Source organism: Streptopelia decaocto (genome assembly GCF_964273445.1).
Source record: "Streptopelia decaocto genome assembly, chromosome: 3".
Lineage (NCBI taxonomy): Eukaryota > Metazoa > Chordata > Aves > Columbiformes > Columbidae > Streptopelia > Streptopelia decaocto.
Genome location: NC_138656.1, coordinates 12,984,210 through 13,270,966, shown reverse-complemented (window position 1 = coordinate 13,270,966; position 286,757 = coordinate 12,984,210). Strand labels below are relative to the sequence as shown.

Genomic DNA, 286,757 nt, shown 5'->3' with positions numbered 1-286,757 from the left:
CAGCTGTAACAAGTGGGGAACACCCTGACATTTGTCCTGCTGGCCTGGGTGAGACACAGGGTCTGGGGTCTCGATCTTTTCTGTGTCAGGACTCCTCCAATACTTGTGACCCTCGGAACACCCCCTGCCATGCAGTATGGCAGGTTGTCCTTAAGGGCCGAAGCATTGCTGGATCAGCATGATGAGATGGCAAAAGCAACTGTGAGCTTCTGCCCTTTGAACAGGGTAGAAATGCCAGCTCACAGAAAGCCTGAGAAGCAGCCTGATAAACACAACCATGTGAATATATGCTAAGGCAGCACTCACACCAGACATGCCTCTTGGGAAAACCCTTTGCCCAAAGCTGTTAAATATCCTGCCATATGGTGAGCGTGCTGCCACCCCAAACCCCCAGCCTCCTGTGCTTGCCATGTGACCCCAAGCTGCCTTCCTTAGGGGTTTGCTGCCAGCTCTGGTTTGCTATGGAGGCAAAGTGCAAACGCATTTCTTACATCATATTGGAGGGGGTGACAGGGTGACAGCAAGGCAGGGGCTGTCCCTGACAGTAGGAGCACTGCCAGCCCCAGGAGCATAGAATCATAGAATAGTTTGGGTTGGAAGGGATCTTTGAAGCTCATTTAGTCCAATCCCCCTGCAATGAGCAGACACATCTTCACCTAGATCACGTTGCTCAGAGCCCCATCCAGCCTGGCCTTGAATGTCTCCAGCGATGGGGCATCTACCACCTCTCTGGAAAACCTGTGCCTGTGTTTCATCACCCTAATTGTAAAAAATTTCTTCCTCATGTCTAGCCTGGATTTCACCTCCTTTAATTTAAAACCATCACCTCTTGTCCTATCGGAACAGGCCCTGCTAAAAAGCCTGTCCCCATCTTTCATATAGGCTCATTTTAAGTATTGAAAGGCTGCAATAAGGTCTCCCTGGAGCCTTCTCCAGGCTGAACAACCCTAACTCTCAGCATGAGCAGGTGCTGCAGCACTACTTCACTTGCTTGCAGCAAAACCAGGCATAGCCATGGCAGCTTCAGCCACAGTGAGTGTGTTCCTGTAGCATTACTGTATTCAAACCGTGTCCTTGCTTGGTCTGGCTCTTTTGGAAGCTGATCTGAGCCAGAGACCTTGCCTCCCAGCTGGAGCAGAGCTCTTGCACCCCAGGGAGGCTGTGCAGCCCCCAGGTCCACAACACGATACAGCCCAAACCCGCTTTGATCTGTAAAGCACCAGGCATGCACGCAAGATGTATAAGATTCAAGGACCAGCTCCAAAGAAATTCTCCGTTGTCTGTAAATTAAGCAGACTAGCTTTGCAAAATCAAAATATTCCTAACAAGTCAAAGCTGCTTTCTCCAGATGAGATTTGACTCACTCAAGGGGAGGGCAGTTTGCCTTTGAAACAGCCAAAATGTTTTCTGCACTAAAGGCCCAGCTTATCCCTCAGTGAAAGCACTGACAGCTTGTGCCACGTATTTATAAGGCAGCTTTGGAGTTCATTGTTTATGTAACCTATTAAAAAGACATCCATTTATCGTTGTATTCTTTTATGCAAAAAAAATTGGTAAGATGTGGTTTCAGGTGAGCTCTGACAGCCAGTTGCTGCTGCAGGGTGCAGAGGAGTCAGGCATGGTAGCAGCTCACAGAGTGAGCATCCCTCTGTGCTGCTCTCTGGGCATTGCAGGAGCATCCCTGTGCCTTGCTGCATGTCACCTTCCAGCTCTGCTACACACAAACCTCAGGCTCAGTAAAGTGGCACCCTGCTGCTCAGAGAGCATCACACCTCTGTAGCTCCCTGGTTAATGGTTAGATTTAATTACATTGCAGCAGCTGGCTTTCTGACCCAGCTGTGGAAAGAGTCGCGGATTTATACGTTATATTTTCTGATCTTGACCTTTGAACTTGTTTTTGCTGAGGCTGTTGATAAACTGTGCATTCCTGAGCTCAGGATGCTGCAAAATCCTCTATGGGCTGCTGTATCCCTAAGCAGGTACCTCTTTGTAAATTGCACAGCGCGGTGTTTGATCTAAGTCAGCATGTATGGCTGAAGGCAGGAGGCTGATTTCAGCTCAGTTTGGTGTAGAATTGCCACCCAAGTTATCATGGACTGGTGGGAAGTGGCCTCTGGAGGTCTGAACAGGACTGTTGCCAATGCTGGGTCAGAGCAGTTGAGGCTCCACAGAGCTAAGGCTGAAAAACTTCCATGGATGGAGACCCCTCTTGTCTGGGTACCTGTCACATGGCTGCACCACTCTTCTGGGGAAGGAGTTTTTCCCAACACCCTACCCGAACCAGCCAGGCTGCAATCTCTGCCTCTTGCTTCATGTTAAATTGTCTTGACCTACTGGATGGACTTTGGCTGCATCCTCCCTGTATCTGCCTTCTGAGTCACTGTAGGCTGCTGCTAAATCACCCCAATCTCCTCTCCTTCCCATCTAACCCAGGCAGCTATCTCCACCTCTCCCTGTAGGCAGCGACTCCTGACTTCAACCAGTGAGGTGGCCCTGCTGGGTCCTTTCCAGCTTCCCAGCAGATCCATGCTCATCCTGGAGGGGTTGTTCATAGCCACTGAGACTGGCTGAAAGGGGATCCTTAGAGCCAGGGCAGGAAGAAGTCAAGCTCAGAAACAAGCTCCTTGTTGCATCTGCTCAATCAATGCTTCAGGAAAACTTGGTTTTGATTGATTTCTGAATGAGATGGATCTGAACAAGGTGGCAATTGCCCAGTGGTGTTAAGCAAGGCCTGCCCATGCCTGTCTCCTTGCAACATTGCAGCATCCTTCTGAAGGCCATAGGGCACTGCCCTGAGCCATCTCCTCTGCTCAACCACGTGAAAGAGCATCTTCCTGGGAGAAACACAGTTTGGGGACAATACCATCACAAGGCTGACATACCCTGAGCCTCAGACTATGTGGGGCTTTGCAGAGCAGTGGGCACTTCTCCACTGTCACCTGGACACTGCCCACCTCTGCTGGGGCAGGCCCAGGGGGCTCAGATGCTCCCAGACCCCAGAGACAGTGTGGCTGGACCCAGAGGAGCTGTTGGAGCTGGCTCGCCCTGCCCAAGGCCATCTCATCCATCTCCACCTTACCAGCACAGCTCATCCTGAGAGGGAGAGGTGAGTGTGGTGCTTTATTTAGATGGATACCAGGGAGCGGAGGGGCTTTGCAGGGTCAACCTGGGCATTTCAGCAAGGTCTGGGCTCCAGACCTGATCCCTTGGTGGGGCATTAGGGTCTCTCCCCTTTTTGCCTCTGCAGGACTGGAATGTGTTGGGCAGCACATTCCTGCCCAGAGCTACCTAGTCTCCGCTGATCACTCCTCTCTGAAGGATAGTGTCAGATGCCCAAGGCGGCTCCCTCAAGGTCTGAAAGATTAGACTGGAAGTTTTCTGGGTGGGAGATGTCCCAGGGCTGAGGTCAGGGACAGAAATGTAACAGCTGCCCTGTTCTGTTATATAATCCGCTGTTAAATGATCACTTGGGGTCACTGCATCTGCCAGGTGGCTGCGGCTGGTGGTGGGGCTGTCTGGAAAACAGGTTGTAGTTTGCAAGACCACTGTCCCCTGGACAAGAAGAACAACAAAGAAAAGCACTTACGTGCTTTTGGGCAGATGGACCCTTCACAGCAGCTGCTTTGGGGTTCCTTGTTGCAAGATGCTTTTTGGTGACAGAAACACCAGCCTTGCAAGGGCACAACTTATTTGTAAAGCTGGTGGCCTGATGTTCGCAGTGGGGAGGTGGCTTTGGCCACTGTGAGAAAAAGAAGAATGCTGTGGCTTGATGGGAACAAGCCTGTCACTGGGGTGTTGAGTCTCCACTGGGTCTGGGCAAGGTGCAGCAGGAGCTGATGGCTGCCAGTTCCTGAGGTACCTTGCCCAGACCTGGTGGAGACCTGGTGTCCAACCAGCACAGTTCTGTGTCCTTCAGCCTCACAGCTGTTCTCTGCATTCCATAAAGCCACAGTGGAGCAAAAGGTGGAGCTGAGATCCCATGCAGCATCTACCAGCACATAGGGGTCGGGTTAGTGCCACAGTAACCAGGCAATAATTTTGGGTGGTTCTGCCTATCTGGGACTGACACCCATTTAACAGGTGCTGCAGAACCAAGTAGCCAAAATAGGCATGTGGAGGATATTGGGAGACCTTTGGTAAGGGCTAGTGATGACCAGTGCTGGCTGCAAACGAGCAGTTGCTGGCGGGAGCTGGGTGATTTGTCCTAGGAAATACAGGCTGAGTCCAGGAAAAGAAACCATGAGGGTAAGGAAAGCTCCCAAAATCTCCCAAAGCAAGGCTAGGAAGTAGCCACACTGCGCTCAGAGCCCATGCCTTGCTGCCCTGGGGTTGGCATCCTCAAGTATGCATTTACAGCTAGCTCACATATTTATACTGGGTAAGTTCTTCCTAAAAAGGATTTTTGACAGGTGGCCGTGTTCCCCTTAATGTAAGGGAGAGCTACAAACTGATGTGGGGCAGGGCAAGTTCCTGTTGTTTTCTACTCAGAGGGTGAGTGGGAAATAGAAAGGCTGGGGAATGGCTGACAGCACTGAAGAAGCTCAAGTTATCCCTCCCTGAATGCTGTGCTGGCAGAGCAGGCAGGGCGTCAGCATGGCCCTGTGGTGGTGGAGGAAATATGTTCCGGGCTTCTGGGGTTTGCTCTGCATCTCCTGCACACAGGTCAAGGTACTGCAAAGAGTGAGGCTGTGGCAAGAACTTGCAGTCAGAGGCCAGTGCTGGTGTGGGAGTACTGGGGGCCTGGGATGATGTGAAATGCTTCATGCACCTGCCACATGTCCCTCATCTGGAGTGACAGCCACATGGCAGCCCTGGTGCTTCTCTCCTCACAAAATGCTGTTTGTAAAGCCAGCAGGAGTCATGAGACAGGTCCCCTGTGGTCTCTTCTGCTCCATCCCTGAGGCTGCTCAAGGACAGTGGGGACTCCAAGCTGTCCTTGTGTCATCCTGAGAGAGCCCTGAATGGGACTGGTGAGGCTGGGGTGGGATGCCAGCTCTGCCAGTTCACACACACAGCTCACCTGCCCCAGATGGGACCCTGCCCTGCTCTTCCCATACTCAGTCGCTCAATCCCCAGGTGCTGCAGAGCCCTGGCACTGAGTGTGCTTGCCTGTCCGGCAGGCTCGTCAGTGCCTGGCTTCCTGGGATCTGGGGAAGCATTCTAGTTTAATGCAGCTATTTTGTGATTTAATCCTGCTTGATTTTCCTTAACACCTTTCCAAATGTTTTAATCTATCCTTTGTGGTGCTCATCCACTGTTTAATCTGAGATCAAATGATGCTATGATGATGATCCCTGGATGTCAAATGAATTTGCCTTTGGTTTGGGCAGCTAACCCTCCAGCCCTCTGCTACAGCCAGGCTGTGTTTATCCAGGGCAGGAAAAATCAGGAAAGGAATAAAATGCCTTCTCCCTCTCCTTCTCTTGCTATTTCTTTCTTTCTTTCTTGCAAGTTAATGTTACTTGAACTGCACAAAATAGGTGATATCCTCCTGATAAATATTTCCAAATCATTTTATGTTTTGCTTTGTGATGAGCCACTTGAGCCTTCTTTTGTCAAACTATCTAGATGTAGTCAAAGCTAGTGCAACACTGTGCTTTTCCTGTCTGTACATTCTTCCTGGAGGACCTAGCCATGCTCACGATGAGCAGTCCCCAGCAGCAACCTGTCACCATGCTTTTCCCAAAGGATACATGCGCTTCACTTTGGTGGCATCAGAGTGGCTGCCTTTATTTTGATGCACTTGCCTGGCCCATAGGGGAGACCTGCAGTTGCTGGAACTGCCCTGGAGCCTGCAGAGCAGCATAGACCTCTATATTCCCTGAGGACACTGAGATGAACATGAGGACATCATCAACATCAGCCCTGCTGCCTCTCGAGCAAGGCCAGAAGCAGGGCTGCGGCTGGCAGGTACCAGCCCCCGTGACCATTCCTTCCTCACTTTCTTCTGCCTTTGCCATGCTCATCTCTGTCACACAGAGAGGTTTTGTGGCAGAAGAATCTCTGAATCAGACTGGTGCAAATCTGAAGAGGACAGAACACTGATCTTAGCCCCATCCTATGGGTGCTGCTAAAAGGTGGCTTCTCATTTTGTTGCAATTGCCCATGGCTAAGCTGCAGGACCCCTGCTCGGATGAATAGGTAGAGGCTTGGAGAAAGATTAAACATGATTTTTCTAAAGTGTGTTTTACATTTTATTAGGAGTAGATTAAATCTAATTAAATTCACATGTTAATCCAGCCAGATTAAATAGTACATTCTTCTTTGTGTCCTTAGCTTGGCCCAGGGGCCTGACTGAACCTGAAAATGCAGGTAGTGGAGCTGGTCCAGTCCTTCATGCCCAGACTCAGTCCCAGGCTTCAATTTGATGCCAGAGATTGGATCCAGACAGTTTCATCAGGGTGTTAAGGATCATGCCCCAGACCTGGTTCACAGCAGAGTGTAGCAGTCATCCTGGCCCTGCAGGGTGCTGCTGGCCCTATTGCCCTCTTGTAAACCCACAGAACTGGTGGGAGAAGCTCAGGTCCACATCTGACCTGGGGCTTCCTGCAAGTGCTGCTATTAGTGGGTCTCACACCAGCTCCTGCTGACAGCTGTCATGTCTTTGAGGTACTGACTCCTTGGCAAGGTAGCCTGCGATAGTCCAAAACTTTGTCTGAGCTAGGCAGAGTGGGCTGTGACTGTGTGGCTAAATTGCATCCAAAACCATCCTGATGGAGATATGCACTGATGCAGCCTCATCCAAGGGTGTGTGTGGGATGCTGTGTTAAAGGGGGTTTGCCTTCCAGGAAAGGACAATGAGAGCTGCAACTCATCTTCTCTGATGCTGTGGGAATTCACAGCAGAATCCCTCTTTTAAGCACAACTCATGCCTCAGCAGCTAGTCTGGACTTGAATGGGAAGAAGTCATGTGAAACCATGGTCATAAACCACCTGCCTCCTTGTGAAGGCCTGTAAATCCCAGAAGACCCAGAGTCATGTAGGATGTAAATGAACTCCACTGTGTAATTAGCACCCTTGGTATGCCAGGGCAATCATACTTAATTCCCATGCTGCCAGGAGTCAGGTCTGCCCGCACAGGGCTCAATGCAAAATATCCTCCCCAGGTGTAAAGCTGCACAGCTTCACTCAAATCAGTATCACACAGCGATGCTTTGCCCTGTAGAGGAGGAGTTAGCTTGCAATATGAAAGATCAGTTAAGCTGCAAGGACAAATGTCCTCTTCTGAAAGCTGCAGCCACTGCTGATAGGAGTGTTTCCTGGTAGATACCCACAGCACACTAAGCAATGTTTTGTTTTGTTACATTAAAGAGTAAAATGTTTACACAGCATTTTTCCAAGTGAGACTCTGAATTGACGCTGATGCCTCTGTGATGGTGGAGTATTTTCTTTCATCCCAAATTGTCTCTGGTAACCTGATGGTTGCATACCACACCATCCAGAAGAAGCACTAGTAGTGTAGACTGAAGCCTGGTATCACTGTCAGCAATGCTGGGGACTGCTTCTTCCTTGAGCCAAGTACCTTGCTGTTTGTACCAGCAAGGCAGACACAGCTCTGTGTCTTGCAGAGAGGCTGTGCAGGTTCAGTGGCTGGTGTGATTATCTCTGAAAGACATTTGATAGGCATCACTGTGACAACTGGAACAATTCCTCTTTTCTAGGACAAGATCTTTGGGTGCTAGAGCTTGGGCGTGTGGAAAAGTTCTTCCTCTGTGGTGGCCTTAACAGCCTAAGGAGCCATTGGGAAATACCACCAAGGGGACACAGTTCAGGTAAGAAAAAGCAGTTTAAAGCCTGCATGGAAACTCATTTCACCATACTGGCATTTAAAATGTGCATGCGTACTCCCCACTAGCAAAGCTGGTCTCATTTTTAGAGAGGCAGGTCAAAAATGACTGCAGAACAGGCAGCGGGTAGGCAGACATCCTCTGGGTGAGGCTGGAGGCAGCATGCTGGCTGTAGGCAGAGTCACCTCTGCAGTAGGGCAGCCCTAGGCTCTGCAGGTGTTTTAGCACCCTAAGCAGCACAGCAGCCTCCACGGTAGTCAGTATCTAGCCCAGGCTTTAAAAGCAGCCTCATCTTGTTGTGCTCTTGCATAGGAGTGAGATGGAAATCACACTGTGTTTATACAGGCTTAAGTGACAGGAGCTTGCTTGAGAGAACACTTGCACATGAAATCTTCAGCTGGCTACAGAGCTTCATTTACAGGAGCCAAAGAAAACCATGTAGCCATCTGATCCTTTGAAGACTTCAATCACCCTGATAAGGGAAGACAGGGCAGAATGGGGTAGAATGCTCCCATTCACACCTGCAAGACTGCAACTTCCACAAGCAGGCTGCGTACCCCAGAGAGCCCCACTCAGACATACAGCACAGGCAAGCATGCCTCCAGAATCTGCCCACTGCCACCCAATTTAAATCCTGGGGAGATTGTGCAATAGCTCCTTCAGGCTGAGAATAGATTATGCTGGTTTCAAAGGTATTTGGCACTGGGGCTGCACTGGGAGAGCCTAGTAAACTGGCCCAACCCCTCCTGTGAAAGCACCTGCAGGCAATTCCTGCAGCTGGTGCCTAGCAACATGCTTTGAGCTGCTCTGACAACAGCTAAAACTCAACGTTATTTCATCCTTCCTCCCCAGAGGAGCAGCTCTTGAGTCATCACGAGGGGAGAATAGAACATGTCTCCCACTGAGCTTGCTCTAAATGAGTGGTATGCAAGGGGACGCTCTCTTGAGCATGCATGCTGCCAGCTGAAAAGACATCTCCCCTCAGCATGTGGGACAGCTGCAAGTTCAGGAGATTGGTAAATTGTTTTTTCTCTTCATTTACAACTTGCTTTCTGCTCCCAACAGCTTCTCTGCTTCCAACTCTCTGCAGGAAAGCCTGCAGGAGAAGCAGGTTTGGATCCATGCTGAGTCCCACATTGGATTTGTTTGAGTGAGCCCCAGGTCGTGGAAACACACACAGGTGGCTAGAAACTCAGGGCGGTGCTGGGCACTCTCTAGTGACACATGGTAACTTTTAGATCACCTATGCGACAAGAAGACACCCCTGAATCTGAGGGAGATGCTCTTGGGGAATGGCAAACATCAGAAAATATGCCTAAGAAAGCAAGTTTGCCTGCTTATGGGGCTGAGATCCTCACAGAGGTGGTGAAGCAACACCAGCCAGCCCAGGCAGGACCAAGCAGCATGTTTCTGCATGTGGGCAGTGTGTGGGGATTAGTGGTGAGAAGGTGGAATAAAGGGGAGGATCCAGCTGCAGAGAATGCAGGGGCTGGGTGGGAAGCACAGCCTCCAACACCTACTGGTACTGTGCAGGGGGAGAAGGGCTCCAGCTGGCAGAGGTGGGAAGCTGTGAATAGATGAAGACCATGGAGCTTGGGTGCTTCTCAGAGAAAAACAAAATGAGGTGCCTCTGGGAGGGCGTAAGTTTGCCTCTGGGAGCAAGCCTGAGATCCAGGCAGATTTCCCCATGAGAGGCTGTTAGGAAATCTCAGGCTTGTTTGAGTGATGGAGTTCCCATGGTGATGTGTGGTGGGAGGGCAGCTGACAGCCCTCTGCCCTGGCTGGTCCCAGTGCTCATGCTGGTTCACCACTGCAGGGCTGATCACTTGGGAAGCAGGGGGCCCTGAGGACTGCATCCAGGAGTCAGAGGCACCTCAGTGCTGTGGACAGTGGGGGCTGCCAGAACTGCCTTTATCTCATGGCTGTCTGTCCTCGTCTCTCAGCTACCTGCAATGCTGCATAGCCTGAAGGGAAGACTTGAGAATCGCTGTCACTAGTTTGAACTCTTCAGCCTGAAGCAGATGAGAAAAGACATTGGTAAGTGTGGTACCACCAAGAGACACCTCTCCAGCTCACCCAGCACCCTCAGCCCTTCAGGATGGGAGACTGCTCTGTTCCCCAGGCCAGGAGTGGTATTCAGCTTGCATTCATATTCAGTGGAGGGTGTTTGGCTCATGGATTTCGCTCATGAAGGTCACCTTAAATAAACACAGCAGCACCACACAGGTTAGATGACAGGGAAGCATTTTACACAGGAAGGCACAAAGAGTCTGTGCCTGATCTGGCCTAGTGTCTAGTGGGAGCCTCTGCCTGCATGGATCAGAAGCTGTCCTGTCCCCTGCTGTGCCATGCTGCCTGAAAGCCAAGGAACATTGTGGTGGATCTGACTCCCAGCTGCAGGAGGGGACAGCTCTCCCAGCAGAGTGGCTGGGCCGCCCCTGCCGTGGGCAGAGCTGGCTCAGTGCAATGATGATACTGGTTGTGTTGCCTGGCCCAAAGTGGGTTTGAGATAAGCTTGGGAGAGCAGACTTTTTTAAACCAGCATGGCCAAATGCAGAAGATGCTGTCTGTAACACAAAACTGTGCCTTTGCTGGATGAGGGGACTACTGACCCAACATGCACTTGCGAGTAAGCCATTTCCTCCTGCTCCAGTGGTTTCTTCCCAGCACAGCCTGTCAGTGGTTTGTGCAGCTGCTCCCAAGCTCCTTTCAGAGCCACAGCTGGCTTAAGCAGTCTCAGTGCTAACTCCTTCCTTAGCCTGTCTCAGAGGAAAGTGTGGTGGAGATGGGGGACCTTTGCAGCCAGGACACAACATGTTGATAGCAAAATCCTCAGCTCAGAAAACATCTCCTTCCTGCCTGCAAACATACGAAAGACAGAATTAAGGTTGAGCAGCTCTCTGACCTCTAAGTACTCAACTTCTGTTGTCACATTACAGCAGCAGCAAATCCCTTTGCATGGAGCACAAATCTGTCTGTTTGTATATGCACTATTTTAAATGCTTTTCCTTGTAAACTGTTCCAGACTTGGTCAGAAATAAGGCTGGTTACTAACAACAGAACTAGGAAACTTCTTTAGAACTTTTTTCCCCCAGTTTTTTAGTTTTCATATTGAGCTGCTAAAGCTTCAGTCTGTCAGTTAACAGTGTTTCAATTAATTTTACTTCAAGGTATTTTCCTTTGCCTCATTTTCTGTGTATCTCTGAAATACCTCCACACGTAGAGTGTGGTCTGGCTTCTTTCTGATGGCAGGAAAGGTTTTCCTCTTGAGTTGGGCTGAGGTTAGAAGGAAAGGCAATGACATGCTCATTTTCCCCAAATAAGTAGAGGGTATTACATTGCAAAAAGTCAATGGCAGTGTTTTTCCTAGCATTCATACCAACACTTCTGTACAAAGGGGTTGAATCCTGCTTCCATTTATGCTGATGTAAATCAAGAATAATAAAGTTCTTGATAGTTTTACAGCTTTGCATATTTCACTATGACAAGTGGCATAACTAGAATTGAATATATAATATTAGTTTTATCATTGTATCTTTGTGCAGTTCTCACTTGCTGTGATTATGGCATTTTTTAGACATTTAAATGTATTTTTAATGTGTTTTTAACATTGCACTCTCTGTGGCAAGGACTGCCACTGTAAGCATAGTACCAATGTTAGGAAGACTTTTATGTGCCACCTCAGTACTAAAGGACAGGAAGTGGGGTTTGGAGAAGGTTTGGAAACCATTTCCAGGTGCCAAGACAGCCCAATGGTTTTTGCTTTCAAGATCTCTTCTGACCTTTTCCTCCACCTCTGTTTAGGCAGAACCAAACTCTGCTTGTTTTTAAGATTGTTGTCACTCAAAAGTTGCACCTCCAGAACCATGTTAGTTAGCATAGCTCAAGACTTTGAGAAAAATGGTTTCTAAAGAGAGCATTACCATGCTGAGGTAGGTTTTTGCAAAGGTGTTGCCCACATTACATGCTGATTTATCGGACAGATGTGTTGTTATAACAAGCTGACACCAAACAATTTAATTGTGAAGGCTTACATGATCTTTAGCAATAGGAAACCTCAGAGACCTAAACCCCTTGTGCAGCAGAGAGCTTTAACAGTTGGCCTTTAAAAAGGACGCAGTAAGGTCTGTTTGGGTTTAGAGAAAAAAGACTTACAAAACCCAGAAACAGCAGGAATGTTTGGTCCCTTGGGAACTTGTGTGGCTTGTTCTGATTCAGAACTGTCCTTTTGTGTGTTTCCAGCCCAAATGCAGCACCAGTGGCATATCGAGTGAGAATTTGAGAGTGAGGAGCTGGTGTTACTCCCAGAAATGCAGAGTGCTTGGGTTGCTTTCCTGGCTGTCCCTGTGGCAAAGGGAAGCAAGGCTCCAGCGGGGTGACAGTGCAGTGCAGGTATATCTGGACGCCATCAGGTGGCCTTAAGGGCTGGGTCGGGTGGCACTGGTGCGGGGCCGGCTGCCGTGGCGGGACGGGTGAGCTGAGGGCGTGCAGGCTCCCGAAGGACGCCCACCCTGAGGTATTTCGTGCCACTGGCCTCACCTGCCGCGCCACCTTCATCCCCTCGCCCCAAACACGCTGCTGCCCTCCCAGCCCCCGAGGCCGCCCTCGCCCAGCGCGCCGAAGCGCCGCGCGCTCCGTGTCACTTCGACAGCGGCGTGCGGAGCCTTGAGACACTTGCCCCCTGGTCAGCCGGGGGACGGGTGGGGGATACGTCTGTCTCCCGCAGCAGCGACACCCCTCAGGCGCAGGGGCGGCTCTTCCCGCTGTCGCAGGAACTGTGTTTCCCCCCGCCGTGGGGGGGGGCGGTGAAGCGGCCGTTGAGTCTCGCGCCGCGGGTGGCGAGTGGCCGCGCATGCGCCGCCCCGACGGGCAGCGGGGCGCGGACTGCGCCTGCGCAGCCCCACCCCTCTCCGGGCGGGCAGCCGGGGGCGCTAGGACCCGCCCCTGCCCGCGCGCCGCCGCCGCCGGCGGGCGATAAAGGTCTCGCGGCGGAGCTCTGACGTCACAGCGAGTTAATTTTAAACCCGGACAAGATGGCGGAAAGGGACGCGGCGCGGCGCGCGGGTCCGGCCCGCCAACGGCCCGACCCGGCAGGTAACGCGCCCCCCGGGGCGGGCGGCGGCGCTGCCCGCGGGAGGCGCGGGGCTGTGCGGTGGGACCTGGCGACGGGCGGCGTGGGGGGAGGTCCCGGTGTCTCCCCCCTCGTCAAAATGGCGGGGGCGGCCGCCAGCCCCGACGCCTGCCCTCGAGGGGCGGCGGGGGAACCAGCGCGGCGGCCCTTCCGCTCGGGCCGCTCCTCGCTCCCGAGCGGGGTCACCCCGATCTCCCTGCACGGCCAGGGCATCTCGCCGTGCGGACGGCGGCCCATACGGGAGCGGGGGGCGCCGTGAGTGCGGCTCTGGAGCCGGCGGTCGGTGACCTTATTCCCCGCTGCGGCGTGCCCGGGCCGCCCGCCCCTGTGTACATCACGTGAGGAGCGGGGGCTGCAGCCCCGGAATGCGGCTGGTGCCGCCCGGCGGGCTGCCGGGCCGCGGGGCGCTGGCCTGGCCCGGCCCGCTCCCGAGGCCGGAGCGAGGCGGCCCGAAGGGCTTCTGCGTCCTCGGAGCCACGTCTGGCTGCGGAGGGAGCAGCCGCGGGCGGCGCGGGAAGGAGGTGGCTGGTCCACGTTGGCCCGTCCTCCATATGGACCCCAGCGCACTCCACTGTCAGCTCTGGTCTTGGTTGTGATAGATCCTCTGGTGGTGACGGGACATGTCTCTGGCTTGATGTTTAGCCTCCTATGTGCTGGAGTCTGCGCACTATGTGTGGGGGTTTTTTTTATTTTTTCATTTTTTTAAATACGGTTGTTTCTCAATAATAGTTTAAAAGCTGAGAACTTGTAACCCTCTCTCTGCTGTATTCTGTGAGGGGGGAACCTGAGACTTGTGAGTACTGTACTGACTTGAACACTCAGTTGAATCCTCTGAGGTTTTTAGTGTTGCGCTAGAATACTGAACTATTTTAACATCTTTGTTGTATAACTCTTGCTTGATTTGGAAGCAGAATGATTGGACTGGGCACGATTAAACAAAATCTAGCAGGTGTCATGTGCCACTATTGATTTCATTGCTTCATTTGCAAGCTAACTAAAGACTGGGAAATCTAACCACTATAAACTGGTAGGTGCGGAGTGGCTACTCTGCTCATTTTTTTTTTTTATACAGCAGGAAAGGCAAGCTTCTGAGCATGTGGAAATGTTTAATTGTGTTTGGCAGCATTATGATCTTAATAACTTAAGAGTCCAGAGATTGAAATTGAGGAAATGATACTGTTTTACTGTTTGGGTGCTGGTTTCCCCCTCCCCTCCAGTACTGCCAAATTTTCTTTGATGGTTCTTTGTGTTTTCAGCACTATGTAGCTGAATAATCTCAAAGCATTAGGCTATTGCGTAACTTTCTCAGGGTCATAAAAGTGCCAGCACTCTTCTTATAAACGGCCTTTAAGGTAGCTGTGTCATCATTAGTAGTGGAAACATGCCCATGTCGCTGTTAAGTTGCTTGCGTGCTTTAGGATGGAACAACTTAATTGATAGGGCCTGCATGTGCAGCCATGGATGGTCTGTGCCTGCCTGCAGATGAGCTTTCTGTACAATGAAATACAAAAGAGTCATACATTAGAATAATTACAAGAAAAGAGATGTAACGGGACAGTCTGATAACTCCTTCTGTACCATTACTAAGTGTTCCTTAACAGCTGTTATGTTCTAGCTTACCCTACAGTCACTAATGATGTTCCTCCTCAAATAATAGCAATAGCTCTGCAGTGTTTCAACTAGTAATCCTTGAAAGTATGGAGGGGGTTGAGTAAGGCTGTGTTCTTTCCTTTCCATGTTCACCTGCCTGCAACTTAAAGACATTGCTGAAATACTTGTAGCACAGAACCATTTTGTTTAAACTATCGTAAAAACATTTATTTAAATATGGTAGTCTCTCCTCATTTAGGAGGCCAAGCTGCTGTAGTTCATATTGGATGGACAGGCGTGCTTGAACCAGGTCTTGCAGGAGTGCTGATACTTCTCAAGTACCTTTTGCCAACTACAGTCCCTGTGTTTTGGTTATGTATCGGTGATTGTTGTTTGCTTGCTGACTAGACTAATAAAAGTACCACTGACCGGAGCAAGATACTGTGATGGATGAGTGATTGGTTTTCCTTCTTGTCCTAATAAGAATAAGGATGCTGCCTCAAGCTGGCTAGACTGGATAAGAGTGGGTCTGTTGGGAGGAGGTCTGGGGATTTTCCTCCAATGCGATAGAGGAGCACTTATCTCCTTGTGGTGGTATCACATCCTTTGCAACTTTGAGTTTTGCTCAGCTGCAAAAACAGATGTAATAAGCAGATAGGAATGCAGGTAAGTTAAATTCTGTGTTCTTCTTGCTGTGGTAGTGAACTGCAGCATTGTGAGTCTCCAGTGCAAGCTGGATTGCAGGTTTCACTTCAGCGCTATGATAAAACTAGTTTTAACTTTGTGCCTGTTGTTAGTAGACTGTTGTACGTCTTGGCACAGTCTGTGAAAGTCTCTAACTATTCCAAGGACGTTCATAAGGAAAACTGCCAACTCTCACTTAAATCTGACTTTTCTATGTAAGGCAAAGTTTGAAGTTGCTTTTGTTACTGCACTGCAGTCATGAACAGGCCCTTTCCTGGGGATGATTTTTGATATCCTGGCGTGGCAGTCTTCAAATGGGAGGTTTTAAACTTTAAAACCAGACTGCATTGTATTCTTGTTTTTACTGTTGCTGCATACTTTGCCTACAATGTGATCTGCAGGCTGCCAGTTTGAGTGCAGTTTTCTAACTTTTTTCCTAAGTCCTGCATTCACTTCTCAAGCTTACTATACTAATAATTAGTATTTTCAAGTTTTGTCTTTAATCTCAACTATCTAAGGTGAACAAGGCACAAAAATATTTTCTAAGCTTCTGTGTAGGCAGGCCGGCTGCATTTGTCATTTGTGAACAACTGGAAGTTTTCAGAAGTACTTATATATGTATAAGTACTCTTACTGTAGTATGACTGGGTCTCTTTATCGAAACATACTCAGCAACTTGAACTTCTTGAGATGTCCATGAGGAAAGATGAAAGTAGCTTTCTTTGTTTTTGGAAGGTCGTTCTTGACATGAAAGTTATCTCATCCTATATCTCATTTTGAGGCAATAGTGCTGTGTAGGGACTGGATTTACATGAATACATTTGTGGGGCTGGGATTTGTATCTGAAACAAGGGAACAAACAGATAAACAAGTTTGAAATTTATGTGAAAACTTTGTTCAGATTGCAGTTAACTGAAATTGCAGACTTAATCATTCATTTCATATCAGTCATTTTTTTTTTCTATTAGGTTAAGGGTCATAATAAAGTCATTTCTAGCAGCGAATTAATACATAATAGGGACCAATGTTCTGAGAGCATTGGTAGCTAACTTGTCTGATCTTTTAACTTCTGTTCATTTCTGAAATAAATTAATATATTTTGTGTAGCGCTTATTTCCAGGAAAGCAAGATTTTGTGCTTGCTAAGCATACTTTTTGAAACAAAAGCAATGTAAAAATCAGAGGAAGTAAGAAGGCATTTAAATTAGGAAGTTGATCCTCTGCTCTTTTAAGAAACCTGGAATGAAATCTGAGGCATTTGAAGACACATCTTTCCTCCCCCACTGTTAATTCTTATTTGACTGAATTTATCTCCTAAGACTTGAAGGTAGCACTGATTGTATTCTCTAGCTGTACAAATGAGTTACTTGGAGAAAATCTAGGCTATAAATTAGTGCTAGGCAAGTAACTACCTGTTGGTGTTTAACTGGAGTTCTTATTCTGCAACAAAGCAAGTAGCTTACCCTCCCTCTTTGTGTTTGTGAGGGAGTGAACATATGTTATTATAGTGCCATAGCTGGTAAATTCACTTAATGAAATACTTCTGTAGAAGGTTGTTTGTGCACTTAGATATCCTAAAGCTATCTAGTTAGTGTGCCTGGAGTCTGTCACTGACACTTCCAGCTCTTCCATGGGGACGTTATTCCTTGAGGAGTGTGAGAGTAGTAGATCTTTGTGCTCAGTGTGATTTGTGAAGCTAAATAAATATATTCTGCCTTTTCCATTAATTAAATAGAAAAAAATACCTGTAGTAATTTTATGCTGCTTAGTATTTAGCTTCTCTTTAAGACTGGAAAAATGTAAAGCAGGATGTTTGCCATCAAACATGGCATTACTGAGCCATATATCATCCAAGGCAGTCTTACAAAAGTTAACTGAGTTGATGCAGGTAAACTAGGCATTGGAAGTGCCGTTTGATGCCAGCTTGATGAACTCACGAGCAAGACTAATAGGAAATCAAATGTAATGTGAAATAGAAGTCCATTTGGGCCTCTGCAGAAATGATTTATAAAGACCAGCCTCTTTTAATGCTCTTCTGTATCCTGGAGGAATAGATAAGAGAGCTGTCAAAGCTATAAGACTGCACAAAGTGCGTTTTGGGAAAGTACTTGGCTTACAGCTCGATCACTCGACCTCTATTTACGGTTTGTATACGGTATGAGGAATATTTTGAGAGGAGAGAACATGTCTCATCTATTTTATTTTCTTGTTCTAGATGTATTTCCAGCTTTATTTTCAGTGCAGACAATAAGCAAATGACTGATTGCATTTTCAGCACTACATACCAGTGATTTCTGTGTGGCAAGGTGGGGTTTGTGTGCTACTGCAAGTCTTGGCAGGTTTCTCTTAAGAAACTGCAATAGAAGCCAAAACCTGGAAGGCAGAGGAGTTGAAGACTTGAACTAATGAAATGTTGTACATATTACAAACATGGATTGTAGAATGTAATTTCCAGTAAATTGATATTTGAGAGTAGAACTTAATTTGTTCTTATGCAGTTGTTGTTTAAGTGAGATCAGAATCAGACTGCAGTCTGTAGTTAGTGTCAAAGTATGGCATTTTTTCACCATTGTCTCAGAGATAGTCATATTGAATTTCAAGTTCTTATTGGTCTCGGTAAAGTATTTGAAGTGTCTTTTGCGCAACATGTTGTATGATGATGCCAGGACATCAAGACTTTTTTTTGCTTGGATTGAAAATTACAGAAACCTGTTGGAGAATGTGTCAACTGCTTGTACTGACAAGTTAGGACTAATTCTTGTATGTTGTGCGTACTTGGAAAAGTTGTTCTCACCTCTTATCTTCTCAAACAGGGTGGTACTGCTGAGTGGAAGAATAAGCGCAGTTATTTTAACTGACTCTGTAAGCCAAATCCTATGATACTACTGCCTGCAAGCATGCATGGTATGTCTTATTCCTCTCCCCTCCTCAACCCCTTCTGTATTTTCAGCTTCTTAGGTGAATGTAAGAAAGGGTCTTCTGACTTTTGCTTGTGGTTGTTCATTTATCTTGGTCTGTGTGGTATGATCTACTTGGGAAACCTTAAAAAACTGGGAAAAGAAAGGGGCCCTCTGTTAATCCTCTGCCTAATACAGAAATCACCACAGTACTAATTTCAGGGGAGGAACAGTCACTTGAAGCACATGAACTGCTAGGTGTGCAGGCAGAAGCTTGGCTTCCTTTATGTATTGCTTAGACATAAAATAGTGAAAATGACTGCTGTAGAAAATTAGAGTTCTTGATATAATCAAATTACTTTCTTAAGAAGTCATCTTACTTTTAAGAGAAATAATTTCTTAAATACTTCGTAATTCTGAACTAAGGAATATCAAACTGAGCTGTTCTGTAGTCTAAAGTGCTGTTGACTTCTTATATCTGTAGTGCATTAGAACTAAGATTAAGCTGTTGTGAGCTTTAAAGAGCAGCACACTGCTATCTCTGGGTTCCTGGACTTCTCAGTGTTTGTCCTCTGTATGCTCTAAGGAAAGATCTCATGGACCCACAAAATGAAGCAAAAAATATGAGCTACGAAGACTAAACTGTTGTTTGGAGGTGTTAAACATACGGTCTTCGAACAGTTATATTTCCCTCTTCCTTCTCCACTGAAGTGAAAGATGGACATTAAACCATTTGTAGTCTCAACATGTGGTATGGTATAATGTCTTATAGAAAAGCAGTTAGATTGTCTAGATGTATTCAGACCAGTCCAAGAACTTGATGTAAAGAGATGTAGTAACCAACTCCCCTTCTGTGTTTATTCATTTCAGGAGGATGGTGTGGCTTGCTTTACCTCTGGGATTACTCTCTTCTTTTACCCCTCAATGCTGTATACTCACCACTAGGCTTGACTGGCCAGCAGCCCTTAGCATACACATAACAATGCCATTTGCCATTCCAGGAAAATGCTCTTTACAAATGAAAAATGTTCCTGTTGTTAAGGCCATTGTTTTGCTAGTGGTGGCTGAGGTTTCTGTGGTAGCAAGTATCGTGAATGACATTAAAGAAGCTTAGGTAAGTAGGTAAGTCTTGAGCCCTTTGAACTGATACCAAGGTGATTGTTACGTGGAACTTCGCTATTAAACTGTAAGCGTTTTACTGCATCCTTGTGACAACTGTGGTGATTTTGAAATAGAAATTCTTCTAATCTACTGTTTAGTAGAGAGAGTTCTTAGCAGTACAGTATATTCAGTAGTGAATGTTCAAGGGAATGCACCTCTAGCGCAGGAAGGCTTATGCCAAACTCAAGGTCTTCTCATCAGTTACACATCCTAGCCTGTGGTGTTGACAAAACTGAAACTAGTGTTAACCTCCATTTGCAAAGGAAGGAAACCTTGTTGTTAAGTGAAGGTTAACAAATGTGTTTGCTAGCCCAGCCTAAATCTGAACTCTTTTAGAGCTGGACACATCCTTGGCAACACGCAGTCCGATCCAGTTACAGCCCAGTTGTCTACCCATCTTTGCAGTATTATCACATATCACTAAGTCAGTCTCCACATGAACATGCTTCTTAACTGTACTTGAGTCTGGAGAAGTTTGAGCTTCACTAGCTTGTAGTCACAAAGCTGAACTTTTATTTTGGCACCAGGGCCTGGTCAAGCAGCTTGCACCTCCTCCTCAATTGTGCTGGTGCAGCTGTTTTGGAGGCTGTAGAGTGCACAGCACAGCACCTTGTTTGTTCAAGATAAGTTTGTGCTTGGACCTGGGACAGTGGTGCCAACACAGAGGGCAGAAGTCCTGTACTGTTCACCAGTGCAGCTGGACTGACCCTGTGCCCTGCAGATGAAGCTACATGACTGTGCTTTTTGTCTGTCTTGAGTTCTAGTGCTCATTGGGCTCTTACTGAGGTGATGCAGTTCGCAGAAAACTATTTGTATTGGTTTGCTTTTTCTGCTGGTTTTGTTTGTTTAGCTGACTTGACTCTCAGCAGCGTTGGATATGTGGCAAAATGAGCAGGAAAGGCAGTTTGTACTGCATGGTGCTGGAAATGGGAAAGGGTGGGAGAGCCATTGTGCAAGTGGGTGGTTAAGACTCAGCTGTGCTGCTGCAACAGGCTTGAAGAGGCAACAGAGGATGGAGGAGGAAGAAGAGGAAGCAGTTACTGGCACTGTCCTGTTGGCAGAATAAATGTACTTTGAGCTGTTGCCTTAGCAAGGGACTTTCGTGCAGCAGTAGCAGTGATGCCTGGCAGAGACTCAGGAGTTGTGTAAGGTAGGTGTGGGGCTCTGAAGTACATGGACATAGATAGGTGCTGTATCAGTTATTATGGGTTCATTATAGGAAGGTGATATGGTAGCCCAGGTATCTTTATCCATGTACTCAGCAGCAGGGACTATGATGAAAACTACTTTTATTGTAGTTGTGTGAGAAAAAAGTCTTCTCCCAGTGCAGGTAAAGTGACCACATGCAAAATGGGGGTGTGTGGTGTGTGTTTGTTTTGCTTGCATTGTTTTTTGTTTGGTTGGTTTTGTTTGTGTGGTGGGTTTTTTTGTTGTTGTTTTTTGTTTGTTTGGCATTTTTTCCATTCTCCCTAAATGTGACTTGTGTGGGGCTTGTCACTTGTATCAGTTTTGCTAGCTACCTGATACAGAGAAGGCAGTTTCTTAAGGTAAACCCAGTCTCCCCCTGTACTGCTGTTTGTTTTTTTGAAATGAAAGGTAGAACTTCTTGTGAAAACAGAATTATGGAGTTCAATGCTGGACAAGCTGGATGGGAGGCTTTCTTAGCAGTAGGAACATAAAGGGAGGTGGAAAGCAGAGTGTAAACTGGAGGTTGTGCTAAAAGATGGCTATTGCTTAGACACTTGAGATTGTAAGAAGCATGGTGTGATCAAAAAGAAAAGAATTAAAGCTTCTTTGGTTTGCTCTGTTTCCTTAAACTTCTTGCTGTACTGACTGACAGGTTGCATATCCTGGAAATGAGCATGAAAATGGGCCCTTTAACATACCTCCCTGTACAGCAAAAGTGAGTGCTTGCTTTGCTGAGCTCCTCTGTGGCCATGGTACAGATGCAGCTGAGTGACTAAACCTGTTCTGGCTGCTAATCTAAAGATCAAACGTGGGGTAATTGCAGTTGGCATCTCTCACTTATTCTTTCCTCCCTGTCCTTGTCACTCAAAATCTTGGTTTGGGTTACCTGATTGTTTAAATTTATCAGCTGCTGACACGAGGCATACATACAAGGTACATAAAATGTAGTTATGGTCTAAACCAATTACAAAATACTGACTGAATCTTCTTCAGTGAGCAACAACCTTAAATAAAATCACCCTGAAATACAAGCAGAAGTCTGCCAAATTTCAATCTGTGTGGCCTGCAAGGATCTGGTTAGACTGCAGTGTTCACAATGAGATTTCACTTGCCATTTCGAGAGCCCATGGTGAACTAGGGCACTGTCAGATCCTGTGTGTTCTCATTCCTGTTCTCAAGAACCTGGGGGATGGGTAGGAAAAGGCGAGGAAGAGGCATTTTAATGCTTTCATCTGCTTTAGTCTTAGTATTCTAAAGCAGTATTCTTTGAGGGGGCTGGAAAAATACTGGTAAACCTTACTGTGGGTAGAGATCCTGTTAGGTCCTTCAGTGAGTGTGCTAATAATAGCTCTGGGTTTTAGGCAGAGTGAAAGAAGGATGAGAAGCATACTTTGTCACTATCCCTACCCTCCAAGTTTTTCCTTGTAGTTATAGAGAAACATCTTTCTTAAGTTCATGCTGTATTTTCAGAAAATAAATCCTTTTTAATATACGAGTTTTGTTGTTGTGTGGGTTTTTTTTGTTTGTTTGGGTGTTTTTGTTTTTTTTTTTTTTTGCTACTTACTAGCTTGTGTCAGGGTTTGTGCTGCTTCTTAGTCTCTTCTTACTGGTATTCTCTTACTTGTATGCATTTGAAAATAGCTGAATTTGAGAGTTGACTCTTTTTGCTGCAGCTCTTCATTATAATGAAGTCTCCTCCTAGCTTTTCTGTCCCCTTAAATGAAGCATGCAAAATACCAGCTTATCAGTACTCGGCATAGCTATGGAAGAGCTGTCTGTTCCTGCATGCGTCCAGACCATTCAACAGAAAAGCTATATATATATATATATATATATAAAAATTTTTTTTTTTAAGCATTTAGGAGTAAGCAGGCCTATTGTTTGATTAATTGGGATTATAGGATTCATAGGTATCTAGGTCATCAGAATATCTTTTTTCCCCTTCTCTGACAGAATTGTAGCTTTAGGTACTTGTCACTTTTGCTCACAATTTATGTGACAGTTCCAGATCTGTCCCTTAACATCCCATTTTCCTGAAGGAACAGAGAGAGTTAAATGCATCTTTCCCCCCTTCCCTACTCCTGTGTCAGTCTTATTGGATATCCAAACAAGTCTTTGGAACTTAGCTCATCAGTCCTATTTATAGCTGAAATATTGAAAACATTTAATTATTTCTGGCCTTAAAATGAGCTACTTGGCAGTATTTGCTAGTCAGCAATAGGAAAGCAGTGATGCATTAAGGTCTGTGGCAGCCTCATAGCTTTCATGTGGGCCTTGCTGTGAGTTTATTGCATCGGGTAGGACTGCTGTATGAAGAGGAGGACAATTTTGTGACTTAAATCTAATGATTTTTTTTTTTTTTTAGTAGATCTGCCACAATGTTTTACCTTGTCCAAATAAGGTTTGAAGGTTAACCTATTTTTCTGTGCTCTGGAACTCAGTTCACACATGCCCTCAGTTCACTACACCAAAACAAGAAATGTTTAAACAGTTTGTCTGCTTTCTCTCTAATGAAAAGTTCCTAGGTGAAGCTCTGAGAGAATGCCTTACATTTAAATGGAGTACAGCAGTTTCCTTATGGTAACTTATTTTAAGCTTTTGATTCAAGCTGTGAACTCCCTCAGGCTGTGGAGGTAGAACAGAATTTCGAGGCAGATGGTTTGAGGTTAGTGTAGCCCACTTCAGCTTACTTTACTGTTCAGGTGTGTGAGGGAATGTTTCATGCATCTGTATTGAACTGTGAAGGGGAGATTTAAACCACTTTTGTATGGACACAAACTTGTGGTGTCTGTAGAGCACCAGGAAAAATTGTTCAGGGATGCTCAGAGCTGAAGTGGCTTAGGGGTACTAGAAATTTTGATTTAAAGTGGGACTTCTAGCAAAGTGCAGGTTTCTGTACAAACAAGATATTAAGACCACCCACCTGAAGGTGTACAGACTTAGAAGTCTTTGTCACTCCTTGTGAGCAAGTGGTAGGAGCACTCATGAGAGCCAGCAACACTAGTAAAAGTAACTTCTTTAGATTTTGTTCTTCATTGAAATCTTAAGCCACTAAAAAGCAAATTAGATTTAAATTTACTTTAATGTTGTGCTGCATCTATGTGCAGTTGTCTGTGTCCAACCCACTGTCCAGAGAAGCAATTACTAGTTTTCATTTAGTGCTTGTTGATCAGAAATCTAATTGGGTTTAGAGGCAGTATGAGTTTAGCAATTAGTGTGTGCTTTTTTTTTTTGTCGTGAAAGAATGTGAATGATGTGTTTAATGAGCTCAAGGTGTACTTGGGTTGAAACTTAAAGGCAACCTTATTGGTACTTTATTTCGATTAATGTGCTTCAAAGGAGGAACCTGCATTTAAAGCAGGCTGTCTCTTTTTGTTTTCATAGTATGCAAATTGAGCTGACTGTTCTCACTCCCATGCTCTTATGCTGCAGGGCAAATAGGTCATCAGCTGCTAGCTCTGTACTTAAGGGAATTAGCTTTTGTTCATTTTAACTCATACTTTAAGAAACGGGTTAATTAGTTGAGTTTGTTCAGTTGAAATATTGTCTGTACATACACAAGAAGCTACTGTTCTCAAAATCTGGCTTAGCATTTCAACAAGTGGTGCTTGTTCTGGATACTTAGCTGATGAGTGTTAGTAGCAGTCCTGCTGTAGCTGGGTGAAGAGCTTATATGAAACTGGGTGGTTGTATCTTCTCTTGGCTGTATTTGCTTCCATTCAAGTCTGTCTGCTTCTGTGTCTTGTTGTACAGTATTGTTCTTGTATCTCCTAGACTGTTTGACATGGGTTAGGAAGTGGTTCTGCACAGTTGAAACTGTGCATTAGCTGATGTGCTCTCACTGAATGATTCAGGTTGGAAGAAGCCAAAATAGAGTAGGGACTGACTAGTGAACAGACACAATAATGGCCTGAATGGATGGCAGACTTCAGAGGCTCCAGCCAGAGTGGTAGATATGACTGTAGTCTGGAGCGTGTTAGTTCAGTAGTGCAGAAGCTTGAAAGGTCAGATGAACATCCTGACAAAAGAAAAAGATAGCTATGGCTTTCTGGGCCTGCAACACTGCGCTACAAGCTATAGCACCGTGTACTTTGAAGAGAGCTTTTCCCTATGTACTAAAAGCCTGAGGTCTAGTCTTCTGTGCATGTGGGGTTTGCCAACTGTATTGAGACCAGCCCTGTGAGTTGGATGAATCTACCAGCCTGTCTTGAGTACTCTGGCAGGAGGCAGCGTTGCCTGGCTGTTCTGCATGCTGTGCAAGGAACCATCATCCGTGCCTCTGAAACAACCACTCTCGGAGCGTGAATGTATGGGCTGGATGTGCTGGGTCTGTAACCCCATTACTGGGATGGAACTAGACTTCTCAGAGTGTTAAAAGACATGCTATAAAAACAGAACAAGAAAATTAACACATCAAAAAACCTCCAATACAACTAAAATCTGTTGCTTTGATTGCCTTTGTAGAGTACTGAATGTGTTGTCATGGGAGGCTGCCACGAGCTCTGCAAGTCCAGATTACTGTCTGGTTGGCTAGAAACACCTCAGTGTAGGCATGGTCATACTGTGAACACCACCTCTTCCAAAGTTAGTCCTCATCCATTCCTACACTTAATTTGCTGGGACTGGACTATTGCAAGAACCTAGAGCAGTTTGTGGTCCTTTTGAGTGGGCTTTAGGACAAATCCACTTAAATTGTGAGTTTCAAGTAGTACAGTATGACCATGCCAGTGCAGGTGGGGGAAGTAAGAAGTAGGGCTTCATGTTCTGAATTTTGTTAACTTTTGGCCTGACTTGACTTGACAGTGCTATCAGCATGCTTATTTTATGAACTACTTGCAGAACTTACCACAAGGCTTTTGCAGAAAACTGGACTGTGAAGTGGATCTTCTTGTTTTGAGAGACTGCTCTGAAAGTAGTTCTTGGAAGTGTAATGTTATCCTTCTAACCAGGGTGCTGAAGCCTTCCAGAAAGGCTTCCAAAGTGCTCCAGTGCTGCCTGAGACACTAATTAGCTGAAATAACAGGTTAAGCAACCAGAAGGTGGTATAAAGGACCAAAAAGGTTGTGGCATCTGCCCAGGAGCACATGACAGATTAGCATATGCTGATTATGCTGCTGGGATGAGCAGTAGCTCTTGTTCTAAAGTTGACATGCTTAATTTGTGCAATGTCTGCCCTGGTAATTGCTAAGTAGTACAAAATCTCTTGAAGACAAGGGCGTTCTCTGCAACTTGAGCATGAGGTTATCAAACCAGCTCTTCTGGATGGATCAGGTTTCCTTCACAGCTGTCAACACTGAAGTTCTCCACCCTCTAATATGCTTGATTTATGGCAATAGTGGTCTTTTCTGAAGGTCGGTTGGAAGTGTTCGGAAATGTTAGGCTGGCTAGTTCAAAAAAACCCCCAAAACTCCAACAAACCAACCCAAACCAAACAAAAAGCCCAACTTGATGCTTTGGAATTGACTTTCCAATTTCTGCTGCTTAGAATTTAAGCATTCAAGATTACTTCCTGTTCAAACCAAGTCCTACACTAGCTTGATACATTCAAACCTGTTGGGTGGTTTTTTTTAAGATTTAGTGTCACTGGCCTTTGAGGGCAGCACAGATTTGATGCCTGGAAATTGAAGTGTCCTCTCTGATTTGCAATGAAGTGAAATGTCAGAACCAGCTAAAGAGACAGTTACTGGAAAAACTCCAGGGTCACCATGTTACCAGTTTTTCAGGTTTGTGGTAATAACTCAAATGTCTCATTATATCCACAATGTGTTGTGTTGGAGCACTGTTCATAAATCTTTTGCTGAGGATGGTATCTAGGATGCAAAATCTGGCAGGAATGACTTGGCAGGTCCTGTGGGTATTGGCAGGGTCTCTGCCATGGATGAATTAAATTGTGGTGCATTCCAGGATGCCTCATCACACATCCTGCAAGAGAATGCTGCTTCTGAGCTCCTCCTGCAAGAAGCATGGGGGCTGTGTAACATCCTGCGTGCAGTGCATCAAGTAACTGGAGATGGCTGCTGCTTTGTTAAAGTGATGTTTGGAAATGCAAGCATGACTAACAGTCCAGTGTAGTGAAATTCATACAGTGATGTTCAGAGATAAGTGACTGCTAGGAAGGAGCCTCATTCAGGTTTGTGCACATGGGATTCTGATAGAATATGGCAAATGTAAATCTGGAGTTAGAGGCAATTCTGGAAGCACAAAACCACTTCCAGATGCTCGATAGGAAAAGTGAAATCAGGCCAGTGGTAGAGTTAATTTCTGCTATGGGGCGAACTTGAGTGTTGTGGTACTTGAACAAGAGACTTGCATCATGTTCAGCCAGTTTGTTGGGTTTTCTTTTAGGCCTCTAACCCAGTAACTGCTGAATTCTGGAAGTCAGGAAGATAGGGTATTGGTACTATTGTGCTATATGTCTGAAGGGCCCTTTTACCTCAATTTTTCATTAATTAGTAACTTAAATCTTATCTGAGTTATAGTTCTTCCAGCTACTGATTGATCATGAAAGGGTATGGATTCTTAAATTCTGTATAAAATATTTCCTTAATTCTTTTTGAAAGAGTTAAGGAAATCATTAAACCTTGCTTAATAATGTGTCATAGGAAGAGTATGAAGCCAGAAAGTACTTCAATGTTTTTTGTTTTTCTTATCTCAAAACATGCACATACATGCTCGGGATTTTATTATCTTGCAAGCAGTGAAGAGGCACTCTGAAGTCTGTGCTGTATTGAGAATTGAAACAGGTGTAATGAGTTGGAATTAGAGAGGAACTTAGCCATTTACAGATGTATGTATTCTTGGGGTTACATACTAGATCAGTGGTCTTGCTTGTATGTGTTGGTAAACAATACTGTCAGAAAACACTGTGGGGTTTTGTTTTGTGTTTTGGTTTTTTTTTTCTTACAATAGTATAAGAAAGTGGTGATCTAAAAATGGTTTTGGCCTTCTTTGGAGCTTATTTTGTACTAATTTTTGGCAGACAAGAGAGAAAAGAACCGTGATTTTTGATGGAAGTTATACTTAAGAAGCCCCTAAAAGGGGTTTTGGTGCCGAAAACCAGTTTTGTTTTGTGGTTTATTGAAACAGAGAATGCTGAAGATGTGAAATATAGACCATATTCAAAGCTGATTAAAACATGGAACTGCTGTTGATGTCATAGTCTGCACATGTGCATTCCCAAGAACATCACTCTTACTGCTGGGAATGAATGCACAGCTCAAGGCTTCACTTCAAAGAAATGTCTGGTGCCCTAAGCTCTGACTTACTAATGTATTGTAACCTGTCAATTTGCAGGTAAGCATTATGAGGAAGAAGAAGAGGAGGATGCCTTACCTGACTCAGATGCCCTGCTGGACTCAGATGACGAGGTGGATTTGGATAAGCCACGCCCCATACAGATTGTTCTTGCTCATGAAGATGACCATAACTTTGAATTAGATGAAGATGCATTGGAAAAAATCTTGCTTCAGGAACACATCAAAGATCTTAACATAGTAGTTGTGTCTGTAGCAGGAGCTTTCCGCAAAGGAAAATCTTTTCTTCTGGACTTCATGCTTAGATATATGTATAACAGGGTGAGTAATTTGTTTTTTTCCTGCAGGAAAAAAGTACCTTTGTATTTGTTGACTTGAGCACAAATATTGCAGATCAGTTTTTGCTTACTTGTTTTGGGGTGGGGAAGCCAGCTACTGGTTCTACTCTGTGAAGAAGTAGGCTTAAGTGACACTTTTTCAATATAAATTTTTCTGTGGTTACCAAGGGAAGTTGCTTGTTTCCCAGTGTAAGTGGGCATAAGAAGAATTTGAATGAGGGAGCATGGTGGCCTTCTAGTTGAGCTTTGAGAAGGGCTTGTCCATGTGGTGGTTTGGATGAATCTTGCTTTGACTTGATTGCCTGAAATCATATTGTAGCACTAGCTTACCCTTTGTTGCAAAAACAAGAGCCTTGTAGCTGTTAGAGGACTAAATCTGCTTAAATCTGAGGTGTGTGGCAAAAGGGAGAAAGTCTCCTGTTTGCTGCTTGGAGTATGTCTCTGAACATAACACAGGAACTTTTAAAATCCTTTAAAGACGTTGGTTAATGAATGCCTCATCCAAAATTTACTTTATTTTCTTAGTTTGTAGCTATTCACTGGTGTTGTCTTGTGTCTACTGTAGTTTGAACTCTTGGCTGATACGGTGAAGGTGCAATAGGGTCTCCTGTGAATATACACATCTGCCTGTCACAGGTTGTGTTTCTTTGAATCTGCATAGTGAATATTGATAATTCACTGTTTTGTTGCTTTTTGAAGCTCTTAAAAAACAGAATGGATTCTTTTTTCAGTCACTGTTCTTCAGAGCTGGAATTCACAGTAGCAGAAACTAACCACAACTGCCATCTATTTTCTCTCTGTGCTAGCTGGCTTGAGGAATAAAAGTGAAGCCTGCAATTACAGGAAATAGGGAATATTGCAAAGAGGCTGCTGGTAGTTGGCAGGTGAAGGGAGCCTTTCTTTCACTTCCAGTAGTGCCTGCTGTTGAATTCCTCTTGCTGATTTGCTGAGAGCTCTGTAAGAAAGACACTGAGGATGTGGTAGGAGGAATACAGAGTAGCAAGCTGGTGCTCCCAGCTTCTTAAGACTCTAACCTAGGAAGGAATAAATGTTTAATTGACATAACTGTTCCATGGGTGGCCTTTTGTGTGTGTGTATAAACCTTCTGTAGTGTCCTGTTTATATTAAACAAACAAGCCAAAACTAAAAAAATGCAGACAAAAAAACCTGAACTCCCAAGAAGTGTAGCCATCTGAGCTAGATGGCAGCTGGTAGTTCCTTCCAGAAATGGAAAGGGTGGGCTATAAACAAATACTCTTTAACTTTCAGAATGTGAAATAAAACAAAAGTTCATAAAGTAAAATGGATTTAAATGCTGCTTCAGCCTTGTTTATTATCATGCCTTTCTGTTCCCTTTATTGTGCAATCACTACTTTCAGTTTTCTGTAGGTGTCCTTCAAAATACTATTTAAGTTAAACTGAAGATGAAGGCAAACTTGACCAGCTATTGTAACCAACTATCTCTTACAAAAAGTGGAGAGGTCTTGTTCTCCATGTACTGCTGCATGCCTGACATTTGCCTTCTGAAGCTGTAATGATCTGAGCTGATCAAACTCAACGATGCATCAGAAGACACTACACTGTGCGCAGTTGCTTTCCTGCCAGCTCAGTGACATAAACTGGCTTAGGGAAAGAGTTTGGCAAGCATCAAGAGCTGCTGCAAACTGATTGATGGGAGTTGGGGATGAGAGAAGAAAAGTGCACCACCACCCCTTTTGAGCACTTCTGGATTGTATCAAGTCAAGTGGTATCCTCTGTGCTTATGCAAATTTCAGTACAGGAGGGGAGGCCTTGGTGTAGTTTCATAGTACTGTGTAGTCTGATCACTCCATCTTCAGTCAGGCTTAATTACGAGTCTGTATTTTCTGTGAAATAATTATTGGATCCTGCACAAAATACTAAAGTGTCTGCATTCAGTTTGTACACTAATCAAGCAATTTTTGGATATCCTCCCCTGTGGATATTGACACATGATGAAAAACTTGCCAAGATACTTTGGAATCACATTTTCTTAAACCAAGAGCTGGAGGTCGTGTAAAGTTGCTGTTCTAAAAATCTCACTGTGCCAGTTAGGTCACAGGTAGGATTTTGGCGTGGCTGAGACTGGTCACTAACTTCAGGGAGGGGCCATCTCATTTCATGCACTGATACTTAGTATTACAGTGTCTCATTTGAAAAGGAACAGAGTAATCTGCTGCAAAACAGCACTGGTTGTGTACTCAGCAAGCTGCAAGCTGCTGGAGGGATCCTGTGACCTTTGTTGCAGTTTAAGCCTTATTAGTAGTTGGGTGCAATACTACCAGTAAACTTAGATTTTTATTTTTTTTATTTTTTTTATTTTTTACAGGGGAGTGACCTTCTTAGCCTGTATTAATCTGTGGGGTGCGCGGTGTACTAATGGCACTATGCAAATAAAGCTGCATTGGTCCTTTCCTTAGTATGGAATGTATTTAGAGAGGTTATCTTTTAGGTGACTGATACAAAATTGTTCTTACATTAAATCAAGCTAGAAGTTGGACTACAAAGTCTTTTTTTCCCTCCTCCCATCTCTTAAGTATCTTTCAAGCCAACTTGATGGGTGAGAAGTGTTAAAGTACTGAGTTTTTACTATGGAAAGATGGAGGTAACAAACTAGGAGCGCTTCAGACCAATGCAAAGGTCAGTCAGAGACAGGCTTAAGTGCATTATCTACTTGTACCTGTTAAGTCACCACGGTTTCCTGTGACATGAATCACATATAAAATCAAATGTGGTCCTGTCTAGTGTTCATTGAGGGATTTGTCAAAACATTTGTATGCTTTTAGTCTGAATTCCTACAAACAAGGATAATTGCTGAACCAAACTGAGGAAAAGGATTCTTGTATGAATGAAACATTGTTGAATAGGGTAACAGATTATTTTGAAAAAAATGAAAAGCTACAGTGCATTGACATACACCTGTGAAATTTGGTTCAGCATTTCAAAACTGTATCCTGGAGTGTACTAAAGCCCAAAGCAGGCCTGGAGCTTTGGTTTTTAGAGTGGTCAGTGGATGTATAGCATCTTCTAGGATAAAACACTCCAGGGTAAAGCTGTTCAGGTTTTGCCTAATCTCTCTGATAGGGGTGTATGTGCATGCAAAACAAACAAACAAACCTAAAACAACCAAAAAAACCTCACCCCCAAACAAAAAAAACCCTACCAACCTACCTGTAAAGAGCTGTGGTTCTCTTCATCTGGATACCCGAGTTTACTTTCTGAATTTTTATCTGCTCATCTCATGTACTTTTGCCAGGTCTGATCCAAATAGCAGAGCTGAATGGCATGCACTTATCATTCGGGAGAACGCTTGTGCAGAGCTGCTTGTTTTATCTTTCTCTCTTAGTATGGTTTTCTCTGCATGCTGCTAGGCATGAGGAATGTGTGCAGGTTTTGTAGGTTTTTTTTTTTTGTTGTTGTTGTTTGTTGTGTTTTTTTTTTTTTCCCCTATTCACCTTTAGAAATAAACAGTTCTACTTATTTGCAGTAAGTATTTCTATTCTGTACAGCCCCTGGGTGCTCTTGCTGTTTTTTGAGATGTGAAGAGATGTGTCTTGAGCTCTTTTCTGAAAACAGCTAGTGCTGAGTCTGCAAGGTAGAGACCATAGTCTAGTGAATTGAGAAGTCTCCCCTTTGACCTTCTCAAAGAGCACTTTCCTGGCTGCTGATCTTCTCTGGGCAGTAAGAGGCAAATTCATTAAATATCTCTTTCTGTTCTGCCAGCATGGTGTGTTCTAATCTGTGAAAGATTTTTCTTGAAGCCCCATCATCAGTTAAACTATTGTCTATCACTTCTCTTATAGGATTTCAGTGTACATAAACCTATGACAGTGAAACTTCTTCAGGGCACCTGTTCATGCACATTACTTGCCCAGTATATAAAGTACATTTCCAGGTCAAATGTGCTCATATTATGGCTGGATTCTTCTTCATGAGCTCCTGCTCTGTGTGTTGGCTGTCACTGAGGACCGAAGACCTCGTTACAGTACTGTCATCCAGAAATGTTAGCTGCAAACTGTCCTTGACTCTCTGATAACCTTTTCTGAAGTGGGTGATCTGCCAATGAAATTTTAATATGAATGGGTTGATTGACATGTATAATTAAGTCAAGATCAGTTTTTTGTTCCTTGTAGAGGTTTAGCTGTTCCCATAGTTAAAATACATGCTACTTACAACTTTGCTTGAGTTGTATTTCTCAGCTGTGAGAGAAGAGCATGAGTGTGAAGGGGAATTGATGGACAAAACTCATTAGCTCTGAGTGGGTGCAACTGTACACATATATTCTTCAGGGGCTGAGGAGTTGTGCAAATGCTGAAATACAGTAGACTTCCACAACACTTTGTGGATGATCCTTGAAACACAGCAGAGCAGTGTTGTGTTTTAATATTTTGTGTAGTGTTATCAATTGGTTCTGAGGAAAAGGAGAAAATAATGTGGAAGTCTGCTAAAACATAGTATGTTAAAAATATAAAAGTCTCTAGCTTATTTTTAAATAAGCTTCTCTTCTTGTTTTTTAGACTTCTCCTTGCTGGATAGGTGGAAACACTGAGCCACTGACTGGGTTTACATGGAGAGGTGGATGTGAGCGGGAAACCACTGGCATTCAGATTTGGAGTGAAGTGTTTGTAATTGATAAACCGAATGGGACAAAGGTAAGTGCTTGACTTAAATAGGTACCTGTAAGGATTTTTGCCTCTGTTCTAATACCATGGGTTTCATGGAGGCAGTTCAAACATCAATAGCTTTCCTTTGCATTCAGTATCCACGTAATATTTTTTGAAACCTTTTAGCAGTGGAAGTACGAGTTCTCCTGCTTGGCTGTAAGATTCAGTCTCTGGCAATAGTCCCATTTTGAGAGTACTTTGTTTTGGCAAAGTCTAATCTGTCCAGGCTGATGGTTGGGTTATACTGTGGATGCTGTAAAATTGTAATGTCTATAAGTAACATATATAGATAACAAACTGTAACAAACTGTTTTTTGAGAGGTAAGAATGTGTTCTAGGTTGTAGCTGTGTTCTAGTGAAATGTAACACACAGCTGTAAGTACCGGGAACAACTTCAGTGTCTAAAAGCTGGTCTTTCCATATGGTTAACTGCTAGTCCATAAAAAAAAGGACTAACAGTCCTAACAGTGGGATAAAAGGCACTAACTAATCAAAACTGGTGCACTTTTTTCAGCTGTAAGTCAGTTCACCTGCAACCAAACTTTAGAGTTATATCTTCATGCTGAAAAGTGTTGATGTTGTTAATAAGTGTTTATTCCGTAGTACTAGTGGTGTATCTTGAACTATTAATGTTCTCCTGAACCATGACTTAAATAATTAACTTTCATACCCTTTGTATTTGCAAAGGAAACATCTGATGGCCAATTAATATGGGACACTTATCTTAAACAGATAGTGGCTTAGGAGTGTGCAGGAAGTTTTATCAAATTTCATAGCTAACATTTCATATTTCTCTGGCTGAAAAACAGTTGAATTGCAAGGATCTGTTGGTGCTCTGGGGAAAAAAAATCACTCACTTTTTCTTGCTTATCAGTCATCTCTAACTGAAAGAGAAGGGAATTGTAGTTGATACCAAAGACAGGAATTGGACAGATGAACTTCTGTCATTAAGATGAGTTCATTCCTTATTATTCTAGCAGACAGTCAGGATCAGTTATCTTGCTTTATTCTGAAAATGATCAATTTAAGATAGATTTTTTTTTAATTATTATTTATTTATTTATTTATTTTTAGTAACCATCTTACTCTTAGTTCTAATGAACAATGCTGGATTATCAGCTGAGATCAAAGTTCTTCAAGGAGTGAAAATTGTCTGTTACTCTGCACTGTACCTGCTTTGGTCTGGGGAGGCTATTTCTGTGGGAGAAAGTAACTAGTGTAGCAAGTACAAGGTTTTAAGCCTCATGATGTGGCTCTGTAGTTGTTGCTTACTAAGCTGTAGGTGTGTATAGGCATGTGCACAGGGAGCTGGTTGAGGTTTAAGTAGGTACAGGGACAGAGACTTCCTCAGCTTGAAACAATTTATCCCAATGGCCTGGACTTTGAAAGTGTAACAATTTGGTTAACTATTGCTACTCTATAAAACTCTCCAGGTTGCTGTACTACTCATGGATACCCAAGGTGCCTTTGATAGCCAATCCACTATCAAAGACTGTGCGACGGTTTTTGCTCTGAGCACCATGACGAGTTCTGTCCAGGTGAGAATACCTGTGTTGACAAATAATGGCAGCTATAGGAATACTCTAGCCTGAACATGCAAAGAATCTTTCTCTAGCCATGCTTTGAAAGTTGACCTGCGTATCTTCCTCCAACTATGATGCAATCTTTTGTACTTAAGGCCTTATTTTCAGTATAGTATACTACATAAGTTTCTCTGTGGAATCAAGATTATCAAAGACCAAGCTGAGTTAAATTGCTGACTAAACTGGGAAATCTAAAAAAAAAAAAGAGTCAAAGTAGCAACCTCTTCTATACAGATGTGTTACACAATCTTTAAGACTTTAGATGCAGCTTGGGGTGAAATTACACTGATCAGCTAAACTTACAGTTGCTGATACTGTTGAAATTCTGACAATTCTCTTGCACTATACTCAAAACTACTTTTAAGCTTGTGCCTTAAATGTGCCAAAAGTGAGCAGGTTTTTGAGGGATGACAAATTACCTTCTTCAGACATGCTGCAACATGAAAGTAACAGGAGTATGTAGAACACTACTTTTGCCTTGTGGGCTTGTTTTTGGTGTGTATGGTGGGTTTTTTGTTGCTGTTTTTTCGGGGTTTTTTTCCCCTGTCGTTAGGATGAGGTGTGCCTTATTGATGTATCTTTTGAGTATACTGCTGTCCAGTATTTGTGCTATTGAAACAGTCACAAGCTCCCTGGATAAAAACAGATTTCTCTGAGAAGAGTTTTAAAGGCAAAAAAATCTGGCAAACTAACTACCCAGTCATTTATGTTGGAGAAATATAAAATATAAAAATACTCAAGTTATCTAAGAGATTACATGGAGATAATGGTTTCACGTTACACTGTAATTCTTTTACTGTACCTTGCAGGTATACAACTTGTCCCAGAATATTCAGGAAGATGACCTTCAACATTTGCAGGTAGGAATATGCTGAATTTATATTAAGCTGCTTCTGAACTGATAGTCTTGATATTGTTCTTGAGAGCAGTATTAATGTAACTGTGATTCGGGAGCTGCCTGCTACTTCATATGAAACACTGAAGCTGACCTGATGCTAAAACTAGTACTACCTGTAATGACAACATTATTTGCATCAACTTTGTGATGCTTCTGCTGTGCCAACGGAGGGGTAAAGCAATACAGGCTTCTAATCTGGCTAAATCTTATCTTTCTAAAGTCTATTCTCTATATGGTAAGTTCTGAAATTCAAAAAAGGATGAGGCAGGAAAATGGTTTATGGAAGTACTTTCTGAGAGTATTCCAGTGTTTCTCCTTTTTCCCTAAAATAGGAAAATGGCTGATCTTTTGTAACCAGCTTCTAAGGAAATGTGGGAGCTTGAGTTAGAGCAGAAAAAGTATCTTCCACATAGAAGCCTTTTCCAGTTTTTCAACTGAGAAACTTCTGCAGAGTTTTATTTCTTAGAAACAAAAGCAGGAAAGGGTTGTCCTCTCTTTTCATCCTCTAATGGAGCATTGTGGTCAAAAGCCAGTGGGTTCTGGCTTCATGTGAACGGTGCAAGAACCTTAGCTCCTTAACTTAAAACCTATAGCTTGGAAGGCTAGCTTGTGTATTAACAAATGCTTGCCTGTGCTCAGGCCGTGACCTTGTCACAGCTTAAAACTGTTTTACATGTCTTCTGATTGAAAGGCCTTCTGTCTTGGTGAGTGCTGCAAAAGACTGGCTGCCAATACTGGAAGTAGAAGAGCACTAACTAAACATAGTCTTGTGATGCTGTTCTCAGTTAACAGCGTTGTATCACTGGGCCAACAGCAGCTCCACCCCCCAAAATCCAATTAAGCACCACAAACAGAAAAAACCTGGGCTCATTTTTGAAAGCCAGAGTTCCTTCATGACTTCAGTCCTTTGACAGCCTCAGTGCAGTCTGAATAGAGCAATCCCTTTCTGTTACGCTGGAAGGTGAGATTTAAGGGAAGAGAAAGGTGATAAGTATAAGCATTGGGAGGGGCCACCCATGCATTTAAAGTTGGGGCAAGGAAGGGAAGGGCTGAGGGAAAAGGAAATTCTGAATTTGTGTTATAACAGGGATATCTGTTATTCTGGATACTAGTAGCCTCTCTGGCTGCCTTTTCTGTGTAGGAGGCAAGTGAATGGGATAGGGAGTTAGGATCAAAGGTTGCATGGCCACTTGTGCTTGCATGGCCACTTCAGAGCTTCTTTTGCTTAGGGTGACAAGGGCGTGGAAGTTCATTTGTGTTACATTAGTCTTGTAAGTTCTCAGATGCTCTTGTGATCAACATAGAGGGAGCTGTCCTTTTAGCCATAAAATTTAGCTGAGATGTTCCAAGAGTTAATTTTGATGCAAAAGAACAGTTGCCTGGTATTAGAGGATACTGATGTGCTTCCTCCTTGACCTCCAAGATCTGTAAGGGGGCTAGCATGGGTCAACACCTGACAGCACTGATTTCTGCAGCCAGCACAGTCCATAATTCATGTTCTTGTGGGCTGTCTGGTGCACTCAGTCCAGTGAAGAATGCTTCTGCTGGTATTAAAGGTAGTGAAAGCAACGAGAAGACAGCTGACACTTGCCTTTATACAGGATGGAAAGAACAATTATCAGTTAAGGTCAGGGGCTGAAGTAGGAAGCTGCTGAAGTTGGCTTGTATTTAAATGCCTGATACATTTGCTCTAACCAACTTCCTTGAGATTTCCAGGAATAATTCTTTTGTTGGAAGTAAGGGACAAATGTTAAAAAGGCTTACCTCCTTAGCCTAGGAAACAAGTGTTAGAAACTGGTTTGCTGAGAGACACAGCCATCTTTCCTCTGAGAAGACCCCACAGGCCACCCACTTGGAGCTGTTACATGTGAACAGTTATGGCACTGTGAAACCAGTGGAAATCGTGTCTCCTTCCTGAATTTTACTGAGGATCGGTGTACTCGTTCTTGAGGTGTATTGGTCATTCTCATACCATAATAGGATTTAAGAACAAATGCTTTATTTTCTACAGTAGAAAACCATGTTTTATGTGTGACACCCTTAATCTTCTTTCTATCAGTTGTTTACAGAATATGGAAGACTAGCTATGGAAGAAATCTACCAAAAGCCCTTTCAGGTAACTGTTTGTGTTAAATGGATCTTAAACAATTGAATGTGTAGAAAATGAGCTCAAGATAATCTATCAAGAGAAATTAGTTGGGCTGAAGCTAGCCTGTTCTTTACAAGACTGATTTTCCTTTCCTGTCACCACATTTCTTGACAAAAACACAATGGAAAAATGCTGAAGAGGATTGCATTTTGGGCAAGTGCAACTTTTTGCCTGAGTGACAAGGTATAAAATGAATGGAAGTGTCAAGTGATGTGCAGACATTAAGGGGAAGTTTTGCACTGCCTTCTTATGCATTACTCTTTGAGATATGGCTGGTCTTTGGTGATTCATGGTTCTGAGTAAAGGTCATGTGGCCTCTAAGAAATAGCACTGAGGAGGGGGATGTTGTGTTTCATTTACTTGAAGCATGACTGGCTTTATCATTAAGTCTCAAAATTACCAGCTTTTCCTGACTGTTTGCTGGGCCAGAGAAGGGTTTGAAGCTTCTTCCGTGTAGTGGAGACAAAGAATGAGATCTTTTCAATCTTGAAGGATCCTCCTTAACCTATAGAGTACTAGTTGACTGCTGTTAGTGGTGAGTTTTAAGACTCCTGTGTGTCTAGAATATTCAACCTGTGTGAGTCCCTGATGTTCTTGCAATTGGTGCAGGCATGATGCATTCTTTGTAAAGCACCTCGTCTGATATAAGAGTAATGTCAAGGTTTGTTTTCTGTCTTCAGCTGATGGGAGAAAGGACAGTGTAATCCCTGTGGGATAGCAAAAGGCAAACCCATGGAACAGGGAAGCTATCTTTTTGAGACTCTTGGGTACTTCCTTTCAGATAAGGAGTGAGTTGTATTTGTGTTGTTTGTGTGGGTTTGGTTGTTTGGGTTTTTTTGTCGGTTTTTTGCCTTTTTTTTCTTTAACAAGCAAACACTTGCACCACAAAACTACAAGGCTACTTCATTTAGAGCAGCCAAGCTTAGACATTTCTTTTACTTAAAATAATCATGTGTGATAGTGTTTTTTGACCTTGTAATGATGCAAACCATTCACTTCTGTTCTTCCTGTTACAGACACTAATGTTCTTAATTAGAGATTGGAGTTATCCTTACGAACATGCTTATGGCTTGGAAGGAGGAAAAAAGTTCCTAGAGAAAAGATTGCAGGTAAGTTATCTCCAATAGTCCTAGTGTGGTCTTTTAGCTCAATTGACAACTTGCCATTAATATAAAGATGCAAAATAAGCAGGCTCTTTGTGCTAATAAGATACGTTAGTGATGTTCCCAGTCGTGTGGAGTTCTGGGGTTTAGAACTTGATATTTTTAGGTTCAGGATGAAAGCTTAAATGCATTTTTGTGCTCTTACTACTTTTAAGCTGATATTTAATCTTGATTGCAGTAGTGCAAGACTAATAGCAGTTCTTACTGCCCTTATTTTTTCTTCAGGTAAAGCAAAATCAACATGAAGAGCTACAGAATGTACGGAAGCATATTCACTCCTGTTTCAGTAATCTTGGCTGTTTCCTGTTGCCCCACCCTGGTCTTAAAGTTGCAACAAATCCAAATTTTGATGGGAGGTTAAATGGTAGGAAGCTTTCCATTGTGTGTTTCTTGATTCAAATCACTGAGTTAGTTTTCTTTCGTAACGGAAGTTAAACACTGAAATGGTTGGCTATTAAAATCCTTGATTGGAAGAATGTAGGGCTAAAAGGTAAAACTGTGGAATCCGTGGAACTGTGCATTGTGTATTCTTTTCAGTAGTTTAAAGGTAGAAGAGTTAAGCAGGCAGACAGAATGCATATATAGTTATGTGTCTAGCTTTTGATTGTAATCTGATAACTTGAGACATACCTGAAAGGTCTTTAATTAATTATTCTGAAGATAAATAAGGATTCCAGAAGGAAGAATTCACAAAACTCTGAAGACTTTCCTTTCTTAAAATTGAAAGGCTTTTCTCTAAGAATTGCTAAACAAAGATCAGAACTGGAATGACTTTAAAATAGAAGCTGCAGACTTCTGCTACTGCAGAATGAGAGGCAGTCAGGATTCCTCCAGTTGCTGCTTGTCATGCATCAGAGGGAGTGATCAGAATGGCAAAGGCTAAAAAAGTGGGTTTGTGATAGTGCGATGCCAACCGAATCTGTGCCTAGAACACAGACCTGTGGGATTGCTGGTATGATTGGGTAAATGTACCTTAAATATTACAAGGACTATGGAACCCTGTTCTCTCAGTCTGAATTTAAGACTAAGGAGTGGGTAGAATTTACTACATCTATACTATGTATTTAAGTCTTCAAGTATCTTAGAAATGTAGTCAAGAATTTTGATGCTATGGATTTTGAAGGGTCACAGGTTACCCCCCAAAAAAAACAAAACAAAAACCAACCAAGCAAACAAACAAACAAAAACAAACAAAAAAGAGCTAACCACTTTTTTTTTTTAATTGGTTGATTTTTATTAGATATAGATGAGGATTTTAAAAAAGAACTGCGGAATTTGGTACCATTACTGCTTGCCCCTGAAAACTTGGTAGAAAAAGAGATTAGTGGATCCAAGGTGACTTGTAGAGATCTTGTAGAATACTTCAAGGTAAGCAAACTCATACTAATTATTTCTGTTAATGGCTTAAAAGAGTATTCTAATTTTAGGGCATGTTGTTCCCAGAGAAGATATCTAGGTTGACACTCACTGATCAACTGACTTTTATTTTCATTTCATTACACTGACTTTCCAGAACTGGCTCAAAACTTCCTAACAGTGTAGCTCTTAGCAAGTTACTATTGACAAAGTTGTGTTGGTATTTTTTTCTTTGTAAATAGGCTGAAATACTGTATTAGAGATTTTTTTTTCCTACTTTTAAGTCCTAGTTTGTCTGGATATGTGGCCTTTTTTTAAAAAAAAAAAAGTTGCATGTAGATTGTACAGATAGAAAACCAGCTCTTAAACTTGCGGGTAAGCAGTGAAAATTTCAGATATCCCCCTCTGGATTTTTATCATGCAAGGAAGATGCTTTTGAAACACTTGAATGTGCAGTGCCACTGTATGCTCTGAAATATTTGTGTATGATACTTGCAGCTGTTAGACTCTTGAGCTGTTTTGGTATCATGGTGACACCAGCAGAAATGTGATAACATAATCCCTACATCACCAGGAATTGGTCTGGTGTGTAACCTTTTTTTGTATTGGAATGACTTAGACAGTTGGCTTGGTAGGAGAAAGCGGCAGACATTCCAGAAGCGATCAATTTTGCACTACTAGTTTTGAGTATGCATGTTAAAGATAGAACAGAGTTGGACTGATGTTAAGAAAGAAGCTATGTGAGGGAGGAATCAGAGACCAGAACTCTTAACACTTGTGAAATGAAGAAATTTTTTATAAAGGAAAGACGTGATATGGGATACAGAAGTCATGGCTGCTCTGACGAGCGTAAAATGAACACTTTGGAGCTCGTATGTTTAGTCTCTGTATTACATAGTTGCATGTTGCTTTTTATTCCAATTTCTCCTCTAGTAACGCCTGACCCTATAGAGTGTAGGGAGTGTGCGTTCAAGAGCAGTTCAGAAAGGACTGCACCCTGAAAACTGAGTGTAAAACCTCCTCTGTTGGCAAGCTGTGTTACTGACTCCTTGTACCTAGCCTGGGAGCAGTAGCACAGGGTGCTGCAGGAGCACAGTGCTTATGTAACTAAAGAGGACTGCTCTCTGGGGATGGTGCATCTAATGCTGAGATCGTGAAGCCTGAGTTGGAAACTGGAGGGCTTTTGCTTGGAGGAAATAGCTACAGAAGCAAGGAGGGTGTCGAGGGAACAGAGTCCTGTATAACTCTATACATTTTTGTAGGTTGTCCTACAACCTAGAGCAGTGGGTGTATAAGGACCTGGATAACCTTGTTCTCTCATCCTTTAGAGAGAAAAATCCTCAGGGCAGAGGCTTGTAGACAAGCTGGGTGGGGAGAGCAGTAGTAGCGTGAAGAGGAATAGCTTTCTGGCCTGGAAAGGGCTGAGAGTGGCCTTGTTGGTCTAACTTGTACAGCTTGTCTGAAGTGCTGAAGTGGCTACTAGTGCCCACTGCACCCCTCCACTAATCCGTCCCAAAGAGCTGTGCCATGGGCCCTCTTGTGGGCTGGAGAAGAAGATGTGAAGGACGTGTTCTCTTCCAGCCTTCTGAACCCCTAGTGAAAGAAAAGACACTTGAGGATTGGTGGGGTGGGGACCAGAGGGGTAGGCTGCCTGTTTGACTTTCAGAAGTATTTTGTCAGCTCAGCTCTGTCTGCATTAGTGCTCTGATCTGTTATTTTTCTTTTCCTCCCACACTTTGAGGGAGCAAGGGGGAATGTAAGTACTGATTCTCCCAGCACTGGAGTGTGTTTCAACAGACCTCTTGCCAGAAAGGCTGTGTGAGATGGCTGTCCTCACTCATTTGTTTTGGGTGGAAATTCTCTGCCTAGCAAAGACTTTCTTAAGTATTTGAGGGAGCAGAAGCTTGCTGTCAAGCCTATCACTTCTTGAGATAGTGACCATGTCTCCTCAGTGTGCTCTGCTACCCTGGGAAAGTAAAGGGATTAAAGCACTAGAGATAACAGTGAGAATGTGAGACTTGTATGAAGAAATTTGTTTGATTAAATATTTAGTGTTATTACAAAGAAATAGAAATATTCTGTGAGCTCTGTATATCATCCCTGTTCTCTCCTTCTCCTCAATCATAAATGTTTAGTAAAAACTCTTTTTTTCTTTTTTTTCTTCTGTTTAGGCTTATATTAAAATCTATCAAGGAGAGGAGCTACCTCATCCAAAATCTATGCTGCAGGTATTTTAGTTTTCTTTCAAATAATCTGATAGATGATGTGTATTTCATAAGTTCTTTGCAGTTGAAGGTCATGAATGCTGTGGGTCTGAAGCTCCCATGCACAGAGCTGTAGTTGTTGAGGGAGCTCTGTACTCTGAAAGCTGCCTGAACTGTGTAGCCTTGGTACACGTTTGTGTTTTCCCTCAGTTCCATCTACCAAATGAAGCAGGGGTATATCTGGTTGGTTGGGCTTTTTTTTTTTTTTTTTTTTTTGGCTGCTTCAATTTCTAAGCATGTGTTTTCTGTAACCTGCTATTTTGTCAGTATCTTTCAGACTGTATTCAGAGGGTTTTTAGTGTCAGATGTAGCAGATAAAATGGAGAAGGCTGATAGTAATATCACCACTACCTAGCACTGTTGTGCTGCTCTATGTGGGCTTGTTAGAATGGATAACTGCATTGAGCTTTCTTTTCTGGGTTGATCCAAAGAGGATGTAATCAGCTTTAAAGCAATCTGAACACAAACCAATTGTGTAAAGCTGTGTGGTGAACCCTTGAATTGTTTGAGATGAAGAGCTTTCACCAAACTGTGAGCTCTAGGGTCAGTTTTAAATGCTTTTTTTAAGCTTCCTGTGTTACTTCATGAAGGCATGGGTGTTTTTCTTGTCTTTCAAGGAACCAAATCTTTAGACCTTTAGGGGAGTTCAGAAAACTCTTCACAATGAAACAAAGGTGGATGTCATTTCCTCTACTTAGCATGCCGTAAATTTGTCTGGGAGATACAGAAGATGTCATCTTGCAGCAGTAACTAACATAACTATCCCTGACATGACACAGGTCGAAAATAGTCCTTATTACAAATTCTGACACTAAAAATGCACATATATAATGCAGAATACCAGCTTGATTTCATTTTTTTTTTAAATCTATCACAGGTATAGTGATGTTTCAGGTTCAACATTTAATAGTTTAGTGATCCTTATTTGCTTATTAACTACAGAGCATTTGTAAGAGATTGCTCATGATGAAAAACCTGTACAAGCATATGGGAGTTTGTCTGCAGCTGTACTAGAGAGCTCAAGAAAACATTCTCCTAGTCAGTAGTCTGTTTTAATGTATGTTGTTAACCTTTACTTGTTTTGTGGGGCATTTTCCTGGCAATCGGAAGCTTTGGAGGCTGTGGGGACATGTTGGGCAGTGTAACTACATGTACGTAACTAGCTGGCAATGCTGTGATGACACATGGTGCTCAATGTTTTCTAGGCAACAGCCGAGGCAAACAATCTTGCTGCTGTGGCAGGAGCAAAAGACTTGTACAGTAAAGGCATGGAGCAGGTATGATGACACAGCTTTTTCTAACTGTCTATGTGCAATTCCAGACAGTTTTCTTGTTGTACTCTGTGTTGGTTGTGAGCATGTTAATGGGGAACAGCAGCTTAGGGACAGTATTTGTGTGTTTTCTGCACTGTGCCTAGAATTTAGATGTCTGATGCAGCAAAACTAGGATTCTTTGAGACAGAATTTGCTGGGGAGGTATGGGAAATACCAGCTGTTAGTTCCCCCTGCTGCTCTCAACTGGCATCTTAAAATATTGTGACATGAAGTGAGCAAACAGGTGAGGAGACATTTGGTGGGCCAGTGTCATGCAAGGGTAAAATTCTAGTATTATAGTCTCATGTTTCTGAATTGTGGTCATTAGTTAGCTGTAAAATACAAAGATTAAAATTGTTCTAAAGTTCTTAAAAACCCATTGAAATACAAGAATTATCCTGTCTGAAAAAGCTATATATGTAATTTCATACTTGCTGCTTCTCTTGAAGATAGTGACTTATGCCACTTCAAGATGAATGGCTGGATGGACTTCATATTCAATGTAGTGTTATGCAGGTTTTATCATAGGAAATTCTGACAACAGTTATGTATCTCATAAAGCTTAACAGGACTATGCTTATTGTGAAAGAATACAACAGGAAAAGACCAGTAGGTGTGATAATGTGCTACATAGCTTCTCATTAACTAGGCTAATTCTGGTCTTAATTGCTGAAGTAGCTTTCCATTCTGAAATTAGAGCAAGACCTATGCTAGCGGCAGACCAGGCAGTTCCAGTTTTTAGCAGGCTGTTTTGAGAATGCTCTGCTGGTGTAGAGGAACTCCTTTGTTTGTTTCCATTTTGGAAAATCTCTTCAAATAGTAAATGGGTTGTTTATAATAAATGCCAAGTCTGCCTTCCTACCTTGAATCTATAATGGCTGTTGAGATACTGCAATTGTAAGGTTTATTACTTGGAGCAAGGAATAAACAGGAACAGATGTTCTCTTAAACAGACTTTGTTTCCATAGTAATGTTCCCCAGTACTGTATATTTTTATATCACTGTAGAAAGACACACAAATACACACAGAAAACATTTTTTTTCCAGATGTCTCAGACGATGTTCTTAATGTGACACAGCTCTGAAATATCTATTTTTAGGAACAGAAGTGGGAGCTCTTTGGGTTTAAGACTGGATTATGTAAAGATCTTACTGTAGCTTCTGAGTTCTCATGAACAAAGGCCCTCCTTCGCTGAGTGTGCCTAACCAAAATGCTGTCCCCCAATAACCATGAGTGTAAGGACCAACAGGTGCAGGCACACAGTATAAGGAAACAGTGGCAGTTATTTGTGTGGTCATCTCAATGCATCAGCATCTCCTAGTGTTTAATGCTGTCAGGGCAATGTGAAAGACCATTTTGGAGGATGAGACTAGTAGCCATTTTCCAGGGAGTTGTGCCAGATGTGGAAGACTTCAGTAAGGAATAAGCAGGTGCTTGTTAAACTTGAGCAACAGGTAGAGTGGGGATGTCAGCATCTCAACAGTGAGGTTTGCCTTGAAGAAGCTAGCCAGTGAAGCTGTACATTGTGTGAGGCAGAAAGGGGATGCTGTACTCTGATAAAGTGGCCTTCAATGTGTCCTGCTGAAGGTATAACAGCAAGAGACAGTTAAAGTTGTTGCTGCATTTAAGACATGAGATGACAAGCACTGCAATAAGGATACCTTCGGGTAGCAGAGGGAAGGCTATTGTTTGACATCATATGGAAAGAATCTTCAATTTTTAGAGTCTAATCATGAGGATCTGGAGGACTTGGAGCTGATTTACCATATATATGTCTCTAATGGTATAGGTAATCCCTAATCCTAGTCCTCAAGAGGTCAGAAGTCAGTCTTAGAGTAGAAGTTCTCGGAGTCTAACCATTTTCATACCCGTGCTGATTCAAGGAGAGGAAGATGTTGCGTGTCCACATCACAGGTGTCCATCTGAGTCCATGGTCTCATCCCTTCATCAGAAACATGCCCTCACAATTTGATCAGAATGAAGCCTGGAGGACAATCTAGGGAAGAACAGGCTAAAGATGTCGGCAGCTAGTTCTTGTTAATTCATATCACCTGGTAAGTTCTGTGGTGCCTGCTAGTGGCAGCCATGAACAGGAACACACTTACTGAGTGTGCAAAATCTACTCTGTCCAAGTTCTGTACTGACCCTCTTGCTGAGATGGTGACCAGGAGTAAAAAGCTGAGGAGGAGGGCTTGTGGAGTTCTCCTTAACCTTCCTCAAACCAAGCTTTCTCTGCCTCTTGGTGTTCATTTTCATAACAGGAATGTATGTGTGGTGGATGTCCTGTCCTTCTGGGCTTGCCCAAAGGGAATGGTTAAATGTATGACTTCAGTCATATGCTGTAGCTCTGTGTGTGATCAGACAGATAAGATGCTTGCTGTGTCATGATGCAAAGTACTTCTAGACAGGACTCTAGAGCTTACAGAGCTGAGAAAGCTGCAGGAGGTAGTCTGCTGGCTTAAGAGGGGGCCAGCAAGGAGCAGGTTTGCTTTCTGTACAGCAGAAATACTCAGGGTGTGCTGACCTCATCTCTGCTTGCTCTAACAGGTTTGTGGGGGAGATAAGCCTTACATTGCCCCATCGGACCTTGAGCGGAAGCATCAGGATTTCAGAGAGTCAGCTGTCAGGCAATTCCGCTCAGTGAAGAAGATGGGAGGGGAGGAGTTCTGTCGGCGCTACCAGGAACAGCTTGAAGTGGAAATCGATGAGATCTATGCAAACTTTGTGAAGCACAACGATGGCAAAAACATCTTTTATGCTGCTCGTACCCCTGCCACTCTATTTGCAGTCATGTTTGCCATGTATATAACCTCAGGACTGACTGGGTTCCTTGGTATGAACTCCATAGCTACCCTGTGTAATCTTGTGCTGGGGATGGCTCTTATATCGTTTTGTACTTGGGCATATGTTAAGTACTCTGGGGAATTCAGAGAAGTTGGAACAGCCATTGATCAGATCGCTGAAGCTATATGGGAACAGGTGGGTATCCGTTTTTAATGCAAAATCTTTTAAGCAGACATATCAAACAGTTTCTGTTCGGTGCTGTTAGTGAAAAGCTGGTCTAGACCTAATGGAGAATGCTAGTGCTGCCAAAGGGAAAATCAGCTCAGAAGTGTGACTGTTCTCTCCAGTAAGAGATGCCATGCACAAAGAATGTTAAACAAACTTAAGATATTATCAAAAAAGTGTTACTTAAAGGCCTTAATAGGTGCTTGGACAGTAAAGAGTGAAGGGACTATTTAAAAATCTTATGTTTTCAGAGTGAGGAAGTCTGCTTTTAAAGCTACATATGAAGTGATAAACTTGCACTGTGGATGTGGTGCATAAAATATCTCATGTGGTACAAGAAATGGGAAAGGTGAAAAACATTGTTGCCCTCTCTCACCTCACCTGATGGTGTGACACTGGAGGGCTACTTAGACTTCAGAAAGAACTGCCTGGTGACTTCTATCAGCTGCTGCAAGAGCAGATTTCTTCCTTTGGGAAGGCTTGTGTTGTCTGTGACAACTTCAGTTGGTACAACTGTTGTGAGAAATACCACAGACAGACTTAATTCCTGAAAGAAAAGACAACGTGAGTGTAAGAGTATGAAAGATGGAGGAGAAAGCTTTCTGTACAGAGATTTTGTTGCCTGAATCCAGTTGATACAGTTGTGCCAGTAAAGCCGATGTGAAGAATTCCTGACCAGCTCTTACAAGTATGATTTGGAGCAGTCAGAGTAGCTGTGTCCAGTACCAGCAGAAAGGAAACACTCTGGTGCTCTTGTTACTTGAAACAAAGGGCTCACTGAACTTACCCGAGATGACATTAAAATGTCATCTACAAGGCATGAGCGCATACCTAACTGGAGCCTTCTGTACAGAGGCTGTAAAAGAACAAGAGCTGAAAAATTACTTGGTTTGAGGCTTGTCATAGCTGGTGGTATGCTAGACCTATCTGAGCAACCAGGTAAGGTTATGAGTTACACTGGAGTTGAAAAAGTGGATTTCTAGTAACAAGAGGAAAATGAGCATCAGGGTACTAAATTTTGAGTTACGACCCTAACTAGCAATTAAAACTGAGGCTCTCTTGTACCACCATAGCTTATTGTTTTGGAACATGGATCTAAAGAGCACTGTGAGAAAAGCAGATGCCAGTTCTATGTGTAGAACTGAGTGCAGCTGCTGCTGTAGGATACCTGGAACACATGAGGCTTGATTTGACTCCTGACCTTGACTGGAAGGAGGACAATTTGGCTTATGCTAGCAGAAGATTGCCTGCTGGGGGCTAGAGGAAAGTGGTCTCCAGAAGAGCTTTCTGGTGGTGTTGCTACAGTTGCACATCACCAACAATATGCAAAGCACCTGCAGGTCCTGTCCGAATCACTCTCACGATAAACCATGTTCTTGTTATTGTTCTTTTCTGAATCTTTGCCTTTTTTTTTTCCCCTCCTTGCTTCAGAGGAGTCCCAGGAAGGTGAGAAGTTACTGGCAATCAGTTTCTTTTTCTGAACTTGATTGACTTTTTCTGCTGCCTTCTAAGAGCTACTTTTCCTAACAGCTGAATTCATGTTTTAGGTGTTTTCCAAACTCTTTGAAGTCCTTAGACGCCGAACGATTCGCCATGCTCTTACATCAGTGCCGCGACAGCGACTCTCATCCAACAATAACAAGAAGAAAAACTAGCCAGTATTTTTAACTTACTGTCTGTATCTGAAGTGTTCACACTTACACATGTAGGACAATAAGCTGGACTGTCTGGGCCGGTCTGCATATAATGCTGTAACCATACCAGACTGATGCTGCATATAGGGTATGGAATTGCACATCCATCTTCTAGGAACTGTAAAATGGTTTGAATTCAGTGAAGTACTGCTGTATAGGAGGGATATCACTTGTGTTCATAGCATGTGACTGATTTAACCTCATTACTGTAGCAGCAAAACTCATTTCTCTTTCAGTTCATTCCAGTTCGTGTCAGACTTCAGCATTCTAAGTTTTTTTTTTTTTCATTATTTCAAGTCTCATCTTTTTGTATGTTTTTATATTTTATTTTCCTTGGTTACCTCATTTTTTTGTTTCTTTTGCACGTTTCTCATTCCACAGGTGTTGAAGCCCATGAGTGATAATTTGATGGAGGATCATATGAGGCAGTCTGTAAAAAACTCTATCAAAGCAGGCCTGACCGAGCAGGTGTCTCACCATGCCAGACTAAAGACAGACTGACAGTTCATCTCCTCTTCAATTCTGCCCTCTCATCCTAGACATGCTTGCTGTACCATGAGAACTCAGTAATAATGAAAAATAAATAAAAATAAACCAAAGTTTACAATCAGCTGTAGAAGTAGTTTAGTGTGACTGGCTTCACAGATTGCTGCCATCACTTGGGAAGAGTAAGTTTGTCAGTGCTCTGCTTCTAAGACAAAGTGGTGCCATGGAGACTGCTGGGGGTGGGAGGGAGGGAGTCTGTGTTACCTGTAGTCCCGGTGAATCCTGCATGTGTGTGGGATCTTCCCCCGGTGTTTGAGTTGATGCAGTCTCTGGCTTACAGTGGGAATCTGTCCCCTGCAGGGGGTTATTTCAGGGAAGTACAGTGATCAGCCCCATGTAAGGTGTACCCTCACCAAACGTACCAAGCTCTGCACCATGCCCTCGCCACCTCTAATGAGTGTTTCTGTCTATTGAGCTGGCGAAGCTGTTAAAGCCACTACATTACAATGTGTATCTTGCTTTATTGCCTTTTATACCAGTGTTAAACAAATGCACGTTTGGTTCCTCACGCCGCTGATGCAGAACTGACTTGTCGGGGGGCAGTGGGTCAGAGCATGTGGTATCTTGCCTTGAACTCGCAGACCTGGTCCCAAGGGAGGTGCATATCAGAACTGAGCTGTCTTTTTCTGCAGTTTAGCCTTCATGTATGTAATATTGCCATTAATTCTACTGGGGGAGAAATTCCATCCAAAAATGTTGCCTACAGCTACCAAGCAATGAGTTAGGATTGTCTGTACAGTGTGTTTAGTTTTTATTTTTTAAAAAAAATCACAGATAGGGCATGTATATGAAATATAAATATATAAATACGATTTTGTATCAAAGTTTTGTAGTTTATGGCAAAACCTGGTTCTGTGGTAGCTAAGTGCAGTCCCTGTAAAGGAATGTTTGTGGCTCATGTAAATGTGTGAATGCATCAACAATTTGAAGTTTTTTGATATATTTGTGATATTTACCTGCCTTGAGCACTGCAATCTCTCACCCCTTTGGGAAAATCAGTGGGAATGTTTGTTGTGAAACTCTTGTCTTCTGTTGCATTTTAAAGTTATTTCCTGTAATTTATTTTCAGTACATGATTAAAATCAGTTGTGTACATATGAAACGAAATTAGTGCTTATTTTTAAAAAATGTTCAAATATGTATTCTACTACATAAACTATGTCAAATACTTATCCTGACAATTATATGAACAAATTGTCTATTGTACTTCATAGCTTTCTGTTGAAGCTGATGTTCCTCTCATGCCTGTCTCTGAAAGATGACATCTGTCTAGCTCCTGTCCGCTCCCTGTGTAGGAGAACTTTCTGGTATTCTAAAGCATGCTGCTTGACTTGTGGAGTTGCTTGTCAGCTTCTGCCCTCCAACAACTGTATCATTCTGAAATCTTGTTACAGGTTCTATTTTCACTCTTGACTGAATCAGTATCAATTAAGGCATTTTCAGACGTGGGGAGTGTAAAGGCAGCTAAATAATTAACTGCTGTAGTTTCTGCTGGAAATGACTGTGTGCAATAGCTGAGGTTTTGGGTTGTTTTTTTTCATTCCTAAATGGTAACAATTTCCATCAACATTTGAGCTTTATCAGTCTCCCCTCTCATGAGCGAGGGAAATCATCTGTCCAGGACTACAGCAATTACACTGTGACTTTTGTACCATAAAGAACTGCAGGGGAGTGGTAGTTACCTGCCCTCTGGAGATGACGGCTCAGCTCCAGGGGAACGATGCTGAAGATGAGGAAGGAATGTTGCATTTTATTGATATCTTCTCTCAAACTGTACAGATTAAATACAGTTATTTAAACAATCTAATGCTTTGGTGATCAATCTCTTTTATTAGTCAAATGATAGGGGTCTATGTCACATAGCGGGCTGGAGGGCTGTGCTTGCCTTTGCTTCTTGTGCTCCCCAAGAATCTATGAGTCAGATTGGAGGCTGGGCCGTGCCCTGCTTGCCCAACAGGGATGAGGACAGGAAAACTCTGTCCCCATTCTGGACAGTGAAGCTGGAAGGTTTTATCCACACTCTACCCTTCTAGTAGAGGACTGAAGCAGGAGGTGTGTGGGGGAGGAGGGTTCCTGAATGCTGCCAAGAAGTTGCAGAATTAATGTGAATAAAACACCCCAACTTTGTGGGTGCGATCAAAGGTGGGGCCAGGGTGATTTTTGGGAGGAGCATGTGTGGGGAAACAGAATTAATAGGACAAAAGGGGCTGGTCATGTGGCAACAGGTTGCTGGTGTGTGTTCTTGCCTGATGTTGTCTGTCCTGTTTTCTCCATTAACTCCACTTCTCATCCTCCTCCATGTGCATGGAGGTCTAAGCACCAGCAACTGGTGTGAGACCTGGGGTCACAGGGGCTCCATGTTTGCACTGGCAGCAGGCTGGAGGAGTGGAAAGCAAGTGCCAGCAACTGCAGAGTGAGGTGGTGTGTCAGCGTGTGAGCATTATGGCCAGCTGTAGCCAGCAAGTAAGATAACAGGCCTGGGAGCCAGCTATCAAAGCAGTCCTAAGTCTGGGTGGGATGTGCAGCAATTAGTGCACGAGACAACTGGAGGAGCCAGGAGGTGCAGGCTGGTGTGTTTGGGGTTGAACTGAGCCCTGTTTGTACGTGTGTGCCTCCCTCTAAGGGAGCAAGTAAAAACACAGGAGACTCCAAAGGCCAGCTACAGGATAGACTTGGGTCTGAGGGCATCTGCAGCAGTGTGTGCAAGGGTAGGCTGAACTGGCTACTGAGGTAGAGTGGATCCAGCACTACTGGGTAAACAGAGCCTCCCTGCTCAGCTGCAGGAGGGATCAACAGCTTGTGTGTGTGTACTTCTCACTAAGAGACCATCCTGATCAGCCAGAGAAGAATAGGACAGAAGTGGTGCCATTTGTGCAAGCACTGACCGCTGCCTTGTATGGGTGGTGCAAGCACACACTGTATGTATTGCTTGTAAGATAAGGTTAGTATTTCTCAGCATTTGCCTATGCACTGAGGAACTTCACTAGTGGAACAGACAAGGGGCATAAAGGAGATGACAGACACTTTGACACTTTCTCTACCTAGGGCTACTCTGCTACTGACTCAGGAAAGGGGCTCTGAGAGCTGCTCCAGTTCTGAGAAAGCTGGTGGGTATACTGGGGCCTTGCTTCCCCTGTCTTCCCCAAGCAAGCAAAAAGCAGAAAAAGCATAAAGTAAACCATGATAACACACCAGCACTATAGCTCTGGCCAACTCTTGCCTCAAAAAGGACATAGCAGAGCTAGGCAGGAAAGCTACACGCAAGATCCTTTGGCTGGCAAAGTATAGCATACTGCTGCAGGGAGACAAATTAGGAGAGATGACTTGGAAGATGTAACAAGCTACAGCATCACAAAGGGGTGAAGATGACAAAAGATACTTGCTCTTTCTGTTACTTCAGGAAATGCTGATTAGAATGTATTTCTCCAGCTGGCATCAAGTTAAAGAGACGCTCACCCTCACAAACACCTTGCTCAAGTCCCTGGGTTCCTTGGGAGGGGAAATACTCATGCAGGGCAACGAGTGATGTGACTTGTGGTCCAGAAAAGCACAAACAATAGGAAACTTCTGGCTATCTTGTAACTCAGTTTTCTTAGGGCAGGCTAGGGACAGGCCACAGATTTTTCCTGTAGATGGCTGATCTTTAAAGTCAAGTTAATGAAACTAAAAACATACAGCAGGTAGCACAGCAACAATTAAAGGGTGGAGAACAGGAAGCCCTGTATTTTATGACCCTAGGTATACTTAAGTGTCCAATATTTTTTTAATTGTGCTAGCCAAGTATGGCAGTACCTCAGAACTCCCTGCCTGTTGCTATTTTGGGTTGAAGTAATTAAGCACAGGTTATGGTAAAACTTACTTTTTTAATTGAAAAACATGGGCAGGAATAAAGACATTATTTACACAAGTTCCCAAGTGCAGCTCAACTCAAGAACATACAACCAGCAATATGGTAAAAATATGTGGGTCCAAAACAGAATTATGGAGGCTACCAAATAGTACAACTCCCAACAGTACAAACACGGATCTTCAGATAAGATCAGCAACTGCAATGAGAGAAAATGAGAGAACGTAAATAAGCACCATGTGTGCAGAGAGCCACGGCCCAGCAGTACAGCGCACCTACTGCTGTTCCAAGGTTCTTCCCCAGGGGAAACAAGGATGGGTCAGGCTTGGCAATGAGGCATGGGGCAAAACAAAGCATCTGGCATTTCTCTTCCAATGCAGCACAAGGAGGAGGGCAGCAGCCTCATCGGGCCTGGCCCGCACTCACCATTCATGGGCATCTCGTCTATCTGGGTGGAGTAGTACTGCTCGATGTCTCGCAGGATGCGGATGTCATCATTCTTCACAAAGTTGATTGCTACACCTTTTCGGCCATATCTGCCTGACCGGCCAATTCTGTGGAGGCAGAAAGGAAGAGAGAATGGAGCCACCTTGGGACTGGGTAACCCAGCCACACTGCCACATGTGAAGGCCAAGCTTACCTGTGTATGTAGAGTTCTCTGTTGTTGGGTAAGTCATAGTTGATGATCAAGGACACCTGAGGCACATCCAGGCCTCTAGCCCAAACATCTGTTGAAATAAGGACTCGGCTGCAAAGAGAAGAGGACAGTTACGGCTGTTCCACCCTGCTGAGGTGGGTGTGAGAGCTGAGAAGTTGTGGTGACCAGCACAGGGCATGCCCTGCTGTTCTGCACTTCTCCCTGTCCACAGCACACTGGCATCATTCACACTTTTGCTGCAAGAAAAGTTGTCCCAAGCAGAATGACTAAACTTCAGTGAACACAGATTGTACCAAGACAGTGTTGATCTTTCAGAAAGAATATGATGCTCTTAAGTTTAAAATACAGAGGACAGAGCCCAAATATTTTTTCCCTTATTTCAAATGCAGCAATTCCCAACCTCTTCAGCAACATAAACCTGAGTAATTCTGTGCCTTGAAGTATAAGCATCCCTCCTTGGAAAGTGGCAACCTCCCAACCCTGCAACACCAGAAGGGGATAGAGGGGATTCAGACTTCTTCCTAATTTGACCTGAACAAGGCCTTCAGAAGAGAGAGAGGTGTTATGGGTTTCTGAGGCCTGTTCCCTTCAGACACTAGAAGAAATCCTGCCCTGAGGTAGCAATGCTGTAAGCAACACTGTTGAAGGCATTTACCTTGCGCCAGATCTGAACTCTTTCATGATGGACTCTCTCTCCTTTTGTGGCATGTCCCCATGCATGGATGAAACTGTGAAGTTGGCTTCTCTCATCTTCTCTGTGAGCCAGTCTACCTGTGCACACAACCAAGCAGCCTGGGTTAGCACTTTGCTCAGGACAGCCAAATGCGTGACTTGGGCTTCGAGAATGTTTGCAGAAACTGGAGAATGTTTGCTGTTAAGGACTGAAAGACACTTTAACAAGCATTCTGGAGCCAGATGAAGTAAATAATCCTCACAAAGTATCAACTACATGATACAGGGCTACACAAGCCCTGAAAGGAAAGGACTGAAGAGCATTTATTCAGAAAGTCTTTCTTTGAGGGGTTACAAGCAATTAGAAGAATAAGAAGTTCTACTTCTCTAAAAAGGCAACCCCTGCCAACTATATCATGTCTGCCTATGTCCAGTTGTTTAAGCTAGGCACATCCCAAAGACAGATGTTTAACTTCTCTTCTTACTAAACTATTCCCAAAAGGGAAAGCAACCCAACCCTCTTAAGTGGATTTATCTTAGCATTCTCCCAAGTCACTCTCTGAAAGTAAATGCCCATCTGATGGCTGCTGCTGTACCTTTCTTTTGGTGTTACAGAAGATGACAGCCTGGGTGATTGTGAGCGTGTCGTAGAGATCGCACAAGGTGTCAAACTTCCATTCTTCTCTCTCCACAGCCACAAAAAACTGCTTGATTCCTTCAAGGGTCAACTCATCACTGTAGGAAGAAAAACAGCTGTACCATACCACAAGTAGGTGCACACACAACACAGTTAGAAGGGCTGGGTGTGCTTCAGCAGAGATCACACCTCCACCCCACATGCTGGGGGTTGCTGGGTCTATTTGTCCTGACTTCTGCTGAGTTCCAGTGCATGAGGATCTGTGACACCACCAGACATAAGCTATACCTCCGAGAGTTTTCAGGATCAGTCAGCTAAAGGCTTTTTTGGTTTGCAATATGATAGGAAATTAATGGACGAGGCCTAGAAAAATCCTCTGGAGGAGCATGGGAATTAGGTAGGTGTGAAAAGTAAATTTCCAGAAGAGACCGCATAGGGAGGATGAGAGGGCAGAAGGGCAGTCAGGCTGAGCAGCAGCAAACAGAACTAGACAAGGATAAAGATGAATTGGCCTCTGCTGGAAAACAGGACATGAGGATGTCTGCAAACACCTAGGCAAACTGCAACAGTGAGAAGGAACAAGAGAGAGACTCTGCACATTTAAATCAGTTAATACTGTGAAACACCCAGGGCTAGACCAACTTTAGAGCTTCTGTTCTTCCCAAGGAAACTCACCGTTTCACTAAGATGCGAATGGGGTCTGTCATGAATTTGTTGGTCATCTCCAGAATTTCATGAGGTAACGTGGCACTGATCAGAACCACCTGTGTAGCTGGAGGCAAGTACCTGTACACATCATAAATCTGCTCCTTAAAACCTGAAAAGCAAATCAAGTAGCACAGAACAATTAGCACATCTCCCAAATATGCTGCTCTTTCACAATTTGATCTGGAATTCAGTATTAGGCCTACACTACAAGATGAGCATTAATGAGTGAATCAGTAACTCAAAGCCAGTGTCACATATTGCTCACACCTTCCTAATTTTCCCAAACATCCACACTAAAGTATGCAGCAGGTCCTCCCGCAGCCCCTCTAAAATTTGTAACTATTGAAAAGTACACTACAACTAAATCAGAGAAGACATATTATTTTAACCTATTACAGCCTACAATGAATACAATGGTCTAACTTTGGCAAAAACAATTATTTCTAGAAGTGGGACTGCCAGCTGGGACACCACAGAATCACAAAGAGGTGCAGAGAATGGAAGTAAAATGGAGACAAATATTTTACCTTTATTGAGCATTTCATCTGCTTCATCCAAAACCAGCATTTTGATGGCACGAGTCCTTAAACTTCGTCGCCGAATCATATCTGTAAGATTTGACATTGTAAGATGAAAAGGCTCTGAAAGCAAGCAAGCCTACACTGCTCCTGGCCACTGCCAGAGCATTTTGGTGGAGGAGAGGCAGGCACTTCCCCTGTTGCCAACAGAGACTGGTGACAGAAGGCACACCCAAGGGCCACAGCATGCCCACTGCACCCTGCAACCTAGGGGGATGTCTCTGTGGCCTGGCTAAGGCAGCACTGACTGCAGGGAAGCTCTACAAGTCCAAGCTGTGGGATACTATTTGCTACTTGCACGGGACAGATGACCCAGTCTTCCACAGCAACTGTAGCTGGATGTGAGAAATGCCAAATGCTATATGAACTTTTTGTCAACAGATTGGTCAAATCTACATCCTGTTTGAAAGAGCACATGGCTTTGTGGAATCCCTTAACACCATGATAGGAAAGTATTTGCTATTAGTGTGCTGTTCCAAGCCAGCCCAGTTCGGCAGCTGCCTTTTTTTTCCTTCTTCTTTCTCTCGCTTGTGAAGACTAGCTCTATGTTCTTCCAGTGATGGGTGCTTGTGTAAGAAACTACTGCCTGTTTCTCAGAGATCCAGAAGATGTGTGCTTGAGGGATGACACTAGCACTGTGTTCACTGCCATGAACAATAAATATAGAAATTTTCATGTAATGTAACCAGAAAGTACCAGCTGCAGGTGAACCTGATTTAATAAAGAGAGAGTGATGGCCAGTGAACAGAAAATGTGGACTGAACTTTGACATTCAAATAGATCCAACTCTTGTCTCTTTCAGGATTCTGAAGTATTTCCTGGGATTGTAATATTTCTCCTTAAAAAAATACTCTTTGTTCGCACACCAACATATAAAGAAACACTTCAACAATGAAAAGCAAAATTTAAACAGAGAAAATACAAATACTATCCCCATTGACATCCCTCTAACCTCTGCCAGCTATTACCACAGTGAGTTGTTACCTTGTTACACTTCACGTTGAGGTTACATTAATGCTGTCTATTTCAAATTTAAGTGCACAGAAGTTGCAGGAGGTTCCCATGGCCCAACTCAGGTCTGAACCTGGAGGTGACATAGCCTCCCACATCTTACCGAACACACGGCCTGGAGTGCCAGCAACAACATGCTGCCCATAATCCAGTTTTCGGATATCTTCACCCACGTTGGTCCCTCCAATGCAGGCATGACACTGGACATTCATGTAGTCTCCCAGAGCAAGAAGACCCTGTGTTAATACAAAGGAATGGCTTAATTAACTGAGGTCTCATGAAGCTTGTATTTGTAAAGAGATGCATGTCTGCAAAGCCATACAGTGTTTTTTAAAAGAAATGTAAGCACAAGCAGTTAGAGGAATATTTTTATGTCCGTTGCCCAAACCCCCTCAACAGCAGGCTTTCAAACACTGGGAACTCAATTCCACAGGGATCACAACTGCTTTAAAAGTGCTGTCCTTAAAAATTCAGTTAGGAATGTGTAAAACATGACTACATTGGTTAGCAGTCAAAGGTAAACAAGAACAGATATAAAGCAGCGGAGAAAAACAGCCCTTTATCAAAATTCTTTACTCCTTTCAGGAACAGAATGAAAAAGCGGAAGCTGTGCCTTCAGCCATGCCAGAGAACACCTGAGAACCAGTCCCAGGCCTTGCAACTGCTTTACAGATAGCGATTTAAATGCTCCTACCTTTTGAATCTGCACAGCCAGCTCCCGAGTTGGTGCCAAGATCAATGCCTGGGTCTCACGAACCTGATTACGACAGGAGATCACATGGCAGTTAATCACAGGGCAGCTACCATTCAAGCATAACAGAGATTACAGATCCTCCAGTTCTCTGAAATGTCACATCTGAAGGATTAATTATAGAATTTTGTGCTAAAACCTAGTGTTTGCAAGGGTGAGTACACCTAGAAAGCTCTTCTGACACAGAGCATTTACACATTAACAGCCTCTTAATGAAGTTACTTTTGACAAAACAGCACTTAAGCAGTTGAAAGCTCATTTTTTATTCCAACCTAATTTCTGAAAACAATTCTAAAAGTGTGTAATTTTCGTGCAAAATATTAGAAACAAATTTAAATCACTTCAAGTTGGTATGTTCAGTTCAGATGAAAACCTGGCATTGCACAAGAATTCCAAGATGACATTTTAAAGTGTCACATTTGAAAGATGTTATGAGCACTTTACAGAAATGAGGGTGACTTTTTATTTAGAACATGGAACATTTATTTCTATGTCCCCAGGCAGTTACAGGTGAACAATCTAAGCTTTATTTAAGAGGATACTGGCCCACAGAAAATCATCATTTTACACAACAGCATCTACACATTCAAGTTATACTTAAAAAAAAAAATGAATGGACACAATGCACCTATCACAAACATCTGTCAGTCAAAAATCTAGGTTTGATTCTGTGCAATGTGCGCCAACTCTTCAGACATATTGCTGATGCTATTAAGACTGAGGACAATTCTGTCTGCTGAGAGATTAATTTAGCCCTCTAATAAGTGAAGTCAGCTGTTTAAGCCAACTTTATGATTACAAGACTTTATCTGAAGGTGGGTTTAACAGACAAATTACTACAGAGTAGAATCAGGTGAATTTTTTTATCAGAAATTTGTATGAAGTTCACTGCTCATGTTTAAAAAGATCTCAATGTAAAGCTTCATTTACTCACTCTAAAAACAAAGGCTTTTAAGATGAACACTCCATCAATTTAGATAAAAAATATTTTTAGTATGTGCTATGACATTACCTGTATATCCAGGCACTGCAGTACAGAGATGGAGAACGTTGCTGTCTTCCCTGTTCCTGACTGTGACCTGAGAAACAGATGTTTGGTGAATACTATGGATGTCTGGACAAACAACAAAAGCAATTTCAGTATATTCCACCCTCTGTTCTTTGCCACTCTTTCATTGCAAGAAAGTCAGTATTACCAACAGGGTATCTGACACAGTGTGATCTGCAGACAGGCAGCTTTGAGAACTGCCATATCAGGGATAGAGCACTCTGTTGCAGGGTCCCCAGCTCTGGCATATTTACTCCTTATCCAACAAGCATTTTCACTTCCTGCAGTTTGCTGTACATGTATTTTTTCTTTTAAAGTAAATGATAGACAGGCAAATACAATTTGGAAAGCTAGTAATTTCCACTAGTGACCTAGAAAAGATTTTTTTTCAGTGGAATGCATATCCTTTGTTTCTAGAGACTATTATACAGTTGATTTTCTTCTGCTTACTCTTCCTCTTGATTGAGACTAAAGTTATCCCAATACTTCTCTGTTTTCACTGGAAAACATTCCCAAGAGTCTTAGAGCTGTATTCACTGAGAACACACAATATCTCAGCAGAACTTTCATTACAGTGACATGCCTAAACCTAATAAATCTGACATTAACAACTCTTAGCATCACAGTCTATGTGCAAGTTAACCCATTTCACCCCGTATCGCTCGTGATGTGATTTCCCTGGTCCTGACAAGCAGCAGCCGAGGACCTTGGGTGACAGATCTCGCTTGAGGCAGCGAGTGTGACCAGCCCGCCCGCCCCCCTCTCCCGGGCCCGCAGCCCCCTCAGGGCACGGCCCCACTTACTGTGCGATCACGTCTCTCCCCTTGATGATCTGCTTGATGGCTCGCTGCTGGATGGCCGACGGCTTCTCAAAACCTGCGGAGGCGGTCGTTACCCTCAGCGCGCCGGGGCGGCCCCGCCACCGAGCAGGCGGCGGCAGCACCGCGCAGGCGCACGGCCCCGCATCCGGCCGCCGCCACCGACCACGAACCCCCCCACTCCCTCTCCCCCCCGCCGCCGCTCCACCGCGCACCGTAAGCGTAGATGCCGCGCAGCAGGTCCTCCCGCAGCCCCATGGTGTCGAAGGTGGGCGTCACGTCCACCTCCTCGCTCGTCTCGAACTCCACTTTCGTCATGTCCTCCTCCTTCATCAGCCGCTTCCGCGCCGAGCTGCCCGTCCCGCCAGATCCCGACGACCCCGACATGGTTGACTCCTTTCCCTTCTCCCACCGCCCACCCCCTCACGCACCGTTCAATGGCGCCGCCGCCGCGCACCGAGACACCGCCGGATTGCGCATGCGCGGGGTTGCGTGTGGGGCGGGGGGGCGCGGCGTGCGCATGCGCCGGGGCTGTGGGAAGGACGGCAGTTGCGGCGTGCGCATGCGCAGGGGGCGTGGGCGGGAAGGTTGGCGCGGCATGCGCATGCGCGGCGGCGCGGTGAGTGCGGGCCGGGGGCAGCGGGGCTGGTGCGCCCCAAGCTTTGGTCATCGTGGGCCCTTGGGCGCCGGGGAGGAGGCCGCGTCGTGCCGATACCGGCACGACGCGGCCTCCTCCCCGGCGCCCAAGGGCCTGCGCAAGGTGAGGGGCAGCACCTGTACCATCCCTCCTGGCGAGGTGCGGCGTGCGGCCTGCAAAGTGTCTGCAGAGTGCGCTGGGCCGCCGGCCCTTGTTCGCCTCCCGTGAGGATGTAGATCCTTCTTGAAACGCCGCGGAGAGGGAGATGGAGGTTACGCCTGGGGAATGCGAGTTCACTTCCCTGCTTACGATGAGGGGAATGGGCCCTGGTCTCTGGTTGTGTGGTCATGTGGCCCCCTTTGGAAAGCCATAAGTGCTGATGTCTGTAGGTACAGCCTGTCTCCCCGTGTAAAAGCCCAGTGTCCAGACCCAGGAACACCCCAGGCACTTTTGGGCTGGCTGTTGGACTATATCACCTTTTCTGCAAGCCTGGGGGTATCAAGGATTCATTTATAAAACCTTAGATCAGACCAGGCAGTTTAACAAAATTTAGAGGTTCTCAACAGAGAACAAAGGAATAGGACCCATGTTTTGCTCTACTTTTCATCACCTTTTCCATTTCTCTGTCAATGTCATGGAAGCACTGAGATCCAGTTTTCGCGGAGCTGGATCTCTGGATTTGCTTTTGGGGCAGAGGGTTTCACTGAGGGCGTGCTGCACCCCCTTATCCTCCATTCCCATCCGGGATTTCAGCAGGATTTGTTTCTTCCATCTTTTCCCCTTTTTCTTCTCTTCCTACATTTTTTTTTTAATCCTTGAAGAGAGGGCAGATTTAATCATCCTCCCAGGGCAGGTATCCTGAATACTTAACTGATCTCTGAACAAACCCTTACACTTCTGTTGGGGAAGGCTCTCTCCTGCCTGGTAGGCACTCTTCTGAGCTAAAATATTTGATATGGTAAAATGAAGTTGTTACAAAACCCACAAATATTTCCAGTCCCAGTGTGCCTGAGGGTGCCTGAATGGGTCAGGCTGAGTGCTTCACATCGGTTGTTCCCATTCTGGTTGTGAGCAAGTATGTCAAGAGCTGCAATTCTGAGTGGAGCCAGCAGGTTTGGGGTGTGTGACCCCTGCCCTGAGGCAGGCTGTGACTGGTCCTCTTTCCTCATTTTTCTTGTTATAGTACCTGAAGGCAAACAAGCTTTCGTGAATGCGACGCTGGAGGCACAAGGTATGATGCCTTCCTTCTCCCTGTGTGTAATGTATTAGGAAGCCAAAAGAAGAGGACACGGTGCGGATCCTCTGGGATTTGTGGGGGAGTGTAGGAGTGTGGCGTGGTGCTAGCAGGCCTGCTTTGAGTTTATGACAGGGCAGCCATGCTGCTTGGTTCCCAGGCATCCTTGTTGTGTCGGTGAAATTTGCTGCACTCTTTGTCCTTACAGGGGGCTTGGTCCTCACAGTTCTTTTTACACAAATAGCTGTGAGGAGGCTGTTTTAGGATGGCTGATGTGTGCTGTGTTTTCATGCGGAAGCCTGACCTAGCCTGCAGCTCCTGGCAGGTGCCCAGCCCTTCCTTGGATGTGGCTGAGGCTCATGCCCAGGCCCACCCAGAGGAGGCAGGTGCAGGAGGGGAAGGCTTTCCTCAGCCAGCATTTGGCTGAAGGAGGTGAGCAGGGAAACGCTGGGGGCTGGCTTATTGAGAGAGGCGTGAGCAGTGAGTTCTGGGCAGTGAATCTGTAGAGTCAAAGGACATGACTATCAAAAGTAAGCTTGGCCTTTCCTTGACCGCAGGCTCTGGTCCTGAGCTGGAATACTGCAGCATGGCTGCATTTCCTTGGAGACACAGATGACTTCTAATGGAGAGAACCTGGTCTGTAGTGACTGACTGAGTTAGGGTTAGGTAGGAAGGGAACTCTGGAGGCATCTGGGCTAGTAACTGTATCTCTTCAGGGTCCCAGATTAGGCATGGGATCTCTCCTTCTCTCCCAAACCTGAAGCAGGATTCAAGTGGCTTTTATACCTGTCTGCATCCACTACTCGAACTCACATTTCAGACTTTGTCGAGAGGAGTTTGTTTCTTTGTGTGTGCCTGGAAATAGAGCAACATTTTAGTTTTCAAGAAAAGGTTTTTTTTAATTGTGTTCTATTTGCACTGTAAAAAAGGTGGATTTATTTTAAGAAGCTGTTTGGATGCTTTGAGCTGTGCTCCTGCAGCTGGTGAGTTTCCCTGTACTCATTTTTTAGGAGCTCAAAGATTTATTCACTAAACTGGAGAAGGATGGAGATGGAAGAGTGAGCTTTGAGGTTGCAGTTTGGCTTGTTCAGCCACATGACCACCTTTTTCCAGGGTACGTCAATGTCTCTCAAGCAGCCAAGACTGTCATAACTTCATGGGCTGAGCTGAAAGGCAGAAAGATTTCTTTGTAAAAAGGATCCTGGCTTTCTACTTGTCAGTCAGTGTTTGGTTGTGATCTTGACTTCACCCACTGCTTGGTGACCAAAAGGCTCCCTTGGGAGCTGCCTGAGTAGGAGCAAACCCTGAGCAGGTAGAGTAGGATGGTAATACAGAAAAAGAGAGGGCTGCCGGGCCTCATCTTTTTACAGGAGAGAGAGGGATGCATATCCTAGCAGAAGAAAAAGAGCACCCCAGTTCATTGGCTTCAGAACCACTGACATGTCTGCACCTCTTGTGACTCAGGATGTCCCCTTTTTAGTGCTGCTGTGGTTTAACAACAAGTGCATGAAGCAAGCTTCATGCACATTTTTTTTTTGTTTGATGTGAAATACTCCTTTTTCCTTAGTGCTTTTAATTCCAAGGAATGACAAGGCATTTGCAAATGTTTTTGAAGTAACTGTGCTTTAATGCATTAAGGTAGAAGTGAATAGCTGATTACTCTGACAGCCAGGACAGCTCCATCCAGGATCCTGAGTAAAGAAACTCAAAAAAAGAAAAATAAGAAAAAAGTAATTGTTTCAAGTTCTTTTTGCTTAAGAGTTTGAGGTAACAGTTCTCTGAGGATAGGCTCCCTCCAAACCTGGTGTGAAATTGGTACTCTTGGAGACATTACCAGTTCTGTATCAGCTTTCTGGCTTCTGCTTTTTGGTTCAGCTTGGCTGAATCTCATTTACCTTTGAAGCTGACCTCAGCCCAATTTTAACTTCTAGATCAAACAAAATGTGGGATGACAGTCCCCATATGACAGTTTTCACTAGACCCTCTGATGCTATATAACTTTCCACATTGTTCTTTCTGTGAATACTGAATTTTCATGGGTTTGTAGGGAGACCGAAGTGCATGGTCTGTGCCTGTCGTCCTGCTCCTTAGAGGCAGCTCAGAACATCATCTTCCTGGCAGCTTGGTGTTGTTTTTAGAATGTTCTCCAACATTGAAGGGATCCCTGGAGTTTCCTTTCAATATGGAAAGCTGTCAGTTTTTCTCTGCCAGTTTTAACCCACTGACTCACCTCCACTGCTTTTTTCCACAGTGTCAGAGGAGAGTACACAGGGAAGCAGTTGATCCTTCTGGCTGAGCTGTGTGGGCCCACTTCTCTTCTCCAGCATTGAATGGCACTAGATTTGCCAAACTTGTCATTGCCGTATGAGTCCTGGGAGAACTTGGAGGAGATCCTCAAGGGCTCTGGTACTGCCTTGTGTAGTGGTGAGTGAAGTGAGCAGCAAGGCCTTTCAGCAAGCAGCTGTCTGGAGTGGAAGAAGCGCTTGTGGTCAGGTTCATGATGAGGTGGCAGAGTTTGGCCACCCCAGGGCTGGGGCAAATCTGGGGTGGCTGTGACCTAAGCCTGTCTATGAGATGGGGGTGGATCTCTGAAAGACTGGTGGGGGATCAGATGATATAGCAACAGTAGTGCTCTTGGCACTGTTAGAAGAGGGAGAAAGTGATTTCAGTCTGCACTGTGCTTGCAGAGGCTGAGTGGCAGCACAGAGGAGCAGGTGAACCTGGCAGAGCTGCCTGCAGCTTTGGACAACACATTCATGGTTCCCAGGAGTGGGCTTCAGCATGCAGCCGTCACCTCCTACAGTCACAAACTGCAGTGCCTCAGGTAAGGGTACTGCTCCCTGTGCGGTGGGCCCTTCTGTGGGATGTGCGAGATGTCTCTTAATGTGCTGCTTGCTGTGCCTGCAGGATCCAGGTCAGGCAGATTGCCAGGGAGAGGGACAAGGCAAGGCTGGACTTGGAGAAAGTGGAGAGACACTGTCTAGAGCTTGACAGGGAGTTGGAAGAGCTGTACATCGCTCTCGAGCACACCCAGAGCAAGCTCAAGTAGGAGAGGTCCTTTTGGTGGGGCAGGGAAAGTGGTTTTCCTGTGGGTGCCCACGGTATCTTTCTCCTGTCCCAGTCTCCCTTTAAGAATCTCCCATGTGTTTTGCCCTTGTGTCAGTGTCAGAGAAGTCCCTGAAGATCCCACCTGCCCCTCTTCCCAGCCTCTTCCCACAGTCCCAGCATCCCTCCAACTAAGCTTTCATCTCCTGCTTTGTGCATGGTGAGAGGGGGTGTCTGGAACACATGGCCATCTGAGAACACGAGCTGGGTGCCCCAGCCATGTTGCTTTTCTTCCACAGGGATGCTCAGGCAGAAACAGAGGCAAAAGACCTGCTTTTGCAGCAAGCAGTCAAACACCAAGCAACACTGGAGGCCAGTACTCAGTTTCTTCAGGGCAAGGAGGACATCCTGCAAGGGAGACTGAACCACATGGTGAAGGTAAGTAAAACTGCCCTGGATGAGAGATTTTCACTTCAGAGGAGGCAAAGCAGAGGTGGTAGCAAAGATGGATGGTTTGTGTCACTCTTGCTGGGAAGGACAGGAGTTCTATGCAGAAAAATCATTAGCCACATCCATACTATTAAATTAAATAAAGAGCTTGTTCCCTTGCCTTGACATTATTAAACCCCCATGTTGTCTGTTGTGAACAGTTTGGCCCTTGGTTACACCTGAACACTTGGTGGCTGCAGGTAAAATTGTGCCGGGGACCATTCCAACAACAGAGATGGTGGTGTCCGCGTGCCTGGAATTTTCCCAGTGCTGTTCAGTGTAGAAGTACAGACAGAGATAGCTCAGGCCTTGCTGCCTTTGTTGGCTGTGAGGGAAACCATAGTTTTGTGAAGCTGAGGTAGAGATGAGCCTGTGGGGCTGCCTAGCTCTGATTCTGCAAAACCCACTCCTACATCTGTCCTTTGGAGACATGAGTCAAACCCCAGCCCCTGTGGTGTCTATTAGCAGCATGGTTGTCCAAAGCAGGGTCTCCTGCGAGCTGTGCTGCATTTGGCATGCTGATGAGCCAGTTGTTTTACAGCTTCCTGATAAAGGCCCATGGCTGATGAACTCATGCTGTCATGCGAGGACCCACAACATCAAGAGAATCTTCTCCCTTTTGTCTGCAGGAGAACACAGAGCTGAAAAACAAGGTTGCGGACATGGCTGAGAAACTGGCGGCCTCTGAGAAGCTGGTTTTGCAGCTGCAGAAGGATCTCAACTGCATTGTGAAGGACAAGGTAGCCTTTCTTTCTCTGTTATGGTTAAACATGAACTTCTCAGGAGCTCATAAAAAAAAAAATAGAACCTTTTCTGTGATTTTTTTTTTATTTTGGCTCAGTTGGTCTGGTTCCACCCCCTTTGAACTCTCCTGCACATTAATAACAACCTGGAAAGGAAAAGTACTGGCTTTTAATTTAGGCCTTTCAAAGTTTGAAAAAAAAGGATGAGAAAAGTTTCCAATTATAGAAAATTCTGTGAATCTACAGTCTGCAAGTGAGAACTTTAGAATCTGGTTTCCAGAAAAGTAAAGCTTTCTTTTTCACAAGTATTGAAGTAAAAGGTTAGTTTTAGTGTCTTCCACTCCACTTAGGCACCTGGTAAAATGGATCTGGGGAAAGACATGAGCCTGTGATCTGGTTAGCTAGTTTGGGAAAGCTAGCACGCCTGTAGTTTGGTGTCTCTCACACATGAAGAAAGATGTTTTTCCTCCTCTTTCTGCATCTGACCCATCCTGCAGGTGTCAATAGGAACCCTTCCATTGAATCTATGGGTGTAGCACCATGACTCCGGTGATTTAGTAGAGCTTTTGCCTCTCCGTTTGGAGAGGTGATGATTTCCTTGCTGAGAAGTGTTTCCCTCTGCTTGTGCAGCTGCGTCAGGTGGAGCCCCACAGCCCAGAGCTCCCGAACCAGAGTGAGCTCTTTGCTGAGATTGTCCTGGAGTACGAGCGGCAGTGCCAGGTACGGGTGGGCAGCTCTCCAGCGATGCTGTTGTGGAAGTACAGCTCTCACTGGCACATCTCTTGGGCACTTTGTCCTGGCGGAGAGGAAGGAGGCAGTCCTGATCAGAGTGCAGAGGGGTGATCCCTCTTGCCTTGCTCAGTGTCCTTTGGCAGGACACAGTTGTGCCCCCAGTAAAGCAACCCGTCTCCTTGCTTCTGCAGTTGGTTCCCTTGCTGGGATACTGGCAGGGAGGAGTAGGGGTGGGTTATAAATTCTTCCCTTCCTGGCACCCTGTAGCCACAGGCTATTTTGTTTGGGAACCATGTAGCTCTGTGTATAAGGACAGGCCACTCTGGGCTCTGTTGCATTTCTTCTCAAACACGAGTAGAAAGCTGTTCTTCTTTGGAAAGCATGTTACCAGCTGAATTCTTTTTGCTTTTCCCTTCCTCCTTCTTGCCCCCACTTTAACAACCTCTACAAAACTTGTTGCTGCTGGACTCTGCTAGAGAGTCAAGGTGAGCATGTCCAGGTACCTAGTGTGTGTGTGGTCCAGGCATTGGTGTTGTGTGTGTTGTACATCTTGCAGGGTGCTGTGCTCCTTTGGGCTTTGGGCCTTTGGGCTCTCCGGGACGTGAGCACAGCCTGTTTCCCTTCTCTCATTTTTAAGTGACTTGTGTGTCTTGCTAGTTGTGAGTTGCTGGGTGCTCTGTGCCTTGGCTCCTGAATTCTGTGCTCATCGCATTGCCTGTTTGTTTCCATGTGCCGTGTGTGGCTGGTGAACACCGCTGAGTAGAGACAATGACTTATCAAATCCCCTCAGCAGGGGCTGAAACATGCATTTTAAGCAACACTGTTTCATGGATGCAGCAAATAGCCCTTCTTGTACTTGGAGGCAAACATGCCGGAGCATTCTCTGGCGCAGCATTGCTGCAGGTGGCACCAGAGGGTTGAAGATGCTTGCTGCTGCGATATAAACTGATGTCTTCTCGAAGTGGACAGTCCAGAGGGAGGCGGGATGCCTTGTATGCCGTTGCTTCTGGTGTGGGCTGAAGGGTGTGAAGTGAAACACGCAGTTGCCCAGCTCATGACACCTGCATGGAAGTGGCTCATTGCACTGATGTGGTGGCTCACAGCAAGTCAGCAACACCAGCCGTAGAACTCCCTGCTCCAGGCTGATGTTGGCACTGAGATGGGATAAACTCCTGTGCTTGCCTCTGAGGCAGGACGTGCCTCATGCTGTACTTCCCATGGGATCAGTACCTCCTCACCTCGCTTTATTCCTCTGCAACCTGGAGATGTTCCTTTCCAGAGCCCTGTGGAGCTTGCTTCACCATAAATCCTGCTGTTGCTTTATCTGCATACAGCAGTGCTTGTTGGCTAGCCCAGAGATCCGCAGGAGCGTCCTCAAAATGTAAATGCAAACCTCTGGGCTGTGTGAGGGATTGTACAGAGATAATAGTGTTTCTTGTGTGTTGGTCCCTAGCAATAGTTGTACTTAGGTCAGGAGGCGTCTCAGGAGGTTCAAACCTCCGAGGTGTCTGCAAAAACTCCTGGTATTGTGTGCTTTTGCATGCAGGGGCAGTTGCTTGTGGCTTTTTGTGCTTTATGGTGTCTAGTGGTGGTGGTCATGGTATTCTGGGCTTGTATTTCTTCTTTGGCTCTTCCAAAATCTCTCATCTCTGCCTGTGTGGAAAGAAAATCCCTTTGCCTTATTCTCTGACTGTGCTGGAGAGCAGGCTCTGCTCTTCATGCTGCAAGAGATCCTGAGTACACACGGCTGCTGGGAGCTGTGGACGCTCAGCCCCCTGCAGCCCTGGTGAGCTTTGTAGCTGCATCATGACCAGTCTCTGCTTCAGGTGCTGTGGAACCAGAACAGAGTGCTGCAAAGGGAGCTGGAAGGGCTGCGTCTCCAGCTACAGGAGAGCAGGGCTGTGCGAGGGCTGCCAGCAGGAGGTAAAATGCAGGAGGGTTCAGTGTCTGTCTGTCTTCTCAGCAACAACAGGGTTCCCTCCAGATCGGAGTTCTCATGGGAATATGGGTCAGCTTGTTGTGCCTGAGCTCTTGCTGCCAGTTCTGGTACTGTGCAGCCATGGAAGGGAAGGAAGGGCATGTTGGGTGGCGAGAAGGAGGGACATGGAGGAAAGGAGGCTCTTCCAACTTGAAAGCAAGTGATGGTGACCTGTAGACTAGGCAGCTGGGAATGAACAGGAAGATTTTCACTTTTGAGGTTGTTAAGGAAACAGAGAGGAAGTAGCTCCAAGTGGTGGGTTGGGAGATTAATTTTGAGCATTAGGAAAAAACTCCTGGCCCAGAGGGGTGATGCAGCACTGGGGTAGTTGCCAAATAGGTGTGGGATCTCCATCTTTTGGGGTTATATGGACTTGACTGGATGAAGCTGCAGCCATCCTGTTGTGTCTTGTAGGCCTGTCCTCAGAGGGCTCCTCTCTGCCAGTGTGCCGCTCTCCCTGCCCTCTGGTTCCCACTTCTGTGTGCACAGAGATGTCACTCCCAATGGAGCAGCTCCAAGAGCAGCTCTGTGACCTGAAGGTACAGCTGGAAACCAAGGTGAGGGGGGGGGGGGGGAAGATGTCCTGCCTTCGTGGTACAAGTGTTTGGTAAGCACCCTGCTACAGCATGGCTGATGGGGCACCTGCTCTGGGAGGGTTTCTGGAGAGTTCAAGCTGGGGAGCAGGGTGGTACCTTCTTTCTGTGCTGGGGTTATTGCATGTCCTTCCCCAGCCCATCTTAGCTGGTATGAGGGTTTGGAGCTCTCGCTGGCTGGCAAAGGCTTCGTGAAAATCTCTGTCAGCTTGTAAAATGTTCGTATGGGTCTTGCTCCTTATGGGGAACCAGAGATTAATTCTGATCAATGTTGCTATTGTAGTAAAACCAGCAACAGGACCAAGAGGAGAAGCAGCCAGGTGTCTCCTGGAGGCATAGGGAGGTATCGGAGCCCTGTCTCCCTGGGCTTGCAGCACACTTTAAATCTACTTGGCCTAAGGGGACAGTGTGAGCCCAGCCCTCCTTTTAGACAGCAGTGAGTGAGTGCTCATGCGAGAGGCTTCAGTTTTCACCTTCACTCTCCCTTTTGCTGCTGAACTGAGAGGTCAGGAATGCTGGTTTGGTTTCCACTGCACTGCAAGAGTAAATCCTAAACTGTCACACAGGCGAGGAATAGTTCAAGGAGCACAAAGCTGCTTGCAGATCTTCTGCCTGCTTCACAATCTTGCCTTTGTGCTCATCAAATCTTGGAGCTCTTCGCATAATTTACAGGGGAGTTGTGGGGGGCAGCAGCTACTCATCACCCCATCTAGGACAAGGGAACACTCTGTGGAGTGGAGGAAGGATATGAGGAACAGCGGTGGATGATGCCCTGGCCTCTCCCATCTCTCTGGGGTCCCTTGCAAACAAGGAGGAAGGGGAGAGCTGCACTGCTTGCTGTGAAGAGCTGCGACCCACTGATATCTGCTTATTAGAGACTGCTGTGTGAGACTGATTATTGCTTTAAGTTTAGTAGGGACCAGAACTGCCTGTTGAGAGTGACCAATAGGTTGATCTGAGTCAGAGTTATCGGAGAAGAGGGGAGCTCTCAGGAGCATGGTGCTAATATCCAAATCCTGTCTCATCCCAACAGATAAACTATTATGAGGAAGAAATCGAGTTAATGAGGAAAAACTTTGAGAGAGAGAGTAAGGACAGCGAGGAAAGCTTCAAGGCTGAGATGCACAAGATGGAAGACCAGAAGAGAGACCTGGAAGAAACAGTTGCCAAGTACTGGGTTTTAATTGATAGCCTGAAGGAGCAAAAATGTGTATGGAGCCTGGAGCTGGGGGGGAGGTTTGGGATGGAGCAGGCTGGGGTGGGACAACAGCACATTGAAGACTTCTGCCATCCAGGGCAGCAGCTGGACCAGCAGAGATAAGAGCAGAGGATGCAGCCCAGGAACAGAGACAACCTGAGGTCTGGCACCAGTCTCTCTCTGGGGCTAAGCAGGAAACTTATCGTGCATCCCCTGCTCATACCAGAGTAGGTTGGGCTGATTTCTCATAGGGCTGGAGAGCTGCTTTAGTTTGGAAGAAAATCTGGGCAGTACTGCAGGGCTACAGATGTTTGAAGTAAGATGTATAAACTCCCCTTATTTGAGTGGTTTTATATGAAGACTTTAAGTTTCCCTGCATGTTCCACAAGCTTGTGTCAGAGGCAGTGCTCAGCAAAGATTGTATCTCAAAACAGTGGGAGAAATGAGAGCTTTCTTCAGTGTTTTCTTATTGTCTCTCTCATGGTCCTTCAGCAAACCTGGCTCCACTTGCTAGATCATCACAACCTTCTGTTGTAAAAGCAGCAAAAAATGGCTTAAATTTCTCTGTATAGCCAAAAAAGACTGGCTTATGGGAGAGTAAGGTCGTTGCTAAATGGCTGTTTATCATCTCTTCCTGTGCTCGTGGAGCCAGTTGCGCACTCTCCCCAGAGACCAGAATGGCCTTGCAGAGGAGACTGGAGAGGAATTGGACAGGAAACTGTTGCCTGTCCATGCTTTCCCCCTCCTGCTTCCCAGCACACTCGACCGCTGCCCTCAGGCTTTCCTCCTGCCTCTTCCCTGCTGTGACTCCCTTCAGGAGTAGAGTCTCTTATGGCTGTATGCAAACAGAGGATTTTGCTGGGTCATTATCTCAGTTTTAGGGCTGAGAAGCTGAGATATGTGGTAGGTGTGGGAGGAAGGATGTGACTTGGCTGAAGTCTGTGGCAGACCAGGGGAATAAACTCAAATAACAGGAATACAAGGCATTTGAGATATATTACCCCCATCTCTGGTGAATGGTAGAGGGACTGGCTGTAGTGGGGAGCTTTCAGAGTTGTTGGAAAACATCTGATGGATGAGTCTTTGAGATGTGTGAAATGGTGTGGGAACTTTCTGTAATACTTAAGTGATTGCCCTGACTTTGTAACCTAAAGAAAACTTTGCATTACCTCTCCAGCAAAAGTGTGTTCTGAGGCTGGCTGAGGTTTGCAAGCTGTGTTATCAAATCCAGGTCACCAAAATGGTTTTTATTTTTAGGAAAGTTTCAGGGACTGAGCGGAATCAAGAGTTGTTATGCAGTGAATGCCAGCGTGAGGACAGCTGTAAGGCTTTGTTGCAGCAGCACTGATGTGGGAGGAGGTGATTTCCCAATGATAAAGGCTCCAAGCGGAGACTTTCAAGAGCAGCGTGCCCGGGAGAGGAAGCAGTGGAAGTAAAAGGACACGGTCCCTCTGTGGGAAAAGAGGCAGATAAAGTTGGAAGAGAAGGTTAACAAGGAACAAGTCATGATGTGTGAGATGCTGGCTGTTTAGAAGAAAAAGAGAAAAAAGCCCACCAGGATGAAATGGGAATAATGCAGAGATTGTGGGGCCAAGGGCTCTGGTGTTGGAAGTGACAAGGTGTCTGGAGAACTGCCATCTCAAGGGAAGGGAGCAGGTTGCCAAGACTCAGATGAGCAGGTAGACCAAGATCTGCTGCAACCTCAGCACCGAAGGAACAGAGAATAAATGAAAAATTGTGTAATTGATGAACCTGTGCAGACATCTGTTGCAGTGAATGGTCTGCTCTGCTGGAGCCAAAGCTGAAAGCATTGGTCAGTGAAAAATGAAATCTTGATAGACAAGGGGATGTGCTTGGGAAGGATGCAGAGAGAGTAAAGTTAAATGGTTTGCCTGCAGACAGCAGACACAGCATCATGTCAGGACAGAGACAGACTTGATCTGGAGGACAAGAAGAAGGGAAAAAAAGCCCTGGGAGACAGAGTGGCACAGCAGCGTAGGAAGAAACATGACATTCAGGCTGTCAAAATGGAGCTGGATATGGAAAGGGACAGGGTAAAACTGGAACTGATGCAGCTCAAATATGTCATGTACTGGCTGAAAAATGAACCCAGAGCTCAAGAGATTTGCAGGTTTGAGCACAAAGGCAGTTTGTAGAACTAACAACACAGTGCTGCTGCTGCAAGAAAAGCAGATGCCTTGTGAAACACAAGGCTGCTTAACAACATGATGGTCCAAGACACTCTAGCAGCAGCTGTGTTTTCTCTTGACACTCTAACAGCAGCTACGTTCTGTCGTGCTGTCCCCTGCTTGTCTTTTACTAACTGTGGGAGTGTGGTCAGAGAATTGGGATGTGCTCACATGGCTGAAGCTGACTACGCATTGGTCTCCTCTGCCTTGTACAGCTGCACGTGGGCGTCAGAGATGCCACGGGAAGCTCAGCATGTGAATCCTGATGTAAAACTGACTCTGAAAGCAGCTGCTGTGAGTGTTCTGCCAAGCAGGGGGAGCAAACACCATACAGCCCAGGCACTAGTCCTCTCGCTTGTTTGGAAAGGAGGAACTTCCCCATTCAGGTCCCCTGCCTTGCCCATGCAGTGCCACAAATTGCAATACTGTCCTCCCTGCCCGGATGGACAGTCTGTTCCTTTGTGCTCTCCCCTGAGGCAGTTGAGTCCTGTGAGGACCTAGGATTTAGCAGTAGCTATTGGATAGGTCTGTCTGTTCAACACAAAACTGAGCTTCCTTCCCACAAGTGCCAGTATTCGTTGACTCATGGGAGACTCGGAGTACCAGTGGGAGTGGAAGGATAATGAGGCAGAGAGGCTGCCTTGGATTTGGGGTTGTAGCTGTTGTAGCCAGCACAGTAAAATCACAGAGGCCTCAAGCAAGCTGACTTCTCCAGATGTGGCTCTATTGCAGTTGATGGGTTGGGCTCACCACCTGGTTATCCTGTAATGAAGTACTGGTGTGTCTTGATGAGCCAAATCACTTTGTTTCCACTTCTTTGCAGGCTTGCAAAATAATTTCAGCCAGCTGAAAGCCACAGAAATTCAGGGTCTGATGCTGTTTGCCCTTGTTCCCCTTTACTTCCCTTCCCTTGAAGACCTGATTCTTCTCTACCAGGGACTGTTGATTGTCCCCACATGTTTTGTGTGAGTTGTTGGATGGTTGTTTCTCAGATTTCTTTAGTTCTTGCTGTCCTTGCAAACCAAGCAGGAATGGAACAGGGAGCCAGTGTGGAATGCCAAGAGCAAACTGGGCTTTTGCATGTATTAGAGAAGTTCCTTTTCCCTAGGTTTCCCATAGCAGAGACTCAAGCATGGATTCCATAAATTCTTCTAAAATAAGTAATTTATTCACAAGATACTGCATAGAGCAGCTTGAGCTGTGTCCCTCCTGAAGAGGGACCCTCAGCAGGAAAAAACTTGGATGATTATACTCCCACAATTCAAGCCCCCACCCCCATGCATCACTCTGGGCCACTTGTAAAATTAGAGTCTGGGGTCTCCGCATTCCTCATTGTATCTCTTCATTTTTGTCAGGTGGGCTGTCAATTAAAGTTCTGACCTTCAGTTGCTATTTTGCACCTGCAGCTGGAGAAAATAAGTTCTTGGTAACAGCCAAAACATTATTCTGCTAGTCGTAGTTCTGTTCCTTTACTTATCTCAAAGGACACAACTCCCCTTATCTTCTAGCTTGAAGACTCTGTGGTATTTTTTACTTAACAAAGCAGAAAGTTCAAAGGTTCACAGCTTGCAGAAGTTATGCTAAGCAAACTTACTTATGCTAAGTGAATTCTGTATAAGCAGTATACCCAATAATTCAATAAGCTAAGGCAGTCCATTCCTTACCACTTGGTTTTCTCACTGTGCTGTCTCTCCCTGCAGGGGAGAGCTGTGCCAGCTGCTGGAGGAGAACAGCTTGCTGAAAAGTCAACTTGGGAGACTCCAGCAAGAGCTAAGGCAGGCAAAGGAGAAGGGCAGCAAACACAATGAGTAAGAGAGGAGCCAGCTGTGGGAGGCTGGCAAATGGTGGATAGCTAGTGCGAGTAAAAGGAACAGCCACTCAGGTGCATTTACCAAAATCTAGCTGGCTCACCCACCTTTTATTTTCTTGTTTCTGAGCAAACCAGAACTCTCACACCCTTCACTCCATGCAAAGACAGCCAATGCTGGGGCAGGCTTGGCCAGACAAAGGCTTGGGCAGGCCAGAGCACAGGGTCTAGAGCTGGGTTTGGGGAAGACTGTGGGGATGGGCATGCTGAGGGAGGAAAGGATGGGCTTCTTTGCTCCACAGACCTTTTGGCCAGTAGCCTGCTGCTGCTTTGGGAAGCTTGAGATAGGTATTGGGGTCACCCACTGAACTATAAATCCAAAGAGAGCTAGGTTTCTGGTGCAGATGGTCACAAACAGTCTGCTAAGCTGGTTCTCCCACTGTTCTTCATCCCCTGCTTTTTAGGCCTCTGACAATATTGGAGGACTTTGGATGTCCCCAGCTGTCTGCCCTGGGCTGGGCTGAGTCACCTGTTGGGGCAGAGACGCCTGACCTGCTCCTGAATCAATTCAGGACTCTATCTGTTTTGGCGTGTTGCAGGCCAAAACCAGCTGTATGGCTCCCCAAAATGGGGCCCTTCTCTAGGGGGCTGTGGTTTGCTGCTCTCTGGCCTGAAGCTGATCGTACCCTTCTCCCTGACAGGAAACACGTGAGCGAGTTCAGCGGAGAGAAGGTGGGGGAGCTGGCTGAAATAGGAGAATTAACAGCATTGGTAAGAAGCCGTTAACACAAACAGGCTCTTGATTAAGGGATTTAGGAGGACAGAAACTGCACGTGCTTATAGAGAGGAACAGGAATGTTTGTTTCAAACATTCAAACCCAGCCTTGCTTTGAAGAACCAGCTTCATTTTATACCTTGTCAAGTAGGGAAAATTTGTGTGACAAAAGCTAGTTGAGGTCTTACAGAAGGGAAGATGGACGTTACTGCAAAATCTCTAATGTGGTTGACTTTGTGTACTTGCAGTCTTTCTCCCAGACACTTTGCTCACTCCTAGTCTCAAAACCACATGCTCACAAGCTCTTGGACATGTGTGGACGCAAGGCCTGGCCAGGATTGCTTGTGTGCAACATGGACGAGGGTTGCAGGCTGTTAATTCTTCACCTTGTCCCTGGGATTCCTCATAACTGGGAACCACCGTCTGGTTTTTGGACGTGTCTTTTGTACTCTTTGGAGCCACTGGCTGCAGCAGGGTGGCCTTTGCTGGCCCTTACTGGCTTCAGCTTCTTTCAGCCACAAACCTGCTGCCCATTGTCTGCTTTTCTTCCTCTGGAGGAAAGCTGTGTTGGTTGCCCATTTCCTGGGAGGCTAGCAGGGGAATTGGATTTGGGGTGTGTTGCCACCCTGCTGTTAGATGCAGGTTTTCTGCTGACCTGTGCTGTGGTCTGGTCAGAGCATGGACCAGAAACTGCACCTTGCTCAGCATTGCTGCTGGGGATGGTGTCCTAGGAGCAATGTCTGGGGCATGGTACCATTTAGGGGTGATGTAGGCCGTTCTTTCAGCCCTTATCTGCTCCTACATCTGGTGTTTTCACATGTGCACAGAGACATATTTCCATTCATACTCTGTTCTTACCAATCTTAATATTTGTTACACATCTGCACAGTTGCCCCGCTGCCCCATCCCTCTCTCCCCTGCATTCCCTGGTGACCTCCTATCTGTGTGGGTTTTCCTACCCAATAAAACAGTGCCTGAACCCAGACACTGGGATTTGGTCAGGCTGGGAAACAAGGGCACTTGTCCTGAGTGCCCGCAAGGCCCTGCAGTGACAGCGGTGTTCGAGTGGGAACCCAGCAGGGATACTGTGGAACAGGTTATGTTTCTGTTGTCTCTCTTCCCATCCCAAACCTCTGTGCATTAAATGTTTTGTTGTTTCGTTTTGGCTTTTTTTTTTTTTTTCAACCTTTTCCAGAGTGAGAAGAGCAAGGGCGAGATCTCCCACCTGGATGTCAAGCTGAGCCGTGAACTGGCTGAACACAAGGCTGGCCACTGCGCTGGCCCTGGCACTGTCTGGCTGCGGAGCCAAAGGCTTGCAGAGGCTGAGCAGCTACAAGGAACAGAGATTGCCGCAAGGCTGGAGCACCACCAGCAGCATGCAGCATGTTGGATGGAGATGGAGATGCTCCAACAGCAGCTCAAGGCCTCGCAGAAGAAGGTGGGTATCATTAAGTTAGTGGCAAGGTGGCAGGCTGCTGAGTGGTCCCTGTGATGTTGGTATTGCCCTGATTGGGGCTGTATTGGAACCTTCCCCAGCCAGAAAAGACTGTCCTTTTCCTCTTTGTGGAGGACAACTGATTTGCTCTCCTGCTCAAATATGTCTGAAGACAGTTCAGGAGGAGTTTGGGATAGGTCCTTGCTTGCAGCTGCCCCTGTGGTGTCTCCTTTGTCCTTGTCTTGTGCAGGCTGGCTGGGCAGAGGAGATGGAGGCTGAGTGGAGGTGGCTCATGCAGGAGTGCCAGGCGCTGTGTCTGGTTCCCCATAGCTCAGCTGGCAGAGGAGCAGCAGAGTGGCAGGGTCGAGTAGGGGCTGAGCAGGAATGACAGGGGCCAAGCAGGCCGTGTCTGAGGGGAGGGAAATGAAGTGATAGGAGCAGGAGAACAAGGATCAAAAAGAGAGAGAAAAGCCAATATGAGGAACATCCAAATGTGTTATTATCCCTCTCCTGCCTTTTACCCTGGGGACAGACTCAGGGACTGGCTCTAGGTACAGCTCTAGGTAGCCCTAGGGCAAAGCTGGACAGACCAGCTTCCCAGTACCAGGTTTGCCCTTTGCTGGTGGCAGGAGGCAGAGGACATGTAGTAGAGGCAGGGATTGAAGCCCAGCTTGCTTGGGATGTATCTAAGACCAAATCCAGGTGAGCAGCCACCTCTGATTTCTGCCATTGTGGCCATTGGTGCTAGAACTCCCTCATGGAGGATCCCTGCAGCAGCTCCTGCTGTAGCTGTGCTGGTGTGAGAGCCAAGGTGGGGGCTGAGGGTGCTTCCTAATCTCTCCCATCATCCGCTGCACACCCTGGGCCTGTCCCATTGCTGGCACAAAGCTGTAACCAGCTGTCAGTCTTTGTGTTACAGCTCTTAGAAGCCAAAGCAAGCCTGAGCAGGACCCAGGCTCTGCATGCTCTGCAGTTGCAGCAGGCCAAGGACCAGATGAACAACATGGTGCCAAAGAAACAGTTTGAGCAGCTGCAGATAAGCTTGAGAGAGGAACAGTGCAAGGCCCAGAAGCTCCAGGAAAACCTCCACCAGCAGGCTGAGCAGACGTGCAGGCAGCTGGCAAGGACCCAGGTAAGCAGGGAACTGCAGGAACTCAGTCAGCAGTGCCAGGGAGGGAGCACTTCCAGCCTGGAAGGTAGCTGTGGTCAAAGCCACCAGAGGTTTTGGATAGAAGATGTTATATATCAAGCACCCCTGTGGCAAATGCACTTGATCTTCTTCAGGTGAAATTTTCATTCCTCATGAACCCAGTCACTGTCCTGCTCTCCCCGCTTTAATCCACCTACCCCAGACCTTGTGCCTAGAGGAACAGGAGTTATCCAGGGAGACAGCGTTGACTCAGGCTGGGGAAAGAAAGTTTGAGCCCTTTCTGCGGAGATGGAGCCTGCACATAGTGGGCTGGTTTTATCTCTAGGGGACTGGGCAACAAGGTGTTGGGCTTTTGCGAGTATGTCCTTTGTTTCAGGATACTGTGATTCAATTGAACTAACGTGGATGAAGATGGAGCAAATTATAACCTAAGGAATTAAAATGAGCTGACACAAAAACTGCAGCCAAGGAAACTATGTCTCTCCCTGGGTTTTTATGGACATGGCTGAGAGAGGGGAGGCCATTGGCTAGTTTTTATAGAAGACATTGCTGGGAATTATGTGCCTTGTCTTAATGGTTGGTGCTGACGTAGTCAAGGTTGTACTGCTCTAGACACTTGTCTCACTGCTCTTTGCATCCTGCATCACCTCCGCTGATTCCCCCTGCTCTCGTTCAGGGAATGTAAGCAGAGCCCTGGAGAAATGCATGGTCCAGGATTGCCAGGGGCCATCTGAGTGCTGGGACAACCCAACGTTAGGTTTTGTTGCCTGCTGCAGGAGGAACACGAGCATCTGCTGCAGGCGGCTGTGGAGCAGGCAGAGGGGCTGGAGCAGAATCTGAGTAGTGCTGAAGCTGCACTGGTAGAGAAAGCGGCTCAGCTCAAAGATGCCCAGGTGAGTGCAAGAAGGGTTAGTGGTGTGTGTCCCTGCCTGGCTGGGGCCCCTGTGTGGGAATGCTATACCTTACACCTCCTGTCCCTGCTGTAGGCCCAACTCTCCAGGAATAAACTGCTCATCAAAGACCTCTGTGAGGAGAAGAGGGGGTTTGCAATGGCCCTGCAGGAAGCTGAGCTGAAGCAGAAGAGCACTGAGGAGAAGAACCAGGTGTTAGAGGAGCAAGCTGCAGCTCTGAAGCAGCTCATCAGAAAAATCACACCAGCATCCCTGAGTGGGTGATGGGGCACCCACTGTGGCCACCCTGTCCTTTTCTGGGGTTTGTCAGGTGCGGAAGGGAAGGTATGGCTGGGTTGGGAAATCAGCCTCATCCTCCTTGGGTTTGCCAGGATTTTCCTGGGTAGAAAGTAGAAAAGAGAGAAACCAGAGTCCTTTAAGGAAATTAGTTCTGTGGACAGCTGAATTGTCCTACGGAAAGCACCAGCTTTGGTGCCTTTCTCAGTGGCAGTGTGCTGTTGTAACTCAGGTGTGTCTCAGGGCAGCCATCCCACAGGAACTTTCCGTGCTCTGGCAGCATGGTTGTTGGTGGTGTGGATGTTCCCTCCCTGTGAGGGTTGCTGATGGGGCCACACTTATGGCTAGAATGCCAGGGCAGGAGGACTTGCTGCATCAAGCAGGAAAGCTGCATTGTGGCATTAAAATGTTTGCGATACTACAGCACTTCCTGCCATCTCCTGTCTGCTCTGTATTTCAGTAGCCTACCCCAGCTGTTGCTGAATTTTTATTCCCTACAGTTCCTTCTGGGCTCTAGGAGACTTTGGCTCTCCTAAAGCCTGAGCCTAGGATCCAAACCAACCTGTTGCCAGATTGTTGCACCTGCGATGAGCAGGATGTGCTGAGGGAAGAGCCTCCAAGGCCTTGGGGCAGCACTGGTGACCCCTATTCAGCACTGCACTTCTTCAGAGGAGAATCAGGAGGCATGGTAAGTGAACTGTGTCATCTTGCCTTCCTTGTTGGCCTTCACACACTGGCAGTGAGTACTGCTCTTGCCAAAATAAGTTATCTAAAAGGCCACAAAGCCAAGCATTCACACCAGCAAATACTCAATTTATCTATTTACCCAGGGTGTTACCCTCTGCATGGAGGATGCATCATTGTCACAGTGCCCCTGCCTTGCTCTGTGCAGAGCAGAGGGTGTTTACATGGGGGCTATGGTTGCCATCAGCTGTGAAAGGACTCCTAGGATTTTGGGGGCCCTGGAGACTACTGCACAAGAGACACTAGATAAGCCTGACAGGATCAGGGTAGCAAAGCAGAAGCTGGACAAAGTCACCGCTAAAAAGAGGGCTTAAAGATAACGCAAGCTGTCATTGGTTCAAGAATAAAAGGAGATAAATTGGCTATGAGCTAAAACTTAGCCACTGCCTTTTAAATCCCAGCCTGCCAGGGCAGAGGGGTTCCCTGCTCTGGGACTGTGACAGGAGATGGCTCCTTGTTCTAAACATGCTTTTTCTGTCCTGCTGGAAGGCAGCTGAGGCTCCTGTTTCTTTGCCTTGGGGTCCCTTGACAAGGGCCATGAGGGAAGCCCCTCAGAGGGTGTGGGCTAAGGCAGGGAGTTTCCTTGGCTGGGAGAGCAATGTAGTAGCACCTCAGGCATTTATCCTGTTCTTCTATTCTTCCGTAAGTATTTGCTGTTTGGCTCCTGTCAGAGAGAGGGGCTAGACAAACCTCTAGTCTTACCTAGAGCTTATATTTTTGGATATGTTATCTCTCAGCCACTACTCAAAGAGTGAACAGCTCTATTAGAAAAAGCAAACAAGGAAAGCAGCTCTTCAGCTTTGCTCTAGTTTTGTGCTAACTGGAATCCTTAAAACCCTTTCCTCCCTTTCCCACCCCTACTCCAAATGATCCCCACGCCCTGCCAGACCTGTGCTGGGAAGGAGACTCTTCATACAGGGACAGAGGCACAGCCTAAACATGCTGGGAGCAACCCTGGCCAGGCTCATGATTGAGATTGCAGTGCTCATTCACTCAGCACCTTGAGAAACAACATTTACAGGCCTCTGGTAGGAGACAAGGCGTCATGTCTAATCCTAGAAAGAAGCTCACGCACCCTTGTCTGACACTTGGAAGAGCAGCTCCACTGAGACACCTAAATAACCAGTTGATTATTACCCTGCAGGGTCAAGATGGGTTGGACCAGAGAGCCAGGTCAGCGTGTTTAATGGACACAACATTAACTCCTGAAAAACATTAAATTGAAGGCTGAAGCAGTTCTTTATTTTGGAACCATAGAGCTCTCCTGCCTTCCAGACCCCAGCCTGTTGGTCTTTTAGTCGCGCATGCACAGTGTGAAAAAACTTCTCTAAACAAAAAGGAATTCACAAAACCTACTTGTAGCTGTGGGGCTTGAATAATGCCCCTTCCCCACCCCTCGCCTCCCACTGTGCTGTGTTCCCAGGATCACTACATTACCAGTATGCATCCTTTGGTCATGAAGAGCTGGCCAGTGTGGTTTGCATACTTTATAAACTGAGGGCTGATCTTCATGTCAGGTATCAAAGGCCGTTAAGAGTGGGCAGGGTGTCCACTGCAGAAAAGCTGAGGAGTTCAGTCCCTGTTGTGGGCAGGCCACCAAGCAAGGGTTGTCCATCCTGCACACTTAGGACAGGATGTGCTCAAGGACTCCTTGTCGGATTAGCTGCTCACATTTCCAGCGGGGTAAAAAGTGCTGCACAGAAACAAAAATCTTCCTTGAAACCCAGGCAGACTAGATTTGTTGCTGCACACAACTAGCTCTGTTTGTCTGCTGCATCCTGGTATGAGATCAGGCAGAGCTGAACTGCAGTCCTGAGCCATGCAGACAGTTTGCAATGTGTGCAAGGAGCTTTACAGGCAGGACCTGTGATGTGCTGCAAAACTGGGATAAGCAGGGAGAGAAAGGGAAGAAAAAGAACAGACCACACTCTTGACACAAGTACCTGGCTATTCTTCTTCAACAGGACAGTGGTACCATCATCGATCTCAAATTCTCCATAGTCTCTTAAACACCGCACCTACAACGATAAAATGCAGCTTTCAGATCATCAGATCTCCCATAGAAAACTAGATATCACTGCTGACTTACAATATGTGCCCTACAACTCTAAGTATGGACACATTCCTACCCGCCTGCAGGAGCCTCAATATAGAGCAGACCTGGAAATGCAGAACTGCACTGATCCCACAGTCTGTGGACTCTCCCTGATGTTCTCTTCCTGCCTCTGTCTGGAGCAAGAAGCACCAGTGAGCAGATCAGCCCAGTCCTCCACAGAGACTAGAGGAAGAGCAGCACGAGAGACAGGGTCTGGGGAACAGCAGCAGCACTTCCAGGAGAACCTCCACCCCCACATACCAGAAAATGACAATCTGTTAACACTGAAACTGTGTTAACGAGCAGGCTGATTGCCATTATGTGTTCTTTTGAAGAGAACATCAGAACAGAGCACTTCAGCTACAGGCTCTGATTTCTCTTATTTTGTTGTATCAATTGCATAAAATGATTTATAGTCTCAACTATCAGAATCCATTTGAAATAACAACAAAGAAAACTAGTTAACAATCCTTAACGTGAGGAACAAGGTTTCTAGTTGATCTGAGGGTTTGTTAAGTTTCTGCAAAATGCTGCAAAAACTTCTCTCTGGGATTCATATCATTCACCCCACCACACCAGTTCCCTGTGTACTAGAAATGCCATCTTTCAACCTTCTTGGAGCCCTCAGTAGAAGAGGAAGTAAAACAGTGGCAGGCAGAGTATAAGGAATAAAATGCAGGAGCTTGTAGAAGGTTTGGTGCTCTTGAAGGCTTTGCTCAATGACCTTCTATCTTGGGATTGGGGTGAAATTCTCTAAAGAAAGATGGTTGGGCAAAATGTTTGTTCACAGACAGAAACAGCCGATTTGTACTTACTTCGATGTACAGGCTTTTAGGAGGTTTTATGTCCTGTGTAAGGTCCAACCCCTCCTCTCCTCCTACTGACCTCATGTAGGTAGCCAGAGACTTTTTGTAGCGACTGAACCACTCCACCTGCAGACATTAACAGTGATCGCTCAGGCAAAGCTGAACAGCCAGTGCTGAAAGACAGGACCCCAGTGAGTGAGATCTTGTTTATTTGTGCTGTCAGACCACTGTTCCCAAGCAGGGTCATGCCAGCCAAAGGTGAATGCAAGCTGTTCTAAAGGGAAAAACTGTCCCAGAGGCGGAGCAATCTGGATTCAGGGTAGGACACATGTTGCTAATGTTAGCAGCTCTGTACATTGGTCTTGAGGTGGCATTTGAAAGCAGTGTGTGAAGACCTAGGTCTGCTGGCTACAAGGCTGATCTAGTGAAGACCACCTGATCCTTAAAAGCACCAAGTGTCAGTTTCACCTTTTAGGATTCTACCCATAGACAATGAATGAACGAATCAGTATTTACAGGAAGTCACTCATGTTTGTAGTCAGGGGACACTAGTCTACCCTATTTTGACTACTAAATAGATAATCCATCAGGAGGAGTACGCTGAAAGAGGGCAAGAGTTTAAGGCAAGGCTGACTCACTTCCTCAGCTGACATGTGGAACTGGATGGTGTTTGGCAGGACACTGCCATACTCCCACCTTAGTGCTCGGATCCGCAGCAACCGGTCATACCTGGGGAAAGAAAAAAGAAAAAGGGGCAAACTCAGCATGTTTGCTGATGTGAGCACTGGCAATATCCCTGGGCAACACTGATGCCCCAGCCTGCTCTCAGAGAGGATAAACTTGGGTCATTCCACCCTCCTTCCTTTAAAATATGAGATTTTTGGCCTGGCCAGTGACTGAAACTTTTAAAGACATGGAGGAAACAGGCCCTTGTCTTTGTGGTGGCGTTCAGTGGTACCAGCAATGAACGCCAAGGGAGCCAGCCCCGCTGCTGCCCTGCTAAATGCACCTCACTGGGGAACCACTCTCCTGGGCCTAGAGTCCCACCGACCAGTGTTTGGGGACCCTCCCTGTGCCGGCGGGGATGAGCCTGCGCTCCGGGGCCCCGGCAGCCCCCGCGGCACTCACAGGTAGGCCAGGATGCAGCGCTGGTTTCGGAGCAGGCAGCAGTGCCGAAACCGGATGAGGAAAATCAAGTCCGTCCGTCCCGCCTTCGCTTCGGACCTGGCAGAGGAAGAGCCGCGTTACAGGGATGCGGGGCGGCTGGTGGGCACTGCCAGGGCTCTGCGGGACGCGCCGTCCCGGGACTGGCCGCGACACTCACACGTCCGCCTGGTTCTGCTCGTACAGCGCCCGCATCTCTTCCAGCGCCTGCCGCAGCTCCTCCACCTGCAATACCGGGCACGGTCAGCGAGAGCAGGCCGCCCCTGGGGCCCGTCCCGCCGCCCCGGCCCCGGCAGCCCCGCTCACCCGGAAGGGCGGCAGGTGCCCGCCGGCAGCGCGGTGCAGCTCCCGCACCAGCCCCGCCGCCCGCTCCCCCGCCATGCCGCCGCGCGCGCGGGAAACGCGGCCGCTCCGCAGCCAATAGAGAACGGCGGCGGGGCCTCGCGACGCGAGGGGGCGGGGCTGTGCCTCCCACGGGCCCGACCCGCCGGGTTACGTGCAGCGGGTTGTGCGCGGCCTCAGCCGGAGCGGGGAGTCGGGTCTGCGAACACGGGGGCACAGGCGGGGCAGGCTCCTACCCCTGGCCTAGGAAGACCGCGGCGGGGCGTAACTGGCCCGACCCGGTGCTTTACAGCAGTGAGCCCCACGGTACTGAGCCCGCCCTCAGCACCCCTGTCCCAGGCAGGGCCGGCAGCGCCCCCGCCCTTCCCGCACCCGGCCGAGCACCGGCGGCCGCGCCCCGGCCTGGAGGCCCCCACGGGCAGCGGGAAGAGCCGGCTCTGCACCGGGGCAGGACAAGCCCAACTCATCCACCCCAATCTTGAGGCTTATTTTGAATTTTCACTTTTCCTGTTTTTTTGGTTGGCCTCCCAACCCCCAAGGTAGCCCCTCCAGGCCAAGAGTGACAGGAGCAGCAAGGGAGGGGCCCAGCCCAGCCTTGGCTTGGAGCACGGCCAGACCCGGGCTAGGTCAGGGCAGCTGCAGAGAAACCGCGTCCCTCGGGATGTCCCCTGACACGCCCGGGGATGATGTCCCTTTGCACACCTGGGGATGTCCCCGTGCACACGCGGGGCCGCACACCACCCTGCAGGGGCAGCTCGTGCAGTGCGAGCTGTGCCAGCAGACCCAAGGGCGAGGCAGGTTAAGATGAGGAGAACGGGGGTGAGGGAGCGTCGGGGTGCTGCGAGGACCGTACCCAAAGCCGTGGGGTCTTTTCCTCTCCTGCTGCTGGGACTGAGCCTGTGACTTGCAGGTGGTGCCTTCCAGCAGCAGCAATGAGAGCAAGGAATGGGAGACGTTACCACAACACTTGAGGGGTCACGCTGAGAGCCCGTGAGTGGATAAGGTAAAAATTAGCATTTTTACCCTCTTTAAAAAATAAAAAGAGGTGCCTGTAGCAAAACTGATTTCACCATTCCTCTTTTTTTTGGTCTTCTCTGAGGTGCTGCACAGAGCTGTCTCTCTGCACTACCCTAGTCCTTCCCAGTCCATCTCCCTTTTGCCAGCAGCATCCTTCAAACCTGAAGCTTGCCAAAGCTAAAGAGGGGAAAATAAAATAAGTGAGGTGCTTTCTGGATGGGATAGGAAATTTTTAGCCCTCAAAGTCCTAGGAAGGGAATCAATAACCCTGGACCATGGCTCGTCCTGCTCCAGGCATTTACTTCCCTGACCATGTGTTTCTATGGTTACTAGAGATAAAAAATATCTCGTTTCATACATCACAGTTATGCAGCCATAGTCAAATACTGGAGGAGTGGGCAGAGCACAGTGGGGCTTTTACCCACGAGTGAGACACCTCAGTGTGGTTTCATATGCCTGAAACATTTATGCTGCTCGTGTTTAGGATGATGTGGAACCTGTACAACTGAGCAGGGACTGTGGCTAGCTTTGGCAAGAGTGTTTTAATGCTCACAACAACTGTTTTAATTTACATTTTATGCATCAAGGGAAAATGCCCAGAAATACCCCTGTCAGCTGAGAGCTGGAGAAGGACTTCTGGGGGTCGGTCCCGCAAACAGATCTGCTTATTGGCTGCATGGTGCTGCAGCCAGAAGACATAGTTGTGTCTGAGGGGAAAAAGTGGGGTGACACAGCAGAGCTAGTGAACCCCACTGCAGGGGGTTATTGGGTCACCTCTTGTGCCACCACTGAAACAGATTTGTGCCTACTTTGTACTGCTTCTTTCAACAGTGCTTTCCAAAGTATCCGACTGGTATGTGGTATACTGGTGTCTAGATGGGGAGCACATTGCTATTAGCCAGCTGTGGAATAACGCGATCCCATGGCTGGAAACCAAAGCTGGAAAAAACCCCACACACTGCTTCAGCAGACACTGTGGGAGCTGCCATCGTAGGGGATTTTGCACAACACAGTGTCAGGACGGGATGTTGATCTTCAGAGATGTGCTGCAGCTGTGGGGTTAATGAATGGACAAGACGCAGTTTTATGGCCGGGAGGCAGATGGCACTGTTTTGGGGTCCCTTGTGTAAGGATAAAAAGCACCTTGGAGCCAGGGTTAGTAAGCAGGATCTCTCTCTCGGCTGTCTGGCTGTGGTGGAGATATCTGCCCTCTCCCTTCCCGCTTGACTCACAGTGTGGTGGAGGTGTGGGGCCTGAAGAAGCTGCTGTAAAACGCCTGGTCCCCGGGGGGCTGTCACTACAGAAGCATCACATGTGGCTTGTGATTAATCATTGTATTCTGCAATGATAATGGCCCATCTGAGCCAGAAAAGATAATAGCAATAAACATACATCCCTAATTCCAATTGTAGCTGCTGAAAATTGGTTGTTGCATTGCGCTGAGGGATAGAAATGTAACTGAGCCTTGATTGAAAAATTCAGGGGAAGCTGCCTTATCTTAATTCTTTGCCAGATTAAAAAAGCCTCATACATAAAAACAGACAAAATGAATGAAGAATTTACAAACATCTATATTTTGTGTTGGGAAATGTGATAAAATCAGGAAAACAGCTGAAGACACTGATTTATACAAGTCTGACTATTTCAGGCAATGAGAAGTTTACATATCACGGCTTAACAAGATAAAAGGTCTCCCACAGAATACATAGATGACAGACAACTCATCTGAATTTGACATAACACAGCATCAAGTACACATGTAATGCGATGAACAGTGCCAGGTCATTCCCCAGTTAGGTAACATACAACCTCTTGAATAAGGCAATTCAAATATAACTCTTAATTCAAATCACAACATACCCAGGCAGCATGCAGGGAAAAGTAATTTATTTTGTACATTGGAATGACAGAACTTGCAACATGTTTCCATTTTATGTAGTTAGAGCAAAAGGATATAAACCATTCAAATAATATATATATGTACATCAAGTCAACAGTTGTCTTTACTGGAATAAAGATTATCTGGTTTTGGTAAAAATAAAACTATTTTAATTCACTAATTAACAAAATGCACAGTGATCAGAAACAAAATTCTTCTCACAATTGTCTTCCCTGGCTCACTCGTGTTTCCCTGTGATGCAGCAGCTGTGTAACCCTGGGTTCAGAGAGCTCCTTGCACAGAGGAACACAAATTCCCCAGCACAGGGTTCCCGTGGCTGCAGCCTGTGCCACCTGCTTCGTCGTGACACCAGTACCTGATGGATGGCAGTGCTCCCCTCACACCCGTATGCTCCCCATGGTGTGTAAGCTGCATTTCACGTCCCCATTTCTGTCCAATAAAGCACTTACACACATGCCTGACCTTTGGGGAGTCAAAAGTTGAACTGCACATGGAAACCTGTTCACTGTAACAGGGCCCTCATTTCTTTATTAGCAATTAATTCTTCTGGATATTTATGACCAATAAATTTAAGAAAGGGTGAACCTGCGCAGAAAGAAAAAAAAAAAAAACCAAAAACCAAACCTGAGCCAAATATCTCTCTGATACGATAGAGCCTAACAGACATGCCTGAGGATGTATTTCCACTGCAACAGACTTGGGAATCACAGAAGACAATGAAGGCTTTTCCTATAATTGAAGAGTTCTTTCAAGAGGAAAAAATAAAAAGAAGGGAAATAAGATTTTTTCCCTATTAAAAATGAAGATTTGCAATTTCTGAACGGACTAATCTGGGCAGCCTCTCCCTGGTAAGGGGCTGTACGTCCCCCTGTTTAACCGTGTACCTGCAGAAACTGATCCTCTTGCTGAGGTATCACGTCCCGCGGTGCCTGGGTCTGTCCTGCTCCTGTCCCTGTGCAGGGAAGGGAACAGATCCAGGTGTCAGCAGGATCTGTTTTGCTGCCAGGTCAGGGCTGCTGGGGTACTGGGAATGGCTTTGGATGGGGCCAGACTTCATCAGGCTGGAGCCCGCAAAGCCCTGAGTGAGGGTGACCCACACGCCACAGGGCCTATTAAGGACTCATAAAGGTATCATGCTTATCAATAACGAAGAGGCAGAAGTTACGTGTGAGGAGGTTCGAATGCCCGAGCCTGCAAATGGGTGGCTGAGAGATTTCTCTCCTGCAGGTGAGCCACACAGCAGCAACCACAGCCGCAGCTGAGACCTTACTGCTTAGAGAACTGTCCTGGGCTTCAAAACCCACCTGTCTGCAGGACACACCACAGGAGAAACCAGATTTTCAGAGTGGTTTTTACTGGATCCTGTTCATCACCATTATAAAGTTGTCTCATGCCCCTCTACTACTCTATGTACTACTCCAGTTGAAAAAAATAATTGGCATATTTCTTTGCCCTTAAAGATACAAAAAAGCAAATCTTCAAAAGATAGTGGGGAGAAAGGTGCTTTCACAATGACATTCAGAGCAAAAATAGAGAAACGACATTTTACAGATCATTAGAGAGCTATCTTTGGCAGAATATTTCAAATAAATTATTTTTACAAATATTTTCTGCAGTTGTATATTTATTTTGAATAGTTCACTTTCAGCTATAGGGTTACTGGTTCACCACTCTCTATTAATAGGAAAACACCACAAATATAAAAATATATGAGCTCAGCACAACTTTTAGGCTACCACAACTGTTTCCAACGGTTTCAAAAGTTGTAGATTGATACCACAGAAAATATGAAACAGGTATTTCTAACAGCATGTGTCAGGTTAGAAGATCACAGCTCTTCACTGTTGTAAAACCCGCCAGGGAGGGCGGCTGGTGCTGTTGCACAGGATTAGTGTGGAAACAAGTCGGAGGAGCTGGATGCTCAGAGCTGGTCTCTGCCGCCGTCGGACATCACTCCACGGGGAATTGTCTCTCTCTGACCATAAGGCTTAGAGATGTCGTGCTGGGTGGCAGCTGGAGGGTTTCCACCCTGGGCAGGAGAGGAGGGCAGTGGGTGGGCAACACTGGGCTCGCCGTGCTGAGAGATTCTGACAAACAAAGCTGAACCTGGTCCTGGGCTTTGCCCCCGGGAAGAACAAGTGTGTCCACTTTTGCCCACAAAGTTGCCTACCTTCACCTTCGTGAGGGGAAAAGCACCCAGGGAGTCACCGGCTCTGCCCTTGCACCATAGCCAGGTCCTGCCCCGAGCCTTGGCCAGGACCCCAGCAGGGTGGTGACTCTGCTGGGCACCCTGAGCCTGAGCCGTGGCGGGCCAAGGTGGGGGCTCGCCTGTTCCCAACCTCCTCTCTCAGCATGTGCCACCGAGTCCACTGAACATATAGATTTAAATATTTCACCTTTTTTATACAGCATGTACAGAATATACAGCATCGGATACTTATTTCCCAGTAGACTACAAGTGTCTCCCAAGATGACCTCATTTATCAACAAATATATATAAATTGACGGTAATAAAAGAGTCGTACCAACAAATATTATGGCTTTTCAAATAGTGTAGCTGCATTGTGCCACTGAACTTAGAAGGAACCACGAGAGAGACAGGGAGATTGGGAGGCTTCAGCTGCAGAGCCCAGGGGGACCCTCAGCTTTGCCCCACCAGTGCGGGGGCTTCACACAGGCAGCAGAGGGAAGGTGGATTTGAATTTATGACCCATACTCTGGTTTATGTCTCCAGGCAAGCCAGTTCTTCTGCAAACTCTCCTTTTCAGCCCCGCTTTGGAAAAATTTGGCTCTGCCCAGCTGGGGTCTGCCTGACCCATCCCTGGCAAGGGCACCAGGTGGTACACTGGACTGTCAGAGCCCCGCTCCATCTCCCTCTCTCTCTCTCTTTCTCGGGGTTTGCACAAGATGTCTGTCTGCCTTGCCCTAGAGTGCCCTGCGTCTGTGAAGGGGAGGACACACAGGATGGAGGGTGACACAGCATGTGGGGGGTGACCATGGTGAGTGGCTGGGCTGACCGGTGCTTTGGGTGCATCAGGAAGGGTGGTCACAGCCTCCTCCCTGCCTGTTCCTCCTGTGCAGCTCCTGGGGCCATGGGGATCCCCCTCAGACTGCTGAGCAGGGGAACAGTGGCTGCTGTCAGATGAAAGCAGGAAAGTGGGAGCCATCATTTTTGGAGCACATCAGCACATCAAAAACACCAGAGGACAACCTTGCCTCAGCAGTGCCATCCCCAGCTACTACCCAGGCACGGCGTTCCCTGTGTCCCAGCACCACATTAGTAATGGTTCTAAATTTACTGCTACTGTCATTTTTTTTTTTGCTAATTCCCATCACATTTCTCTCTTCTTCAGAATATTTTGGCCACTCCCTGCAGGCCTCTCTGGCTGAAGTCAAGCCCGATGCTCACGTGCACAAGCATGGGCAGCCCAGGCCTCCCTTTGTCTCTGCCTGCAGGATGCTGAGCGATGAGTGGCTCTGCCCCCTGTGGCAGCAATGCAGGGAGCAGCACGGAGAGTGTCCTACAGCAAACCTGCTGCCTTTAAGACATGTGAGCTTTCCCAACAACAGCTTTGCTTCCTGGCAGTGTGACCACTGGGAATATCCTGTGGGCTTCTTTGTTGGGGCTGGGGAAGGTAGTACATGGTGTCCTCTGTGTCCTTCTTGCTTAACTAACAGTGATGTTCACACCTCATAAATGCCATATCCTAGGGACAGTGGTAGGTGTGAAGTTGCCTATCGCTGCCGAGTGGTCTTCAAGAAGTCATGGTTTTGCTTTTACAACCTCATGCCATGTCTCTTTGGCACAGAGACCCAAGGTACAGAAGGTTGTGTTGTACCAAACTCAGCATTTTGTGGCTTTTACCAGCATGTATGTGTTTCTTCCAGCAAGTTGTTCCCTCTATCCACAAATAAAACCATTTTTCTGGATTGCAAATGTCCTCAATGGGTAGTCTTGAAATCTGAGTTATTTGCAGAGCTATGCCTCCTAATGCTTAATGCATTATGGAAAAAAGAAGCTGGACAAGTGTTGTCAGAAGCTAAGTTGTCATCAGGGGAAAAAATAAGGAACATTTTATTTCTTGCTAACATAGTGACTATAATGTAAAAGGTATTATTGCAATCTTTTGCACTCCAGAGCTACTAGAAGTGGTGCATGTTTCCTGATTAAGAGCCAGACAAGCAGGTCTCCTGCATGGCTCACTGTGTGAGCACATTTTCTCAAGAGCTTGGAAGATGAAGGAAGCAACATGGGGCAAACAAATGAAGACACAACAGGCATCGGTTTATTTTCATCTGTACAGGGGGAGCTCAACCAAGGGACAGCTAATCACAGCTCTTATTGCAAGAGCAGGGCAATGCACAGGGCTATGGCTGAAAGCGAGGGGTACGGGAGCCATCTCAGGTTTACACCAAACAAGGAGGAATCTCGTTGTGCACCTTCCTGCATTCCCAGGAGTCACAAAGCCACTAGTTTGTAAAAGCTTTCATTATAGCTCCCAAATAAGCCCAACAGCAAGCTGGGACACATTTATACCAGCAGGATCAAATCTATCCTGTGGTAGTATAGCAGTTTTACAGTCACTCAGCAACCCTCTGTGTTTCTAAGCATCTCTGCAAAGAAGCTCATCTGCCAGAAACTCACATTTCTGTAAGCAAGGAGCCTGCCAGGAGCTGTGGACTGGGGCGGAGGGACACACGCTTCTGGTGATGACAGTGCCATGGACTGCCATGGCCATTTTCCTCAAGAAAACAGAGCAAGGCTGTCCTCCATGCAGATCTCACCCTGCCATCATCTGTCTGGGACTACTCTGAGTTAGAAATAAAGGAGAAGAAATAAATCCAGCCTCAACAGAGATGTCAAGAGGTGCAGGGACAGAGCCTGGTAGCAGTCCTCCATGTCCTGCAAGGGTTTTAGGAGCTTGAGGATAAGCATCCCAAGCCATCGCAACTTGCTTGACTTAAACTCTCCACATCTTAAGCATGGGCAGGAAAGTTTTGTAGGCAAGTAGATAAGTTTTAGAATGTTTAGAGCACCAGGAACAGGCTCCATTTTGAAATAAAGGAGCTGAGGTGAACCTTGAACCCCCACTTAAAACATTTAGTATGCTCTGGAACCGTAGAGACAGGGTTGGGGTGGAGGGGTGGTAGAGTTGTAGCATCTGTTGGACCTGATAATGGTGGAAATTCAGCAGAAATGTTTAATCTTCAAAAACCTCATGAGTGAAGGGCATCAGTACAATGGAACGTGGCTGCAATGGTGCCTGGTGATGAGCAGGAAGGGTTCAGCATACTGACTTTTGCTGCATCGAAACTTGTGTGGTCCTTTGCTTGCAGGGGTTTAAGTCCAGGACATCTTTTGGAGTGGTAAGTCTTCGCCCTGAGATATAGACAGCAAGCCTGAGCTAACAAGCTGTTAGTCCAGTGAGAGAGGAGACTTGTCCCACATAGCAAGCCCCCAGTTGTGGGGCAAGAGAGACAGAGAAGGCTCCTCTGCAGGGATGCTGAAGGACAAGGGCATGCGAAGAGGCTCCACAGAGGGGACAAGCACAGATCAGGCCCCAAGCTGGGTAATCACTGAGTGCAGATGAACGTTCCAAGGCCTGGAGGTGGCTCAAGGTGGATGCTGGAGGACTCCACCATCAGGTAGCACACACTCCTGATGCATTGCTTCCCATCACTACCTAGACCTGCACACTGTTGGGGGTGGAGCTGTGCTGGGAGGGATGGAGAGCTGTCATAGTGCACTACAACAGAGGAAGGGCTATTTTGAATTAAATAGATAAAAATAGTGCCTGGGGCTGCTGCCCACAGCCAAAAAAGCTGGAGGCTCTGCAAAAATCAAGATGCATGTCCGCAGTCATGACAACTGGGTCAGGGGGACATGCTGTGCCTAAAAGAGGGTTTACAGGCCTAGGTGGGACTTGACAGCACTTCTCTCTTCTCTTGTGATGCTGGACATCCCATCAGCAGCACCCAGCTCTGCCTCCCAGCAGTGGTCCACAGCACCCACTCTGGGAAGGACGTGCATCCCAGTGCCCTCTTTCACACTTCTGGGGTGGGCAGCCCCAAGCTGGTGTTCACCTTGGGAGGGTGGGAAGGAGCCAAGGGAGGCTACAGGGCCTGAAGGAGAGAGTGATGAACCACCCTGGGGCACTGAGTGCTCAGGTTCAGGGCTGGCCATTCTTGGGATGCTCCAGAGAGAGCAAGACTCTGCGGAGACCCCTTGGATGCTCTCAGGGACATACTGTAGACAGCAAATCCTGCTGCTAACAGCAATCTTCTGGCTGTCTTTGCTGTCAACAGCTCCTGCTTGACCTGATAGGCCCCTTTCCTTCACAGCGTCCCTTCCCTATGTGTGAAGGGTGTTGCTGGCTGGCAAAAGGCTCTCAGCACCTCCAGTTCCAAAAGGAGGAAAGCTTAAGACCTTAAAAGGCGAGGAATCTCATTGTATTTATTGTCCCTTGGTGCTTTTTGCAAGAATACAGATGCCTCTGGATACTTTCCTGCACAAGTCAGGGGTTTTTTTTACAAGATAAACAGGCTTTTCTGCAGCTGTGCGCGTGTATGCGTGTGTATGGTCGGTCATCACATGCTCAGAGAGGCCAGAGAGGTTCCTGGTGCACTGCAAACACGCTTCCCCAGATTGTTCTGGGGAACAATTGAAAAACAATGCAGGGGTTCCTCCCAGAATAACACCCTGTGGCATTAAGTTTTCCCTTTTTTCTTTTTCTCTGTCACTTTCTGGCTATGCCCAGCTTTGCCCCGCCAGGAATGCAGCTGAACCTCCTCCTTAGGTATGTATATGGCCCCCAGTACCGTTGCACTTGATTCTTACCCAAGCATTTAAAAATAGCTGTAACAATAACACACAGGCTCTGGTTCTCCCCTCGTTGCCCATAGCAGAAATGACATGGTGAGTTTATAAACTACATTCAGACTCGTGACCAGAACGGGCTCAAAGCCTCCCTTTTCCCTTTTGTCCTTTAACCAAGAGATGAAAGTGGGGAAGAAGATGTAGAAATTACTCTTGCAGTCTCCCTTCAACCCAGAGCCACCACAGGCTGCCTGGGAACGGGTGACACGAGAGTGGGCGTGTTGTTTGGAGACAACCGGTTTGCATCTCTGGAGCGAGTTCAGGCAGGCTCAGCCATGAGATGCTGCAGGTTTGTGGCTCCCGCTGGCACCAGGGAGCTGCAGAGTCCTTGGCTCCTTTGCACCTTTTCCACATGTTCAGGTTGTGGCTGGCATTTTCTTCCATTCCCATTGGCCCCTGAAGAGCTGGAGACAGGGTTTTGCTAAGATGCTCAGGCCTGTCCCTGCTCCATGCACTCCTTCATTTGTCCCCAAGTGCCTTGCAGTGGCCTTTTGAGTTGGCCTATTTGGATGTCCTTCTCTGAACATCCTTTGCACCGTGCTTCATTCTTTTCTATGGAAAGATTTGCCTTTGGCTAGTGGGGTGATGACAGGAGGTGAGAGTAGCCAGGGCAGGTAGATAGATGGAGGCCAAGGCTTTGAAGTGGTGTTTCTGGAAACTTCCTTAAGTCCAGGGCTTTATCAGAGATGCTTGATGCCCTTCCCTTGTGAGTGAGGCTGGGGAGGAAGAGAAGATAGGACAGCACTGGCACCAGACGGGGGAATCCATGGGTGCAAGATGTGCCCACACTGGGGCCGGTCCTCCCTCCTGGCAGCACACAATTTGCTTTTGCCTTTGAAGGTTTGGTTTAAAGATGTTGTTGCAGAAGAGCAGGCACGACACCCTTGGGAACACAGACAGGTGGCTGGGGCTTAGTAGAGCGGTCCTTCCCCTCCTTGGCATAACCAGGCAGCAACCAGGTAAAAGGCTTGCTGCTCATCCATGGCTCCTCCATAAGCAGCTGGGCAAATACAATGTCATGCTTTGCATAAGCTCATTAAAGATGCCAAAAAGCAGGCAGCTAGCCGAGAATAATTGCATAAACAAGGCTGGTGTTTACTGTGTGGTTTAGGCCTTGTCCTCCACAAACAATGCTCCATCATTCCCTTTGGAAATTTCTGTGAGCAGAACCGTTATTTATTGCCTGTTAAACTGAGCTGCTACACACATCTTGTCCAGCTTGTTAATGACTTTAGTGACTGCAATTCATTCTGAAGAAGCAAATTATGAGAGTGAAATACCAACATCACCTTTCAGTAGATGTAATTACTGGGTCAGGAGAGCTGTTTCACTTTCGTAATTCACTGCGTGGGAAAAGCACACAGGCATGACCAGCTGCCATTGCCTGGAGCATGATGGATGTTGAAGCTTGACCCACACCCATCCTGGAGGGTGCTGAGCACCCGCAGGGAGAGTGAGACCAGCGGCACAGATAGCAAAAAGCAGCGTAGGGTGTGGGGAAGGACCAGTTTGTATGAGAGCAGCCCAGAGATCATGTTAAATCCTCTGGCTGCTGGGATGTGTGAGTTACCTGCTCTGCCACACATCCCTTACCTCAGCAGACAGGAATTCCGCTGCCTCTGGGGCTCTACAGACACAATCATGCTGCAAAATCAATGACCTCCTATGCTCTCTCTCTTTGCTTGGTGGCATGTTTCTAGCCTGGAGTTCAAAGGCCAGACGCTACTGCTGCTGCCAGCCTGATGGGCTGTGACCCTGCATATCAGACAGGCAGGAGCACCAGCAGGACCCTGGCAGTGCCTCACCGCGAGTAGCAGGCAGACCCGGCCAGACAAAGGCAGTGTTTGCCTGGGACTCATCTCTGGATCTGGTGTTTGAGTTCAGCTGTCAGAGCAGGACCTTGGAAGCACAGTGGGGAGGGTTTATTTGGGGACAGCTCAACAGATGCTGGATGAAACACAAGGAGGAGCAACATCCCTGGGTGTGTAGAGACTCTTCTCCTCCTCAATGCTGTCTGAGCCACATGGGTCAGAAATGCACCATGGCACCTAGACTGGGGCACGGGCAGGCAGCTGCCCAGAGCAGCCCGAGCTCCGAGTTTGCTCAGCAAACTTGTGAGGTGTCTCAGATCTGCTTTGGCACTCATGGACTCTGCCCCAGTAATGCATCTCTTGCATTCCCACTTATCGTTAGCTAGTGGCTTAACCTAGCAAAAGTCACCTTTCCATACTCAAAAGGGTCCTGTAAGAAAGATGGAGACAAACTTATTAGCAGGGCCTGTTGAGATAGGACAAGGGCTAATGGTTTTAAACTAAAGGAGGGGAGATTCAGGCCAGACATGATGAAGAAACTGTTTACAATGAGAGTGGTGAAACACTGGAACAGGTTACCCAGAGATGTGGTAGATGCCCCATTCCTGGAGACATTCAAAGCCAGGCTGGACATGGTTCTGAGCAACCTGATCTGGTTAGAGATGTCCCTGCTCATTGCAGGGGGGTTGGACTAGATGACCTTTGAAGGTCCCTTCCAACCCAAACTATTCTGATTCGGTGAGGCTGGAACAAGAGCAGGAACAGTTCTATATAACTAGAGGACATAAGCGCAAAGAGTTCTAAGTACCTTGGGGGCATATGCACAGCTGTCCCCGAGCCTAGGGCAAGCTAGAACTGATGGTGGGCCCAGTACAGGAGCGTATCCTGGCCCCAGAAGGGTTGCACTGCAGCTTTGTCCCTGCATCCCCGTGAGAGCTGGGTAGGCTGCCAGCCCCAGCTGTACTGCAGCACACTGAGCCCACACATGATGGAGATGGAGCAGGAGGAAAGCCGTGAGATGGGGCAAAGCGGGCATGTGGAGACACCATTGCCCCCCATCAGTGGCAGAAACACAGCGAAGGCAAACCAATGAGTAAAGGACAGATGGATACAACATAAAGACAGACAACAGGAGGGTAGGGAAGGGTTTTCCATAGAGAATATGCAGGAGCACTACTGGATCCATCAGGAATCATTACAAACTTTATTTGTCTGTGCATTGTGTACCATTGATAAGGATCATCACAATTAGTGGACTCACTGACTATAGTGGTGGGCAATACACACAAAGAAAAATCAATTAAGCCAAACAGATGAAAATGAAATAATTGTACATAAAGATAATCATAAACCTGAACAACCTGCACCTGTGTTTGATTCTTTCCCCAAAACAAGGAGACCCCAAAACACATCCAAAATTAAAAAAATGCTTGAGAAGGAAAAAAAAAATGCCACAACTTCATACTCTGAGAGAAAATCTTAAAACAGATTAATTAAAAATTCCACAGATTGTTCAAATGAGTACAAATACCCCCAACCAATTGGATATGGTACAAGCATCAGATGTGGTTTTCAGCTGAGTTGGAAGAGCTCGTCAGTGGATGTGCAGGCTGGGCATGCGGCTGGCTGGGACAAAGGGCATAAGGACATCTCTCAACTTCAAGTGCACGATGTCACCCCTGTGCTGCACCCAGGGGAGCTCTACATCCACACTCAGTGGGTGTTGGGAGGTGATGCTGAGTTACACCTCACTGTCTCACTCATCCTTTCCCTCAATTTCAGATTTGGACAGGGCAAAATGTGGCCTTTTTCCTTGGGGGATGTTTCCCAGTTATGCTCAGCAATGTGGGAGATCTCCTTATGGCCCTTCAGCCCTTATGCTGAATTATTCTACCTCCAAATGGCTGTGGGAAAGGACCAGCTTTGTGGACTGATCCTGATGGCTTAGCGCTCAGAAGCAGAAGCTGTCACTAGACCTTGGGGACACAGGGAACAGCAGGGAGCCAAGGGGGTTTTGAGGCAGCCACAGGCTACAGAGGCAGAGGCAGGCGAGGTGCTGTGCTCATCCACCTTGGGCTCCCTGAGACCTTGTGTGAAACCTGCGGATGCTGGAGGCTTCACACCAACTTCAGCATGTCATGGACTGGCCACTGTGGGGGGACTCCGTCCACATGGGAGGATAAGCCTGCAGTTTCTGGGATGTGGGTTTTCCTCCCCTGAAAATCTTCATCTATGTGGCTGTTATTGCTTCTCGTGGACCCACGTGCAGAGCAATAAACAGGGACATCTTTTCCTCCTTTTACCCCCACTAAGAGGAAACAAGCAAACTTACAAAAACCCTATGGCAAAACTAAACTAACCGAAATAAATAAAATTGCAGTGAAAAGAAAACACTTGTATCTGCAATGATCAACCCACACGGCTGGAAGGACTATCGCTATAGAATGCTATATACAGGTAGGGTTCATTTCATTCATGCAAATGTTACAAGTACCACGACAGCATGCCCGAGGAGGCGGCTGAGGCGGGAGGAAAGCCCTCGCCACTCTGCACAGCCTTAGCTTAGGACACTGGACACGAGGTTGCAGCTGCGCATCCCCGAAGTGTGGAAGAGGAAAGGGAGAGGCATGTGGGGGGAGGAAAATGCTAGTTGTACACACGCCAAAACAAAACAAAACAAAAACCAACCCCAAATCAATGACGAAAACGGTTTGTGTTCTATCCTTTAGAAAGCTCCCAATTTCCCCTTGTTTTCAGTCCGGTCTCTCGCTTCTCTCCAACAGGGCCAGAGGGAACGGTCCCAAGTGGCGAAGGCAGGCGGACGGTGGTCGGAGACGAGGACCCTCGCTTTCCTCTCCTTCCCTTGCCCACTGCTCTGCTTCTCACCAGCTACTCTGGCCCTTCCCTGTATGGATGCTCCCTGGTCGCCTCTGCATCCATCCTCCTGGGGGGGCCGGTGGGCGGGAAGGAGCGATGGGGAAGGGCTTGATGGCTATCAATCAGCCACTCTTGTCAGTAGAGTTGCAGAAAGGGCCCTGCTGCGGAGCTCCTGCCAGGGCTGTCACCTGGGGAGGGGTCCTGCTGGCTTTGGGGTCCTGCCTCCTAGTTCAAAGGATGCTCCAAAGCCGCTTTCCGTCAGCAGGTGTGTGAACATGGCAAATCTCTTTTATTCTTTTTTCTGTTCATTATACACAGCGTTATATCTATATCTATACCTATATATCACTCTATATAGATACATATAGATATATATATATTTACTATCTCTGATTGTCCCTTTAGAAGCCCTTTATGTGGCAGTAGGCTTCCAGAGATGAGAAGAATATGTACAAGAGCCAGAGGAGAATAAAGAGTGAGGATGTGAGCAGCTTGGAAGTCCGCGGCCCGCCCAGCTCACCTCCAATCTCCGGTCTCCGCCGGTAGAGCAGCACACCCACACTGATAAAAGCAAAAATGGTGAAGAGGGTGACGGAGAAGGCCAGGGTGCCAGGTGAGACTTGGAAGGCTTGTCCGTGCGCCGCGTGGTAGATGGCTGCGATGGACCAGGCTACCCCAATGCCCAGGAAAACGTTCACAGCATTGCTCCCGGTGACGTTCCCAATGGAGGCATCTGCGTACTGGTCCTGTGTCGCTGCTACTTTGCTGGCAAATGTGTCTGCAAAGGGAAGGTGGAGAAAAACCCTCAGGAAACAGGCTGATAAGGAGGGACAGCACGAGGCAAGGCTTGTGGACAAATGTCAATGGCACCACTTGGGGAATGAAGATAGAGTGTAAGGGGACAGGGTACAGTACTCTTTGTGGGCACTGCCAAGGAAGGGCACATCTGGCTGGAGTCAGAGTGACAATTGAGGTTCAAAAATGCCCAGGAGGGAAATCTCAACATCCAGAAATATGGGACATCGCCCATTATGGACCCAGATGCCCCACGGTGCTTCAGGCAAGAGACAACACTTGCCAGTACTGCACTGTGTTGGCCCCTTCTCCACATCCACTAATTTGTTGACTTGCAAAAGTGCTGAAAAGGTTGGAAAAGTTTTGTGGGAGCCACAATAGTTTGTATCTGTCCTTCAGGTTCCCTGAAGTTTTGTATTTGTGTTTCTATGTTTGCTTTAATGATGTCTCTCCAAAACCTTTTGTCTCACTAATGTCCAGTGTCTTGTGCAGACCCTGACACTTTGGTAAACAAGTGATCGTCTTTCACCCCTTATGGGGAAAAACCATGCAGGTGGGTGTACGCTTGCCCAGGTGCTTCACCAGTTTTAATACTTGTAGCAAAAGAGAAAAAGAAAATTATGAGGTCAGATTTTATGTTTTTTTAGTTCTACAGAGTTTCCTTTACACTCCTTCCCAGCAAGGCTTCAAGGTGAGCCAGTGAACCTGGCATGAAGACCCAGTTTCATGTAACAGGAGGGGCTGGGCACCTATAAGCAGTGAGAGGGGCCATTTGCAGCAAAGAAATAAAAACAGCTTTATTTAAAAAAAAAAAAAAAGCTCCCATCGAAATGAGTCTGACTGTTGAGGGAAGGAAGCCTTGGTACAGTAACAGGGCTGTGGGACAGTGCTGATGTCTCTGTGGCGCTGCCGCTCCCACTGGGAGAGGAGGGATGGGGAATGTCTGGTGAAGATCTGGGGCACATCTGGGGCACCCTGCCAGCACCTGCCAGGGTATGGAAACAACCACATGCACTTCTGCATGTGGTTGCTTTTAATGCAGGAAAGGTTTCTGGCAATCTTGATTTCACTGCACATCTATCTGATGCTGGTCTGCCTCCCGCAAAGCACCCTGCACCTCCCTGGTGCGGGGGAGCCTGACGAGCACCCAGCTAACATGACACGATCTGGCAGCATCTGCTAGTTCAAACAAGAGTAGCCAAATGTATAAAAAAAAGACCTTCTTAAATGCCACTTTTTGTCGACAAAAGCAGGAAGGAAGATTTTTCACTGTCAAGGGTGTGAGACAGCCCTACAAACCTCATGCCTACAAATGCCAGAGGTCTAAAAATGCTACTTCTTCTGTTCCTTGCCCAAATCTGTTCTTTCTTTTGGTTCTGCTGCTTCTTTTTTGAGCTCTGATGGCATTAAGACAATTTCAAGATCTTCGAGCACCCAAGTGCTGATTACTGGAAGTCTGGGGATGGTGAGGGTAAGTGTGACTGACAGGGGGAGTAGCTGGGTTGCATTAGAGCTCCTTGTCTGGGAACCAGGCCCTGCCTGGCCAGCACAGCCCATGGAAGAATTTGTGTAAAAGGCACAGGCCCTCTCACACAAGATGACATGGGACTTCCCAGAGCAACCCTGTCACTGGGATCATCCTCTCCAGTGCATGGGTTCACCCCTAAGAGAGACCCTTTGCTGTGCTATCAGAAAAGGAAGCTGGGTTGCAGCAAGGCAATGTGGATTGGCAGGGCAAAGTGGCATGTAGGTATGGAAACTCCTGTTTTATTTCTCTCCCTGGTCAGTCCTCAGTCTCTGCTCTCTTCTGAGGCTGGGTGACTGATCAGAAATACGTCTCCAACTATTTGTGGGGCTGGGGCCTTCCTGGAGCTTCACAAGTCACATTTCAAGCAGGTCCCCCAGATCAGCAACCTCACCTCAATCCATATGAACCAGAGCTGAATGTGGTCTTACACAAAGGTGTCCATGCTGGGCAGAGCACTTTGATTATGGACTTGCACCTAACTCACCTGGGAGGCAAGGTTAAAGGAGCAGATGCTCAGAAAGAAAACACAGGACTGCCAACACAGGTGGCATTTTAATCAAAGACAAATTTCCAACTCTGAGAGTGGATGCTATGGAGGCAGTCCACAGTAATAGTTACTTCACGGTCTTTGCAAGGGGAAGATCCTTGAAATAATTTCCAGGGGACTGAATCCACATCCTGGTTCAGTCCTCCTGGCCCATCTGAGACTGAAAAACAACTTCCACATACACGTCAAATCTGTCCTCAGGCGTCCTGCAGAGCACAGCTGAGGACCTTACTGTGCCCACCTTTCCCAGCCCAAACCTAAACCCAGACTGGGCAGAGATGGACTTCTAGAACAAAACCTGCTGTTGTCCTTACCTGGCACTGATGTCCCCAGTGCGACAAACACGACTGCAGTGACTGAGTCCTTCAAGCCAATGGTGCAGCCAAAATGGGAAGCCAGGTCACCAATGAAAGCTGTCAGGAGGCCGATCATGAGGATGGAGACAACAAAGCAAGCCCAGCCATTCCAGTAGTCTGTTGGGGGCACGAAGGCAAAGAGGACCTTCCAGAAGACAGTCAGAAAGTGCATCACATAGTCGAAGCAGGAGGGCAGCTTCTCCTCCCCACATTCATCGTCATCGTCATCTTCCCCTGGAGAAAACCACCAGTGCCTGATTAGACTCACCCATCCTAGGGGAGGTTAGGCAAAGCTCCCATGCATACTGCAGCCCACTAAATGCCATCTCTCACGATTTGGGCCCTAGAAGGCCTTGACTTCCAAATATCTTATTTTCTGGGCAATCACCAGAGGGTCTCAATGACCTTTCCTGGCCCCTTCCCATGGCACAGAGAGACCCTTGAAAGGTATTGATCTCAAAAACCAACCTGCACTTCAGAAAATGCAGAGCCTCACACCAGCACCTCTACCTGGGTTTAACTACCAGGTGCTTCCTGTGACTCAGCCCCTGCTCAGGAACAATTTCCCTGGGAGATGTGGAAAATGACCAGCCTCATGCTGGCTGGAGCTGATCAGGGTGGATAAACCCACCAAGAGCAACATGTGCTTCATGGAGACTCCTCTAAGGAAGCCCCTTTTGAGCTGCTTTTCACAAGTGCCAGTGATTGCTTTCAGGTCTCGGGAAAGACAACTGGTTTTGGTGGCTGCTGAGCTGTTACCTCTGGCACTTTACCTTTTCTGCCATGAAGAATATTTACCCTAAAACCTCCCTGGTCCATCACTGCTGATTATCCTCCACTGTTCAATTTATCTGCCCCTTCATGTGCCTCCCTATGATCTCTGACTGCCCGTTGCTTTTGGTCTGGTCTGACCCAGGTCACTGGGCACCCCCTGCACATGAAAACGCTTTTCCATTTGCACTCTTTCCAGGTAGCTGTCAAGCACCCCAGGCCGTAAGCCAGCCATGGGGCATCATTTGTCACAACAAAAATACACTTTCCTCCTTCTCTTTATTTTCTGTCCCTGATCCAGGTCAGTGCTTCACTTCTCACCAATTTGTTGTTAATGCCTTGCAGGGGTCGTTTTCCCAGCATGAGCCTGCCAGCAGTCCTGGCCCCATCCTTGCTCACCAGGCACATTGTGTGGGTCAGAGCCTGGCTTTCCTCGTGCTGTGCTGAGCACTCAGCCCTGCACAGTGCACTGCTGCTCATGGCTGTGGTCCCCGCAGCACTTGCAAGACCTGGGTCTCCAGCACAAACAGGGAGTTGGGGATGTGAGTCCTTGTGCCCATCCTGCCTGATGTCCTGGGGGCTCTCAGACCCTGAGTGCCAGATGCTGCGTGTTCCCAAAGGCTCTCAGGGAGTTGTGCATCCACAGTCATGTCCCCTGAACATGCAGGCTGGCTTGTGCCCAGAAGCTGCCTTGTGGGTGACAGGGAAAGAGCTCAGCAGATGTTGGTTTGTCCTGACCCCCTCCCCTGCTTCCTTGACCCTTTCCCCTGGCACTGCCCCAACACATCTTAGAATCATAGAATAGTCTGGGTTGGAAGGGACCTTTAAAGGTCCAATCACTCTGCAATGAACAGGGAAACAGAATCATGGAATCATTTTGGTTGGAAAAGACCTTTAAGATCATTGAGTCCGTCCATTAACCCAACGCTGGCACTAAACCACGTCCCTAAGAGCCTCATCTATGTGTCTTTTAAACACCTCCAGGGATGGTGACTCCACCACTTCCTTGGGCAGCCTGTTCCAATGCCTGACAACCCTTTCCAGGAAGAAGTTTTTCCTAATATCCGATCTAAACCTCCCTTCATGCAGCTTGAGGCCATTTGCTCTTGTCTTATCACTTGCTACTTGGGAGAAGAGACCAACACCCTCCATGCTACAACCTCCTTTCAGGTAGTTGTAGACAGTGATAAGGTCTCCCCTCAGCCTCCTTTTCTCCAGGCTGAACAGCCCCAGTTCCCTCAGCTGCTCCTCATCAGACTTTATCTTCAATATTAGATGGAACCTCCTATGTTTCAGTCTGTGCCTGTTGCCCCTAATCCTGTCTTTGAGCACCACTGAAAAGTCAGCCTGCTCTTGATTTGGCTCAGCTCCAGTACATGTAAACCTTGCACTCTGCTGGCATCCTTGGGGCTCTCAGCAGAGATGCAGCTGCAAGGGAGAGGGTAGTAATGGAGGTAGTGAAAGCATGGCAAGAGGGAGCCTCTAATACAGTTATTTCTCTGTACATAAGGGATGTGGCATTCCACATGAGGGCTGGGGTGAACCTGGAGGGGATTCAGTGGGGCCACCAAGGTGATTGGAGCCTGGAGGATGTTTTGTATGGGGAGAGGTGGAAGGAGCTCTGGTATACATACCCTGGCTGATGGACATAGTCTTTGGAGGTTTTCAATATTCAGCTAAATAAAACCATGACTAACCAGGCAAAAGTAAAACTCAGCACCCTGTTGGGGTACAACTTCGCACTCATTGTTAGTCTTCAAATCACCTTTGCAGATCAAGACCAACACATAAGATAAAGGCAGTGGGAAACTTGATGTCTCTACAATAACTTGATGGAAAAGCATGTGTTGCTTGGCTTTAAAGCTTCAAACTCACTCTGGCAGAAACAGCATGGTGTTGTTATTTTGGCAGATATAAATACCCTATTTCTGTTCGTTGTCATGGAGATAAGGAACAGTTTTTCAGACTGGGAACTCTATGCTGGCCTGTCTTTTTTTGCTTTTTGAACAAAGGCTGATACTGGCAGGATACACTGTGCTGTGCTCACACTGTAATCCTCTCCCTAGCTGTATGGTGGCAGCAGGACTGTCATGGTTCTCTTCATTGAGATGATAAAACAGACTGAAAAATGAATGAGTGCCACTGTCATAACACTCATCCAGATCTGTCTGTCATTTTGTTAAGCAGCAGTAATGTCGCTCTTTTGAAAAGCCGTCCAGATCCTGTGAAGGTGAGTTGAAGTGCAGAGTGAGGTTGGATCACAGAATCATAGAATCATTGTGGTTGGAAAAGACCTTTAAGATCAAGTCCAACCATTAACCCAACACTGCCAAGTCCACCACTAAACCATGTCCATAAGAACCTCATCTACACATCTTTTAAACACTCCAGGGGTGGTGACTCCACCACTTTCCTGGGCAGCCTGTTCCGATGCCTGACAACCCTTTCCAGGAAGAAACTTTTCCTAATATCCAATCTAAACCTCCCTTTGTGCAACTTGAGGCCACTTCCTCCTGTGCTGTCACTTGCTGTTATACTTGGGAGAAGAGACCAACACCCTCCATGCTGCAACCTCCTTTCAGGTCTCCCCTCAGCCTCCTTTTCTCCCAGTTCCCTCTGCTACTCCTCATAAGGCTTGTGCTCCAGACCCCTCACCATCTTTGTTGCGCTTCTCTGCACTCTCTCCAGCATCTCAATGTCTTTCTTGTAGTGAGGGGCCCAAAACTGAACACGGGATTTGAGGTTTGGCCTCACCAGTGCCAAGTACAGGAGGACAATCACTTCCCTGGTCCTGCTGGCAATACTATTCTTGATACAAGCCAGGATGCTGGTGGCCTTCTTGGTCATGGTGATCAAGTGTTGCATTCAGGTACAGGCTCACAAGGTTCAGGATGTTTTTGCTGTGAAAGGAACTTTCTGGGCTGTTGGTCAAACACTGAAGACAGCTGTGGGTGAGAGGCTTCAGCTCAGCCCCACAGATAGCATGGGGTGCCCAGCGTGGTGTGGCACGGTCTTGCCTTCACCCGCACTACCCTTCTGCAGCCCTGTCCTCCTCCTGCTCTGTAGCTCAGCCTCCCTGCCAACATTGCTGTCAGTTGCTCATTGGGTGGGAAACCGCACTTTAATGTTTCTTTTCTTAGCGGGTATGTTACATTTTGAAGTGGGAATGTGTGACTTTCACCTGCTTTCTGTGGTGGGCTGCAGGGAAAAAGTCAAACCCAAATTCCAGTGTTTAAGGCATTTTAACTTGCTCAGCACAAAGCTTGAGCAGCTAAATCCTGCCAAAAAAGTAGGTTGAGAACTCAAAGACAAACTACTATTCCCCAGCTGCAAGGAACAGCTCATGTTCACCAAAATATGCCACATGTATTGAATAGTTTTTAATCATCCTGTTGGCACTGGTGGTGGCCGTACATTCAAGACACAGTCGCAACAGGGCTTTCAGATAACTGCAGTCTTTACGTGTGTCACAGAGATGGGATCCAAGTACCAGAGATTATCTTTGCTTTAATATGAGATGCAATTAAATAATTGATTCTGGCATAGATTAATTTAGTGGTATTAGCTATAAAACCTGCAGCAAGGATTGTCTTGCATGGTATGTTCATGCTGTATCCAAAATAATGGGAAGCTTTTGGCTGGAGGCTCTAAGAGTAACTATGCTACAAGAGGAAGAATCACAATTTGAGGAGATAGCTGCTGCACAATGTCCTGTCCTCATTTTCAGAGGTGAAGAGTGAATGGTATGGCCATCACTCTTAATTACTTTGTGCTGGGCAGAGTTTACTCTGTACAGCAGAGCTCCAAGTAGGAAGTGTGAGTGTTCCTCCATGCATTTCAATGCACAGTTGGCCAGATGAACTCAAATTGCCTTCCTCAGTAATTTAATCTAAAAGCTCGTTGATTTTGCCCTAATGTGTGCACACAGGCAGCCTGGGCTGGACTGTGAGGTTGTAACATCCAGCCAGTGAATTACAGTGTCTTCAGCTGTTAAAACCACATCTAAAGAAGCCTTTCTTTCATCTCCTACAGATGTCAGAATGCTAATATATTCTATACTGGGCATACTGGTAAACATGGCACTGGCGCCTGTGAGAATGGTACAACAGGGCATTTCTGAGGGAAATGCAGTTTTCCAGGAGGGGGAAGACATGATCAAATATGATCTGATATGACCACAGATTTCATGTGCTGCTGTAGCTACTGGGCTGCTGAGCCAAAATCTCCAGCCACAGCTGGCTGGAGCAGCAGGAATTCCTGAAGGAAGGGGGTCGGTCAGGGTGTTTCTCTGCCAGGTGCTAAAGGCACACTTAATGCAGGAGGTTTCCTACACATCAGACAATTTGATCTCACAAAAAGGTTTAATCAGCTGTCTTATTTATGCAGTAGCTGTAAATAACTCTGCCACCTGTTTTGCCTCATGCTGCTCCACTACATTCTGTATTATTGATACAGCCAAGCTGAGACACAAGAGAGGTTGATCGTAATTCACTTGGTCCAAACTCACCTGCGCTGACAGTAATAGCCTCAATAAACTGCTCCCTCCAGCTGTTTGTGCCAACCACCAGGGCCAGGTTTGTCTTCTTAATGAGCTTGTCCACTGTATTCTGTGGATGGAGACACAGAGGAGAGAATTAGGGGCTATTGGGCTGGAGATGCTGGGCTAAAACCTACCAGTGCTGCTGTTTGCAGCCATGCACTCATATTAAAAACTTAGTGGATTTTAAGTTCAGGTCAAGAGCCCCAGCAGTGAAAGCAAATGTAAGTACTTGTAATTCCCCTCACTGCTGCTCAAAAGGACCTTTTGAAACCTGCTCATGATGAGATTTTGAACCATCTCAGCAGAAGTTTAACAGCAAATAGTGCTGAGATGCCACAGCTCCTGTTCCCAATGTCTTGGGAAGAATTTTTACTGGACTGCTTCAAAAGTACTAACTGGGACTTGACCAGGGGCCATTCACAGAACTGAGCTTTACCTCTCTGTGCTGCTCAGAGGACAGAGCTCAGTGCCAGCAGGGAAGGTGCTGTGGGCAGGAGATGCTCCTGAGCAGGCAGCCTGAGGGCTGCCCCCATGCTGCAATGCCTCAGAGGCACAAAAAACACACAGCAAAACCATGGGAGGGAGGCAGCCACTGCTGTGACACAGTAGGGGTGATCTGTTATTATTGATACTATAGAAAAATAGAAAAGATAATGAAATGGACAATTTTCAGCTCTTGGTCTGGCACACGCATTCACGGCAGTTTAGTTTCACATCCATTTCTTGTGTTTAGGGTATCAGCCCTTTATACTGGTAGCCCCAGACTTGGGCCTCACTCAATACTGCCTGTAAGTAGGACCTCGGTGTAGCACATCACTGTGAGAATGAGCTTATATTTTGAAGCAACCTGCAGCATTTTGGAGCCCAGTCAGCTCCTAGTCTCACCAGATTGATGTGCTAATATAATAATAACCACAAACAGTCTGTGAGTGGGACAGAAAGTCTGGGATCATCCCCCAAGGACCATGGCTGTGGGCTAATAGACAGAGTGAGAATGCAGACTGTATTTTAACCCACCACCATCACTCTTTCATTATGCCTTGGCTCAGCCATCTTTCAAAAAGCCTCCCTGAGTCCTGCGCTGAGACCTTGTGATGCCAGGAGCTGCCTTGCTTTGCTGTGATACCACTAGTATGTGCTTGTCAATGCTGTGCAAGCCCAAAAGGAGGGTCCCCAGCCAGAGGGGAAGAAGAACAGGGGCAGATGATGTGGACAGTACCTTGAACTCATAGGATTCCTCAATGATGATTTCAAGCTTAGTGTGCTCCCCCAGGACTGGGCGCCCCATCTCCGCAATTCGACGTTCTTCCTCCTCCTTGCTGGTCAATGGCTGCTTTTCTTCGTTGTCTTCTGCAAAGCAAAGAGCCCGTTGGTGAGCCAGGCCCAGGTGGTCACTCTCTAGAGCTGGCTTCCCATCAGAAGGGAGGTCAGGAATCCTCCAGGTGGGAGCATGAGTGACAGAGCAGCTGAGAAGGAGGAGGTCATGTAGCAGTAGATAAGGTAGTTTTGCTGGGAAAAGCTAGCAAGAGCTCTACAACTCATCCAACCTCGGGAGTCCAGTTTACCCTCATGGCTGGGGAGTAGCTTACTGCCTTGTACCTTGCTGCCGCAGGGATGCTGGGAGGGGACAGATCATCGCTAAGGCTGCTCCATTTCCCAATTCTCCAGCTCTGCATCGGTGCATGGTCAGGACACTTCCATCAGTGTGTTACAACCAGAGAGAGCTGCCAGCAGCCCCAGGGCTGAGATGAGTATGAAATCTCAGCTCTGCCTCCTTCTGAGAAGGACTTTACCTTGGAGAGGGAGCTGGCAGCTAGAAAACATGATAGTCCTGCTGGGATGGTAAGGCTGGAGGAAATAGTTCTGGGCCACACAGGTACAAGGAGCCATCCACAGGGCATGACCTGGGAGAGGAGGCAGTGAAGGGACTACAAGAGCAATGGAGCAGGTCTGCACTTCCACTGTCATCCATGCAACCTTTGGGGCATGGGGGCCGCAGGCAGCCTGGTTTTTGTTACTGTCCCTGCACAGACCTCTACTGAACTGGTCTACCCCAGGGATGAGCAGAAGGACACCGGGGCCAGGAAGGGCTGGATTCACTGGAGACAGGAGTTAAACTGTCAGTAGCCAAACACCCCTGTCAGTTTGTGTTAGACCCCACAACAGCCCTTGGGCATCATGCTGAGGGTACCTTGGATGGTGACCATCGTGCGAGGAAGAGGATGATCTCTAGCCTGGACCTTCCTGAAGAGAGGTTTGCCTATCAAAGTGATCAGCAGGAGATCAGCAGGAGGGAACATATGCCCTGTGCAAACTGCTGCTGTGCGGTTAGTAAACTCTACTCCTACTTCACACAGGGTTAGTGTTGCTCCCTTGCCAGCTGCCCCTTGTCTGCACAGGCAGCAGCACGCTGTAGAAAAGCCCTTCTTCTACGGTTGGTCAAAGGGACAAGTCTTGTGGTCAGAGCCTCATTAGTCTGAATTATTGTTTCCAGGGCTCCTGAGGGGCTGCTCTGCAACATGCGGGACCTGGGACTTTCTCCCCCTGCAGTGCTCAGCCTAATGACAGGTTCTCAGCTGGCTAATGATGGATGAACAAACCCTGCTGACAGGTCTTGCTGGTGGGAAGGACAAGGTCTGTGTGCCTGAAGCAGCCACACGGTCCTGCAGCTCCTGCAGTGCTCAGGCTGCTGCCTGGGGAGTGGGAACAGGTCCCTTGTTCTCTGCACAGCCCTGTGACCACCTCCCATGTGGGCAGCAGGGAGGGGACAGCTGGAGCAAGTTCAGAAGCCCGTCCTGCTCCAAGAGATGGAGTGGGCCTGCCTATCACATCAGGGGTGACAGCTCACCCTTCCTGGGAAGGGGGTTAGTTGTGTGCAGCAGGCAGAGCACTCTGTGAGAGTACACGGCATTAGTGTGACTGACTGGGGCAGTGGGGCCACGGCACGGCGCCTTCTTACCCTTCCAGAGTTTCCCTCCAGGACAGAACAAAAGCAAAGAGGAAACCAAGAGGAAAGAGCGGGGTGAGCATATGGCCATTAAGAGGAGGGAAGGGGGGGATGGGGGAGAGCAGAAATCCATACCTGTGATGGTGAAGTCACCTAGATGAAACCAAAAATGACAGAGAGAGAGAGAGAAAGAGAGAGAGAGGGTTAGCATCAGCGCAGCAACAGGGGCAGCCTGCAGCACACAGGAAAGTGGTGGTCCTTTCCTGCTCCCCGGCCAGGGACTGTGGGCATGGGCATGGAGGGCCGCTCCCTGACACGCACCCCAGGGACAGTGCAGAGAGACATGAACACAGACTTTTCAACCCACATCTGCAAGCTGCCAACCCCACAGTATCTCATATATGCTGTGGAGTGGGTGAAACCAGTGTAGGCCTGCCCTGGGGCTGCTTTGGGGAATGAGGCCACCCTATCCTGGAGATGGCCAGCAAAGAAATTCAGAGGCCAGGTGGGCTCTAAATCTTCCCAAGACCAAAGGCAAAGTTTGCACAGCATCTTCAAAATTGTTGGCCAGCTTTCCTGTCCAGCCACAAACATCCTTAAGTCACCAAGGAATCCTGTTTCTGCCACGCCAGAGTAAGAGGCGATGGGTTAATTTGCAGGGTGCAGGTTTGAAACTCGGGGTGTTGGCGGGTTTACTATGGCTGTAACAGTGCTGCTCCCAATAAATGCTCCTCGGCACAGCGGGCACTCATTAACGTTAGTGACTTTGGGGCCCTACTCCGAGGTAAGATGTGGCATTAGATACCTGATCTTACATAAATAGTGCTGACCACCCTAAAAGAGAATGCTGTGAGCAAAGAAAAATGTCAAACAAAATCAATTGTCTCACAGACAAACTGGAAAAATGGAAAAGAAAAATGAATGCGCGCTTACCAAGCTCATTCAACAACAGGGCTGTGAAGGAGACAGACAGAGACAAACACAGAAGAAGAAAAGTAAATGAATAATGAAATCAAAAGGGATATCCACAGAAAGACTCCAGATCCCAGGACAGAGATTTCAGATCTGTAAAGCTGCAGGACACTATTAGTGTTTAGAGAAAGGCACTAAAAATAAAGGAACAGAAACATTTAATGGGACTGTGGATTTAAAATAAAAACTATTGCAAATGTGGGGTGGACATGGGATTAAAAATCACACACCAAAAATTCATTTTTCCCCTTTGAATTTTATGTGCAAGATCTTCCATTGGTCTCGGAGGTAGTTCTGCCCCGGGGGAGGACACAATATGTGCAGCGGCTACTGGCTTTGACCTCCTCCAGCTGCCTAATGAGGAGCAATAGCTCCAGCAGACAGCTGCTCTTCTGGCCTGTGCAATGGGAGTAGAAAAGTCTGTGGCAAGGCTTGGCTCAAGGATCTTGTTCAAAATTTTAGGTCTCCAAAACAAAATAAAAAGCCACTCCCTTAGAGCACTGGTGGGTCTCTGGCCCCTACAGCATGCATCACACCAAGGCTACATGGCCCAAGGGTGACATTTCAGAGATGATCTTGTCTCCAGGGTGCTAAGCATACTTCTCACCCCACCTCACTGCCTCTTGTACAAAACTAAGCACAAAAACTGTGTTTAAAAAAAATCATTGCATGGCCAAAACAGCATATAGACTTGCCTTCCAGCTAGTGAATTTACAAAGTTGAGCTTCTTTTGAGTTTCCTCAATTATCTTTGTGACCAGGAAGATTAAGAAATTTCTTTCCTTTTCCTTTTATTTTTAATAAAAAATTTCAGCTGGGATCTTATGAGTTGGTATCGCGATTCTCAACCTTGACTCCTGGAAAGCATGTTTGCTTTCGCCAGACTTGCAAGACTGAGCCCACATTGGTCCCTGTGACACTGGCCAAAGCCAGAGCTGCTGAGTGGAGTTGTCTATGTGTCACTTTATCCTAGCAACACCAGCTATGCTCCATAGATGCTACCAGCACTGTTTCATGGTACAAATCCTACCTGCAGAGCCTGGGACATGCCAGTGTGTCTGATTTTTCATCCCTGCTTCTGCTACTTAGTCACATAAACTGACAGTAAATCCAATGGAGGGGACAACGCAGCTGACCTAGGTGGCACCTGTGGTGAAGGGGAACATGGCATCACTGCCTGATGTGTTTTCAGCCTGAAATACAAGAGCATGTCCTCGCTCAGCATGGGGGACCTCTGGGGGGCCTCTCTGTCCTGAACAAATAATATATTACAACCCATGCCTGCTGAAGGGAGAGCTTATGTCCCAGAAATTAGAAAGCAGCTCCAAGGCAGACAGACCAAATACTGCTGCCAATTTTTTACAAAGGCTTTAATAAGGGTCTGTTGTAGGGCAACTAATTATCTTAAGTAACTCTGAAACTGCTTCTTGCTCAGTCACTAAGAGTGTTCAGAATTAGCTGTTGCCATTAATTTTCACTTAATTTCCTAGCAGAAAGAATGCATGGAAAAATAAGTGAACTTTATCTTTTTTTGGAAGGTTTGCAGTTGGTTTAGAAATGTTTTTATTTTATGTGATGAAAGATGAAATTGTTTTTATTATTCCTATGAGAAGCTATTACCCAGTGCAGAGCCATGAAACTATTTGAGTATAACCTGATTTCTCCTAGATTCATTGCATCTCATAGTATTACCTGCTTATGCCATGATTCTCAGCTATTTTCAGAGCCTTTTGCCAGTATAAAAAGGCCAAAATTACTGCTCTGGCCATGCCTTTTATTTCAGTGAAGTCTGTTTTATCTTACAATAAAAATGATGCAGCGTCACCTTTTTACTTCCCGAGACTGCATTTTCTACTCGATTAAATGAAGGTGCAGCTGCAGCCTGGCAGGGCAGCACTCTTGAAATGTTTCTGGGGTGCTCCAGGGCCTTCCTGGGAGCACATCTTGCTCCTGGGGGGCCCTTGTGAGTGAGATGGAGTCCTCCCAAAATGAAACAGGAAAGAAAACAGAGCAAAAAAGGTGCAGTGGCCAAGCTTTGAAGGAGGGAGGGCAAAATGGCCAGGAGCCAAAGTGCGAGGAGAAAGGAGTGTGAGAGTAGAGAGACACAGAGAAAGCAGACGGAAGCGTCTCAAGAGCTGGTCTGGTTTTACTCTCACACCTTTCACTCCTCGTCGTAGCCACACCGGGTCCCCAAGCACAAGGAAGAAACTGCACTCTTTCTCATACTCCTCACGGTCAAGTACTCTAAGGGTAATGAATTTCCTGTGGGAACACAAGACAAAGGCAAACACATGATTGGCATCACACACGCATGCAGTTCACGTCCACCCGGATGCCGTGGTGCTGGAGATGGTCAGGTGGGGGGAAGAGGCTGCACATCCCCCCTGGGGCATATGGGGAAGGGCAGGAGAATCTCCACCACCCTTGGTGGGTTGGGGAAAGACTGAGTTCAGGGGGGATGGGAAGTCTCCTCCCTCCTGCCCTTTTCCATAGGCATTGGAGATGTGAGCTCAGTGTTGCAGGTGCTACGCATGAGTGAGCCAGACAGGGACACACAGGCTGGGCTCAGCCCCAGAGCACATCCCCCACCTTTCTTCTCACTCATCTCCACCAGTCGGGGCTCCCCAATCTCTAGGTAGAAGGTCTTGTTTTTCTCATACTCCTCATCATCTATCACCTTGATTGATATCGTTTTGCTGGAACAGAGAAGAAGAAATAGAGATTCAAGAGTAAGGGGGGGAAAGGGAGGAGGGGAGACAGGGAGAGGAGGAGGGTAGAAATGGCAGGAGAAGGAGACTGTGGACAGAAAACAGTGGATTTAGTAGCACAGGCTGGAGAGGCAGCACAGCTGAAAGCAAATGGCAGGAGCTGACGGGTCGAGATTGCCTCAGAGTGAGCATGGGCCACAGGGTCAGAGAGTCAGCAGCTCGCAGGATGCCATTGTCCTCCACATAGACAGAGACCATGGCTGGACATGGCATAGCCTGGACCAGCCTCCCTCAGAGGTGCCTCAGCTTGGGGTCAGCAAGACATGACCCTTTCCAAAAACCCAGGGTGCAGAACAACCCCTTGGCAGCTTGCACACACCTCACAGGCTCCCAGCACAAGCACTGGGAACCACCAAGGCCCTGAAAGCTCGACGCACTGCTTAAACCTGCTTCTGCACATGGAGAAGGCTCTGTCTCACCAGGCACAGCAGATCCATGCACATCATGATCAGCTGCTCAGTTTGGTCTTTGGAGGCTCCAGCTTACAAGCTCCAAAGGGATGATAGAGGTAGGACTTTGTGGAGGGGGAACATAAGGGAGCAACAGTCTTTCTCGTCAGGACAGGTTGAAGGAAAGCTTCACTGATGGTGAGATTTGACTTTTAAATTTTCCTTTGCAAGCAGCACATCCTTCCCCAAGCCTCAAATGTTTAAGAGTCATGTAGCAAGTCTCTCTTCTCACATGGCCCAGGGTTACTGAATTGCCACTGTGGCATTAGCAGGGCAGGTCCAAAGGCAGAGCCCCTGCTCAGAGCACAGCCACAAAGAATGCACCATGAAGCGTGAAAATCTTGCAGGAGGCTGTGGCCAGCAGCATAGAGATTTGTTCCTTGGGGCACCCAATATGGTGAAAATTGAATGAATGAATTGCTTTGCAAGGAAAAAAAAATAGCATGGAAGTTTTCCAGTTCTTTTCAGGGTCTCACGTAGGTAGCCCAGAAACACCCAGCTGGAAGCTGCTTGCCAGAAGGTGACCAAACCCCTGGGGTACAAGGTGCTCCAGCATGTCAGGGGGACTGCTGCGTTTTTTCCTACAGTGCAAAGCCCTTGAAAGAAAAGATAGGGAGGCAGAAATCTAGCAACCCCTGCTCCCACCTGGAGCATCCTGCTCACTGTCACATATGTCTGGCATTGCCGCCAGGACTGGACAACCTACTGGCTCTGACCTTGTCCCAGACGTGAATCAAAGAATCATAGTACTATAGAATGGTTTGGGTTGGAAGGGACCTTAAAGGGCATCTAATTCCAACCCCTCTGCCGTGCATGGGGACGCCTTCCACTAGGCCATGTTCCTCAGAACCCCATCCTGTCTGGCCCTGAACACTTCCAGGGCAACCTGTTTCGGTGCCTCACCACCCTCATAGTGAAGAATTTCTTCCTAATATCTAATCTAAATCTACCCTCATTCAGTTTAAAGCCATAAACCCTTGTCCTATCACTACATGCCCTTGTAAAAAGTCTCTCTCCAGCTTTCATGTAGGCCTGGTTTGGGTACCAGAAGGCTGCTATAAGGTCTCCCTGGAGAAATAGGAAAGCAATAATAACAAGAAATAAAATGGCAATGCAGTGACTATCTGTAGCCCTCTGCTTGCTGCTGACCTTCTGGCTGGGTTTGCTCTTCCTCCATGATTACCCTTCTGTGAATACTCTTGCTTAAATAAGCTTCCCAGTCATTCTCCTCCTGCCCAAGCCTGTCTGTCCCATCCTTTGAAGAAACACCTCTTGTCCCGTCGCTGGTTCCTCTGTGCTTTCCATGGGCAGCCAGCACAAATTGGAGCAGCCCCGAGGCTGCTCTAATGTACGATTAAGGAGGATCTGCTGTTCCTGGCAGGTCCCAGCACTGAAAACCCATCAACATGGAAGAAAGCCACTCACTAGGGGAGTGAAATTCAGGACATGTTGCCATAATTTCTGGCTTTCTCCCCTTCTTGCACGTATGTACTGCCACCCAGAGCCCCTCTGTTAAGCTGAGAAGTATTTGGCAGCAGAGTGGACATTTTATTCTCATTCAGAGCAAACACTGCCAAGCACTTGGAGGAACAGCCAGGATGATTTCTTGTGCTGTTTGCTTTGAGTCAGAAGTGTATTAAGTTTGCCCTTCATGCCTATAATGAAACCATTTACTCAAGAGCAAGCAATGGCTGTGAAAAGTGTAACAATGCAGCACCCAGACTATTTTATGATTCTATGATTCTATGGCTCAGTGTAATTGTATTTGATAATGAATATCTGTAATAATTTGTTCTGTTTATAATTATTGCTGCAATAGTTTGTATATAGGAAAAACGGTTACCAAGCACACAGTTGATCTTGTTTTGATGAGTTAATGAAGGATACAAAAATGCTCTGAGCCAAGCTATCAAAGAGGACCTGACAGAATTAACAGAATGGCACAATTTCAAAAGCATTACTAACGAAATCAATATTTTTCCTGAAAACTGCCATTAAAATTTACACCACACCCTCCCCCCATGTATGAAAAAAAGCCATTATCAGAAAAAATAATTTTAAAAGCTGCCTTTGTAAATTCTGAAGGCAGTAGAGATACCAAGATGTAAACTTCCTAAGGGTGTGCTCTGGCTTGCTGTGTGTGGCATTCCTCAAAGCCCCACAAAATTATTCTTTCTCACAAAAAGACACCTGGGTGCCAATTAAAAAAACTGTTCCTAATGTTTATACCCAAGACTAATAGGAATTCCTTGGGGCTTAAAGTGCCGCTGCCAGCAGCTGCTGCTGTTATGCACTTTTCCAAGTGATCATTCCAGGGTGCGAGCAAGTGCTCTGTGTTGGGTAGACATATGCACTGCTGCTGTTTCTGCTGTACAAGGCTGTTGGGAAAAAGGGTGAGAGGAACAAATGAAATGGCAAGTCTGCTCTATGGATGAAGCTACAATCAGCAAGAACTACTGAGGCAAATTTGTCCCTGGGATGAGGCTCCAATCCCAGACAAAATTTTCTTCCTAATGATGTCTGAGATGACATCTGAGAAACAGCAAGCATATGAGGATAGCACAGGCTGTCCTTAGAGCATGCCTGATCTCCATTGCCCTGCCTTTTGCCCACTGCAAAGCCCCTCCACGGGGTCTCCCATGCACATTGCCATGCGGCAGGGTTTGACCAGCAGAGAAGGAAGGTCACGCAACTGCGACGTTTATTGTGCATTAGAGTAAGGGTTGCTTCCTACAGGAATCTGGGATGTGCACTGATGACACTCTGTTCTTGCTGGATCCTCTGACATGGTCTCTACTTCGCACTCCTCTCCTAGGCAGAGATTTTCTGGGTAGTACTGGCAGTGACAATGTGAGCAGCACCCAGCTGGCATGTGGCTGTCCAAGCAAGCTGTGGATTGCAGCCCATTTTCCTGGTGGCCTCACCTAGTCCTGTGCTCCTGCTGCATTCAGTGTCCAGCTTAGCAAAGTTTGCAAGCCTGTTGCCTGCAGTCCTTTTTTTTTTTCAGCCGTACACATACTGTGAAAGGCTGATTTTCTTGCATTAAAATACATGGTGTGAATGAGGCAGAGCAGGGCCACTGGGCAGAGCCAGGACAGTTTGCTGAGGCTCAGGGAGCGATGTGGTCTGCAGCACTGAGTACAGCAGCTGAGATGTCTGCCCCTTGGTTTCCCCAGCTAGACACAGTGGGATGAAGTATGTTGAGACACAAAATCCTGACAGTGCAAGTACATACTGAAATTTGCATTTAAAATCTCTCCTGTCGTTCATAGGTTCTTTCAGCAGAAGAGGTGATAGTGCTTGTGTAAACAGAAAACAAAAGGGACACTGTACAGCACCCTGAAACCCCCACTGCTGAGTCACTGCAAGGCCAGAAACCAGGAGTCCCAAATCCACCAGAGGGAGAAAGAAACAGAAGAGAAAACCAGAAGATTAAAGCAGCCTCTAAAACATTACACATTTTCTTCACCTCATGTGCATCTGGTGTCAATCTAGATGGTGTTTCCAAGCTGTTCCTCAAATTCTCACAGAGGTCTAGAATGTGTTTTGATTTGAGGATGAAAGTGATGTTTCTGCCATAATCTAGCATCTCTAGGAGCTGAGTGTTTAAGCCAAACACTCAAGACCCCATGAGTGTGCAACACCACAGCCCTTGAAAAAGCCGGAATACTTTTTTTTCCTGCCTTTTCTCTCGATCACACTACTAGTGGGAAAGAGCAATTTTTGTAGCATCTCTCCAACAGATTCAAGTGCATAGGGCTAGAGGTTTCTCTGCTGAGCCAGGCTGTGCATTGGCCTGAACCACCATGCTTGGCACACCTCCTGTCCTCCTCCTTGCCTGCTGCAGGGACTCTCAGTGAAACCATGGGGCAAGTTTGCAGCAAACCACCACTGCTGCCGGCATTTTCCTTCCATTGGTGTTGAGTCCATCTTGCCTGAGCTGAAGAGCCCTGCTCTGGCATGAGGGCTAGGGGCATCCACAGCACATCCAGCTGTCTGCATTTCTGTACCAGAAATTGTTCTTCTCTGAGTCTGTAGCCAAGGCAATTGCTGAGAGAATGAGTTTCATCTTATTTCCATGTACCAGAAATCAAAGAATAAAACAAATCTTGCAGAATTGCAACTCCAGCTTTCCTCCTCTTGCTGACGCCCTGCAGCAACAAGAGAAGGATGGTATCTTCGTGATCATGGCATAAAAATCTCTGCCCAGTGCTCTCCATTATTATTTAGTTTTTGTTTCAAACCATGCTATTTCATCCAAACTGTAAAGGTCTTTTAACAGAGCATTCCTCCACAACCCTTAGTGACAATAGCCCATGGAAAAGTCCTCTTGGCTGATGATGCTCTAAGGATGGTGCACCATGGGAAGAACTGCTATATGTGATGGCACCCAATAGCCATTCAACACAGCCTCTTCTTCTGACAGCTGCCAAGAGCACCTTGGAGTAGAAGGATGTAAGAGTAGAATGGGCATATCAACACTATTTCCAACTGATGCTCTCCCAGCCCCTATGTATTTATGTCTCAGGGGTTTCCTAGCCAGACCAGGTTTCTATGTATTTAGCTAAATGAGGGCTACATTGGGCACAGATGCAAGGAGCTGGGTCTCCTAACTCTTCTATCTCCACCAGACTTTTCTCTCTTGTGGGATCAGATGGCATGAGGAATGGCTGGTGACAACCTGCATGGACCTTTGCATTCCTTTTGAACCTGTATATCTGCACAGTCATGGCACACGAGTGCCATGGATTTACATCCTCAATAGACTCACCAAAATTCTGCCATTCCCAATCTACACTATACTTCTTAGTTACATGAAATAGCAGAAACCCCTTTCACGACTTGGACAAGCAACAAGCACTGCAAGGATCAAGAGAGCTTGCTGTTTCCAGGGCATCAGCAGTCAGCTCCAGAGAAATCCAGGCAGGACATGCTGGGGGAGTGGGGACATCCCCGCGGGCTCTTCCTGACAGGATCGGATGTCCAGGAGCAGAGGTGTGTCAAGTCCAGAACTTTCTTCCTACTGCTGTTCAAGTTCAGCACAGGGAAAGGTGGTTTTCATTGCTGCACAACGCATCTATTAGCTCTCTTTCAGAATGGTAGTTGCGCCTTTTAAACACTGCTTTATTTTTATTTTTATTTTTTTTTCCAAGTGAGAGACTGCAGCTAGCTCCATCCTTGGAGATTTTCAAAGCTCACCTGAGCAACTTCTTTTAGCTTTGACATTGGCCCTCTGAGAAGAGGCTGGACCAAAGACCTTTTAATCCAGAGACCTTCCAATCCAGAGACCTTGCCCATCTCAACCGTGCTATGCACCTAGGTCAGAGATCTCACAGTTAAGAAAACATCACTGTGCTCAGATCATCCATGAGCTGGAGCTGGAAGAGCCAAGATATACTGCACACAGCCAATAATGGTGTCTCCAGTGGGCCAGGAAAATGATCATCTCTAAACACACAACCAAACAACCATTACAGCGATCAGTAACTAGTTTGCCCATGAGAGTAGAGCATGCTGTTGCTCTGTTGCCTGGACAGACAAACACTTATTTCTGAATCGATAGAGGGAATAATCCTCTTATGCAGCTTGTCACCCATCCAGCTTCCACTGATCACCCAGGAGAGCTATATGAATAGCTTGGAGGACTTTCAGCTGCAGTTCCACAGTTACAACATGCAGGGTAGGCAGTTGGGAGTGGAGTCCCATTGCCTGAACCTGGTGCTGCCAGGCCTGAGCCCACAACAGCGAGACACTTCCCACTCAGAAGGTCAGCGATCATGGTGAGAGGATAACCACGAGGGACGCATATTCTGGAGGTGACATTTCAAAGCCAAATCCATTGGTGTTGCCCATCCCAGCATGTCTTCTCAGACTCCTACAGAAAGCTGCAACAGTGATTTCTCATATGTCTGCTTGTCAGCCAGTCACTTAATTAGCTGAAGTTAAAGATTGTCATGAGAGACAGGCACATAGCCTGGGAAACTCCCAGCCTCAAGCAGCTTGTGTGAGTGTTGAGCACTGGGCAGTGCCTGTGCAGAGGGGCAAGTGGGCTGCTGTAGGGGATCAGGTGCCATGGGGGAGAAAGCTCCCAAATCATCATCAGGGCTGGACATCATCAGAGCCAGCAGCCAAGGCCATGTAAACTGGTCACAGCGAGGAGCCTGGACCAGACTCCAGGGCATGGTGGGAGCCAACCACTGAGAGCAAGGCACCACTTTCTCCTCCATCCCCTCCTTCACTATGCTTTGCTGTCCTCCTCCACTTGGTGAGCCTCCTCGGAGGCTGCAGGGTCTTGAGGCCCTGTCTGTGCTGTTAGAGATGCAAAGAGACCTAGCTGCTCCAGTGTCTGTGTCTGCTGCATGAAACTCTTCTGACTGGGGCATCTGTGAGTGCTTTTATGCACTTAGCAGCTTCATTGCTCAACATTCTGACAGCTACTCCAGGAGGGAAGTTGTCTTGTTAGTGCAAAGGGAAAGGAGCAGATCAGGCTTTTCTTCCACAAGTTGACAATAAAATTGCACCTGATGGTGAGGAGGTGACAGCCTTGCATGCAGAGAGAGACCCAGGTCTGTGGTGAAGGTGTCTGTCCCAGCCACAGGGAACGAGGCTTGTTGGGAGACACATGAGAGGGCAATGCAACACCTGACCACGCAGAGCAGAGACACACCTTCCTGAGGGACAGAAGATTTGCAGAAACGGGCCAGATTCTGCAAATGACCTTGTGTCACACATGATTTTAGCTGTTACCCACTGGTCTGCGACAGATGTGTGGGTTCATTAGGGTTTCTGTCCCTGCTGATGTGATCCTGTCTTTCTAAGATGCCCCATGAGACAGCCATGCAGGGTCATTTGCAGAACCAAGCCTTGCTGACATGAAATGTCTGTACTTAATGTACATTTTGCCTGAAGTGTGCTGCAAACATGATGGGGAGCCTGATGCATGCTTTGGGAAGTGTGGATGTGAGCTGATCTGATGTGGCAGCTTGGTTTGCTGGTCCAGCGGCCCAGGTCTTTGTGGGGCTGCACAGTACAGTACCTACCAAACTGTGATCAAGCACACTAGCCTGGGCACTGCAAACAAAGGGAGAGCGAACCAGTCCCTCTATCCTCCCTTCACCTCTGCAGCCAAAATTCATCTGGCTGATCTTATTTTCTTGGTTGCCCTCCACCTCTTTTTCCAAGGCTTGCTGAATCAATCTTTGTAACACCGCAGGGCTGTGTTATCATTTCTGTGGCTACAAAAACCAATCACTCCCCTGGCCTCTGCATGCATTAAGTTTAAGTGGCAACGTATGGCTCAAGTACCTAACTCTGACCTGCTCCAGAGCATCATTACCAGGAAAATCCTAGAAAAGGGTCCAGCCTGCTCTTCTTTGGCCTCGTGGAGATACAAGATGTGGGAGGTGGTTTGCAGAAACAGGAGGACTGAGAGGTGTTGCTGCTTGAATAGCTGGGAGATAAGAGGCACAGCTGATGCTCAGTGCCTCACAAAGTACTTTTCAGGAGTGACAATTGCCAGGCAGGACGACTTCACATGCTAGACCAAATGCTGCTTCACTCTCTTCTTAAAAAGATGACCATATTGGGCAGGATCTGTCAGACCAGAAATACTTTTCTGAAGAATCCCCAATGTTTGCTCTGATCTGATTGTGAATTTTGAACACTGACTAATGCACTTCCTCATTCATCAGTCAATATCACATTTCTCAAGAGGTCAGCTGGGCAAAGATGCACGGCAATCTCTTGATCTGCCCAAAACAGGGCCTGAGCCCTATGTCATGCTTAAATGTTTCTCTGTCCTGGGACAGCTGAAGTTGTGGTGTCCCACTTGCCATAGCTCTGGATGCAGTAACACCAGGACAAAGCAGTGCTTTGCTGTTCTTTCCCAATCCCATTGACATATATGTCTAGTGATAGTGATCCACAGCCCTTACAGGTCCCAGAGTGCTTGCTGGAGTCAGGATCACTGGGGGATCAAACAGGAGAGACTCCACCTCGATCAGTATCTGGATCTCCAAGGACAGCATGCCAAACAGTGCAATACATGTGACAATGACTAGGAGAGAAAACACGTTTGATGTGAATTTGATCAAAAACACCCCTAGCAGAAATTGCTTAAGGCACCCAGGAAAGCTGACAGAGCAGAAATAACTTATCCCCTGGCTTTGCATAACCCTGCCCATGCCAGCTAAAAACTGCCATTAACCTCTAAAAATTCAGCCTGTTCTGCAAGCAAAGGATTGACAGCCCAGGGCTCAGCCCAACCCAATATCCTTTCTCAGTATAAAACCTGCAAATCTCATTTCTAAGACTGCAGGATTCAGAGCCAAAATCTGGCATTTCTCCCTATTCTGCCTTTCTGGGATTTTCTCCTTGTGCCTGGCTGGTCAGTCAGGTCTGTGGGTAATGCAGGTAACAAAGGGGACAGAAACCTCGCTCCAACGTTTCATCATGCTCCATAAGCAAGATTTGTCCCAGTTCACAGGGCACAGAGTGCCCTGGGTGGTGTGTTGCAGGGAAGAGATGTGTGCTGAACTGAGAAGGTGTCAAGGCTGGATTTTAAATCCCTGCTGGAAAATTTGAAGTGGAAAACAAGCACAGTGAGGAATAAAATCATGGAGCCGTTTGGGTGGGAGAGGACCTCTAGGTCAACTACCCCATCCCTCTCCCTGATTGTTCTCATACATGTTTTCCCCAAGGAAAGCAAATGGAAACTCATACAAGTGCTTCTTTTCTATGCACCCACATACGTATGTGGCTTTTCTTTATAGCCAAGTTCCCCCCTTATGACAACAATTGCTCTAACCTTTCAAATAAGTATGCATTGCGCTTCCCTGTGTGTACCTGGCATAGGTGCCATGACAATATTCCTCAAACAGGAGACATCACACTTATTGAAATGGCTTTGGCACTCCCCAAAATGAATTTAAACAAGCAACTGCCAGCAGACATTTCTGCAGCCCTGTAAATCATTTAGCAAACTTTGCTGAGTTAAAGCTGACTAAACAAAACAGTAGAGACCATGCAAAATAATAGGACCGTGTCTAATAGTGTGGCTTCAGCATCAGGAATCAGGATTCAAGGAAGCCCAAGATACATCTGCTGTGCATCAGTTGCTCCAGCACTGCCACTGCAGCAAAATTTTGTATCAATCATAGCAGTGCTTGTGTCTCAGGGAAAAACATATTTCAAATCCCTCTTGCCTCGGTTTCAAGGCAAGGGAGAATTTCTCTTGTTGTTTGGGAAGACATTGGACAAGGGGCAGGTGGCTCTGCTGCTGGAAAAACAGCTGTACATGGGAAAAGAAGGAGACAACGAGGAGATGCTCAGCAACAGCAGAGGGCATGCCACAGCAATTCAAAGGGCAAACATCAATAGTAACTGTGCAGGCTTCCTTTCAGGAGCAGTATCCAACTTCATTTAAACTCCATGCTCAGTCAGAGATACCTCTGACTCCTGTTATCTGCTGGATAGCCCCAAAGATCAGCCCCTTCTTTTCAAGACACTCCCACAAAACTCTTGGAATGGTGACCCAAATGCAGGATCAGGGTCTCTCAATGGTAGAAATAATGGGCAGAAATAAACCCTTCACCATCACTACATTTATCATCCTTTGCTCAGTGATGCAAGTGACTGACTTCAAGCCTCAGAAAACACCCGTAACAGAACCATTTTGTGCTGCGTTGCTCACACTGATGTGTCCTGCTGCTCTCAACGGCTTCTGTGTCAACTTAGCAAAACACGTGTGCATGCACACACATGCACACAAGTTGCAGTCAAACTGCTAAACAAAATGACATCTGCCTCGACACACAATGTGGGCATTTGTGCAGATGTGATCTGTATTTGCAAGCACAGCACGCAGCAAACATCCTACCTGCTCTCCCTGCTGGGACCCCGCTGATGCTGATGGACTCCTAAGCTACAGCAAAGCCTTTTGATCTTTTATGAGCATGTTGCTAAGTGTCACGCTGAACTTTTATTAGAAGTTGTAAGTAATATACTGTCAAGGGAGGTTCAAGTGCAATGCTCGCATTTCAGCAATTTAAATAACTGTCTGCAGAGTTCACTCCTGGTCCAGACTCTCTTTGGCAAGTCACCTGTTCTGGACTAGTATCAGGGCTTACCTGAATCTATAGAAGTCATGAAGCCTCTGGGTACCAGCATATGAAGTGCTGTTGTTATACAGACTTGAAGCATCAGGGATGCTCATTTCTGAAGACCATAACCCAAGCCATGAACTACGCCCCAGTGCTATGCCATGCTGTTGCTATGCCACCAGGCAAGCCCTGTGAGTGATGCGATGCAGAGCTGCCCAGGGATAAGGCCAGCAAACCCAGAACAGACCCTATAAAGTCCTGTGCAGTTACCCCCAGAGAGAGGCTGCTGCTACGGCAATGCTGCCTTAAACAGTGACAATATTTGGAGCATTAAGTCAACAAATGACCCCAAAATCTCAGCTCTAAGTCCTGCCCTAAAGGTACTGCTTGGTACTTTCACACTGTTGTTTCCATCCTTTCATAAAATCATAGAATGTCCTGAGTTGCAAGGGACCCACACAGTACATCGAGTCCAGCTCCTGTCCCTGGATATGACAACTCCACAGTTCCCACCATGTGTCTGAGGATATTGTCCAAATGCTTCTTGAACACTGTCAGGCTTGGGGCCGTGACACCTCCCTGGGGAGCCTGTTAGAGTGCTCCACGATCCTCTCAGTGAAGAAACTTTTCCTAAAGTCTAACATGAACCTCCCCTGACTCATCTTCCTGCCATTTCCTTGGGTTCTGTCATTGGTTGCTAAAGAGAAGAGTTCAGTGCCTGGCCCTCCTCCTCCCCTTGTGAGGAAGCTGTAGACTGTGATGAGGTCTTCCCTCAGTCTCCTCTTCTCCAGGCTGAACAAACCAAGTGACTTTGGCCACTCCTCATATGGTTTCCCTTCTAAACCCTTCACCAACTTTGTGGCCCTCCTCTGGACACTCTCCAGTAGCTTTATAGCCTTTTATATGTCCTTTATATCCTTTGGGGATGGCTCTGGCCAAGAAAGAACATGTGCTGAGGTTGAGCGCCAACAGTGGAGTTCCTTTCTGCCCTGAGCCCAGCAAGACTTTACAGGGAGGGGATAAACTTGGCCCCAGGCCTTGGCGCCTAACATGGCAGAGCAATGGAGAAAGCTGATCTGCCTCTGAAATTTGTGTCTCTGGACACTACTTGTTTTCAGAAAGAGGGAGTGAGCACAAGAGCTGATTTTACCTCCCCTGGCTGGAAACACAGCGAAGCTTCAGACAGTTTGGGACTTATTTTTGTTTTATTTTTTTTTTTCTCCTCCTCTGCCTTTCCAATGAGTCGCCTCTCCAGAGGGCAGAGAAAACAAATGTTCCAGCAGAGATGTTTTTTTTTTTTTCCCTGCCTTTTCAAACACTTTCAGGTCTTTAGGAGCTGCCAGTGATTAATACCCATCCCCTTGCAGAGACCTTTCTGACACTGCCCCAATAAGACCAGAGGAACTGAATGTCCTTGAGCTGCTGTGTCCTGGCAGAGGCAGGTGCTAGAAGATGTGTGGGGCTGTGGTACCCAAGGGGAGGGTGCTGCCACAGCAAGGATCTGTTCCCTGTCCCTGCCTAAGGGTTTTGCCACTCCAGTAGCTGCAGCATCTTGATACAGGCCACTTCAGTGGGGTCCCCCTGATGCTGGACACATGTGAGATCAAGAACATCTAAGCAATTTCAAGAGCCATGTTTCACAGTGTGTGACTGACATGCTGTCTGTTTACTGCCAAATAAATTAAACTGTGGAATATGGCCCTCTCAACTGAAGCTGTCTGCATAAAAACCCTTTGAAAGAGACACCAGGTTTCCTGAAATCCCCAGTGATATGGGTTAAAGCCTATGGTGGCAACACAAAAGCAAATGCTTTTTTGCTAAGAATTCCTCCCAGTGCTGAGATAAGCAGCAAACCAACCCTATAAGGAGGATGAAAAAATTCTGCTTCTGTCTCCAGTTAGCAAGGGCATTGTTTAAACAAACAAGAGGAACAGAGTGGTTGAGAGAACGTGAACGTAGAAGAGCACTCAAGTGCTTTCTGTCAGCTTGCTGCATTACAACCTGGGCAGGGTCCCTGTGACGGGCTCAGCCTTGACCAGCAGGTCTTCTCTTCCTCGGGAAAAAAGTCCATATTTCAGTTTACATGCACCTGAGTGAAAATGGCAAGGAGCATTTAAAAACAGCAATATGGAAAAATCTCTGCTCACAGAGACCTCAGTCGAGTGTCAGTCCCATTTATGGCAACCATGGCAGCAGGATGCAGCATTTGATGCCCTCAGCCTAGATTTTTGTGAGCACAGGCCATTAGAGGACAACCCCCTATGGGAGCGAACTCAATCCAGCTATGCATGGGGCTAAAAATGGCTCCCCTTTGTCACCAGCTCAGCAGCTTCTGTCCCTGTCTCTTGGAGGACTGGTGGATGTATAAAATGATGGATGGAATATCCTACTGCAGAGCCCCATGAACACGCACATGCTGGATTTGGTCCTGTGACAATCAAAGGTAAGAAGACAAAGCCCACCAGATTGTTTGCAAGGACAGGGCTCTCTCAAGCCCCACAGGCCACACACCCCATGTCAGGGGCTGCACAGGGGCTACCCCAGCTTTGTCTGCACATTGCTGTCATGCTGAAAACTGCTGATGTTATGTGGAAGCAGCGATTCCCACATAAAGCCTGGAGCCTGGAAGCTGGTTTCCATCTCTCTGCAATCCTTAGTTCAGATAACAAGAGTGAAAGGTTTCCAGACATTTTTTCTCCAGCTGATCCTCATATCTTACACATGCTCATCTAGATGCCTGATGCTCTTAGAGTTTTGAGTTAAAAGCAGAGCATGTCAAAGCACCTGTCATTAAACTTGCCCATGACTTTCTATTATTTTTAGAGTCTGTTTCAATTGCTTGATACTTTGCCATACTCTAGTAACTTGCAAAATGTGTAGACTTCTTCAAACTGGCAGCTCAAGGTCTTGGAGTATTTCATCTGCTCTGGAAATTCTCCATATTCTACCAGCACCCAACCTGCCTTTACATGGGCTGTGCCCTCAGCCAGGGCTTTCCCAAGGTCTGGGAGTGGCTGGGGAACTGGGAGCTCTGGGCTATCAATATCTCCAAGCGCATGGGCTCACACTTGCTGTGAGGATGACAGGATCTCTGCAGTAATCTTCATAGCCCTTCTCATCAACTTGTGCTAGGTAAGCAATGATGCTTGCTAGGGCATCTGTCTTTGCCTCCTTGTACTCAGCCTGAGATTGGCAGGGGATGATTCTCCTTTTTTTAGCTGTCTTGATCCTGAGCTCAGCTTAGTGAGCCAGGCCTGCTGGGGAAAGCCGGAGACACATGGCTGGAGTTTATCTAGAATCATAGAATCACAGAATCGTGGAATGTCCGGAGTTGGAAGGGAGCCACAAGGATCATCAAGTCCAACTCCTGTCCCTGCATATGACAGCCCCAAAATTCACACTATGAATTCACACACTCTGGGCCAAAGCACTTGGCTTGGTAGGACCATGCTCCAACTTGCTCATTGCGTTGGCTGTCTGCAGATGGAGTGATGCTACAGAAAAAACCCTGCTGCTACTGGGAAAAGCAATTTAAAACTAGAAGACTTAGAAGCATTTAAAGCACAAAGACGTAGAAACACACATAAGTATTGTCCTTGGGAGTTTGTCCCTAGCCTGGGCCTGGTGAGGACCACAGGAATGGTTTTGGAGCTGTCAGGTGGAGGGAAGGCAGGAGGGATGCTGGGGGAACAAGGGCTACTTGGAGAGCCCTCCCAGTGCAAAGCCTGGGAGGGGAAGAAAGAGAAACAGAGTTAACATTTGCCTTTGGCTCTAGAAAGCCAAGCTGGTGATAGTAATTGCAGCGTTAAGAAAACAGGTGTTTTTAAGAAGTGTTGTAAAGACACTGTCTGCCAGGATTCAAGTAAACTGTACTGAAGGGTAGAAAGAGGAAAACAAATTGACCAGCCAGGAAATAAAGTCTGCCTTTTGTATTCTGCCCCTTTTCCTCTCTGAAACTCATTAGCTTTTCCTTCAAGCATGGATAGGTGCTGTTGTGGGGATATTAGTGCTTTCAAAAAAGAGAATGAAATCCCAGCAGGAGACTCCATTCAAAGAGCCTGTTTGGAACTGGCTGAGGTACCCTTCCAAATGCTACTCCGTGCAGCCCCCACCGCTGTCATTCATCACACCAATTCACACCATCTCATCATGGTGCCTGTTTTTTTGACTATCAAGATGCCGAGCTGACCATGAACCTGTTTGTTTATTACAGCCAGCTAGAGATTCTCTGCAACACATAGTTGCAGTTCTATTTTCTCACCAGTGTTCACATTTTTAAAGTGATTTAGGTGTTTAAGGTTAATTTAAACCCTAACCACAATAGCTGTAGCAGGGCTTAAGCATGGTCAGGGTTTCTGGCAATGTGCCTGCAGTCTCCAGCCTGAGCCTGACCAGCCAGAAGCTGCAAGAACACCTGTGGCAGCACCATCTCAAAGACTCAGCTGATGGTACCACCATGTGTAGCAAAATGCATGAGGACCTGGATCAAATCTGTAGAGAAGGGCCATGAGGCCGCACAATAAAGTGAAATTTACATCCCTGCACTTTTCAGCATGCTTTGACTGCATTTCAAAACGAATGGGGAAATTCCAGGCAGCAAGCAGAAAACGAACCTCCAGAAGTGCTCAGAGGAAGGCAGCATCAGGAGAGCCAGGGCGAGCCCCAGCTCAGCGGGCACAGGGCTCAGATGCTCAGCTGAGCCAAGGTGCCCAAGAGCAGCTGCTGCAGCCCTGGTCTTGGGAGCCCTCTGTGGAGGTGAACATTTGTTTGTGGTTGCTCTTTCCCCAGAGGAACTTTTGCAGAGCATATTAGCAAAAGTCTCCAATCATTATTGGCACTACTCAGGGAAGATGTCAGGGCATAGAAAAGGAAAATGAAAAAGAAAATAAAAAAGAAAAAGAAAGAGATGGGAAAAAAGGAAAATAAAAAGGAAAAGAAAAAAGGAAAAAGAAAAAGGAAAAGAAAAAAGGAAAATAAAAAGAAAAATAATAAAAAGAAAAGGAAATGAAAAGAAAGGAAAAGCTTAGGGATTTGTAACGGTGCTGCATGCATTTGCTGAGAGAGATTTTTAATTTGCTGCCTCCTTTTCTGAGCACTACAAAATGCATCAAAGAACATACATTTTTTTAAAAGAACCCTCTAGTAATGTTTTTTATTGTTTTCCAATTCATAGCTGCCAGAGAGCCTGAAAGATTATTTTGCACAGAGCTATAAGTGATGCCCCATATTAATGATTGCTTTCACTGATCTTTGGAGGGAAATTCCTGGGTGACTTGTGAAGATGAGCTTTCCATTTCTACACCTCAAATAAAGAGTTTCATGTCAAAGCCCTTAGCAGATAGGCAGAAAAGTGTGCTTCCAAGTTCCCAGAAACCCAGATAAAAATGCCCAAGGTATATTCCAAGTGGATGACAATTTAAGTTCCATTTACAAACAAAACCAATCTGCATTTGAAGAGCAAAGAGGACCTTGCACCATGTTCTTGGGTCGGGCAGCATGCTCAGGCATGAGGGTAGAGCTTTTCCTGGGGCCAGAAAATGCTGTTGTTTACCAACTGAAACAGGTGTGCACTAAAAGATATCAGAGGGAGGCTGGTTTGAAAGTTGAATATAATAGAGGTTTATATCCAATTCACCCAAGATCTAGGTATAGACACCGATTCTTCTGTGTTTCCTAAGAAGCAGAACAAGTCACACAACAGCCTGGTGACTTCCCTGGTACACATATGGTGTCCCACAAAGTGCAGGGCCATGTATATTTAATAGGCACTGGCACATACAGGCACAGCCCTGAGGCACGCAGGCAGAGCTGCAGCAGCTGCAGACACCCTCAGCCCCAGTGCTGCCTTGTGTTGTTTCTGTCTTTTAAAGTTCAGAGTCGCCCTGTTTACCTTCTGCTACTCCTGCCCACAATCGCCAGGTTTCCCAGCGGATGGGCACATACAAACCCTGTAAACACAATGTGTCAAGAAGCGGGGGTAATGCCGCAAGCAACACAGACCTGTTTGCTGACATCACAGGAGTTATATTCACCATGAATTTTGTCCTTTATTAGGCCTCATGTATGCACTCTATTATTCATGAATCCACCCTCATTTCCTCAAACTGCAGGGGAAGCCAAGGGCTAATCGGGATGAATAATTTCCAAGAGCTCATTGGATGAATAATTTTGGGGCTGGCGCTCTTCACCCACCAGCACCCCATGGGGATGCACCCAGTGCCAGAGGATCCAGGATTTCCATTCCACGACCGTTACGAGCATTATGGAAATGAGCAATATCCAGGCAAATCAAGACCAGCTGTGAAAGTCACTGCAGCTGTTGGGAAAAATGTGACCAGCCTGTAGGGCTTCCCTTTTTCTAGTATGTTGATAGCTACAGGAAACAGACACTTTTTAAAGTTTTCACAACTGGGTTTCAGGAGGACTCATCAGCCTTATTAAATACAATATTTCACTCTGCAAGCCCTTATTTATTTATTTATCTTGGCCCCGCCATACCCACAAAGCTGCCTGGAATCAAGGAAACACAGCCTCACTGAATTTCAGACTGGAGCAATGCTCTGAGGTCTGCAAGCCAAGGAAGAACAGAAGCCAAGTTGAAAGTCTGCATACATATATATGTATATATGTTTGTAATTATTCTTTGTTGCAACGGTTTTGGAATTTGGTTGCTTTCTTTGTGTTTATAGACCCTCTTTCCAAATGTGATAGTTAGAAAAACATATTTTGTTACTATATCTAGCAACCTTTATAACTTTTTGATTTGCGGTGTGACTGGCTATCCCACAAAGAGGACTCCAGCCAGTCCCTGGTAAACAAGAGAAACAAGGCTGGGAAGGGAGGTATGTGGAATGCTTGTTTCTGTGGTTTGTAGCTGTTTATTTAATAAGGATCTGTGCATAAGCTGGATTCCATGTATCAATGCAACAAAACCAGATGCCACCTTGGTAAGTGCATCCAGGCAGTGGCTGATTTTTTCCCATTCTCTCAGCACTGTTTGCTTCAGCTGTGTGCTCAGATTACAAGTGGGTTCGTCCTGTTCCTCCATGTGGGTATTGAAAGAGCCCAAACGCCTCAGAGGAAATGAAAGTGCCTGACTTTGGAGCTGGCTGTGCACACCAGCCATTTGAACCAATTTGCATATGATTTGCATTCCATCACTAATCACTGCACAAATATGTGGAAAATACCGTTTTAATCAGCTGACTGTGAGCAAACAAAGTAATCTCTCTCACAAATTGGAGCCGGCAAATCTCCTGTCACACCATCAGAACTGAGGTCAGTTGCTGCTCAGATGGCCCAGGCTTTTCCCAAGCAAGCCAGGCCACCAGCCCAGGGACATCAGGACCCCATGCCCTGCCCATCCACTCTCCTCTGCTTCCCTCTCCCTGGCAGCCCTGATTTCTTCTAGGAAAGTGCTGTGATGCTCTGTGCTACCCGTGTTGTTGTTACTGTCAAGCACATACCAGAATCCCAAAGCTCATGCTTGCAAGCAGAGGCTGGAGGCATCGAAGCACAGGACTCATCCCAGCCTTGCTAAAACTGATTTTGTTCTCAGCAACCCCCTCCATCACTGGACAGATAGATAACTCCAGGGGACAGTCTATCAGGAAGCCAAACATTGTGGAGAAATCTGCTTTCACACCTGGGGATGAGCAGTTCACCAACACTCGGCTCTGCAGGAGCACCAGCAGCTGCTATTCCTGACCCATCATTTTTCCCGTTTTTGTTTTGCACTTCAGCTCTTTCTAAAACCTGAATGTGGCTTTCAAAAGATGCTGTGTGAAAACCTGGGCAGCTCACAAAGTGCTGTGCCCTTGGATGGGCAAGGAAAAGGGGATCACTGCCACAAGGAGCTACTTGAGGAGGATAAAAACAGGTGCCCATCACCAAATGGGCAGCCCATTGCAGTGATTCCAGGGCAGTAACTGGGCCTGTCTATCGAGCTGCAGAGGTTGTCAGAGTAATGCATGTGCCCCTTACAAAGCCAGCTACTTTTTGGATAGCTATTTAAAAAGCTTTCTTACCAGAAAGAAATAATCTAGCAGTGATTTACGCCTCTCTTCCTGTTGCTCGGCACTGCGGAAAAAATCTCCATTCTGCTATGGCAGTGGGAGGTGAGCAAAGTCAGGAAAGATGGCTTTTGCTGACACCGGGGATATCAGCCACACAGCCAGCACCTGCACAGCTCTGCCCCTGTACCCTCAGAGAAGATGATGCTTTAGGACCTGCACTGTGGGATGTCTCCAGGGAGGTAGTAGCCTGCTTGCTGGGAGGGTGAGGCTTACAGCATTACGAAAGCACACCCATTTCCCTGCCCTTCCCTCTTCTTGGGAAGTCCATGACTTCTTGGATGTTTTTAGCCACATCCAAAAATGTGTTTCGGCATAGTGTGCTTATTAGACATTAGAAAGCTATACCCTGCCAGCAGGCTTCCTGCTGCTAATCACGTGCAAACTCCACATGCAGCTTTTTATGCAGCAGGGTCATGCCTGATGTCTTGCTCCTGTGTGAGTTTGCAGTTGTCTCATATGGGGTTGAGCTACTCCAGCCTCCATTTTAATTCACTTGAGACATCTGTCAGCCATGGGCAAACCAAGCCTCACTGATCAGTCAGATCCCAAGCTGAGCCTCATTCATACCAGCACATACAGAACAGCTGGTTTTCCTTCCTGAATCTCTCAAAAATAGGCAAACCTGTTCAATTCATCTTTTAAATGTTTGCTGATGGGTCAAGACAAAAGACAGGAAGCTCTGATCGAAAGAGGAAATTTCTTGGCAAGTCCGGTGTGACTGGGTTTCCTGAGGACAGAAGTGGACCTTTGTGAGCCTGGGGCTGAGATATTCAGCAGATAAATCCCAGCTCTGCTCGTGACCCATTGTATGAGGTCTCAGGAGAACAAGCCAGGCCAACATTTCAGGACAGCCTTTGGAGGACAATACTGAAATCACCCAGTCAAAACTGGCCCTATGCCTAGTGGCCAGTGTCACCCAAGTGGGCAAGGGGCCAGTTCGGCAGCTCTGTAAATACAGCCTTTTTAATGAAAGTACTGAACTGGATCTGGATGTCTGGCCTTAACAAACCCAGATTACCCAAGAACTGACTCCACTCTGCTGCTATTTTTAGCTTCCAAAAACAGTCTCACCATGTACTGTCCTGCACCCTCTGCCTATGAACCCTTTCAGCTCGATTCGACTCAGAAACTGATTTGACACAAGTGTCCCTGTATCTGCTACTCATCTCCAGTGTCCTTGAGGTGTTGATTTTCCACCTCTTTCCACATCACACTCACTTCTGGCTGTATTTCAATCCACTTGAACAAGTTGGTGTCTCCAAGCGTTGGCAGACCGTTTCCTCAGGAGCTGCCTTGGAGCAACCAGGATGCCACATTCAGCAGGTTGCTTCCCAGCAAAACCACCTGAATATGCATGTGGCATCTCCTCTGAGCCTCAGGAGCTTTGCTAACGTAACAAACTGGTTCATGCACTTCCTCTCAGGTTCATTTTGCCACTGACAAAACACAGCTCTGGAAGCAGCAGCCGTTTGAGTTCATGTACCAAAAATCACTCAGTATCTTTAGGAAAGGGAGATCCAATGGGGCCAAACTGGCTGAGACAGAAATGGCTTAGCCATGTTGGCTTTGATCGAGCAGCCTTGGTAGGTGCCAGCTGAAATGTCCCAGCCAGCAGGTGGCACAGGGAGAGCTGCTTGTGCATCAGGACATCCAGATCTGCTTGAAGCACACCAAACAAGTGATGTCTTGCTGGGTAGAAGCCAAACAGATATAGCCCCAGCTGCCTTTCTTTTATCACCTCCAGGGCTGAGTGCTGGCACGTCAGGCAGAAATGCCATATGCCTCTTCCCAGATAGGTAAGGCACTGAACAGGCAAAAACTTACTGATACTGAGGTGTGAAATCCAGTGCTGAGCTCATGCTTAAAAATGGAGGTCCTGCAGAACTCCTTATCTGTCCTGCTCCATGAAATGCAGCCAGATAAAGCTCTGAAAAAGAAAGTCATGGGTTTTTCCCCCCACTGGTGATTCTCAGAGGAATGCAAGGTCTTTAAAAGTGTAGGCAATTATTAGTGGCCTGGCTCTATTGTTTCCTGAATCTCAGACTACCAGAAGAGGACAATTAAGTTTGGATCAGAGAATTAAAATCTACTTGAAAAAAAACACACTCTGCCTTACCCCAAACTCCTTCAATGCGAGGTACAAATTCTGCTCAACTAGGAGCTGCTTCTTTCTAATTACATGATTTTACAAGGAAAAGCTTTTTCTACTGCAGTTCAGAGAGACTTTTTTTTTTTTTGTCAGAAGTCAGATGAAAATTTATTAAAGGTAAATATTTCCTAGAACACAGATGGGGCTCCGTTGTGCAGATGTGAGTGTTAAGCTTTATCTGCATCACAGTTTGCAGGAAGCTGCTTTCTTTAACCTCCCAATCAGCAGCAATACACAGCAGCAATACACAGCAATACACAGCCCACACCACCCATAGACACATCTGGTCCTGTGTTGCTGAGGACTGTGGTCACCAGCAGGCCACCCACAAGCAATGGCAGGGAGGATGGCTGCACGTGGAGTAGCTCAGCTTTGGTTTTGGCTCAGCCTGGCAGCAGTGGCATTGCCTGCTGCCAGCCCTCGGGGGGTTTGGAAGCACAAGGGACTTCAGCTGATACTTGAGGCTGGACTGTCTCTGTTACCTCCCCATCCTCAAAACTCTTCTTCTCTGGAGGAACAAGATGTCGAAGGAGGGCAGATGACCACATACCCATTTCTCAAATATGCTCTTTATGACCTGAAATGTATAATTTAGCAGTGCTCTATGTCCTAGGATCCATTTAGTATTACCTTATGCTATTAGTTAGATGTTAATTCATTTACAATCTTATTTTCTATGTTCATAACATAGGGGCCACAGTGCCCCTACAAACATCCTCATCATAACTTGCTGAAATGGCTCAAGCTCTTACTTCTTGTATGAAAGCAACCTCACTGCCCTAAATCAAGATAGCCTTACCTCCCACACATCAGTCCAACAGACTAGCAGATCACAAAAGCCGTTTGCCCTTCTGGCCCAAATAACAGAGCTCAAATGCCTTTCCCCATGTCAAAGGCAGACTATGTGACTCCCATTTGTGTTACACCACTCACTATGGCTTCCAGGCAGATGGGGCCCAATTCCATCCTGCTTACATCACTCTAGCTAACTGCAGATGTACTTGCAATCCCATTCGATAGACATCATGACTTCAGCTCCATGATAAGACCAATAGCCTAAAATTACCACTGCTTTACAAGAGGGAGGACCAGGGTGGGAAAGTGACAGTAATTCTGCTCTGGCACATTTTAGTCTGGTCATGCTCAGTTTTCAGCCTGTTCAGCACTATGAAACAGCAATTTCACATTGCACAATTAAAATGAAACTTCTCCTTCCTGCATGGGGTCACCTGTCATGGAGAGAATGTGTGTGAGATGGATCCCTCCTTGCTCTCCATCTCCAAGGAACCTGCAAAAAGACTTTGCAAATCCCTTTTTCTTCCCTGAGTAGCCATTCCTGTCTGCTTTCTGCTAATATCCGAGCTTCTATGTGGCAGATAGAGAATTGCACCCAGGAGGTTTGGGGAGACCAGGCAGAAATCTCAATGCCCCTGTGAAGCCTGTGGGAAATGTGCTGATGCTGCCAGGTGCAGCAGCACTTTGTCCCTTGACCATTTCTCCCAAGTCCTTCCTTGCAGACTCGCCTATCAAATGGACCCACATCGTTTGGCAGTTCATTTTATCTCAAAAGCAGCCACACTGAGGCTGCTGTCCCTGTCCTTGCACTGCACTCCAGCCCCAGGGGTGCAGTCTCTTTAGCCAGGGCATGTGCAGCACCCATGGGTGGCTCAGGCTTCAGCAGACCTGGGCATTTTTTCCCCTGAGCATGCAGGATCAGTCATCTTACAGAATGCTCATCCCCTCAATTAGAACATGTGTTTATGATCCCTTTCTCATCCCCACAATCCCAGAGACATTCCTGGAGCCCAGCAACAGGAAGAGGCAGCCTTCAGCCCAGGCTGGTGGGGCAGAGAGCAACATCATTCCCAGCCTTCATTTCCCACTAGGCTGCAATATCAGGAGGTGCCTGAAACATGTGCTGTGAGGTGCAGTTGCCTCTCCCCTCTGCCCCAGTCCTTCCTCAGGGCATGGCTTTGGTTTTGGGGATTGTGCAATATCATCAGGGCAGTGGAAATACCTGGTTGGCAGTAGCTCTTTAGACAAGGATGCCAAGGGTAGAGGAGCTGTTGCGAATCACTGGGAGTTATTTCTGCAGTAATAGGGAAGGGGGACAGTGCTCAGGGATGCGTAGAGAACTGATATCCGGAAGACGACACGGAACACAGCTGTTTTTCTCCAGGCCCACCCTGAATGCTACATCCATGGTATGATACCTTTGGAAAGATGAAGGTGACCTTGAGATGTGTTAGAAGATGTTTAAAAAGCTCAGGAGAGGCCAGTAACGGAAAAGGAAAGTTTTCCTGAGAAAAACTCATGTTATCAGGTCAAAAATACCCAGTCTGTCAGGCAGGGGAGGTGGTGGCACTGGTGGCACAGAGGCAGGTCAGGCTGGGTTCCATGGCCTTGTGGGCTAGAGAAGTGCTGCCATGAAGTGGGGACCATGAAGAGTTACTCCTCACCACATCTCCCAGCTCTTCTCCCTGTTTTTTGCCTATTGCTCTGTTCTTCTCTGCAGCAAAGGAAACCTCTTATCTGCCTGCATCAGTTGTCAGCTGCCCCGCAAGTAAAATGAGGCCAGAGTGGGGTCTGTGGTGCTGAGAGGTTTTGGCACAGTGAAATCTGGGGAGAAACAAACACGCTGCAGCCTGGCCCTGATGGGGGGATTATAATATGCCTGTTGCATGCAGCACTTGACGTCCAACATAGTTAATGCCTCCTTAATCACTCATAAGCCACTCTGCTCTGAAAGAATAATAATAATAATAATAATAATAATGATAAAACCCCCTCTTTAGTCTCTTCTGCTTTCTGTTTTCCTGTTTGTAAATCCCAAGGCCTTCAGCAAAACACTGTTGCTGATGAGTGAACTTGACCGTTAACCTAGAGCCACCAATGATTATGCCTCTGAAAATAGATTTTATCCATTCCTTCCACTCCACTTTACTGATCTAGACACAAATGCTTAGTGATCGTTACTTGGCAACCATGGTAAAAATGTACTGAGCCACAAGTGGCTACAAAGGATGAAATCACTGTCATGAAATTTCCAAAATAAGTACTGTAATACCAGAGCTCTTATTCCTAAGAGGAACAAATAAATATCTTCCCTCCTTATATATTTTAAAAAAATATATATTTTTATTAGCAAGGTTAAATTTTTCTTCTTGCTTCTTTTTGAAGCTTCTTTGTGGCTCAATTCAGCTTATTTTGTTGCAGTTGAGTATCCCATATATTTCTCTGCATATATGGGCTCATAACATTTGGGAAAGCTCATATAGCTTCTCCTGAAGTCTGAAAGAAAGACCAATCTCACAGCTAGGGCAGGGTGGTCATATATATCTCTATAGAGGTGTGCATGTGCACACAAACATCTGGGACACTTTCTAGAATCTCAGAAGCAAGCTCAGAGCACATAGTAACAGGTTAATCCATCTGAGACTGCTTTAAATGAGATATCACTAGTGCAATGAAAAACTGGGATGGATACCAGTTATTGATTAACCAACTCCCTGAACCTACGGTTGTCAAATGTCCAACTCACATCTCCGTAAATCCATTCTCTCTACAGCTCGGCTCCTGTATTCAATGCTATGTAGTCCCTGGAACTACAAAAAAGAAGATGCTACTTGTAGCAGATACTTTTCCAGATAATGAACATCTGAGCTTTAATCTTTGATGAAATGTTTCACAGTGAGAAAATGTTTGTGTCACGGCTCTCATGTGTAAAGCTCTGAGCCTTTATATCTGATTGAAACCCATCCTTGGTACCCTTTGATTAATATGTGTTTCTCTGTTGATCTCTCAATAAAGCAGGGAAGAAATTAATGTTTTTATGCTTTGCTAAAAGGCCTGGAGGCTGGCCAGCTTCTGGACAGACTAAACTCCACACAGTCAGACCTATCTAAAACCAATGTACACCAAGCTCAATTTTTCATACAGGAGCCTCTTGAAGTTGTCTAAGTTCTCACCAGGGAAATATTTAATTCCAGAGATTAAACACTCTGTCTAGAGACTCAGCAGCAAAATGTAATGCTTATTAGCATTTGTCTCAAAGCTTGATTATTCACACTGTTACCCTTTTAGGGAACATACTTCTTTCAAGCTCACACATAAATTTGTGCCCACAGATCTTCTTGCTCCTCTGATCAATACCCATTAGTAGCAACTTTTCCTAGGTCTGAGTAGCAAGGGCATTCATTGCTCTCCAGGCCAGTGCCAGAGGGGATCAGCAATCTGAAATCAGATTCACCCTAGTTTTCAACCCAGCCCAGCCCCAGAGCCCTGCACACTGAGTTGGTGCTTCGAGTGAAGACAAGGAACACGAGGAGAGGCTTGTGCATCTCTGCCATGGTCCCCCTGGCAGAGGGAATGGCTGCAAGGTGGATTCAGCTCCTGAAGTAGGAATATCTGCTCCGTTCCTTTCTGCCTCTTAGGGTAGAATTTTATCAGCAGTGAAGCAACCCACACCATCTCTTCCTGCAAGAAAGGGCTTAGGGAGAAGGGTCTATTGCTTCTCTAGAATATTTCCAGGCTGATGCAGGCATTCCAGCATGCTTGCAGTGTATGGTGGGTTGAATAGAATCATAGAATTATAGAATCATTTTGGTTGGAAAAGACCTTCAAGATCATTGAGTCCTGGTTTACAACAGAAGAAGCCTTTCCCTGCTCTGCAGCTGCAAAGGGATGAAAAATCCTGGTAGCAAAAGCCGTGCTGTGAGGCCCATGTTTGCTCCAGCATGACTATCCATTGGGGATGCTCCCTGCACAAGGGCAGCAGTGCTTGCTCAGCCCATCACAGGTGGTGCTCTCTACCACAACCCACTGGGATCCCCAGGCTCCTCCATGGCTGCAACCAGGCTGCTCTGAGCCCCAAATTGGTGGTATGGCCTGAGCAAGGAAACCTGTGAGCCCTGGATGGACCCTGATTCCTTGCTGACATCTCTGATCCCCTCTCAAATGCTGCTGTCCTATCTTCCAGTCTGGCTATAGTGCCAGCACAACTCTGGAAAAGACATCTGTGCTTCCCCTGCCTTCCCTCTGCACAGGTGTGGGACCAGCACCCAGAAATCTCCAGGAGGCCCTTGCAGACAGTGAAATGGTGGAGGAAGCAGCTTAACCATGTGAAATGAAATGATGCCAAATAAAGATGTTCCGCCCTCTTTTCTGAATTCATCTTCCCTACCAACCTACCCCACCTTTATGCCTGGCCAGGGGGTTTGGGCTCCTGCGCCAGGCAGTCTGTGCGACAAGGCTGCTCTGATGCTGGCATCTTGGTCTACCTTGCTGGGATTTTGTCCTAGGCAAAGCCAGTGAGGACGCTTCCCAGCTCCCTGTGGCTATTTCATGCCTCCCCCCAAAAGCCTTCAAAAAGCAATGGCTAGAAATCCCATGGGCACAGGGAACAGCTCTGGGACTCCCTAGCTCAGAGGGAGATGCTTTAATCTGTAAAACACCCTGAAAGAATGCTGAGAAGGTAAGAGATCCACAAAAAACATGTTGAGTTTTTAACTAACCTGCCCAGCCTTAGAAAAAAACATAGTACAAAACCACACACAGCATTTTGCATCTGTTTCCTGAAGGCTGTGTTCAGCTGGGCTCTAAGCTCCCCTAGGAAATATTTCTGCTTCCTACTAGCACTTTAGAAATGTGTTTGGACACTGGCTTTTTAATCAACAAGAACTGCCGAGCCATATCAAATTTCCCATATTTGAAAGTTGATTTTTCACAAGTGCACTTTAAAAAGATTATTTTAAAAAATCCCTTGGCCTGCTAAATTGCATCTACTTTCTAAATGTACAGTGCAGACATGCAGAGCTATGGGTGACTAATAGGTATTTAAGTTAGCTATTATTTTCTTCTGCTAACAGTGGCAAACCACAAATGCTAATCATATGGGATTTCATTATCTCACATGCTAAAGACTTAGCACTTGAGATAGCTGATGTGCAAGGAGAAAATAAAACTATGCATCTCAAAAATGCAAGCCGTAAGTATGCTGCTCTGAAGAATGACAACCTAAACGCACCTCAGCAGCTCTTCTGCAGGGTCAACTTGTTAGCATCGACTTGCTGGCAAATTCCCAGCACAAGTGGTTTGTGGGTGTTTAATGCCTTGACTAAAAAAGTGGTGCCCAGCAGCAGGGTGGTGTGACCATACAGAGACACAACACTGTCCCTGACCCCATGGCCTTCTCAAGTGCTGCCTTGCTTCAAGCAAGAGCCCCGATAATTTCACACCCTGTTCTTGGTGATTTGGCAGTAGCTGCATTGCACTGAGAAGACACGTGTGTCAAGAGCTACACATGCACAGAAGTGCCTATAGGCAGGAAAGTAAAGATTGTCCGTATAACCTAACTCTGCACAAATGCACATGATCATACATCTGAAGTTCAGTATTGACATACAACATCTCCAGCAGCCAAACGTAATGGTACCACCTGTGTAAATCGTTCTGAGCATACAGGAACAGGGGCAACACACACACCTGAGTGCTCCTGAGAAAGAGCATGTGAAACATTCATTTTAAACTATTTCTACATTGAGCTGCCATCACTGGGAGAGTTCTGAGCTCAGCAGCACTTTCAAGACTTAGCCACAACTAAACCCCATTTTCTGGCTGACAGATAATCTTAGCATAAAAGCCAAGCCCTGCCTGCCCCTGTTCTGCACGCCAAGGCAGAAAAAGTCCAGGAGAAAGGAGATATCCCTTCTGTCTTACGGGCAGCAAAAGGAGCTGTTTCTGTGAGATTTTAGATGGTTGGTTTTTGTTTTATTTTTGTTTTCACCAACACCTTAAACACAAAAATGTTTCATATTTTAATCCCCCAAAAACACCCTCACTGCGCCTCTCTAGTCTAGGAGCATTTTGAATCAAAATGAGGCAGGCTATTTGCAAATTCACTTTTAAATAAAACGTGGCTTTCAGCGGTGCAGGAGGACAGCTGGGGAAATGGCGTCTGCCCCTGCCTCCTGCCCTGTGCTGGCAGCCAGCAGCTGGTGGCCATCACACCAGAGCAAGAGGAGGGATGTGACAAAGGGGTGACTGGGGTACCAGTGCTGACAGAGGTCCTGTGTCCAACCTTCTCCTTCCAGCTCTCCATCCCACTTCTGTTTGTCTCATCTCTGCCTTCCTCTCTATCTGCCTCAGCTTCCAGCTCTCTTAGGGACCAGAATCCCAGCAAGACATTAGGGCAAGCAGCACAGCAGTAGCCATCTGCATGAGGGGACACCTGCTTAGCTTGGGCAAGCAAGGATCAAATCCTCTCAACAGAAGGGCATGGACACTGTAGCCTGTCCAAACACCCTTGTGCAGAAGACTTTCTCCAGTGCCCTGCTTCTCTCTCCCTACCTTTCCCTCTCCCCACCACTGAAGACAGGGACAATCCAGTCAGGGAGCTTAATAACCTTTTCCCAGCCTACATGAGCCACTGACCATGAGCCTTGTGGCCAAGAAGGCCAACAGTATCCTGGGGTGTATTAGGAAAAGAGTGACCAGGAAGTCAAGGGAGGTTATCCTCTCCCTCTACTCTGCCCTGGTGAGGCCCCATCTTGAGTACTGTGTCCAGTTCTGGGCTCTCCAGTTTAAGAAGGACAAGGAATTACTGGAGAGAGTCCAGCAGAGACCTACAAAGATGATTAGGGATCTGGAGCATCTTTCTTATGAGGAGAGACTGAGGCAGCTGGGTCTGTTCAGCCTAGAGAAGGCTGAGAGGGGACCTTATTTGTGCTTATAAATATCTCAAGGGTGAGTGTCAAGAGGATGGGACCAGACTCTTTTCAGTGGTGCCCAATGACAGGATGAGGGGCAACAGGCACAGTCTGAAACACAAGAGGTTCCATCCAAACATGAGGAGAAACTTCTTTACTTTGAGGGTTACTGAGTACTGGAACAAGCTGCCCAGAGAGGTTGTGGAGTCTCCTTCTCTGGAGAAATTCAAAACCCATGTGGACACATTCCTGTGCAATCTGCTCTGGTGAACCTGCTTTAGCATGTGGGTTGGACTAGATGATCTCCAGAGGTCACTCCCAATTCCAACCATTCTGTGATTCTGTAATAAGCATAGTAGCCCTTAAATAACTGTTTGTTGAGTCAAAAGAAGACTGACAGTTCCCTCCAGCCTCCCAGCCAGTGAGAGTTGGGATTGTACTGGGCAGCAATGAGATGTTGCCCTGGGTGGGAGCCTCTAGCAGCACAAGCAGTGCTTGAGCTGGGCTGGCACCCCTAACCCTGTCCCCACCACTGCCTCACCTCTGCAGCTGGCTGTAGAAGTACAGTGAGGCTGGTTGTGCCATCAGTGCACAGCAGTGTTTGAAACTCTGCCAGCTGCCAGCAGAAATCGATTATATTTTAACATGGGCTATGATTCACTCCTCTGTTTTAAGAGCCCAGGGGCAGCCTAACAGTCCACTAGGCTCTGGCCAAGGATAGTTGAGCAATTTATCATCATGTCTGGGACAACATCCTACAACAGGTGATGGAGTCACCCTGACCTCCACGGGCATCGTGGGACACACATGGACACCATACAAAAGGCTGTGTTGCTTCTATGTCTCTAAACCTGCTTGGAGATAAAGGAAGAGGTAAAGGCAGGAGCTGTCAGGAAGGCAGCAGCTGCCAGAGGAGCCAAGGGACAGATTAGTTTGCATAATTCATTCCCAGACTTCAAGGGGAGGCTCACGAGCCAAGGTCTCCTCTTGCTGAAGCTGCTTTCCTCCGTTGGCTTGCAGTGGAGACACAATCAATCACAGCCACTGCAGCTCCCCCATGACATTTTTAAGTACTCCACTGAGTGGAGATGAATCAGAGGTGGTCATGGTGTAACTGTAGGGTGCCCGGGTCTCTCTTCCAGGCTCCCGCAGCCACCAAGCTCCATCATCGCTTTCCTCTCAAACACGTTTCTCAAGACAGATAGGATCAAGGAGATAACGCTTGTACATAGCAGCATCAGTCCTGATAACAAGCTATTAACAAGAGACATTTTCAGACTGCACCACTTTTAACAGGAGACTGACAACCACAGCGTAAATGACATAAAGCAGATAAAACCCAAGTGTTTGTCTTTATGAAGTGCTGCTCACAACCACAGAACAGTGTTCAGACTGTTAGCCACATGCTGGAAAACTCAGCTGTGTGGTCTAGTCCAGCACACATCACGCCTGCCTCAAACTTTCTGTGCCTCAGTTTCCCCTACCTCTATGACAGCATGATACCAGTGGGGTTTTGTGAAGCATCTGGGGACTTCTAGCTAAAAGTGCTGGATAACACTCTAGATGTTGCTGCAAATTGCTGAGCTACTGCAGATTTATACTGATTGCTTTCTTGGGTTAAGTATGGGACATGGACAGCAGCATGACCAGTTGGGATTTGGCCTTTGGACCCTGAATATGCTCTGGATTTCTTGTGTGACCACTTCAGCCCTGTCAGTATCAGCTGCCCCCCTGTAAGCAAGGAGAAATCCTTTGCCAGGCTGTGCACAGTGTGTTGCCTGAGGTTGCAGCTGCTTTTCACTCTCTGCTTGTCCAGCCATCTTGATCTTAAGAAGAAAGCCCTGAGCTGTGACACATTCCCTCTCAGCTCTCTTTGGAGCCTCAGCTCCTGCAAGGAAAGGATGGGAGAGCTGTGTGTGCTTTTTGCTCCCACCGAGGGCAAGGACTGTTCCATCCTGCAAGCGCCTGCTCATGGCATCACAGCCTCTGCCCAAAGGGTTGCTTCCCCTCTTGGGCCTGCACTCCCCAATGCCAGGCACAGCTCCCAGCTGCAGCTATTTTTCACTCGGTAGCTATTTTTACTAGGTAGTGCATCTGCAAATCACAGGACCTTCAACTCTGCTTCTGCCCAAGGAGCCATCAGTCTACTGGGCAGCTGCTTTTACATCTGGGAAGGAAGGAAAGGAGTGCATGCTGGGACAGCACAGTTTGAACATGGTGCCCTCTGTCACCTTCCTGATCCCTTTAGCTTAGGGTGAACTTCATTTCTCTCCAGTATTACCAGGGCCACAAAACCCCCACATGAGGGGCAGAGCAGTATGCAGGGGCACCCAAGGAACACATGAGAACCCCTCCAGGGCATGCAGAAAGCAAAGAGGCAATCAGCACTGATGATGTGATGGCTGATCCAAGCCTGATCTCACCTTGCATCCAAGCTCACAACAAACATGGACTTGCTCCAGCTGATGCAAAAGACATCCCCCACCAATTTAGAATCATAGAATCATTTTAGTTGGAAAAGACCTTTAAGATCATTAAGGCCAACTGTTAACCCAATGCTGGCACTAAACCATGTCCATAAGAACCTCATCTATATGTCTTTTAAACACCTCCAGGAATGGTGGCTCCACCACTTCCCTGGGCAGCCTCTTCCAATGACTGACAACCCTTTCCAGGAAGAAGTTTTTCCTAATAACCAATCTAAACCTCCCTTCATGCAGCTTGAGGCCATTTGTTCTTGTCCTATCACTTGCTACTTGGGAGAAGAGACAAACACCCTCCATGGTACAACCTACTTTCAGGTAGTTGTAGACAGCAATAAGGTCTCGCCTCAGCCTCCTTTTCTCCAGGCTAAACAGCCAAAGTTCCCTCAGCTACTCCTCATGAGACTTGTGCTCCAGACCCCTTACCAGCTTTGTTGCCCTTCTCTGCACTCTCTCCAGCACCTCAATGTCTTTCTTGTAGTGAGGAGCCCAAAACTGAACACAGTATTTGAGGTGCGGCCTCACCAGTGCCGAATACAGAGGAACAATCACTGTCCTGGTCCTGCTGGCCACACTCTTCTTGATACATACCAGGACGTTGGTGGCCATTTTGTCTAGGTGCCAGTGAAACCCTGAAACTGCAAGACTGGACCAGAGGGTAAGCATGGCAGAGACAAGCAAGAAGGCAGACGTAACTTCAAACTACAGGGCAAACACAAGCAGCTCCCAAAAGCTGACGGAAGGAAAGCTCGCTCCTGAAAGAGGAAACAAGGTGTGAATTAATGAAGCTGCTCAGTGAGGAGACAACATTGCTGTTCGTGCCAAGCACCGCAGAGGCAGCTTGCAATGGAGAGCAGCAGATGTGGTGGGAACAGGCAGTGCCCAGGGAGCCGAGAGCCCCACTGCCACACAGACACCCGGCTCTGGCACCAATAACTAAAAATACACCCCCCTCAGCATGATGCCTGGGAAAGAGCGGGATTCCCATGGCCAAAAAAGCAGAGAGCGTGTGGGAGGGTGCAGCAGCTCCAGGGCTGCCGTGCAAACCCTCTGTCATCCCTGCGAGGGAGCTGGGCTTGGAAACAAGAGGGTCTGGAAGGAAGCAGGAGGAAAATGTACAAGTCATCAGTGATTCTCATCCAGCAGACAATCCAGATGCTTCAAAGGCCTATCTAGCCCTATAACTGCAGCTTCAGCAAAGGGCTATGGTTTGAGCTTCCATTTATTTCCCATAGGAAGACCATTGCCAAACTCTCACTACTGTGGCTGACATCTGTCCAGACTCGGGGTCAGCCCCACATTGAACCCTGCAGGGTCACTTGTCTCTAGAAATACACTGGCTGTCCTTGTGCACAGACGTATGGCACTGTACTGGTGCTGCGATGGAGCAGCCCCTTGCAGCCTTCTCACCCCACTCTGCTGCCTGCCCAAGGCCAAAGCAGAGGGGGAAATGCAGGCAGGTGGGCAGCACTGCCAATAGGAAGCTTGCTTGTAGGGCCACAAAAATTATCAGAGGAATGGAACAGCTCTGCTAGGACGACAGGCTGAAAGAGTTGGAGTTATTCAGCCTGGAGAAGAGAAGGCTTATTGTGGCCTTTCAGTACTTAAAAGGGGCCTATAAGAAAGATGGGGACAGGCTTTTTAGCAGGGCCTGTTGCGACAGGACAAGTGGTAATGGTTTTAAACTGAAAGAGGGGAGGTTCAGGCTAGACGTGAGGAGGACATTTTTTTCCAATGACGGTGATGAAACACTGGCACAGGTTGCCCAGAGAGGTGGTAGATGCCCCATCCCTGGAGATATTCAAGGTCGGGCTGGACGGGGCTCTGAGCAACCTGATCTGGTTGAAGATGTCCCTGCTCATTGCAGGCAGTTGGACTAGATGGCCCTTCTAACCCAAACTATTCTGTGATTCTGTACAATTTATAGGGCCTAGGAGATGCAGTGTGCATGAGATGAGTGTGGGTAGGGGAACAGGGGAGCCTTGGGGATGGCTCAGCTCAGAGATCCTGGGGAAGAGCACCCAGCAAAACTGTAGCTCTGCTCTCAGCTCAATTTGTGTGGGTGAGTCATTGCCAATCCACAAAGTCACTTGCCAGGTGAGGAATTTAAATAGATGATATCTGTTAAAAAGATGAAGGGGATGCTGCTTTCTTATCAGTGCAGGAGTGAGATTTAGACCCTTTACTGGAAGAAGCACAGGTCTGAGTCATGGGCAGCGGCATTTCTGAGGTTCTCATCTATGTGCTTGGGTTGGCATGAGGGCATGCAAGCTTGCTACAACTCACTTTGTTCAGAGGCGATGTTTTTGCCAATCTCAGCAATAGAGGATGATGTAAGTATATAATCCATTATTACTCTTTTCATTCCTGACACATGGAAAAATTAATTTTCTTTTAAAAAGTGATGTATGAAGAACCTAGATTTGCCTGAATAATATACAAACCTATAATCTGGCTGTAACTCTTTGTCTGAAGCATTAACATTATCAGAAGGCAATTTAGAATGATTGCTTTTAAGTTGTAAAGCCAATGTTCAATTAGAGCATGAAATGAAAGACATCACTAGTACTGGCATAGAGATTTATTCTCAAAGTGTTTCTTTTCAGCCATAAAGATGCTGGTTTTCTTGCAAGTGATATGTTTAGAACAAGATGCTTTTGTCTAATAGTACTATGAAAAATGGTTTGGAATCAAACATTTTTATATTTAGGATAATGACAGCATTTTGTTAAAAAAAATCGACATCATGCTTTGAGTTTCAGTTATTGACTTGCGTTTGAGGTTTCCATTCGTCTGGTGGGTCCTGCTGTACCGTGGGCTGTAGAGGATACTGTTCACCTACCACAAATGTTTTAATGACCAAACAGAGCTCTCTGCAAGTCTGAAGCTTTGTGGGATCCCCAAAATGAACTTTCTGTGAACTAAGTCTTTGTGAAATGCTGAGGACCAGAGCTGTAGTCAGCGTTCTGCCCATCAAACAAAGCTTGTGAACACTTGTCTGTATGCAAACCCTGGGGCTTTCAGGGTGCTTGAAAATGGTAATTCCCATTTTGTTTGCACCTTTGGATAGCCAAAGACAGCAGGCTTTCTAGTGAGATCTCAAGAGAGGTATGGTGAGGGATGGATTTATGAAGATCCAGCAACTACAGCAGGAAAAACTGTGCACCTCTGGGGAAATAAAAGAGAAAGCAGTGACAAACAGCCTGCTGGTATGTAACATTGTTACACAGCAGCTGGTCTGCATGCTGCAGAGGGCTCTTCAAGTAATTGCTTTGTCCCGGATATTACTGTTTTTCTGCATGCAGTGCCATTTCTTGCTGTGTGCTGCCCAGCCCCAGTGCCCATTCTGCCTCATGCTTCCCAAAGGAAAGAAGCGCGTGGTCAATGCCACTGGCTGCGCACTTGAGTTTTACACTGGACTAGGCACAAAGAGCTACAGGAAAAAAAAAAGGGCACTTTGACACTTACTGTGCCAGCAGTGCTTGGAAGTAGCCGGAGGGCACTGGTGAGAGTGAGCAGAGGACAGCCATGGTTGTTGGGCTCAGGCCACCCAGTGCTGGTAGTGGGGGAATGGAGGAGGTGCACATCTGTGCAGCCTGCCTCTCCCTAATTTTTTTCAAATCGAAAAGACACTGAAGTGGAACTTAAGGGATACTGGGGCTTGAGGCCATCAGGGCTGAGCTCTGCCTGGGAGAAGGGAGCCCTCACTGTCGCTGGCTCCCACCGGGGGCAGCCGTGATCTGCCTGGTCCCAGGGAAGCTCGCCAGTACGTCTTGTTCCTGCTCTGCACTATTAATTTGGCTAAAGCGGTCAGAGCTGGCAACTTGTCTGCACAGAGTCCTGCACTGAATAATAAGCCCCGACACTGAGACACAAAGTAGGGCCAGGACAGAAAAAAAACAAGCTTTGCTAGCTTCTTCTCTCAGTCTGGTGCTGCCCACCCATGCCCCAGAGTCCAGCACTACCATGCTTCTTGCCCCTCCAAAATGCGTCCCAGTTTCTTCCCTGTTTACAAGCTGTGATCCAGACGCCCGTGTGCCTGCTCTCACTCTAGAAGCACAGTGAAGACCAGAGTTTAACTTCCCGAGATTGCAGCTCATATCTTTCTCTGATCCTCTTGCAACATTCATGTAAAAAATATGTATGCAAGCAATAAGACACACAGCAGCTCTCTGCTGGCATAAAATGGCCAACTCCATCATGGTCAACAGAGAGGTACTGACATCTGGAAAGCAAAGCTCTAGACCTGAATTGTCACTAGGACTTTTTGGTAGAAACATTATCCAGCCATGCTTTCATGTGCTCAGGTTGGCAGCTGTTTAGTTTAACAATATGGCATGGCTAGTTAGAGCAAGACAGCTGGGTATCTGCAATTAATCCATGCCTAAAACAGACTGAAAATGAGCAATACAGTCTGCTTGGACCTTAAGGTGTTGATATGGAAATCCTAGATAAAAGATTAAAGGAGGAAAAGGACATCATACCTCCAAGGGAAGTTTATTAAAAAAAAAAAAAAAAAAAAAGCTGGGTTCATTTATACAAAGCTGTTTTTCAAGGCTGTAGTGATTATCACCTTGCTGAGATATTTTCCAGCCGCACTTTGCAGAGGTCTGGATGGATCAGAATTACATTTTAGTTTTGGGCAGCCTCTGGCAAAAGTTTATACAGCATCAAGAAATGGAAAAAAGGTACTAGAAAGTTTCTTGCAGAAAGAACATTTGTCACTGAGATGTTTCACGGAATAAACCCTGGGCACAAGACCAAGAGAAGTAATTGGACTGGCCATGCTCCATGTTTAAGATACTTATCTTGGGCTTTTCAAATGTGAAAAGAATATCAGGTCTTTCTTCAAGAGAGCAAGGAAGAGAGGGGTTGATGGCGTTTGTTTCTCAGGCTCACATATCCTCTAGGCCTTTACACCAAAGCCATGCTTCTTTGCCCCTCAAAACACTGTCAGCATGAAAAACAGCCATTCACTGCTGCCCTGAAAGGCCTGCAATGCACCAAGCCACCTGTGCAGTGTTGCCGGAGTGGGCAGGAGAGGGGCCCATGTGGGCATCACGCTGCAGCACGTAGTGAAGTTAGCCTTGGAGTCGTGCAAGGACAGCGCTTCCAGAGAGGCACCTCGCCACATGCCTACAGTTTGAGAGAGCCAACAGAGAAGTTCTCAGCATGCCTTTTGCTGGCAGCTCCCCCTGGCCGTCCATCTGCCACCATAGTCTCGAGGGTGCCTCCAGACTGACAAGGAGCAGGCAAACCCCAGCCCTTTGCGCACAGCCCCCTTCCCCTCTCCGAATTCCTGAGGGCTGGGAAAATTGAGGGAAACACAGTGGGAGCACCAACAGAGTAGAGAAGACTGTGGCCAGAGCTACCACTGTGCATCAGGACCTAAGAGACCACAGCTGGGTCTAAAGGAGCTGGGGACAACGAGCCAACTCACACATTGCCAGATCTACACAGGCAGAAAGTAGCAGGCAAACATCGCTGCTTCTGGAATCCATGTTTTGGGTTAAACATTTGGACTGGCACATGCAATGGACCCTGCTGCCTGCTGAGCTGAGCACCCACCCATCTCATTTCAGGAATGACTCCTGTGAGGAGTTCAGGCTACATTTTCTCCCCCAGCAAGAGGCCAGGATGGAGCTGGGGGAGAAAAAAAGCAAATTCACAGCTTTAGTGTTCACCTGGGACAGTTCTGAATTTATCCTCATGCAGGCAGCCCCTCTTGGTCTGCTGAGCTTGTGGCTGGTTTTGGGGATTCAGTTACTGTTGCACAGGTGAGGCGACCTTGGAGAGGCAGGGGTGGGATTCATCTGGGAAATTCAGGGTCCTACAAGTCTGTGTGTTTGGAAAGACTGAGTGTGGCTGGCATGGGTGGTAGGGGAGGGATCATATGGGCTGCATGCAGCGCAGCCTGGACTGGGGAAACTGCTCCTCACCACGCTAGTTCCTCAACCCAGTGACTCCCCAGGCTCCTCTGGCATTACACCACCTTTCTCAGCAGGGATCTGTTGATGTGGATTTTTTTTTTTAACTAATCCTCCATCCTAATATGCGCCTAGCAGGTTTTGAAATAAAACAATAGAAACTGGAGCCACTAGTTATCCAGGCAGTAACACAGATGTAACAACAGCTCTGTGATTGGAGGACCTGCAGCAGTCCCTGCTGAGATTGCCCATGCTTCTTAGGGCTGGTGTAAGTATCAGCATATTAAAGACTGCAGCTAGCTGATCTATTGCCAGGTAGGTAAGTACTCAAGCACAGATTAATTGCTAGCTTCAGAAGGTAATTAAAGGACACTGAGCCCCACCTTCCACCCCAGGCAGCACAGACCACATGTCTCAGCCCATGTGCCTGCAACTGCAGAAACCCTCTGCCTCCTGATCTGTGGCAGCGAGATGAGACAGATAGATTTACACAATATTTGTTTGCCAACAGGCCATCCGCCATCAATATTTAAAGCTGAATGAGTCTCAAGAGTGGGATGAAGAGCCCTTCATAAGGCAGCATCCATCATTTTGGTTTTTAATTTTGCTCTTGCTCACTTGCTGCACAGCATTATATACACAATGGGTAAATGAATAACGGATAAATAATTCACCAAATTGCTCAACCTCTTGGTTTTCCCAATCATCACGGAGCTTGGGCACCCAGCACAGGGTTCCTGGAAGCACCAAGTGCAGGATTTTGGGGATAGTACCACATCACTGCATTACTCAACACTTCTGAAATCCCTCTGCTAACATCTGGAACACCACAGCTGTCCAGCTGGCTCTGTAGAGGCATGTCAATACCTGATGTCCTCCCAACACCACTGAGGAGCATTCAGGAGTCTCAGCAGCCCCTGCTCCATGTCTCTGCTTGCTCTGCCTGTGCACGGAGCACCAGGCTCCCATCCCTGCCATTCCCAGTGTACTGCAGGGGTGCCAGCAGCTGCATGGGCAAGCACCCAGGACTTTTTGCTGCAACATCTTCATGCTTCCAAGGGCATTCAGAGAAATCCCCATCCTCCTGAAGCTTATGCCACAACTCTGCTGGCCAGGCAAACAGAAATGTTAACCTCTGCTGCCATTGCTGAATGGGGAGGATAGGCTTTTGTTACCTCCCCGGGTTGTTTGTCATAAGGGCTTTAGACACTGTACTTCACATCCCACATCAGCACCTTTTAAAGTGGCACTTCTCAAGCTGAGTGTAGAAGGGATAATGTTGCCATTGTCTCCTGTAGGAAAGGCAATGAAACCAAGGATAAAATTATGCCAGGAAGCCCTCCCCACACACTCTTGTGAGGCTATGAGTTGGCTGCACACCCGTCCGCAGACATAACACCTTTATTCTTCCCATCCCTCTTGTGTACTCTGCTGCTGCCCAAAGTTTGGCAGGTCCCTTCTGCTCTAACACAGCTCTCTGCTCACCCTTTGCTTTCCATAAACAATGTTGAGGTCTGCAGGCCATGCATGTCAGGTTCAAAAGCTGCAGAATCATTTTTCTGGAGCACCCAGAAGCCTTATCTGCAAGAAATGCTAACAAATGTGTAACTGGATCGTAATAGCATAATAGGCGTGGGTGAAGCTGTGGAACAGGCATTTACCATGTGCAGCTTTTCTGTCAGGCTCCTCTGTGGACCAGCCATTCATCCTCACCAGTCACTCCCAGTCACACTGACACCATTCAAGAGACCTTCTGCTTCTACCCTGTCTCACCCACATAGCAATAACCTCTCCTGGTGCTCAGCTGCACACGAGTGTCCTGCCATTGGACTGGGGCATCTTGAGCTATAGTGATGAACAACCACAGCCACAGCTGAGCTACCCAAACAGGCCATACAAGCTGTCAGTCTCCAAGAGCAGAGCCATGAAACCCCCAGAGCCCCAATTCCATGGCTGGAAAGGCTCCACTTGCCCATGTTCACTGTGTGCTGCCATTCCCGCAGCAGGGACACTGCCAAATCATTGCCCCTTTGCAATATTGGCATGGCCAGCACAGCAACCCATCTCTGCCTGTCAGCCATCAGCACAGCATGCACCTCTGTTTTGAGACAGAATCATAGAATAGTTTGGGTTGGAAGTGACCTTCAAAGGTCATCTAGTCCAACCCCCTGCAATGAGCAGGGACTTCTTTAACTAGATCAGGTTGCTCAGAGCCCTGTCCAGCCTGGCCTTGAATATTTACAAGGATGGGCCATCTATCACCTTTCTCGGCAACCTGTGCCAGTATTTTACCACCCTATTGTAAAAAATTTCTTCCTCGTGTCTAGCCTGAGATCTTAGCCTTAGCTTTGGTCAGATTTTTCCAGTGCATCACCAGAGAAACTCTGCTGCTAGAGTACCTTGGGACACTGGGGGAGAGCAAATCTCTCAGGAGTGCTGCAAATCTTCCCTAGTACAGCTTCTCCTCTGGCTACCAGATGCACAACAGAGCTGCTTGGAACAACCTTGGTCCTCAGCCCTGCTTTGGGACCTTAAGTTGGCAAATAGAGAATCATCTCCATGTCTTCGGTGCAAAGGCCTCAGCAGTTCCTGCTGGAAGTTGCTGTATGCACAAGAGCTGATTTTCTCCAGCAGCGATCAGCAGTCTCTGAACCTCTGTAAAGCAGCTTGCTCTGTACCGAAAGCTTTACAGCTACACCAGGACTTCTCTGCTCCTATGGGGGTGTGCAGGTGGTATCACCTGCTCCAGAGCAAGCCTGGCCCCTCTCTGACTGCAGAAGCTCTGATCTGATGTGACAGTCATGATCCAGGTCTACTCTGGTTTCAGACCTGGGGTTCAGAGGGTTGCCTCCTCATACCTTCATGCATTTCTGGGTCTCAAGATGAGATATTGGAGCTCAGCAGATCCACCAGCTCACCAGCCAGTAAGATACACAGCATGTCTTAAAGTTTAGCAACCAGATTCTGTTTGGATTCTGAAATGTGGAAAACAGTTTTGGCTTTCCTGCAGCATGTTTGCAGTAAACAGCCATTTTGCAATGCTAAACCACTTCATCCCACTCACGGTAATGCTTCACTGGTGTCGGCAAAGGTATTTTCAGCCTACAGGCCACTGACAGACAAAACCCATGTACAAGGGTCACAAGTATCCTGTAAGATGAGGTAGCACAAGGGATGCACAGATATGTTTTGGGCATCCCTGGGGAGCTTTCTGCTCCTCTCCTCACTTCTCCTGTGTTTCTCCCCATTGCAGCTATCACAGAGACCTGCATGGAGACTCATTGTGGCAGCAGAAGTGTTTCCCAGCTTCAGCAGGAAACACAGGCAGGAAATCTGCAGGAAGCTATGCACACCTGAGTGGTAGCTGGGGCTAGGGGAAGGCCTTTTCAAACCAACCCACCAGGAAAAGCCACGACCTTGCTCCAGTCCCTGCTGCGCTGCTGCAGTTTCAGCACTAGTGGTTACAAGGGATGCAGAGACAAAATACTCAAGGGGCCAACGTTAAGGCAAGGAGCCAGCTAGTGTCGTGGCAAGAGGGAATCTCTCAAACTGTGGTACACCCTAGCAGTAAAATTTGACTTTGTTTTTTTGACAGATTTTTTTTTTTTTTAATATATAAACAACAAAAGTCATTCTTTTGGCAGGCGCATGGAGTTGTGTTTTGACATGTGAAATGGGTCAGCATGTGATAGCTGAGTTCATGAGCAAGTGGAGTGGCGTCTTTAATACACTGCATGGATACTTCTTCTAATGGGAAAATTCATGGCGGTACAAATGAGCAGCAAGCAGAAGAAAGAGGTGTAAGAGAGCCCTTGTCAGCCCTGACAGGGCTTCTAGCAGTGACAATCAGGACGAGGTCTCTGGCCAGTACTGTGCCCAGAGCGGACACATGAAGGTACAAGTAGAGATGGGGAGGTTGACTCCTATTCTTTCGCCCCACCACAATCCAACAAAGAGAAACAAGAGCCCAGTATCAAAGCAAAAAGTAATCAGATCCCTGATTCCCTGATCCCTTGGTTCGTTTTGTGCTGACCTTTAGTAATTGCAGAATGGGAAAGAGGCTGGTCAGTTTGCATTAGAAATTCACTGAAGTGTCTGGTGTTTTCTCCTGCTTATCAAATCCAAGCCACTTGGATGAGCCCAGTGGGCAGTTAGTGCTACAACCTTCAGACAGAAATTTTGGAAGTCCATTTGCATATAGTTAGGAAGGAAAATGTTGCTTAATTTGTTCTGATACACTCCAGAAAAAAAAAAAAAGCTCAAATGGCATAAAGGAGCTTAGGCAGATTATAAATTGCCTTGCTCAAGATTGTAAATATCGCATCTGTGCCTCCCTGTGTGTTTTGAAGACATCTTCATGAGCTGTGCCTCTGTGGAAGAGATTTGTTTTAATATTTTACCAAGGAATGCATATTTCATCTGCGTGGTGCTAGTGAGGGAGGGATTTTTTATTTTTAAAAGCTTCTTCAGCTGTGAGGAGACCGCGTGTGGACGATACACAGCCATGTAACTGCAACACACCAGGACGCTGCAGCTGCCCTGAGATGTGATTAAAAATGCACAGGGCAGGAAAGACAAAAAAAAAAAAAAAAAAAAAAAAAAAAAAAAAGAAAGGAAGAACAAGAAAAATGAAGCAGGCAATGATGCTTCAGCTTTGAGGGAAACAAGGCACAAAGCATGATGCTGAGCCTCAAGCCTCTCATCACCATGCCTGCAAGTGCGCCAGGGGCCAGTGAAGTCCAGGCAGAGAAGGACCTTTAAACAGTGGCTGCTGTTAATTCAAGACAATCACCTCTTGCCATCAATACTCAGGCATTTACTGATCAGGGCTGGCATGGCATTAACATCAAGGGATCTTATATTTGAATCAGGGGATGGTCAACAAAGTCTCTTGATCCCTCCAATGCAGGATGGCAAAGCTTTAAGGTACTTAGACCTCCTGATGGCCTCTCAAGCAACATTAGCAGCTGATACAATGTTTTCTCTTTGCCTAAGGAAGAAGCTTCAAACTTCAAACAACTTTTTGAGGGTAACGGATTCAAGTTCCCTGCCCTTGTGGAGTGATCTTCACAGACCCCTTAGAGGTCACCCATGGTCAAAAGCAATGATGCTCAGTGCAGGATGTTGCCCAGAATGTGCAGGGACCCATTTCTAATGTCCAATGCTGCAGGGAGCAATTGTTTGCAGGGCTCGATGTTGTGCTGTCTTGTGCTCTTCCAAAGGTCTTGTCTGAAGCCTGGCAGCTAAATTTTTCATCAAACATAACCAAGCTTCACCCTATACACTTGCAGAGGAAAAACTGAAAGTGTGAACTGAGTAAAACCTAGCAGCTTCCATGGCCAAAACTAAAGCCCTCCATTGCCACTGAACCATCTGTCTCATTCAAGGGTACAGGAGTTGGAGTTGATGATCCTTGTGGGTCCCTTCTAACTCAGGACATTCTGTGATACTATGACCCAGGAAGTTTCTTGCAGCACCTGGGCTGCCTGAGTTGATGCTCCTGCACTGAGCTGTGAAAGCTGGTTCCCCTGGAAAATTTCTGCCTCCTGCAGCTCCTGGCTGTGGTGGGCTGTAACTACACATGCTCAGCACTGTGCACAGCCTGCTCCCAATAAGATATTTCCTGGGGTAAGCAATGAGTCTGGAGTCTGAGGCATTTGAAGACCTGAAAACAATTCCCTGCCTTGCCAGAGCCAACAATCTATCTGAACAGAGGGGTCCTCTTCTCAAACAGACAGCAGGAATGTTCCCGGACCCTGCACTCTCAGTGAAACCAATGGGGCCCATTCTGTGCAACAAGCAGCATTTTAGGGAGAAAGTAAGGAAGACAGACTGAAAGAGCTGCCTTTTAAATAGTTGCTAACATTTAAAGGATGCCTTGAAGAATTTTGTCTATTTTTGTGCTCTGACCGGAGCTCTGCTGATCTAAATCCAGATTGGCTGCACTTCACAAACACGGCAGTTCTGAGTTCAGCCTGGTTTAGCTCTGGCCTTTCATCCTTGGTAAATGTGTCCTGCTACAATGATGGGCGGAAGCACAAAGAACAGAACAATGTTACGAAAAATGCCGAGAAATCAGCCCTTGAAGCCAAAGAGACAGGCACATGCTTGCAGGGGGTAAAATCCACGTGCAGCTAACTGCAGTTATCCTGAGACACTGCAAGCAAATGGCTAATTCAGCAGCAAGACCATCCATCCAAGGCAAGCTAAGAGTTGGAAAGACGTAATAGAGTTTATACTGTAACTCACTTGCAATGCTGTCAGGGATGGATTCAGCTTGGTTTGCCAGTGTTCAATGTGCCACTAACAGCAAGATACAGGACATGCTGAAGATCACGTCAGAAAAAGGCTCCTTTTCTCCTCCGAGAATCATTTTGGTTGGAAGAACCCCTCAAGATCATCAAGTCCAACTGTTAACCTAACAGTGGCACTAAACCACTTCCCTGGGCAGCCTCTTCCAATGCCTGACAACCCTTTCCAGGAATAATTTTTTCCTAATATCCAATGTGAACCTCTCCTGGTGCAACCGGAGGCAATTTCCTCTCATCCTATCACTTGCTACTTGGGAGAAGAGACCAACACCCTCCATGCCACAGTCCCCTTTCAGGTAGTTGTAGAGAATGATAAGGTCTCCCCTTAGCCTCCTTTTCTTCAGGCCAAACAGCCCCAGGTTCCTCAGCTGCCCTTCATGAGACTTGTGCTCCAGACTCTTCACCAGCTTCATTGCCTTTCTCTGAACTCTCTCCAGCAACTCAATGTCTTTCTTATAGTGAGGGGCCCAAAACTGAACACAGTATTCAAGGTGGGGCCTCACCAGTGCCAAGCACAGGGGAACAATCACTGCCCTGGTCCTGCTGACCACACTGTTCTTGATGCACGTCAGGATACTGCTGGCCTTTTTGGTCACCTGGGCACACTGCTGGCTCATGTTAAGCCGGCTGTCAACCAAGATATCTATGCAGGTTGCAGAGACACTTGCAAGCCCTCTGAGTTTCACAGCTGATGCCTGCTGTGCATCAGGGTGGTTGCTTGGCCAGGGTGGTCACTGTGCCCCAGGTTCTTTGCAGAAAAGCAGATTTGAAGGCTGGGATAACACAGACAGAGGAGGCAGGGATCCCCTGCCTGGCTGCCAGCAGACAGGTGGGAAGCACGCAGCCCTGCGGGTTCGCAACAGCTCCTGGCTGCTCTCAAGGCCTTCAGCCTGGCTGTGCCAGGTGTTGGCAAGGTGTCAGAGCAGCACAAACACCAAGTAATGCAGCAGGAAAGAGCCCAGCAGATTGTTCCTTGGTGTTTGCTCAGGCCTTCCACTAGAAAACCTCCATGTTTTTATCGCACACTCTTTGAGGTGGAACTTTTCTTCTATAGGGGTCAGGACAGGCCTCATCATCCTCAGAGCTCCCTCCTAATGCAGCCTTAGGCTGTAGCATAGATGGCATTGATCTCTCACATCTGCCTCCTTGGGAGCAGCAGGAGAAGGAAGCCTTTAGAACCTCTGGGGGACACGCACGGTTGCCCAAAATGCTGGCCATCAGCCGGAGGTCACCAGCCTGGTGGATGGAGGTGGGTGAGCTTGCTGCTTTCTCTGCTGAACACAGCTGCCCCTGAGCTGTCCAACTGCAACTCTCCTTGTCTACAAGAAACTATGCACGGCCTCTGGCCACAGATGTTTGGGTGGCCACACACCCTCCAGCAGGCAGCCCCCAAGGGGGAAATCAAATTGCTCTCCCAAACACATAACCTTGTGTCTGGATGCACAAAGGAGGTCTCCAGCAAAGGCCAGGCACTGCAGGCAGGATGCTGAAATGACTGAATATTTATTGTTGCATCTGCCTCTGGTTTCATCCCTGTCAAGTGGCATAAACAATCAAATCAATGTTAATGAGGGCATTTGGTGAAGATTTTTAGGTTCTTATCTTGCTTTCAGTGATTCATTCAGCTTCTCTTGGCTCTTGTAACCCAAGCCCTTTCCATCTCTCCCTTCCTGAACGAAACCTGCTGGGAGCCACCTCAGGACCTCTCAGTGCTGTGTGGAGAAATTGAAGGGGCTTGGGCTCCATACTGGCTGCGAGAACTAAAGGATTGATAAGAGCAGAATGATTCCTCTATAGAGGCACACAGAAAAGTGCTGTGTTCGCTTGACCTCATTAATTTTAATTATCAGCTCCAGAAGCCGGAGTAACCAAGATACTCCTGTCACCACCATGTTTGGCCACACCACATTCTGTGACGGCACACTATCATCACCCTCACCAGTCCCTGGCCCACTCCCACCACCATCATGGAATGGAGATGTGCCATTGCGTTGTGGCCTTGTGATCAGGTTGATGCTCTGCTGATGCTGTAGCCACCATGAAGGAGGTGGGGGAGCACAGGAGGGAGAATTTTTCCTGTGCTGACCCCTCCATTTTCCTTTCTCCACCGAGTCCTGGTGGTGCAGCAGGGAGGAAGTCCCCATGGCTTTGGGGTAGGTGCCAGGGCACACCCCACACCACTCTGCCCCCCACCTGAATGCATCAAGGTGGGAGGCAGCTACCTTCACCTCTGCGCCATTTTGGCTGGAGCAGCTGTCACCCCAATTCATCCGGAGTGGAGAAACCCTCTAACGCGTCCTGCATCCGTCAGACAGCTCTCCCTGCTTCTTGATGCTGATTTATGGTCTTCTTGTCCAGCTGCCAGAGGAACCCTTTATACCAGATAGCTTTTATCTCAAAATAAGCCCTGGAAAAATACCACAGGCTTTATTTGTCATTCGCTCTGGGAAAGTTTTGAGCTAATAAATAAAGCGAAGCTATTTTAAAGGGCAGCAGCTTTCCTGAAAACTGAAACTCAGGGCTCTGACAGAAACAACAATACCTCCATTGCCTAAATACCCATAACCTTAGTGTATGCAAAATTAGGTTTCTCAGGTTGCAAAGAACGAAACCTTGTGAATCAAATTGCTTCATGCTCATGTAATTAACGATTATCTTCCTGGTGGAAAATGATTCCCCCACAAAATATTTGGGTGAATCACACCCAAGTGTGGGTTGTGTGGTGTGTTTTTTTGTTTGTTTGTTTTGGTTTGTTTTTTTTTTTGTTTTTGTTTTTGTTTTTTAACTTGTTTTTTGCAAGTGCACACACACACAGAGGCACATCAGGATCTTGGCGAAGATCTCGCCTTTAATCTGCCCTTCATTTCAGTGCAATTCAGACCACAGGCCCCAGATCTTAAACCACAGGAGACTTCCAAGTGTTAGTGTTGATATTAGCAACCCCACTGCCACACTGATAGCAAAAGAAAAATCAAGTATGGGTCAGGTCCTGCTCCCTGACGTGGTGAGGCCAGGCACAGTTTTGCAGAGCTGTTTACAGTGCTTGGGCAAAGAGGTGGGGGTGTTAACTCCCCCATGACGGTGAGGACACAGAAGATGCACAGCATCATGCAGGAGAAGGACCCTTCACCATGAGCTGGATTTTGCACCCTCATTTTCACTTGATAGGTCAGTGCTATCACATCCTCTGCCAGGACTCACTTTTACCTAACCTCAGCCTTGTGAGACCCTCCCCCAGGAACAAATAGATTTCTCCTTATTTTCCTGGTCTTGTGGGAGCAGATGTGGCCTTTCATCACTTCCCCAGCTGGAAAAGTTGTCAGGATGATGAAAAAATGAATGGGTCTCAGTAAATTCACCCAGTGATGCTGGCCAAGATTGAGACCCCTTGCTCAGGACCCTAACACAACCATAAGACTCAGCGCAGCCATTAGAACAATGTACGTCCATGCATGTATCTATATTTTTATGGTAACTCATGAAAAGCTGGGTTTCAAAGCCATTCCAACTCTTGAATTGGTTCAGGTCCCAAATCAGCAAGAAAAACACAAAGAACAAGACCACATGCCAGCATAAACCGGCACTGCCTCCACCATCCTCTGAAAATATACATCCTTAGGACTTTGCGCTGATAGCGAGGGTTTATGTACACTTTGGATCCGATCCAGGAGTCACCTCTCAAAGGCAAAATCCATGTGGCCCTGCAAAGCAGCATGGCATTTGTACCCATGAGAGAAATGCAGAAGAGGAGCCACAGGAAGGTCTTTGCTTGCTTTTTATTCTGGCTGAGAAAGGAACTTGTGGGAGTAGTGGAAAGCCGCCTGCACCCATCGGAGAAAACAAATACAGCTCTGGCAGGCAGGGCTGAAGGGTACTTGGAGCAGGACCCTATTTCATGCAGAGCTGTCCCCAGACTTCATTTGTCTGCAGCCTGGACCAGCCCTTTCACATGTTATTTCAATACACAGCTTGACCAGAACTGCTCACTTCAGGTTGCTGTTGGCATTTCTGTTCAGTGAATGAATGGTTCACGGGGTACCTAGTGCTTTTTTTGTTGGAACCGGTTTCCCGGTTTGAAGGGAAATGTGACTTTATTGAAATGTGAGAATTCTGAATTCCACCCCCAAAACACACATGGCAATGATGTTCTGGGATAAAATAAGCTCATAGTCTGTTTTTATGTTCTCTTTCCCCTCCATACCATTTAACATTGTTTCACAATGGCTCAGTAACAGCATGCATGATACACTCCATTTCTCCCAGTATGGTGAACCAGAATTTTATGTATACGATTATTAAGAGAGCAGCTCCTCATGCTGAATGAGACACCAGACCTCTCTAGAGCAAAATACTCCCCCCTTGGCTTGTCATAAAGGGACTCACTGACATGAAGCTAGCTTAAATTTTTTTTGAAAACTTCACAAAATTAAGACATCTGGCTCCTCTAAAGTAGATCTAAAGCTGAAAGGCTACAGCACAAGGCAAGCAATGCAGCAGCCCTCATCATGTTCACTGAAGGGACTACCACTCATCTTGTTTCAGGACATACAGTGGACACATATCCCACTGCTTTATGTAAAACTTGGTTATGTTGTTCCTGGCCTCCTTAAGGATTCCCAAAGATGCTTTCAACCCTCCTCTGCTGATGGAGGTTGTCTGGATCTGCAGAGGTGGCATCACTTCATGGCCCTCCTGGAAAACTGAATCTGGCCCAGACCCTCCATAGAGAGTTTCAGTGCTTCAGCAGGCAGCAGTGATTTACAGCCCATAAGGAGATGCTTCTTTGCTCCTGGGTGGGTTGTTGGAGGGGAATTAGATCTGACTGTGTGTTGTGTGCCATTTATTTGAGTTTCGGTGCACTGAGTGGGGCAGCTGCTTGTGGGACAGACAGCTGACAGACACATGGGCAGTGTAGCTGTAAGCCCTGGACCTGCTAAGCCTCATTAGTTTGCTATCTGAGCAATAACAGGTCTTCAACATTTTGTCTTCCTCTCCTGCCCCTAGTTCACATGTGACACAAAAATTTCAAACTTTTTTTTAATATACAAAACGGCTTTGTGCAGTAACCAGATTAAATTTGGGAAGAGAGTGAGCCATCAGCCAGAGGTGTCTGGCGTCAAGAGCAGGAAATTTGGGGATAACCATCTAAGAGCACTCTGTGCAGCACTGTCTCATGTGTGGTTCAGATGGTTGCAGCCTGGTCCAGGCCTCACAAAAAGATGGCAAGGAAAGCCAGTGATCAATAGTTAAGAGAGGTTGCAGCTTTGAAAATAGCTCAGAACTGGAAAACAAGGAGAAAGAATAAATGGTCAATTTTCAAGAGAATGAGCTTACCAGTGGGGTGCCATACAGTTGCGTGGCAGGATATGCAGGGCTTTGTAAATTCTTTAACAGTCTGAGAAGAAAAGCCCATTATCCCCCAACACGTCCCCCCATATATGTATACATATGTACATACATACAAATATACATATATATATGTATATGCATATTTGACTCAAGTTCAGAGAGAACTGTGGGAATCTTCAAAGGCACCCAAGAAGGGTGAGGGAGTGGGAAGGTGAAATCTGAAGAAATTAATGCAAAGCAACACACACAGCAATGGCAAAAAAACCCAAACTACTCCTACACACCCTACATTGTAAATCAGCTGTACCTGCTCATGAAAAAGGACTTTGCAGCAGTCAGCCCTGTGAAGAACTCTGCTCTGACACCAAGAAAATGAAAGAAACCCTTGGATATGCAAACAGTAGATTGAAATAAAACAGTACTAAACTAGGATGATGACATTCAGTAAATCTACAGCAAGAGCACATACACAGTTTCTGTCATTCCACTTCAGAAAGGGAGAACGTCAAGTAACAGGGTGACAACTGATAAAGGGGTGCAGAGATTTCCATAGTAAGCCAGGCTGCACACAGTGGATTTGTTTAGCTTAAAGATAAAGGAATATATAAAAGGTCTGCCTGACACTTCTCATTTATCCTTCCTTGACACCAGAACAAATGATCTCTTGGTAAAATGAAAAAGTAACTGATTTAAAAGAAACAAAAAGATTTTTATATTCTCACATAAAGCATGACAAATTGTGGCACTAACTGATGAGCTGAGGTCACAAGATTAGTAGGATTAAAGACAAAATCAGATATTTAAGTGGAAAATACAGTTACTTTAAATGTAAAAATTCTGAAAAAAAAATAATAGAAAAAAGCATGCAAGTCCCTGTGTTTGTATGAGGAGGTGTCAACAATGTGCTTTCTCCTTCAGTCCAGGTCAAAAAATCAGGAATAAAGAATAGGTCCAAAAGTGCTGGAGGAAGGCTTGTAGCACTAAAGTAGTAGCCCTGGGACTGGTGCTGCTCTCTCACTGCCACACTCTGTGTCCTGAGCCAGGTACATAGACAGGGAGATGCTGGCTTACAGCAGGGAGTCAGGGATGTGACAGCTCAGCACCAATTGCACTACTGCAATATCTTCTAATTCTTATGCCCACTTTTCGTGTGTCTGTTGGAGGGCCTGATGAAGGCTGAAGTCCAGTTGAGGTCTGGAAAACTCATCTGGCAGAGCAAATTCAGAATTGGGATGCACTTTTCTGTTCCTTTGGGAGGTACTGATCTAACTTGAATAGCCAACAGCATCACTTGTGCTAAGAGAAGCCTGAGGAATCCAGATGGTCATTGAAACATGCAAATACATGCAAGTAAGTAAGATGAACAAAAAAAATATCTCTGTCTGCAGACAGAAAAAAGGGTTGAATTTACTCAATAAGGGGAGTAATTTAACGCCCTTTTCTCTGAACCATGTAAGATTCAGAATAGACCCCTGAGCAGGGCTTCCCCAATTTACCAGTAGACAGGATTTCATCCATCAACTGTTTTTATCCTACAGTAGCCTTATTTCCGTATCCTTCTTCCTAGCTTGACTCCTCTCAACCTTGTGCTTCACAACTGAGTGCTTTGGTCGGAAAAGATGGGTTTGGAAATGAAATCACTGCAAGATGCAGAGCGTGAGCAGGCAGCCCAGGGTGTGCTTCCAGAGGTCATATCCTCCTGGCCTTTCCTATGGGAAAGTGCTGTCTAAACCTGCTCACATACTTCTCCAAGAGGTTCAGAGCCTGAAGCTGATCACCCAGCCACATGCCTGTGATGATTTTCACCAGCTGGGTTAGCCAGGAAGGATAACTTTGCTGCAGGGAGCAAAAGGCTTTTTCCTTTCTCCTTTCTGGGTCCTTGATGGTGTTGCTCAGAGTCAGAAAGTGACTGTTCATTGGGAAATGTGAGCAAAATGGCTGCTCCATGTCTGTGGTAGGGATACAGAAAGGGACAAGATCTCCCCATGGTGGGCTCAGCTTTGTGGTGGGAACAAAACTCCAGTTCCTGGTTGCTGTGAAGCACGGTCCACAGACCAAGCCAAAGCAAACCATTGGCTATGGTGGTGAGATGTTTGCAGAGTGAAATAGCTTTATTTCTTAGCTTTACGTGCCCTTGGATACATCAATATTTTTCTCTTGTGCCACAGAAGCATCAACAGCCTGGGAGCTGCTCTAGGATGACAGACAGGCATCACAGAAACAGCGCGACCCTGCCAGGGTCCTGCTTGGCACCTGAGCTGGGCACAGGACTGAGTCTTTTGGTGCTAAGTGGGCTCTACCCACCAGGCCATGCTACCTCCTTGTTGCAAAGTCCCAGGTGTGCTCTCCAGCAAGAACAACAGTGACTGTGGCTGGTTTGGGAGTTCCCAGCCACAGAAACAAAACTGAGTTTTGTCTGGTGCTGAACAAATGCAGCCAAGGCCTGGAAAAGGTGATGCCTGCAGCAGAAGAAGGGGTGCACAGAGGCTTGTTGGTCACTAGACTTGGCTACTACCTCTCTACCAATGGTCCCACCAAGGGGAAAAAGACCCTAATGCTATTCCCAGCCCCTGCCCTGCCCTTGGCAACCCTGGTGTGCCATCATCTCCAGTTGTCTTCTGCTTGCTGTGGAGCAATGCAAAAGGATGGGTGACATGTAAAAAACAGCCTTCTTCTGGGACTACTTGAACACACATGCCCACAGGAAATCTCCATTGCTATCTCCTTTCAGCCTCTTTATACTCAGAGAAGAGTGGAGTGATAGGATCTATGCATGGATTTCAGCTGCTGCTTTGTTTTTGAAGGCAGCGAGGTTCACCAGATGGAGGAGATCTGTGGTTGATCCAGCCCTCTGCGAGGTGGTTTGTGGGAGAACCAGCACAGTCACCCACCAGAGTTACACCATGACCCCATGGCCTGCAACTGGTTTAGGGATCACCTCTCAGGCCTTCCTGCCTTAGTGTAGTGGGTGACACACACCTGATGTGATGAGGACATTGTTCATCCTTACAAATAGCTTTGCTAACCATTTCTGAGCATGAAAGCCACAGTGTATGTTTTCTTCTGCTCATCCTTGCCACCCGCAGTTCCTGCAGGCAGGTGTGGGGCAGCCAGGCGGGACAGTGCCCCAGCTTCACCTGATAGAGCCTGGTGCTGCTCACAGCCATTCACCCCAGCAAAGGGCTTTTCAGCACTGCTGAAAACAAAATACTTATGCAAGACAGACCTGGAGGGGAAGGTGAGTGGCCCCCTGGTCCTACCAACCCACCACTCTTCCAGTACCAAAGCTCAGGCTCCCCAACACAGGTAGGTGATGTCTGGAGGGAGTGGAGAACGTGTACCTTCTTTGTTTCTTCCCATTGGACTCTCTTCATCCTGTTTGCCATCAATAGGATTAAACTGTCTTTTAGATAATTTAAGATTGTTATTTTTTTTTTTCTGAAGGCACCTCATGGAAAATGTTTAGAGGTTTTCAGCCTCAAAGCAGCTGGCAAACACTACTGCAGAGGGGCTGGGGGGTTTTCCTTCCTTGTCCCCCATCAGGTCTGTTTCACCAAGGGGCAGTGCAAAAGGCTCCAAGCCCCTTCACTCACTTTGCATTGCCATTTTGAGACAAACAGTCCCAACAGTATTGGACCAGCTTCATCATTGGCCATGCAAAGGGAATCATGCCTGACCAAGACCTGGTTCCACCACTGTACCGGCACAAGGACAACAGCTACAACATGTCCACATGTGAATTACTGGGGCCTAGGGAGGCCCCTTGGTCCCTGAGGATCCAAGGTGAGACACTGGGCATGGTTCATGGTAAAGGGAAACTCAGAGCGGGGACACCAGTGACAAAGAAGGCTTTGGGTTTTGCATGGACAGAGGAGGCACACAGACATCCATAAGAGAAGGTGAGACGCACAGTCATACATCTAAGAATGGGCAGAGACATCATAGCCACCAGTGGCTGCAGGGTTCTCCCCATCCCATAAAACCCTGTCAGAAAAGCAGGGAAAGGGGGGTGCTGCAGCTGACAGGAGGAAGGTGCCAGGGCTGAGAGTCCAAGACAACCATCTGAGATGTACAGAAGTGCAGCTGGTTTTGCCTGTAGCATATCCCCAGCAATTGTCCCAAAGCTAGGGATCAGACATTTAAATATAAGGTATCTATCTTGATCCTTATACAATTCCTGACCCTACACTGGAGTCCTTTGTGAAATAAAACAAACAATCACAAGACCCTTCCCTTTGAAGCAAGATCAGGAGCTATGGCTTTGCATCCCCAAGCACGTCAACACACATTGGACATGATCTCCTACAGCCCCAGCTACTATTTCTGTCCCTGGGTTTCTGCAGTCTCTTCCAGCAATGCCAGTGTGGTGTCCAATTAACTCATCAGTCACAGCTCCAAGAGCTTTGCTGGGTGGAAACTCTCAACTACATAAATAATAAATAGGCAAATTAACATCTTGTCTCTGTTTCTCTGCTCCTTTCAATTGCAAATGCATCTGATGCAGACACCTTAGTATATACACACAAGTACAAACACACATGCACTGACACACGGAGCAGCTAAGTGCCTGCAGTCCAGTTTGATTAATTCTGCATTTGGTGATGAGTTCAGTTTATGGCAAGGCTGTACACACAGCTAGAAAATAACACTGGCTTTAATTTTCATTAAATTGAAATAAAAAGGCCTAATTTTCATTATTCTTGCTGCTCTCTCTCCACCTCATTGAAGAAAGGAACTGAGGTTAATCAGAAAAAAGGACTCTCCTTCACAGAGCTGGTGGGAGTTTGCAGCAGGGCTGTGTTGGTTATTTTCCATATTCCCCTAAGGCCCATGTAGGAACAGACATTTAGTCCAAACTATATTACTTGGTTAACAAGATTTACAAGCAGTTTGAGATAATGCAATCATTTCCAAAATGAAGGAAAGGCATTCTTTAAAAAGTAAAGCTCGGAGGAGGGAGCTGAGGGCTCATTCTCTCAAAATCCATTATGTGCAGCCTGGGTTTTGCGTGTGTGAGTGTGTGTGTTGTTTTCAGTCTATGAAGAGTGAATTAAAGGCCAGCTCTGTATATTCACTGCTAGCCTTTATCTGCAGCATCATTTTTAATCATCATCTGGATTTTTTCCCTCCCTCTGCCTCCTATGAACAATGAAATCTAATCAGGCTGCCCAACCTCATTTTATCACCACTGCGTGCTGCTCCATGCAGCCTTCGCTTGTCAGCAGCGATACAAGAGCAGAGCACGTATCAGCACAAACAGGAAAGCTCAGCTAATACAATAAGGCTCTCACAGATGGATGCCTGCTTTGCAGTGTGTCAGATCCCCAGAGATCATGCCTGCTCCTTATTCACCTGAAACTGTGCAGTAATGTGACTAGCTCTCTGAAATGATCAATGGTCATTGAATCATAGAAATCAGGGATGGGAAAACCAACTGCATCATACTGCTGTCCACCACCTCATCTATGTATACACCCATGCATGTACACAGAAGCTCCCAGCTGCTGATGCAGGATATCTCCCTAAGGCTGAGTACAGCTGGGCTTTAAATTACTCTGGTGATTGGGTTTCCAGTGACTCCCTGGGAGTCTGTGAGCTAACCAGGCAGACATCACCCACTGTACTGACAGTCTTTCCTCCTCAAATGACTAATTTTTACTTGATCCATCATACTTGCTGTGCATCCTGCTGAGTCCCCTGCCAGAAAGCAACTTTGTCCCAGCTCCACCAAGCTCTGCACACTCAACATTTCTGCTCTTTCAGAAAAAGTGAATCCCTCAGGCTTTCTCTACCCCCATGTCCATGGTCCTCCTGGGGTCATGCACTGAGCTGTGCCCGGGTAGGGAGCTGAGGTTTCACTACAGAGGGGTGAGGAGAAGCAAGTGGTCATGGTGCAAGCAGCAGGATGGCCAAGGCAAAGGAACTCCAGGACAGGTAAAGGACTGTGCTCAGCACAGGAGAGAATGCACTGAGGTGCAGCTGGAGGAGCAGAGGGAAGAGCGAGGGAGTGAATCTTGCTCCTTCCAAAAAAGGAAGGTTGCACATTAGAAATCCTGCATGGCTTTAAAGACGAACTACCTTCATGCACTTCATTTGCCAGGTTTCATGTGTGCTACAAGGTCTGGTAAGTGCACGGGCTGTTTAATATTAAATATACTATTTATTATTTACACAGCAAAAAGTGCATGCTAAGGAGCTCTCCAAGGCAGATGCACTGAGCCTGGCCCCAAAAAACCTCCCTTGCTCCTCCCAGCAAAGCCAAGAGGAACAAACTCTTAAAACTTTGGGAATACATTCAATGGCAGCAGGGGTTTATGTAGATCACAGCAGTGCAGCGAAACCCAGGGCCATGGCCAAGCCAGGCCGCGCTGCCTTGGACCCGTGCAATGGCTGAGCCTCTTCCCCAACCTCCTCCTGCAAACCAGGTCTGCTCCTGCTGTGGGTTGCCTCTTCATCTTCCCTTCTGATCTGCACCGTGGGGGAGTTGTCCTGCCTTCGCTATTTTCTGATTTCTGACACGGTGATGGCAGCAAGAGGAACTATAAATTATTTAAAAATAGGACAATGCTGTATATCAACAAAGAAAAGGTATGAGCAAGGCTAGATGTGGAGCTCAGCATTTCAGGGTGGGAGTGCTGGGGGACTGGCCTGCAAGGCTGCAGGGAGGGATTCTTGCTAGAGACGGTGGGAAAAGCTTCAGATCTCTTTGGAAATCCCTCTCATTTCAAGTGGTTACACAATAGCACCAGGTTGTCAATTAAATACAAGAGCTGTTAGAGCTAAAAGTAACTGCAAAAACCTTAGACCATACCCCTGGGAAGGCTTCTTTGAGAAAAAAAAAACATATTTCTCTTAACTAGTTAACAGTTCAGACCCTGGCTAAATTTGTAGCAGCCTACAGTAAACTTGCAGATCAGCCAACATTGCTGTCTGCCCACCATCCTTGTGCCACTGCTGGGAGCATGGGACAGACCCTTCCTCTAGCATCAGCTTTCTCCTGGGGGAGTCCCAAACCCATCTCCACTGTGTCCAAAAGCACACTGATGCTCCGGGCCAGGCTGGCAGGCTGCCTCTGTCATACCTTTGAAAGTCCCAAGTGCTTTATTTTGAAGATGTTGATAGCAGGAGTCATCTTCCAAAGCAAAGAGTGGGCTCCTGGATTATGCCACCAGCAAGGCTTGCCTTCCAGTGTGCCACCGCAACAGAGACAGCTGTGACATAAATGATCACAAATGGCTTCAAGGTAGTTTTGTGTCGATGTATTCAGAGTACCTCACCACCTGCCTTCCAGACACAGAAGCCATATAGGAGGCATGGCTTTTTAAAGAAAGCAGCTGCAATATTTTCTCCTTGCACAGAGCAGTTTCTGGCAACTTCTAAAGAGAAAAAAATCAGTAGCAACAGCCAGCACACACTGTAAGAGGCTTTCAGATGATAACCTTATCCTCACCACACCATGACAATCCAAAGTTTTACACTTTCATATCAAAGCTTCTCCCATGTAGCTTCAGTCAGACTCTTCTCCAGCACTTCAGTGCTTTTCATTCCTGCACAGACTTGTGTTTGTTGATGAGAAAATGAAAATCACAGCTTCAGAAAATATATGTAAAATCCTATTGGACCCAAACACCCTGCAGATCAGACAGAGACTGTGCCTCGTCATGACTAATGGACATGTCCTTAGCCCCAGAACAGAGACTGGGGAAAATTCCTTATCCAAACCCCACCATGCTGAAAATTTCTACATATATACGATGGAAGCCTATGCCGGTGGTTTGCACAATGCATCTTAAAACCGCTCACTGCTCGTTGGCAAGGCTGTGTTGCACTGGACCAGCAGAAGATACCTGATAAACTAAAGCAGCCCAGGAGTGCAAAGTGATGGAAGAAGCAGCAGGCAAAGCACTGTAACTCATCAGACAATGTAAGATATCATAAGTAATAAGCAGCAGCACTCTGCAAAGTGGTTTATAAAGGGCTTGATGAGTAACTCAGTTGAGCCTCTGGATAACACACAAGACAAATACTTTCATTTCTGTCCTTATGCAGCAGCCCATTGCAGCGTGCAAGGAACCATCCCTGTTCCTCACATCTCAGAGACTTCAGATAAAAGGGTGAGAATAGCTGCTAAAAACAGGCAACACAAGGCAAATTTTTCACTTGCTCCTGAAAGAGATGAGTGATTCTTCATGCCTGATCTCTATAATTGGGGAGTACTCAATATGCACAGGTGTGCAAAGCCCTAAATGGACACACAACAAAATTCAAGAACCGGGCTGTGCTGGATGGTAGCTTTTCCCAAGTTCAAAACCAGATTTGGCCAGAGGCATTCACACATTATAAAGCTGTTCTGATTGCTGCCCCGTGCAATACTGTTGAAATTCAGGGAACAAACTATCTGCAAGGGGGACCCACAGTGAGCCTGCATACCGTCATGTGCAAAAGCTACAAGCACCCACTTCTCTGAGCCTATATAGCTACCACCTTCAACACATCAGTCCTGCTTCATTGACAGAGCCTCCCAGGCTGTCTGCCCAGAGGGATCCTACTGCTTCAGCTTTCCTACTCTCGCAGGATTTTCCACCACGCTATCTCCATTCTGGTTTCTCATGAGGAGTCCTGAGTAACCTACTCTCTGCATACTTCAAATTGCCTGAATCATGCAGAGACATTGACAAGCCAACAGCAAACTTGCCTTGTTCTCGTGAGGATTTGGGTTAGCACTTTTGAAGTGTTTCACCCACTTGCAACCACGAAACTTCTGCTGCACATGCAGCATGCTTGTGCAGGACACATTACATCTCAGGCATGTGCTTTCTTGCAGTTTCATCTGCAAATGCTCAGCAAGGTTGGTGTGCCCAAAAGGCACTTGGGTGTTCACAGACCACTTGCACAGTTAGGCCAGTAGTGAGCTGTGTGCATTTAGCTGGGACTGACTGGCCTCTGGGACTTCAGCCCCAGTAGTCCTCTGCTTGCACAGACACAGCATATCATGAAGGTCCTGTCTGGGAAGAAGCAGATTCCTGCAGTCTGATCCAAGTGCCTGGCCAAGAGACAAGCGAGGAGGAAGATGAACCCCTACTGGAAACAACATCTGTGGCTCGAGAGTCATACAGAGAGACAAAGCATTTGGAGTGTAGCCACCTCCAAATGTTGCTCATCAAAGCAACTTTAATTAACTAATTGCATTTGCAACAAAACATATAGGTATGTTGATCTTGCCAGGGGAGCTTGGGCATTCCTGGAGGGTGCTGAGTTGAGGGTACACGTGCAGCTTATTCACTAATGAAGCCCAGGCTCTGCTCTGCCCCATGGATGCCCTTCCTTCCCCCTTGCGTGAGGGGTCAGCAAGCAGCTTCCATCCCCAGGCATGGGCTCTATCAGTGAGCTGAGCTGCCAGGCCTGGGAGCCTGGGTCTGTGGGGGCAGCCGAGCACGAGCTAGCTCATCTCCACTTTCCCTGCAAGGCAAGTCCTGCTAGATGTTATCAAGTGACAATGCACTTTTGGGCTCTTGCCAAGAAAGATGAGTTCATGTCAAATAGAAAGACATCAGCAGAAAATGTCTTAGAAATGCTTCAGATCATTGCCTTGCATTTCAGTCCACTGCGCCGAGGAAGAATTGCCCCATCCACCCTCTGCTCTACATCCCTGAGTGCAGTGGCACCACTGCCACCACCTGAGAAAGCCCTCAGGCATGGGAACAACAAGTCCTAGTTCACCCAAAGAAGAGCCATTCCCCGAAACTCATCCATCTCTCACACAGTGCTCTGCTGCTCAATGTAGCTCAGATAACATCCTTCAACCCCGACAAGCTCACTCAGTTCACGCTCAGCAGCAGCAGGCAGGCTTTTGCTTGCAGATTTCCCCAGCAGCCCCAAAGCGGAGCTCTCTATACCATGACATTTCAAGGCAGCCCAGCTGTTCCAGCACCTCTTGCTCTAGATAGTCCAGCATTACCCAGAGCTGGTTTTAAGCCTTAAGGTGTTGGTTTTCAAAGTGCCACAAAGAGCCATATAACCACACCCTGAAAATCACCAAGTGGCTAGAAGAGAAGGGTTTGTTATGACAAAGGAAAGAAGTGCTTGCAAGCTTCTGGGGTGCATGAGATTGTGACCAGCAGAACGAGGGAGGTTATCCTCCCCCTCTGCTCTGGTGAGGCAACATCTGGAATACTGTGTCCAATTCTGGGCTCCACAGTTTAAGAAAGACAACGAGTTACTGGAGAGAGTCCAGTGGAGCATGTTTCTTATGAGGAAAGACTGAGACAGCTGGGTCTGTTCAGCCTGGGTCTGTTCAGTCTCAAGGGTGGGTGTCAAGAGGATGGGACCAGACTCTTTTCAGTGGTGCCCAATGACAGGATGAGGGGCAACAGGCATAGTCTGAAACACAAGAGGTTTCATCTAAACATGAGGAGAAACTTCTTTACTTTGAAGGTGACCAAGCACTGCAACAGGCTGCCCAGAGAGGTTGTGGAGTCTCCTTCTCTGGAGACATTCAAAACCTGCCTGGACACATTCCTGTTCAATCTGCTCTAGGTGAACCTGCTTTAGCATGTGGGTTGGACTAGATGGTCTCCAGAGGTCCATTCCAACCTCAACCGTTGTGTGATTCTGTGATTCTGGTAAAACCAACCAACCAAAAATTTAAAAACCTGCACAGCAATCAAATAGTTGATGCTGTTTTCTTTTAAACCCTGGGCTGCCATTGCTCATGGCTGGTTGCAGCTAGGAGCTCCTGCAGCAGCTGGCTGTCTGTTTGCACTGGAATGTGATGTGAGGGAGATGACTGGGCAGAACTTGTGCTGTAGCTGACATTTCAAGTACACTTGGGTCAGCAAGGCTGGCTGGGTTTGAGACCAGGAGCACACCGAGCCATACCAGTCTGGCTTCCCAAAGCATGGCAAAATAACAGCATAGTCCAGTCTTCCCTCCAAGCTCATGACCATGAGACATCCGCACTTTGCTACCTTCATCTATCTGGTTCAAAACAAAGATCCACATCTCTGATGGTGAAGAACACAGTTGCCTTTCACTTGAAAAGCCCAAAAGTATCTGGGCTAGTGTGTAAACTGTGCTTTTTCCCATTCTACAGCTGGTGACTTGTCAGTAAAGTGAGTGGAACAAACCCTTTCTGGCTGAAAGATGGTTTTCAAGAAAGCTGTGATGAGGGAGAGTGTTTCTATTCTGAGCCACATCTCCCAAGGCCTCCAGCACATGGCTTCTTTCCCAAAACTTGCTTTGATTTCTCAGGAATGAACCCGGGGAGAGAGTGTATATGCAGAGACCCCCTTTCTGGAGGACTGCCTCTTGGCACCATGACAGCGGGCTTTCAGCTTCAAGTTGCCCACAGGGGAGGCAGGGACACACAAGTATGCTGGAGCACCATGGGCTCTGCTGTTTGCTCAGGTAGGTACACCTAATCCTACACTATCAGGCATCAAATACGTCAGGCTCTCCAGTTCTCTTTATTTCCTAATTTATTCTACCAGGCAAAGACATAGGCTGGGTGGTTCCAGTGTAACTGTTCTTCAAGGCAGGTTCAGAGACTACCCCATCTTGCACCAGCTGGGTAATAAACCAGGATAATAATGCATTGTGACAGAGCAATTAACAGAGGGAAAGGGAAGCAGAGCAAGGGAACGAGCATGAATGAGCACTGATGTGAGCCACTGCATCTGAGGTGATTTATTTTCAATTTAACTTATTAAAACCACTCTGGGTACAGATTGCTTTTCCCCACTTTGTCTTCGTTATTGCTCCACCTGCCTTGAGACTGGGCAACATTGGTGTTTTGACAGACTAATTGGAAGCCTGGCTAATTTCCCTGGTGCTTCCTCTGTGGCATGATGAAACCACTCCAGAGAGCTGCAGCAGCCATGCCAGACAAAGCCTTTGCTGCAGCTGAGACAGGTCTGTGTTGCAGGGCCCTGAAGCACAACTGTGTCCGCCGCCCTTGAGGTGATTTCTATTTGCTCTGGCATGCACAGGCCAAGCAAACAGCAGGTCTCTCTCCAGATGTCCTGCCATCATGATCAGGGTAAAGGAGGATACAGGTGGGCCCCTCTGACTTGCTGCTTCAGGTGTGGCACAGAGCCATGGAGAAATCAGGCTCCAGGGGAGACTTGTGCCCAACAAAGAAACTGCCCAACTGGGGGCAAATCCACACCATCCACCTGTAAGGCTTCACCCTGACCAAGCACTGGTGCTAGCATGGACCCAGGTCAGCAGAACTACCTCTTCTCATCATGCAGATGAGTCCCAGGGCAGTTACTACAAGTGGATGTCTTGAGACATTACATCATGTAAGGCCAGAATTGATGTAGGACAGACTTTTCCTCCACTTAAGACCCCCATTTCAGTGCTGCAGAATAAACAAGCTTTTGCTACATTTCATAACCAGCACTCCTTCCAGCATGCAGGACCTCTTCAGAATAGGATATGGGATGCCCAGTAAAACATTTCCCACCTGTCACAATCATACCCTGGTCTTCAGCATTTCCTTGAGTCATACTTAGCAGGCACCAGGGCTTGGTCTTTGGTGGAAGAAATTCAAGTCATAGACATTTTGCAGCACCAGAAGTTATGGTGATCAAAGACAGCTTTCCCATAGAAAATCAAGTTGCTTTGGAGAGGTGCATCTCAATCAGTCACCAGTGGAGAGTCTGACACCAGCCGTCATGGAATCTGTTTGTGTGGGAAGCAAAAAGCAAAGCACGGAGTTTCTCCCTCTTGTGCTGATGGAGACCACAAATATCTCCCTTGCAGGTGGCAAGCTGCCAATGACTCCCAAACATGCTGTGGTCTGGACCATGCTCAAGAAACTATCCTGTCACATTAATAGCTTCGTCAGTAGTCAATCAGCTTTTTTTCTCTCTTGTCTCTAGGTCACCAAAGTGTTGAGGGCTGGTGCTTCTCCAAAGGAATTTATTTCCTTCCACAACAGTTTTGCACCCATCTCTTCTCCCCGACTTCCTCATATCTTACACTTCCCCAAGGGTTTGTGAGATCTAATCAGCCAGTTCGAAGGTACTCATGGCCAGATCCAGCAGCATCTGCTATCCTGCATTTTGGACCCTAAACTGGACAGGCTGCAGCAAAACCAAATAAAAGGCACTGATTTCACAAGTCAAAGGCTTCTTTGAAACAATGGAAAAATACCTGCTTCCCATGCTAAACTAGGATTTGTGTATCTGTCTTCAGTGCCTTGCACAAGGAATTATGGCCACCTCATTGGCAGGATTTAGAGCTGCAGTCAGCTCAGAGAGATCTCGAGGCTGTATCTACTTTGTCACAGACATAGGGGTTTATCACATCCTGTCCCTTGAATGTATATGTCCTTAAGTATATATACACCCAAGGTGTCTTTGGGCAGAACTCCGAGAATTGGGTGCATTAGGAAGAGTGTGACCAGCAGGTCAAGGGAGGTTATCCTCCCATTCTACTCTGCCCTGGTGAGGCAACATCTGGAGTACTGTGTCCAGTTCTGAGCTCTCCAGTTTAAGGACAAGCAATTGTTGGAGAGAGTCCAGCGGAGCATGTTTCTTATGAGGAAAGACTGAGACAGCTGGGTCTGTTCAGCCTGGAGAAGAGAAGGCTGAGAGGGGACCTTATTTATAATTATAAATGTCTCAAGGATGGGTGTGAAGAGGATGGGACCAGACTCTTTTCAGTGGTGCCCAATGACAGGATGAGGGGCAACAGGCATAGTCTGAAACACAAGAGATTTCATCTAAACGTGAGGAGAAACTTCTTTACTTTGAGGTTGACACAGCACTGGAACAGGCTGCCCAGAGAGGTTGTGGAGTCTCCTTCTCTGGAGACATTCAAAACCTGCCTGGACACATTCCTGTTCAATCCGCTGTGGTGAACCTGCTTTAGCATGTGGGTTGGACTAGATGATCTCCAGAGGTCCCTTCCAACCCCAACCATTCTGTGGTTCCGTGATTCTATGATAGGACTCATCCTGGCCTTTACCTCGGCAGTTAAACTTTCTGTCCAAGCACAGAAGAGTTGATAGCATAAGGCATGCTGGAGAACAGGCTTCCTCACTTGTGTAATGTACCAGTTTGGGTCTAATTTTCCCTTGGTACTAGCTTCTAATGTGACAATTACTTTAACTAGACGTGTTCTTAGAGTGCTCCCCTTGCCCATGTGTGCTGGGTGCTATGCTTGCACACTGTGATTGTACATCTAAAATTATGGCAGCTGATAAACTGGAGGCAGAAAAGGAAGTTAGAGCTCAAGCAATAGTCTGCCAAGTTTCTAATAAAATTCAAAACACAGCAATATTTAAGAGTGTGCGTGAAGCCAGCATTTGTCTGTGTTTCAGTCTGTCTTGAAATCCCCTGAGCAATCAACCCATGTGGAAGAGGCTTAAGGAATGGAAAAATCAGTCACTTCTATTTCTCATGTCTTTTTTAGTCTGCAAAGTACAATATGGAGTGGGAAAATGAGATCCAAAGCACTTACTCGGCAACAAAAGTAATTTTGCTTGTTTTCAGCTTGAGAAAACGAATGATATCTCTTCCTAAAGCCTCTCATGACAGAAATCCATGGACCTTGACCTTGACCAATCACCTATCCTCAAATGCAAAAGTTTCTCAATGCACTTGTTCACAAGCTCCCCACATGATCCTGTATTTCCATTGTCCATGTGCACACATGTTTTGATCCAAGAGGCTTGTTCACAAGTTTAAGTAACAAAAAAACCCCTTCTCCACCACCATTACAACTGTAGTTGTCACTATTCAGTGCTGCACTCCCAAATGCAGATTTTGAGTCAGGTCTTGTTAAATATCCAAAAGGGAATAGGCCCCTGGGCACTTGTGCTGGGTCCACAGTTGTGTTCTCCATCTTGTACAGACAAGGTTTGGGAGATTCCAGCTGCCAAGGTCCATGGTCCCCCCAGTCTTTCAATGAAAAAAGTTCCTTTAGTGGTAGGAGACACACAGAGACACCCTGGATGAGTCAGGAGGAAGGTGAGGGTTACATTTATCTCTTGCATATCACTGTGTCATCACATCCGTGTGCTCTGAGCTCTGAAAGAAGAGTGCAAATATGATTCCCTGATGGTTTCCCATCCTGGAAACACCTGACCAAGGACATTTCTCTCAAGTTCAAGCGAGGAAGACAAGGCTGTTCTCCAGCACAACCACTGTCTCTGCAGGCATTGCTGTGGTCTGGACCTGGGCCAGCATGAGCCAGAGGGCCATCTATACAACTTGCTACCTGTGCCATAGGCACCACTGGTATAGCTGAGCGAGTGGGGAGGGAGAGGCCAGTCTGGCCTGGGTCACCTATGAAAGTATCATAAGCTGTTCTTCTCCTGGTGGATAGAGTGAACAAGTTGTTTGGATCAGTCTCTACCATGGCAATGTGCAGAACAAGGACTATGCTAGCTTCCCCTTGGTGGAGGGGAAAGCTTCCTGTAAACTCTTCATCCCAAATCTAACCAGGTTATGGCTTTGAGGAGGTCCACCCTACAATAGGTGGAACAAGCTCCAATCCCAAGGCAAGGTGGGACATTACAGTTGATAATAACCTAATTTTGTGGTTAAAGGAGACCAAAGTCTCCAAGCAATCTAAAATAGATCAAGATAAATATTTGGTGGGCAAGGAGGGACAACCTTATGGCTGCAGAGAAGCAGGAACCTGGAAAGAAGCAGATGGGGCTGGAATCACCCATGGCTATGCAGAAACTCCACGTTTCTCTTTCCATCTGGGGCAAACTCTTCACTGACATTCTGATTCATATCAACACACCTGCAGCTTTCCCACTCTTGGATAAGAGGGCAAAGCTCAAGAGAAACAGATCTCAGCTGCAAAAAAGGATGCCTCTCACAGTCCTTAGCCAGGCTGAGGTGGGTCACCACAGAAATCCTTATGAAAACTTTCACTAAACAAGATGCCAATGCCTCTGAGTTGCAGCTGATATTTCCTGAGCTCTGATGATGCTAAGTCACATCCTGGTGTTTGGCACAACCCCTTAAAATCTCCATTTTGTGCAATAAGACCAATTTTTTAAAAAAACATAGTTCACATTTTAGCTGTAATACCAGCTCACATGACATGAGAAGTAGCAGCCTACAACCAGAAACACCTTTGCTTGTGACAGTTTGGCTCTAGATTTCATCTCGGAAGTACTAATTGCCCTTAGGGTGGGAGTTTTTCCCAGATTTCCTTTTGAATATAAGGGATCATAGATCCTTAAAGCAGAGTAAATCACTGCATTTGAGTAGGGGCGACTTGGTGCTCTGGCTTAAGAAAAAATTCTCTATTTCCTTTAAATGTCCACAATTCTCTTGAGAGGAATAATATTTACTATCACTGCTGTCCAAAAATGTCTTGTTGAAAGATTTTTTTGCCCCACAAAACTTATCTTGCAATTCTTTGCTGAAAATTTCAAGCCCTCTCTATCCTCCACACTAAATATCTGAATTACCACTTTTTCCATGTCTATTTTTAATATTATTTTTAATATAAATATTATATTTATTGTATTATTAATTTTATTATGGTATAATAGGAAATACCCATTTCCCTACCATTTCTTCAAGTCCTCACTGTTCATGTTTCCCTCCCATTTCTTTGACTTTCCCTCCAGTGCTTCATTAATTTTTTAAAACTACCAAAAATGGGAGGGAAAAAAGGAAGAACCACTATCTTCTTTTTGCTAAATAGACTTTGTAAAGCTAGTGAAATTCTGAAATGCTACAAAGTTACCATAGCTGTGGTTTTTCTTTTCATTTGCTATATCAGAAGTTTCTTCCCCAAAATCCAGGGAATTCTGGAACAGACGAAGAGTAGAATGAGAGAAAGAAATAAATTAAATAATTTCTTCCACAACTCCCCCTGTGACTTGACAATCACCTCTAGTCATGTTTGTAAAGACGGAATCAGGGCCAGAAAGAAAAAAAAAAAAAAAGGTGAAGATTCTAGGGTTTGGGTTGGTTTAGGGTATTTTCTTGGATTAATCTATAATTTTCTTATTTCAATACTGTGAGGTTTTGTATTTCTTCAATTAAATAACTTTTTCCCCTCTTTAACCAGCTCTACCCTTCAGACTATGTAATAATTTTTCCTATTTTCCTATTTAATATTTCTGTAGCTTGTCTTGCATGCGCTTCCAAAAATAGGGCTCAGCACTAATTATTTCTGGTTCTGGGAATAATTAACTCAGACAAGAGCCCTCCCCATATGCAGCTTGCATCATTCCTGCCCACACAGTGCATTGTGTCCACATTTAATCACATACAAACACAGTTCCATAATTCTTTTTGCAAAGAAAATTCTAAGACACAGGTCACCATCACTGCCCTGGTATTTTGGTTTCCCTCTGCTCAAGGTACACCCCAAAGCCTCCACCCCGGTGAATCGCTGTCCCTAAGGACATGCTACCTCCAGGATATCTGGGGGCAGCCAGTTTCCTAGTTACAAGGTATTTGTCTTCTGCACCAAGTGTCCATTTACCATTTGTGAGATATGGAGAATGAAAGCTCTGGGGCATTATCAGCCTAAGTCAACACATACTATTAATAATCATTACTCCTGCACTGTGTATTGCTTGGCACCCTCAGCCAGATTAGCTCTGCTTTTTGCATCACAGCTGTAGACGTGCTTATTACCACACAGTTTACAACCAATGCAATTACTTGGGCGATTACTGAAAACTACAGATACGGCAGAAATAATTTTTTATCTCTCGAACCATCAGAAAACCTCCAGGGCTAAAAAAACCCCAACAATAAAGTGATTGTCACAGGGATTAAATGTTTTTTTTCCTCCCATACTTACTTGAGTGTTTGCTTTTTTCTCATTTACAAACAGAACTGCCCTAATCATTCTGGCAGTAGCATTGCCAGGCCCCCTTCCTTATGTTGAGAAGAGAAGCAGGTGAGCACAAGCACATCTGCCTGCAGCAGCTTTGGGCAGGACAGGTGAGAGGGACCGAAGTGACCAACTCAAACAGTGACAGAGGGAATCGTGGCCCCATAACAGCAATTTTCCAGCTATTTTCAGAGCATAACTCAATAAGTTTGTCTGCTTTTAATTCTGAAGCATAATACATGCAGTCCTTTAAACTGCCCGAAATAAGAGAGGAGGGAAAAAAATAAAATAAAACCTGGAATAAGGACAAAGCAAATAGAAATTATGCTCATAGAAGCCTCTTTATATCTCTCAGTGTCGCATGCTGGAGTGAAAGACATAAACTAAAATCTTAGAATTTCCTACTTCCAGCATGTGTCACAAACAGAAAATCCTGGCTTTGCAAGGGGACACCAGGGACCCACACTGTTTTGGTCAATTACACCATATATTTCTGCTGTTCAGCAGACTGCCCATCCTGCCTGATACAGATGTACCCTTGTGTGGACCACCAAATAAATGGTCATAGGTTTTTGGAAAGCTCTGCATCTCATGGGTACGTGACTCAAAACTGCCAAGCCATGAAGAGCTGCCCTCATTTTGTCCTCAGAATGCACATTGAGAGATACTGACTATGAAGTAGGTGCCAAGCAATATTAAAAAAACCTCAATGAATTATTTTGAATAAGACATGCCTCAAACCCATGAGCTTCTGCTTCGGGTTTAAAGTAAAATGTGGAGAGCTGAATTCAGCCTTTTAGTCAAGCAATAGCTAAAGCATATTAGAAAACCTATGAAGGTCTGTTGGTTTCCCCCAAGAGATGCTCAGCGATTGAAACCAGCAGGAAGAAGCTGTGGACAGGACCCGGCTGTTGGTTTTCTCCTCCCAGCAGACTCAGTCCCACCTGTGGGATGCTGAATTGCAGAAAGTTTACCCCAAAACACACGTGCAGTTTTGAGACAGAATCATAGACTCATAGAATAGTTTGGGTTGGAAGGGACCTTCAAAGCTCATCTAGTCAACCCCTTGCAATGAGCAGGGACATCTTCAACAGATCAGGTTGCTGAGAGCCCTGTCCAGCCTGGTCTTGAATGTTTCCAGGGATGGGGCATCTACCAGCTCTCTGGGCAACCTGTGCCAGTGTTTTACCACCCTCATTGTAAAAAATTTCTTCCTCACGTCTAGCCTGAATCTCCCCTCTTCTAGTTTAAAACTGTTACACTTACTCCTGTCTCAACAGGCCCTGCTAAATAGCCTGTCCCCATCTTTCTTATAGGCCTCTTGTAAGTACTGAAAGGCTGCAATAAGGTGTCCCTGGAGCCTTGTCTTCTCCAGGCAGAACAACTCCAACTCTCTCAGCCTGTCCTCACAGCAGAGCTGTTCCAGCCCTCTGATCATTTTTGTGGCCTCCTCTGGACCCTCTCCAGCAGGTCCATGTCTTTCCTGTACTGATGGCTCCAGAGCTGGATGCAGGACTCCAGGTGGGGTCTCACCAGAGCAGAGCAGAGGGGCAGAATCACCTCCCTTGACCAGCTGGCCACAAACCTTTTGATGCAGCCCAAGATACGATTTGCCTTCTGGTCTACAAGCGCACGTTGCTGGCTCATGTCCAACCTTTCATCCACCAGTACCCCCAAGTTCTTCTCCGCAGGGCTGTTCTCAATCACTTCAACACCCAGCCTGCATTGATACCAGAGGCTGCCTCCAACAACTGTTACCAGGTGCTGGTATGGCAGGGCCCTGCTTTTGGTCCTTGGACATGGAAATACTGCTCTATTGTGTGAAGCAACAAGCTGCTGCAGGTTCTAGGAGAGAGTGAGTGGAGAGGTGGTGCACAGGAAGGAGAATGCTGCAAACATTGGAGAGGGGGGACAAAAGCATGTGATCTCTACGGTGATGGGTAAAGGCACAGCTGTGGGTTGCAGAGGAGGTGAAGGACGTCGGACACAATGCAGGGGTAACCCACCTGCCCTGGGCTCTCTCAGGAACCCACATTGTGGTTAAACTGCCTGAGGGTAGCCAATAACACCCTGTGTATAAAGCATCCTGCATGCACCAAGAAGTCTGGCAAGCAGGGGGGTTCCCAGAGAGGAGGGGAAGGCTGGGCTAGATAAACCCCAAAGGGTCACTGCTGAGACTCGCCTAGGAACATAAGCAGGACCTGGCTAGTCTTCCCTGCAAGTTGCCTGTGCTGGAGGACAGGAGCTGAGAGGGAGACTTTTGGGGCAGCAGCTTGTGCACACAGAGGTTCCCTTTCACAGTCTCGGGCAGAAAGGAGATGCTGGATGCCAGCTCAAGCCACACACAAGCGAGGCAGAGATTTTCCTCACTGCCCTGAGACATCTATTTTTAAACTATTGCATATATTTCCTTTCATTATCAGTCATATTCATTTGCTTTGAAAGGAGGTTACAAATAAGGAGAAAGCCCCTCATTAATTGACTGGATGAGCCCATGCCTTTGGCTGAAGTGATTTATTGCCTCCTCCCTCTCTTCACAGCCACACTGGCTTAAAGGCTGCGTGAGGAAGAGCTGCTCAACTCTTGTTTGGAAAGGAACTCGTCACAGACCAGCGTGGAGGACATGGGATTGACTGCAGTCATTGGTTGCCTGTCTTTTAACCTCTAGACAGCTCTTTAGAAAGGAGATCCCCAAAAAGGTGACCGATGACAAGTCGAAACCTGCACCCAGCTCTGCCAGCACCACGTTTGGTGTTACTTACTCTGAAGCATCAAAATTCACCCCTGCTAGGCATTTCTGAAAAGTATAAATACAGACAGGACAAATGGACAGAGATTTTCTACAGGCGTTTTTCCACACACAGAAATAATCCTGCTCTCTACCATCCCAGAGGGCAACTTCCACCATTCTTAAAGTCAGTCCCAGCAACTGATTTATCAGACATATTTCTGGCTGCCTTTAGAGAGATGGCCCGGAAGCACCACCAGGAATTTGATTTCCCTGGATAAAGAGGGAGGAAAATTACTAAAAAGGCTCAAAGGAAAAGGAAAAAATGTATGAGGAATAACATAATGGAAAGACAGAGGTAAAAAAAAAGAGAAAGTGGAAAAAAGTTTAAACTAAGCTTCAATAGCCATCAGGGAAGCAGAAAATAAAATGGACCCCTGGTCTCCATCAAGGTGTTCAAAAGCCTCTGTTCTGAGTATCAACAGAAGAGCTCAGGCAGGCAAACCAGAAGGATGTTATTTGAAGCAGCTTGCTGGCTTTCCCTGGAGTTTAATAATAGCAACTGTATTTATACAACTAAAATGTTGTGGGGTTTTTTTGTATAAAAGGCTAAGTACTGGTATGTCATGCTAGTCACTTTAATTTAAAATAAATTCTAAAAGTTCTCACTGGAAAGGCTTGCAGCTAACTATAAATATATGCAATATGCAGATGGATTTTTTTGAAAGCAGCTTTATTCTTTAGACATACTAAATTGCACAGCAGTGCAACACTTCTGTGGCACAAATGTCCAGAGGTCCTAGGAGTCAGGATTTCTAAATGCTGCATTTTATTTTTTAGCTCTTCTGCATGGAGCAGCAGCTCTGGCTTGTTTGACATGGCTTTTTGATCTATGAAGAGATTTTAAAAGATAGAAGAGAGAGAGTGGGGAATATGAAAGAGTCCTAGGCAGGGTGACATCTCTCATCCTCCCTGTTACTCTGAGCATTTGGAGGAGAAACCTGGTCAGTCAACTGTGAGGCTGAAAGCACCTGCCTGGACTCCAGTCCTTGTTCTTCTCTAGGTGAGTGACAACAACCCCAAATGCTTACTGCATTAATTACTTTTCCCTAAAAATGTAAACCACAGAAGCTTCCTCTAGGAATGTCCAGCCCATGCCCTCCCCTGGCTACGCATTACCCCATGCAATAGGGACAGCCAGGTGATGTGCAGGATGGCATTTTCTTCCTCTGCCTTCCCAGACACAGGGAGCTCTTTGCTGGTGGTCAGCAGAAAACAGAGCCTGGGTGACCCCTTGATTCCCACGATATGGAGAACGCCCAGACCCATCTCCCATCCCCTGTGTGGCCTCACCAGGAAAAACTGCAGGAGACTGAGGGTGGTGAAACACTGGCACAGGTTGCCCAGAGAGGTGGTAGATGCCCCTGAAAACATTCAAGGCCAGTCTGGATGGGGTTCTGAGTAATCTGATTTGAGTGAAGATGTCCCTGCTCGTTGCAGGACGTTGGCCTAGATGACCTTTGAAGGTCCCTTCCAACCCAAACTATTCTATGATTCTATGATGCAGGTGGGCCTTTTTATTGAACACTTCCATCTCCTTTGTAAGCCTCGGGATATCAAAAAGAAGATTCATCTGCATTTCAAGCCCCAGCTCCTGCAAACTGACACAGCCCCTTGGCCAGACTCTGGTCAGCAGCACCCTGCCAGGAAGGGGAAAGCATCCAAAGGGAACAGCAGCTTCCTCTCTTTTAGTGCTTGCAAAGAGTCTAAAAACATTGTCGATGGCCTTTACATGGACTTTCTTTGGCTTGTAAGCATTGCTGGAGCGCGTGACATCATACATTTACGTTGCCCTAGCAGTGGCCCCATAGCAAAGCAACAGAGCTGCAGTGGCAGGCACAGGGGCCAACAGCACTGCAGCAGGCTTGGCAGCTGAGCTCTGCCTTCACCTGAGGCTTCAGCCTTCGTGAGACTTCCAAAAGGTGGTGCAGCCCCATCCCACTGGGGCAGCTGGACTGCACACTCCATTCACCAGCCTTTGCCAGGAACAGAGTTTTCAATGCAGCTGTTATAAAGGATAAATACGGTGAATTCCTTAGAAAGGACTGAAGTCAGCCTGCTACCAGATAGCAGAAAATATTTATAACAATCACTTCCAACTGTAGCCTTTCATCTAAAATCTAAACAGAAAGATGAAATCCCCAGCCCTGTAAGTTGATACCTTGGCTATATATGGGCAAAGAACTACACGGGGGAGAAAAAGTAATCCTTGTACATGCAGCAACAACGAGATCCATTAACCTCTGTAAAATTAACAAGCCACTATTGTCAATCAGCTTTGAAGTGTGATTGTCACGCATTTGCATTAAGAGCTCTGCTCTCCCAAGGATTTCTCAGCATGCTGCACTCACTGCCGCATGTGTGACAGCACACAACATGCTGGAAATGCACAACAGACATCCCCCAGCCTCACCTGTCTGCAGCAGCAGTTCTCGATTATAAAACACTATTAACTATTGCAAAGACATGGGGTGACTTCCTCCACTCCCAAAGCAAAGCACTGCTGAGCAGCAGCAGGGCATTTTACGAGACACTCACTGACCAACAGGGGAATGGTGTTTTCTGGTATTCAGACTTGCAGAAGCGAGAGCAAAAGCAACTCCTGCATAAAAACGGACCCAGAAAATTACAAGGTATTGAAACACTTTGCTTCAGATGCTAGTAGTGACTACAACTGACCCTTCGTGAAAAAGTTCTTTTGATAGCAAAAAGTTCACATTTTCCATTAAATCGTCAACTTTTTTTTTTTTTTTTTAAGAACCCTCCATGTGTCTTTCCACAACAGCAGAAACGAGCTGCAGAGCCTTACTCAGAGAGGCGCTTCAGACACCACATTTCCCCACAGCCACCCAGTCACCCTGGCTGAGAGCAACAGCACAGGGGTGCCTGTCTCCCTAGTGCAGAGCACATGGCCTGGCACAAGGTCTCTCTTCGCTACCAGGGAATTAAGAAGCTGGAGCCTGCCTGGGATAGTGGTGTTTTCTTGTCACACTCCTCTGCTTTTAGCTGAAGGTTTGCTAACCTAACACAACAGATGTCAACCTTTCCCTTCCTTCCTTTTCAGCTTGCAAACTGTTGCCTACCTCCCTGCTTTCACGTTTACTGTAATACTGGAAGAATCACTACTTGTGGCTTTGCTGTGTGTTTGGGAGGGCAGGGACATTTCCTCTTAGGTGAGACACAGAATAAGGATTTATGGTCATAGACACATGGGCTTGAAAAACAGCATGGCATATTTTCCTTCCAGGAAGAACATGTTCATAGCCCCTGAAGAATCAACAGCTTTGGCCCTATGATATTAAGTGCTTTCTTTCTCTAAGACACTGCTGTGCATACACACTCCAACATGGAATCATAGAATAGTTTGTGTTGGAAAGGACCTTCAAAGCTCACCTAGTCCAACCCCTGCAATGAGCAGAGAAATCTTCAACAGATCAGGTTGCTCAGAGCCCCGTCCAGCCTGGCCTTGCATGTTTCCAGGGATGGGGCATCTACCACCTCTCTGGGCAACTTGTTCCAGATGGAAATGGTCTTATGCTCAAAAGCAGAGAGCTGCCATTCCTGCTCTCAGTCTGCTGCATGTGGGCTTTTAACAGCTCACCCATAACATTAATCACAAACCAGTCAAGTGACTTCACCAACATACATAAACCTTGAGCTGGAGTCCACAACACTTGGTCCTTATCAGGAGATCAGCCTCTGCACAGGACATCCCATAAAGCAGCCTGACAGGCAAATGAACTCATGTGCCTCTGGAGTAGTCCATTTCTTTTTTGTTTCTTTTTGCCCACCCCCAATTCATTACTTGCAATTTGGTTTCAAGAAAACAGCAGCAAACATCTGAATTAAAAAAACAAGAGATTATAAAAGTCATGTTTCCTTTTGTGAGATCCGTCTCAACCTGCTTATTGTTACTAGGCAAACAGCAGCAAATTCATTTATGCATATGTCCCTGCCATATGTGGTGACAAAACCATGAGAACCATTTCTGTTTAAATACAAACTCTCTTTTGTTTCTCTTTCTGTAACTCATGCTATATCTCAGCAGGGCATGGTCACAACCACCACCAACCAATCGAATTTTGGCCTCAGTCAGTGCCAAAGTCACAGTAATGCCAGCTAGTTATGCCATAGCAAATGATGACTTCACAGGGTAAAACAACAAGTCTCTTTACAGTGATGGCAAGGAAGAAGATGCATGTTTGAGAACTGCTGTTTGAAATATAAACCCCAATATTTTTTGCTGGTAGTTATTATGTGGGCTGTATCACAGTGCATATTTGGTGTATCTAACCAGTGCCACAGAGACCTTGATGCCTTCTGACTCTTCCCAGCTTCCTCACGTGCCCCAGAGCCACTTTGCTGTCAATTTTTTCTGTACACCTCTGACCCCTGGTCGGCATTGATCCCTGCCTTCATGCCACAACCAAACACTTGATGCTTGTAAACACGGAGCAGGAAATGTGGAAGGACAGATCTAAAAAGAAAGGTGCATCTACTAGATGTGCCAAGCCACAAGGTTGGAAGGGAAGGGACCAAAGCCCAAAGCAGAGTAGCGATATTTGCATGCAGACTCACGCATTTGCAATCAGCCAGTTACACCCCCCAGCTGACAGGGAAGAGTCACATGCACCCTTTCAGGTGAGTATGCAGCATCCTTAGTAGAAATCCAAGTGTTAAAAATCTTTGTTGGATCTTCTCTCAGCAATTTCAATTGATATAACCCAGGGGTTTATTTGCTGGGGACATTTATCTTCAGTCTTCTATTCTCCTCTACACTTTAAAAATGGGCCTCTTGCCTACAGCCAATAGCTTTGAGGTTTGAAAAGAGTTTCTTTGCTGAAGGAGCATCTGTGGAGCCTACCAACAGGAACAGTGGCCAGATGATTAACCCTCCTGTTTCGAGGCATTGGCTTCCCTCTACCAGGCTGAAGCCACTCTTGCAACTCTTCTGGCAGAAAGGGGAATTATTGTCCCTTAACCTGGCAGGAGTTGCTCCTGAGGCCTCAGTGCCCACATCCACAGGGCAAAGACAAAACTGCCTCCTGTGTCCTGCCAATACATTCTCCTTCCCCCACTCAGCCAAGACATACACAGAAAGTTCCCATTTACAAGATAATGAGGACAAAGAAATACAAGCCTGAAAAACATATCTGATGGGAGCATTTCGAAAGGCAGCCAAATTCCAGAAGGTAAGAAATATTCTCCACCACATCAGTTACCTACAGGGATGCAAGAAACGGGTTGATAACGAGAAATTAGATAATAAAATCTCTGTTTTGACTCATTAAGGGTTCCGTTATGGCTCCAGGTAAGTGTATTCCCACTGCATGCAGAATTTTATTTATGCCTGTATTGCAACTACCTTTGGACAGCACTGCTACAGGGCACAGAGCAACAAAAGAAGAAATCAAAAGTAATGTTGTTCTGCAGCTCAAGAGAGGTGAACTATTTCCACTGTCACAGTATGCAAGCAAACCTCCACGTCCATCACAATTGAATCCCAAACAATGTGACTGTACCCCTACCGCAGGATCATGGCCCAGGGTCTTCCCAGCACAGTAAATCTCTGCAGGTCACTCAGTGTTACTGTTGCAATGTGGATTTCTGTCATCAAAGTAGGCAAGGGTCACCTTTTATTTTGTCCCAGGTATCTTCTCTGAAAAACAAGCCAACCTCGCCCCTAAATCTATTCGGTTTCTTCTCCTCCAGCTTTTTAAATGAAAAACAGGCACACTTCCGTGGAGTTTCCAACTTCCATCGTTTTCACTGAGAGGAGAAAATGCAGTGAGCTACTTCTGGGAAAGAACACACTCTATCAAACATTTGCTCAGTTCTTGAAATGACCTGTGCTGCCATCCGGTGAGATCTGGACAGGCTGGAGAGTTGGGCAGGGAAAAATTTAATGAAATATAACAAGGGGAAGTGTAGAGTCTTGCATCTAGGCAGGAACAACCCCAGGTCCCAGTATAAGTTGGGGAAGGACAAGACAGCAGTGTAGGGGAAAGGGACCTCGGGGTCCTGGTGGACAGCAGGATGACCATGAGCCAGCACTGTGCCCTTGTGGCCAGGAAGGCCAATGGCATCCTGGGGTGTATAAGAAGGGGGGTGGTTAGTAGGCCCAGAGGGGTTCTCCTTCCCCTCTACTCTGCCCTGGTGAGACCACATCTGGAATATAGTGTCCAGTTCTGGGCCCCTCAGTTCCAGAAGCACAGGGAACTGCTGGAGAGAGTCCAGCACAGGGCAACGAAGATGATCAAGGGAGTGGAGCATCTCCCTTATGAGGAAAGGCTGAGGGAACTGGGTCTCTTTAGCCCGGAGAAGACTGAGGGGTGACCTCATTGATGTTTATAAATATGTAAAGGGTGAGTGTCACGAGGATGGAGCCAGGCTCTTCTCGGTGACAACCAATGGTAAGACAAGGGGTAATGGGTGCAAACTGCAACACAAGAGGTTCCACTTAAATTTGAGAAGAAACTTCTTCTCAGTGAGGGTAACAGAGCCTGGAACAGGCTGCCCAGGGGCTTGTGGAGTCTCCTTCTCCGGAGACATTCAAAACCCGCCTGGACACATTCCTGTGTAACCTCATCTAGGTGTTCCTGCTCCAGCAGGGGGATTGGACTAGATGATCTTTTGAGGTCCCTTCCAATCTCTAACACTCTGTGATTTTGTGAATGGCAACCAGCAAGCCTGTACAACCTCTATCACACAGGAAGGTAAGCCAAATGACCTTTAGAGGCCATCTCTAGCAGCTCTGACATACATAGTTGTGTTGTGTGTGTGGTTTAGACAACCTGTGAGATGAAGTCTTTCTTTACAACCAATCATGTACATTTAAAAATCTATGGCCTCCAAAATCTGCCTGCAACCAGCCAAGATATCCCACGGAGCAATGAAGAAAACCTTGCTCAAATGTCAAGTTCACCTAGGCTGCTTGAACACACCAGTAGACCGAGAAGATCCTCAGGAGACACAAAACTGTTTTTTCCTGGGAGGTTTTTACCCTCCTGGGTTTTGCCTCTCCTGGTAAAACCTGGAGAGAAATCCTTACACTGGTTCCCCCTCACTTGCAAGTGCCATGGCTGTGTGACCTGTTTTGTAACATGACTGATGGAGAAAACAAGGGAGAAGAAGGAGAGAGCAATGCTTGTGCTGACATGTCTCCAGATCCACCTTGTTCACCCTGCAGCATGCCCCCATCTGCAGGAGGATGTTTGTGCAGGAAGGGATTCCCCTCGTGGGTCAGCAAATGTTTTGATTTCCAGCCTTCTAAGGGTTTAAACTCAGCTAGTTAGTCCCAAGTTTGTTACAAGCTCACTGGAAACGTCATAAACTAGCCTGTCTCAGCCTCTCCTTTTCATTCAGTAGCTTCACACCACTCTGTTGCATTAATGAAACGCTGTTCTTTCTGTGTTAGAAGTCATTAGTGCAGTGGTGCTGGGGAAATAACTGCTGCCAAATCAAGACCTCTGCTCACAGTAACTGGTGCAAAAAGAACATCACTTTACTTCATTTTTAATGACCCAAACACACGCCTAAAGCTACCCATGTTCAAATACGTTAGCAGAGCTCAGCAGTTCTCCTCTAATTAGTCCATGTGCCTAAGTAAAAAAAAAGAAATAAATGAATAAAACTCATGCCACAAACCAAAGGGTGCTGTACCCCAGCAAGGACTGGAGGGCAGGCACTATGCACCAATCCCCACGGTTGCTGGTGGAGATCATCATTCTCATGCTGAGCTCTGGGTCCAAACCTGGCACATGGCTTTGTGACTCTTACCTGCTCCTTTCCAGGATTTTCCATCACGTAAGTAGGGTGCTAGAAGCAAATCCATACTTGCAAGGAGCTGTTGCACAAGTTGCCTGACTTGATATATGCCTTTTCAACGTACTGGCTTTCACAGAGAAATTGAGATACTGAAGCGTTTTTGCTTCGCCTTCTGCCACAGTTCCTGTTAGCAGCATTTTTCAAAACACTTGGACTGAAATCCATCCCCTGCTTAAGTTTCCAGAGTTAATGAAGAAAAGTTTGGGTCAAGCTGTGAGACTTGAATTTTATGTGAAGCAATTAAAATAAAAAACAAAAAAGCGAACCACAATACTAAACTTCAATTAATTTCTTCAGACTTCCAAATTAATTTATTCAGTTGCAACTTTCCTAAAAGGTGAAGCTTTCTTCCCTAATTAAATAATGTTCACACAGATCAGTACATTTCCCCTCATGTCCAGCAAAAGAATTTTAAACCTCTGGTCTAGCTGGAATGGAAGTAATTAACACAATATTAAATATGGAGCTCTTCATGTTACCTTTTTTCTTTCTCTCTCTCATATGCGTGTACCCATCTACACAGAGTGTGACTACCTTGGCACCAAAATGGTGACCAATAGCAGGAAAATTCAGATCAATTTAGTTCTCCCTTTCCCATGCACAGTGATTTTTCTTGGTAAGGCCAGAAGAACTCTCTTTTACTCATTGCTTTTACCTTTGCTACCTGGAGTCAAACCAGGGCTCTCTCTGCAAGCACATTGAAGCTGAAACTTGTACAATATCAGCTCTATCAGTTTAAGACATGAATGTCAAACTCATTCTGTAGCAGAGCCAAGAAGCTTTTTCAAACCAGCTGTTGCAAAATTGAGCAGCCCAACCCTTGCTCTAAACTTTGATAGGACTGGAGGCCTCTGAACATGACCCTGAGCATGTTGCACCTCTGGAAGTGATGAAGAAGCACTCAGATGAATCATTGTGACTTCGGTCCCTCTTCCATTTTTCGGCCCAGCACTCTTTTTTCCATTTTTTATCATGCATTCACCTCTCTTTTACCTTACCCCACCTCATCCCCATACAGGCACCTCCCTGGTCAGCCTGTCACCTACTCTGCTGAGGCATAAGCATATGCAACTCTTGGGTATATGGGCACCTTGAGGTTCATGCATCCCTTTTGGAGATGGCTACAGTTGCTGCATGAGTAAGTTCTTCTACTCACGCCAAGAGGAAAGGGCAGTGGTGCAAATCAGCTCTGTAGCTGAGCTGTGCAATAGCTGAAGGCGACAAATGCTCTGTGCCCATGAAGGAGAGCAGTGGCTGAGCAGTGCCACACTCTCTTTGATGTATAGGATTAAGGACCCGGTTTCTAAGCCCCGAGTGTATGACTGTATTTTCCAGAAAGTGTCTGTTTTAGACCATGCACATAGCTAAGCTTCGAACTAGATTCTTGTGGTTCTCCGTTCTCCCTAGTGCTCAACTCTGCTCTCCTCTGATAGAATCATAGAATAGTCTGGGTTGAAAGGGACCTTCAAAGGTCATCTAGTCCAGGCCCTCTGCAATGAGCAGAGACATCTTCAACTATATCAGACTGCTCAGAGCCCCTTCCAGCTTGGCCTTGAATGTTTCCAGGAATGGGGCATCTACCACCTCTCTGGGCAACCTGTGCCAGTGTTTCACCACCCTCAGTGTAAAAACTTTCTTCCTCGTGTCTAGCCTGAATCTCCCCTCTTCTAGTTTAAAACCGTTACCCCTTGTCCTATCACAACAAGCCCAGCTAAAAAACCTCTCCCCATCTTTCTTATAGGCCTCTTGTAAATACTGAAAGGCTGCAATAAGGTGTCCCTGGAGCCTTCTCCAGGCTGAACAACCCCAGCTCCCTCAGCCTGTCCTCATAGCAGAGGTGTTTCAGCCCTCTGATCATTTTTGTGGCCTCCTCTGGCCCCTCTCCAACAGGTCCATGTCTTTCCTGTACTGAGGGCTCCAGAGCTGGACACAGAACTCCAGGTGGGGTCTCACCAGAGCAGAGCAGAGGGGCAGAATCACCTCCCTTGACCTGTTGGCAACAAACCTTTTGATGCAGCCCAAAATACAATTTGCCTTCTGGTCTGCAAGTGCACATTGCTGGCTCATGTTCAATCTTGCATCCACCAGTACCCCCAAGTCCTTCTCTGTAGGGCTGCTCTCAATCCCTTCATATCCTGTCCACTTTGCACCCAAAACCTGACAATACAGGGTCCCAGCATGACATCTGTGTGCCTACAGCCCATCCATGAGATTACAGTGATTGGAGGTGGAAAGCGATGCCTCATGCACCACCTGCCTGGCCTGGCTGCCTTGCCCCCGTCACAACCCAGCCCTGTGCTCACACCCATGGAGGCGATAGACATCTCCTCTCACAAGTTTCCTCTCAGAGCTGCCAAGCCTCTCGCCCTGCATCACAGCAAGCCGCTAACAGCTTCCCAGCATCTCCACTGAAAATGTATAGATCTAGCAGTGTAATGAGCTCCACAGGTCGAGTCTTTTACTGACTCCCCACAAATCACTGAAAGGACAAACTACCGGTTTGGTTCATTAGCAAGCGCTTTGTAGAAATCTGTGTTTATTTGCAGGAGAAAAACATGCTCATTTATACTAGGTCTTAGAAAACTTGATTTGAGAAGCAACTTAAGCCTCCCACTTTCCCTTTCAGCACTGCAGGATTGCAATTTTCCCACCAAAAGCATGTAAAATTCTCCCCTGGCACACCAAGGGCCAAACAGGGCACTCTAGATGCTAGTCAACATTTTTTTGGAGCCCCAACTCTTGGGGCTCTCTGATTCAACAAGAAATTTAATTTTCACCTTGACACAGCAGAGGAAAACATCACCAGAAAGGCTCAGGCAAAAAAACGGACCTCAGTGGCACTGGTATCGCTTTCAGGTCTTGTAACATTTTAAGCAGCCAAATCACCAGGGAGGCTGTTTGTGACAACATCACAGATGCAACTCATGGATTCTGCGCATGGACCTAGAAGAAAGTTGGGGTAAAGACCAGTTGAAAAAGGAGTACCAGGATATAAGGATGAAGGAAAAGAAGTTCTAGCCTTTTGCTCACGCTTTTCAAAATTACTGCCTTGAGGAGGTAGAAGCCCTCTGGCACTTTATATTTACAATTAAAACAGGCGCTGCCTCCTTTGGTACCCAAGGCTGAACTAAAGCCTTCCTTAAGAGTTTGAAGTTGCTGAGGAAGAGGAATTTTGGAAAACTTCAGGCTGGTTCTGAATTTCTACTCTGTCAGATGATATGAATCCATCCAAGCTTTCCCTCACCATGGTTTTACTACATTAACACCCAGAAGCAGCGATGGAATAAAAGCTACTGCCGCAGTCCATAAAGCTTACTGGCTCAGCTGGCACAGAGAGCAACACTGAATGTTTGAATGCAGGGCAGACACTTCACAGGGAAAGCAAACTGCCCTCCTGACTTAGAGAGGGCAGGCTAAAGGATCAGAAGTCAGGGGCTATATATTTGCTGTGGCAGAGGAGCATGGAAGGGAAGTAGCTGCTTCAGTGGCTAGAGAAAACTTGTGGGAAAATAACATAAGATAACTTTGCAGGATTGTGGAGCAAAGGGGAACACCGGCAAGGTGCTCCCTGGAGTTATCAAGAGGCCCCTGGTTGGCAGGCAGAGGGACAGGAGCTTTGTTTTCTGTGCATTGAGAGAGAAGGGCATGAAGACTGTTTGTCTTTCTCAGGGCAAGTACTTAGAATCCTCACCAACTTCCCCTACATTTTCAAGATAGCCTTTCCTTGCATAGGTGTCTGCAATGGTTTGTGCCCAACTGCATGGAGGAGCAGAGCAATCTCCCTTTCAGTGCCAGAGCTTTGGGTTCCCATTACCTGTTCTGGGAGAGGGAGGACACCACACAGAAATAAGGAGCTGGTGGTCCAAGGGAGTTTTCCTAGCTCTTCTCTTCAGACGTATTGCCCAGGTGAAGTTTAATAAGCACAGCCCCTAGGCCACCGCTGCCATCAGATCTGTTCGTTAGCACCTCTGTGAGGGCTTTCCAAGACTGCCAGTTCTCAGGGGAATGAGAAGTGTTTTAATTGTATATAATTAAATACCGTTTCCTTATCTAGATTTCAAAGTTTACTGTTGGGGCTTCAGTACCAATGCTCTCTTCCCCTCTAATTAGCTTCCTTAATCTGTGCAGCCTTGCTTTTTCCCCTACGGGGACAGGGCTCTCCTGCAAGGAAGCTTGGATTGCATCTAATTATTAGCAAAAGAGACAGACAGCAGGCAAGCACTGGACCTGTCCCAGATATTCCTTGTGAGCAAAGAACCCAGATTGGACTGCCACAGGGAAGGTCTGAAGGTTGCATGTGTATGCATACATTTGGTCTTTCTGCTTCATCTGTAGGTTGCTTTGCGTGTTACCCTGTTACACATTTGTGGCAAAAGTCCATGTAGGACAGAGGCCACCTGACTGAAGTACAATTCACATGATGAACCCTTTTGCCTGTCTAGCACATAACAACAGGAGAGGATGAGTTCCCAAGACCTCATCTGACCCAAACCTGTCCAAAAATAAACAATACACCTGATAACTTCAGTAAATTTTTAGGCAGTGTCTCTAAGCTGTCCTCTTAAGCTGACCTGCTTTTGACAGAGGTCATCCACTCCCCTAAGCTACTCCTGAGTGGACCCATCTGTTCTAGGAGGAAATTTTCCCTCCTATCTGATCTGAATTGCCTCTGTTGCTTCCTCAAGACCCTGCAGACACAGATAATATCTTATTGCCTTTTACATGGCTCAATGCTTAGACCTTCCCTATGCCTGTGTCTTTTTAAATTAAACAGCACCATTTCTCGCAGTCTCTCATCTGAGGTCACATTTCTCAGACCACCAGTCATTGTGCTTTCCTTTAGACTATTCCCATCTTCTTCTGGAGTCGATTGCTCAGAGTTGGACGCAGCTAGGCAGAGCATAAGGATGGCTGCACTCCTCGTGAATATCTTCAGGATGACGTTTGTCTCATTCATTGCAAGAGCATGATGTTGTGAGCTCAGATTTGGCTGCTGGCTCACAATGGCACCCCCTGACTCAGTCCTTCCCCTCCCACTTGAATTTGTGCTTACACCTATTCTAGCTCAAGCACTTCACAGTGTCCTGCATCTGCTTGGGCTATTTTCCAGCCCATATCTGTAAATACCCATCCTACCTTCAGTAATGCTTCCACCCTCTTCACTCTTTCTATCTGCATGTTTAAACACCAAACTTCTCTTTTCCATGTCCAACAAGCTCCAGTTCAGCACAAGCGTCTGCTGAACACCTCTTCACCCCCATCCAGTGCCACATTTCTCTTCCCAGACAGTGGCCCATTTAGCCAGTGCTTCCTTGCAGCAGTACTGAATGAGGCAACATTAAAAGCCCTTCTGAAGCTGAGTCATATGAGAACCACTGCTTTTCCCTTACCCAAAAGGCTTGCATAAAAGGAAATTAGGTTGGCTTGATAAGATTTGTTTTTGACAAACCTATGCTGGCTGTTATTCATCTCCTTGTTATCTCTGCGGTACTTACAAATAACGTGTTGATTTATTCTAGGCTCTTTTAGGTACAGAAGCAGACCTAATCTGGCTGAGCTTCTTTTGAAGGCAGCTCCTGAGCTTGCCTGCAGATCTCATCTGTTGCCCAGAAAACCTTCCAGGAGGACTGCTAGCAGCTCTAAGAGCCCCCCAGGCATTCTTTTAACAACACAAGGCTAATTTCACTATGCTCGCATGGTCTGAGGACTGGTGGCTTACTTTATCTCCATCCTACACCTGCAGGCCTCATGAACACAGATGTCCACAGAGGGATGTGCTTCTTGGTGGAATCTGTCATTTAGTTCCCTTCTCCTTCTCCCTCTGCACTGCTAAGGCATGGATAGGACATCTCCTTCCCCTCTAATTCTCGTCCAGTTCATGCTTAGCCTGACGCTGACCCAACACTCCCATGCTGCTCTGTTACACTCCTCCATACTAAACTGACCCATTTTTGGGTTTTTGTATGATTCTTTTGGAATTTCAGGTCACTGGAGAGCTCATGAGTCAGGTAAATTTCCTGTTATGCTTCCTGACCTTTCCCCTGTGATAGGATCATTTGTGTCTGGTGCATTAATATGCAGGACTGATACCTTACGCCCCTAGGTCCCATCACATATACAGTCACTAAGGATGAACATAAATTTCAATAATCAAACCTAAATTGTAAATGCAAATCCACTGAGCTAAGCAAATACAAAGCCCTGTGCAGAGTCTTGTGCCAGGTAAAACCTGCTCCCCACCTGCATGAGCCAAAGCAACAGGTTTCATCCAGATCCATCCTCCCGTTGTCAATGAAACCAGTGTGTCTCTCCCCTGCTCATCACAGCCCTATTTATTGCAGACTCCCTGCCGAACAGAATTTTTTTTCTGCCTCATGTACTCTGACACGGCTGCGTAGTCATGTGACAGCTGTGCAGTATTAGGACAGCAGAGCCTGGGCTGCAGAATGGCATTGTCAAGAGGAAAAGGAGGGCTGCAGCTAAAGGACCCACAACTCCTCGGAGCACATATCCATGTTCTCCAGACCCACATGTTTCTTGCTCATGTGTAAAGGCATGCCAGGATAAGTCATCTGTCACAACCCTGGCAAGAGAAGCACTCAGGCTGCACAGGTAAGGTTTTGGGTCAGAGGATCTGGAAGTCCTGGTAGTCAACAGGTTGACCATGAGCTAGCAATGTGCCCTTGTGGCCAAGAAGATAAACGGTATCTTGGGGTGACCAGCAGGTCGAGGGAGGTTATCCTCTTCCTCTACTCTGCCCTGGTGAGGCCCATCTGGAGTACTGTGTCTAGTTCTGGGCTCCCCAGTTTAATAAGGACAAGGAACTACCAGAGAAAGTCCAGTAGAGAGCTACAAAGATGATCGGGGATCAAGAGCATCTTTCTTACGAGGAAAGACTGAGACAGCTGGGTCTGTTCAGCCTGGAGAAGGCTAGAGATCTTATTTATGCTCATAAATATCTTAAGCATGGTTGTCAAGAGGGTGGGACCAGACTCTTTTCAGTGGTGCCCAGTGATAGGATGAGGGGAAACGGGCGCAGACTGAAACTCAGGAGGCTTCATCTAAACATGAGGAGAAACTTCTTTATTTTGAAGGTGACCAAGAACTGGAACAGGCTGCCCAGAGAAGCTGTGGAGTCTCCTTCTCTGGAGACATTCAAAACCCGCCTGGACACATTCCTGTGCAATCTGCTCTAGGTGAACCTGCTTTAGCATGTGGGTTGGACTAGATGATCTCCAGAGGTCCCTTCCAACTCCAGCGACTCTATGGTTCTGTGACAGCAGAGCCAAGGCCACGGGAATGGCACAGAGACAAGAGTGTGAGGGCTGGGTAAAAGGAGCAGCTGGGAAAACACAGGCACAGACTGAGGAGCTGAGCCATCAGCGCTGTAAAGCTGAGAGGCTGCCTGGGAAGTCTGAGGGGCTGAGGAGCACTTTAATGGATTGATATATTTCTACTCTAGATTGTTTGTAGAAGCCAAATTTATAACTATTTTGTTCTCCTGGAAGCAAGCAACAGAGCTTGGAAAAGAACTCAGAGCAAAACAATAAGTTTTGTTTTGGTTTGTTCTGGACCCAGCAATAAACTTTGTCCTTCTTGTATCTCAGCCAGCAAGACAACAGCTTTGTCACCTGGTGACTGTGCATCTGGCCGCTGGGACAAGGCTCTCCTCAGGGCATACTGCGCCTGTGATTAATTTACAGCCACATCCCATGACCCCAAAATAGCCCAGTGTGTGACTACTGCACACCGGTGTTGTAACAAGAGCAAATAACCAGAGGAATCACTGTCGTGTTTTAACCCCAGCTAGCAATCACAACCACAATAGCCACTTGTTCAATCTCCGCCCCAGCCCCTCCAAACAGGAGAGAGAATTGAAAAGGAAGGAAGAAACTTGTGGATTGAGATAAACACAGTTTAACATATAACAAAACAATACTAATATACCACTACTACTACTAAAAAGATGTATTAAATAGAAAATAGAATATGCAATAAAAGATACTCAATTCAGTTCCTCACAAACTCCATCTGCACCGAGCAGCCAGTCCTGGGAAGAGAATAAGCACCCTGGTCCCAAACAACCCATCCTGAAGAGAAAAGAGAGAAAAAGGCAGAAAGGCCCAGAGGTCTCTGCAAAATGGCAGGATGTGAAAAGGCTGAACTAAAAGAAACTCACAAATGGAACTCCACTGAAACAGAGCAGAACCAGAACGGTCTCCATCTCCCTCTTGCTAGCCAGAAACCTGACTCCCTTAAATATAAAGCATGATGCTAATTACATGGAATATTCTCACTGATCAGCCTGGATGTCAGTCAAGGTCTGCCCCATCCATGCCCCAGTTCCTAACAGCCTCACACCGGCAGGCAGAGAGCTGAGAAAGACTTTGGTTCTCAGACAACAACTAAGGTAAGAGCAAGCTCTTACATTCTCTTTGTTCCAACTCAAAGACACTGGAAAGTTACTTGAAGAAAAACATAAATTCTGTCCCGAGGTGTTATCTTCTTGCTCTCAAACTAAATCCAAACAATGACCACGCTAGCTACAAAAAACTGAAGTTGCTAACTGCATGAAGGAAATTAACTCACTTTCAGTCAAACCAGCACAATTGCACAAGCACTTCAAACAGCAAAGAGACTTCCTGACAACAATGCTATAAGATGTAAAACACCACTAGAAAAAAAAAAAGGTAGTATCTGCACACTGGACTCTACTCAGTCCATCTCCATCCCTGTCCTCAGCTATTTGAGAGCAGAGGACCTTCCCCTTCAACAGGCTTTGCTCTGGAGGAGCAGGCATAAGCAATCAGCTCCATCATTCTGCTTCTAGCACTCAGTTCCCAGAGATCCAGTCTGTGCCCCTGTTCTTCATTATTGCTCTGTTTCTATTGCCAGACACATTTTATTGTTACTTTGATTGTGTAGGAAGGAGTCCAGACACTATGGAAATGGAACCATATAGGGACTGGACAGAGGAGGCACATGCTGGTCACCCTCTTACTTGCACAGCAGTGGGAATATTTTCTCTCTTACACTAAGATATTTTTAAAACAGAGAATGCTGTTATTATTTGTTGTCACCCAGGATCCAGCATTACCATTCTTGGAAATCAGTGCAATGCATCCAATGTCAGTGTCAGAAACATTATTAGTGGAGTTTTTGATATCTCCCAAGATGTCCTCAAACTAAATGGCATTTATGACTTGGAGAGGGCTGATCTCGACTCCAACCATGCCTGAGCCTACAAAGCAGAGAACATACCCACTAGTACCCCTGCAGCTAAGCCATGTATCCAGCCATCACAAACACTGTGACTGTGAAAGACTTTTAATCAAAGCTCCTCATCTTAAGAGTACTGTAGCAATACAGGTGGTTTAGCAATACCAGATGGTGAAGCTGGTATACCAGAAGCTAACACAGTTATTCTATGGTGCTGGAGAACAGGGCAAGGAGAAGAGACAAGGGATAGTATACGTGTCTTACCCCTTGCATGGCAGTGATGTGCATGTCCTTGCTAGTGAACATGCAGTTTTGTCCCTGATGTGAGCGAAGCCAGTAGGGACATACACAAGGCAGATTCGGACATGGAAGACTATGCATCACCTCTGGTACGCCTGCCTGCCAAAAGCAGAGCTCCATCACATACCCCTGCCAGCCGAGAGCTGGACGACAGCACTCCATCTGCCTGCAACACACCGGATGATGCTTTTGAGCTTAGCCTCTCCCCCTGGGGAGAGTCTGTTTCTGACTTAGCCAGTTGTCTGCCAGGTCCAGCTTCTCCTTTTTGTTTGGCTTTGGATGACAGCAGATGTTTCTCTGCCCATCTGCACAGATGCTTGGATGCCAGCTGTGGTCAGCTGTCTGCTTTTTGTTCTGTCACTCTTGTTTGAAGCCCACAAATGCAGCCCTGCTGCTGGAAGAAAACTACTGAGCACTATACACTGATATCAAACCTGAAGGCAAAGTATCAGAGGAAAGAAGCCTTTTCCCAAGGCAGATGCACAACTCAAACTCAGCACTTCCATCAGGGTCCTGGGTATGAACTATTTACCTCTCCCTGCTCAAGGATTTGCTAGAGTAAAGGATCCCATGTGCACAGGAGGGAGAGAGACAGATCCCTGCTCTGCTGACAAGGCCTGCATATCACAGCTGGTGTTAATGGTGCTGCTGGCAGTGCTCAAGAACATGCCAGGGAAATAACAGAGCCTTCAAAAGGGGGACAGGACTTCTCCTACCCCCTCTCTCAACTCCCTAGCAAGGACCTGCAGAGCAGCGCTTCACTCCGAGTAACTCTTAACCACACCAACAAGCTTTGCTAGGGTTGATGCTTTAATTTCTTAAAACAAGCCCAGATCCTCTGTTTTATAAATGACTACAATGCATTTAATAGGTAGCCTTTTCATAAAGGAGCAGAGCGGATGTGTGCACAGGCCCTGATGAAGCTAATAACTGCCTCTCAATGGCTTTCAGAGAGTTATTACATATTTAAGATCCAAGCTCCCTTAATCAACCACAGAGATGCAGCTGGCAGCAGTAAATTGCCAACAACAGCTCATTACAAATAAGGAAACATTGGTTTTTCAAGGACAAAAACTGTGTCAGTTCTTCAGCAAGAGCTAACCATTCTTGTTCTCACCCTTCTCCCCAGTCATGTGTTGGCTCAACTTGCTTCATCCAATAACAACCTCACTGGCTAATCCCCTCCACAGCAGACATCATCAAATCAAGTTCCTAGATTTCATGACTTATTTGGGCAAACAGCACAGACTGCATCCTGTGCTTACCCTCCCCAAGCAAGCTACAGACAGGACTTGTCCTACAACACCATGATGACATAGCCCTTGGCTTTAGCCTGGGGAAGAGAGGACCAAATCAGGCCATAAGACACTTAGAGACACAATTGTGAGTATGTGCTTTGCAGGCTTGAGAGCTGATGTGAGACTTGGGAAGGATTTCTTCAGCCTATACGTACACATCATGTCTGTGTGCACAGGACAACAGCAAGCACCTGCAGGCTCTTGGTTGCAGGAGAAATGGGAAGGTCTATGAACATCACATGGCCTTATTTCCTTGCTGTCTCCTAAGCCCCCCTCCCATGAGGGTTGTCCAGTGCAACCGAGACAAGAGCACAGCAGTTTAAGAAAGATGCACATGGCTGGGAGATATTAAGGTTAACATTTTAGGAGTGTTTGGGAAAGACTAAACATAGTGCAAAATCAGAGGATAAAAAGAGAAGCTAGCTCACCCTGTTATATCTGTACCTTCTCCCCTGAAAAGGGGATGCCCAATTTTTGGTCTTCAAGACCCAAAGGAATTATATGTTTCAGTCCCATGGAACTTCTCCCCAAAGCTCCTCTGGAAAGCAAAACAGGCCCCTATGCCATGCCCCAGCCTCATGTGACACGTGTGTCCAACTCCTTGCTATGGGCCATGGCCAAGGCCACCTCCCATGAGATGGACCCAGGGCACTGAGTGCTCCTGCCACAGGCTCAAGACCTAGGTCCTGGTGGCCATATTTGAACTGCCTGGAAGTTTCACTGGGCCAGCTGAGACTGTGAGTGGTGAGGGGAAAACATGCTCTAAAACCCAAGCTGGGCACAGGAAGCAGGCTGAATAAGAGTTTAATCTCTGTTTGGTCTGTTTTGATATCTCACACTGTGCCTCCAGACACTAATCCTATACAAGCCGGGGGTTGTAAGGGAGGGAATGCACACTGACCCACATGAAGTGGGACAGACAAAGGAAGAGATAATATATTCAATGATGAAACATGAAAAAGGGAATGTTTGCTTGCTTCACCTTCAGCCTGATTTACGGTGGTCTCTCTGCTGCATCAGAAAACTCTCTGCTCTTCAGCTGCATCCTACTGCAAGGCTGACCATGATGGAGGTTTCATATTTTTCTCCGAAGCTGCAGGCCACAGATGCAAAACTGAGCTACAGAGGTCCCAGGGCTGAGTCAGGATTTTATTTTTGCTGTTTCTTCAGAAATACTTCACCCAACTTCTTTTGGAAAAGGAAAGAGGAACTTAAAAAAGCAGTACCACTTGGTTCCCCACTGCCACAATCTATACTTATTGACATTTTCAAAGAGCTCTTGGGAGGGAGGCTATGTCGTCTCTGGGGACACTTTCCCTAAAAATCAGAGGATTTAGTTGATGTTTGTGTCACTTAGTATTTGGCTCCTAGATTTATGCTTCCAGAGAAATGGCAAACCTGGCTTGGACAAGTCAAATTCAGTGAGCCAAGAGTGTCTCTTCCTAAACCTGCAGCAGATACCTTTTATAAAAATAGATAAACTATATATTATGAACAGCAAGATCTATTGACATAAGATTCTTCATGCACTTAGAGGTGTAACTGCATAGGTGAAATACCAGTTTCATTGGTTATCTGTATAATTGTGTGTATCTGGAATGCAGATTGTAATAGATCTCTAATTGCAATGTTATCTCTGGAAAAAAGACTACTTTTTGAACATGAAAGAACACAGTTTTCATACAGATTTACTGTCACGTCTGGAAGAGGTGCCCCTCCTGATATTTTCAGACAGTAAGGAGAAGAGATCCCACCAGCTGGGGAAGGATTGCTTCCTCCTCTAAGATTGGAGGCTGGGCCTCTTTTGAATTATTTGGCATTTGGTCAGAAGATAAAAATACACGGACTGTATGAAGGAGTGGCCTCTTTTATGATCACAATATCTGCAGTAGATGGCTGGGCAGGAAAAGCCTGCAACTACTTATCTTCTCCATGTTCTCATCAAGAAAGCTTTAATCATCAATGGAGATGCAAGACAAAGTTGGAGTCATCTTGTTGAGGATGGCTCCAGAGGGAAGGCTCTCTCTTACACTTTAAATCATAGCACTTTGCCCTACACTGACAGCTCAGAAACCCAGGTACCTGTCTAACATCACTAAGACTGGCCTTGCTGAGACCCAAGTCAGACACCTTTAGCTTTCCCACACAGCTTGGAACAATCTGTCATGCACATCGAGATAATCCCTTTGCAAAACACATTAAAATGCCTTTTCTTTCACTTGGCAACATGCACCCATTGAACACACAAGCTGTGCTTCAAGAGCAAGGAGCAGAAAAGCATCACTCCAAGAAGCTACCAGGCAGTGCTGGGTTAAAATGTTACATAGGAGGACCAACATCTTCTCTGTTATACATCTTTTTTGGTAGCATCGGAATGAGATCTTTGTTTAAATGCACAGGAGTGGCATGGCTTCAGCAGTTACACAGCTATTTTGTGCACTCTGGGAAAGGGGACATCAACAAATTGCAAAATGGGAAAGTCTCTCTGGACACTGCAAACAAACAACATGTTACATAATTGAGCCTTTTGGGAACCAGAGGAAGTCTCCAGAAGATCAGGGCCCTCCCAGCACTTTCTAATTTTTCTGGGACTTACCAACAAGCCAGACCTCTAATAATAGATGCTTGTACACAGTTTTCTTTCATCCTTGTGTCCCCCTGCACTGCTCTACCTTTGTTGGTAGTGCCCCAGAAGAACACATCTTACTCGATTTTATCAAGCTGATTTATACAGCCTAGAATAGCAGAGCTGAAGAGGCACTGAAGACCTTTAGAAAGGGCAGCAAAACCATCTCATGGCCATCAGAGCATGGGAAAAACTGAAGTTTTAGAACTTTATTGAATCAAAACATGCTGGGGAATTGTACCATTCTACACAGCTGTGATTTAGCTGAAGCACAGCAATAACACAGCAAACAGGCTTTAGCTCTGCAACCCACATTTTGCACTAGCACATCTTCTTTGTTCCCATTAGAGCAAACTCTTCCAAGAGAAGATGCCCATAAGCAGCATCCTGAGCTTCAGGAGCATACAGCCTTTGTGCTGCAGGGCTGCCCTAAACTTGTGCCCAGGCAAACACAGGCCTGCAGAAATCTTTTGCAAGTCAGATTGTAGCATCCAACACCTGAACATGGACTGTAGCAGCTACGTTTTAGATGAATACCTACTGCCTTTCAAGCATGTGAACAGATTGCAATTTGTACAACCTATTCATCTCTGTCCCTGAAAAATAGGGTACATATATGTCCTCTCCCGCCTGAATGGAGCAAGCCCCTTGGTTAACACATAGTCCTGTAGTTGCCACCTCCTCCCACCCCATTTCCCAAGCCCTCATCTGTACTAGGCTGCAAACTCCTGAGGTGATGCTTAGAATAATGGAATCATTTTGGCTGGAAAAGACATTTAAGATCATAGAGTCCAATGTAAACATTGTTAAGTCCACCTCTAAAACATAAAATCGTAGAATAATTTTGATTGGAAGAGACCCTCAAGATCATTGAGTCCAACCATAACCTAACTCTAGCACTAAATCATGTCCCTAAGAACCTCATCTATGTGTCTTTTAAACACCTCCAGGGATGGTGACTCCAACACTTCCCTGGGCAGCCTGTTCCAGTGCCTGACAACCCTTTCCATGAAGAATTTTTTCTTAATATCCAATCTAAACTTCCCCTGGTGCAACTTGAGGCCATTTTCCCTTGTCCTATCACTTGCTGCTTGGGAAAAGAGACCAACACCCTCCATGCTACAACCTCCTTTCAGGTAGCTGTTGAGAATAAGGTCTCCCCTCAGCCTCCTTTTCTCCAGGCTAAACAGCCCCAGGTTCCTCAGCTGCTCCCCACCAGACTTGTGGTCTAGAACCTTCACCAGCTTCATTGCCCTTCTCTGAACTCACTCCAGCACTGAAATTTCTTTCTTGTAGTGAGGGGCCCAAAACTGCACACATGATACCAGGAATCCTGCCGAGTATGGGAGGATGATCACTGCCCTGGTCCTACTGGCCGCACTATTCCAATGTATACATACTTCCCACATACTGTCCCTTCCTGCGACTCCAAGGAGAGAGAGTTTAAAGGCAATAGAGCTATGATAGCAATGCCCTGGCATCTCCACAGAAAAAAAAAAACATACTCAGGCTTCTAAGAAAGCTGTTCTCCTCCATTTTTTGCTTGTTGTGTGCATACTGACAGCCAGTAAGAAAAGGCAGAAGGAGGCTTGCTGTGGGGAGGGTGCACCAGCATGCCCTGGGAGGCTGGGCAGCAACTCTCACAGGATGTTGTCAGCCCATTTCCAGCACACCCCTTGTTTCTAGGCTGTTGGCAAAAGTCAGCAGTAGAGAGTTTAGTGGAGGACAGGCCACCAGCACGGAGAGTAGGGACAGCACAGTGGGCCCCGGCACAACACTGAGGAGATGGCAGTGCCATCCTACTGTGAAACCCCACCTCACAGGCTAAGCTCCAACAGGCAGTGCAGACGCAGGTGACATTATCTGTCTTTGATGAAGGACAGCACAGACATCCTGGGCATAGTGGTGGATCCAAGACAAGGTGGGGGGGGCAAGCCCCTCTGAGCACAGTCACAGAGCCTGCAGCCATTTGTTTGGCCTGCTAAGTAAACATGTCACATCCCAGGGGAACTGAGATTAAACATCACATTCTTCCTGCCAGAAGCCCAGTTTTGCTAGTGCTAAGCGACCTGGTTAAAAATAGCCTTTGGGGGATATCCTTATAGCCCAGTTCATTGCATCTTGCAGACAACTCCATGCTTCTCCCACAATGGGCAAATAAATAAATAAATAAATAAATAAATAAATGAAGTAACTGCTTTCCTCTCTACTAAAGTTGTCATTCAGGAGCCAGGAGCAATGGCATAACGTGTGCTCTTGACCCTTGTGTGAGGAACATTCATGTTCTGGTCTCCAGACTGCTGGAGCTGTGAAGTTCTTGCTCAGTTTTTCCTGAGAAGTCGAAACCCCAACTGTGGGTTTCCCCATTCACCTCATTCTCCCTGTGCACAGAGAGCAGATACAAGTAACAGGCAGAACAAAAGGTCCACTCTTGGCACTCATCATGGGTCTGTCTCAACTCTTAAGAGACCAGTTGTATGATACACAACACCTAAGCTAACATTCAGCTCTCCCGTGACACAGCAGTGCCATTTATCAGGGAATTCTCCAAGTTCTACGCAGCAGCTTTTTGCTACAGACTATGCTATTAACAAGGACTGATCTACAGTCACAGACTTCACTGTAGGAAGAGCCTGAGGCTGGAACAACACAACTCCCAAAGCTTGCTTCTCCCAGAGCCTCAACTGGTCAAGGAAATGTCTTCATGACATACCCAAGGATTTTCTACTGGGCTATTTTATATTCTCCACATAACGTAACAAACAAGGCTACAGCACTGATTTTTTTTCTACCATCCATCCAGCAACATTCAGGACCAGCCTCCAACAGCCTTAAGCCTCTTTGTTTTTTTATTTGCAAGCAGTCAAATGTGGCTACAGTTGCATCCTAAACGTGACACTTCTCTGCATGACGAAACTTTTTCAGGACATGCATTGTACAATGACACAGGACTGTAGCCTTCAGAAGAGGAGGAGGTGAAGTGACCTTCACCAAAGCCCCAAACAGAGCACGGGTGGAAGAGTCTGTGGCCCAGTCCTGGATGATCTGACTCAACAGGCAAGGGGAAGTAGGTACCACAATTCATACACTCATTTTAGGCCCTTCACAAAACAGGTCCTTATGACTGGGTGGTAACAGCCAGCTCATTTTTGTTCACTCCTCCACTGTAAACCTGAGGCTAGAGAGATCTGTGCGACACATGGATAGGGTGTGGGAGGCTGGGCTCACAAACCAGTCCCACTTCCTGCTGCTGGAAGGGTGGAGTGCCCCTGAGCACGCATCACTCTCTGGTCTGTTGGCAAGGCAGGGACACAGCATTTCAGGCTCCACAAAGTACATAAGGCCATTTGTGACTTACTGCAATGTGCTGACACCCAACACCTCCAGTGCAGCTCTGGGAGCCATGTGCATTTAATTTCAGGAGAAATGGAGACTGTAAGTAACAAATAAAACCTTCACTTACACTATCTCATCATTCTGGAACTCCAGCTCCCCGCAGGTGTCTTCAAAGTCCTCTCCTCCACCTTTGGCTGAGCCTTCAATGGTTTTGTAGGGCACAATAACATTTCCTCGTGCACCAGAGGTTCTCAACACTTTCACTTCCATGGTCCCTACACTTTCACTGACGTGTGTTACGGGTTCCTCAAAGGTGAAGATGCCAGCGTGGTCATCGTCAAAGATGGTGACAGTGGCAGTAGATGGTGATCCCAGGCAGGCAAGTGTTGAGACACGACTGGCTTCAAGAATGCCCTCATCTGAGGCCTCAGTGCTCACGCGGACATTGCTGAGATGGACCAGGAAATTCTCATCCTCCTCAAATATGTCATCATCGATTATGCCAACACGGATTTCCTTCTGGGTTTCTCCAGGCTTGAAGACCACTGTCCCTTCAGTGAACTCATAGTCAGAGCCAGCATTGGCTGTCCCATCCTCTGTCCGGAAGTCAACATATACCGTGTTGGTCAAGTCTCCTCCACGGCGAATGATGGTCAGGGCGACAGTGCCACAGTTTTCCAGACACTGGTAGGTACCCTGCTCAAAGTAGAGCTTACTGATGGGATCATTTTCTGCCACATCACTGTTGACCTCATGCATGCTGACAGCTTTGCGGGCCTGGTCTGCAGCATGTCTCTTCAAGATGTTGCCAGCTCCCGTCATGAGCCGAGTAGCCTGAATGCGGTAAAAGGCCCTGCTCTTCTGTTGCTGGCTCAGGACCTGGTAGTTGGCCAGCTCTATAAGCTGTTCAATTTCCTTGTCGGGATGCTTTTGTTTCAGCTCCTTCAGGATCCGAGCCATTTCCCTCCTGGCTTCCTCATCATCCTGGTCTTTCTCATCCACCTCTAACACCAGTGTTCCATCCAAAAAGTTCTCCACATGAGAATTAGCAACCTTTCCATCCATCTCAATATCAGCCTTGGAGGAGGGCCGGTCACCCTCGTGCTCAATGATCATGCCTCTCTGCTTGCCAGCTCGATATTTCTTGTAGACGTACTTGTAAAATAAAAGCCTCCTGTCAGCTATCCAGGCAAACACCACACAGATGGGGAAGAAGAAGAAGGTGAGCAAGCCTTCCCAAACCTCCACAATCCCAGGAGAAGATACAGATAAAATAATGTAAAGCCAAGTGTAGGCAAAGATGCTCCATGCGGCTGTAACAAAAAACACTCGCAGGTGCTTGATCTTCCTTATCTCTCCATCTGGAACAACGTAAACACAGATCGCAATGATGACAAACATGTTAAATGCAGCACTCCCCACAATTGTGCTTGGCCCCAAGTCCCCCGCCGTGAAACCATGGCCACACACTTCGATAACAGACAGAAGGATCTCAGGGGCAGATGAGCCCAAGGCCATCAGTGTGAGGTTAGAAACGGTCTCATTCCAGATCCTCACTGTGGTTTTGCTGGTCTCACCATTGGGCTTCTTGATGGTTATTTCCCGCTCTTGGGATGTGATGACTTCGATGGAGGACATGAAGCGGTCAGCTATGATAGATACTCCCAGGAACATGTACACCATTGCTACAAAATACACGGTTGCCCGAGCGATTTTGTCACCGAATGAGGGGTCTTGGGGTTCCCATATTGGTAAAATCACACCCTTTTTGCAGATGTATGAGCCAGTGCACTCCTCGGTGTCATTCACAGGCAATTCGCTGGGGCTTTCCGCATGTATGCCATCTGCATGGAAGAGCAACACCAGCACAACACTCAGGAGTTGGAAGCTCACTGGGAAGGTAGGTGGGTGAGTTGCTCGTGACATGGCCGCTTCCACCAAGCGAGCTCCAAATGTCCTCAACCTGCAGAGATGAAAGGAAACATACATTAAGTGAAGCCAACTAGGGATAACAAGATTTTCTTCTGCACCCTGTTTATTTTCTATCTTTCCCAAACATATAATCAAGCTACCCTGTTACTCAAGAAGACCCATCTTATGAGCCCATTTGTGTTATAATTACTGCAGTGTTCCATGTACAAATTATCCAGCTCAGTTATCTGAAGGATGGATTTGGATGCTAACAGTAGGCTAGCATCTACCCCCTTTAGTTACCATGATTTTTAATGCCACTTTATTTCTCTTTGCTGAAAGCCTATTAGTTCAATTGCATTTTCTGGTTTCTCATCTAATTAAAGCCCATCATTCTGCTTCACAACTGGCAGACGTGTTTCCCATTTCAAAATTACAGAGCACCCACTCACCGGAGTTCAGGCTAAGAGCAGGACAGGACAGGGAAATCTACTAACCCCTCATAATTAAAAAAGATAGATAGATAGATAGATAGATAGATAGATAGATAGATAGATAGATAGATAGATAGATATACTTGCTGCTTTTAATCACTGTGAACTCTGTATTTCACAGACTTTTCTTGCTCACAGTCCTCTCAAGCACCTACTCCACATCAGATATCTGCACAAAGTGATGTCAAGCCTTGGCAAAACCTTATTCTTTACAGTAACTTGATCATAAGGTGCACCAGTAGGGCAGTCTTTAATTAATGATTTTGGAGCCATTCCTTCCACAGCGCATCACTTTGCACCTTCCCAAAACTGGAAAGAACTTCATATGCAGCCAAGCATGGCTCTCTCGGCATGCTTCGAGAGGAAACCTGTGCCTGTGCTCTTTTCCCACTAGGTCAGTTTTGACGGCTTCCCCTTCAAGAGCCTTTCTCACTCCATTTACATCCGTCATCAGGCATGACAGCAGTACTTGCCCTTGTCCTGCCTTGGAATTTTCCAGCAGTGTAGAAGAGCTGTTAAAGAAGTTTGCAGTTAGTTAACAGTGCATAAAACGACAGAACAGATGCCTCTACGTACATAGAGATGCTCAGTGCAAAAATCTGAGCATGCTCAGTGTGACATTCTCAATTTTACTAGGCAATAAAAGCCAGAGTCCTAGTTATTAAAGCTATATTTTCTCCTCAAGGAGAGCCTTTGCTATACTATGTTTCTCCATTCCCAGTTGATTTAATCACATGGTACTTAAAAATGTTTCAATGAAGAGAGGAAAATGAGTATGTCAATACTTTTGCTGGAGAATACAAAAGGCTAAATTGGTTTTGCTCATAAAAAATCCACATCCCAGAAAGAAAAAAAAAAAAAGCTCGGCCATGAAAGGTTTCAACTCCTAAGAGAAGGATAGTATTCCCAGGCCAATATCAGAGATGGGACACAAGCAGGAGATTCACTTAATACCTCTCAAAGTCCAGCCTCTGCAACGCCAGGAAGGTCTCACCCTACCATGTGCCATCTGCTTGGTCTTGAGCAAACACCACACCAGGTCTGGCATCTGCACAGCTGCCTGTACTTGGGGACACACATCAGCCAATCCACACTAAGGCTGCATCGAGTGACAGCATCCCAGGTGTCAGCTGGGGCTGGTCATAGCCAGCATGACCCAAGCAGGATGGCTAAGCACACCTTCCCTCTTCCTCCTGCAAGAGAGCTTGTTCCATAGCACAGCTGGGAACCAGGCTGGCTCTCCAGCCACACAGCAGGCTACACATGCTGCATTTCTGACTACAAAAGTACAGCCAGGTGGGTGTTCCTGTGAAGACGAATTTATCTTCCTAAAAAGGCACACACTAAAACCTCCTTGAAGAAAAGCACCTGGTCACCACCACCCATCTCCTTATTCCCCATGATGCAGAAATCACCCTTCCTCATCAGGGCAGGAGCACATTACACAGAGTCAAGGCTGCATGCAAGTGAAGAACTGGCTGAAGAAAGCAATGGGTACCATCCTGTGCCCATGTTACAGGATCTACTCCACAAAGAGACATCATAATGATGGATCAAAGCCCTCTCCTCCATTTATTTAAGTATGCTGTAGTGGGATTATTGGGCTGGAAGGATAATACTGAGACTTTATCGAGACAGTTTTATATAAATGGCATTTTCTTACCAGGAATTGTTGGTCTGCCTCTGCCATCCTCCCAATTTGCTAATTAAGAAAGGAGGAGCAGGAAGTAAGCAAGTCGGAGAGCTAGGTGATAAGAACAGATAAGATAAACAATAAAAAGTAATTCTCCTGTATGGAGACAGACTTAAAAGAAAGGACACCTTTGTGCTGGAAATCCTGCTAATGCTACCAAAAGTTCTTACTGCTCAATCCAGAAGCCCTGAACATTGCTCCTCCTGATCACAGTTGCTGGGTACCCTCTGCTTCCCAAAATGCAGGTTGTAGCCACCACCACTTAGAAAGTAAAAAATTGAAAACATAGTGTTGGTAAACAAGAGTACCTTGTTGCAGGCCACTTGCTGGACAGCTGATTTGAAACAGATGCACATTCATGGGTACTAAAGTTTAGCCTAAGCACGAATTAGTCAGCCAACATCTGTACTCCTGTGTTTCACACTGCTCTAAACCAAATCTTGGAGACATTTGATAAAGGAGCTGTCAAAACACAGGCTGACTTGGTATGTACTCTGTTTATCCCAGATAGCTTCTAAGTGTAGTTTTTTTAAATATGTAGGCTTCAAAAAGTTTAGTTTGGGCATTAAATATTACTAAGCTGCATGGTTCTTCCCCCTCTTCTTCTAAAGAGTAGTAGTTTCAACAGAAAACTCAAGAATATCCACCTGCCCTTGTTCAGTTAATTTTCTCCCTGTGGCAAGTCATATCCTTGCACATGTACAATTATTCAGAGCAATCAGGCATTGTGAAATCCCCTTGGCAAGAAGAGGAAACAGATGGTTCTAGAGAAAATATTATGCTTTGGGTCACTGATTTAGGTCGTAAAGAATAGGAGAGTCCCATCACACTTTGGACCCGTTCTATAGTCTTAAAAGGATTCAAGCACTGGAAGCCCCAGCCAGAAAAAAAGACACCCACAAAATCAGATTAATAAGTCAGTTAAACTTTGTTACCATGTTCTTCCCTTTAGAACATCCTAATATAAGTTGGGTTTGGTTTGTTAGTTTGTGGTGATTTGTTGGTTTGTTTATTTGTTTTTAATCAAGTCCCATATTATGTTAAACAGGAGGAAAAAAGGCCTAGAGGCTTGCATCTGAGCAATCCAGCTTTCTGGCCTTCCCATCCAGCTCTCAAGGTACAAACATTATTTTTTGCTCAGACAGCAGGAGATAAGAGTCATGGAACTTTTCTGGAGAGTTCAGATGGATGAGGAAAGACTGGAGCTTTGGAAGAAAAACGCACCAGCCTTGGCAATGTACCAGAACCTTTCTTTGATGACAGCAGTATCCCCCATCTCTACGTTGGATCTTCTCTAGCATTTTGTGGTGCAGTCATCAAGAAATAGTCACATACCCTCACCAGCTTTTCTACCTGAACCAGTTCACATTGAGTGTTATTAACACCAGACTTGGGAATTATGGAGAGCTAGAAAATGCTTGGCCATAACATTCTGGTTACACACACACAATCAGAGCCTGACACCCAAAATATCTTCGTGAAGCAGCTGCTATAAAATTAGCAGATTTTCTTTATTTGTACAATACAAAATAAACAGCTTGGTCCCCAGAGACCCTTTTACTCGGCGTTTGCATAGGGTCTCGGCACATGGTCCGCACACTACTGCAGGCAGAGTGGTAAGAATATTCCCAGACAAATCATTCATATTTTTCTCTAATGAGAAGCAAGGCTACCAGAATGCCAGCCCTCCCTCCAAACCCAACTTTGTTAGCTTTTCATTAAGGTGTCTGAATTGCATTTCCCATCCTGGCCATCAACAATAAAAGCAAATGCAGTAGGAGTTTCACAGCATGCGAGGTCAGTAGCCCCGACAAACCTTTCCTGCTGCGGTGTTCATGGCCTGGCCTCACTCCCTCAGCACCTCTTGAGTCAGACTGATCACAGCAGTGCTGGGCAGAGGCACAAGCTTGGTGCTGGCCATACATGTGTGGTGAGGAGCCCCAAATCACCACCCCAGGCCAGCACAACCCTGCCCATAAGCACTACCCCATGCCTAGGGGCAGCACCCGGAGCTCTCTTTATCACGGAGAGAGTGAATCTGTCCTTGGGCTCCGTGGAACTCGCTGCCTGAGAGCTTTCAGGTGGAGCTGGATCTAACCAGGAGAGCCAGGTCCCACTCGGGCTCTCCTGAAGTGGCAGCTGTGCCCCTTCCCTTTGCGGACAAGCTCCCCCGGGGCACTACCTGTTGGTTTTGCACAGTCATGAAGTAAGCCTGCAAGAGTCCTTGTGCTCCCTTCTAGACAGGCTCAGTTTAGAAGCACGTACCAACCAACAGACTCTGGCCCAGCCTTTATTCCAGCCCTTAGTGTTGTGAAACACCAGGAGGGCAGTTGCTGCCCACAGCAGGGCTAGGAGGGCTGCAGAGATATTTGCCTCTCTGCTGGACATGGGAGCTCTAGCTTTCACTAATCTGTAGGATAGAGCTGCTGCTGCCAGCTCGTGCTGCAGCACTCCAGTTTAGGAGCTGCCAGATGGGGAGAAAACTGCTTTTTAGACTCGACTCTGACCTTTCCCTGGCAGCAATGCTCTATCAGGCTGACTGGTTGCTGCATACGAAGTGAGCCTGAAAGCTGCTCTGCGTTTCAGCAAAGCACAGCTTTTTCTTTGCAGCAGCCTCCCAAAAGTCCCATCTCCATTTGGGCACTTCGCCCTTGAAATATCCACTGTAAGACTCGTCCTGTTATTTTCCTACAGCTTTGTATCACACACAGGTTTACAACCATCTGCAACAAGCTAGTGCCACCATAATTTTTCAGAGTAGGGAAAAAACCCTGCTAGTGTGGACACTTTCATTACAGAAGAAGGACTGGGCAAGGAAGAAAAGGGCCTGGGCTCACCAAGAATGAGTCGCCACACAAAGACAGAGAGTGAGGCTTTCCACGGTGAATTTTTCCCAGTATTCGAATGAAAACGCTCTGCAACACAGAGCAGCTGTAACACAGCAGCATTCACACCATTACAGTCACCACTACCTGACAGTTCCTACTTCACTGTGCCATCAGCTTCATAATAAACATTATTACTGTGAATTTACTGCCAGCTTGTGTGGGAGAAGGTGTCCCCACAGTTGTGTCACTGTGTATAGAAGGTGGGAGCAGCACCCTCCCCCCGACAGGGTGACTGGTCACTTGCTGGGGGGCAGTAAGAAGTTTGCTCTTCACGGGAGAGTGGGTGCATTTTGGCATGCTGTGGGGACACAAACAGGAGCATGTTGCAACACCATGGGGATTCCCATACAGCTGTTCCCCACCCCATAGTCAGAGCTAGACAGAAAGGAGCTTTTCCTACTGAGAGTGTGCTGCTGCAGGGTGGTGGGAAGGCAGCTCAAAACCCCCTTTGCTGGTGTAAGACGCAGGATAAAGATTATCACTCTTCAGCCAGAGGACCCATAAACTTTGGCAAAAAAGCAGCTAGTTGCTACTGCAAGGCACAGCCAACCTGCAAGCTAGAGGAACAGAAAGCAAGCCAGCTACCCACTGCTCTGCCAAGTGTCCCTGGTGAAAAGACAACAGTCCCCAAAAAGGCTCCAAGTGAAAGGACAGGGTTTCAAAGCCAACAAGTGCCACCCCCCAGCAAAAATGACTATTTCAAGTTATGCGCCCTGTGCTCCTACCCCAAGATCAGACCTCATCTCCAAGTCATCACACCCCTTTCCCACTTTCTCTTGCAGTAGAGCCTACTGAAAGCAACATCCAGCCTTATCTGGGCAAAGTGCTGCATACCTCACCACTACAGACGGGACTCATACCCATTGCTCTCTCTCCAGAGGGCTAGAAAACCTCTCTACCTCCTCCTGACCCTTCCTGCCTGTGCTGAAGCCTCTACACCTGTGCCTCATTGAAAGCAGCAATCTGCTTCCCAGAAAGGCAGCTCGAGCAAAACCCATGCAGGGAAAAGACAAGACTGCAAGAAAAAAAAAAAAAAAAGAAAAAGCACAAACAAATTGTCTGGTCTCTGACCATCAATTAGTAAATCAGCCAAGAGCTTAGGTCCAGCTTCCTACAGCCAAGGGACATAAAACGGATGCCAATTGCATCCAACTGCAACGTATGGGGCGGTTGGAGATTTGTCTAGGCAGCCACAGACTCCCCTGGCTTCATGTCTGGTCTTGATGCTGACCAGCTTTGGTAAAAAGTAGCTCCTGCCAGCTGTGGTTTTTACCCATCAAAGCAGGAAAAGGACTCTACCACCATGCTGGCTGTACATCCGGACCCATGGAGGAAAGTCGCTATGTCCAAACACCATGTTGCCGCTCAGGGCTGCACAGTGTGATGGCACTTTAAACACAGCTTAGAAAAACCTTGGCTCACAGCCCTGCTCTGGATCTGCCCAGCTCCTTCTCCCTTCCGCCCAGTTCTGCCACTCCAAAACAGGCACAGCCTGTTGGCATCTCCTGTCATGACCCTCCAGATCTCGACATTAGGAAAATGATTTCCAGGCCATCAGAATCCTGATTGCATCAGTACAAAAAAATATCAAAACCTTTCCAAATATAGTCAGAGACACAGGCCCTCCGTGAAACCAATCAGTAAAACACACATCAGGCCACCCTGTTTTCTGTAAAGGACATTAAAAAGTTAGAACAATTATCAGTCAGCAACTGATTTTTCCAAGTACCCTATCTCTTCGATAAAGCATCCAATAGCCTCCCACAATCTCCGCAGCAACTTTCCAAAATAAACAGACAAATAGAGAAAATAAAACAACCCTGACATAAAATTTCAGCCAGATTGGATGAATTTGGTGGCAGCTTGTAGAGACTGAGCTTGCATGTGTGTGTCAGGGAGATTCCAGCCTTGTTTTTTAGCACATGAAGGCCAAGTGGCAAATCGGCCCTTTCCCCCATGATTGAAGATCTCAGAAAGGAAAATGCCAGGAAATGAGAAGCAAGGGAGAAACATTACATTTCTCTTGGGTTGTTTGGGTTGGTTGTTGTTTTGGTTTATTTGTTGGTTTTGTTTGAGTTTTGTTTTGGTTTGGGTTTTTGTGTGTGTTTGTTTGTTTGGGGCTTTGGGTTTTGATTTTTGTGTGTGTGTATTTTTGTTTGTTTGTTTGTTTGTTTGTTTTGTTGTTGTTGGTTTTTTGTGGGGTTTTTTTGGTGTGTGTGTTTTTGTTTGGTTGATTTGGTTTGTTTTTTTACATCTTCCCTCCTACTCGCTGCCTCCAGACCATTTCTTTATCCCTGTCACCTGCTTTTGGTCTCTTCTTTATCAAGTAGCACCAGCCTCTTCCCCATTATTCCTCCTGCAGTGTTAATGCCTTGCTCTTCCTGTGGATTTCCCCTCCTGATCTAAAGCACAGTGCTATCCACCGGGTCTCCACGAGCTGACTTTGAGGCTGCCTTGCCAACAGACTGTCTCTGCGATCTCAGGGCAGCCCTTCACCTCCTTGTGCTCTTCATCTCTGTCTGTAAAATGGGAAGAGCACCTCCCATGAGTGCTGGGAAAGTAAAACACTGCTAATAAGCCTGAAGCTCCTGGGTAGCCTGAAGAGGAAGCATGTGCCCAGAGATGCCCCACAGGGGCCAGGAGAGAGAAATTAGCAGGCCTGTTGCTTTCCTCTCTGCCTGTGTCTGCTCTTCCCTCTGTACTCATGTTTGCACTGGGTTTGCAGCTCTGTGTGGGTCTATACAGTGGGATGCTCTTCTGGACTCTGCAGCAGGAAGAAGCAGAAAGCTTCAAGGGAGCAGAGACAAATCCCCAGTTCGCAGGTCCCTGCACCCATCCAGGTGGATGGGTGGGAAACATCGCCCGGAATGTGTGTGGAGAAAGGCTGAGGTGACTGAGGGCTGTGGACCTGGGCGATTTAGACACTGCCCTAGACAGGAACTGGGCAGGTTAGTTTAGGCTGGAGCCCCATCCTGGCACACTCCATTCATCAGCTAGATACCTAGCCGTGGCTGGTGAATGGTAGTAACACCTCCCAGAAGAGTCACCCCAGAGGTACCTCTCTTGAACTGCTGACCCTAGAGGGAGCTGAATGGTAGTGCTGAGCAGACACACTGTTTTTAGACCACCAGATCTCAGGAAAGCGAACAGAAGCGCAGATGTGTGCCAGGCCTTGGTTGCTTACCTCAAATGTGAGGTTAACCATAGAATCATTTTGATTGGAGGAGACCCTCAAGATCATCGAGTCCAACAGTTAACCTAACACTGGCACTAAAACATAACCCTAAGAACCCTGTCTAAACACCTTTTAAACACCTCCACGGATGGTGACTCCATCACTTCCCTGGGCAGCCTGTTTCAATGCCTGAAAACCCTTTCTGTTAATTTTTTTTCCTTATATCCAATCTGAATGTCCCCTGGTGTAACTTGAGGCCATTTCCTTTCATCCTATTGTTTGCTACTTGGGAGAAGAGGCCAACACCCTCCATGCTACAACCACCTTTCAGGCAGTTTCAGGTCTTCCCTCAGCCTCCTTTTCTCCAGGCTAAACAGCCCCAGTTCCCTCAGCTACTCCTCATAAGACTTGTGCTCCAGACCCTTCACCAGCTTTGTTGCCCTTCTCTGAACTCTCTCCATCCCACCCTTTTCCCCAGTCTCCCCCACTTTCTCTGTCTCCCCAGGAGCGCTTTGCAGCAGCAAATCTCGCTTCTATTTGTAGCCAGGTTTCCTTAGGAAGCCAAGCATATGAAATCACAGTTTCCATGCCTGTCTGTCCCCCTCCCTCCCAATTTCAGCTAAAATCACCAGAGGGATAGAGATAGCAGAGCAAGCCAAGTTCCTACAAGCTTCCTGAAAATAGCTGGAGAGATACCACTCATACACTTAGCAAGGGAAAGACTGGTCAATGAGCTCAATATTGGATTCCAGAGTTGCAACGACACAGCAACCTGAGCACCCAGGTTCTGCCCAGATTTGCACAGCTGCAGCCACCAGTGTTCATGATCTGAGAGCATATGCAGATCATGGCACCCTGAGCTTGAACAGAGCTCCAGTCTGTTCACTGTACCAGTTGCAAGTAGAGCCAGTATTGCATGCCATTTGTGTTGTCTATGACCAACCTGTTGGCTGTTTGTCCAGTGATGCTCATGCCTTGGGGAACACTGGACTTTATTACAGGATCTGAGTTTCCTTAGGATGCTGGAGAACAGTCGCTTTTCCCCAGTAAGCCAGGAGGACTGCCTGATCCCCAAAACACAGCAGAAAACCAAGTTCATTCTGGATGCAATGCTGGAAAACTGCTACCTTGACAGCCCTCAGCAGATCAGGACACTATCAAAGGCCCAAACAGACAGAAAAATGGCTGTGCCTATATGGCATCATGCAAATTGCTGTGAAGAGCAAGGACATAAATCAAGCTGATGCTACGCCATATTCATCTGTGCCAGAAGAGCAAACTAGGTGCAGCCTGGGTAGCTGTAGGACAGTGAATATTTAAGCCTCAAGAGCAATTCACAGACAGAAGATGACAAAAAGCTCAGTGAAAGCAGGAGAGAGAGAAGCGAGCAAAGTTTCAGCAGCTTGAAACTGTGCTACTTGGTGTTGGCATTCAGGAACACTAAGCAGCAATCTCCTCAATCAAACATCTTGAACACAAACCCTGGTACAGACGAACCCTTGAACAACACAACTCCCCAGCACTGGCTTAGGAGTTTATGCCTCCAGAGAAACAGAGCTGTTGGGGTATTAGATGAGTCAGGGAAGGCATCAACTTTCCCAAGAGAACGGTGGTGGGGATTCATGGCTTGGCTGGTGGGTTATGGCTCTAGAAATGCTAGATTATTTCTCTATTTGGGCTAAATGTCTCTGCTGGAAAAGAGGGAAAGCTGCTATTGGAGAACCAATCCGAACGAAAAGGGGAGGAAGAAACATTTATCAGATGCACCCAAGGGAACACAAATGCCTTTCTTTGGTGATGACCACTGCCTCAGCCAAAGCCATACAGCACAGTTTCTTTTTCCCCAACCGTCATCATCAAATCAACATACAAGAACCTCAGCTTCCCTTTTCTAAATAAGAGTACATCTCTTTGTGGTGGTAAGAAAAGCACATGAATGCCTAGGCAGGCATCAGGAGAGTACACAGAGAACCCCAGCCTTCCTCAGCCCCCATTTCCATAGCTCTACTCGCAGATTTCCAACATCTGGGATTGGAGGTACTGTTTCCTGCGAAGTGCAAGCAAAGGGAGCCCTGAAATCAAATACTTGCACCCACACGCCTATGACCTTGTGGTTTTACTACAGCTTTCATTTTTAGACTCTAGTTCTCCCTAGTGCTTGCTGCATTTTGGCAGTTTGCTTTTGCCCTGGAGACAGAGCTGAGTGTGGGGTTGCTTAGCATGGCTCGGCGGGGAGTGAAGCAACAAGGCTACGATTAAAGAATTAAACTCGAGATGACGGAAGAGCTCCAGCCATGCTTCCACCTAGACAAAGCCTACGTGATGAGCGCTGCTTAATGCCAGCCCTTAGTAACACATGCCGATCGAGATGAAAAGGGGTACTTCATTGTGGCTGCAGGTGCCTCGGACCACTCACCTCGCTAACCATTTCAAGGCAGAAAATCCCGGGGCTGGAGAAAAAGCAGCCCTGCCAAGAGGCACGAACACCCCCGCCGGGCGGAGGCACCGCATCCCCGCCGCCGCGCACGGGGGAAGATGCCCGTAAGCCCTCCGGGAGGAGGCGGTTTGCTCCAGCCGCCTCCCCGGCCCCACATACCCGGCAATGCCCGGCCCTTGGGGTAGGGGAGAGGTACCCCCCGCCGCAGCCGCGCCTCCCGTCGCGACATATCATGAATGGCCGGCGGGGGAGGGGGGCGACCCCCTCGCCTGTCTAAAGGTGCCGTGTCAGGGTTGCAAAAAGCATTGCCGGGGCGGGGGGCAAGCATCCTACCTCCGCCGCTCCATCGGCTCCCACACGGCTCCGGGCCCCCCATCCTCCCTCGGCACCGGGGACCCCGGTGTAGAAACCAGTGTCAGGGCGGCAGGGGACTCGTCACGTTGGTTAGGGCTAGGGCCGGGGCGGGGGCCAGTCAGTCGCGGTCCTACCTGGGGCAGGAGCGGGCGCCGCCGGGGCCGGCTCAGCAGCGAAGGGGCATCACGGCGGGGCGTGGGGCGGGTGGCGGAGCCCCGGTGCTCGGCTGCGGCGCGGCGGCGGGCGGGAGGGAGAGAGAGAGGGAGGGAGGGAGAAAGGAGGGAGGAAGGGAGGGATGGATGGAGGGAGCGCGCACACACACACACGCGCGCACACACACACACACTCACACACACACACACACGCAGCGCCCGGGGATGCGCTCAGCCGGCCCGCCCCGCAGGCAGCCTCCCCTCCCTCCGCATCCCCCCGCGGCGCTACGCGGGCAGGGAGAAACCCGCCGTCCCCCCTCCGCGGAGTCAGCTTCAGCCCTCCTTTTCCTCCTCCTGCTGGAAATATTTCCCGATTTCCTTCTCGGAGCTAGGGACTTTGAAAGGCAGGGCTGCTTGCGGACACACCCCCAGCAGTCCTGCCCGCCCTGCCTGGGGCAGCCCCCTGCCCTGCCTGACCCCAGCTCTGCCCTCCCTGCCCTGCCTGCCTTGCCATCCCGGCCCGGTCAGCTCCCAGCCCTGCCGCCGTGGCTCATCGCACCCTCCCTGGCCGCCCCGCAACTTGCCAGGGCAAACCCGACCCCATTTGCACCCTGCAGGAGGGAGTGAGGCCTGGGAGAGATGGCGAGAAGGGAAGCAGAATGGGGGGGTACCCCACAGTGCTGCCCATGGCTGCTATGGGGAGGCAGGAGGCTAGGAACATCCCAAGGGGCCCTGGGTTGAGGGTCACTCCCCTCTCATATCACCAATGTGGTGTTTGCAGAAGACAGCAGGGGCCATGGGAGTGACAAGAAAGGGATAACTGGGTTGTCTAGGGCCCTCCTGGGAACTGTCCCCATATCTGGCTATGTACAGGCCAGGCCCTGAACCTGCAGAGCCTCCTGTTCCCAAGGGAGGGTCATTGGGGTTGGGGAGGTCCTGCAGAAAGCCAGCAACCTGGCACAGAAGGACTTGCCACACCACAGGCTGACCCAAGTGTCCTTTCTGTGGGCAGTTCCCCTTTCACCATGCCTGAATGACTCCACCCTTTGCTGGCTCCAGCAAGGAGCAGATGAACCCATTGTCCCACCCTCCAGGCAAAACTGCGGCTCTGGGAACTTAAAATAGGACAATAGCTAATAACTCTCACACTGGTAGTTACCAGTACCCAGCGACCTTGAGTAGCCCTATATACCCAGATCCTCAGGTGCAACAAGAACTGTGGAGAAGCAGAGTCGTAATGGTAGCTCCTGCATGCTTCTCTCACTTATCTTGTTGGCTGTGCCTGTAATTTTTGTCACTACTGGCAAGAAGGCAAGCCAGAATTTTACCTTTGGATTTCATTTGTGCTTTTCTTGCCTTTTTTTTTTTATTATTATTTTTTTAGATTTTTGCATCAGCATACCCTTCAGCAGAGACAGAAAACTAAATTTCTCTGTTACAGATGAGGTGTGAGACATGGACAACGTCACCAAACTCCTTTGTAAAGCACCTTGTGATAAACCGACCAACCAGCAAACCAGCTACTTGTTATTAGTGTTGCAGCTGTTATTGATATTATTTAGGTTTGGTCTTACTTTAAGAGCTTATTGTCTACATATGGGATGAAAGGCATTTCCAAATAAGAAGTTGGTTTAGAAAAAAAAATTATTTTGTGTACAGTAGCTAACTCTGTCTGTCTCACCTCCTTTGTTTTAAAACTCTTCACAGGAGGGATAAGCTTGCATCTGGCCATTTATGGTACTTACATGGGACTCAATTCTCTCAGCAGGGCCATTGATATAAAACGATCACAACTGAATGTGTACAGCATGCACAGTAGTGTGCTCTGATCAGGACCTGAGCAGACCAGTGGTTGTGTGTCAGTGGTGCTTGGTTTGGCAGTAGATGCAGGACACAAGGCACTGCACAAGCTGACATAGCAAAGGGATAGTGTGAACAGAAGAAATTGGCATTGTTGCAACAAACACAATCCCTCGTGTTGCTTTTCACCCTGTACACTGAAATCTAATCATTGCAACAGTAAGCAGTGGAACTCAGATTTTAATTAGCTGTCAGCCATGAAGTTCTCCCTAAAGCTCCCTGTTTCCCTTAGTTATGTTGCTGACCTACTTCCCAGCTCTTTCTCTGAATATGGTACACAACTCCTTTGGAGCACCAAGACATTAGCTCTGCTAATGGGGATGCACTGGTGAGTGGCTCTCTGATGAGCCAGGCACATCCCCAGTTCCTCCCAGCTCACCTTTCTCTTCAGCTTGCAGTGCATGTTACTGTCTCCCTGTGCCCCCTGCTGAGATCCTCAGAAACGCTACTTCAGGTAAGAGGTTTTTGTGACATTTGAGGGAAGCTGAAGAAAACAAGAGTTTTTCAGTGTTTGTGGTGATGGTCATTAGTCTATGCAAATGAACCCTTTGTATCACTCAGCCTTAATGGCACAGGGACAGAAAAGGTGAAGCAGAGAAGCACTATCATCTCACACGCACCTGAGTGCAGCCTCCATCTGCTTGAAAAATTACTGATTAGAAGGGATATAAGGCTAGGAGGGTAGATGTCCCCCACTTCCCAGGCACTCACACATCCCTTTCCAGGCACAGTCAGACCTTCACCTTTTGCAGTCTCTGAAGGAAAGGTGGAGCTGGGCTGTGAAAGAAAGAGTGGAAGTCAGAGAGCAAAGAAGAGAGTGGGCCTCATTGATGAGAGGAGATACTGTGTGCGATTTGCTCCACACTGCAGTGACTGCGGTTCACACTGCTTTTCCTCAGCCAAGCTAGCTGAAGTGCTAGCTATAACAGCACAGAGCTCTGCATAGGCTATGAAATCTGCTGGACAAGCTGAGCAAATGCTCCTGTGTTCTGCCTGGTCCTCCAGGCAAAAATGCAACAAGACTGCTCATGTCCTGACACAGCAAGTTTGTCACGGTGTGGGCATACCTATGTTTCATCATGACTGCAGCCTGGGCTGTGCTGGAAGAGGCAGCGGTTTGCTCCTGCTACCTTTCCTTCCCTGTCTCTTTTTGCAGTCATGCAAGTGAACACCTACCATTGCAAACACACTTACAACCACTAATTAGTAGTCTCAAAATCATGGGGATTCTCATGCCAATGCTAACGAATGGTTCATTCATTCATTCATTCATTCATGCACACCCACAGCTCTCTTTGACAGTAGCCTGCATCTCGCTGCAGTTGCTGGAGGAGGTTTCTGGATATTGTCTACATATGCAGAGCAGAAAGACAGTTCCTACCTGCAAAGAATTGGGTTAGTGGACTGTGGAGCCTTGAGCACAGTGCAGAATGATGTGAAGAAAGACATCTGGGCTACTGCACAATTTAGAGGATGGGGACACAAACCCTCAGGTATTTAGTGCATTGACAAAAACTTTCTGATGCAAATGGTGGAGTCGTCAACTAGGAGAGGGGCACTGCTGGACCTCATTCTCACTAACAAGAAGGGTCTGGTTGAAGCAGTAAAGGTTGAGGGCTGTCTTGGTTGCAGCAACCATGAAATGGTGAAGTTCAGGGTCTCGTGTGGCAGGAACAGAATAGCAAGCAGAATTGCAACCCTGGACTTCAGCAGGGCAAAATTTGGCCTTTTCAAGCAATTGCTGGGGGAAATCCCATGAGCAAGGCTGCTTGAAGGTAAATGGGGCCCAAGATAGTTGGTTAGCATTTAGGGACTGCTTCTACTAAGCTCAAGATCAGAGCATCCTGACATGTAGGAAGTCAAGGAAGGGAGCCAGGAGACCTGTGTGCTTAAACAGGGAACTGCTGGGTAAGCTCAAGTGGAAGAGGAGAGTTATAGATCATGGAAGGAGGGGCTGGCCACTTGGGAAGAATATAAGGTTGTTGTCAGAGGGTGTAGGGAGGCAACTAGGAAAGCTAAGGCCTCCTTAGAATTAAACCTGGCAAGAGGGGTCAAGGACAATAGAAAGAGCTTTTTCAAATACGTGGCAGATAAAACTAACACCAGAGGCAATGTAGGCCCACTGATGAATGAGGTAGGTGCCCTGGTGACAGAAGATACAGAGAAGGCAGAGTTACTGAATGCCTTCTTTGTCTCTGTCTACTCTGCCGGAGGCTGTCCTGAGGAGCCCCGTACCCCTGAGGCCCCAGAGGAAGTCAGGACAACGGAGGAGTTTGCCTTAGTTGATGAGGGCTGGGTTGGGGAGCAATTAGGCAATCTGGACATCCATAAATCCATGGGTCTGGATGGGATGCACCTGCAGGTGCTGAGGGAGCTGGCTGAGGTCATTGATAGGCCACTCTCCATCACCTTTGCCAAGTCTTGGGAAATGGGAGAGGTGCCTGAGGACTGGAGGAAAGCAAATGTCACTCCAGTCTTCAAAAAGGGCAAGAAGGAGGACCTGGGTAACTATAGACTGGTCAGCCTGACCTCCATCCCTGGGAAGGTGATGGAACAAATTATCCTTGGTGTCATCTCAAGGCATATCAAGGATAAGAGGGTCATTAGGGGAAGTCAACATGGCTTCACCAAGCCGAAGTCATGCTTAACCAACCTCATAGCCTTTTATGAGGACATAATGAGGTGGATGGATGGATGATGGCAAAGTGGTGGATGTGGTCTACCTTGACTTCAGTAAAACATTTGACACAGTCTCTCACAGCACCCTTGCTGCTAAACTGAGGAAGTGTGGTCTGGATGATCGGCTAGTGAGGTGGACTGTGAACTGGCTGAAGGAGAGAAGCCAGAGAGTTGTGGTCAATGGGGCAGAGTCCAGTTGCAGGCCTGTATCTAGTGGAGTCCATCAAGGGTCAGTACTGGGATCAGTATTATTCAATATATTCATCAGTTACTTGGATGAGGGAATAGAGTGCACTATCAGCAAGTTTGCTGATGACACCAAGCTGGGAGGAGTGGCTGACACGCCAGAAGGTTGTGCTGCCATCCAGCAAGACCTGGACGGGCTGGAGAGTTGGGCGGGGAAAAATTTAATGAAATATAACAAGGGCAAGTGTAGAGTCTTGCATCTGGGCAAGAACAGCCCCAGGTCCCAGTATAAGTTGGGGAACAACCTGTTAGAGAGCAGTGTAGGGGAAAGGGACCTAGGACTCCTGGTGGACAACAGGATGACCATGAACCAGCACTGTGCCCTTGTGGCCAGGAAGGCAAATGGCATCTGGGGGTGTATAAGAAGGGGGGTGGTTAGTAGGTCGAGAGGGGTTCTCCTTCCCCTCTACTCTGCCCTGGTGAGACCCCATCTGGAATATTGTGTCCAGTTCTGGGCCCCTCAGTTCCAGAAGGACAGGGAACTGCTGGAGAGAGTCCAGCACAGGGCAACGAAGATGATCAAGGGAGTGGAGCATCTCCCTTATGAGAAAAGGCTGAGGGAGCTGTGTCTCTTTCGCTTGGAGAAGAGGAGACTGAGGGATGACCTTATTAATGTTTATAACTATGTAAAGGGTGAGTGTCACAAGGATGGAGCCAGGCTCTTCTTGGTGACAACAAATGGCAAGACAAGGGGTAATGGGTTCAAACTGGAACACAAGAGGTTCCACTTAAATTTGAGAAGAAACTCCTTCTCAGTGAGGGTAACAGAGCCTGGAATAGGCTGCCCAGGGAGATTGTGGAGTCTCCTACTCTGGAGATATTCAAAACCCACCTGGACACATTCCTGTGTAGCCTCATCTAGGTGTTCCTGCTTTGGCAGGGGGATTGGACTAGATGATCTTTTGAGGTCCCTTCCAATCCCTAACATTCTATGATTCTGTGATTCCATGATTCCCTGCTTGAAAAATTTCTGTCTTATATTCCCTGCAAAAGAGACAAGTGCTCAGCGCAAGGGCAGTCTTCCCCTCAGCCACAGCATCCTCACCTGTGAGCAGCTGTCCTGCCACCCTTTCTTGGCTCAGCCTGAAACATCTCCTCAATGGGATGCTTCAGTCTCTGTTCCAGCTTTCGTGGGTTAAGATAATGCTGGAGGATAATCAGTGAGTCCTCAGTGATTAGCTGTCTCTCGTTGTGGTGTTCTTCAAGTCCCTTCAGAGATGCCAGAGAGGTCCCACAGGAGCAGATGGGATGTCACATCTGTCTTGCCATACATCTGTCTTTGTTCCTAATTGCAGCAGACCTGAGCGTGTGCCCACTGAACCTTCTCTGTCTCTTCCCTGCATGTTATTGGCAGAGACCTGGATATCCCTGAGAATGGTGTTTCTAAAAAAGATGCTCAGAAACATAGTTTCCAGCAACCTGAACATTCACTGTCAGCTTCAAATTGGCCTTTGCTAGTAGTAGGATAAATCAGGCATTTACAAATGTGACGGATGGAGATGGACACAGCAGTGAAAAGGAAGGGCAATTCTGTGTGATGGGCTTATTTTTGAGCTCTCCAGGCAGCACCTCCTTAGCTGTTTCCAAGTAGTTGGCACAGTTATAGTCCTGATGATCCCAGGGAGGTCTGAGCCCATGACATTTCTCCATCAGCCAGGCATAAGTCTTAGATGTGGAAAGTGTCTTCTAACCTTGGAAACCTGAGTAAAGACTATACCCCAGGGAGAAGGCAGTGCTCAATGGGATGTTTTGTCATGTTTGTGAAAAATCAGCAGCCTATGCTTTGCTGTCATTGCAGTGCTTTGGGAGCCTGCAGAGGTAACTGCAAACACCACACTTGTGCTACTTTTGAGCTTTCCCCCACGTGCTTGTTCTATGCTGTGTTTTATGAAGGTTTAAACAACAAATCCAGAGCACTAATTGATGACCATAGCATTCAACAGCTTGGGAGTGAGTTTTCCTGGAAGAAGCATTTACTCGTCAAATTTTTCAAAGCACTGCATGTGTGTAGCAGACACAAAATAATATTTTCACTGGAAACCACCTGTCATGTAGGGGTTGAAAGCAGAACTAGTTATAGGTGCTGGGCATGAATTTAAGAAGCTTGGAAATGGGGAGATGTATTTTGCAAACATCTAGTCTGCAAAACAAGCCAAAGACTCTCCTCTTCAAGTTCTGCTTCAGAATCCCATTTTTCCCTTTGAAAAAAATGCTATTTGCTTATCAGGGCTATACAGGAAAAATTCAATGTGTGCAGAATGACTTCAGTGCCTGGGCTTAATGTAAGTGATGTACAAGGTGCAAACTGTCTCCTTACTCCTCTCAAAGGAGTTAGAAACTCAAAAGCCTTCTGACAGCTGTCATTTGTCTCAACAGCAGTGCATGCTAATACTAGCATTTCACTCCCATCCCCACTTCACAGGCAAAAAACAGTTCCTAGCCTGAGTCACTGGAAAATGAAGGACCAGATGTCCCCTGCTGAACTGTCTGTCCCTTAGCATCTTTTCCCAACAGAAAAATTGAAGCTTTGTTTTGCTGTTACAAAACTGCAGAATACAGGAACTAAAACTGTAGATGCAAGGTCAACTGAAATGCCTTTCCCAGTGAAAGCAATAGCCCAGGGAGTCCACTGACTCTTGACGAGTGTCCTGTAAGGGGTCATGGAGCTGCAGTGTGCCAGCCCCATGGCAGCACTACAACCAAGCAGGCGGTAGTGCTCTCCAGTTGATGCTCCTGCTCTTTTCACCACCATCCCAAGGCTGCCCTGGCCTGGAAAAATTTGGCTGAAAAAAAATCCCCCCAAATCCAGAATTATAAAACAACAAATGTTGTGTTCTCTGGGTTTGACTTCTGCTTTTGAAACCTAGAAGTTTAATGTTTTCCAATATACTTGGTAACCAGAACTAAGTTTAAAGAATAAGAAAGATGAAATAGTGATATGTAATCACATGACTCCAAGAGCTGGGACTTTAAGAAAGACCAAGGTGTAAATACCATGGTAATGTGTCAAGATATGGGAGCCATGTCCTGACAACTGAGGACTGTGATGTTTCCTCAGCAGCTCTGGTGTCACATAAGGCCATATCCCCAATCCAATCTGTGTGCAGGTTCCCATTGCTACCAGTGGGACACACAGGGTGAATTGGTGCATGACTCTGGCTGTGGCCTCTGGTTGTGAAAGTAATTTGGCCCCCTCTGCACCATCTGTTTGCCATCCCTGAGCAAGGCTGGTTATTCCGGGAAAAATAGACTTTTTTATTAAAAGTGAAAAGTGACTGACCTCAGCTGCACAAAGCACCTTATTTATACTATATTTATATATTCCAGGTCAAGAAAGCTGCTGAAACACCTTGTAAAAATCAAGCCCACGAGGCAAGAGGTTGTGAAATTACTTCTCTTAAAGGGAAACTTTTCTGCACTATAATGGGCTCTAATCTGTGCTGTCCTTGCCAGGTGGTCAGAAATCTTCCTTGCCTCCTTACTGCTTTGGCTTTACCAACCTCTGCTCAGGTCTGCCCCATTTTGGGGACAGACTTTTTAATGGGGCCTGTTACAACAGGACAAGGAGTAATGGTTTTAAACTAAAGGAGAGGAGGTTCAAGCTAGACATGAGGAATAAATTTTTTACAATGAGGGTGTTAAAACACTGGCACAGGTTGCCCAGAGAGATGGTAGATGCCCCATCCCTGGAAACATTCAAGGCCAGGCTGGACAGGGCTCTGAGCAACATAATCTGGTTGAAGATGTCCCCGCTCATTGCAGAGGGTTGGACTAGATGACCTTTGATAGTCCCTTCCAACCCAAACTATTCTATGATTCACCTCCAAGTGACCTTGCCTGGCTCCCTCCAGCACTGACCAGTTCTACTGGAGATCAGCCCCTGAGTCCTGGGGGCAGAGCAGAGCTGAGGAACACGTTGTCCACTGTTGTCAGGATGCAGTAGTCAATATTAAGCCACAGGAACCCATGGGAGTGGGAATTTCTGTGCTCCTCAGTCTTCCCCAGGGCACCTTGGAGAAGGCATGTGCCCTTGCTCCTGGCTGTCTCTGTTCCTGAAGCAGCTAAGGCAGCAGCATGGTTCTCATTCCAGTTCCCTTCTCTCCCCGTAGCTTAGACACAGGTCCAATGGACAGGGACTCCCACTGGTGCACATATAGGTCTTGCTATTTTGGCACAGTTTGCTCTATTTGCGCTTCTAAAGATGTATAGACCAAGAATGTGTGTCTTTGTGCTACACGCTTAAGCAGGGGTGAGGCAGTAACCAATACTGTGTCCTAAAGATAGTAGTTGAAGCTCTGCATGTAAAGAGAATTTAACCAAAAAAGATAGAAACAAGAAAACCAGATTTAACTTCTGCATTACTTAATGGTTGTACATTTTTTTTTCCTGAAGATTTTGGAGAAATGAAGCTGTCATTTGTGAGATCAGATTCTCCTTTCAAATTCCCCATGCTGTCCCGTGCCAGTCTGTTTCCCCCTTGGAGTTTCAACATGGCCTGTTTGAAAGCTGCTCTGAGCTGTATGGCTTTTCCATGGCTTTCTGGATTATGATGATACTTTAAAAGGATTGAAGATACTCCTTTGCCAGCTGCCTTGTGGTTAGAAATCCCCAAGTCTCTTATAAAAATCTTCTGCTCTTACGGGAAGCTGTTCCCAGCATCTGGCAAAACTGTTTAGGTTATGAGGCTGTATCGCTGTGCTTGTATGAGCAGGAGGGACACAGATATGTCTGTGTGTGTGGATGCATTCAGATGTTTCCTGATGCAGATTGTGCAAGCTCTGACTTCTTCCCTCTGCATTTCTGCTTATTCAGATGAACTCCTGCTCTTCTGTGAGTGCTCCCATCTCTTCTGTGGGTGAGATAGTTTCCTGAGTGCAACTGTCAGTCCACGATCATGGACTGCTGTGGTGTTTCTATGTGTGTAGGCTGGAGATCAGGGAGACAGGGCAGAGCAGGGACCTGGGGATTCAAGCATCCCCCGGCTGCTGCTGTTCCAGCAGTGCGGACAGTGTAGTGGCAGGGTTGAGAAGGCATGACCGTATGGGGACAGAGCAGAGATCTGGCAGTAGAACCAGTCCACTGGTGTGTAGGTAGCTGTATGTTTAGAAGATCAGTGTCTTAGCAGGGCTGATGGAAATACAGGCTTTCCTCTTTCATTCATCTCCCTTCCATGTGCACCTCAGTAACTAAGAAAGTTGCTGGCCCCTGCACCTCAAGACATCAGATTGGTATTTTGGTATTTGTGCCAGGGACGTTAACAGTATCTGGCATTTTGTTTGCCACCCGTAGACTCCAGAGTTAGTAGTTGTATTTACATAACCAGGGGCATCAGGAAGGCAGGCAACAGCTGCAGAGCCACCAGTGGGAAGAAATAAGAGAACTGAAAGGTCTAGAAGACATGATTCAAGAAGAAACATTGGAGCAAAGCAGACATGTCGTGTCAAGAGAAGATATATATCCTCAGAAATCTGAAAGAAGAGATGTTCCCCACTCTTACTGTAAATAAGATAAGAAGTCAGGAGGCTAAACTACAGGAAGGGAGACTGAAGTCTGACATGAGGACAAACTTCTTATAACCATGGGAATAATGGTATAGGCAGCTGGATCATCTGCAAAGAGAGAGAAGTCTGTGTAGTGGAAAAGTTTTAAGATAAGGATGAGAAAACCTCTGTTGAGTTCAGATCACGTGTAGATGACTTAGCTCTCTCAGCATCATTTAACCAGGAAGTTGCATCTGAGAGGTGAACAATCAGGAGACATTCAGCACACCATAAAAAAAACCCAAACCAAACAACAAAAACCAACCCCCCCCCAAAAAAAAAACCCCACCAAAACCCAAACAACAAAAAAAAAAACAAAACCAAAACCAAAAACAAAAAACCCACAAACCAAAACCCCAAACAAACAAAAAAAAACCAAAATACTACTGCTGTTAGTAGGGTGAAAGAAAACCTGCCTCCAGGCTTTAGACAAATATTTGTGTAGGAAAACAGTCAGAGCACTGGAAGTTAGGCCACACTGGGAGAACTCATGTAGGTGGCAATGCTATCCAAGCTCATGCAACCTGGGACCAGACTGAACCTGATTCCAGGCTGGCAGCCAATTTCCTGGGTAGATGAGCCATTTAGCCAGTGGGACACTGGGAAAGAGACCTTGTTGCTGCTCCAAAGCCCATGATATATCCCACTTGGGTGTTGTCCTGCCAAGGACTCAGGCTCACAGTCATTTAACTTACTTAGCAACTTCTTCTGTTAGTTTTTCATGTTCAGCCATAGGAACCTTGAAGCTTACCCAAATGCTCTCAGGAGCTGGTGGCACAGGAATGTTGGAAACCTTCATCCTGTCATGGCAGTCCCTGTCCCACTGCGAACTGCAAGTTGAGGTACACAGACAAATGGCCTGCCCTGAGCAAACTGCAACACTAATGAGACAACAGCACAAGGGCACTCCCCATAGCAAGGACAAAATGATGTCATTGGTTAACTCTGACTTAGGGCTATATAACATACAACATGAGGTAAGGGTATGAGAAGCTACCAGAACCTGCAGACCATAAAAAGAGTAGTAACATATATGCAGCTGACTTTCCCTGACCAGTAGTTGCACTAACTAGACAGCAGCATGAAAAATAGTAGAAAAGAGAAACATTGCACATAATAAATGCAGAGTACTCGCTTAATTGTTGACTGAGGCAGAAATTACCAAGACAACCATATCATGAGTACCAAATAAGTGTATAATGTCAGGAAACCTGGGGCCAGAGAAGGAAAACTAAATACAGGTGGATGGCTTCTCTGGGAGGAGAAAGTCTTGGTAAAGAAGCAGAACCTGGGAAGAACAAAAAGGTCAAAACCAGAATATAAGGTAATTAACTCAGGACAGATTGCGGACTGTTGTTCAGCCCTGTGCTTAATTTTGACAGTTTGAAGCAGGACGATAAACCTGCTGTTTCCATCTTTCTTGTGTCCAGCTTGCCTTCATGATCAGGAGGGACTGATGTGCTTTGGGATTAATGAGCACTGTCTCCCTGTGACTGGCAAGGAAACCCCTGAACAGTAATTCCTGAGCACACTTTCCTTTCCTTCCCTTCCCTGACAGCGTGACTCTGTCTTCCAAGTCCCTGTTTCTCCTGCTTTCCTCTTTAGAGCATCTGAAGTGTAGACATTGGAACTGTAGGAGTTCAGTAGCTGAGGACTTATAGAGGTAACCACACAAAAAATGAGCCACATGTGCACATAGCTGTACCTGAAGTCAATCAGACCACACACATCTGCTACGTTCAGCACATATCTAGCTCTTCAAAGAGCTAGTGCCTCCCTGTAGATGGTTTTTGGGGGAAAGAGCTAGCTGAAGTGCAGTCTCTGCACAAGTCACAGCCACAAAAGACAGGACACATGTCAAATAAAATCCACTCCAAAGACAAGAAATGAAGTTACAACTCAGGACAAAGGCAGGGAGTTTGTACCAGCAAAACATCAGCTTTACCAAGGTTAGAGTCTTCAAACTTGTCTTATTCTATAGTTTTCTGTAGGCTGCATACATTAAGGCACACTTCAAGATAATAAAACTGTCTGTTTCAAAGAGAAGAATGTTAAAATCAGGTATATTTTTAACAACTGGGACAGAAAATATCTAGAAAACATGAGTAGTGGCACAACTTGTACTGCTTACAAACTTGTCCTGTTTTGTAGCATTCCTCTAGGACTGTGCATCAAAGCATGCTTGAAATAGTCTGCCAGGTTATTTTTAAGGTAAGAACACTGAAATTAAAGGACATGGGCCAAAAGTTTTCTAATGCATTATTATGGAGGTACATCTTCAGGCATTTTAATACTTTAAGGCACTTTCCAGGCACACATGAAGCAAGTTGCACACCTAGACAGGTTTACCCCATTTTCTAAAAATGCAAGGACTGTCACTGAATTGCGGATTTTCAGGTGGGTCTTTGGTTATTTATAACAGAAATTCTCAAGTGTCTAGAAAAAAAATCAACTGTTTTTTTCTAAAATACCCATGATTTGTCCTTAGTCTTACCTGATGATTGGTAACTGAACAAACAAATCATTGCCTACTAAGCAGATTTTCACTGTCAGGCAGTACAACATTTTCTCTGATAAGAAAACGTGCATACTCTCTACACACTGTTCTCCTCCACAGGATCACAGAGATCCTCATACACACTCACAGCACAGAATATTCAAGATTAAATCTTTTGTTGAGATTAAGTTGGAGACATGTCACACTTCAGGGAAGGGATGGGGTTATCAGCAAGTCTCTAAACTGCTCTAGGTATCAGTTACTCTTGTTCTCAGAAATTAACATCGGATCAAGTCAACTCAAGCCAAAAGGCAAATCTCTCAGTTACTAAGAAATATGCTTCTTGGAGCATCTATTTTCTATAACCAGTGGCAAATTTATTTCAAAACAAGAGAAACTTTTAAATGCATTTGCCTTCCAAGCTGTGCTGTGGACTAGGTCCGGTACAGAACATGACAGGAATACAAGTTCAGGACATCATACCAGGGTCCACTCTGGTGTTGGAGCTCATTGTGTTAGATCTTTGAGTAACGTAGCCAAAGAGTGTGATGAGGACACCTTTCACAGCTGTGTATCTCTCTTTTTGCAGTATTCTCCATGAATTAACACTACTAAGAAGATTTGGAAAACCTGCTAGCATGTTTTCACAAATATTTGTCTCCTCATCAACTTGGAAAAACACACATGGGAGGCAAATGCTAGAAGTTAAACCTATATTAGCTCCTTTGTCAGGATACACCTCCTGCCCTGTGTGAGAACATTGGTATAACATGTGCTTTACATCTGAAAGGTGTCATAGCAGGCAGCAAAGCAGCAGTGAACATATTGTGGACAATCAATAAAAATGGAGGCCTACTTATCCATGTAAAGACAGAGTAATCCAGAACATTTGTCTTGCTTCTGGACTGAGTATTTATCCCGGACAGGAGATGCTTTCAGAGCCTTGCTTCAAATAGCTATGCTCTGAGAAGCAGACTAAATCCGGGAGGTCATCTTGAAATAATAGTTGGCAGGCCAAAGAGACTTAACATTTAACATGCTTTAAAGAACCATATGGAATAAGTTACACCAGAGAAACACAAACACTTGTCTCTCACATCCAGTGTTATTGTTAGCAACTTATTTGATTGTGTGTATTTCTCAGCAGTGACAATGACTCACTAAATAACAGGATAATACCACGGATCACTAGCATGTTGTGGTCTGTGGCCACAGGAAGGGTTTACTTTTACTGTGTACATCTTGGCAGTCTCAACATGCTAGCAGCAAATCCAAACGTTTATTGCTGCATCTAGGGTGGAAGAACAAGATCTCTGCTTGGAGCCTTTCTGTAAGACAAAAAGATAACATGGGATATTTCTAATGTCATGCTTGCCAAAGTGCAACAAAAGCAATGAGCTGAGAATTAGATGCTGGGAAAGTAGACGTCACCTTGGTTTTGCTTCCTTGTTCCAGTATGCAAAGATGGCAATTGCTGATGCTGGGAATCAGCATGGCAGGGGGCTGTTTCAAAGATATGGGCTCCCTGTTCCCACACTGGAGCATAAACCTTGATGCATGGTTGCTACTTTTGGAAACAGGCATCAAAGTAAGCTGATATGGGTGAGTGAAGAAGTTGTAGGGCAAGAGGTAAGACTGGTCCACCATGCCCTAGGCCCCTGCAGAAAGCCTTAGAGTGGTCACAGCTGCCTCAGGTGGATAAGCACATCCCCTTGGCTGGGCTCTTCACGCTTCTGTCTGAGGCTTGGCATGCTGAAGCCCTGCCCAAATCACTGTGCGCCAGGCCCCTCCACCACCTCCACTAAGATCATGCCCTGTCCCTTGCTGCCTAATACGTGTTGAACATTAGAGCTAAAAGCATCCTGGTTAGATCTTCCTGTAGCCTGGAAGACCTGTCTGCCTGGAGGAGCATTTTTAGGTAGATTGCATTAAAGGATCCCATCCCATCTCCCAACAGGTTAGGGGCTATACAGGTAGCCCAGGATGGCAGCATTTGTCTCCTTGCATGTTGCTGTCCAGACAGCCTTCAGGGACCCAGCTAGTAGAAAAAAAGGAGACAACAACCCTAGTCCAGCCATGCTGCAATGTGTCTGATACACCTCAAAGTAGAGAAGAAAGCAAAAAGGGAACATTTCATGTGCTGAAGTTTTCAAGAAGGACTCATGGAAGCCTTGTTGGGGGATAGACAGGCATCAATGATTTTGCAGGCCACATTCCTGCAATTTCCATGTTTTGTCATTTTTCCATTTTCACATTTTCCTCTAGTTTTCTGCTTTTGCTTATATAAGAGGGAAAGAAAACCCTATTTGATGTTCCAATGAAAGGAAGGGCAATTCTCTGGAAAAGCAACAAAGGCTGTGTGATGCTGTCACACAGGATTAGTCTGCAACCTCTAGGGCATGGTGCAGTCTGTGGGACAACCTGGGAAACATCCCAGCAACAAAAGTTTTGGTGAAACTCATCCTGGATAAGATGAGGAGCTTGAAAGCACTGGGAGACTGAGAGTAGGAAAAAGGCTTTACGATATAGTGTATTCCCATGGGGAGCAAAACAACTCAATCACTGAATCTCCCAGCCTGCTAACGCTGAATCTATACCCGAACAACACTCCTTGGCAGAAGTTCTCAAGCCATTGTCCTCCTTGGGTATTTACAGACAATTAATTAATTAATTAAGCTGAGCAGACCCAAAATAGTCTGGGGCATATGTCCTCCCACTGTACCTTTACCCAAATCCTAGCATTTTCCAGAATTCCAGTTCTCTGAGTATCTTCCTTCTACCTTTGCCCAACTTTCTTCATAAGTAAAGTGATGCAGAGTTTTCCAGAGTGAAATGCATCTTCTCTTCTCTTCTCTTCTCTTCTCTTCTCTTCTCTTCTCTTCTCTTCTCTTCTCTTCTCTTCTCTTCTCTCTTCTCTCTTCTCTCTTCTCTCCTCTCCTCTCCTCTCCTCTCCTCTCCTCTCCTCTCCTCTCCTCTCCTCTCCTCTCCTCTCCTCTCCTCTCCTCTCCTCTCCTCTCCTCTCCCCTCTCCTCTTTCCTTTCTTCTCTCTCACATCTATGGAAAGGGTTCAGCTAGAGAGATCACAAACCAAAACCTGCATTTCATGTTAGCCACGTCAGAGTTCAGCATTCCAAGGATTTAGGAAAGATCCTAAAAACAAACATGCCAAACTCAGGAGGAAGTTCAGTGTTAAATATAAAAGAAATCCAAATATGTTGAAGTATGGAAATCAAAACAACTTCAGCTTTGCCCTGCAGTGGCCCCATGCAATAAGAATACGTTTATGATGGTGGTTGGAGCCCTAGATAAGAATAAACTGAGTAAACTCAGTACAGATTTACTGTATTGTTGCTGTTTTTCCTCCAAGTGTCACCAGAATAAACCTGAGTTTATTAAGGGATTGACTCCAAAATGAATGTCAACTCATAAATGGCCCAATTTACCTGTAAATTGGCAGAAAACACCACCACTGCTTAAATCTGTCATGTTGCTGTCTCTTCCCATAGCAGCACATGGAAGACCAGAGTATGAGAGGGGGCAAGAATGAAACCTCTTTTTGTTTACAGGATTAAATGTGAGGTAATGTCAAGGTCCTCCCCAACATATGTGACCTACATGACCTTCAGGCATGCCTCTTCCACTAAGTACGTCTCTGGGCATCGTTTATTTCTGCTTTTCCCTTTTCTTCCTCTGCATGAGTAATTGAGAGCTCTCCCATCAATTTCTCTAGAAAAAAACACGTCTGTATTTTGGTGGCAAAACAGCTGCAGTTTGACCTTAAGTGCCTTAACCTCAGCCAAAACCTCATCGCGTAACAGTGGATGACTTAGAAAAGCAGTTGTGTATTACCAGGAGATACTCCCTATCCATATATGTGGAGGATGCCAGTTCAGTAAGCGGCCCCATGTGTGCATGTTGTGGTCATGAGAAATAGGTGTTGTAGGAAGGAGATAGCTAGAGGCTGTCATATTCTCTCTCCATGTTCACCTGGAGACTGTGGGCATAGGAGACATGGGATGCACTGAGTTATCTTTGGTTTGTCACTGATCTAGAAATGATGGGTGTGAAGAGTGTGGCTCACATAAGCTGTATGAGGAGCAGCTAAAGTCACTTGGTTTGTTCAGCCTTGAGAAGAGGAGACGAAGGAGAGACTCATTGCAGCTACAGCTTCCTCACGAGGGGAGGAGGAGGGGCAGGTGACGATCTCTTCTCTCTGGTGACCAGCGACAGAACCTGAGGGAATGGCAGGAAGATGTGCCAGGGGAGGTTTAGGTTGGATATTAGGAAAAGGCTCTTCACCCAGAGGGTGATGAAGCACTGGAACAGGCTGCCCAGGGATGTAGTCATGGCTCCAAACCTGACAATATTCAAGAAGCATTTGGACAACGCCTTCAGACACATGGTGTGAATTTTGGTGCTGTCCTATACAGGGACAGGAGTTGGACTCGATGATCCTTGTGGGTCCCTTCCAACTCAGGAGGTTCTATGATTCGTGATCGGAGTCCATCTAAAGCACAGTGGAACAGCAGAAGATCTCTGCAGCCATGTTCCTGGCCAGACTCCTGGCACATCTTACTGACCGCTTAGGGGAAACATACTGGGCACCTCAAAAACTGAGCTTTTTATCTCAACAGCATGCAACTCTGAATTCAGATTATTTTTTCCTGCATTTGTAAAGCGGCTTTCTCCATTTGCTGGATGTCTTTTCTGCAAACCCCAGCACTAGGATTCCTCCCATGTGAGCACAATGCATCCATACCGTGGTTTGGTTTGCTAGTGAGATGCTGAGTACATGCTTAGTATCATCCACAGCTATTTTGTAAGACCTAGACTCCAGCATGGCATTCAAGGCAACTTGTATCATGGAATGGAAATTTAGGAGTAGTTCATGTCTGCAAGTGATCAAAAATGACAGCTGGATTTAGACCAACTGGGGCCACTGAGGGTTATTTACTCATCTCTCGATGCTGTGCAGTCAATTATTCTACAAAAATCTTTTATAAAGAGGAAGTTTGTGAGGCTGGATGGCCCAGAGTTTAACACAGCAGCACAAATTGGCAGCACAGTTTCTCTAAAACAAAGGCTATTTTCACCTCCGATTTGAAGTTCTGCTCTTATTCAAAAGGATTATGGCTACATGTGCGTAGAAGATACTGGACATATTTGTGCTGCTATTAATGAAATGGCAAGCAGCGAGCACCGTGGTATGTGCTGCAGTATTTACACGGTGCTTGCAGTCTGTAATCACAAACTTTTCCTAAAATGCCTTTCCTTCTAGAAAACTGCTTGTCTTTGTGAATCCCCTGGTGAAACCCTCGCCAGACAGATCATTGTCCCTTATCCTGAAGAGATGAGAATAAGAAGATTATGTTTTGGGAGAAAGAAAGCCAGACAAGACAGCTGCCCATTTTCAGACTTTTTTGGAGCATCATATTCTTCAGGTCTCAATTCCTTGAGCAAACCAGATGTGAATCGGCAATTGGGTCTACAGGTTTCTAGGCTGGGAACAGGCAGAGCCATCACATAAAGCCCATTTCCCTAAAACATAGGCAATAAAATATATGTGGCCAGAGAAGGGGATCAGCCTGTCAGTGTGTCCTCAGAATGTGTTCCAATCTTCTGACTTACTAGAGTAAAGACAGATACAGTGTCCAAACTCCATCCTTCAGGAATCACCATAAAATATTGCAGTTGTCTGACAGAGGAGACTACAGATTGGACTTACTTCAAACTAGAGCCAGTTTGTGAAATCCTCACTGAGCAGCTTCATGGTGTAGCTCTCCTCTGTGTTATTTACTTTGAGGATGATCTCTTCTTCGGCACACAACCACAAACGCAGCTTTCCCTTCTCACAAGGAAGTCTGAATTGAGTGACCAGCTGTGGACATCTGGTGCAAAGACTTCTTCAGACCTGATGTCTGAAAATGAAGTGTGCTGTGTTGGTTTGGTTTTTTTTTTTGAAAGCCAGTAAGATTTAAGAACGCAAACCACTGGTACACTTATAGAAGCCCTGTATGCCTTTGGCTCCCTGCATGAGACACACAACATACTCTTTTTCAAAGTGCCACCAGTGCGAGGGCAGCTTTACCCTTGTCTGCGGCTAGTGAGAGTAAGCCCAGAGCTCAGCTTTACCCTGTTACTCGACTCCTGGGTTTTGTGCTGCCCCGACTTAGCTCAGCAGCCTGGCTCTGTCTGATTATGAGAAAGAGCAGATCTCCCCCTCCCCCTCTCCTCACTGCTCTCTGGCAAAGAACCGTGCGTGGGAGGACCGCGTGGCGGATGCTCAGAGACTGCTGCACTCATAATGACTAGTCACTTATAAAAGACATGTTAGTGATACTATCACTAATGCTTTATTTGACTATTTATATTAGTGTCTAGGGTCTCTGAATGAGATCCCATCAGCTTTGCACAAAGGGACCAAATAAACACTAGCAATACCCATGGCTAATCAATAGTAAATATTCATAATAGCTAGTGAAATGATAAGAATAATAAACATCAGTGATAACATAGCCTGCCTGGAAATGTTCCTGATAGAGGGAGAGATGGAGGGGGAAACAAAGGAGGGGTCAGTCACAAGGTCCCTGCGCAGGTTTGCCCTGGGGCTGGGAACTGAGGGATGACTCCTGCCACCAGAACTTTGTCTGCTGGGCCACCTTGCCCCAAACCATGGGCCAAATGGGGAGATCAGATTAAATAAGTCTCAGCCTTTCCAGCTCTATCCTGCCATCCTCTTCATGACCTGCCCAGCGCAACTGCTGGGGAACACCTTGCTCAGGGACCTGGCACATCAGTCAGTCTGTCTCTGGGGAAAGGGAAGCATGTAGCCTCAAAGAGACGGAAATTAAAAAAAAAAAAGCTTTTATCTGTCAGCAGGCTCACAGAATCTATAAAACAGAACCATATCCAACAGAAAACAGAAGCAATCTGAGTAAGCATGAAATGCAGAAGTATTCTTTCATAGTGATAACAGCAAAAAGTTTTATTTGTTAATGACTCAATAGCTTTTAAAAAGCTATCCACTGGTCCCAATTACTTAAAGATTTTGTTCTAGCGTTTCTATAGACAGGTGATATATATTTTAGAGGCACCTGTCAGAAAAAAAATTAAAGTTTGCCTAGCACAGACAAATTTCAACTGCAATTTAATTCTGAATATTTTCTTTACAGCACTTGAGAAGAAACCAGACAAAGAGAAGATTTATATTTCAGTGACTATAAAAACGAGGAATGCGGGAATATCCATGGAAATGCTAGCTAAATAAGGGGAAATGAGGGACGTACGCATGAGCCCTCTTGACTGCAGACTCTACTACAGAGTTACAAGCAAATGCTTGCATTATGTTCTTCTTATGTAATGACAAGGGAAAGCATATTCATTCATGAATGGAAATATTTATGACATATGTGGTCTAGTAATTTCCCTTCAGAATCCTTCTTCAATGTATCTCTGGAAATCTCCTACAATTTCAGTCATATTCCTGATATTATTTTCTATTCTTTCTGTATAATTTCACTTCACCTGCTCTAACGTTTTTTCCAGTCTATTAACCACCTGAAAAATGAGAAAGCTTTACCTAAGCACTTTGCAATGGAAGTATGAATACCATATTATAACACCTGAAAGCACATGAACTGTTACCCAGATGCCACTCTGTAGCATTTAAAGAAAAACCTCACATTTAACTGTACCACCATGAATCAACAAGATTTTAAACCAAGGCTAGAAAAAGGGTTTTTGTGTGTTATTTTAACAAAACACTTTCGTGGAGAAAGGCTTTCTGCCAAGGGTATACTATGCTTTTTGACAGTGCCCAGTTCACAGAGCTAACCTGTTTTAGTGCTAGGTTGAAGGAGAGCTACTACTGCAGTGCTTTGGAAATATTCACAATAGCACACAGCTGTTTTCGCTGGGGTTGACTTTCACAACACTGTAATGGCAGTTAAAACAGTACCAAAAATCCTTGAGCAGGATGTAATCAACCTCAAATCTACAGAGAAAAATTGAGAAACTGCTTTCAAGTGCCAAGAAAAACAACAGACATTTACAACGGCCTCTTCCTGATGTCCAGTTAGCTCAACCGAAATGAGATGTTTCTCAAAACGAAAGTAGGACAGACCAGAGAAGAAAAAATCCTTGAATATTTTTATGAATTTTTCTACACAGAAATCCAGAAAGACTCAGACACTGGAAACCACCACTGATCCCTCCTGCCCCTGTAACATCAGTCAGCCTGTAAATCCAGTTCATGAGTGATAAAATGCTTGTTTTCCAACATTTTTCTCTTGCCTCTTTCAGACACTTGGAAAGTTTCTGTCCCTCCAGCGGCAAAGCTGTTATATATCATCTTCATTACTCAGAGAGCTTAATAGCTATCCAGCAACTGGAGTCACCCCATAGCCCCAGATTTATGGCTTTTCTCAGGATGTCAGGCTAACGGAATACCTTGGTGTTCCCAAGAAATGCCTCAATCACTTTTCACTTACCCCAGCCGAGTCTCAGTAGTTGTGGGTAGAGTAGAATGGAAAAAAGACCTCATATGATAGTGTCTCTAAACTTACCAGAAAGAAAGAAGCTGGAGTGCTTGTCCTTTAAGTGTCTCTAAAGATGGTTTGCATAGCTGGATCTCAGCTTATCTATGCTTTTCTGCTTTTGCTTCCATACATGGATCTGTTCCCAACAGTAACTTCAAGCTGTCGAAAAGAAGCTATCTGGCAGCTTTCAGCTTCATCTGACACGTAAATGAGCAAAAATAAATAAATAATAATATTTTCTGCTGGTTCCCTTTTTATTTGATTTGTACCTCAGAACAACTTTTTTTTTTTTTTTTCCCCTCTCCCCAGAGTAAGACTTTGCTGGTTTTTTTTCAAAGTAATTCCTGGGTGGAGGCAAACAGAAATGATCAAGGCAGATTCTTCCTTTGCCTTTCCTTCAGGCTCACATAATTTTGTTCTCAGATTTTATTTATTTTTTTTTCCTTTGCTTTGCTTAGAGGTCAGGGTTTTGCATGATTACTACTTGGAAGCATGTCAAGGAAATATACATCATGTCTGTATCAAGGGAAGGTTAAGAGTCAAATTTTTGGAGAGAGAAAGATTATAGAAGAGCCACATGACTTCTCCCAGATTAGCAGCAGTAGCAGGAGTAAGCATTCCTCTGATATTACAGTAGCCACCGTGGGACATGCCTGAAACACTGAAAAGTGGAAACTGCAGTTTGGAAACTCCTTGCAGATGTATTTGTGAATAAATCACTCCTCATTCTCCTTCCTACTTTCCATACTTCATAGGTTTCAGAAAGGGCTGATAAAAGACAAAAATATGCACAGGGAGCCTTGTGTCACAGGTCAGGAAAGTAGTCATATAATTAACTTTAACTCTGCCCTGTGTTATCTCTGCTGTGCAAATGGGAATGTTAAGGGCTCCGGTGAAAGGGCAAGACTAAGTATATACCATTATCGTGGCAACTGGGAGCAAAGAAGGTATTGGGGGCCTAATTGATTGCTTCAGGCTGGGGTCCCTGGATAAAAGAAAACTGGTGAAAGACAATTCAGGCATTTAGATATCTAAGGCTGAATGTAAGGGTCTATATTCAGGTGATGTGCATTGAAAATGTCATCCTCAAACTTGGTGGTTTTGATTCATTGCAGGAGAAGGAAATTCCTTGTATATTCCCACACAAGAATGACCTTGACTGTTTGAGATTTTTCCTTAACATCTGTTGAACACTTGGCAGAATAGAAGGTTTTTTTAAGAGCTTACCAGCTCTACCTCTACAATTAATGATAAACTACCTTATTTTACTATTTTATTACAAATTGCCCAATTAGAGATACAGCTTCAAATGGCCTATTTGACTTCTGCTGCTTGGTGTCTCAGAAATTAGAGGTGGGGACAGGGAGCAGTGGGGAGGAATGTTTGTATAGATGGGGATCCTGGGAGGACTCCAGCATCCAGCATCCAGAACAAAGACAGCTGCCCTGCAAGCACAATCCTGTGTTCCAGAGCAAGCAGAAGGCCCATGAAAGCATGAAATAGGCAGCCAAAGGAATCACTTCAAAAGATGAATAAGTATGAAGGGGACCCTCTGGTTTCTACCATGCCAGCCAAATGATTGATGCCTGTCATTTGGGGTGGTGGGAAGTAATGGGAAGAGAAAAATCTCTTCTGGAAATCTGTCCTGGGGTTTCTCCAGCCTTCAAAAGCAGGAGCCAAGCTCATCCTAGGGTGATACTTGAACGGAAAAATATGCCTCTGTTGCCTCTCAGAAATGTTTGGTGACTCTGGATGTCTATGCTCTAGTATAAATCAGAACATGATTCATCAAAGCACTTAAATTCCAACTTAATTTAAATACTGAATAACACTTTTGACTTCCCTGGAGTTATTAATGTGATTTTAATTCTATGCTTTACTAGATTGTCCAGATATGGACATGAAGCTACCACAAAGAAGCATAAAAACCAAACAAGATTTGGCACTAATGTGAGTGTATCTGTGTTTCATGGGTCTCTTGACTTCCATGTATTGCTCCTAAAAACTCTAATGGCTAACCAAATGGGCTAAGAAAAGAAATACTGTTTTTTCAACCCATTGCGTGTGTTCTTCTTTCCTGAAGGAAATGTTGAAAACCACAGGTGTGCGTAACTGTAGAAAAACATAGTGGCTTTGAGAATAATATAATAATGCTGCACTCAGAGATGTGGAAACCATAAGGCCAAGGGGTTAGGCTGTTTTCTGGCTTTGATCTGCCCTTTTGCACAGCAGCTGCCTGTCACCCTCTGGATGAATGACAGCACCCTCTTTGAACTCCACTTTCTACACAGACTGGCCAAAGAGCTTCTCATAATTTCCATCAAGAGCTTTTCCATTCGTCCCTGCTGGGAGAGGTGAAGTTTGTATCAGGGCATGTGGGTGATAAGGTGAAAGAAATTTTCCTAAAGCAAAAGAAAATATAGGCAGCGGTGTTGCCAAGCACCAAGTGGGCCACAGGGAGGTAGAAATAAAACACCATTACCCTTTATGCGCACTGACTTGTCTCCTGCTCCCCAAACAAGAAGGATGGAGGGAGAAAGTACATCTTTAGAGGTGAGACATGTGGAGGACATCAGCAGCTCTGCTTGGCATGGCACCAGATGAATTTGCAGAAGTGCTGGTGAGTGCAGACCTGGGATCAGGACTGGTGCCTCTGCCAGACCAGGGTGGCGGGGCTTTGTCTCCTGAGGTCTGGCACCCTATGGGGATCCCCCCCATCTGCCCCGATCTCATCCCAGGGCTGCACACTTTTCTGCAGAAAAACCTTCCCAGCTTCTCATTCAGCAACCAGGTGCTGCATCTCCAGGTTTTTGTTCCAGGAGGTTATGCTTTTTTGTGCCATCCATCCTCTGCCTGCCACAGTCAATTCTGTAGCCTTGAGATGAAGTCGGACCTTAGTCTTCAGAGTCACTAGTGCTCTTTCCTAAGCTGTGTGCTGCAGTTTTGAGCCACCAAAGAGGTGTAGAAGTGTCTTTTATGAATATCAATATGAATTTCACAAGAGTGGTTTAAATATAGCTGACTGCTTTCCTGGGAGACCCTGTAGCTGTGTTCTCACTGCAGCAAAAGCTGCACCATATGCCAAGCATTCGCAGCCGTTTCCCAAAGACCGCCAGGGACTTTTTATTCTGCATTTGGCTTGCACATAGTTCCAAATAAAGGCTTGCTGGGCAGAAAGGGTAGAGGTACAGACCGCATCTGACATCTTCTGTACATTCAGATGTGCTGCTCAGCTGCATTTAAGCAGCATTATGTGCTACAAAAGCTAGACACAACTCTGAGCAACCTGATCTAATATGGATGTCAGCCCAGCTTTGAGCAGGGACTGGACCTCCAAAGGTCCCTCACAAGACAAATTATCCCACGATTCAGTAAGAAACTCCGTTTAGGACATAGTCATATGAGGAACAGCAAGGAAATCTGAACTCCTGGGGTACTTGAGTATTTTTCTGCCTTCCTGTGGTTTTTTGTGGCTAACTTACAAACTCCTTGAGCATGGTCAATTTCTCATTCCATGTACACAACCTGTCTCCAATGTTATTTGAACCTTACTGCACTGCAAATGAAAATCCACTCTTTCCCCCCTTTTTTTTTAAAAAAAACAACAAAGCGATTAAAATGCGGTTGGGCCTGTGCCCAGGTAAAGCACAAAAACATCAGGCAGCTGTTCTTTTCTTGTGTTAAATATGTAAAGCTTTGTAAGTGAATAAGACTTTTTCTGTTTAGGGTAAGCAAATATACCTCCAAGCTGGGGAGTGTCCAATTCTTAGTGATCATTAAGTGATTGTTTATTTCACCAAGGCATAAATTACTGTGCCTTCAGGACAAAGCTAATAGAAAAAATGCTAATTAGTGTTGGTCAGAAATTTTCCAATGGAACATTCCTCTGTCAGAAACTCTCCTGATTAGTCAAAGTTGAAATGTTCCACAAGAAATTATTAATTCTGCTGAATCCCCAGTAGCCCATGGTGGGCTGAGATGGGGTAGAGTGCAAGTAGGGAAAGAGGGAATCCATCAAAATCCTCTTGCTCATTCTCTGCCGATTTACCTGCCTGGCTATAAGCCTTGTGTCATCACTATGCACTGGAGTTATGGGGAATCTGCCATGCAGACAACATGCTGGAGGACAAGTCCTGGAAATTCCTGGTTCCTGGATGGGAGTGGTAAATATAGAAGTCAGGGAGCCTACTTGTCTTCCCAGCTCTCTTTCACAGGACACAAGCCTGGGAACAGGTGTTCAAAGTGGCACGTTTTCCAAATGAGTTACCTCAGTCAGTTAAACCAGACCTTCTCCTTGGTTCCCAAAAGAGGAGACTTGAATTTTTTCTAGAATTTCACCAGAACAGCAGGAGGAGCTGGTCTGATACTAGCTGTGTTCATTTGAACTCAGGTTTCTACAGTTATAGCTTCTCCATCCCCAACACATAGAACCTGCATGCAGTACTTTTTTTCATCTGACCTGCCTTTTTACAGAGTTGCCTCCAAGGCTGAAGAGATGAGGATCACAGCAGCCTCGTCCCTGTGATATTCCTAAATTCAGAAATAGCCACAATGGCTCCAATCTGCATGTAACTTGTGACACTTGAGGGCTCCGTGGCAAGACTGGAACTGAAAAGCCCATGAGTGCTGGACTTCTGCGGTGGTGACTGGAGGAGCCTGCTGATATCAGCTCACCCTGGACCTGCACTGCAGCCTTGGAGAGCACACATGCAAGCAGCATTGTGCTTAGACGGTGCATTGATCATTGCACATTTGTTCCTGGTTATGCTTGTATCTGCTAACTCCTTTGCTCCACTCCTGCTGAAACCATCCTAGCTCTTTGGATTTCCACATTTCTGTCCTGCAAAGTACATCCCTGGAGCTGAGCACCTGTGGGTGCAGTGGACATGACCTTTCCTTAGCTCATGCCACCTCTTCAGATCCTAAGGCTGACAGAATGTGGTTCTAATGCTGATCAGAATATGGCAGTGATCAGGACTAAGAATACCCTGAATTGCCAAGCATTAATATTTGATGCATTTCAATATTTAAAGAGCTTGATAAGATAATTTAAGAAACACTGTTGCTTTTCAAATTACTTGTAGACAATTTATAATGCAACAAATTCACTTGTAATGAACGATATTTTGGCTAGGGTAGACATATGGCTCAGAGACATGCCCATATTTATTTAAAACATCAGAGATATGACAATTTTGAAGTTCTCGGCTAGAAACCTCTGGTCTCAACAGGCCAGATTCCCAGCCACTTGAAGCAAGCTCAGGATCAAGGCAGTACCTTAACAATGGTAGCAATTTTGTTGAAGGAAAGTTTTGCCTCTGGAAATAAAGTAAGAGACAGAGGGTTTCCCTGAAAGTTTTGTTTTCAGTGAAAATATTTGGATTGTCATCTAAAACTTGAAAACCACAGCTGGAAAAAAAATTAACTGCAGGTTGCCAAAAAAGAAGAAAAAATCCCTGCTACCTTTTCTTTCTTGATTTATTTGTTTTCCTGGAAACATCCTGATGTGAGTGACTGCAGCAGCTTATGCTAGATCAGGATCAGACCCAATACTGATAACACTGTCACTTGCTTGATAAAAGCCATATGAGTCTACACAGAGTTCACTCTGGCAGCCACATCTCTCACAGATATCACATAGCTGCTGTGTCCCTGAAGGAGAGGGCAGGGAGGTGATGGCACAATTCATGCGATGATAAATGATCTGCTTTATGTAATATAATATGCTTCAAATGCACCCAACGCACCACGGAAACTATGCAAGGGAAGCCAAGAAACCTCTGTATGATAGCACAGAGACAGTCTGTAAAGGACAGTACACTTGGTTACCAGTGAGGGAACATTCTGCATGAAACATCTGCTTTGTTTCTGATTGTCATAGAATTGTGAAGAAGCTGTAGACCATGATGATGTCTCCTCTCAGTCTCCTCTTCTCCAGGTCAAACATACATACAAACATACCTTTCCTCCAAGCCCTTCACCAGCTTCCCATCCTGATCATCAATGGAGGTCTCCAAACATGTCATCAAAAGATGAGTCTTGCAGCAAAAATTCATACCTGCTAGAAAAACCTGGAAAACCCTGGAAAACAGATGGTACTGGTTTTATGGTGCATAGGAATTTTCTCCAGCTGCCCGTTGGTAGTCCAGAGAGAATCACCACACTTTCTTTCCTTCCCTAAACCACCACTGGGGTATAAGCCACTCTTCACCTCCTTCCCCTCTGATGATCCTGTCTGCTGCCCAAACACCACCCAGTTCAATCAAATTGTATGAGTCCAGGTAATTAAAAAAATAATTTATCAACTTGCACTTGATGTGAAAGTGGAAAGTGAAAAGTTCTTTTTTTGTGGTTTTTCCTGCTGCATAGATTAGTCCAACTCACTGCCTCTGCCTACAAACCATGCCTTGCTTATAGCCTCAGGTGTTTGCTAGTCCAGCAGTCCTTTTTCAAGCCAGAACAAGGGCAGAGGAGGGAGAGGTTTACTCTGTCATAGTGCTGTTTCCTATGAAAACCAGCCCATTGCTCCACAGTTACCTGGGCCAGGTGCATTAGCAACTGGAAGCTCGGTTTGCAAGCAGAAGCTGGCTATCTCATTTGGCCTTTCTCTGCTCTGTTTAATTCCCGTGCAAAACAGAAATGATAAGACTTTATTGCTACTGTTGTGTCACTTTGGATTTAGGTGGCAAATTTTGTTTGCTACTGTAGGTGTGGAGGGACTTGGAACAGAAAGGTTTTATTCTGCTGGTTTTCTAGGTATGGCTATAATGCAGTTAGGAGAAGTAATCATTTTTATTTTTCACCAGTGAAGAAGGTGGCACATGCAACAACTGGTACAGCAAAAAAATTCATCTGTCCCAGAAAATGTGAACAAACATGACAGAAGTGTAGCAAAGCAACAGTTGAAGACTTCAAAATGTTCACAGTCTTATGCTTGATGAAAGGAAGGGAAAGGCAAAAAGAATGGAGTTGAACACTTCCGATCATGGCAAACCACCTGGGAGCAAGCACCCAAGGGCAGGTTTTCTGAATGTCCCTAGCACAGCTCTGCAACCAGACAGGATTTTGGAGCTCTGAATGGTTGAATATTTCAAATTTCAAAAATTTCTCTGCTCTACACTTTGCTTATGATCTGATACTCTTTTGTCCTAAATAGTCAGGAAATCCCATCTTTTGGTTTCTTCCTCTGCCATGAAACCATGACCAGGTTGCCCCAAGCCAGTGGGGCTGCCAAGATAAAAGTGGTGCTTTTTTTGAAGAGAGCTTGGTCACAGAATTCTACCTGAAGGTGTCCATCATCCTGGGTATCCCAGAGGTCATTTTTAGCCCTCTGGGATTAGGAAGGAGTTTTCCATCCTGTGGGAGGAGGAGTGTGGCTCAGGGGCTCCTTTGCTTCTGCAGTCATGTCAGGGTGATGGGATTCTGACAACATTTCTCCAGAGTGTTTTCATTTCTGTTCATCAGCTTGTTGGTGTGATAACATTAATCAGCACTTCTGTGGAAACAGTGCTTTTGGAGACAAACATTAGAATCAGGATGAAGAGACACTGATAAGTATTGCTAAAATTAAAAGCCGAAATTCAGCAAAATTGCTTTCTCTAGGAAAATGTATTTTGATCCAGAGCTGCTGTTACCCACTAGCTCCATGCTGTCTTGATATAGCCAGGCATACTCGCAGTCTCAGGGGGTGGCACCTGTGTGGGAGTCCCCATAAAGATGTTCCTCAGATTTCCCCAGTGGTACTTTCCTCAGTGTGTCAGTGATCTCCCTCTTATACTGTCATCTGACCAGACAGTTTCTGTGAGCAGCTTTGTCTCCAGAGGGAAGACAGTCCAGAAACAGAAAACACAGCTGATGATTGTGCTGGAAAAACTGCCCGCTGCTCACTGCAGCACTCTTCATTCCACACCCTGCAGCCTACTGAAAAGGTTCGGGGTTTCTCCCTGGTTGTTGTCATCCTTATATGGTCCACAGATGTATCAGGGCTCTCTGTGACACCGTCCCACTTGCAGGGTAGAAAGAGAAGTCTCAGGGTGACACCTGAATGCCATTGAGACAAGAGATGCCATGTGCACATACTCCATTGACCTTGCTATCTGATCTCTTATCACCACCAGAGATCATAGAACCATAGAATCATTTTGGTTGGAAGACACCCTCAAGATCATCGAGTTCAGCCATTAACCTAACACTGGCACTAAACCATGTTCCTGAGAAACACATCTATATGCTTCTTTTAAACACTCCCAGGGATGGTGATTCCACCACTTCCCTCGCCAGCCTGTTCCAATGCCTGACAACCCTTTCCATTAAGAAACTTTTCCTAATATCCAATCTAACCCCCCCCGGCACTATTAACTCCTTAGTGGATGAATGGCTTTTCCTAAGGCGGCTTGAGCCCTTCTTCCATCCCTGGCAGCCTCTTAGACGTTGCCTGCCCCTCTCTATTCATGGTGACGTGTTTCTCAGCAATTTGTAAGCATGAATTTCTTGCTGTAGAAAACCAGCCACATTGGGCATGCCACATGTTCCTGCTCTTCATTCTCTTGAACTCTCTGGCTTGCTTATTGCTCTATTGACCCTTCATCACACACTCCAGAACCCCCACGACCCATGCCATTCAAGGATGGGTAGAGACACCTTCACAGCTTTATTCATCTACCTTTTTATGTCAGTCAAAAAAAAAATGTCTCAATTTAGCATGCTGGAGACTTGCAGCATGTGATCAAGCACAAGGAGACCATGTACGTGTTTGAAGTCAAAGGGCAAAACTGAAATCCACTATTAATGCTTTAATTTGTGGGGCTGCAAAGGTCTCCCTGAGGAAGGGGTTGTCTCTGTTTTCCCCCTGCCATCTCTGTGCTCCAGGCTGTGATCTCTCCTGGATGTCTGCAAGCCTTGCTGGAGGCAGCAGCTACAGCTATGGGGGCTGGAAAAGGGTAGTTCTTTGCAATCCCTGGTGCAACAGTACAAACTGGAGTAGATAAATATTCATATCCAGAGAGTGATGAAAGGGTGTAACGTCAGTGTTAGTGTCACCACAGTCAGGTAATTCGTGCGTGAACGTGACTAAATATTAAAGGAAGATATCTGTTTACCCATAAACCTGCCAAGGGTGTAGCATTTCAGAAGTATTTCATGGCCTATAAAACTGAAATGCAAAGCCTAAAAGTATCACTTCCCACTGGAAAGCATGAAATGGCTCACACTGCTAACGCTGGGGCCATAAAGTTGCAAGTGCACAGCTCTGTGGCATCCAAGCTTCTTTTCTCCTACCCATACTCCGGAGGAGTGAGAGTTGCTTCAGCCTCCATGAATGGCTTTGTGCTTTACCATCTCTCTGGAAAGCGTGAGGAAAGCAGAGGAGAAAACATTATTTCTTACTGTTGGGTATTACTGCTTATACTTCATACATTGCCACTTAATAATGTTAATGCAGTTCATACAACACAGGACAGTTTTAATATGCAATTAATATATTTACTGGGTAATCATTAATAATTTCCTGCATGTTCTCAGGGGTCTGAAAGCAAGCCCCAGGCTGGCAGAGCAGCAGTCCTAGACAGTGTGTCAGATCAATGATTAGGTTTCCTAAATTTTTTCCTTTCCTCAAGACTATCTGTCAAAAATGTTTGCTTTGCCCTCAGCTGCAGGGCAGAAAGGGAAGGAAGGGAGATGATGTTGCCTGCTGCTTCCTTTTGTATTGTCAGAAACATGCCCCAGCCACTTCTTTGTTTGTGTGTGTGAATTGATTAAATGGTGGCCTCTGGATCCCCAGAAGAGAGACCTGCCTGTTCCTGGGTGAAGAATTGACTCCCCTCACCCACCATGAACCATGCATTTGTGGGTGGCAAGAAGTTGCTTAAGGGAGAACATTTCAGGAACAGCTCAGTCATCAGAGACAACTCTCACCTTCCCACTACTGCTCATCAGTAATGATACCTGGAAGACCATCATCATGTGAGGCACAGCACTGCCCCCAACATTGCCACTCTTTTCTCAAAGTACAAAAAAAAGGGCGATGCCAACAACAACAGCAGAGGAAAATAAGAAGAGATACTAGGAAATCTTTTTTCCTCATTAGGGTGGTCAAACATGGGCATGGAAGCCCTGAGAGGCTACAGCATCTCCATGCTTGGAACCACTCAAACCTCAGGTGGACATGGCCTTGAGCAACCTCATCCAAGCCTGACCGCAATTCTGTGATTCTCTGTATTTCCAAGATCCAAAGGTTCGATAGAGAAAGTTTCCTGGAGAGTGCAGAGGGCAGTAACAGTCATTATTTTCCCCTCCCTCTTATGGCAAAGACAGTGGGATAACATTTGCAAAGTGGCATGAAAGTCCTCCTCTCCAAAGAGCTGGGTACAACCCACAGCTGGAAGGACCTGGCTGAGGCAGGCTTACAAGCATGCAAAAACTATTGTATCAAACCTGAACTCAAAAGATTTGCATGGGAAGTGGTGTGGTACAGCTCCAGATCAAGACTCCATCCCTGCACAGGTAATGCCTGTTCTCATTTGTGGGTTGTTCCACTTCCCAGGCGTCATCCCCAGGATGGGGATGGGACAAGGGGATGGAACATCTCCTTGCTATTGTTACGAGTGGTCTTGCAGCTAAGTTTAGGCAGTTTAGGGCTGAACCCTCGGAGATGCTGAGGGCTACATAGCAGTGTGAAAGGTGAATGTGCCTTCTTAGCTAGTTGATTTACTCAAAGAGCTGCTCAGCAAGTTTGAAGTGAAAAAAATCTCTTATATCTGTTCTGATCACTAAGTAGGACAGTCTGGTATTTAGGCTTGCAACAGACCACTAAATGCTATTGTCAAGGACAATACATTCTGCCAGTCACCAGGTAACACTTTTCCAAAGCTCCTCTGAGCTGCCTGATGATCCTCACAACCTTCAGCTCCACATTGGCTGATGTGCAGCAGTAGAAGGCCTTGCAAACAGCTGTGTTTGGCTGAGGGGAAGCTGTGACCAAAGCCTTTTTGAAGTTGCTGAAGATTGTGGTAGTACTTGTTATGGTATGTATGCTACTCCTTATTCATACAGTTGCTCTCTGATGCTATTCGACATCCATCAAATGCTGGACTCTGTCTGCACCATCATGTGGCCCAAAGGCAGGTCAGGTTCAGCAAGAGTGATAGTGGTGAGTGACCATTGTGTCTTGGGAAATGCCAGCCTTGCCCATTCTCCAGGGTACTGGGGTGAGTGTGTTGGTTCACACAGGGGGTGCACCAGGATGGCTGCTGTAGAAAGTTTCACAGAATAAGTATTGAGTCATGCAACAAATGTCCTTGAATTTGAATGGCTTGGCTATGTTGGGATCCCAGCAACTCTCCTGAGGTTGGGTAAAAAGAGATTTGGATACAAAGGAGGGAAATGGTAGTAGTGATTTATTTATAATAGTGATGCTATGATGAAACTATACATCTGATGACAATGCTAATGCCACACTTACAGTCTCTCTGTTGACATTGATATTATATCTAGGCTTCTCTAGAACAGACCATTGACTCATCTGATATTAAAAGGTTTTCTTTTTCTGTTTTACAATTCAGCATGCCCTGTTAACAACGTTTGAAAAAACCTTTAACTGAGGCTTTTGAAACAATGAGTTTCCTGGAGAGGAGGAAGCGTTGTCTCTAGACCTGTCACTCCCTGCCTGGTTGACTGCATGTTCTAATGGATGAAGCAGGGGTGTGAAGGAAAGACATGGTGCTTTCCAAAGCTATGCTTGCTTGGTGCCATACTATGTGGTTTGCCTGCTGTGTGGCAAGAGAAGGTGAGGGGTATGGGGCAGGGATCTTGTGCTGCAAACATAGGTGCTGATGTAGTGCAAAAGGAGGCAATGGGCATATATTTTGCTATATGTAAGTCAGCCTGTGTATGTAGATCAGGGCTGCAGCCTGAAGGTTTATCTAGATGAGCTCTTATCCCCGTGCCCCCTCCCCTGGGTGTGTTGTCTCCACTAATGAAGGTGATGCTAATTAACAAAACGTTTTTGTAAAAGTTAGATCCTCGTTTAGAAATGGCCCACCGTATCTCCCCAGAGCATTTTTTTTTTTTTTTCTTCTAACCTTGGTTTTGTATTATGATCTGAAAAATCCTGGTTCAGCCTGGAAAAACCTGGCTGGCAGAGATGGCATCTTTACTGATACCCCTGTTCACTCTGCTCTCTGCTGGCAAAGCAGTTGCAATTTGATGTTTGTGTCTCTGACTTTCCACTCCCCACAATTGCCCCTGGTTAACAGTGCCGTTGTGCCACAGACTGCTTGGTGTGATCTCCTGACTTGGAGGAGATTAAATAGCACAAGCAGCTGAGGATGCCTGGATGTGTGTCAAAGAAGGAAAATGGAAAGAATTAGTTTTCATGGTTTAATAAGTAAGTGACATACTGAGGCCTGTCTAGAAAAGCCAGAACAGCTGGCTTTTAGATAACTTCAGTCATTTTAAGGCCACCTTTTTGCAGTGTTTAGCAGCCTGATTTAATTCTTGATGGTCTGCCAGGTGGAGTATATTGGCTGCTCTGTTGTGCAGCATGAGGTGGTTGGTGCAGGTGGACACCTGGATATCCTGGTGGGAAGTTACCTGTGGTATCTCTAGTCCAATGGGTACCTTAGTGAGGAGTTCAACCACATACAGGAAGTGCGTGGGATTCTTAAGTCTATCTGTGTGTAGCACTTATGGCTACCTATACCATGCAAGAACTGTAGCAGATTCAGCTGCAACCCATTGTAGCACATATTTGATGATCAGCTATCTCTTAAGGAGATCTCCTGATTCAGTGCCATATAGGCAGATTGGATTGGAGGGTAGGTACCAAAGAACCACCAGTAGTGCCCAGCATGTTTATGACAACAGGTTAGTCCTCCTGGAAACCTGAGTGACCACAAAACATGGTTTCTTCTACAGCATTAGGTTTGCCAGTTCAGATGAGATGTGATATCTTCAGACATAGATTTAGCAAGACAATAATAAATCTGCATAAAAACCTACACTTATTCACAATGGAATTATGTTTTTAGCAAACTGTAGCCTTAGCTTAAATTGTAGCAAGGTCTTTTGGATTAAACTTGTCTTTTCAAGACCATAGAGTTATTCTTAGTTGTCTAAGCTCTTAAGGTTGCCAGAAATGTAAGGATTCTGGTTTAAAAACCTCCAAGAAATTTTATATCTGTGTTTCCAGTGTGTCTGGAAGCAGTGACAGATTCTTAATAATTTCAACTCCATTTGCAGAGCTAAACTGTGGTGTGATCCTGCTAAAGCTTCCTATCTGTCTGGAAATGAGTCAACCAGTGCTATGACAAGCATGGAAGCAGCCACTGTGCTGTTGGCATCAGCTGGAGCGTCTCTACAGAATGAACATATGCTCTCCAACGCAGCAACTTCATTTGCTGTTCCCTCGTTAACTTTTATGGTATGATTTTTCCCCCCGCTTAATTAAGAACTTCGACGTTTTGAGAGGTTTTTAAATTTTCCCTTTTCTGTGGGGGAAGGAAAAGGCAGATCCTAGGAGACAGAAGCTTTCATTGATGAAAATAATGAGATTTTTCATGTCCTGCCTAAGAAGAAAATTGGATTAAAACACTAGTGACTAGAACAACGTTCTGAAAGACCTTAAGGATTGGCAGGTTGTTAAATTTGCAACTGTGCTATCTGGTAAAGAGGAAGGAAGTTTAGATGGAGTTACATTAGGCTGATGCATAGATCTCTAAAGACTGCAGAGTCCTCAGTTTAGTTCAGAAATGTTCTGCAGACTTGATGATGGCACTGGATGTTGCAGGTGACTATATCCACCAGGCACATTAGTAAGATATCACCATAAAGAAGAGAATTAGCAGGCACATGGCAACAAGAAATGAAACTGTGATGAAGCCAGAAGGAAATCATATTAATAAATGTTTTAAAAGGTAGAGGTGTAATAAATGTTTATGTTCTCTGTGGTCAGAGCTTGCCTGTGGAATCTTCTGCATGTCTTTGAAAGGGAACTTAGAGAAGGTGGCCAAGACTTGTTCTGGATGGTCCAAACTGATGGAGGAGCTGCAAAATGAACTTGCAAATAAAATTAACTTTATTGAGCTGAAGAATGAATTTGCAAATAAAATTAACTTTATTTAACTGCAAAATTATGTCTATGCGTGGGGGGGAGTCTTCAATATGCCTATGTGCTGTTTTTCTCTGAATTATCATGTAGCATTTACAAAGAATGTCTGAGGATTTGTGAGACATTATGTACAGCTCAGCATGGTCAAAAAGACAAATGAGATGTGAGTAATTATTAGCAGAGATATCCAGAGAAAAATAAACAACATTATTATCCTGCTGCATAAACCCCACATGTGCCTCAGACTTGCACAGGACATGAAGCTTTGTGCACTCTGTCTCAGAGAATATAACGGGAGCAATGAAAGGATGAGAAGAGGGGATGTTGGAATGAAGGTATGGACAGGCGATCTTTAAGAAGGTTTTAAATATGACTGGAAACAAAGCAACTGAAAGGGCCGTAATCAAGTTCATGAATAAGAGTGAGAGCAGGGAAATAGTAGATGTTGCTTCTCATAACTGAAAATCCTCCAAAATCAGGATGGAAAGAACTCAGAGTAACCTGATCTTGTTGAAGATGTCGCTGCTCATTGCAGGGTGGTTGGGCTAGATGACCTTTCAAGGTCCCTTCCAACCCAAACTTTTCTATGATTCCACGATTTTTTAAAAAGCAATATTAAAACAGACTGAAGGAAGGATCCGTTTGCATAGATTCCTCAGTGCATAACGAAGTTGTGGAGGTCCCTGCCAGAAGATGTTGAACAGACTAAAAATCTAAATGAGAGAAAGCTTAAAAAACACATAATTAGAAAACTCATGCAGAGTTGAGGTGTCAAAGGTTGTTTAACACGACAATAACTACCATGGCCTTCGCCGCGAGCTAAGATGCTGGGCAAATATGGCAAGGAAGAGATGTTTGTGCAGTGTTTTCCCTAGAATTTGTCCCTGACAGCATGTGATCACACAAAGTACAGATAGATGTATGATGACTATGTCTGGTTTATATACCTGCTGAAAGAATAACTTTTCTCCCTGCCTATTTGCCTTCCTGCCATTGTGTTTTCAGGTTTTTCAGAGAGGGGCTGTGTCCCTATATGACCTTACAGGAATAAAGGTGTTGGAACCCTGTTTTGGTTGGACTCTTCATTTTAATTCCTCCAAGGGATAGTGAGAATGTAGCATACAAGGACAGTAACATTCAGATATTTGCAGTATATTTGAGACTATAAAGTCTACTTTGTTCTAAATAATCACAAGAGCCCAAGTACAAGGTGTCTTACAGTCACCATACTCCATGTGCCCCTGAATGGCTTGGAACAAGTGTGTGACATGTGATTTAACAGTTTCAATGCTTGTTGTCAAAAATGGTGGCATTTTGGTGGCGTGGGATCCCATTGCGTGAATTTTTTCCTGAGCTAGGGTATCTTCCATAACGAAAGCACTTTGCACGTTGTGACTTACTCTAGCAGTGATTGCTTTCACTGCTAGAGTGAAAGTGTGAAAATTTCTTTTTATTTCTATCACTTGCTAAACCTGTTTTGGCTGGTGCAGCCCCTGCAAAGAGCTCTCTTCATGGGATGTGTTACTCAGAAATGATCCATACTATTGCTGAGATTCAGGATCTGGTTTAGGAAGTGCTTTGCTTGCAAAGCAAACCTGGTAAGCATTTGCCGCCTGCCAATATGATGAAAAGGAGAAAAAAAAATTATCTCTTTTATTTTATCCCTTTGCCTGACAACAACAACTTTGTCTCTTGTATATCTACTAGCCTTCAACCTGAGAAGTTTTAAATGTTGGTGTGAGCACAGGCACAAGAAGAGCCAGAGGCCAAGAATGCATTTGCAAAGAGCAAGTTTTATTTTAGTTACCTCTCTACTGGGGGATCTCCAAAGCCACACCTAAGCTCCCAGGCAGAGGTGACACCAGCAGGGACGCAGGCGCTGGTGAGTTCAGCCCTGCTGGAAGATCCCTGGGCCTGCTGAGCTCACCTGCATTTCAAGGCTTCAAGCAGGTGCAGCCTCTCACTCTTTCTCAGAACAAAGCAGGAATCTCAGGCACCAAGAGTTTCTCACAGGCCTATGTTATCTAACACAGAGGTGTGGCGATGAGGAACGATTCATACAGACACAGACAGACACACACAGGCACAGAGTTCTTGTTAGCAGTGAGAGCGGAGCTAGGCAGAGTTGAGCCCACTTTTATTAACAGTTCTCAGTTTATAGGTTTACAGATACAGGACTGGACGAAGAGGTCAGACAGCGTGTTTTTTCAAAAAAATGTTATCTCAAACACACCACGTTCATGTTGTGACTGTTTTCAGTCACATTCCATGTGTATGTTGTGGGCAGTGTCCCAAACCACTCATTCACACACCCAGGCCCAACATTCACATGTCATACATAGGGGGGCAGTTTTCCAGCCCGAGATATCATTCTCACTGGCCTGGGCTATCACTCCTTACACTCATAAAAAACATATTTCTGTATAACCTGGCTAAGGCTATTTAGCTGGAACCGCACAACCTGTTGTTCCCACACAGAAGTTCTACTCATTAAGCATACAAGGTTAGTAAAACAATTAGTGTGATATGTGCTTTTTCTACAGACAGCTGCAAGTCACTTGAGTGCATTTACATTTAAGCAACCTCTTTGCCATTCTTCCGCTATATTCCTATACAGTTGGTATTTGTGAGTATGAAATAAACTCCCATGGATCAGCGTCCAGTGAATATGTTGGGGATGCCTCCCAGACTGCTCTTAGTGATGAGTGGCGGTGAGCCAGGAGTCCTTGTTTCACTCTCTGGAACCAAATCCCTATCATAGCTTCCATTTGATAAAATGGGAATAATGTCACCTTGGTTAGTAGCGGTGGGGTAAAGACAGGTGTGTTTGCGAGGTGAAGGACTATAATGACAAGCTCTAGAGCTGGGGGAAATGAGTAAATTTGCCTGCAAAGTAGGCTTTGTTCTGTGTGATAAGTAGCATCTAAAAGTGTGGATGATGCAGAATGTTGAATTTTAAACTAGATGAGAGACCTTCATCTGTCTGATCTGAACAAGACAAAAATCCTGAGGACAAAATAAATATTTTATATTAAAAAAAAAGCCAAACCCGTCCTCTACACAGAAGAGGTGGTGACTTAGTGATTGACAGACTTGCAGATTCATTTCTAGGGACTTTTTCAGCTGTACTTTGAACTGGGAGAGACGCCAAGAGTTGTAGCACCTCTTCCATAAGCTGTGTTAGAAATTTAACTGAAAATATGCTTTAGATAAAAGAAAGGTTAAACACTTCTAGAATATCTAAATATCTCTTATCTTCATGGTACAATAATTTATCACCAAGTCTTGTGCCTGGAGACAGAGGAACAAATTGTCCTGTTTCTGCTTTTCTGTTGATGGACTCATTTCTGTCTGGTAGCTGTTCCATATGGCTTATTACTTTTTCTACCTTTTCCATATTAATAATGTCTTTGCTTTGCTGAAATACATTTCTTATGAGAGCTGTCAATTCCTCTTACCCTCATCAGTTAACAAATCTGGCCAACATGTTTATGCACTGGATCAGATGCTCATCGTTCAGAGCAAAATGAACTAAAGTTAACACAGCTGATGTCTAAATCTGCTGACACTGCATTGCACTGGGAACAAACTGGTTTACTCAGTCTATATAGAGCCTTGTGAAGCAGAGAGCTGAGCCCAGGTCATGAGATGGATAAGGCAGGACTGAAGCATGATGCTGTGTGGTCGGTAAAAAAAAATAAACTAAATGAGAGCCCAATCTCACTGGCACAGAGGAAAGGATTCCTCGGTTCCCCTTTGGAGGTAATGAATGAAATGTACCCAAGGGAGAAGGCAATTACTCCCAGACACATTTGGATTTTAGACTATTCTTACACTTGGTTAATGTTCTAGTAACTTCCTAGCACTGAATTATGAAATCTTTGCAGATTTCTGTTTCATTACAGTACAGTAATTATCATGATTGATATGGACAAATGTGACCTTGAAAGGGCAATAAAAAGACATATGGCTCAATACTAAAGCAAATACATTTTAAAAATCAATTTTTGAAATAAAAATTGCAAGAACAATCATGCAAGTGTTACATCTTTGGGCCTGACTCTCTCACTTTTGCCTGGCTTTTGTTCTGCAAAATGTTTAGCAGCAACCTCAACCACAGTGATATGGAGTCTTACTCCCTCAAAAGACTGTACGGTGACAGATGTGCTTACTTGCTTATATCAAAAGGTTGGAAGTTAAAGAATGTTTTGCTGTTTGACATCTTTTTAGAGGAAGTGAAAATGTTGTTGGACACATTTAGTAGTATCAAAGAGGAAGATGTGAATATGTTACAGGGACATAGATAAAAACTTCTCACTAAATATTTGTGTGAGCAAGAGTAGAGAGCAGACACTTTACAGAAAAGTGAACCGTGAGTCTGACCCAGCAAACAAGTTTGCAAACACATTTTCCAAGTATTCACTTGGTGCTGCGAACAACTAGTGCAGAAGAGAAATATGTCATCAGTTCTTTGTAAATTCCTGTGAGCAGGGAACTGATATGTAGCAATTTCCTCATTTATCACCAACTTCTTTCTAAATTTTACTACCTCTGGAAGTTTGCTACCCTCAGATTGCTTTTCCTCCAGTGCTGAGTTACAGGAAAAGGAATGCAGTGTTTCTAAGTGATACTTGGAAAAGACGAAATAATTGTTATAGGCTTGGTGAAAATGTCAAGCTCTTCCTTTCTCCTGGAGCTTCTGGCAGCTCCTGATGTACAGGCTGCACTCCCCTCTGCTGGAGGGAAACTGGGTGCTTGGCGGGTGAAGTGCCTTGGGTTGCCAGTGGAAGACAAAAAACAAGCTCTTTCTTCAGCTAGGGAGGTTTTCCTTTCACTGACTGGTGAAAAGCTGAGTGGGAGGCGGTAGATGCTGTGTCCTGTCCCTGGCAATGCACGTGTGCAGTTTAATGACTGTATTTTGCTGACATGGATTTCTTATTCTTGTCACTATAAGATTTTTCTCTCAAATACTATATTTAACCTGATGCTTTGTCGTGCTGCTGTCTCTGAACAACGAGCACACATCTTTAGTGAGCTATCTGCAGTATTTCCCAGTTCTATGTCCTTTAGTAACATTACTAGATTTTTATGGATGGTATGTATTATTGTACCTTTATCCAAATAATGGAAAAAAAAGATTTCATACGACTACCATCTTCTCAATGTATCTGGATGTGTTTCGAGATGCAGTGCTTCAGGATTTGAACTAGCATGAATCAGTGACAGAGAAGACAGGCCTACTCAGGAAACAAGAGTACTTCTTTTGTTTTAAATTCTCAAGAAAGTCATGTGTACATCAGGAAAATGTGATGCAACATGAGCCACCAAAATTCATCTTGTTGGCAGCTACTGGTTTTGCAACAGGTCTGTCTGACTCTGGCAAGGCATGCCAGGTAGTTTTGAAGGTGCCAAGCACTGTAGATTTGTCCATTGCTCTGACTGTACTCACTATAACTTCCAGGGAAAAGGAAAATCACCAAAAAAAAAGACAGCACTTGTTTCTAGCTTTCTGTTTGCAGAAGGTTTTTTAGCGTGCTGGAACAAAGAATATGTCTTCTGGTAATAGTACCTCTAGCTAGCAAGGATGGGGACCGTGTCGCACAGGCTGTCTCTCCTGATGCATTCAGGTTTCCAGGAGCATCCACCACAACTGCTTATTCACCATACACTGTTTCCACAGTTTTCTGTGATTAAAGCTGATCACTGAATATCTGCAAATGGCTGAAATTCCTGCACAAGGACTAATGCTAAATAGGAGAGTCTAAATGGTATCCACTCGTGCTAAAGCCACACCGTCTTTTGATTCAGACCAGAAATTTCTTCTCTGTGGAATAAAAAGGGAAAGTCCTACTGGACAGCATGTTTGGGATTTGGCACTGGAGACCAAGTCAGGAGAATGTGACCTTAATTACCAGATTTCTTGCTTTTGTTAGTACAGCTTTAACCATTTGATTTATTTTAGTGATGATGTTTTTCATTAATTGTATGCCAAACTCTGCAAAGCAAACTGTGCTGGAATCCATTGTCCTTGGATCACCTTTCTGAGTTCAGGTGTTAGATGGACACTACAAATAAGAAAAAGGTGTCTTTTCGCCATAGTGATGTGCAGTAATCTGACATTGAGACTTCCTGGAGCGCTCCTTAGTGCACTGCGAAAAAAATCGGTGACACTGAATTATTTATTAAGGAATCCAACCCATGCTGGATTTCTGGTGTTGGAAACTCACCTGACACATATTGAATTATATTGGAATATTTCCATTACTGAAAACTGTATTGGACACTCGTTTTCTTAACATCCATTTTGATAAACAGTCTTAGAAATTGAGAAATGAGTTCACCATGTGGCTAATTACAAATGAATCAGCAGTGTTTACAGGGTCAGTAAGATGGCTGTGAATTATGAGAACCCCTTAATTGCAGGCAATTGTGCTTACTTGCACTGTATTAGTGAGAAATTGCTACATTCAAACAAAACAAAGGGGAAAGCAGGAAGAGGGGAAAATAGTAATCATTGGTTATTTTCAAACCTTGACTGGATGAGAGTATGATCAATCTGACCTGGTTTGAATTTGCCCTGCTTTGAGCAGAATGTTGGACCAGGGACTCTTGAAGCTGAGTTACTCAATCATTCTGCAAATATTCCTGAACAACCTCTCAAGCTAGAGTCAACATTTTTTCCTAAAAACTCTTTTGTGGCCTATGGTTACTTTGGATAGTGGAAGGAGTGAAGCAGAAGGCCAGGAGATGTCTCAGATAGCCAGGTTCAGCTCTGTTCTAGGCTGGGGAAATCATAAACCTGTGTATTATGCACACAATCCTGCTTCTTCAGTGGGAGGGAATATGGACCTCTGGACATAAAGGACAGTTCAGAATATGTGGCTGGAATAAAACCAGCAGCACTCCTGCTTCCAAGTGATGCACAGATCTTGCAAGCAAAGAATATTCTAACCTTAATAGCAAACATTATTCAGCTGTATGTCAGCAGAGTTACGTCTGACAATGGACTTGTCAAAGCTAAATCAAAATTGGACCCAAGAGAGAATTACTTCTGGGCCTTCCAGCATAGGTAAAGAAATTAGCCCAGGAACATCCACTTACATAAAGTTTGACTTGGACATCAAAAGTCTTCCTTCATAAACATCCCACAAATATTTCTTAATAGTTCTAAATAGCTCTTGGAGGTTGTGCAGCAGGGTCTGTAAAATGCCTGAGAGCAGATCTCAGGATGTGTGCCACACAATGTGCTGCTTTACTATTCTTTCAGCCTTTTCTATTCCAAACCCTTCAAAAACCTCCAAAGTTTTGAAGACTGTCTACAAGAAGGAAAGGCTGAGCTAAAATCTATCCTTTGGTTGCATTTATTTCTCCAGGAGCTTTAATGGACTTACCTCAGCAGGTGTGGGAGCTTGCCAGCATATTAAGTACCTTTGCTTGTCTAATTTACTTCTTAGCATTTCCAATCTTATTTTTAAAGGGGAAAAATGTATTGAATCAATGCAATGTTGAAAGTCTCATGGAATCAAAAGACAGAGGATGTGCTCCAGGGATTAAAAGCAGTGAGCATTCACTGAAGTCGGTGTTGGGCCATCTGCATGATCCACAGGGCTATGTAGAAAATGGTAAGATGCCACTTGCTCCTCAGGAGAACATTTGGAGGTAGAGAGTAAAGACATAAGAGTGCAGCCTGTCTGGATAGATTTCCAGGCCTAAGGATATATTTATACCAGTTTAGCAATCAAGATGCATAAATTCATTTTAAGGCAGGATATACCCTGAAACATCAGCAGTTCTTTCTGGATATGTGCAAGTGCAAGAAAGGGCTCAGATGCCTTCAGAGTGCACCACGCTTTTGAAACAGCTTGAGCCCATCCTGTCACAGTTTAGCTGCAACTGGCAATCAAAACCATGATAGCTGCTCACCTGCTCTCCCCTCCACCCCCAAATACAGGAGATAATCAAAAGGGGAGGGAGAAATTTGTGGATTAAGATAAACACAGTTTAATAAAATAACAAAATAATAATAATAATGTATCATTAGTACTACTAAGCAGATATATTAAATGGAAAATAGAATTATAAAATAAAAGATACTCAATGCAATTCCTCACAAACTCTGTCTGCACTGAGCACCTTGTTCCCAAACAGCTGATCCTGGTGGAAGAGAGAAAAAAAGACAAAAAGGCAGAAAGGCCCAGGGGCCACTGCAGAATGGCAGAAGGGCAAAAGCTTGAACTAAAAGAACTCCCAAATGGACCTCAACTGAAACAGAATGTAAATAGAATGGGGTTCCATCTCTGTCTCTCTCTGCCTAGCCGGAAAGCCTGAATCTCCTTAAATATGAAGCATGACACTAATGTGATGGAATACTCTTATTGATCAGTCTGGATGTCAGTCAAGCTCTGCCCCATCCATGTCCCACTTCCTCGCTGCCTCACACCTGTGGGCAGAGCACTCAAAAAGACCCAGACAATAACTAAGACAACAGTAAGTTCTTACATTCACTTTGTTACAACTCAAACACACTGGAAAATTACTTGAAGAAAAACATTAACTCTGTCTTGGGGTGTTATATTCTTGTTTTCAAACTAAATCCAAACAACAACAATGCTAGCTATGAAAAATAAAGGTTTCTAAATGCATAAAGAAAATTAACTTGCTTACAGTCAAACCAGCACACAGCCAAAACATGATGTCTGGGGGACTAAAAGAGGACAACGGCACAGTAAAAGGCATTGGCTGAAGTCTGATCACCTGTGCAAGGTTGGAAATGGTCTGTTTGGGGTGTGGAAGTGAAAGATGAGCCATGCCTGAGACCTCAAAGCCAATGCAAAGAATGAGAAAGTAGCAGCCTCTGAACATCAGGTTCATCCTGTCGCATCCTCGGACCCTTCACACTTTCCTCCTTCTCTGAAAACTAGACACCTCTATTTCCTGTATGGCTTCTCTGATCACTTCAGGAAGCCGAAGAGAGGTGCCATTAAATGACCCAAAGCACAACTTTTTCAACACAGTTAATCTCAAATAAATTCAGGTTCTAAGTCATGCTGTGTAAAAATGAGCACTTCCCTAATTTCTTGAAAATTGGAGCTTGTCTCCCATAAAGGAAAAAGGACTTCCAAATTATTGAATAATCCAGATTTGTTTATATATTTCCTCCTGCCATTTCAAAGGCCTTGGAGCAGGTTTGTGTTGAGGACCTTTTTCTTGGCACTCTTCTTAGGAGCTATTCTGGAAATATTTTACCTACTAAGTATCAGTCTTATCCTTCTATGTTAGTTTGCAGGTCATTTACAGATATCCTTCCCCAGGTCTTATGTGCACAACATGCCGTTTCCCAGAACAGGGACCTGGGATGCCTTCCCTTTCTCTGCTGTCTTCTTTGAGGAGTTCTACTGGGGCTTGCAAACTTAACACAGTGGACTGTCCTGTCCTCAAGTCCCTATATTCCTGCAGCTAACATAATTCTCTTGAATTTTGCCTAGAATTCCTCAAGCAGTTCCCAATAAAAAAATCTTGATGAAAGTCTTTTTAAAAGGCTTCCCTCCTATGCAGCAAGTTGCCTGCACCAAATTATGAGGTCTAGAAGAGAGCTTCACAGGCTGTGCCAAACCATTAAAATGTGTCACCATCTGTAATATCTGCACTTCAAACTCAGTATCTGTATTTCAGAAAGGACCAGTGCCAGTTTGGTGATAAGCTATCTAGTGGTATATGAGTGTTACTTTGTTCCTGACACTTTTTCCTGATATTGCTTTGTAAAAGGTTACTTTGAGGAAGACAGTAAATTGAATTAATCCTATGAAGAAAGTGCATTTGGAGTATTCATTCACTTATTAAAGCCAGTGTTTAACTTTTCTTCAACACAGTATTAGAAGGAAGTGAATGAATTATTGAACAAACTATCTTCAAAAGTTCCCTGAGGCTTATATCATCCTCCACTTACCAAAAGTATGATGCCTGCAGTGCTCAGATAATCCATTTACAAAGCTTTAAAACACTGAAGGGTGAACCTTATAGGTTTCCTATTTCCAATTAAACAAAGCATTGACTTTGTTTAGAAAAGCCTGTAAGAAACACAAAACCTCATTGTTTAAAATTACTTTGGAAACTTGTTCCCAGTTCCCAACAGCCCTCTCTTATTCTTGGAACTGATTTTTTCTACAGTGCTGTTTTGAATAAATCAGTTTATCTTGAGTTTGCCATCTCTGATTCCCTCGCATTGTTCAGGATGCAGTGTATACCTAGATATCCCATGACTCAGGATGTGCTGAAATTGCTGGTTGCTGAAAGTTGTGCAGGGTGCTAAGCAAAGCCAGTTTTTTACATGCTTTATAGTCTCCCAGCAGTGTTCGTGGGAAGGACTGATACAGATACATAATTCAAGCTTCTGTCATCAACACTAGATCAATGTGGCTGCAGATTTGTCACAACTCAGCAACAAAACCTCCAGTGGTGGAGAATCTCCCCATCCAACCTCTCTGGTGACCCAGATCCTGGGGAAGACATTTTTCTCAATCCCCAGGCTTAACCTGCCAGACTGCAGCTTTCCATTGTTGCTCCCTGTTGCATTGTACCAAGAGTGTATCTCGTTGCTGCAACTGCCCATCATGTAGCTCTTAGATGTCTCCTCTGCCTCTTCACTAAATGTTAAGGTGCAGCTTGTAACACTTTTTCCAAACTGTGTGTTGTTTGGCCACCACTGTGGATAGGGTGAGGAGTGTTGCCTCCTCCAGAAGTTTTTCTGTTTCTACCACTGTTGAAATTCAGACTCCTACTCATAAAGGTCAGCCCCACAACTGACAGTAATGTTTAGCTCAAAGTCTCAAGTTGTGTAAGCAAACACTCTGCACGTGCAGTTCTGTGGTCCAATGATCTAGACTATATGTTGCTACTCGGTGAAATTTGAAGTCAATTCTGTGACAGTGAATGAAAAATGTCAGTGATGTAATTAAATTTTGTCTAAACCAGACATAAAGATTACTGATTTATCCTGGATTTTCGTTTAAGCTGGATATGTTTCAAACATTGCAAACTTTTTCTTTTTTTTGAGTCAGGCCTTTTCCTCCTTTTTGCCCTGTTCTCACAGAACGAGCTGTAAATATTTGAAAATACAAAATTATAACTACTTTGCTAGAAAAGGTTGAAAATGTGTTCCTGGAGGTTAATCTACAGCAGCTGTTGGGCTATCTAATGGGAACTTTTGCCTTAATGCCCTAGGGTTTTTAGCTGTTCTAAGGGGTAGTAGGGGCTGTGACTAATCTGTGCTGCTGTGGAGACAGAAGATGCAAGAAACACCTTCTCCTTTACGGTAAAGGATGGCTCAATGAGCCAGCAACCGGGTCTATTGCATCAACACAGTACTTGCATATGCTGGAACTGCTCTCTTCCCTAGCAGGAGAAGCAGGGGAGGACAATGAAAGGTGCTCTGACAACAGAGTGAGCAACACTGATATTAGAGCATGTGGAATTAAGCTAAAGGTAAATGTGACTTTTAAGAGGCTCTAAGATATGCCAGTTTTTGAGGGCAAGTGACTAAATGACTGCATGACTAATAAATAATTTTCAGCCTAAATTGAATAATAAATTCCATCACATAAAATCTAATTTTTTGTTCTATATATATCCTGCAGTCACTCCCGTTTTTGCTGTGGTCCATCAAGTTGCAAAGACATCCAATACAAACAGCTAACAGTCATTTGCCTTGATTTAGGGTTTTCCTCTGCTGCACAAGCTGAGAAATTAATTGTAATGGGTGTTCACACTTCAGGAGAAGGAAATCTGAGCTGACTGAGACACAAAATGACAACTTCCAGTTTGCAAAGGGCAATCTTCAGATGAATATGGTTTTTGGTTCCTTGAGTGAGCAGCCCAATCCCATTTCCACAACCTCTGTTTAATATTTTGCTGCTGGGAACAGTGGAGAAATGGAAAAAAATGCTTCATACATGGTGATTTTTCAGTGTTTTTGGGCACTGTTGTAATTTAATTCCTCAAGAAATAGAATTAATGAGTCCTGAAGGTGAACAGATCAAATCAGAAACATCTATGAGAATGTCTCTCTATAGGAATGTCTCTGAAGTCTGGAAACACCCATGACTCTGACAGATGCTCAGGTCTCCTCAGGCTCTGGTTCTACTTGTAAGCACACAGGTTTGTCAGTCCTGCAGATGCCTGGATGTCAGTCGGGACCTTTCTGAACTCTGCTGAGACTGTTGATCTTGCAGTCACCAAAAGTTCTGAAGTAAAAGTGTAAAGGGAAGGAATCTCCCCAAGACAAGTGATAAAATAGATTTCCTGATGAAGAGAAGATAAGTCTTACAATGCCATGATGATTCTGTTGTGTGGGACGAGAAAAGGTGTCTATACCTTCAGAGGCATCACAAATGTCTTTCAGAGGAAGAAGGTGGGACAAAGTGCATGATAGATCATCATATGGATGCCCTTGAATATATGAAAAGCCTCACCACATAGGATACTGCTTTCTAGCATAAGGTCATTGAGTGGATGCAACTGGAGCGGCTGCCCTGCAGAAGGAGAAAAATCTGCTGAGGAGGCATAAAATATCACAATTTGTTATACCCTGATTGGCATAAGCCAATTGAATTGCCTTCCTCTTGGGGTTCTGAAAGTCATGGTTTAATATGAAGTCACAGTACAACCTGACCAAAACAAGTCTCAATGTTTTGTTACCAATTTTGGGGGTTCCATTTAGTTTTCAGATATTAGACTTTGGATGAAGATTTGATATGTTTAACTGGAAACCAGACCTTTTTTTCAAAACATCATTTAACTGAAAACTCAATTTTTCAGTACAAATCACTTAGTTATATAATCATAGAATACCAGCTTGGAAGGGACTTGACTGTGCCCAGCTAGGCACTTTTGATGTCCTGCTATGCCTCTTTCATTTGTAACCCACAGAGTTCCTCAGTGGGCTGAATATCTCCTGAATCATCCACATCTACCTCAGCTTTGCAAAGCCAGCCAGAAGTATCCACAAATGTTTTACAAATAAAACAAATGTGCTCACTCCAAGAAGACCAAATATGCATTGTAAACTACCTGTCAGCTTTTGGGTAGTGAGGAATGTTAATCAAAAGCAAAACCATCACTGGTTTTCAGGTTGTAATTTGAAAGCTTAAGGGAGGCAGTACTAACAAGGACAAGAAAGTCTCACAACAAACAACTCCAAAAGTGCCAATTAATCTGAGCAGCAGAGGTGGTGAGCTAGAGAACTTGAGCTTGTTCACAAGTCTTCTTGCAACTCATGTGCCCAACAGCAGTGGGGAAAGTAACATCCATACCCCGGTAGGAAAAATGAGTGCTGGAAGGGCTATTGATCACCTATGATTCCCCAGGACAATCACCATCAGCATTGCCTGGAAAATGAAGATGATATGTTGTTGCAACTCCTCCGCTAGAGGCTGTCAAAGCTAGTGTCCTAGGGGTTATCAGAAAGCAAGGCACAGAAATGCTGATGTGAAACTAGGCATTGTGTTCCATATATTTCTCCTGGCCATCATAACTTTTTACTTAACAGCTCACATTACACACTTTTTTCCTCCTATTCATCGTGTTTTGTTCTCCTCTTGTCCACCTAGACCTGCATCCCTCTGGCCATTGTCCCTCCATCTTATTCTTTTTATTGGTCTGACCTAAGGCCCAGCACAGTCTTGTTAGTTTGACCTGTCACAGACATGCCATGTGGTATGCAAAATCCTGCCTCTCTTGAAGGCAAATTGCTCTTTTATTTGCCTTAGTGTTGTCAGAGTTTCACCTGAGGTATGAATTGTGCTTATCTCTAAGGGTAATTTCCCATTAGGTAGTTGTTGGGACCCAAGTACTACAAAAGGTATCAAATGGCAGCTGGGTTAGAGACCTTCTGCAATCCATCCCCACTTCAGGGCTGCAACTTGCTGTTGCAGTAAAGTCCACTGTAAGGTAAGAATAAGCTTTCTGTCTTTGGATGGGAACAGTCAGATGATCTGCTCCTGATAAGTACTACAGTAAATTTGGAGCCATACATTACAAATGAGATCCTGTGATGACTCTATTTGCTCTAATGGAGAACTTTGCCAGATCTGGCAATGCTAAAGGAAGCAGGGAAATGAACATAGCTGCACTGACTGGGACTGTTTTGAATTAACTTTCTATTTCTTTTTATTTCCCTGAGGCAAGGTCACGTGAAGGTATTGGAAAATTTCAAGGCAAAGAAACTCAGCACCTTAAACTTTGTATAAAATAGTGTTTTAAATATATGAAACCCTGGGATATTTGGCAGTCTGGCTAATCTCTAAGCAATAACTAAGGTTTTAAATGCTTTCTCAGAAAATCTAAAGGATTTAGTTCTGGCAAAATGATGTCAACACACTGTCAGCTGCCGCTTGGTAGGTAATTACAGAGAATAATAAATATTTTTGAACTCCTAGATGTGGGTTATATCAAGGGGGGAAGGATAAAGCACTGAAGTTGTTAAAGGCAATCCATCTCCTGACCTGGAAAGATATGAATCTGGCAGACACTTCAGCTGCCGATCACACACTAGCACAGTGCATCCAAGAAGACAGAAGCTTTGCAAAGAGCTTGCTTCTACATTGTGAAGCCTGGGTGGTTTGTCTAAAGTAGTGGAAGGGACTCAGCATTTGTGATGCCAAGATCTGTCCTCTTGCAGCTCCTCGGCACCTCACCTTGCAGGGTGAATGGATTATGAAACTGCAGTTGAGAGAGTTGTTTAGAAGACAAAATGGAACTTTTAACTAAAACACCTGTGTAATTGCAATGATATAGTGCTATAGTGCTATGACCATCAATATTCATCATTAATTAGATGGAAGTCAGTGTGCTCCATGAGGTGTAATGGAGAAGACAGCACTGTGCAGAGACTGGGTTTTAATTTGAGAAGTACTCTAGTCACATCTAAGATATATTTTTCTTTTAAATACAATAATACTTGTTTTTCATGACACATGCAGAAAGTTGAAGAAATCTGGGGGAGGAGTCGTTGTCCTTTCTAAACACTGTTTTAGATTTTTGGCATAGTTTCTGGTGGGAGGTGCAAGAAGACTGGTTTTTTTTTTTGTTTTTTTTTTTTTTTCCTGTTCACCTGTCTACCTGCAAACTCACAGATCTTTAATACATTTGCCAAATTCAATGAGATCTGACTGAAGTGAAGAGATCTCAAAGCTGTCAACTTAAATTATACCCCAGCTATCTCCTAACTGCTACATTACTTCCTGTATGCTTAATGAAAACTGGCATTTACACTGAGGTAATAGCTCCTTTTGGGCTCATATTCAGCTGAAAAAAGCTAAGAGCATTGCTTGTTCCTCTCATATAATCTGGGTCATTAATCATATAAAAGCTATTCAAAACATTTTTTGTGAATAACAGGTATTTTCAGTCTCAAAAATTTCTAAACTAGCTTTTGTAATTTCAGTTGTATTAATCATAGATGGGACTACTCCACCCTGACAGTGTGAGAGGGAAGAAAGACCTTTATTTGATTGAATGCTGATTTTCATCCCTTTGAAGAACTGCATTGGTTGTATCATGTACTCTCAGAAACATAAGCTAGAGAAACAGGAACAGAAGAAAACGGTGAGCAAAAAAGGAATGGAAAACAATGTTGCCAGGGCAACTTTTTAATGGTTTCCAAATATATATTTTTTTCATCCCTGAAAACATCAGTTGCATTTGTTTTTAATACCTTATATTATCTATTAATTTGGAGTGTGCTTTGTCATAGCATGGAAGGCATGAAGATAGTAGATGACCTCTCTAGGATGAGAGTTCATTTCTCTGTGAGGTCTCAGTGCTGAGTCTGCGGTTACCCACGATTGCAGCAGCCTGACATGCCCATGACAAACATGCTGGAGCTCTGTGGACTGACATGTTGCTATGCACCAGGAGGTGCTGCTTCATGATAATCCTGGTGAAAAAGGCATTCAGGTGCTGTGAAGTATAATTTAAATGCCGTTTATTAGAGCTAGCACTGTAAAGGAAAGGATAGAAGAGATAATGCTGTATCCCTTCTGATACTGGGAACCACTAGCTCTGTGGGTCTCTGATGAGTGCACTGCATGCTGTGCAGGACCCATCCATGGAGAGGTCCCCCTAGTTTGTTCATTTGAGCTATTAGATGATCTTCTTACAAGAAAACTCCATGCATCATTTAGAACATCAATCAGAAAGGATGTTGCTATGCAAACTTCTTGCTGCACTTTTAAGTAAGGGCAAGACCACACAGGTGTACAGCTGCTGGTACCGTGTGAGAGATGGCAGCAAGCTCCTCTGTCACTGTGACCTGGTGATGGTTGTCCTGTGGCTGAGGGCACATCCTGGAGGCCAAGCTGGGCTGGCAGCACAGCGTAGGCCTTGCCTACCAGGGCAAGCTGTGGTGAGGATCACTGGCTCCTTGATGTGCCGCAGTTTCCAGGTCAGGACCAGGACACATGCATCCCTGTAATGATTGATGGCTGTGGGAACAAAGTGGGAAAGCTATCTCAGACAGACCCTTCTTTCGCTGTTGCACTCCAGAAAGACTCTGCAAACTAGAAACATTAGTTTTCATGTTGAAAACAGTCCAGAATGTGCCATTCACAGATATCTTTGCACTCTGTTTTTGCAAAAGGAGTGGTGATACATTATATAGCTACACCATGAATGCAATAAAGCAATAAAGCTGTACCAGTCACTAATTTATTCCCCTCCCAGATACTTAATTTAAAATGGAGTATTTCCAACATACCTTGCAAAAAGTTTTTGCTGATGGAAGTTTTCATCTTACCCTAGCATGGTTAAATGCAGTTAGGAAATCACTGTGTAATTTTTTTTCCCCAAACACTGAAGATACTAAAGCCAAAAAAAAAAAAAAAAAAAAAAAAAAGGCAAATGAAAAAATTGAAATAATATTTTCATCAGTAAAATGAGATTTTTTTTGCTTTGATAGCAAGTGATTTCTTTGCTTGAAACAATTAGCTTATAGGCAAAACATAAGAAAAAATGTTGTGACTGAACAGACACATTTAATCCCAAAAATACAGAGAAGGAAGCTTGGCATTTATCTGAATTATGTAACCAATCCCTCAGTGGAACTGACAAGATTTTCAGGAACACGTCAGTCCCCAATTCCTTGCAAATCCTCATACCATGTCTAGGGTCACAGAAATTTTCAAAGCCACTGAAGCTGATATGTGCCCTTTCCCTCAGAAGTGCACCTGCTCTGACCTGTAGATGTTAATGTGCCTCTTCACACCAGTGTTTTGAGGAGTCTGTGGTCACAGAAACCCAAGCTGTCACTGATGAGTGTAAATCGACTACAGCAGTCAGTATATCACAACAGGAATTCCTTCTCTCTCTGATTCACTCCACTTTGCATGCAAAACTGGTTATTTCCCAAGCCCACCAGAAATGTAGAAGCATTAAGCCAAACTAGCTAGTAGTTCACCTTAGCAAAGCAACTTGCTTACCTTGCTCAGAAGTCTTGTCTTCAAATTTTTACCATTAATTTCCAAACAACAGCTCGGCATAGTGAAGAAGAGATGCTGAAACCAAGAAGATTTGAATTAGTGATGGAGACCATCCCTAACCTAAACTGTGTGTATGTGAAAGTGCTCCCACCTACAGAACACCAGCAACTGAATGCAAAGGCTGCAAGTGATTTCAGGGTGGAAAAGACAAGATTGCTGTACAGCTGCTGTGCAGAATAGTAGCTGGAATTATTTGTGAAATGAAAGGGAGAATAGGTTGCAAACTGGTCTACTGCTTGCAGTACTTCTGAAATAGAGGGTTTTCAGGTAACCTGCTTTCAAAATTCATGTAGTCCTTGCAAATCCTGTTGAGCAAAAAGTCCTGGTGTCCTGGTGATTCAGGGTTTTTTGGTTTTGTGTTGTTTTTTTTGTTTGGTTTTTTTTTTGGTTGGTTAGTTGGTTGTTTTTTTCTCTGCAAGGAAAAAAGTGTGTGTGGGCCACTCAGAGAATGTAAGGTTGGGTTTCCTGCTCTGAAATGGGAAATGCTAATGTAGGAACTCAATGTGTGGCCTCAGTACCTGCTCTTAATGGTGTTCGCACAGAAAACACTTGCGCAAACCAACTGAACTATGACATGCAACAGTTCCCAGGCATATCCTTCAGCTTTTCCTAAAGTATATCCAAAACTTTGACAACACATCAGATGTTCAGACAACAGTAGGAATAAAATGTAGCAGATTGTCAGTTTTTCTGTAGGCTTTGAAGTGGTGGTCTTCAGAAATAATGTTTTTGGCAAATGTGATGGAGCTGACATGTTCCTTCTGCAGATGTGAACCTGACTTGCTTGTTTACTGAATTAATTTATTTGCTAAATGGTTTGGACAAACCATTTTGCAAGTGTGAGTGTTATGCAAATCAGCAATTTGCATCCTGGCTGCTGGTTACCTGACTTGTGAGACATTATCCTCACTCACTGCCTGAATAGTAGCAAAGAGCAAAAATTGTGAAGCATGCCTCAGGTAAACCACTATGACTAGAAATCATGAGTTCTTGCTAGATACTTGGACACTTATCGTGATCCATAGGATAAGCTGTGACTCATGTAATGTCAGACAGAGTATATCAATTCAAAAAAGTCATCCAGGAGCAAGTCCTACAGTTTGTCCATTTATTTATACATTGCTAACTTACGAGATCTTGTCTCACAAAGTTACAAATCATAGAAACATGAGCAAACTTAGGATGTGAGTTCAGGAATTTATTCCTTGCAACAGCTTCCTAGAGCCATTGTCTCCTAATTCCCTGCATCTGGCTGATGCAGGGGGAAATGCTCATGCTTTATGCAGGACAAGGCATGGGCAGGTAACATCCAGACTATGCCTGATGTGGCTGGGAGGTTTGACATCCTCAGTCCTTGCAGGTATTTTAGAGAAAATGCTGGCTAGAATAGAATATTTCAGTTGGAAGGGACCTACAATGGTCATCCAGTCCAACTGCCTGATTAATTCAGGGCTGACCAAAAGGTAAGGCATGTTATTAAGGGCATTGTCCAAAGGCTTCTTAAACACTGACAGGTTTGGGGCATTGACCACCTCTCTAGAAAGCCTGTTCCAGTGTTTGAGCAACCTCTTGGCAAAGAAATGCTTCCTAACATCCAGACTAAACCTTCTGTAGTGCAGCTTTGAAGCATTCCCATGCTTTCTATATTTTGACTCCAGGGAGAAGAGACCACGGAATCATAGAATGCCTGAGTTGGAAGGGACCCACAAGGATCATCAAGTCTAATTCCTGTTGCTGCATAGGACAACCCCAAAATTCACACCATGTGTCCAAGGGCATTCTCCAATTGCTTCTTGAACACTGTCAGGCTTGGGGCCATGACACCTCACTGGGGAGCCTGTTCCAGTGCTCTACCACCCTCTGGGTGAAAAACCTTTGCCTAATGTCCAACCTAAACCTCCCCTGGCATATCTTCCTGCCTTCCCTCAAGCCCTATCACTGGTCACCAGAGAAAAGAGAACAGTGTCTGTCCCTCCTCCTGCCCTTGTGAGAAAGCTGAAGACTGCAATGAGGTCTCTCCTCAGTCTCCTTTTCTCCAGGTTGAACAAACCAAGTGACTTTAGCTGCTCCTCATATGGTTTCTCCTCTAAATCCTTCACCAACTTCATGGCCTTCCTCTGGACATTTTCCAGTAGCTTTATATCTTTTTTATCCTGTGGCTCCTAAAACCACACACAGTGCTCCAGGTGAGGCTGCACCAGTGCAGAGCAGAGCAGGAGAATCACCTCCCTCGCCGGGCTGGCAATGCTGTGCTGGGTGCACCCAGGACACGATTGACCCTCTTGGCTTCCAGGGCACACCGTTGGCTCATGTTCAACTTGCCATCAATCAGAACTCCCCCATTCCTCTCGGCAGAGCTGCTCTCTAGCCTCAATCAGGACCTCCTTCTCCATGTTCCCTCCTCAGGAACCTGTAGAGAGCAATGCAGTCACCCCTCAGCTTCCTCCAAAATAGACAAATCCACAGTCCTCACAGTCCTCAGTTGATCCTCAGGACATTCCTTCGAGCTCTGTCACCAGCTTTGTTGCCTTCCTCTGGATGTATTTGAGTACATTAACATCCTTTTAAAACTGTGGGGCCCAGAACTGCACACTGTACTCAAGGTCGGGCCACACCAATGCTGAGTATAGCAGGACAATCACCTCTTTTGACCAGCTGTTCATGCTGTGTTTGATGCACCCCAGGATTCAGTTTGCCCTCCTGTCTGCCAGGGTACACACTGAGCTGCTGCTGACCAGCACCGCCAGATCCCTTTCTGCAGGGTTGCTCTCCAGCCATTCCTCTTCCAATTTATACTTGTGCCCAGCATCACTCCATGCCAGACGCAGAATCTGGCATTTGGACTTGTTAAATTTCATCCCATTAATAGCTCAACGCTCCAATACATCTAGATCCCTCTGCAAGTCATCCTGTCCCTTGAGAGAGTCAACAGCACCTCCCAGTTTGGTATCATCAGCAAACCTGCTAATGGTACATTCAACTCCTGCATCCAGGTTGTTGATAAATACAATATATTGAACAGAACTGGCCCTAGTGTTGAGCCCTGAGAAACACCATTGGTGACTGATTGCCAGCCAAATGTAGGCCCATGCACCACAACCCTTTGAACTCTGCCTTTCAGACAGTTCTTCATCCAGTGCACTCACTGTGAACTCACTCATCCAACAGCTGGACCACTTGTCCAGAAGGATGTTGTGAGGGACAATATCAAAAGCCTTACCAAAATCTAGAAAAATTACATCCACACCTTCCCTTCATCCACTAGGCAGGTGACCATATTGTAGAAGGATATCAGATCAGTTAGGACTTTCCCTTCATGAACCCATGTTGACTGTACCTGAGGATTGCATTGTTCTTTAAATGCCTTTCAACAGTACACAGTGTAATCTTCTCAATGTCTTTTCCAGGCACTCAGGTTAGGCTAATAGGCTGTAGTTCCCTGGCTCTTCCCTTTTTGTGTATTGGAATAACATTGACTAGATTCCAGTCAGCGGAGAACTCCCCAGAATCCCAAGATCTTTGGTGGATGATCAAGAAGGGTCCTCCAATGACATCTACTATCTCCTTCAGTACTCTGGGAAGAATCCCATCAGGCCCCATGGACTTATGAACATTTAGCTGATACAGCTGGTCCTTACTATTTTGGTGTCCACAGATGGAAAGCCACTGTTCCCATACTCGTTATTTGAATTGAGCTATATCTGTCTGGGAATATCTGATTTTTTAAAAAATCAAAAAAATATTTTGGGACTTTCCTACACATAGCTACTAGTCTCACAGTGAAATGGATTTAGTTAAACTGGCAAGGTACAGCCGCTGCTCAGCTTTTTTATTCAGCTGTTTTATTCAGGGATAGTTTGGCACATCTGAAAGACTGAAAGAGATCCTGTGTTATCTCATTTCTCTCTGGGAGACTGATGCTGAGTTTAAATTTAGCTTAGAATGAAAACGTCTGTTATTCTTCAGAGTAAATATGTTCTGGTATCTTCCAACTGATTGAGACAGTTCAGAAGACGGAAACTGAAGGCATTTTAAGTCATTTCTGCTCATGACTGGAGTAGGAATAGCTTGTTTCCCACTCTTATGAGTCATAACTAGAGGTAATAAAAACTCCTTCAGAACGTGATGATGATTGTAAATGAGATGTAGATGTTCCTACCTCTTCAGCAAAAAACTGAAAAAAGGATGTTATAGACTGGAAGGAATTTCTGATCTTATGAAAAATTTACATTTGCCATATTAGCTGACTAGAGCCTAAAGCACTGTCTGTAATTGTTATGCTAATTCATTATTTACATTGCACTCACACCTGGAGATCTTAAGCATGCATTTTGGTCTTAGTGCGTGAGGTGCAGGCACATGGGAAATAATAAAGTTAAATGTCATCTCACAGCTTGTTGCACTTTCCCTGCATGCCCAGCTGAGAAGGCAGGACAAAGGGTCATCTGTCCCTTTGACAGTCATGTTGGGTGCTCTTGTTCTTGTCTTTTTGGAACTGCATTGTGGGTTCAAATGGCTCCTCTGAGGGGCTGAGTATCATATGCATCTTTTCTGTATAAGGTAGATTTGTTTGAGCCATCCCTGAAGTACTAACAGTGGTCTAGCTGGGCTGGTTGCCTAAACCCAGGCCTGATATGAATCAAAGCTAGGGCAGCATTGCCTGCTTAAGCCAGCTTAAAGCCTGGCCTTCAATGCAAATATAAGTTTTCTTAAATATAGAATTTGGAGAGTTTTTCATGTTGCCTTGTTTTCTTATAACAATCATATCCTACCCTTTTCTTTTCAAGGTGTGATTTGCAGACCCTGTCTTTCATTCTCTCTATTTGTTTTCTGTCATGATCAGGAAGATTTTGACCTTTGGAAAGTCTGAAAGAGCTGAGAGGAGACTTGAATGCAACACCATTGAATGTGGTAGGACTGAGCTTCACCACTGTGGCTCAAGCACAGCTTTTGCTTTCCTTAAAGCTTCCATTCCTTAAAGCTATCATTTGGTGAAGTCTTGTTCCAGAATAATCTATTTGCACTTTGATTCCACTGCCTTTTTTTTTTTTTTTTTGCAAATAGATATGATGAATACACTTTTTTTTTTTTTCCATGTAGATATTATGAATATGTTTTACATAGATGGCTTTTGCACTCTAGGGCTCTCTATCTGTGATAATTCATAGAAGGTTTGAATCTAAAACCCTGTGGCACTGCGTGGGTTCAGACTTCAGTAACCAAAAGGCAGTCACAGATTAAGCCATGGCCTCCCTTACCTAGTGTTTGGGGATAGTCCTGCTCCAAGCAGGAGCTAAGATGAAGAACTTGAAGGATCCCTTCCCTGTGCTGTAGGGTGGATGCCCTGGGCAAAGCAGAGCATCATTTATGCCTGGCAAGGTGTAAGAGCATGGGCAGCTGCCTTCTCAACATTTGGAGCAAGAACTTACCGCTTCCAACTGTCTCTGCTGCCTCATGGCTAGACGGAGCAGGTACATGTGGAAGCTCTTGGATTGTCCATGCACCATCCCCATGCAGCAGGATCCGCTTGTCTGTCCATTGCCAGCATGTGCTTACTGCAGCTCACTGGTTTGGTTTTTGTATGGCAAAGCTGGAATCCATCTGTGTCTTTTCAGACCTTTCATCTGGGTCCCTGGGGTTCATTCCTGAGCCACCTGCACTCCACCAAGAGCTACACTTAAAATGTAGCACTGGCATCCATGTGGCATGCATCTTCTGTGTCTCCCCTCTGCTTCCCTGCCTCCTCCCTAGTTTGTGTGCAACTCATTAATCTTTTGCTGTGTGTTTTGAGATCATTGTTTGTGGTTTGTTTTTGTTTTTGTTTTTGTTTTTTAATCCGGTGCAGTATTAGGCTGCTGGTGTGTTTATTTTTTAAGCCCTTTCTGATTTAACAAACTCCTCTGCTCTGCCTCACTGAAGGAGTTGCTAACAGGTGGGTGGCATTTGCTTTTCCATTCAAATGTTCAAAGCAATTGTGCTCCTTGAAGGGTTAGTGAGGTGTCCAGGTGCCTCTGCTGTAGGTAGGGTACTTGGTACTCTTCTCCCTTCCACAAAGCTTTGGGCATCCTTGTTCTGCTGTCCCTGCTAGAGGCTGCTCTGGCTTGGTCTGTGCCTGGTTTTTGAATTGACCTTGTGATTTTTCTGGGCATCAAAATCCTGTCTGGCTGTTTATGTCTCAGCAAGGGTTGTGGGTCACTGTGAACTATTAAACCATTATCTGCTTGCTGGACCTGCATGGGCAAATGTCAAAATCTTCTTCATGGTGATGGTAGACATGCCTTTCTTCCTAAAAAAGATCAAACTGGTGTTACCATATGCAAAATGAATATTCTGGCACATACCAAAAAAAAAAAAAAAAAGGCAAATGAAGCATGGTAGTTTTTTTTTCAGTTAAGTAAAGCTATAATACCTTCTGCTCTATATATGAGAAGATAATGTGTGCGGGGGAAAAAATACATTCCTCCAACACTGGCCCTGCACATTTTGGTGATGTGTGAAGACCTTCCAGAGAAAATCCAAACATGCAACAGACATTATTTGCTGTTCTGTAGGTTAAGTAAGTGCTGGTGGCATAACTGATGCTTGCTTGCTCTGGTGGTCCCCTGAACTTACTATTGTAAAGAGACATTCACTAAAGTAGTTGCTGTCCTGTACAGAATGGTGTGTTCCTGACTGTGCTGATATATTATATTAAAGAGTTCCCTGCTGTCTCAAAAGTCAATTTGGATGTGGCCAGCCTGTTTTGGAAAATAGTGTTGCTTGGTGTGAATGCAGATATTTCATCCAGTTTGGCTTCAGGGACAAGGCACATCTGATTCACTACTGAGACGCAACTTCACCCCTTTTCTTTTTGAGATACAGTATTGAAACACAAGGGAGGAAATCTCTGATTGGGGATGCTCTAAAGAGAGCAGGGACACAAGGCAAATAAAATATGTCTAAATCAGATGTTACAGTGAATCATAACTAACGACAGGTAGGTTTTCTGACCACCAACACCAAAGCCTTTGCTAGAAAGCTAATGTTTCACTGAGTGCATTTTCTTTTTAATATGGTATCTGCTTGCACAGAGAAAATACGGTTACAGCTGGTTATTTCTTTCACATGTTCTTGAATCCCTTCTGTGAATTTGCTCTGTCTCTTATTTTGACCCATGGCTGGCACATTTACAGGTCGATTACTTATTGTTATATGTTTTTTCCAGTTTTGCTACTGGGACTATGGGTGTGCAAATGAAGTGTGAAACATCTACTCTGTATGGGCAGTTATGCTCTTATGAGACTCATCCAATCTGTTTCATTCCAGGCAAGCATCAACATTCCTGTCTATGCAAATGGCTGGTCATCGGGGCTTTTATTGCAATAAGTGAGTATTAATATCTCACAACCCTAACACACTAGTTAGAGAAAAAACCAAAATAACCGAAAAAAATCTGACCTCTCCGTAGTTCTCATATTTACATAATATAATTTCATTCTTTCAAGGAAAACCAATGCTTTGGAAATCAAACAGCAGTTAGGTCTTTCCTTATTTTGTCATTAAAGGGTCATTCCCCATCCTGCAGGAACTGGTCACTAGAGCTGGATATCACAGACTCACATTTGCACTCCAAGTGTCTTGTCATTGTGTGTGTTCCTCTTTATTCTGAACAGTGCTGCTTCATGCTAGAAGAACCACAGCACAGGACACACAATACAAGGCACACCACAAGGATTTCAACATCCTGTAAAACAAGGTGATCAATAAGTAGAATTAAGACTTGTTTCCTAAATAAACCTGGTTCCTGTCCTGTTTCCTTTATAGGCAGCTTCCGTTCTGTCATTGATGATGCCTGTAGGTAATGATGAAGTACATCCATGCTTGTTAGCCAGCCAGCACACTTGTGCTGATGGGTTGCCAGCTGCTGCCAAGCACAGTTTATAACAGACAGAAAGAACACTTTCTGGACTACTTTCCTCTGGCCAGATGCCAATATTCACAAAACCTGTAGGGATATAAAATCCCGGAAACATCAACTGCTTGGTGGGATTGGCTAATGAGTTAAAATTTATTAGTGGAGGATGGAAAGATACATGAACAATGTGATCTCTTAAACAGCATGGTTATAAGGAAACAAGCCAAAAGGGAAAAGAAGGATATATTATATGTGCAATCAGGCATGATTACTTGTGTCTTTATCCTCTTTTTATCTCTACAGAAGATTTGATGTAACATAGTTTAAATTCCATAATCCTTTGATCAAGAATCAGAATCTAAACTAATGTTTTCACTTATTGTTTCTGCTGTAGAAAACATCTTAAATGCATGTCCTGCAAGAATTACGTAACTTTACCTTGTTCTGAACTTCGCTAAGATGCAAGTTTCACTTGTGAGTGACCTGCAGCAACTGTTAAAAAAGTTATCTTACTTTATTGCAACAGCAAAGAACATGTTCACTGGAAGATTAGAGAATGTTATTTTTGTTAGTTAATCAAAAATCTAGAGGAAGACTTACAATAAACCATTAAGCCTAAACCATTGTGATTTAGTGTGCTGCATTTGCAGTGATATTTAAAACTGACTACATGGAATATACTTGCTCCCTTTAAATGGCTGGATGGCAAATTTCTTGCCTCATACCATCTTGTAATTGATGGGATTACTTTGTTTAAAGCTTTTCCTCTGTATAAGGCATTCATAACCTGATCCACTTGCATATCATTGCCTGTTCATGGGGCACGTTTGCTTGCATGCAGCACCAAGTTTGTGCATGTTTTAACCTCTGCACTAAAACTGGTGACTTCTGACCAAGTTAGATAATCTCTCTTCTGGTTCTCTTTTGTTCTCTCTCTGGTTCTCTCTTCTGTTAATCTCTTCTGGTTCCTGCCATGTGTCCTATACCATCAAAATTGGGTATAGTTTTATGCTGCAAAACTTATCAAAGTTTACATGCACGTCTTCTTGAATCAAGTCCTTTCCAGGATATATGGGCTGCTTTCCTGACTTTGAGTACAAGTAAAAAATTCCTTCTGAGTGTCATCGTTCCCAAAGGAGCATCCCACAAGTATGGCTCTCAGTGTCATCTCATGTCCTTAGTTCTGTCTGAACAGCACTCTAAGATGACCCATCTGGGTTTGGTTAGTATTTGTTTGTCCCATGCACGTTTTAAGGACTTAGAGGATATTCCTCATCCTTCTGATAGTCTCAATGGAAAAGTTGTCCTTGACTTCAGGCAGACATAACTTCCTGAAATGGCAGTAACATTTATTTTCTATAGCAAAATGTCAGTGTTTGTAACTATTATGAGAGTACTTTTCTATGCAAATTTTGCTTAGAATACAGTAATGTGACAACACACTTATTCAGAATGACACTCTGCAGTCAGCCCCACGCTGATATGAATGCAGGTCGGTGGATGTACAGATGCTTCACAAGGTTCACATCCAACATCCAGAGGGTTTTTTGATTTTGATTTTAAATTAATTTTGCAAATTGCCTGGTAGCTGCAAAATATGCATGGAATCTGCCTATGGTCATGTCCAAGATTTTTCAGCGAGCTTCATGCCAGTAGGATGTGTTCATCAAAACCATGATGCTAAGTTGCACAACACATGATATTCTTGGTTAATATACATAATGAAGCAAGGAAGAAACCATCAAAACTAAGAAATAAGCAGTTTTGTTTCTGCCCTCCATTACTGTAGGCTTCATAACACATATTGTGCTTTGATTTCCACTGCAGTGTCTAGTCTAATAGCTAGAAAAGTATTGAACATCTCACTGTTCTGAATAAACAAGGTGTTTTTTCAAGTCACAAACTCTTCTTTCCTGTCTTCACAAACTCAGATGAAAAACATGCAGGTTTGTACCAAGATGGAAAAAAAGTGCTGGTTGTAGTCTGTTTTTCTGGATAACACTGGATCCCTCTGCCTTTTCTGAAACCTTTGGAAGTACCTTCTGTTCTTTGGTTTAATTTCAAGCATTCCTGAAGTGTCTTTGGCTTCTCAGCCCTTGCTTGTGGAGCAAGCACAAACCCATTTGTCTTGTTTTATTAAATAGCCAAATAAAACATCTTTCTTCCTCTGAGTAGGATTGTGATTGAAATATGTACTTTTCCAGTTTCATTTTGTAAACTAAGTATACAAATACATGGGGTTGTCTTACGGAGTGCCTTTGGGATGAAAGGGAATAATACAGTTATACGGGATGTTAAATGATGAAGAACTAACTGTGTTGTTCCCTGAAGTGTTGTTAGCATCTAATTGCAACACATTAGGTCAAAACCACATTATTTTGGCAAAAATAATAGGGTGATGTGAGAGCCCTCCTTGTGTATGTAAAGAGGAATGCCTCATATCTCTTTCTAACATTACTGGAAAACAACTGATGTTTCTACTGAATTATTTCAAAAGGCAAAGCAAAATATTCTTTTACTGTAAGCAGCTGGACTTGTTAATCAGTGCCTGCTGGTGTCACAACCTCAGACTTTTTAAGGCTCAAGAAGCACATGAGCTTTGTATTGCATGATCCAAGGTACCGAGAAGGATGACAAGTCTCTTATCAGTCTGTATCATTGTTCTGGCATCTGTAGCAGAAATGGGAAGCTCTCGGTTCAAGGTGTCCATCTCACCTCAACAGAGGAAAAAAAGATAGGTTTCAGTGCTACTTCTCAGATTTGCTTTATGAAAAAAATTTCACAGAGCTTAAAGAGTCCTTTCTGTGCTGACACAGACAATATTGACTAAAAGATCCCTAACTGTTTGTCATGTAAAACAGATATACACGACAAATAACTGGAAAAAGTGGCAGCTTAACTTACACAAGAGGAGTGCCTCAGTGCTCACTGAAAGTACTTCAAACCTGAATTTTGAAAAGAATAAAAAATATGAAAATATTTCTTTGAATAAAATTAGAGACATGCAGCTTTTTACATTTGATTTGCTAAGGCAAGAGATTGTTTTTGCAGGAAAAAAGTGATCCCTGAAAGACAGTGTGCCTGCTCACCCTGTTTTAGATGTAGTAGTCACATGTCCTCTAAGGATTAAACAACCATATGTATTATATATAAGCAGTCATATACAGAATAAATACGAGGATTAAAAATCTCTGAGAGTATCTTGTCACAGCCTCCTTGCACTTTGAAGTGGCAGAGCAAAGAAAGAATGCAGCTAAACCTTGTTGTTTTCTTCATTTTGATGATACACAAGGTCTGAGATTGTTCCATTGAATCTGAGGGGGTTTGGAGCAGGCCCTTACTTCCTCGCAACAGCAAGGCCATGGATTTTCAGTGCAGTACTTAAAATACGTTCCTTATCTCCAGCCTGTGAACTGTGGCTCTTCTCAGTTTTGTCTGTTGCAGCTCTGTCTCTCAGCTTGGAAACCCTGCTGCATAGCTCCTTGAAAGGTCAGCCTTTTCCTGGGCATTTTCACACCAGGATATTTTTTGCAGATTGTTCTGGTCAAACTTGTCCGGTCCTTTGCTGTCTCCTGGCAAAAACAGATTAAACCAGTAATATGTTGAAGCTGGCTGGTTGCAGGTGAGCTTTTATTTGATGTCTTTGCTCATGCCATGTCAGTGCCTGGATTGACTTTAAAATGGCAAGCTCTTTCTCATGCTGCCACTAACATCGGATGTGTTTTGGTGGAAGGAGAGTCAGACAGGGCCTTTGGGCAGCAGTGTGGTACTCTGAAAGAGTGGTCTTACAGTTTGCGGCTGGTGGATGGAGCATTTAGGGGCTACCAGGGTGCATGTGCCAACTAAGCTGCCATCCCATCCCTCTTGGCCAAGACAACAAGGTGTCTCCTGCAAGGCTGGTTGCTGTGCCTGTAAGGGGATGGGGAGAAATTGGAATGAACTTTGATCAGGAACAAGTTTGAAGATCCCCAGTATTTATCTTCAGGCAGGAGATGCGCACTTCTAGGAAATATATCTTCCTTGTCATGCTCTGATGAAGGCCAGATCAGAGAAAAAAGAAACAGCTCTATTCAAACTGCTGCACTTCTCTTGCAGTGCACTGCAAAGAACAAAAACCTTGTTTTGGTACAGGCTGAAGCATCACAAGCAAAACTTGATTTCATAATTACATTTCATTTGTTTTCTTGGCATTGTCTTGTTCCTGTCAGGCTCCTTGATAATCCATTTTTCTTTTCATTTTGCTGTGTTTTTTTCCATCCACTTACATTTATTTAGTGCCCAAATCAACCTCCTGTTATCAGTCATTCATCTCAAACCCTCCCACTTTATAGAGACTACAAATGACTTGCAAAAGTCACTTGTGTTTTATTTTTAAAGGTCACTTGCCAATAACAAAGCAACATCAAATTTGGTTGCATACTTGGAGGAAATCAGCAAAATACATAATTTTAACTCCCATAGATGAGCTCTACATTTGTTTACTTGGACTTAAGCTTTCTCTTCAAACTGCAGTGAATAGTATTTCCAAGTGCTTCAAAGGTACTTGGAGCAGCAAATTGAATGAGGAGCCAGCCTGATTTTTAGCTGTGTTTCTTCTTTTGTTTTGTGTTGGTTATGATAGCGAACGCATTCTGAAAGGATTGCTTTAAATCAGAATGATCCTAATAATAGTAACTGACAGTTTAATTGATGTCTTGGCTTTCCTCTCTGTTGTTTTTGGCAGCAGCACCCCTTCTACTGCACGATGCCTAATCCAGCACTATTAATATACTAAGTTCAACAACACATACCTGCTATCCATTTCTTTAAAATAACATGTATAAATGACAAAGCAATGGGATTTCCATGTGGGGTGGCCATTAGTTATTTGTAGAGTCAAACACATGCTCTTGCAAGTGTCCAGGTTGAAAGAGTGGCAGTTAGCTATCAGAAAGAAGAGGACAGTTATTACAAGAGCATTATACATTTTAATGATAATTTTGAAGGCTTGTTAGTTTCAGCCCCCCAAAGTCTTTTGAGGAAATTTGGCAATTTTTTTGGGGGGTAGGGAAGGGCCAAAACTTTGGAAGAGGACCCTTCTCAGTGAAATTTGACACTGGAGCAGCAGATCAAGAGGCAGTAGGGCACTACAAGCATAATAAAAATAAATGATTAAGTAGAAAGGTGAAATCCAACTAATATTCATACTAAGAAAAAGACTGGAGAACAGATTTGGCTCTTATTAGACATCAGAGAATCTGTGCAAAGCCTCCTTTCATTTCTCTGCTTGCAGAATCACTAATTTTCTCAGACAGCTTCTTTCCTTTAAAAGACAAGACATTAACTGCACTGAAATATGAAATGAATACCTTTTCAGTGTGATACATTGATTTGTGTATGTTTTAGTTAGATTTTCAAACATTAAGATTTTTGAATAGTCCTTTTGGAAATCTTTCTCTGAGGCTTGTTGCTGTTTTTTTTCTTGGCTTTTGGCAGGAGTTGGTTATTGACTGTTAATTTTTCTGGTTCTTTCCCCTTTATCTCTTACATCTAAT

General features: G+C 45.8%; 5 protein-coding genes across 12 annotated transcripts; 2 read left to right on the top strand and 3 right to left on the bottom strand.

Moving 5' to 3' along the window:
* The first annotated feature begins 12,728 nt into the window (after nt 1–12,728).
* ATL2 (atlastin GTPase 2) lies at nt 12,729–50,493 on the top strand. Of its 3 annotated transcripts, XM_082049227.1 has the most exons (14): nt 12,782–12,881; nt 18,005–18,095; nt 27,731–28,011; nt 32,564–32,698; nt 34,144–34,248; nt 35,103–35,153; nt 37,251–37,307; nt 38,357–38,449; nt 38,729–38,867; nt 39,744–39,871; nt 42,031–42,087; nt 43,329–43,400; nt 45,985–46,416; nt 48,522–50,493. In XM_082049227.1, exons 2-14 carry the CDS (start codon nt 18,068–18,070, stop codon nt 48,639–48,641), a joined length of 1,698 nt encoding a protein of 565 aa, XP_081905353.1. In that variant the 5' UTR covers nt 12,782–12,881; nt 18,005–18,067; the 3' UTR covers nt 48,642–50,493. The 3 variants fall into 3 exon arrangements, with proteins under 3 accessions (XP_081905351.1, XP_081905352.1, XP_081905353.1); XM_082049225.1 differs by lacking the exon at nt 18,005–18,095 and having other exon boundaries at nt 12,729–12,881; XM_082049226.1 differs by lacking the exons at nt 18,005–18,095; nt 48,522–50,493 and adding an exon at nt 47,994–48,518 and having other exon boundaries at nt 12,729–12,881.
* A 2,036-nt stretch (nt 50,494–52,529) lies between these two features.
* On the bottom strand, nt 52,530–59,874 carry EIF4A3 (eukaryotic translation initiation factor 4A3). Its single transcript, XM_082048152.1, has 12 exons — nt 59,630–59,874; nt 59,400–59,472; nt 58,561–58,627; nt 57,492–57,554; nt 56,901–57,033; nt 55,736–55,816; nt 55,176–55,317; nt 54,460–54,598; nt 53,847–53,962; nt 53,174–53,281; nt 52,960–53,087; nt 52,530–52,732 (listed from the first exon to the last, which is right to left on the bottom strand). Exons 1-12 carry the CDS (start codon nt 59,799–59,801, stop codon nt 52,716–52,718), a joined length of 1,239 nt encoding a protein of 412 aa, XP_081904278.1. The 5' UTR covers nt 59,802–59,874; the 3' UTR covers nt 52,530–52,715.
* On the top strand, nt 59,800–79,099 carry LOC309437572 (uncharacterized protein; the record flags this gene model as incomplete). The annotated part of the gene is made up of 15 exons (XM_082048115.1): nt 59,800–60,033; nt 63,973–64,109; nt 64,193–64,330; nt 64,630–64,768; nt 65,449–65,559; nt 66,193–66,282; nt 68,121–68,217; nt 68,687–68,829; nt 69,899–70,035; nt 73,953–74,060; nt 74,761–74,830; nt 76,030–76,272; nt 77,189–77,401; nt 78,196–78,312; nt 78,406–79,099. 15 exons carry the CDS (start codon nt 59,800–59,802, stop codon nt 78,592–78,594), a joined length of 2,166 nt encoding a protein of 721 aa, XP_081904241.1. The 3' UTR covers nt 78,595–79,099.
* A 1,471-nt stretch (nt 79,100–80,570) lies between these two features.
* On the bottom strand, nt 80,571–83,923 carry GINS1 (GINS complex subunit 1). 2 transcript variants are annotated; one of them, XM_082048772.1, is made up of 7 exons: nt 83,722–83,861; nt 83,576–83,640; nt 83,380–83,475; nt 82,890–82,980; nt 82,261–82,377; nt 81,294–81,368; nt 80,571–81,043 (listed from the first exon to the last, which is right to left on the bottom strand). In XM_082048772.1, the coding sequence occupies exons 1-7, from the start codon at nt 83,794–83,796 to the stop codon at nt 80,975–80,977; spliced, it is 588 nt and encodes a 195-aa protein (XP_081904898.1). In that variant the 5' UTR covers nt 83,797–83,861; the 3' UTR covers nt 80,571–80,974. The 2 variants fall into 2 exon arrangements, with proteins under 2 accessions (XP_081904898.1, XP_081904899.1); XM_082048773.1 differs by lacking the exon at nt 82,261–82,377 and having other exon boundaries at nt 83,722–83,923.
* Nucleotides 83,924–96,543: 12,620 nt separating this feature from the next.
* Nucleotides 96,544–241,853, bottom strand: SLC8A1 (solute carrier family 8 member A1). Of its 5 annotated transcripts, XM_082048767.1 has the most exons (9): nt 241,722–241,853; nt 238,883–239,075; nt 207,359–209,194; nt 112,853–112,956; nt 109,859–109,876; nt 107,996–108,126; nt 106,744–106,843; nt 101,424–101,699; nt 96,544–99,017 (listed from the first exon to the last, which is right to left on the bottom strand). In XM_082048767.1, exons 3-9 carry the CDS (start codon nt 209,155–209,157, stop codon nt 98,641–98,643), a joined length of 2,805 nt encoding a protein of 934 aa, XP_081904893.1. In that variant the 5' UTR covers nt 209,158–209,194; nt 238,883–239,075; nt 241,722–241,853; the 3' UTR covers nt 96,544–98,640. The 5 variants fall into 5 exon arrangements, with proteins under 5 accessions (XP_081904893.1, XP_081904897.1, XP_081904895.1 ...); XM_082048771.1 differs by lacking the exon at nt 109,859–109,876; XM_082048769.1 differs by lacking the exon at nt 238,883–239,075 and having other exon boundaries at nt 241,722–241,811.
* Nucleotides 241,854–286,757: the final 44,904 nt, after the last annotated feature.

Excerpts from the sequence above, each read along its gene's own strand:
- ATL2 (XM_082049225.1), top strand. The coding sequence starts at position 12,821 with ATGGCGGAAAGGGACGCGGCGCGGCGCGCGGGTCCGGCCCGCCAACGG. Across the intron at positions 12,882-27,730 it reads CCAACGGCCCGACCCGGCAG|GTAAGCATTATGAGGAAGAA; the intron begins GTAACGCGCCCC and ends GTCAATTTGCAG. Across the intron at positions 46,417-48,521 it reads CTGAAGCTATATGGGAACAG|GTGTTGAAGCCCATGAGTGA; the intron begins GTGGGTATCCGT and ends CTCATTCCACAG.
- EIF4A3 (XM_082048152.1), bottom strand. The coding sequence starts at position 59,801 with ATGTCGGGGTCGTCGGGATCTGGCGGGACGGGCAGCTCGGCGCGGAAG. Across the intron at positions 57,034-57,491 it reads TGGCTGTGCAGATTCAAAAG|GGTCTTCTTGCTCTGGGAGA; the intron begins GTAGGAGCATTT and ends GTATTAACACAG. Across the intron at positions 53,088-53,173 it reads AGAGAACTCTACATACACAG|AATTGGCCGGTCAGGCAGAT; the intron begins GTAAGCTTGGCC and ends CTGCCTCCACAG.
- SLC8A1 (XM_082048767.1), bottom strand. The coding sequence starts at position 209,157 with ATGTCACGAGCAACTCACCCACCTACCTTCCCAGTGAGCTTCCAACTC. Across the intron at positions 112,957-207,358 it reads TTCCAGAATGATGAGATAGT|GAAATTCATTACCCTTAGAG; the intron begins GTAAGTGAAGGT and ends GTGTTCCCACAG. Across the intron at positions 99,018-101,423 it reads ACTGGGGACATCAGTGCCAG|ACACATTTGCCAGCAAAGTA; the intron begins GTAAGGACAACA and ends TTCCCTTTGCAG.
- GINS1 (XM_082048772.1), bottom strand. The coding sequence starts at position 83,796 with ATGGCGGGGGAGCGGGCGGCGGGGCTGGTGCGGGAGCTGCACCGCGCT. Across the intron at positions 82,378-82,889 it reads TCCACATGTCAGCTGAGGAA|GTGGAGTGGTTCAGTCGCTA; the intron begins GTGAGTCAGCCT and ends TAATGTCTGCAG. Across the intron at positions 81,369-82,260 it reads CTAAAAGCCTGTACATCGAA|GTGCGGTGTTTAAGAGACTA; the intron begins GTAAGTACAAAT and ends TTATCGTTGTAG.